Consider the following 288,358-nt stretch of genomic DNA (forward strand, 5'->3'; position numbering starts at 1 on the left):
CAGATTATTTATTTGAGCATACTTCCTAATTGAAGCAGTTCTTCCCTGAAATTAGATCAACAAACTGAAAAAAAAAATTAGCTCTTTCCTTTTAGTACTAATATAGTATTAGAGCATTTGAGTCTGAACCTTTTAAGAATTTGGTCTCATGAAATATTTCTGCTGTTTGATTTTTGATTTCTAAAAATTTTATTTTTAAATAACATTTATATATATTTAGGTGTGCAACATGGTAATTTGATGTACATATACACATTGAAATGATTACTACAGTGAAACTAATTAACATACTATCTAACATGTTTATCATTTTTGTGTACATGTAATAAGAATATCTAAAATCTACTCTCTTAGCAAATTTCTAGTAGTCAGTACAGTATTAACTATAGTCAGCATGCTGTATATTAGATCTATAGAATCATTCATCCTACATAACTACAACTTTGTATCCTTTGACCAGTATTTTTAGGTTCTACATATAAGTGAGATTATGTAGTTTTTTTCTTTCTATATCTGGCTTATCTTACTTAGCATATGTCCTCCAGGTTCATCCATGTTATTGTATATGGTAGGATCTCTCTTTTTTAAGGCTGACATCAGTGATATGTATATTAATTACTTTATGCATTTATTCATCAGTGAACACTTAGGTTGTTTCCATATCTTGACTATTGTGAATAATGTCATGAACATGGGAGTGCAGTTGTCTCTTCATGGTCTAGGTGACTTTAAGTTGTGAGCAGGCAACTATCCTCGAAATGAAATTGTTCTCTAGGAATAGTATGCGATGACACTGAACAAATACTTATGTAAAAGTTTTACCTTTTTAAATGATATTAAACAGTTATGTTACTATAATGTGCGTTTGAGTGTAAGAATTATTGTGCACCACTGTAAGTAAACAAAGAGTAAGCATTTCACTCACATTGGTATAACCACTACTGAGGTGAGGCTGCCTCCTACCCTTCAACATAAAAGAATCTCATATTTATATATCTCTGTGTGTGTGTGTGTGTGTGTGTGTGTGTGTGTATATATATGTAACACAATCTATTTCTAGACCTATAGACTTAATTATCCTAACTCTTGACATGGTTCAGATTTCCAACTGCCGAGATGAAATTTTATTCTCTCTATATTAATGAATATACATTAGGGAAAAACCTAGAAAATTCTAATATTAAGGTTATTTTAGTACCTCAATTATTGGATTAAACAGTTATTTTTTCTCTTATAATGCATGTTTTGTGGTTACCTAGTCTACCAAATGTACTAAGTCAAAAGTGAATATAAAACACCTTAAATTTGTAAGTAATAATTTAAATAATCTATTACTTCTGTATTAATTTCTTGTGGCTACCCTAACAAACTGCCCCAAATTTGGAGATTAAAACATCAGATATTTATTCTTTCAAATTTCTGGAGGTCATTAATCCAAAATTAAGGTGTTAGAAGGGTCATGGGTGAAATTTTTCCTTGCCTCTTCCTTTTCAGGAGGCTTCAGTGATTCCTTGGCCTGTGGTCACATAACTCTATAATCTCTGCTTCCTTCTTCACCTGGTCTTTTCCTCTATGTTTATCTCTCCTCTTCTCTTGGAAGGATGTTTATCAGTCCCTCATGGGCCTGCCTTAATCCAGAATGATCTCGTATTGAGGTCATTAATTTAATTACATCAGCAAAGTTTCTTTTTCCAAATAAGATCATGTGCACATTTTCCAGGGGACACTTTTTTTTTTTTTTTTTTTTTGGAGAGGCAGTGTGGTCATCACTCAACCTACTGCACTTATTTGGCTGTTCTTCTTCCTACCATACCCTGCTTTGAAAGAGAATCACCTTAGTTTTGCTCATCTTACTTATTTTTGCACCCAGACTCATAAAATAGTTTTATTCAAAGTGTTCTAATCTTTTATGTAAATCTTGATGTGAAACTTTGTGCCAGTGAATCTGAAGTTCCCAATGTAGCATTTCTGCATCTACTGATTCTCATAAGAGGTAAGGACATGACTGAGTGCTCAGTGATTTTGTGGAACATACAAGTACAAAAAAACGCATTAGATTTAGTGGTTTGAACTTTATCTATAATTGTCAAAGTTGGAGGAATCAACTCTACAAATGTTGTGAACTCAGTTCTAAAATCATAACAATTTTAATGTAAAATATAGGCCAAGAATGCAAAGGAGACAACTGAACATTAATCACAGAAGAGTGGGATTTCAGTTCCTTGATGACACAAATCACATCTGTTTTCCTAGCTAGTCTATACATGAGTCACTCAGTTTTTCAATTTCTGAAATAAAGAAACGCACTTATGTTTCCTAATCAGATTTTTTTAAATGCTAGCGACCCTAAAAATCCTTCAAATACTTCCTCTGACAAACTTCTGATATTTTCAGATTATATATTGGTTAACTATGGGAATACTTACTAAACTTCTGCCACCGTAAAAGAAAAGAAGTCGCACAATAAAAATATCAAATATATGTGTGTCTGGAAAATGATGAAGTATTTTGTGAGCAGTACATTTTGGGGACAAGATTTTAATGAAAATCAAGACTGTCAGAGAAGAAAAAATTCTTCCTAGCTTTCACTAGTTTTAAAGGTAGTATTCCAGATTCAGTAAGTTTAGGAAGTGTGTTGTTGCTAAGATTAATATGGCATTGGAGATTATCAATTTATAGTAAGTATATTAAAATAATATCATTCTGATAATAGTAATAATTATGTATAGATTGTTAACTAGTATAATGAAAAGAATATTCTTGGCATAGATGACCTGGATTTGAATCTTGCTTCTTTCTAATATCATGATTTTGGACAAGTTTAATATCAAATCCAAATTTCAGATAATAATCTAAAAATAAGAGTAATAGTGCTTACCTAAGTTACCTTGGAAAGATTAAGATAATATATCAATAGGTAAAACCAACTGTAGAACATTAACAATAAACATCATTAAATTAGAATTTCAGTATATGCATATTGAAATTTCTACTAGTTTTGGCTTGTCAGACTCAGATTTTATCAAAATTTAATAATTACTACCATAAATTAGTGATTAAATTGCACATTTATTCACATTCTTTTTGGTGGCAACATTTAAAACATTTTAAGAGTGAGTTTACAGTGTTTGATTAAACACCTGAAATCAGACCACAGCAAGAGCAAAATTCTGTTATTTTCTATGTCAAGGAAGAATCTGAATTAAGATGATCCTGTCACAGACAGTGCTGTAGCATACTGCTGTTCATAAAAAGGAAAACAACATTTATGCCACTGCTAGTTTGAAAAACTTGAGCTTGCCATGCAAATATGTAAAAACTCTTCCACTTTTTTTTAACATCTTTATTGGAGTATAATTGCTTTACAATGGTGTGTTAGTTTCTGCTTTATAACAAAGTGAATCAGTTACACATATAAATATGTCCCCATATTTCTTCCCTCTTGCATCTCCCTCCCTCCCACCCTCCCTATCCCACCCCTCTAGGTGGTCACAAAGCACCGAGCTGATCTCCCTGAGCTATGCGGCTGCTTCCCACTAGCTATCTATTTTACATTTGGTAGTGTATATATGTCCATGCCACTCTCTCACTTTATCCCAGCTTACCCTTCCCCCTCCCCATATCCTCGAGTACATTCTCTAGTAGGTCTGTGACTTTATTCCCTTCTTGCCCCTAGGTTCATCATGACCATTTTTTTTTTTTCAGATTCCATATACACGTGTTAGCATACAGTACTTGTTTTTCTCTTCCTGACTTACATCACTCTGTATGACAGTCTGTAGGTCCATCCATTTCACTACAAATACCTCAATTTCGTTCCTTTTTATGGCTAATATTCCATTGTATATATGTGCCACATCTTCTTTATCCATTCATCTGTTGATGGACACTTAGGTTGCTTCCATGTTTTGGCTATTGTAAATAGAGCTGCAATGAACATTTTGGTACATGACTCTTTTTGAATTATGGTTTTCTCAAGGTATATGCCCAGTAGTGGGATTACTGGGTAGTATGGTAGTTCTATTTTTAGTTTTTTAAGGAACGTCCATACTGTTCTCCATAGTGGCTGCATCAATTTACAATCCCACCAACAGTGCAAGAGGGTTCCCTTTTCTCCACACCCTCTCCAGCATTTATTGTTTGTAGATTTTTTGATGATGGCCATTCTGACTGGTGTGAGATGATATTTCATTTTAGTTTTGATTTGCATTTCTCTAATGATTAATGATGTTGAGCATTCTTTCATGTTTCTGTTGGCAATCTGTATATCTTCTTTTTTTTTTTTTTGCGGTACACAGGCCTCTCACCGTTGTGGCCTCTCCCATTGTGGAGCACAGGTTCTGGACGCATAGGCTCAGCAGCCATGGCTCAGGGGCCCAGCCGCTCTGCGGCATGTGGGGTCTTCCCGGACCGGGGCACGAACCCGTGTCCCCTGCATCGGCTGGCGGACTCTCAACCACTGCGCCACCAGGGAAGCCCTGTATATCTTCTTTGGAGAAATGTCTGTTTAGGTCTTCTTCCCAATTTTGGATTGGGTTGTTTGTTTTCTTAATATTTAGCTGCATGAGCTGCTTGTAAATTTTAGAAATTAATCCTTTGTCAGTTGCTTCATTTGCAAATATTTCTCCAATTCTGAGGGTTGTCTTTTCGTCTTGTTTACGGTTTCCCTTGCTGTGCAAAAGCTTTTAAGTTTCATTAAGTCCCATTTGTTTATTTTTGTTTTTATTTCCATTTCTCTAGGAGGTGGGTCAAAAAGGATCTTGCTGTGATTTATGTCATAGAGTGTTCTGCCTATGTTTTCCTCTAAGAGTTTGATGGTGTCTGCTGTTACATTTAGGTCTTTGATCCATTTTGAGTTTATTTTTGTGTATGGTGTTAGGGAGTGTTCTAATTTCATTCTTTTACATGTAGCTGTCCAGTTTTCCCAGCACCACTTATTGAAGAGGCTGTCTTTTCTCCACTGTATATTCTTGCCTCCTTTATCAAAGATAAAGTGACCATATGTGTGTGGGTTTATCTCTAGACTTTCTATCTTGTTCCATTGATCTATATTTCTTTTTCTATGCCAGTACCATACTGTCTTGATTACTGTAGCTTTGTAGTACAGTCTGAAGTCAGGCAGCCTCATTCCTCCAGCTCCGTTTTTTTTTCTCAAGATTGCTTTGGCTATTTAGGGTCTTTTGTGTTTCCATACAAATTGTGAAATTTTTTGTTCTAGTTCCGTGAAAACTGCCAGTGGTAGTTTGGTAGGGATTGCACTGAATACGTCGATTGCTTTGGGTAGTAGAGGTATTTTCACAATGTTGATTCTTCTAATGCAAGAATATTGTATATCTCTCCATCTATTTGTATCATCTTTAATTTCTTTCATCAGTGTCTTATAATTTTCTGCATACAGGTCTTTTGTCTCCTTAGGTAGGTTTATTCCTAGATATTTTATTCTTTTTGTTGCAGTGGTAAGTGAGAGTGTTTTCTTAATTTCACTTTCAGATTTTTCATCATTAGTTTATAGGAATGCAAGAGATTTTTGTGCATTAATTTTGTATCTTGCTACTTTACAAAATTCATTGATTAGCTCTAGTAGTTTTCTGGTAGCATCTTTAGGTTTCTCTATGTATAGTATCATGTCATCCAGTGACAGCTTTACTTCTTTTCCGATCTGGATTCCTTTTATTTCTCTTTCTTCTCTGATGGCTGTGGCTAAAACTTCCAAAATTATGTTGAATAACAATAGTGAGAGTGGGCAACCTTGTCTTGTTCCTGATCTTAGTTGAAATGGTTTCAGTTTTTCACTATTGAGGACGATGTTGGCTGTAGGTTTGTCATATATGGCCTTTATTATGTTGAAGAAAGTTCCCTCTATGTCGGCTTTCTGGAGGGTTTTTTTCATAAATGGGTGTTGAATTTTGTCAAAAGCTTTCTCTGTGTCTATTGAGATGATCATATGGTTTTTCTCCTTCAATTTGTTAATATGGTGTATCATGTTGATTAATTTGCATATATTGAAGAATCTTTGCATTCCTGGGATAAACCCCACTTGATCATAGTGTATGATCCTTTTAATGTGCTGTTGGATTCTGTTTACTAGTATTTTGTTGAGGATTTTTGCGTCTATATTCATCAGTAATATTGGCCTGTAGTTTTCTTTGTTTGTGACATCTTTGTCTGGTTTTGGTATCAGAGTGATGGTGGCTTCATAGAATGAGTTTGGGAGTGTTCTTCCCTCTGCTATATTTTGGAAGAGTTTGAGAAGGATAGGTGTTAGCTCTTCTGTAAATGTTTGATAGAATTCGCCTGTGAAGCCATCTGGTCCTGGGCTTTTGTTTGTTGGAATATATTTAATCACAGTTTCAATTTCTGTGCTTGTGATTGGTCTATTCATATTATCTATTTCTTCCTAGTTCAGTCTTGGAAAATTGTGCATTTCTAAGAATTTGTCCATTTCTTTCAGATTGTCCATTTTATTGGCAGTTGCCTGTAGTAATTTCTCATGATCCTTTGTATTTCTGCAGTGTTCATTGTTACTTCTCCTTTTTCATTTCTAATTCTGTTGATTTGAGTCTTCTCCCTTTTATTCTTGATAAGTCTGGCTAATGGTTTATCAATTTTGTTTATCTTCTCAAACAACCAGCTTTTCGTTTTATTGATTTTTGGTATCATTTCCTTCATTTCTTTTTCATTTATTTCTGATCTGATCTTTATGATTTCTTTTCTTCTCCTAACTTTAGGGTATTTTTGTTCTTCTTTCTCTAGTTGCTTTAGATGTAACGTTAGGTTGTTTATTTGAGATGTTTCTTGTTTCTTGAGGTAGGATTGTATTGCTATAACCTTCCCTCTTAGAACTGCTTTTGTTGCCTCCCATAGATTTTGGGTGGTCGTGTTTTCATTTTCATTTGTGTCTAGGTATTTTTTGATTTCCTCTTTAATTTCTTCAGTGATCTCTTGGTTATTAAGTAGTGTGTTTTTAGCCTCCATGTGTTTGTATTTCTTACAGATTTTTTTTTTCCTGTAATTGATATCAAGTCTCATAGCGTTGTCGTCGGAAAAGATACTTGATACGATTTCAAAATTTACCAAGGCTTGATTTGTGACCCAATATATGATCTCTCCGGGATAATATTCCATGAGCGCTTGAGAAGAATGTGTATTCTGTTGTTTTGGATGGAATGTCCTATAAATATCAATTAAGTCCATCTTGTTTAATGTATCATTTAAAGCTTCTGTTTCCTTATTTATTTTCCTTTTGGATGATCTATCCATTGGTGAAAGTGGGGTCTTAAAGTCCCCTACTATGATTGTGTTACCTTCGATTTCCCCTTTTATGGCTGTTAACATTTGTCTTATGTATTGAGGTGCTCGTACATTGGATGCATAAATATTTACGTTTGTTATATCTTCTTCTTGGATTGATCCCTTGATCATTATTTAGTGTCCTTCTCTGTCTCTTGTAATAGTCTTTGTTTTAAAGTCTATTTTGTCTGATATGAGAATTGCTACTCCAGCTTTTTTTGATTTCCATTTGCATGGAATATCTTTTTCCATCCCCTCACTTTCAGTCTGTATGTGTCCCTAGGTCTAAAGTGGGTCTCTTGTAGACAGCATAGATTAGGGTCTTGCTTTTGTATCCATTCAGCCAGTCTGTGTCTTTGGTGGGAGCATTTAGTCCATTTACATTTAAGGTAATTATCGATATGTATGTTCCTATCATTTTTTAAATTGTTTTGGGCTTATTATTGTAGGTCTTTTCCTCCTCTTGTCTTTCCTGCATAGAGTAGTTCCTTTAGCATTTGTTGTATAGCTGGTTTGGTGGTGCTGAATTCTCTTAGCTTTTGCTTGTCTGTAAAGGTTTTAATTTCTCTGTCAAATCTGAATGAGGTTCTGCTGGGTAGAGTAATCTTTGTTGTAGGTTCTTCTCCTTCATCACTTTAAATATGTCCTGCCACTCCCTTATGGCTTGCAGAGTTTCTGCTAAATGTCAGCTGTTAACCTTATGGGGATTCCCTTATGTGTTATGTCTTTTTTTTTCCCTGCTGCTTAAATATTTGTTATTTGTATTCAATTTTTGATACTTTCATCAATATGTGTCTTGTCATGTTTCTCCTTGGATTTATCCTGGATGGGACTCTCTGTGCTTCTTGGTCTTGATTAAGTATTTCCTTTCCCATATTAGGGAAGTTTTCAACTATAGTCTCTTCAAATATTTTCTCAGTCCCTTCCTTTTTCTCTTCTTCTTCTGGGACCCCTATAATGTGAATGTTGGTGCGTTTAATGTTGTCCCAGAGGTCTCTGAGACTGTCCTCAATTCTTTTCATTCTTTTTTCTTTATTCTGCTCTGCAGTAGTTATTTCCACTATTTTATCTTCCAGGTCACTTATCTGTTCTTCTGCCTCAGTTATTCTGCTATTGATCCCTTCTAGAGAATTTTAAATTTCATTTATTGTGTTGTTCATCACTGTTTGTTTGCTCTTTAATTCTTCTACGTCCTTGTTAAAGGTTTCTTGTATTTTTTCCATTGTATTTCCAAGATTTTGGATCATATCATTATTCAGATTTCTTTTTCAGGTAGACTGCCTATTTCCTCTTCATTTGTTTGGTCTGGTGGGTTTTTGCCTTGCTCCTTCATCTTCTGTGTGTTTCTGTCTTCTCATTTTGCTTAACTTACTGTGTTTGTTGTCTGCTTTTCGCAGGCTGCAGGTTCATAGTTCCCATTGTTTTTGGTGTCTGTCCCCAGTGGCTAAGGTTGGTTCAGTGGGCTGTGTAGGCTTCCTGGTGGAGGGGACTAGTGCCTGTGTTCTGGTGGATGAGGCTGTGTCTTATCTTTCTGGTGGACAGGTCCACATCTGGTGGTGTGTTTTGATGTGTCTGTGGCCTTATTATGGGTTTAGGCAGCCTCTCTGCTAATGGGTGGTGTTGTGTTCCTGTCTTGCTAGCTGTTTCGCACAGGGTGACCAGCACTGTAGCTTGCTGGTCATTGAGTCTAACTGGGTCTTGGCATTGAGATGGAGATCTCTGGGAGATTTTTGCCGTTTGATATTGCGTGGAGCTGGGAGGTCTCTTGTGGACCAGTGTCCTGAACTTGGCTCTTCCACCTCAGTGGCACAGCCCTGACACCTGGCTGGAGCACCAAGAGCCTGTCCTCCACATGGGTCAGAATAAAAGGTAGGAAAAAAAGAAAGAAAGAAAGAAGAAAAAACAAAATAAAATAAAGTTATTAAAGTAAAAAATAAAAAATAATTAGTAAGAAAAAAAATTTCTTTAAGTATTAAAAAAGACAAAAAAGGACAGACAGAACCCTAGGACAAATGGTAAAAGCAAAGCTATACAGACAAATCACACACAGAAGCATACACGTACACACTCACAAAGAGATAAAAAGGGAGAAAAAAAAAATGTATCGTTGCTCCCAAAGTCCACCTCCTCAATTTGGGATGATTCATCGTCTATTCAGGAATTCCACATATGCAGGGCACATCAAGTTAATTGTGGAGATTTACTCTGCTGCTTCTGAGGCTGCTGGGGGAGATTTCCCTTTCTTTTCTTTGTTTGCACAGCTCCAGGGTTCAGCTTTGGATTTTGCCCCACCTCTGCGTGTAGTGTCACCTTAGGGTGTCTTTTCCTCTCCCAGACAGGACGGGGTTAAAGGAGCAGCTGATTCCGGGGCTCTGAGTCACTCAGGCCGGGGGAAGAGTGGGGCAGGGGGAAGGGTGGGGAATGGAGTGCGGGGAGAGCCTGCGGTGGCAGAGGCCGGCGTGACTTTGCACAAGCCTGAGGCGTGCCGTGTGTTCTCCCACGGAAGTTGTCCCTGGATTACGGGACCCTGGCAGTGCGGGCTGCACAGGCTTCCTGGAGGGGAGGTGTGGATAGTTACCTGTGCTTGCACACAGGCTTCTTGGTGGCGGCAGCAGCAGCCTTAGCATCTCATGCTCGTCTCCCGGGTCCGCGCTGATAGGCGTGGCTCGCGCCCATATCTGGAGCTCCTTTAAGTGGAGGTCTTAATCCCTTCTCCTCGCGCACCAGGAAACAAAGAGCCAAGACAAAGTCTCTTGTCTCTTCGGCAGCTCCAGACTTTTTCCCGGATTTCCTCCCGGCTATCCGTGGCGCACTAGCCCCCCTTCAGGCTGTGTTCACGCAGCCAATCCCAGTCCTCTCCCTGGGATCTGACCTCCGAAGCCGGACCCTCAGCTCCCAGCCCCCGCCCACTCCAGCAGGTGAGCAGACAAGCCTCTGGGGCTGGTGAGTGCTGGTCAGCACCGATCCTCTGTGCGGGAATCTCTCTGCTTTGCCCTCCGTGCCCCTGTTGCTGTGCTCTCCTCCGTGGCTCCGAAGCTCCGCCCTCTGCCCCCTGCAGTCTCCGCCCGAGAAGGGGCTTCCTAGTGTGTGGAAACATTTCTTCCTTCACAGTTCACCTCCCAGTGGCGCAGGTCCCGTCCCTATTCTTTTGTCTCTGTTTTTTCTTTTGCCCTACCCAGGTACATGGGGATTTTCTTGCCTTTTGGGAGATCTGAAGTCTTCTGCCAGCGTTCAGTAGGTGTTCTATAGGAATTGTTCCCCATGTAGATGTATTTCTGGTATATTTGTGGGGAGGAAGGTGATCTCCGTGTCTTACTCTTCTGCCATCTTGAAGCTCCCTCTCCACCTTTTTTTTTTATGGATGGTCTACTTGAGAAAATAGGTATTTATAAAATGTCTTTTATTGTTCTTGACCAAAGATTGTACTTTTTTTAATTCACAAAGCCTGCAAATTATATTAGTTTCCCGTGAACAGTAATAGCACAGGGGATTAGGGCAATGCTTTTATACATTGAAAGTTATTCACTTCTGCTTCCTGTGGGCCTACAGAAACGATGTGACCTGTTCTGGAGGGAAGGTCATCGTATCATGTCTTCTAACTTACTGTAACATAAAACAATTTTGTCTAATATAATTCTCTCACATTTTATTGATTTTATATGTGGTCAGCACTTGCAGTTGTAAATGATTTAGAAGAAAACATGACATGACTCTGCCCTTAAGGAGCTTAACATTTACTGGGGTTTAGCACAAGAAATTACTAGAACTCTGTATTCATTTATTTGTTATAGGTCTGTTAAGAGTTTCTATCTCTTCTTGAGTCATTATGGTATTTTGTGTTTTTCTAAGAATATATGTTTCCACAAAGTTGTATACTTTCTTTGTATAAAGTTTTGTTTTTAATAATATTGGCTTATAGCTTTTAATTTCTGTGATATCTATAGTAATGAATTTCTGATTTGGTAATATGCCTCTTATCTATCTTTTTTTCCTTGGCTAGTCTAACCAAAGTTTTATCAACTGTTGACATTTTCAGGGAAGCAATATTAGACTTCATTTTTCTGCTCCATTTGTGTTTTCTATTTCATATATTTTTACTCCCATTTTTTCTTTCTTTAGGCTTGGTTTGCTATTATTTTCTGACCATGTATAAATATATATATATACATGTATATATGTGTGTGTATATAAATACACACATAACCAACAACAATAGCAGATTAGTTGTTCTCAAATGCTCATGGTATTTTGGGGTATAGTGTATGTGTGTGTATATATATGTGTGTGTGTATGTGTGTATATATATTCACATATACACAACAGTATATATTGTATAGATACACAGTACACATTATATGTATATATGCACACATATGTATATATTTATATAAACAATTTGATTAACCATATTCAGTATTCTTCAAAACTTCTTTATCCTTACTAATTTTTTATCTACTTTTTTCTATCATATACTGAGAGAGGGATATTGCTATCTACAACTCATATTTTTTAATAGTCTATCTTTATTTCTGGTATTTATTGTATTACACGTTATATGTTTGGGTGCACTGTTATGTGAATATACATATAAAAATTTTATATCTTATTCTGTTGACCCTTTTATGCTTATGAAATGTATTTAAAAAATTTTTTTTCTTTAGTAGTTTGTTTTGTTTTGCAGTCTGTTCTGTCTTAGTTGAGCCACTCCAATTCTCTTATGGTTAATATTTGTATAATACATCATTTTAATCTTTTAAATTGCAAGCTACTTGCTTTATTGAATATAAAATGTGCTTCTTTTAGACAACATAGAGTTGGATCTGGCTTTTTATTCAGTGTGAAAATCTTTGGCTTTTGTTTAAGGTGTTCAGTCCATTCCACTTAACATACATATTGTTATGCTTGGATTTACATATGAAAATTTGCATATATTTTCTATAAATATCATTTTGTTGTTCCTCTGTTTCTAATTTCATATTTTTGTGGCATACAATTATTTCAATGTACCATTTTAATTATTAATTGATATTTAACTATTTTTTAAAGTTACTTCCTTAATGGTTGCTTTAGTGATTAAAATGTACATCTTAATTTATCATAATCTACTTCAAATTAATACTGAGTTAATTCTGGTGAAATATACCACATTTACTTCAATTAGCAACAGTGAAGTGCAATTATTCTAATATATATTACATATCTATGTGATATAAATTATATTATTATTTTTAATTATTGCCCACTTTTCAACAAAAAATTTGAGACATGAAGGAATGAGAGTGTGACTTGTAAATATTGCTTAATAAAATCTTATGTGATATTTAGTGTAGTCACAATGTTGTACAATAAAGTTATCACACAATAAAATACATTGTATCCATTATGTGGTCACCCTCCATTCCACTTATTCCTATGTCATGGTAACCTTATCTGCTTTCTGTCACTACAAATTTGTACATTCTGGATATATCATGTAAGACAAATCATTCAATATGTGGCCTTTTCTGTCTGGCTTCTTTCAGTTAGCATAATATTTTCAAGGTTATCCAAGTAGTAGCATTTATTAGTATTTTAATCTTTTTGTGGCTGAATAATATTCCATTCACGTATAGCACAGTTTGTTAATCCATTCATCCATTGATTAAAATATGTTTCTGTGTGGATCTGTTTGAATTTATTTGCTTAGAATTTGTTGAGATTTTTGGATGTGTAGCTTTGTGTCTTTTATCCAGTTTTAGATCTTTCTGGATGTTATTTCTTTAGACAGTTTTTCTTGCTCAATAGGTTTTTTGGTAATAGGACCAATTCCTGGAGCTTCCTCCTCCAGCATATTCCCATAGACCACTCTCTCTCCTATTGATGTTAAGATTTTCTCTTGATTTTGTCTTTCAGCAGTTTGAGCTTTTTGTATGTAGATGTTGATCTCTTTGTGTAATTCTACGTAGAGTTCATTGAGTTTCTTGACAGGGTGGCTTAATGTTTTACAGCTAATTTCAGGTTTTAAGCATTATTTTTTCAAATATTTTTTTCTATGTTTTCTTTCTACTCTCCTTCTGGGACTCCCATTACAATTTTGTTGATAGACTTGAAGTAGTTCCACAATCTCTGAGACTCTATATTTTCTTCAATTTTTTTCTGTCTTCAGATTTCATAACTTTTGATCTATCTTCATTTGTTGATTTGTTCTTCTCAAGTCTGATGTTGAGCTCTTCTAGTTAATTAGTGAATGTGTAATTTCAGTTTTAGTTCTTTTCAACTCTAGACTTTTGATTCTTTCCTTTTTCACAGCTTCTATTTTTCTATTAAGATTCTCTGTTTGTTGAGACAGTGTCATCATATATCCCTTTATCTCTTTAAATATGGCTTCCTTTAATAAATGAACATATTTGTAAAAGCAACACACACACACACACACACACACACACACATACTCCAATATCTTATCCCAATCACAATTTCTATTAACTGATTTGTTCCTGAATATTGCTCACACTTTTCTATCTCTTTGCATATCTCAATTCTTTTCTGTTGTTGAAAACTGGAAACTATACATAAAATATTGTAGCAAAATTGAATTTTGAATTTTCTTGAGTCTTTCTTTACTCTCTCTTTCTCTTTCTTTTTTAGTTTTTAGACTTAAACTGTGGAATCCTCCCCTCCCCTATTTCCATTTCACAATTTGCAACCACTTACATCTCTTCTCAGACACATTGAACTTGTAAGGCTTCTGCTCTCTGCCAATTAATCAGTGTGGGTTTGAAAACACATTGAAAGTTTATCCAATTGTTGAGCTTTCCTTGGCTTTCACTTTCAGCTGAGATATCTGTCTCCCTCCACATGTACATATTTCCCAGTCAGCAAGGAAATTATGGAGCGCTTGCCATGGGTTTTCTGGCTTTTTCTTTCAAGAATCTTCATGTTAAATATTTTCAGGGGGCCATTGAACACCCCATCTTGGATTGAATGGTCAAGCTAGGAGATGTTAAGATTTTCCCAGCTGTTCCTACTCATTTTGCTACATTTACTGACAGTGTCTCCACTGGTTTACACCCCTTGCTTAAAACCAAGGCCATCCCCTCTGGCAACAATGTTGCTAGTTTTCATTTCCCATCCTTCTCTGCTCTGGTGAAATCATTCTCAAAGACTGAGTTGAGAAGATGGCAATGTGACAAAAAGGCCACACATTTTCTCTGGTACTGTGCAAAGCTATGTCAGTTTTTATGAGTAAATGCTCCTCAATCTCTTGTTTTCACTTGATTGACTTCTAGAGCCCACAAAATAGTTTTTAATCACAATACTGAACAGTTTTATACTTGTCATTTAGGGAGAGGATTAGTTAGCTTTTTCATACTTCTATAGCCATATGTCTGTAGTAGTCTCTATGTCTCAGGTCTTTTACTGAGGGAAGATTTACTTGTTTATTTACTTTTACAGAACAGAAATAACAACAAAGAATTTCTTGATAAGGAAGAAGTGCTGGGATCAGCACAGAAATTAAGCCTAAGGTAAATCTGCTTGATGTCTTGATTTTTCCAAGGACAGGTCAATGTACATTGATAAAAATGATATCTCCATAAACATCTTGATCACATGGAAATAGCCCATGGAAAGGAAGGAGTGGGGGTTAGAAGACTAGATTCTTTTAGCTATGGTGTATTTCGGGAATCTGAGCAGCTTAATTAATCAATGAGCTTCAACATTCTCATCACTAATACAATGAGTTTGTAGTAATATATGGTTTGGCAGTTGTCTCCAATGCCTGCCTGTACAGCATTAGAGTCAGTTTTAATATAGAGTTTCTTAGGTCTCCTCTCTGAATTCCTGATTCAGTTGGAGAAGATGAGAGATAGGGTCTTTATTTTTAACAAGCATCAATGAAAATTCTAAATTTAAATAAATTCAGAAATACACTCCTCCCCCCCTACTCCCACAAGGTTTCTTGAATCTTCCTCTGACATATATCAGGATCATAAGTGGACAGCCTTCTTTTTGTTCACAGTTATGCACCATCTGTGTGGTGTTCTTGGTGCATTGTACTTCCTTGAACTAAATAAAGTGTGTCTTCTTTTTACCCTCCATTGATTATGGTGCCTGGTTCAGACACTGGCTATGGTTTATGTAGATAATAGCAGCTCAGCTGAAACGTTGTTTACCTAGTGAAAATGCTGGCACAGCCCTCTCTGCAAGACCAATAATGCACGTGAGGACAGAGAGGTCTGGGAAAATCTTTGTGTCAGTCATAATGTTGTCTTTTTGCATCCCCTAAGAAAGGATGATTTTGGTCTACCACAGACTTCTTTTTTTAGAATCCTAAACCTTAAGAAAAAAGTGAAAAAAACCACAAAACATAGCATGATGTAGGCTTTTGGGAATGTACAAATGTTTGCAATGCATTAGAACTGCCAGTAAAAGAAGCATGTGCTGGCATTCATAGGCACTAAAATTAATTCTGTTAGCAATGATAAATAAAAATAGATCAAATTAGAAGAGCCTATAGACTCACTTTTGCTTTCTGCTATTTTTGTATCACTGGAAGTCTAGGTGTCACACATCTATAGTTGCTATAAAGCACTGATTATGTTCACTTGGCTTAGTGACATAGAAAGCTAGGCTGAAGTAAAGGTAGTGAAGGATGTAATTGATAAAAATGCCTAGATAACATAAAAAATCATGGGCCCAACAGGGTTTTCATAATTATGATAGTTTAATGTTCATACTGCTTTTACCTCTTTTAATGTTACTTTTTTGCAGTAAATTGCCTTTCCGTGCCTCACGCATTTGTGAGTTTTGCAGAACAAGAAATACTGGCTTTCTTTAGAGCATAGGAAACTGGTACTCAGAGAAGTGGCTTGCACAAAGTCATAGGAAGAGAAATGAATGATATGCAATGAAGACTCAGTTTGAGGCAATAACTGTGATCTCATTCACAAAAGTAGAAACTCTTCAAGTATTTGCTAGATGATGGGCTCAGAAAACAATCAGACAAACAAGTAGTTCAGGAGAGCTGGTAGGTACAATTTGTCACAAAATGCTGAATGATCTGGAAAGCAGCTCAGTGTCCTAAATTAATAGCAAATGTGCGTATTTTTTCATCCATCACCCAATTATGTTAGAGATGACAGCTTATTTGATGACGGCAACAGCATTCTGTGCATTTTATTATAAGATTTGCTACTGGATTTTTTCTTTCTATCAGAATGGCCAACATTAGAAAGGCTTTATGAGAGTAAATATTGTGAAACAATGAGAACTTTCACACACTCGTGGTGATAATGTAAGTATGTATATCCATTTGGGGAAGACAAAAATTTGGAATATTCTACTGGGGTTGAATATACTTATTTCCTATGAGCCAGAAATTCCATTTCTAGGTATATACCCAACAGAAATGCATGCACATGCATCCCAAAAGATATGTACAAGCCACATATAGCAGCATTGAGTCAAAGGTATACCGAAGGTAAAATGGATTAAAAAATGTCATACTTGTGCAATGGAATACTGTATAGAATGAAAATGAATTAACTATAAGTATATGCAACCACATAGATGAATGTCACAGATAAAATATTGAGCAAAAGTATACGCACTGTGTGTTTGCTACTGGATTTTATGAGAGCTCTTTTGAAAGAAAACTTTGTCACCATTTTGTTAAAGGTATTTTATTAATCTACTCATATAAAAAATATATTTGTGCAGTTCTTGGAAATGTTGAGTTTCAGTCTTCTTTGGTCTCGATAAGGCATAATACATCTCCCCTGAGACTGGTCCTGACAAATCCCGAGACACATTTAGCCTTTAAAGTCGATTCCACCTCATTCATTTCTCATTGTATCAGAGCAAACAAGAGACACAGAAGTGTTGTGCATCTTTGGGATTACAGATTATGATTTAAAATGTGCTGATAAATCCAGAAGTCTTAAATTTAAATTAGTCACCACACATGAGAGCAATTTCCTGGCATTCTGTGTTCTTCAGCTCAAGGGTTCTATCCTGGATGAGTGCACACTTCTACTCTGGCAAATGAGCATTAATGGATACACTTTGGGTAAAATGAAGCAACAATGAGCTAGGGTTTACTATTTGAGCCAAAAATTTAGGCAAAATTAGAATGTATAAATGAAGCAGTTGATTTATATAGTGAAATTATATATATACATATATATAATGATATAAATGGATCTGTAGAAATTTTTCTTTAAAAATTATGCAATTTTGACTAATATCAGGAATGGCCCCAATGTATGCTTCTCTCAGATCTGATGGGTCTAATCTTCCCTCCTGGAACTGCTGCTTTCCCCAAGTTGGTCATCTTGCTTCTAGACAGCTGCTACCAATCAACTCCCACTGGGAAGACACGGGCAAGGTGCACTAGGATTAGCCACTACATTCATCAGAAATCATTTAGAAAACCTGGGCCTGAGTCAAATAGCTGCTGAAATTTTAATATTATAGTGTTCCTGGGCTTTATTGCTATCCTCTGACTAGTCTCTTTTCTCCTGTGTCCCATTTGGCTACTAACTGCTGCTTTGCCATTTTGAACCCCTGTTTTATGTACTTTGGTACATTTTTCCCCATTCTCCCTGACTGTGGACCACATGCCCTGCTCTGCACTCTGGTGATTGCCCCCTTGGTTTTATTGTCCATCTGCCTAGTTTCTGACCTTCTCTGTGAGCAAGAGCCCTCTGATAAATAAATAACTGCCAATCTGCTGTTGACATTTTCTAATTACCTTATCATCATTATTTCTTAGGAAGCCAGTTTGTCTAACTGTACTAGATGTGCCATCCACTCTAGAGTGGCTCTGTTGCCTATTGGTTAAATGGTTGAAAGTAGTTAAAGTATCTGGCATCTTATCAGTTCATCTCTCTCACTGTTGAGTAGGGAGTGGGGTAGGAGGAGGTGAGTGGGTGGGGAATAAAAAAGGCCCCCTGGACTAAACTTCTTAACTTGACCTTTGGGTAAACAAACTAATGAAATTTGCCCAGGAGGAAAAGACTTTATCTCTGAAATGCCCTTAGCAGGATGTCCCTGGAGGATTATTCAGGATGGGTCAGCATGGCACCCTGGAGAAAGTCACTTGTGACTCTCAGTAGTATAAAATGGAGATGTTTGGGGCTTCCCTGGTGGTGCAGTGGTTGAGAGTCCGCCTGCCAATGCAGGGAACACGGGTTCGTGCCCCGGTCTGGGAAGATCCCACATGCTACGGGGCAGCTGGGCCCGTGAGCCATGGCCACTGATCCTGCGCACCTGGAGCCTGTGCTCCACAACAGGAGAGGCCACAACAGTGAGAGGCCCGCGTACAGCAAAAAATAAATAAAATAAAATGGAGATGTTTTATATGCTAGTCTTTTGTGAGGTGATCCTGTGAACCTCACTCAGAAACTTCATGTATTTTGGGACAGAAAGTTTTATCCAACATGAGAAGAAATTTGGGAGCAACTCTTGACAGCTCTACTTTATATAGTTCTTTAATTTCCTGTGTCCTTGGCATTATTTAGTAAACCTTGACACTGGTTAAGATCTCTGACCCATGTGACTCTGATTTGACAATGTGATGTGTGTATTAGCTCAGGATTTCTGGCTCTAGTGCGGGACTACCTGGATTTGAATCCCTGTTTCCCCCATTTTTACCTATGGGCTTTGGGCAAGTTATCTAACCTATCAATGATTAATTTTTCTACCCATAAAATGGAGATTAGGAATAGTTTGTGTTTTGAATTAATGCATGCAAAATGTAGAACAGTATCTTGTGCATAGTAAACTTGATGTAATGTTAGATATTTTATTACAGTTCAGTTCAAAAGCAGGGCTACGATAAAAACCAACATTCATCATATACTTAGTGCACACCAGAAACTGAGTCAAGCACTTTAAAATAATTATTTTCTTCTAATTTTTACAATCAATCCTATAAATAGTGAGAAGAATTTCCAAAAATGTGGAGGAGACTGACTAGAGTTTTCACATTGTCCTTCTAAAGCATATATAAGGCATAACCTCATGTTACTTCCTACCCCCAAATTAGATGTCTCTAGGCCCTTGATACTCAAAATGCTATCTGCAGCATTGGCATCACCTGAGAGCTTGTTAGAAATGCAGACTTTCTGCCTCTAGACTCTATCAGAGACCTACTGATTCAGAATCTGCATTTTAACAAGATCCCTGGAGTGATGTGTATGCCTGTTAAAATTTGAGAACCCTATTTTAGCCAGTTTTAAATGTTTCTTTCCCATGCCATTTTATCAAGCACATTTGCCATGGTTTCTAAATATATTTTTAATTGCTGTAGTTTTTGTTTTTTTTTTTTGCGGTACGCAGACCTCTCACTGTTGTGGCCTCTCCCGTTGCGGAGCACAGGCTCCAGACGCGCAGGCTCAGCGGCCATGGCTCACGGAACTAGCCGCTCCGCGGCATGTGGGATCTTCCCAGACTGGGGCACGAACCCGTGTCCCCTGCATCGGCAGGCGGACTCTCAACCACTGCGCCACCAGGGAAGCCCACGAACAGTTTTTAATAGAAATAAATCTGACATTTCCACAATTTGCATTTTCTTTCACTTGTGTCTGTAAAATGAGATCAGATATGAAACATAAGTACATGATAATTATCCAGAGCCACTGATTTTACGGAAAGTAATTTAACTCAAATTTTGATCCAATGGCTTTCTTGTCCTATCCTTTGATTTATGAAAGATTTTGCAAAAGTTTTATTGTATACTTTTTATGGTTCAGATTTAATTGGAGACAGTTGTTCTTCTTGCAGTTGCCCTATTGATTAGAATACGTGGAACACCACTAACATTTTTGTTTCATAACAGTGCTAAACTTCCATGAACTCTAAATTAATTACTGAAATAATTGTGGACATATTGTAGCAATACATTTTTACTTAAAAAAATTAATGTAGTGGCTTCCCTTGTGGTGCAGTGGTTAAGACTCCGCCTGCCAATGCAGGGGACATGAGTTCGAGCCCTGGTCTGGGAAGATCCCACATGCTGTAGAGCAACTAAGTCCGTGTGCCACAACTACTGAGCCTCCGCTCTAGACCCTGCCAGCCACAACTACTGAAGCCCACACGCTAGGGCCTGTGCTCCGCAACGAGAGAAGCCACTGCAAAGAGAAGCCTGCGCACCGCAACGAAGAGTAGCCCCCACTCGCCGCAACCAGAGAAAAGCCCATGTGCAGCAACAGAGACCCTACGCAGCCAAAAAAAAATAATAAAATAAATAAATTTATTAAATTTATTAAAAAATTAATGTAATGCTGGGAAGCATTAAAACAGTAAATTAAGAGGAAAAAATCTCTTTGATAATCCTTACCTTGTAAAAACAATAGCTAGTCATTGATCTTAATTCTTAATCTGTTCTTGAAGATTGAAAACACAGAATAGCTTCAGGGCTGTAGAAATAAATGAAAACCACCCAAAAGAGAATAGAGGCTATTTGTTCAGAGCTTGCTGTAGCATGTGTATCAGCAACTGTCACTTGCATCTGTCAGAGGCTCAAAGGCTGCCAGGTGAGTGGGGAAGCTTTACAGTGAAAAAAAATGGTAAGGCTTCAATAACACTCTGATTGGAGGTTATTGACATTGGGAAGTTGGAGGGCAAGCTAGAATCACAACATGGTATATAGTGAATTCAGAGAGCAGATTTATTTGGCTTTTCTAGCTGGTCCTGAGTTGGAAGAAGAGGCAGAAATTAGGGAAACTGGCAGAAATCGATTAAATCCTAATTGTTCTGGGCCAATTTCTGAAGAGGTTATGGTTTGGCTTCCTGGGCTGGTTGCTGCAGAGGATGTATCAATAGGTGAGAGTTTTATTTTCCTATGTAATCTGGCCATTTTCTGTATATCTGGTCTTTCAGGAAAGAATCCAAGTTGTTAACATAAAAGAACTGAAAATATCAAACCTGCTGTTATTATACTTTTAAAAAAGAAACCTAATGTTCTGACTTGGTTTTAGGCCAGTGCTATCAAATATTAAAAATTATTTTAAAATAATACATATAAGCAGTTGAATATTTGCATTTGTGCTGAATAAAATGCTGCCTACCAGAATGGTGGGAGAAATAACAAGGCAGCCCCTGTTATTGAGGTAATTTGACAATTATCATTTTCTGTATCTTTCGGAGCTCAGGATAACGTAGCAGCGGGGATTTTAGAAAGGAAAAAATTTAATAAATGGATATGCTGACTAAATTTATAGTTATCACCGGTAAGACAAGGAATCATCAATGCAACCTTGAAAGCAGTTAAAGGACAGTTGAGTTAGAAAGATTGGTCAACACTGTAGCAAGCTCTAGCCTAACCTATTGGACTAGATAGAGCAATGAAGCAGTGAAATAATTTTAACCAACATTTGAACATTTATACTGCTCCAAGCACAGTCTTATGGGCTGGTGAGTATTAAAAAGAATAAGATCTAGGTCAGTCATCATGGAAATTGGTGCAATGGATAAACATTCAGTTACTTATATCCAGATGCAAAAATCTATGATTTAAATGACAGTGTTTTTTAGAAATGGATAGTGGCAGCTAAAAGTATGTTTTAATCAATTAATGGCTCATTGTGCTACTTTTAAAAGATAGTAGATTTATGCTTTTTATACATAAGGTATGTCCCGTTTACCTGCTGTTAGGAATGCCAGATACAAGTGTGCCAACGGAAAATGTATATAGTATCAGCATGGCTTTCTAACTTCACTTTTATTTAATTTCAAATTTTAATATATTAATTAAAAATTATAACACTGCTCTATGCATAGTCAGTAACCAATGGAAGAATTCATAGTTAATTCATCTTCATTAGTATTAAGATTTTGGTAATTAAAGATTAATAGCACCAGAAACTGGATTATTTAGTTTATATACTTCTTAGTTATCCATGAAACTCAGTAAAGAATATTAACTTTTTCATTGGATTTTTTAGAACTCTTCTGAGGTTCCACAAAATTTCCCCAGTCCCCACTTTGGGATTCTGAATTAGTAGTTCCAATAGGATTTTCCAAGTTCTTCCTTGGCTGAAAATGTGTATCTGTTATAATATGTTCTCATATAGGTAGTTAATAAACTAGGCCAAGATAAACAAAATTGGTTGCAAATTGGACAAGCTTAAAGGTATGCCTGAAAGAGATTTATATGTTGAAGGAGAGTAAAGTTAATATGGTCAAACGGAGAAAAAAATGGGAGACATGTTTTCAAAAGCTTCAAGGAGTTTTGTGTTCTTGTGTCAGGCTGGTTTAAATTTATGCTCTCACAATTTATGCAGAATTTGCATTTACTTTGCTTTTGTTAATGTTTTATTTTAATGATTTATTTGAAAATTTAACACTCAAAGACCTAGCAGTTGAGAATGAGGTCTTCCTTGATCCTAAACAAATTTAGTGTGTCCCTTATAGTCCTTTGCACACCTCTTGAAGCCCCCAACAAAGTATCTCTTTTCGAAAAACCCCATCACTTCTTGCTGACCATATTTCTGACAGCTCTTCTCTTTCCCTCACTTCCCTGACTTCTCCCAGACTATTTATTCACTGTGACCCCACCCACCTTCAAACCTCAGAAAAGCTCTGCAACTAATGCATCTGTGCAAAAAGCACTCTAGAAACTATCTGCTGCTCTGTTCCTAAAGCCTAGCTTTGGAGTTTAACTGCAATCATCCCCCACAAGTAACTTCCCTACCCAAATGCCATTTTTGCCCCTAAAACACATGTAATACTTCCCTCTAAGTGAATTATCTTACTGGTTTCCAAAGGTATTCAATTTTATTTGAATCCATAGACCTGCTACAAATCTCCCTTCCCTCAGTTTTTACCATTGGGTGTCCATTTTGAAATTATATTTTAAGGATCCCTTCAAAGTATATGTGTTTGGTCATAATCTTAGGGATGCCAGTATAGGGAATAACATTGCTCATCTTTAAAAAGAACATTATAGAAATTCTGCTCTTTATGCAAATTTCAAAGACAAAATGAAAACAAAATCAGCTTTATTCTTTTTTTTTTCTTTTTTGACACAACACAACATCTTCCTTCTGTGCCCTTGCACATGGCCATGGGATAACTTTACCTTCCCTCTTCACTGACTAACTCCTAGTCAAACTTCAAGACTTTCTTCGGTGTCAGCACTGCAAGAAGTCTTCTCTGATGACCCACTTGAGTGAGATACCTTACTCCCCTTATAGCTCGCAGGTTAAGAATGCTTAGTAGCATGAATAACACTTCTCCTCCTCCAGGCTGTGAGCTCTTTGAAGGCATGAACTGTGGCTTAGCTATATGTGCAGTATCAGTGCCGAGACCACATTGCACTCACCATTTATTGGAGAAATCGGTGAATGAGTAGGTGGAGGGTGGATACTGAATGAATGAAAGCACACACATGACGTGCTTTGCTTGCCGAGATTTCATCTCATCGTGACCTTTGTATATAAGAGATATCAAGATTCAAATGAAGTGGCAGGAAGAACCATCTCATTTGGTCCTAATTTGAAAATTCATTCCAACTTAATGATTATTACAGGAGTGCTTTTTTCCTGATCAATCCTATATATGATTTTGTTTACATTCAAGAAAAGAAAGAATGATACATGTTAATGTGAGCTTCAGCAGTTTTATGTTGATTTTGTTTCTTGTTGTCATGCTATATAGCACTAAGATGAACCTGAGCCCGTTTTCAACTATCAGGTGTATTAGGATAAAATATTTAGATTTAGTATTATTGATTATAATTGCTTTAGAAGAAACACTATTTTGGTAAGAAGACTTTTGGTTGGAGATGTGTGCTTAGTTTGTATTTGTGCATGTTTATGCCTAGTATAAGCCAGAGTAGTTGTTTTTGTCTTTTAACATCATTAATTTTCTCAGAGTGCCATTGTTTCCTTAATAGTTGAAGAAACATTCCAGGAAACATTAAAACTGTCTCTGCAATCATTGCATTGGGTGATTCTCAGAGCTGCACATTTGTTTGAAAATAACTAATTATGTTGGCTTTCTTCCAGGCATCATACACATTTGGAATATTTATTTTTATTAAAACAGTATAAACACGTCTCCTTTCTTAAAGAAAAGCTGTCTATGTTCACCTCATGCATGGACTTAATAAACTCTCCACAATAGTGTTGATTATTGCTTTGCACAGTTGTAGCAGCCTCATTAGTTTCACTACATAGCTTGAAATGGTTTCATGCCAAATTAAAAATGTAGGTCATTCAAAGGACTAATGGTGCTAGTTCAGCATGAAGTGATTTCAAGCTTACCCATATCCGTTTTTTATCTTATTCCATTGCAAACCTCTCCTCACAATGGTTATAATTTTATATGACATTTTTACAAAATCCTATATAATTGCATTGTTCGAAACACATGCCCTACGTGTTCACCAGATTGTGGAATTTTTAAGGCAGGAATTGTTAGTGCCTGATACAGTACAGAATTACTTTCCTTTAATTTCATGGAATAATTTTCATAATTTAATGTTTTCCAAAAATGTATTCCATTCATAATATGAGGTGATTGAAGAAGAAACAAATGATCGAATAAATTTGGGAAACTGAATTTGTCTCTTTACATGGGTTTCAATACTATAGGACATCTCCAAGTGAGATATATACATTGACAAATCTCACTAATGCATTAATGCAAATATTTCAAGCTTCTCATTCCTCAGTTTGCTTAACTTTTCAGTACTATTTAGCATTGCTGACTGCTCAGCTATTGTTTTTCAAAACTCAAGTTGTTTAATTATTGAAGATTAATACAAATGCATACTTCAAATGTCAAGAAGTGTAGAAATGTATAAAGTAAAAAGTTTATTTATGCTTCTCCATGCTCTGTTCCTTCCCCCATTCAGGTTCACTGTCATTAAATATTGTCTCTTTATATATGGACAAGCATACCCATGCATATGTGCATATATGTATGCAGATATGTATATACATTTTTTTTTTTTTCAGTACGCGGGCCTCTCACTGTTGTGGTCTCTCCCGTTGCGGAGCACAGGCTCCGGACGCGCAGGCTCAGCGGCCATGGCTCACGGGCCCAGCTGCTCCGCGGCATGTGGGATCTTCCCAGACCGGGGCACGAACCCGTGTCCCCTGCATCGGCAGGCGGACTCTCAACCACTGCGCCACCATGGCAGCCCCATGTATATACATTTTTAACATTAAGATTAACATATCATTCATAGTATTGAATACCCTTACTTTTAACTTTTCAGAATATATTCAAATTCTTTCCAGGTTAGTACATAGATGGTTTTTTTATGGATATATATTATTCTGTACTTTTATGTAACAATTTATTAAGTCTATTCTCTATTCATAGACATTTAAGTTGTTACTACTATAAAAATGGAGCAACCTTGTTAATATATTATTTCACACATGTGTAGTGTGTGTTAGGTTGATTTTCCCAAGTAGAACTTCTGAGTACAAAAGCATTGCATTTATAATTTTGGTAGATATTATCAAATTACCATCCATAGGGGTTATGCCAAATGTTCGTAAAGGAGTGCCTGTTCTACTCAGACTGTCCAGGATGATTTATCAGATTTTAAAAATATGTTTTCCAGTCTTTTTTCTGATTTAGACCCACCTTCCTCATTGTGTATTCCTCGTTTCTTTCCTCCAGTTTTACTGAGATATAATTGCTATATGGCACTGTATAAATTTAAGGTACACAGCACAGTGATTTGATATACATGCATCATGAAGTGATTATCACAGTAAGTTTAGTAAACATCCATCGTCTCATCTAGGTACAAAATTAAAGAAATAGAAAAAATTTTTTTTGGGTGATAAGAGCTCTTCGGATTTATTCTCTTAACAACTGTCGTGTATAACATACAGCAGCGTTATTTATATTTATCATGTACATTACATTTTTAGTACTTATTTATCTTATAACTAAAAGTCTGTACCTTTTGTCTGCCCTCATCCAATCCTCCCCACTCTCCCCCACCTCTGGTAACCACAGAGGTGGGATATTAAAGGAGGAATACAGGTGTATTCAGTTTTCCTCTTTTAAGGTGCTTACAGATGCTGATGTTAATATTTAATTTAGGATTTTTGCACTGAAAGCTTTAAGGGAAGTTTCTTCGTAGTTTTGTTGTACAAATTTGGCCACACGTTGGTATCAGTGTTATGTTTGCTTTATAAAATCTGGACAATTAAGTTATAAATTAAGTTCTGAAATAATTTAGTTAGCATTAGAATTACCTGCCTTAAAGGTTTGATTGAGTCCTCCTGTGAAACACTTGGATCTGGTGCTTTTGGGAGGCAGCTCTTGGTATAATTTCTATATTACCTAGTTGGAAATCAAGCAATTAGACTGCATATCTTTTCCGCCAATTTTGGTACATTATATTTTTCTAAATATTAACTTCTTCATGAAGGCTTTAAATATATTAGCAAATAATTGAGCACAGTATTTTTAGTTCATCTTTTTCATAGTATTCCTCTTCTATTAATATTTTAAGCACTTATATATTCTCTTTTTTTAGTGGTTATGGTAGCTACAAATGTACCTATTGTTAACATATTTTTAAGATTATAATATTAGAAATATTTATTAACTCTATTTGTTTTTTATATCTTACTTGCTAGTTTCTACTTTTATATGTATATATTAATTTGCTCTGTCTCCTTTTTTCAGGATACTTTCTCTTAAGGTAACTTTGTGAGATGAATTTTTAAAACCATTTATTTTTATTGCTTATTTTTAATAAACAATAGTATTGTTAACTAAGAATTTTCCTACCAACAGTGATTTACCTGCCTTATGTAAGTTCCAAAATAAAATTGTTCCTTTAAAATTGTTTTTTAGATAACCTAGATGTTTTATATGCATTTTATTTGTCCCAAGAGGTTTTTTTAAACTTTTTATTTTATATTATAGTTGATTAACAATGTTATGTTAGTCTCAGGTTTACAGGAAAGTGGTTCAGTTTTTGGAAATTAGTTTTTGAATTTCCAGATGGGAGGATCCTTTTTTTTTTTCCTTTTTTTGGTATTATTACTAATTTCTAGTACTGTGTTATGGTCATAAGATGCAAATTGTACCTCTTACACTTTTTTTATATTATTGAGGATTCTGTGTGTTTGAATGTATGTTCTGGGTTCTGTAAGGTCATTGGCATTAAAACATGTTTTTTAAAAATCTATTCAGGCTGCAGAGTGGTGTGTGTGTGTGTGTGTGTGTGTGTGTGTGTGTGTGTGTGTGTTCTGATAACTCAAAGGGTTTACAATTTTATAATCATATTTATAGTAATACCTTCATCTTATATTACTTTAGACAATATTTATTAACTGTCCTTTATGAGTAATAAATATGAAATATTATCTTTGCAGATAGTGTTACTTACTATTTACAAGGAAGAATGCTCACCAGAGTTTTCCTTTGAGTTTTAAGGATATGTATATCCTTTTGGAAGTTCCAAATGACTTTAAATTCATATATTCAAAACTAACCTCATAATTTTCTCCTGCTTGCAAACAATTTTTCCCAGATTTATTGCAATACACCTTACAATTTCCATCGAAATCTGGAAGCCAAAGAGCTTAGACAATGTCACTTGCTTCCCCCACTCTACATATTTACCCATTATCTGAGTATACAAGAGGTCTCCTCTACTCAATTTCTACCACTATTACTCTGGGACAATCTAATAACATTTGTTACTGTGATCTCTGTAGTTACATTCAAACTGGTGTATCCATATAAGTTCTGGGTCTCTTCCGATATTTCCTTAGCATTCAGTATATTTTTGTAATAGACTTTATTTTTTAGATTAGTTTTAGGTTCATTGAAAAGCTAAGAGGATGTTAGAGAGATTTCCATATACCTTCTGCCCTCACACATGCATAGTGTCCCCCATTACTAAGATCCCCCACCAGACTGGTATATTTATTACAATTGAGTGTACTTTGACACGTAATTATTACTCAGAGTCCATAGCTTACATCACAGCTCACTCTTGGTGTTCTCAGTGTATTTTTGAAACACAAATATTTTATTTCATAATTCCCTGAATGACTCTCTTAGCTAAAGGTACATTTTTCTGACTGGCCTATAACACTTTACATAGCCTGTTCTTGCATAATATCCTATCTGGGGTTCTTCCTTTGCCCCAGGAGCACAGGTAATTTTTCAGTTTCTCATACATTGTTATCCTCTCTGCTGCTATAGGGTATTTACTTGTGTTGTTCCTTGTCTTTCCCTCAATTTCTGGCTAACACCTACATATTTATCAGATCTCATTTCAGTTGTCACTTCCCAAAGAAAGGCTTCGTAGACTTTCAGATTAGGTCAGACCCTCCTATTCAAATCTCATACTATCAAATACCATTAATTGCATGATATATGACAGCTTATATTTTAAGCGTGTATTGCTTCTCTATTAATGCCTGTATCCTTGACATGACAGGTCTTCTGACCTCTCAAGGTAGTCTTAGGTCACACCATTATAAAGGTATTATGTAAGTGTACATTGAATGAATAGAATGTGGCAATTCCCAAATGAATTTGGTTGTGAAACTCTTTTTCAGGAGGAATATCGTGATGGACTAGATTTCTTATATATATTGGGAAATAATGTAAAGAATAATGAAGCTAGAATGCAATTTTTTCTCATTTTAAATTTAATTGAATTTTGTCTTCCAGTTGTATTGAGCTATAATTGACATGCAGCACTGTATAAGTTTAAGGTGTACAGCACAATGATTTGATTTATATACCTCATGAAGTGATGATCACAAGTTTGTGAATATCCATCATCCCGTATAGATAGAAAATAAGATAAATAGAAAACAATATTTTTCTTGTGATGAAAACTCTTCAGATTTACTCTCTTAACAACTTTCATGTATAACATAGAGCAGTGTTATTTATATTTATCATGTTGTACATTACATCCCTACTACTCCTTTATCTCATAACTGGAAGTCTGTACCTTTTGACTGCCTTCCTCCAGTTTCCCTGCCCCCTACCCCCACCACTAGTAACAACAATTCTGATCTCTTTTTCTATGGGTTTGTTAGTTATTTTGTTTTTGAAGTATAATTGAGTACAACACTATGTTTTTCCTGTTACACAGCACAGTGATTTGGTATTTTTATACATTTCAAACTGATAACCACCACGGTAAGTCTAGTTATCACCCTACAAAGATATTACATAGTTATTGACTATATTTCCCACACTGCACATCTTGTACCTGTGACTCATTTATTTTGCAACTGGAATTTTTTACCTCTTAATCTTCCTCACCTATTTCTTTCCTCCCCACCTACTTCCCTCTGGTAAATGCATTATAGCAACCCTGCATTTTTACTCTCCTCCCCACCGTGTTTACTGTTTTTGACATCATATTTTACATCTTTTTGTTCTGTGTATCCTTTAATTACTTATTTCAGATATAGATGATTTTATTACTTTTTTCTTTTAACCTTCCTACTGGCTGTATACATAATTTACTACATTTACTGTATATTTTCCTTACCAATGAGATTTTTCCTTTTGTGATTTTCTTGTTTCTAGTTGTAGCTTTTTCTTTTTCACATAGTCCCTTCCACATTTATAAAGCTATTTCAGTGGTGCTGAATTCTTTTAGCTTTTGCTTGTTTGTAAAGCTTGATCTCTCTGAATGGAACCTTTCTGGGTAGAGTATTCTTGGTTGTAGGTTTTTATCTTTCATCACTTTAAATGTTATCATGCTACTCCCTCTGGCCTGCAGAGTTTCTGCTGAAAAATTAGCTGATATAGCCTTATGGGAGTTCACTTGTATGTTTTGCTTTTCCCTTGCAGATTTTAATATTCTGTCTTTATCTTTAATTTTTGCCATTTTAATTGCAGTGTGTCTTACTGTGGTCCTCTTTGGGATGATCCTGTTTGGGACTCTGTAATTCCTGGACCCATTTCCTTTCCCAGATTAGGGAAGTTTTCAGCTATTATGTGTTCAAATATGTTCTCTGCCCCTTTCTCTCTTCTCCTTCTGGGACCCTTATAAAGGTATTATGTAAGTGTACATTGAATGTTAGTATCCTTGATGTTGTCCTAGAAGTCTCTTAAACTGTCCTCATTTTTTTAATTCTTTTTTCTTTTTTCTGTTCAGCTTCAGTGATTCCTATTACTCTCTCTTCCAGCTTGCTGATCTGTTCCTCTGTGTCATCTAATCTACTGTTGATTTCTTCTAGTATATTTTTCATTTCATTTATTAAAATTTTCCTTTCTAGTTCTTCTTTACATTTCCTAGCTCTTTGTTAAAAACGTCTGACTTCTCACTCTGTTCATCTAGCCTTCTCCCAAGTTCTTTGAACATCTTTAAGATCATTACCTTGAACTCTTTATTGGGGTAGATCTCCTATCTCCCCTTCTCTTAGTTCTTCTTCTGGGGCTTTATCTTATTTCTTCATTTGAAATATTGTCCTCTGTCTCCTCATTTTGCCTAATTTGCTATTTTTATTTCTACGTATTTGGTAGGTTGGTTATGTTTCCTGACCTTGGAGAAGTGTTTTTTTGTAGGTGTCTTATGCATTCCAGCAGCATACTCCACTCTGGTCACCAGAGCTCTGTGCTCTAGGGTGCCTCCACGTGGGCTGCGTAGGTCCTTCTACTGTGGCAGGCTGATTACTGTGGGGAGTCAGGTGGCTTGGCTTGCCCCGCATCTGGTTGGTTGCCAGGCCCTGCCTTGTGCAGAAGCTGCTGGCCTGGCCGCTGGTTGGTGGGGCTCAGTTGCAAGGTGGCTGTCTACAGAGCCCTGGAGATTCTGGCGCTAGTGCTGGCCCACTGGTGGGCTGAGCTGGCTTTTGGGTGGATGGTTGTGAGTCTGGGGCACCTGAACTAGTGTTGGCCTGCTGGTGGGCGGGGCTGTGTCTCCATCAGCCTATCTCCTTAACCTGAGGAATCCCAGTACTGATGCTGAAAGGCTGGTGGGCAGAGACTGGCTAGAGGCTAATAAGCTAGAGGGAGGATTCCAAAATGGTGCGTGCCAGGACCAGTGTTGATGTGGTAGAACTAGCTCTCCAAAATAGCTTCTGCAAGTATCTATGTCCCCAGGGTGAGTTCCAGTTGCCTTCATTCCAAACATTCTGGGGCCTCGTGTTCCTGACGTAGGACTTTCAGGCTGGGGAGCCCAGTGTGGGGCTCTGACCACTCACTCACCCTGCAATTATAAATTAGACTCCCTTTTGCCCACCTGAGGATAAGGATCTTGGCTATGCTGCATCTCTGTTCCACCTACTCGACTCGTGTGGTTCCTTCTTTATATAGCTTTAGTTGTAGAAGATCTTTTCTGCTAGTCTTCAGGTCTTTCTCATCAATAGTTGCTTCATAAATAGTTGTAATTTTGGCATGCCCAATGGAGGAGGTGAGCTCAGGGTCTTCCTACACTGCCATCTTGGCCACTCTGCTAGATGAAACTTTGACTTTTAGGTCTTCATTCTACAGATGACAGACCTGTTGCCCAGAGACAATAAGTGACTCAGTCAAACCTAAACAGCAGGATAGAAAGACCTAAGGTTAAAATAAGGAACTCTTCACTTCCAGTCTTTTTTTTTTTTTTAATGGTGCTTCATAATTTTAAAAGCTGCCATTTTTATTTATGCTTTTTGCATGTTAAGCTTTTCATACATGGTGAAACTCTACTTCTCTTTGTTTTATGAATTAAATGGAAGTAGATGAGACCCATTTGGTTTTATATATATATATATATATATATATATATATATATATATATATATTTAATATAGAAAGGACAGCTGAGTAGATAGATGCACTACCAAATTTCTATTATATGAAAGAACTTTCATTTAAATGCACATCCTGATATAAATGCAAATGATCATTGTGGAAATGAAAAGAATACTGTTTTTTTCTCTCTTTCTGAAGATGGACATTCTATCCTAATTATCAGTACTGCTTAAAAGTGGGTAAAAAAACCAACTATTTTTTCCCACTTAATTTTACATTTCACCATGGTGGGTATGTTGGTTTGTGGAGTTTTTAATAATATCTTTAGAAGCTAAGTCAGAAAACACACTTGAAACAGATTCCTACGTGGCTCGGGAGATATTTTGTAGCCTATGATGACACTTAGGGTGGAAGGAGTTTCCTTTTTCCAGAGCTGTATTAATTTCAGATTTCTAAAGCCAAATAAGTTTAATGAAATACAGAAGTTGTCTTTTATATCCTGAAGTGATGTTCGGTGGCAATGTGTTAAAATCCCTCTTTGGACTGAATGATGGGCAGAGAGCTTTAGATAAGTGACATCCATTGCTTCCACTTGGCTACACTGACCTGTTCTGAATTCTGGAAACTAACATGGGTACATTTCATCAATCTCATTTGATTTGTGAAGAGTTCACTATGGATTTGGGAGCAGATGGGCTACCTGTAGTATTCAAAGATAGCTGACCTTCAGGCTACATCCACTTTCACAACCTTATAATTTTTTTTTTTTTTTTTTAGTGAAGAGGAGGAAGAAAAATTAAGTAAAATAAATGCTCCTAAATTAAATAGGTAGATATTACTGTGATAAGCACTACTTTTTATTGAGTTTTTGGTAGTGATATTTCAATCTTTGTGTGAATATAGAAATGGCCTCTAATTCATATACTTCTATGAAATATCAGCAGGTAAAGACTGTTTCTACTGCATAGGCTGTGGGCAGGTGGTGAATGTATGGTCCATATTCATTGAGAATTTTCAGATTATTATAGTTACTTTAGAGGTAGGCCTTGAAAGTATGTGTGTTGTGTTATTTTTTTTTAAATCCACTAATATTGTCATTGGCATGAAGAAATGGAATGAGATTTATTGTCATTATGGGATTGATACAGGAATGGTGAAATGAGCCAAGTAACCTAATTTCATCTCTAATGCTATGCTGCATGACTGAAAATATTTCATGTGGATGCTATAATTGCCTGAAAGGAGAAGATAGCTTTGTGTTACCTGCTGTCCAGGACCAATATGATTTCCCTCAAAAAAGATATGCAATTTTCTTTATGTATGTAATTGCATTAAATCAGATTTCAAAGCATACCTCTGTTAGGAAAGGTGATTTGAGCACTACTTCCTTAGCCCTAATTTACACTGAATCTGAACATTTATTTATTGAGTGATTTACATTACATTTACTTAATCATGTTCTATTTAAAGAAGTGCTACTTATATATGAATTGCTATAAGATTATTCTCAGTAATAAAAATGAGTTATCCAAAAAGAGAACACAGTGCAGGTGTTTGTTTTTCTGTTTGTTTTTTGCTCAGCTGATGTGGTACATAGACTAAAGATGGAAAATCATACCTTCACTTTTACTGTAGAGTTGATCAGCAAATTGTGCTTTTGGCACTTTGGCAAGTATTTTTTTAAAACTTATATTTATGTGATTCAGAGTTCTTCCCCTATTGGTTTGTGGTAATCTACTTTAATTTGCTAATATTAACCTCACTTTTCTAATTTATGCCGTATGTCTTCATTACAAATATAACTTTTTTTAATAAGGAACGTGAAATTAACCAGGATAGTGAGACGGATACATGTGTAACTGTTGGGAATATGGAGCATGCTTTGCCTAAATTTTATTAAATCTACTCTAGAGTCCAAAAACCTTGAGATATATATGCCATCTCTCTTTTTAATGACTGCTGTTCACCTTCTGTAACTATTATTTCAGTTTCCAAAAATAGGAGTACAATAAATGCCTCATATATTACTACTTGTATTTGTCAATGGGAACATTCAAAATGACTCCCTCCTTGAACAAATTTTAACAGACCTTTGCTTTTCAAATAGAATGTCAATGATTTTAGAGTTCATGGCCTCTACCTTAGACATCTGCACAGATGAATGTCTCTAAAATGTTCTCTTTATAGAATTGGGAATTACCAAAGGGGGCCCATTGGAGAGGACATCTTTTTCATTTTAAATCTTTGCATAATTTTTATTTACATGCAACAGCTGAGACTCCACAACAAAAATTAGTCAGTCAGATGTTTATTTCACTGAACTCATTAGAGAAAGTGCACCTGCCTTGCCATAGACACCACTTCTTTGGGGCTAATAGCATTTTTGCAAGTCCAACATAAAAGATGCATAGCACTCTCAGAGAAAAGTTCAGTTGTAATAGATGATGCATTCGGAGGAGCTTAGATTTAGTCATATCTCTGCCATCTATTAATTATTTTCTGTACTTTATTCTGCTTCCATGTGTGTCATTTCCTAATATTTAAAGTGAGGTGGTGTTATCTGAGATGCCTGCCTCCTAGTCACTTGCCCTATTACTTGGAAGTAAAGTCAGAGTGAGTAATTTCATTATTGGCTATGTGAGGTAAAATATTCGATCTAGACTTGGTGAGTGATTTAATTTCAAATACATATTTATCTAGAGAAATCCTAAATCAGTTATGGTTCCCAATGTGTAAATCTAGTGCACATAGGGTAGGGTCACATTAAGAAACATATATACTGTACACACATACCTTAGCAAAACAGCAACCTGTAGAAAGTATTTATGGAGTCTAGAGCCTAATTGCTTGAACTAGAGTCCTGCTGTATCACTAATAGTTTTGTGATTTTGTGGATAAATTAGCCACTTTATGTCTACATTTCCTCATCTGTAAAACAAGGGAAATAATGTCACTTACTTTATAAGGGGTATTAAAATGTTTAAATGAGTATTAAACTGACTGAAATATGGTAACTCTTTATTCTTATTCCTATTGTTATTACTTAGTTGTACAGTTATAAATTTGTAAGGCACTTTAGCAGTTGGGTGTGGTGTGGTTCTTCTCGGAGATATGGCTGGTCTGTTTAGAAATACATTATAGTGTGAAAAATTTGGAAAAAATTTGGCAAAAGAAGTCTATAATAGTATATCTAAGAAAATCATGTTTTACTTAATTCAATTTTCTATGTATTATGCCATGGCCATACTTAAACTCATACAAGAATCATGAAGCTAATTCACTTCTTTATTCCTTCCTTCATTCAAATTGTTTTGAGAGGAGGAAGTGCAGTAAATGATAGTCAAAGAAACTAAACTATGTTTGTTAATCCAACTCTACTGGCTACAGTATCTTGGTCAAATTTCTTAACCTTTCTGAATCTCAGTCTCCACATTTGTAAATTGAGTCTATGTGGGGATTTAATGAGACGGTTGGTTTTTCTTGAAAAGTCCTTAGAACATAGCCTTAGTAAACAGCAACAACAGTAACAATAACAACAACAAACGAATAATGAGGAGGAGAAGGAAAAAAAGATGGAGAAGGGAGAGGGGAATAATAATAAATTAATAACTATTAATAATTTATTAGTATTATTATTAGTTAACAGGGAAATTGTTTGGGGGTCAAAAGTTTGTTTTCTTAAGGATGTTAAACATTGAATTAGAGGTGTCCCTGGCACATAGTCGTTGCTCAGTACTGGCTGATTGAAGAACTGGATGAATGGGAGCGATCCTTGTGTTGCTGCAGAATAAAAGAAGAAAATAAGAACATGATGTAAATTTCATGTGTCTGAGGCTTTTCTGAACCTACCCTAGTTCTCTGCATTCTGGCCATACATTAGAAAATTAGTTAAGAAGGATATTGTAAACTGAACTATTTATAATTAGCAATATTTTCAGAGTTTAAATATTTTGATGCAACAAATGAAATATTTTGACCCATTAAAAAGCACTACCTTGCTTCAAGATGCAATATTTGAAGTTCTGAAAATTGTCCAAACTTAAGTATGCATGCTCGGTGATAGCGCTATACTAAACTCTCCAGTTAATCATTCATAAGTTATAATACTGGCATTATTTTTAAAACAAATGAACAAAACTTTTGAACCCATACGTTCAAATTTGCAGTTAAATGATCTACCAACATTGTCCAACTCATTTGATTTTATTGCAATTTTTTTGTTAAATGTCTGTGCCAACTTGATGTTAAGTTCTTCCAATGTGAAGATTATATTTTCTTTTAACATTTTTTCCATTCGGAGATAGATAAAAATATATAAAACATAGTAATCAAAATTTTAGAGTTGACAACCATGTAACTCTAACCCAACACAAGCAAGAGCTTTATTCCAGCACTCCAATATCTGCCTTAATTTAAGTGAGTTCATCATAAGTTTTTGTATGTTATCAAGTCACCTCACCTTTTTATTTCTTCAGGAGAGTATTGTAAAGAGATGGTATAGGATAGATAAAGAGGCAAAAGGGCAAATGGTGGATTTTAAAAGTCCTGGGTCAACTGAGAAGCCATATGAAAAACAACAATGGCATAAATAATAACAAACAAAAAACTTGAATTTTACCTCACACCAAACACAAAATTAATTTGAGTGGAATCATTTACCTAAATGTGAAAGATGAAACCAAAAACCTTCTAGACTCTAGAGGATAGTTACATGCTGAATCATAGCAAAAGATAGCAAAGGATGTCTTATACATGACACAGAAAGTCCCAACTGTGTAAGGAAAGATTGATAAATTAGACTTCATTAAAATTAAGAACTTCTGTTCATCAAGAAAACACTATTAAGAGAGAAAATGCAAACAATAAGGAAGACAGAATTTGTACCACATGTATCTAACAAAATAATCATATCCTGAAAATAAAAATGAAAGTTCAATTTAATTGTAAAATAACAGTCCAGTTTTTTAAATGCAGGAAACAATAGGTTTATTTGAAAGTTTCAATAATTTGCAAACAAAGTAATGACATCTTTAGTTGAATGTAGTTCACAGAAGAGGATCATGTATTTCACAACAGGGAAAGGATTATCAGATGCATTATTTAAAGAATGTCAACTGCTCAGCTAATTTTTCTCTAAGTAAGTTCATGTAATCAAAGTGGAGTTCATGATTCTACCCAGTGAGGAAGAGGGAATTACTTAGATTGGACTGCATCACTGTGTGGGGAGCAGTGGCAACTGCTTCTGTTTGGAGTGAAAGATTTTACAGTAACACAACAAATTTAATGGACTAGTTTACTCTTTTTCAATCGTGCTGTTAAAGTTTACTATTGAAATACTTGCTCTAGGGAATTACCATTCATTCAGTTTATTTTCAGCCTCTGTCCTATGTAACAGCAGGACAATTTTTTTTTCCTCAGGTGAAATTGCAACAGCACAATGAATCTCAAATAACAAAAGCGATTGCATTTTTAAAACAGTGTTTTCAGACTTTCTACCACAAATGACAGATTTAAAACAGATTTAAGACAGTGATTAATTTTATTTAATCCATCCTAAGGGATCGTGAAGGTAAATAGTAAAGCTGTGTAAGAAACAAACTGCATAGAAATATCTAGCATCACAGAAATATCCCCCACTTGCTATCTTTTATGACTTTCATCTATTCATTCATAATCAAAAAAGGAAATCAATTATTCTCTATTTTTCCATTTACTGGTGTTCTGTAACTAACAGGACTTTCAAGTAATTACTTTCAACTTTGAAATCATTATTCTTTTTCCAAACTCCCAATCAAGAAAGTCACTGACTGTTATTGACATGTCTTTCAGTAAACCCAGAACTTTTTTTGGGTTGATTCACATAGAGATTATTCCCTTTATGTTCCCACCTCTTTTGAGTTTTTCATCTTTTCTTTTATGCCCTTTTCTATGAATTCTTCTCTTGTCATCCTTGTAACTAAAACTTATCCCTGTAACTAAAAGCATAGTTGAAGTTGACATGAGCCCAGTTGAAAAGAAAGCAAAGTACTTCAACTAGCACTTCAAAAATTAGGATACAAATGGTTAATAAGTGTATGAAAGATACCCAAATTGTGTATTTAATAGTCATCTTTATTAATTTTATCCAAAATATGCACATGAAGTTTTTTTTTAAATAAAAGACAAACAAGTTATTGTTACTTACATAATAATGTATTAGCTCCCCTAACCCCTTGGGCTAGGGCAGTGAAAGCTGGATAGGAAAATTATCTGTAAGAGGGGCCAGATCTTCCATGAATGAGAGGTGAAGGGAAATGGAATTTCTCTGCTTATACACAGAAAAAAATTGTAGCTACTCCTCCCTCTTCCTGAAAAAAGAGAGAAAACCTTTACTCCTTGAAAATGGGTTGTAAAGGATTCTAGGTTCTTATCCTAACCTTTTGAAATGTAAATGTATCTCTTTAAGGGTCAGATGAACTCTGATGTCTCTGAGTTTGGGGATCTAAAGGTATCTCCAAGAACTTGGACCTCATTTTCCCTTGCAATGTAAATACATTCCAAGACAGAACTCTCTGGATTTCTCTGACTATTCTTCATCTGTAAATTATTTTCCCAGGGCTTCCTCTTAGTCCAGCATTTTACGTTGTCCACACAATTTATTCAGAAATCCTGAACTCTGCTGAAACACAAAAATATGTTCCCCAGGTTCCACAAGTTTATGAGTCATCATGGAATTCAAATTAATTAATACTACAATGTGATCAATGTGATACCACTATATACTTAACAGAGAGAGAGGAGGTCAGGGAGAGAGGGAGAGAAAGAAATCATAAGGGCTCGGCTTAATGAATATTCATAAGATGAATTCACCAGTGTTAACAACCATTCAGATCAAGTGATAGAGTATGACCATCCTAGAAGGCTCCTCTCATGCTGCTTCATATGAAAGATAGCCACTACCTTAGTTTATTAAACTATTCTTTTCCCCCCCCATACTTTAAGGAATTGGCGGAATTTGCTCACAGTGTTTGGGGGCTGGCAAGTCCAAAATGTACAGGGCAGGCTAAGCAGGCTAACAGCTCAGGTAGAATTTGATGCTGCAGTCTTGAGGCAGAACTCTTCTCTTCTGTGAAACCTCTGTCTTTACTTTTTGGGTCTTTGAATCGATGAGGTCTGTTCTCATTATGAAGGGTAATTGTCTCTACTTAAAGTTAATTGATTATAGATGTTAATCACATCTGCAAAATAGCCTGCTTAATATTATGTAAAAATCTAAATGGGAAAATAATTTGAAAAAGAATAGATACATGTATATGTATAACTGAATCACTTTGCTGTACGCCTGAAACTAACACAATATTATTAATCAACTCTACTCCAACATAAAATAAAAAGTTTTAAAAAAAGGTACCAAAAAATTGTATTCCAACTAATTATTTAAACTAGATAAAATGGATAAATCTTTAGAAAATTTCAAACTTCAGAAACTGACTCAAATGAAATAGAAAATCTGAATAGATCTATGACTAGTTTCCTGTGACTCCTATAACAGAGTACCCAAAACTTGGTAGTTTAAAACAACAGAAATGTATTTTCTCCCAGTTCTGGAGGCCAGAAGTCCAAAATCAATTTCACTGGGCCAAAATAAAAGTGTCAGTAAGACTGCATTTCCTCCACAGGCTCTAGATGAGAATTCATTCCTTACCTCTTCCAGGTTCTGGTGGATGCCAGCATTCCTGGGCTTGTGGCTGCATTATTCTGATTTTCAAGGCCAGCATGATCAAATGTCTCTCTGTCCTGTCTTCAAAATGCCTCCTCTTTTGTACTATGTCTTCTTTCTTTCATCTGCATCAAACCTCCTCTTTCTTTTAAGGATACTTGTGATTTAGTGCATTTAGGGCCCACCTAGATAATCCAAAATAATCTCCTCATCTCAAAATACTTAATCATATCTGCAAAGACACCATCATATGAGGTAACATTTGCTGGTTTTAGGAACTGGGTCTAAAACAGTGTTAATGTGGATGACTCGGTATTCTACATCATAAAGCATTCCTATAACAAGTAATAAATTAATAATCCAAAAACTTCCTCAGAATGAAAGCCAAGGCACCAGTGAATCTGATGAATTCTATGAAATGGCTAAAGAAGAATTAACATCAGTCCTTCAAAACTCTTTCAAAAATTAGAAGTTCATTTTCCAACTTATTCAGTGAGGCTAGGAATATCCCGAAACCACAATCAGACACATAAAAATCATGGATCAATATCTCCTGTAAATATTAACAAAATAATTCATAAAAAATAATAGAAAAATGAATTCAGCAACATATAAAAAGCATTATACACCATGACTAAGTGGGATCAATGTAACACATCATATAAAAGAATAAATGAGGGGCTTCCCTGGTGGCGCAGTGGTTGAGAGTCCGCCTGCGGATGCAGGGCACACGGGTTCGTGCCCCGGTCCAGGAGGATCCCACATGCCGCGGAGCGGCTGGGCCTGTGAGCCATGGCTGCTGGGCCTGCGCATCCGGAGCCTGTACTCCGCAACGGGAGAGGCCACAACAGTGAGAGGCCCACGTACTGCAAAAAAAAAAAAAGTATAAATGATAAAAACAAAATGACCATTTCAATAGATGCCGAAAAAGCATTTAATAAAATGCAGCACACATTCATGTTAACATCCCTTAGGCACGTACACACACATACACACAAATCACACAACAACCTAGAAATAGTAGGAACATTCACAATCTGATAAAACATTGTATTAAAAACCCATACTTATTCTATTATATGTAATGATGGAAGACTGAATACTTTGTCCCTAAGAAAAGGAACAAGATAAGAACGTCTGTTTTCATTACTTCTATTTAACATTATACTGTTCTAGCCAGTAAAATTAGGTAAGACAGAGAAATAAAACTCATCCACATTGTAGAAGAAAAAGAAAAGCTACCTCTATTCACAATGAGGCATTTATAGGAACAAAATAAACTATTTGAATAAACACTAGCAAGTTTGCAGTATACAAAATCAATATAAAATGTGTTGTATTTCTATACAACTGCAATGAACAATATGAAAATTTAGAAAACAATTCCATTTATAATAGCATGATAAAAAAGAAAATACATAGGGATAAATTTAACAAAATAAGTTCAAGACATATGCACTGACAATTACAAAACATTGTTGAAAGACATTAAAGAAGGCCTAAATTAATGGGAAGATATCCAATGTTTATGGATTGGAAGACATCATTTTTAAGATGGCAGTGATCCCTAAATTGATGTACTGATTCATTGAAATCCCAATAAAATCCCAGCTGACTTTTTGTATAAATCAAGAGGCTGATCCTTGACCATATGGAAATGCAAAGGACCAAGATTAGCCAACATACTCTTGAAAAGAAGAACTAAGTTGAAGGGCTCATCCTTCCATATTTCTGCATTTACTACAAAGCTACAGAGGTCAAGACAGTGTGGTACTGCATAAGCATCGATATATAGATAAATAGGATAATATTGAGAGTATCAAAATAAACTCATAATTTTAATCAACTGATTTTAGATAGGGTTGCCAATATACCTCAACAGGGAAAGAATAATATTTACCACACGTAGTTGCTGAGACAACTGTATACCCACATGCAAAAGAATGATAGCTGACCTCTATCTTATACCCATATACAAAAATTAGCTCGAAAAGATCACAAACATAAATGTCAGAGCTAACATTGTAAAACTCTTATAAGAAAATATATGAGTAAATCTCCTATATGTAATGGTTTCTTAGATATGACATCAAAATCACAAGCAAGAAAGGAAAAAATAGATTGATTTGACTTAATAAAATTAAAAATTGTGTCTCAAAGGACATCATCAAGAGAGAAATCCAACACGTCATTAAAGCAGTATTTTAAAATCATGTATTTGATAACAGATTTGTATCCAGAACATATAAAGAATATTTACAACTGATCAATAAGAAGATAAATAACCCAACAAAATGTGTAAATGATTTTAAGAGACATTTCTCTAAAGCAAATACCGAGTGGTCAATAAGCACATGAAAGGATGCTCTACAGTATTAGTTATTAGGGAAATTCAAATCAAAACCACAATGAGGTACCACATCACACCTATGAGAATGGTTAAAATTAAAATGAAAGAAAGGCACGCAAATACAAACGTTGACAAGAATTTGTAGAAATCAGAACCCTCCTGCTTTGTTGGTGGAATTGTCAAGTGGTACAGACTGGTTGGAAAACAGTTTAATAATTTCACAAAATGTTACATATAGGCATACACTCAAGAGAATTAAAAATCTATATCCATTCAAAAACTTGTACAGGAATTTTCCTAGCAGCATTATTCATATTAAGGAAAATGAGAAATAACCTAAATGCCCATCAACTGATTAATGGATAAAGAAAATCTGGTATAGTCATTCAAAGGAATATAATTTAATAATAAATAAGAATGAAAAACTGGCGCATGATACACATGAATGAACATTGAGAACATTATGCTAAGTGAAAGAAGCCAGACATGTTTAAAAGGCCACATATTGAGTAACCCTATTTATATAAATTATCCATAAGAGGCAGCTATATAGATACAGAAGTAGATTTGTGTCTCCCAAAGATTCGGGAGGCTATGTTGGGGAATGGATTGGTTTCTAACTTAGACAGTGGTGATGGTTGTGCAACTATGTAAATATACTAAAAACTACTGAATTGTACAGATTTGAAGGAGGAGGAAATTTAATGGTTTGTGTATTATATCACAGTAAAGCTGTTATTTTAAAAATGTATTAGGGTGCAGAGTATCTTTCACACTTGTGATATTTATATAATATAGATATTTCACAGTTGTGATCTATAATATTTAGATTTTTAAAATTTCACATTTGTTACAAAAACTGGAAATCAGGAAAATATCAAAAAATTATACCTGAGATAAAATTAGATCAGAAAAATAGAAAGGAAATGTTGAATGGAAACCAAAATGCAATAGTAAGAATGAAAATCAGAGCTACCACAGAATGGCCATTTTCTTTGCCAAAAAATTTTAGTCATTATATTTTGCATCTTTTAAACTAATCTTAAATGTCTCAGTCATATTTCTAATTGGAGAATATTAGTAAACTAACAAATGCAGTGTCAGATACTTATCATAAAATTACCAAGCACTAGGTAAATTTCTTTCTTCTGGCATCATTAACTATAGCTTTATTAGTGCTGCTTTAAACATCAGCTTGTACTTTTACTTCAGCTATATAATTAAGCATGCAAGTCACATAAATATACTGAAATTAAGTTTCTACAGTGTATATGCAATAATTTTACAATCAAAATATTACTTTACTTTATTATAGGCATAGTTTATGTAAGAGAAAATACGAAATTTTCTATACAGTAAAAGAACTGGAAGGAGATATGCAAATATATTTTAAGATTAATATTTTGCTTATGCATGTAGAGAAGTATAAAATTATAAATATACAGGTCAATTAATTTTTGCAACATGAGATCACCTATGTAACAATTATTCATCTGGAATGGAATTCTTTATATGATATGGTCAGAGTATCAACATCAGTTTTTTATGTGTGAATATTCACTCGATCTAGCCAGCTTGAGGGATGGTTATTGGGTGATTTGGGGCACATTTCGTTCCACCAGCCTCTCCTTTGGGTCCAAAGGAGATTTGCTGAGAGTGGTTCAGCTGCTAAGTCCAAAGGTTTTCAGACTTGAAATGCAGATATTTTATGGGTAATGTGTGTAATCAGAGATGGCAGCAGTCTACCAAGTGTTTGGGGGGTTGTGAAACTCCCTAAGTGTATTGGAGAAGCCTTTTATATCCTGGTTATAGAAATTACCAAGCTTTTGTAGGACCAGCTCAGGAATGCCAAACCTGAGAAGTAATCAGATGGCTTAGTTTGAGGTGTTCCCTTGCCCTCTGGGTTAATTGAGGTATCCTGAAGTAGCTTCTGTACCCAGTTGTCCTCTTCCAGGAGTGGCCAGCATTTATATAGTCCAAGTGTTGGGTTTCAGTCCTGCTCTCCAGTCTCTGTATTGAAAATACAGTACTTTTTCTGTTGAATTATGGTAGGTCCTTAGTTGTAAATCAAAGGACCATTATATAAATGGAGCTGTTTCTGGAGTCTATTATGTTCCATTGGCCCATTTGTCTGTTGTATCAAATCATGCTGTCTCAATTATGGCTATGAATCATGATACCTGGTTGTATATGTCCGATAATTTTTTTTTTCCTTCAAGCTGGACTTAATTTAACCAGGGTATTCCAGGTTGTTTGCATTGTTTGTGTTTTAGAATAAGCTTATCTATTTTCACAAAACATCTTCTCGATGCTTCTGATTTTATTGACTCAGTAGCTCAATTTGTGTTGAGAATTATTTTCTGTTAGCACTTTAACTATTATTTAAATGTACTTCTGGCTTACATAATTTCATATTAAGGAACTCCATGTGGGATTCACTTTTCTTTATATTTATTCAGTCTGGAATTTGTAGAGCCTTTTGAATTTGTGGGTTGATCTTTTTCATCAGTTTTACAATATTTATAGTCCTTATCTCTTTCAGTATTGCTTATTTGAGTTCATTCCATGAATCATCTCCTTTTGGGACTCCAATTATCCACATGTTGGACCATTGCACTATAATTATCATTCTTTTTTTGAGTGTCAATTTGAATGTTATTTATTGATATGACAATCTGACTTTCTGCTGACCTTTTACTGCTTGTCTTCAGTTGTTAAATTTATTTAGTGTTTAATTTCAGCTTTTTAATTTATAATTCTGCATTACCTATTTGATTCTTTTAAAGGATTTTATTCTCTGATGAAATTTTCTAGTTTATTTTTGTTTGTTTTTTCAGCATGTTGTCCTCAATTTTTTGACCATGTTAAGATTAGTAATTTAAAAGGAGCTTATATCTGTTGTTTATTTGTTCTTTTATGTTTCTGTTTTATACACATACCTCTGGACATGCCTAGAAATTTTTACTTGAATCTTGGACATTTAGTATAATATTTTAAAATCTTCCCTTCTTGATATTTTACTGTAATCTTTGCTGGCAGACACATTAGAGATCAATCATAATAATATAACTAGGAAATAAGGTATGACCAAGTTGAACTTTTGGTAAAGCTCTGTCAACATTTTGTTTTCTCTAGATTCTGGGTTGTAACTCTATGGTATTTCTGGTGAGTCCTGAAATATAATTATTTTTTCTTTAGAAGAATTGAATTGATGAATACTCTGATCTGCTTATTGGAATATTTATACCATGTTTGTTTAACTTCCTAAACTACATGACTTCCCTTAAAGAGAAAAATGGCAGTGTCTCAGGCTCAGTTCCTCATTTTTTGCTTCTAAGTAGTTAGTATCTTGCCCTTTAAGTCTCCAAACTTTTCTCCCTAACCCCATGAGATCATCAGAAACTCTCTGTTCTTAAGTAACATCCCTGCGAACTAACAAAACCTGGATTCAAAGCCTCTTGCCCTGTGCTCAGAATATTGTGATTGTTGACTGTAAACTATCATCTCTACATTTCCTCTCCCTCAGGGCTCTTGGGTCTCCTAGTGCAGTAGCTTCAGCATCTCTCTGACATTAACCAAAAAAAAAAAGTTGTTGTAGTATTACATATATTTTTTTTAGCTTTCAGGTTGCTTTCTCCAGAAACATTGTCTTAACACTATTTTCATAGTGCTCAAAATACTCTTATCATATTCATGAACAAGAGTAACACCAAGATGTTTTTAATTATTTCTTTTTCAGAGTGAGAGGAAACTAACCTCTTGTTATATTTCAAATATGTTCTATAATCATTATTTCATTTTATGTATAAAATAACTTAAAAGTCGTTGGGGGAGAAGGAGTAAGTTATGTGAAGAATTTTTGTTCTTGATTTTCTTCTAACCTCTGAGTGTGGAGGAGAATTTCATGAGCGTTAAAATGTATGAGTCAGTATTCAATCATTTGATAAATTAATGGTCATTTGCATAGACTAGGCAAATAGTAATGGACCCTGGAACTTAAGGGCAACATCATATTGCAATTACAGCATATAATATTTTATTAAGTATATTATATTGTACAAATATATGGTGTAGATAAACATCTAAGGGATCATTAACTGGGTTAGGTATGGCTGATTTAATGTATCTTTATATGAATATGTATTTTATTTATAATTACATATTTGTCCTTCAACTGATGGCTTTGGTTGCTATTATTGTGTCCCATATGTACAATTGTGATGAAATATACAGTGACCAGCTGCACCTTCTGTTCTGACACTCTTGTGAGCCATTTGACAAACTATTATTTTAGACTCTGCCAGTAGAGCCTTTGTCTCCAGAAATGCTGCTTCTTACCCTCGCAGGTGCACCATGTTTTTCTTCAGTCATGCTGCTGCTGATTGCTATACTCCATCAGTCTGCTGCTGCCTCTCCCTGCCACTGACATTTATGCCACAGTGCTTCATATATGCTCTGTGCATCCCTGGAGAATTAATCCTGCTTGCCTTTTATACAGTTTTCCTTTTTTAAGGTTATTCTACTTTCTCAGATTTAATATTCAGGTAAAATTCTTTATAGAGTGAAAAGCCCTGTATAGGTGAGTTATGAAGAGCATCTTCGCCCTCTACAGTGACTTACTGGAGATTTTATTTTTCTGTCCTCAAGTGTAAAGCTAGAAAATGAAACCCTTCCTCAGAATATGTGAAAGAGAAACATTGAGCCACAAATAGAATAAACATTTCCAAGTAAATAAATTAGATAATTTTTAATAATCTAAGTAAAATATTCACAACACTGATCATAACCTTGACTACTCCAAAGAAATGTCAGAGTAAATATCTTGGGTTATTGTGCACTTCATCATGTTCTCAGTGAACATCCACAGAACATTTTTCCATCTAAGGGCTATCTAACTCATCATATCCAATTAATCACATCCTCATTGTGATAGTTTAAAGTAGCATGCAACAGAAATATTCTTTCACATACTATTCTGAAAAAAGTGATGCTCACCTGAATTTGTCCAAATTTATCTAGCTTTGGGGCCTGTTTGAAGTGATATAGAGAGGAAAGGAATATGGTATATTTGGGGCATTGAAAGAAGGACAAGAAATACTGTGTTTTAATACATGGTCTCTGTCAGTTTTTATGGATAGTGTTTTAGCTTCCTTATACCTATTATGTTATGCAAATGCTGGCCCCCTGCTTTAGATGTGTACCTTAGAAACTATCTAATTACTCTATTTTTTTCTTAATGCCTTTTGTCCCTGTATTTTTTGTTGTTGTTATTTGTTTTAGATTTTTTTCCTCCTGTATTCCCTTTGCCATATTCAGTGTTCTTCAATAAGGTAAGAACATATGATAATTCCATATTTAATTTTTTGGGGAAACTACATGCTGTTTTTCATAGCCACTGTATCATTTTACATTTCCACAAGCTTTAAATGACACATTAAACAAGATGGACTTAATTGATATTTATAGTACATTCCATCCAAAAACAACAGAATACACTTTCTTCTCAAGTACTCATGGGACATTTTCCAGGATAGATCATATCTTGGGTCACAAATCAAGCCTCAGTAAATTTAAGAAAATTGAAATGTTATCAAGTATCTTTTCCAACCACAATGCTATGAGACTAGATATCAATTACATGAAAAAAATTTTAAAAATACAAACACATGGAGGCTAAACAATATGCTACTAAATAACCAAGAGATCACTGAAGAAATCAAAGAGGAAATCAAAAAATACCTAGAAACAAATGACAATGAAAGCACAATAACCCAAAACCTATGGGATGCAGCAAAAGCAGTTCTAACAGGGAAATGTATAGCATATAATCCTACCTCAAGAAACAAGAATCATCTCAAATAAACAACCTAACCTTCACCTGAAGGTATTAGAGAAAGAAGAAAAATAAAGCTCCAAAGTTAGCAGAAGGAAAGAAATCGTAAAGATCAGATGAGAAATAAATGAAAAAGAAATGAAGGAAATGATAGCAAATATAAATAAAACTAAAAGCTGGTCTTTGAGAAGATTAAAAAAATTGATAAACCATTAGCCAGACTCATCAAGAAAAAAAGGGAGAAGACTCAAATCAATAGAATTAGAAATGAAAAAGAAGTAACAACTGACTCTGTAGAAATACAATGGATCACGAGAGATTACAAGTAACTATATGTCAATAAAATGGACAACCTGGAAGAAATGGACAAATTCTTAGAAAAGCACGACCTTCCAGGACTCAACCAGGAAGTAATAGAAAATATAAAGAGACCAATCGCAAACACTGAAAATGAGACTGTGATTAAAAATCGTCCAACAAACAAAAGCCCAGGACCTGATGGCTTCACAGGCGAATTCTATCAAACTTTTAGAGAAGCGCTCACACCTATCCTTCTCAAACTCTTCCAAAATATAGCAGAGGGAAGAACACTCTCAAACTCATTCTATGAGGCCACCATCACCCTGATACCAAAACCAGACAGAGGTGTCACAAAGAAAGAAAACTACAGGCCAATATCACTGCTGAACATAGATGCAAAAATCCTCAACAAAATACTGGAAAACAGAATGCAACAACACATTAAAAGGATCATACACCATGATCGAGTAGGATTTATCCCAGGAATGCAAGGTTTCTTCAATATACACAAATCAATCAATGTGATATACCATATTAAAAAACTGAAGGAGAAAAACCATTTGATCATCTCAATAGATGCAGAAAAAGCTTTTGGCAAAATTCAACACCATTTATAATAAAAACCTTCCACAAAGTAGGCATACAGGGAACTTACCTCAACGTATTAAAGGCATATATGACAAACCCACAGTCAACATTGTTCTCAATGGTGAAAAACTGAAACCATTTCCACTAATATCAGGAACAACAAGAAGTTGTCCACTGTCACCACTATTATTCAACATAGATTTGGAAGTTTTAGCCACAGCAATCAGAGAAGAAAAAGAAATCCAAATCAGAAAAGAAGCAGTAAAGCTGTCACTGTTTTGCAGATGACATGATACTATACACAGAGAATCCTAAAGATGCTACCAGAAAACTACTAGAGGTAATCACTGAATTTGGTAAAGTAGCAGCATACAAAATTAATGCACAGAAATCTCTTGCATTCCTATACACTAATGATGAAATCTCTGAAAGAGGAATTAAGGAAACACTCCCATTTACCACTGCAACAGAAAGAATAAAATACCTAGGAGTAAACCTACCCAAGGAGACAAAACACATGTATGCAGAAATCTGTAAGACACTGATGAAAGAAATTAAAAATGATACAAACAGATGGAGAGAAATACCATGTTCTAGGTTTGGAAAAATCAACATTTTGAAAATGATTATACTATCCAAAGCAATCTACAGATTCAATACAATCCCTATCAAACTACCAGTGGCATTTTTCATAGAACTAGAGCAAAAAATTTCACAATTTGTATGGAAACACAAAAGATGCCGAATAGCCAAAGCAATCTTAAGAAAGAAAAACAGAGCTGGAGGAATCAGGCTCCTGGACTTCAGACTATACTACAAAGCTACAGTAATCAAGACAGTATGGTACTGGCACAAAAACAGAGCAATAGATCAATGGAACAGCATAGAAAGCTCAGAGATAAACCCACACATATATGGTCACCTTATCTTTGATAAAGTAGGCAAGAGTATACAATGGAGAACAGACAACCTCTTCAATAAGTGGTGCTGGGGAAACTGGACAGCTACATGTAAAAGAATGAAATTAGAACACTCCCTAATACCATACACAAAAATAAACTCAAAAAGGATTAAAGACCTAAATAAAAGGCCAGACACTATAAAACTCTTAGAGGAAAATATAGGCAGAACACTCTATGACATAAATCACAGCAAGATCCTTTTTGACCCACCTACTAGAGAAATGGAAATTAAAAAAATAAACCAGTTGGACCTAATGAAACTTAAAAGCTTTGCACAGCAAAGGAAACCATAAACAAGACGAAAAGACAATCCCATGAATGGGAGAATATATTTGCAAATGAACCAACTAACAAAGGATTAATATCCAAAATTTACAAACAGCCCATGCAGCTCAATATCAAAAAACCTAAACAAGCCAATCCAAAAATGAGCAGAAGACCTAAATAGACATTTCTCCAAAGAAGATATACAGATTGTCAAGAAACACATGAAAGGATGTTCAACATCGGTAATCATTAGAGAAATGGAAATCAAAACTATAATGAGGTTTCACCTTACACCAGTCAGAATGGCCATCATCAAAAAATCTACAAACAATAAATGCTGGAGAGGGTGAGGAGAAAAGGGAACCCTCTTGCACTGTTGGTGGGAATGTAAATTGATACAGCCACTATGGGGAACAGAATGTAGGTTCCTTAAAAAACTAAAAATAGAACTACCATATGACCCAGCAATCCCACTATTGGGCATATACCCTGAGAAAACCATAATTCAAAAAAGAGTCATGTACCAACAAGTTCATTGTAGCTCTATTTACAATAGCCAGGACATGGAAGCAACCTAAGTGTCCATCGACAGATGAATGGATAAAGAAGATGTGGCACATATATACAATGGAATATTACTCAGCCATAAAAAGAAACAAAATTGAGTTATTTCTAGTGAAGTGGGTGGACCTAGAGACTGTCATACAGGGTGAAGTGTGTTAGAAAGAGAAAAACAAATACTGTATGCTAACACATACATATGGAATCTTTTAAAAAAATGTGTTTCTGAAGAACCTAAGCACAGGACAGGAATAAAGACACAACCATAAAGAATGGACTTGAGGACACAGGGAGCGCGATGGGTAAGCTGGGACGAAGTGAGAGAGTGGCATGGATATATATACACTACCAAATGTAAAATAGATAGCTAGTGGGAAGCAGTCATGTAGCACAGGGAGATCAGCTCAATGCTTTGTGACCACCTAGAGGGGTGGGATATATAGTGGGTATGAGGGAGACGCAAGAGGGAGGAGATATGGGGATATATGTATATGTATAGCTGATTCACTTTTTTATAAAGCAGAAACTAACATACCATTGTAAAGCAATTATACTCCAATAAAGATGTCAAAGAGAAAAATAAAAACAAAAAAGGACTACTTGGAGTAAAAAATAGAAGTTTTAAGAAAAAAAGTAAAATAAGGAAATATTTTTAAAATGCCAACTTAGGAGGCTTCCCTGGTGGCACAGTGGTTGAGAGTCTGCCTGCCGATGCAGGGGACACGGGTTCGTGCCCTGGTCTGGGAAGATCCCACATGCCACGGAGCGGCTGGGCCCATGAGCCATGGCCGCTGAGCTTGTGCATCCGGAGCCTGTGCTCCGCAACAGGAGAGGCCACAACAGTGAGAGGCCTGCGTACTGAAAAAAAAAAAAAAATAATAACCAGATGAAATAATCACTTTGGAAGACTATCTGTCAATATATATTAAACTTATACAAACTAAATATATGCTAAAAACAATTCCATTTCTGGGTGTATGTCCAAGATTAATAAATGCATATTTCAACTGAAAGACATTCACAGAAAGTTCATAGAAGTTTTATTCATAGGTGCCAAATATTGGAATAACCCAAATGTCCATCATCAATAGAATGTATGAATAAATTGTTTTATATTAATGCAATATAATACTACATGTAAATAATATGGAATAAAAGAACTACTACCACACGTAATACCATAATGAAAGAAAATATCCAGACAAAATGTATCTGTATGATGCCATTTATATGAAGTTTAGAACAGACAAAACTATCGTGCAGGGAGTTCGTATAGTAGTTACCTATAGGGGACTATGACTAGGACAGGTGTTGAAATATTCTATAGGTTGATATGATCAGTGCTTTCAATGGCACATACTGTATCTCTACCTCTATTTCTATCACTACATACAATTACATATTCATAAACATATATGTGTGTAAATAGGCCTCGGAATATATACTTATTTTTGTGTATTTTACTGGTTGTATGTTGTCCCATGATTTAAAAATAAAGTCAAATGGCACAGTACAACTGCGAAGTCTTTGGTAGCCCAGAGTTGTTTGCAAAGCATCTTGGGATAAAAAACAAAGCAAAACAGAAACAAACAAACAAAAATCTTAGGTATTTGGTTTCAGACTCCCAGAAAAGCATGTTTCAACATTTATTCATTTTGCTTTATATCCTTTTACAGATGCAGTACTGTACAAAGAGAGTAATGTTAGTCATCGGGCAAATCTGAGCACATGTACTGCAAAAAAGGGAATAAAAAGTGAATTGAGGGCTTCCCTGGTGGCGAAGTGGTTGAGAGTCCGCCTGCCGATGCAGGGGACACGGGTTCGTGCCCCGATCCGGGAAGATCCCACATGCCGCGGAGCGGCTGGGCCCGTGAGCCATGGCCGCTGAGCCTTCGCGTCCGGATCCTGTGCTCTGTAACGGGAGAGCCCACAGTGGTGAGAGGCCCACATACCGCAAAAAAAAAGAAAAGTGTATTGAGATATTATAGAGTTCCCATGGGGAAAGAGTGTAAAAGATAAGTTGCTGAATATATGAATGGGTTATATGGCCTTATCATCTTCTGAAACTATGCAATAAGTTTTTCTTTTCTTTTTTTTTTTTTTTTTTTTGCCGGACGCGGGCTTCTCACTGTTGTGGCCTCTCCCGTTGCGGAGCACAGGCTCCGGACGCGCAGGCTCAGTGGTCTTTCCTGATAAAGGCAGAGCTGTTTCTGGAGGAAGGCATTAAATCATGCTGCTAATTCTGCCCCACTATTTTGTACACTTTAGGATGAAACTGGAAATGTCTTCAAATAGAAATTTATATAAGAGCATTAAATAACTTCAAACTCAATGTGTTTCTTCAAGGATGAACTAAGGGTTCCTATGCAGGTTGTACTTAGTAGTCAAGCAGAAGCACACTGAAGATCTTTAAAGAGTAGGAAAGGACTGAGACTTTCTACAGTTTTCAATATTTAAAAGTTTTAGTAATAACAAAACATTTCTAATAACCTTTGCTTTTTATGGCCTATTTGTTCCCCCCCCCCCCCCACCGGGGAGTTGCATTGATCAAAATTATTTTGGTAGCTTAAAACTGAACAAAAGATTGGGAGATTTGGATTGACATATATACGCTAATATGTATAAAATAGGTACCTAATAAGAACTTGCTGTATAAAAAAATAAATAAAATTCAAAAATTAAAAGAAAAAAGTTATAAAAGAAACTGAACAAAAGGATATCCATAACAGCCTGTAGAGTTAAATGAAAAAAGACAAAGGGGTCCTATGTGGGCACAAAATGCAGTATTAAATAATATTAAATCAACAGCATATAGCCACCAGCATATGTACGGATAAAATTAACAGACTGATGTGCCAGCCTGGGAAATATTCATTTAATTCTTACTAATGATTCCCTAGTGGACAGCTTCAGTGCATGATGAGATGTATTTTCATACAATGTTATTTTACTCATGACTTTCTTGCCTGGTTTAGTTTTTATAAGGAATGAAAATGCTTGGAAGAGAGAATTTTAGAGGAAAAGGAAACTTTGTGCAGAGTCATTCTGAAAGATACCATTACAAACTAGCACCCTCTTTCAGAATGATCTGCATATTCACTCAGTTGTCATATGTGAAATGGAATCATCTACTGATACACATTCAGATACAGATAACTGGAAGATTATGACATGATGCTTAAACATGGAAGAAAGAAAATGGACTTTTCTGAAATAAATTAATTTGGATTGTTCTTAGAATTACTAAGATTTTTTAGGTATTTTGTATAATGACCTATTAATAATTGTCTGGACTCAGATCTTATGCTTTTATGCAATTCAAAGAGATAACATTCAATATTCTTCACTTGACCATAAAGTATAACAAAAAGGATGAGTGGAATGTAGAACATCTCTTACTGTTCATACAGGGAAGGTACCTGTACGTTTATCCATTTATTATAGGTATGTCCTAATAAGACAAAAGTAGACTTTAATGCATGCATCAGATCAAATACCCTGTTAGAATTACACTCCATAATCTCTGTCCACCAATTCTATTATTATATCTGTGTATTGTTTAAAAATAGAGAGTTTTGGAAAACACAGTAGTAGGAAAAGATGCCTTCCTGTACCACCTATTGTTTTTGGTAATGTTTTCCCTTTCATTAATCTAATACTCTGCTGCATGTATGTGGTCATGTACACCAGTAATTCTCAACCTTAGAGGAAAAGTAGAATTAAATGAGGAGTTTTAAAAATCTACCAATATGCGGTCCCATCCCAGATAATTTGATTAAATTGGGAAGAAACTGGCCTAGGTACTGGTATAAAAATTAAAAAAAAAAAACAAACAAAAACAAAACTCCCAAGTTGACCCTAATGTACACCCAGGTTTAAAAATCATTAATATATAGGACTAAGGTTGACTGTAATTATTATTCTGCTATTTATCATTCTAAATAAAATCATATTAAATGTGCCTTGTGTTACATAGCAAATATTATTGTCCCATCCTCATTAAATAAAAAAGAGAAAAAAGGTGAAAAAACTATTTACAGTAGTCAAAACATGGAAACAATCCAAGTATCCATCAACAGATGAAGGATTGGAAAAAATAGGGAATATTATCCAGCCATAAAAAAAGAGAAAAGTTTGTCATTTGTGAAAACATGGATGAAACTGAGGGCAATATGCTAAATAAAATAAGTCAGACATAGAAAGATAAATGTATAATCTTGCTTATACTTGAAAAGTAAAAATATCTGACCTCATAGGAACAGAGAGTTGATTGTGGGAGGGGGAGGGAGAGGTGGGTGAAGGTGGTCAAAGGGTACTAATGTCTAAGTATAAGATGAGTAAGTTCTGGAGATCTAATGTACAGCATGGTGACTATAATTAATAGTACTGTATCATATTCTTGGAAATTGCTAAGAGAGTAGATCTTAAATGTTCTCACAAGAAAAAAAACGTAACTATGTGAGATGATAGATGTATTAACTAACTTTATGTGAGGGGATAGATTTGTTAAATACCTTTATCATGGTGATCATTTCACTATGTGTCTATCTAGCTATCTATCTATCTGGCAACCCTACTTAGAAGCTGCTCATAAGGATGATGCTTCTGGATTCTGCTGAAGTGAGTGCCACTGGCTGCCTCATTTGCAGCTGGAGCTTGACAGAAGAAAGAAGAAAACAGAAGCATTCCAGGATAAGTCCCTTTCTCCTCCAGTGTCCCTCTGGCGCCATCTACTGACAAAGCTTAAATATTGTGCCAGCTGGCAAGGGAGAAATATTTGCAGAATTTATAAAGGAAATGAAAAATTTGGAGCCGAGAGGCAGTAAAGTGATAACTGGCATGCCAGCTTTATAATGGCAAATGTATAAAATCTGGAAGCATTACAGATAGATGGATGGATAGGTAGATAGGAGGACATATAAAATATTTTGGAATATGGGAAACTGAAAATATTATATAATGTTAGGAATGATATATTATTTAGCACAGACAATTAATAGGACAGTATAAACATTAATTTTATTTTAAAAATTTTTAAATAATTAAGAACTGTAGGATTAGCACATCAGTGAGATTGTCTATGAAATAAAATTAAATAAGATGCACATAATTAGAAAAAATATAATAGACTATACATATGACTGGGAAAATAAAAATCTTTTAGACTATGTCAGGAATATCCAATGCTAACTCACTAAATTAGTGAAAATTAATATAACCATCCCATATTTTCTCTACCAAAATTGCTTTTTTCTTAAAAACTGAGTCTGAAAACATAGGTTCAGTGTAGTTAATTTTCTGATAAAAGATCTCTTTTAAACAGATGCTGTTAAATTCTAAGAGATTCTTAGAATGTGAGGATCCTTGCACTGTTTCTCTGTCCATATGTATCCTATTAATGCAATAGTTCTCAAAGTGTGGTCCTGGGACCAGCAACATCAATATCACCTGGGAACTTTCTAGAAAACGAGTCCTCAGGCTCTACCCCAGACCTACTGAATGAGAGATCCTGACCTTTGGGCACAGTAATCTCTGTTTCCAGACTATCTTTAGGTAATTCTGATGCATGCTAATATTTGAGGACCACTGCTAGGTTTTGCTAACATAAGTTTTCCTCACAATCATTTCAGATTTATAAAACAATAAAAGAACATCTCTTTTTAGAGATCTATTTGAGTATGTTTAATTCTGAGGGCTACTTCTTCTGGTAGAGCTTCCCATTAATTTCTGTCCTCTCTGTTGACTAAACAGATTATGAATATTGCTGTTGTCTAAAAATTATTATGTATGTAAAAATAATAACAAAATAATTTAACCTACCTCTTTCGGAACAAATTGTTCAGTTTAGATATTTGGTGCTCCAGATATTTTAACTTTTGCCAGTTGGGGTCTTGAAGCAAATATCAGGATCAAATAGCTAACCTAACGCTGTGATATGTTAAAATTGAGCATTCATGGGAATTCCAATTTTTGTTTTTCTGCAGAAAAAAATTCTCATCCCTTTCAGAGATTTCTCTATATCTGAGAACTATCATCCTACAGAATAACATTTCTTTGATAATCAAATAGTTGTAAAATCCTGTAGGGTAATGTCACCAACTTAAAGTAGATATTCCTAAACTGGATTCTGTGTTCTAGATTGCTTTTCTTTTTCTCCAACATTCAATTTTATTTTGAAACATTTTGTACCGCTTGTTAGGAAACACAAGCATCCAGGTATTCTTGCTGTTTACTCATGTATACCTCTCAGACATTATATTCAAAGCAAATATAACTAAATTGTTCAAGAATCTTTGTATCCATATAGTATCTGGTTACAGGCAAAGTACTACTCTCTCTAGGCTTATTTCATTCTCTGTTTAGGATCTGAGCAGGCGAACAGAGCAAGTTGACCCTGAAATCTGAGATATATATTGTTTTTTGTTTAATCTAAGTTTTGTTTATGTTCATGAAATAAACTAAAGTAAATTTTGTTTACATCGCTTAAATGGTTTGTCTGCTCAGGGGAATCTTCAAACATGGTGTGTATTTTATTTTGTTTTAACAAGAGATTCTTCTGATCGCTCTCAAGTCATGGCTAAGGTAAACCTTGATACCTTAAGATTTCCTAAACTCAGTGAGCATGTAGATGCTCATCTACAGTACCTGCACTTTCTTATTAGAATGCCAGTTTCAAAAGGCATAAACAGTAAGTTCTGAGACATAAGGGCAGGATCACAAAAGAACAGTGTTCTCAATCTTATCACATTATCACCTGTTTAAGGGAACCAATTTAATAATTACTTCAACAAATACCCCAAGCAAAGATTTATTTCATTCTATGAAATAAACGTTTCTGTTTACATATATAACATGTGTACCATGTGCCAGGAAATATGCTCAAGGATTTAGAAGTGTTATCTTTTTAAATAACAACCCAATTATTAAATATTTTATCAATGAGAAAACTGAAGAACAGAGACATTAAGTAATTTGCCAAGGTCACAGAAAGTAGCAGCAGAGATGGGTTTTAACCTCGATCATAGGGTTTTAGAGCTCATACTATTTTTTAACAGATTTTGAGGTATAATTGATATTTTTAAAACCCCTGCACATGTTTAATATATATAATTTGATGAGCATGGACATATGCATATACCCTTGATACTATCATCACAATGTAATAAACATATCTATTACCTCCAATAGTTTATTTGTGCTCCCACCCCTTTTTGCAGTAAGAATGCTTATTGTGAAATCTACTCTCTTAATAAATTTTTAAATGCACAATACTTTGTTAAATATAGGTACTATGTTATACAGCAGATCTCTAGAACTCACTCATCTTGCATAACTGGAACTCAAAACCCATTGAACAAAAACTTCTATTTTCTCCTTCTCCCAGCCCCTGGCAACCACCATTCTGTTCTCTGCTTCCATGAGTTTAACTATTTCAAATACCTCGTAAAGTGAAATCATACAGTATTTGTCCTGAGACTAACTTATTTCACTTAGTATAATGTCCTCCATGTTCATCCATGTTGTTGCTAATGGTTAGATTTCTTTATTTTTCAAAGCTGAATAATATTTCATTGATCATACTGCCTCTTTGAGAATGAAAAAGCTGAAGAGATAAATTTTTCCAGGAATAAGATTATCATTAACTAGAACTAGAATCAACTCACAGATTTTGTTGTCACATGAATTACTCCTATGAAATTCTTCCATAGAAGGGCCAAATTTTTATGGGATTTCAGCATGCCTGGTGTTAACATTTCTTATTTCTTTTGCAATGTTTTGCTCTCCTGGACTTCAGCATCTGTTTTAATTTTGACTTCTTCCTGTGTGGCCAGATTTGTGAGAAGGCCCCATATTGATGAAATGTCCTGCTGATTTCCCTCAACCTTCATACCTATACTCACCCCTCCCCCACCAGTACATTTTTGAACTAAGTATTTTATCTGAAAGTTGTGATATTTAAAACTGGGATTTTATGTCTAGATATCAACAGCTATTTATAGACTGAGGTCTATTTGAGTTTGGACAGGAATGTCATTTTGAGATGTGACATGGGTCTCCATGGAGATGAACAGAACAGTACAAACATCTATACTTGTTAGTGGCATAGTTATCTATAACTTGCCCTTTAAAAGGTGCTTTTATCATAGAAAAGAGAGGAACTAATTAACATCCTTACATCAATATACTATGCATCTGCACAAAAGAATGTAGATGTTCTTTATGCATTAATAAGAAGAGATTTCTAATAAATGTTTTTACATGAAACAAGAAAGGTGTACAGTGCATCCTGTAGGATGATACTGTGTACGTATTGTGTGTCCCCTATAAGGGATATAAAAGCCTATGATTGTCAGCACACTTTAACAACAGTAAAATGTTGTTGGGATAACAACAACATTGATGAGGAACACAGCTTGGAGAAAGACTTTACACTTTTTAATATTTTTTGTTGTTTAACTCATGTGAAAGTTTTAGAAATTTAGAATAAAAATTTAAAAATATATACGGAAAAACAGTTCCAAGGAAGGTAAGTCAATTCAGTAAAAACATACAAAGGGAAGGGTTAGTTTTTTCAGAAATGAATTACTACAAGATTATAGCAAAAAATGAACATGATACCAGAGGAGAAAAAGAAAAACAAGTACAATTTAATAAAATAGTGAGTCTAGAAACTGATCAAGTGCAGTTGAACACATTTTTTGCAAAGTAAACACACACCTCTGTTACTCTCACACTAATCAAGATATAGAACATTGTTGGCATCCAAAAACGTCTCTACTCCTCCCGCCTATTTATTATACATCAAAAGGCAATCTATATTCTCACTTCTATCACCAAAGATTAGTTTTGTCTTTTTTTGAATTATCCATATATAGAATCATATAGTTTGCCCCATCTTGTATCTCATTTCCTTCACTTAAAGTTTTATGTTTGTGTGTAGAGGTAGTTTGATCTTTCTCAGTGATGTAGAGTATTCAATGGTATGGATATACACCAATTTAACCATTCTACTGCTGATAGACATTTGAGTTGAATCAGTTTTTGGCTTTTGCAAATAACGCTGTTAACTTTTTTTGTACACATCTTTTGGTATATTTCTTGTGGGTTTATTTGCCTAGAACAATTGCTTATTCATGGGATTTGCCTCGCCCAGCTTTAGTAAATATTGATAATGTTCCAGACTGGTTGTACAATTTATATTTCTACCAAGCCCTACCATTTTATTGTTGTTTGCATTTCCCTGGTTATCATTGTCTATTAGTTTATTTTCTAACTTTGTGAAACACTTTGTCTTAGGTGCATATTTTTATAGAACAATGTGAATTTTTCTTCATTTATGAGTTATTTTAAGATATATTATATCAACTCATGTTATTATATACTATGTTTAATGTTGTTATTGGTTTTTAAGAAGCCCTAATTAATAAAATATATGTTAATTCAATACCATCATTTACTTTTATGATGTTTTTAAGTATTTATAATTTTTATGACTTTACGTGTTCTCTTTATTTTGCTTTTGCTTCTAATTTATTTTGACTTATTCTTCTCTTAACACCTTAACTTATATAATGTTATGAAGTAAATTTATCTTCTTATTTTTATAGTAGTTAATAACTCCATATTATGAACAATGAGAAAACTAATGTATTTCCTTTTTCTTCCTGTCCCTGTTCTCTCCTCTACCACTGTTCTAGTTAATAATATTATTAGTAATTAGTTTATCTTTGTGATGCAAATATGAATACAGTCTCATTACTTGATTTATATCTTTTGTATAATCATCTTTTATTACAGATATTATAAATGAGGAAATAAGCCTTCTTACCTTCTTCCTATGTGTTTTCTCTTTTATTGATAATTGTATCTATAATCTCTACATTGTTGGAGCAGATCAGTCTTTTAAATTCCCACATTTGTTTTATCTCAGTTCTAATTTCAGACACATGTAGTGCTCATTGCTAATTCTTTCATCATAATATCTGTAGTTATAAATCAGTTGCCTCATGAAGTACTATGGAAACATTCTCTGAGTTGTTTCATATTCAAAAGTATGACACAAAGTCCTTATGCTCACACTTTTATACCTTAAGTGTCTTGTAGCTTTTGCTTCATTGTTTTCTGATATTGAATATTGCTGTGGAAATTTCTTAAGCTATCCTGATTTTTTTCCTTTTGATAAGTGTTTTGAAACTTACCTTGACCAGGCAGGTTTGTATTTTCTTTTTCTTTGAAGACCATTACATTTAGTAGATAATTTTTCAATGGAGGTCATTCTGGGTCAGTTTGGTCAATTACCCATGGGTAAGCCTCTTAATAACTAGAGTCAATCTTTCCTAATTTTAGGAAATTTTCTTTGATTATATTTGTCTTTTTCCTCTGTACTATGAAGTACAGGGGAAAAAGTATTTTGTTACGTTTTGGAAACCTTCAATTATATATACTGTCTTAGATAGGTTGAAGTTATTCTGAGGAGATTTGTATGCCAGATATTTACCAAAGAGGGTTCTTGGGATAAATACCTGTGGAAATTGGGGAAAAGGAGCTTGATGAGCAAAAGCAAAAGTATGATGTGCAAAGCAGTCCCCAGATAGGGCTTAGCCAACTCAGTGAAGACTGTAGAATAGTTAGTGGATAGAGTGGTTAACTCTCAATGCTGTGATTGGTCTTGGGCCCACACTTGCTATTCTTAGTCTCCCTCTTCTACTCTATATTTTAGTTTTACCTCACCCTCACTAGCAATTCTGATCTCACTGGCTTATTTTGTTGCACTACTCAAACTTTCAAAGTCATTCTCAGACTGAGATTGCTGCAGTTGAACATTTTCCCAACAAAATTGTATCTAAGTGTATCACCTGTGTGTCAAACACAGTCCTCTAAGATTCCATTGTATACAAAAACTCCTACTTCTTCTTGATAATTAGAGACAGTCATCCCTCTGAAGATGACTTCTTTTCTTCTCTGCTTGTCCCTTGGCATGAAATAACTGAAGTGCCCAGTTGGCAGTCACAGCCTACAACTCAGTACCATTTCCCCTGATGAGAGGATATCCTGTTCGGACTAGGAGTTCTTAACACATATAATCTAGAGTTATGGCATCAGGGAGCACAAAATCCCCAATTGTGTTTGTGAGAGTGATAGTAAACCTTTGTGCTTCCATACCTTTGTTACTGGATACACGCAGTCTATCTATATATAAAGTTCTTTGATTTAAGTGCTGAAAGATGACATTCTGTTTTGTAAAGATTCACCTCCATGTTGGCATTACAGCTATGCATTCAGCAGTTTGTATCATAACTTTGCCTGGCTGGCAGCTTTTGGATTGTATGATATGTGATATGACAAGTGTATCTCATGGAGATTGGAACACTCCTGCTCTTCTTTTGCTGTCATTTGAAACGATGTCATGAGGCATCTAGTATCCGTGGATTAAACTCTCTGCAAATCCTCTGGTAATAGTGCCGGCTGTGGCCATATAAGTATAAAAGGAAAATCCATATCCAAAATATGTGTATTTTTCTAACAATGTGATTTGCTTGATTTTCTAGGGCTCCAATGCAGTCAGTGTTCCACCAGTTGAACAAACAGGTCTTCAAGGAATTCGTGCAGTGGGAATCAGCATTGATTTTTGTTGCTGGTAAGTTAGATATTTGGTAGTAGCAGTTCGGAAACATGGTAAGTTGTTCCACGTATAGCCTCCATCCCTGCCATCATGACTACTTCATTCATGAACCTATTATATCAACATTGGGGTGGTTGAGGTCTATTGGCTGAGCATTTTGTCTGCCTGGTTACTTTGTATTTGTTCTGTGGTGAGTACACTCTTGTTGGTGTTAGTTATTATGCAATCTAAAGATCTCCACACTTTCTTTCACTCCCATATGCCTGCAATATGCCTCAATTCCAGTCCTCCATGTCTTAGATCTTTCACTTTCATTCTTCTTCCTCCCAGGCCTTTGACTAGCTGGCCAATGAATTCACTAATGACCCCACTCCTTCCATTCGAAATAGTCAAGTGCACTGCACAAATCTCTTCAAATCTCAAAAATCTAAGATTTTCTTCACCACTGTCTTTAGAGGCCACTCCTGAGTGGGGCTTTAGTGCAACATTACTAAACTTTGGTTATTCATGAACCAAGTTGGAATTTTTTTCCTTCTTTGTTATTTGGCTGTAAGGGATGATCCCAAGGGTCCATAACTGTGCAGTGAAGAAGGGCCTCATGTGCAATATTGGTGAATGTCATGGGTATCTGGGTGGCCTGCTCATGTAGCTTGCAGTTCTGTTCATGTGTGATCCCAGATGTATACTCCCATCTTATGGCGGAATATTGCTGGGCCTGCCCAACTTATGACTCACTGAGTTTGAGAAAGCCCAGTTCATGATGAAGAATGCTTCCTACATTGTCCCTTGATTTTCCATGTCAAGAGCTCTGTCTCTGTCAGTATCCAGTAATGTGCCAGGAACTATTTTTCAAAAAGTACAGAATTCTCTACTTCGGATGGCATGGCCTCATCCAGAAATCTAGTTTCCTGCATTATAATTTTATTTACTATTTCCCCCAGCCAGTCCATTATTTTCCAAGCATTTGACATCCCAGTTTACATAGCTAAATGTTTGAAAAACTTTTCCATTGTCTTATGCCTGGAGCTATCTGTGGTCCATCTACCACAGGTGATAGAATCATCACTGCCAGCTGGAGGTTAAGATGATTTGGGCACAAAATCCAATATTAGTATTTGCTTTCTTGAACCACTCCACTTCTGGTAACAATTGTCAAACTTTGGATGTCCCGAGAGTAGCTAGTGATTAATGTTAAAGATTTTATTAGGAAGTGCCCAGTACTGACAACTGTGGAAGGGAGACAGAGGAAGCAGATTTGGACAGGAGATGTGTTACCAAGCAATCCCAATGAAGGGTTTAAATTATCTAATGAGCTCTGAACCTGGGTGAGACTTTCAGAGTTATCGTGAATTGGGCAAAGGGGCTGTGCCTATATAGTCTAACTTTGATCAGTCACTGAATATAGGCTGCTTCTGGAATAGGCATGGCTTTGAAAATATCAGTTATTTTTCAACTAAGGCAATTTCCAAAGGGACTGAGGGCTGAGGGTTATCTTCTGGCAGCAATCCTAGTAGCTGGGAGCAATAAATCTTTCATTCATAAAGGGAGATATTGAAAGCTCAACACAGTGTGCTTATTACAAATATGTTAGATTTATTTTCTCTGTAATTACACACACACTCACACACAAAAAACAATAGGGCAGGGCTTCCCTGGTGGCGTAGTGGTTGAGAGTCCGCCTGCCGATGCAGGGGACACGGGTTTGTGCCCCTGTCCGGGAAGGTCCCACATGCCGCCGAGCAGCTAGGCCTGGGAGCCATGGCCACTGAGCCTGGGCGTCCGGAGCCTGTGCTCAGCAACAGGAGAGGCCACAACAGTGAGAGGCCCACGTACCGCAAAAAAAAACCCAAAAAACAATAGGGCAACAACTTTCTTGATAGTTTTTCTTTGTCAGTTAATTCCTTTTATTAATATTTTATCCTTTTCTTTGTAGTATATTTTTACAGATACTGTGATAGTTCTTCCCTTTTTTATGTCTCTTAGAATGAGATTCTTTTTCCTGGTCCATTTGTTTACTGGGTCTCTCCTGCTGTTAGAAAATGGTAATTTTGACATTTCTGGATAGCTTATTTTCACAATACAAAAGTCTTCTTTTTCTAAGTAACCACAAACACATACTGCTTCCTGCAAACATGGCTTGTTTATGTAGTTTTAGTGCAATCTTACTGACTCTATTTTTCTGAAATTAACTGGGTTAGAATGGCTTCTGCCAACATCCAATTCATTTTATGTTTTCTTACATCTTCACCCTTTTTGCCTTTAGCCTATATTTGCTCCTCAGAAAGTGTATTTTGTGATCCTCTAGAGCTGGATTCAACACCTGGAATATATGTTAAATTTCTTTCCACTTCCTTATATGAATATTCTGCATAAGCATTGTTCCTTTTGGCAGTCCTAATTAGTATTATGATTTTATTCAAAAATTTGTTTGAGTTTATATTTTTCTTATACTTATAGCTTTTGAGTGATTTCTAAGAGGAGAGAGGAAATACATTCAATTTTCCGATCCATACAAATTCTGGAAACTGACCAATACATATATAAGAATAAGCTCCTTAAAAGTCTTTCTACAGATGTAATTAAACTTGCAGTATATTTTTAAAATAGCTTGGGAAAAATTGGCAGCCTTGTAATAGTAAGTAGTTCAATCTATTAACCTGGCATTTATCCTAGTGTTCCCTTATATCTTTTAAGAGAATCATGCTTAATACCTCAAAGTATATATTACCATTCTGGATAGTATTTTGCTTTCTATTATATTTCCTAGGTGATTATTGCTGATATATGGTAATGCTATTGATTTTTGTTAGCTGAGGTAATATGTGGCAACCTTGTCAAGCTCTCTTATTTGTTATAGGCTGTTGTTGATACTCTTCATTTTTCTATGCAGTTTTATTTTCTTCAGAATCATGCCTCACTTCTTTCTCTCTTCTTCCTCTGAGATAGGTTCATCAATTGTAGCTCATATTGAAAGACAGTAGGCATTCTAGTGTCTTCCGAATTTTTAAAGGGATTACATGTATATTTATCTATGTTGTTTCCTATATACTGTTAGTATATGACCTATGTTAGGTAAGGATAATTCCCACTTATTACTAATTCTGAGAATTATTAAATATTCTGAGATGTTGAACCTTATCAAATGCTTTTTCTACATTAATTTACAATTTATATCTCAATTCATTAATGGTAAGACACTTTGACAAAAGTTTCTCTTCCTAAAGTCACTTTTGAATTCCTAGGATAAAACCTATATACACATTTTTAAAATACAAAGACAGACTCAATTAGATAATATAATCATTAAAAACTGTGGCATTTTTGATCACAAGAAAAATTAATTTTCTTTTATTGTACCATCTTTGCTAATTTTGAAATTAAGTTTATTTAACAAATAAGTAAGGCAGTTATCTTATGGGTTTTTTTCTAGTACAACTTGTGTAAGAGAGTTCCTTGATAGTTTGGTAGAATAATCATTTAAAGCAATTTTGTAAATCCATAAAGATTGTGTGTGGGGAGTGAAGGGGTGTGGGAGTGGAGAAGCAGTTAGAGGTCTCTAATTAGCATTTCAATTACTGTCATGCTCGTTTTTGTGTACTTTGCCAATTTTGACATTTTGTATTTTTCCAGAAGAGTATTTCATTTTGTCAATGTTTGAAATATATTGGCATATAATTGTGTGTGTGTACACACAAATGTGTATATATTCATTTATATGTACATAGTATATATATAATATTTATATATATACTATATTTTGCCTAAATTAATTTCATTTAAAAATTTGCATTTTGTTTACTCTTATCTTCTTTCTTTTATAAAATACCAAGTTTTGCTGGAGCTGTTTTTGCTTCATCAGTCTTCTCCAAAAAACATCTTTTAGCTATTTCAACTTATTAATCATGCTAATCAAATTTCCTACAATATGAAAGGTTTCTGTAAGTTTTTCTGTTATTTGGCAAATCCTTCAACCTCTCTTTGGCTTGTTTTAGGTCTAGGGTACTTGTTGGATGAGAGGGAGCTAGTAATCCAACATCTTTTCAAAAGTTAGCATCTTTTTAGGAGCCATGCCAGGAAAAATTTCAAAAAGTATTGATGGAGACAGGGAGGGTAGCTGTAAAGCCAGAAAGGAAGGTGTTTGTGTGTTAAGGGTGCTTTTAGCTATTTGTGTAAGACAGTAAACAAATGATGTCTTAATAATTGAGGCCTACTTAGTCTTCTCAGTGCATAAAATTCTGGCAGGCAGATTTTACTGGCATAAATTTAATGGCTAAATGTTGTAAGAACTCCGGGCCATCATCTTGCATTACCTTAATTTGTGTTGCTATAGCATTTACATTTAATCCGTGTTTAGCACTTACTGGGTGCCAGGTTTGTTTATTTTTATTCTTTTACATTTAATCCTCACAAAAAACTGTGAAGTAGATCTTATTATTTCTCTCATAGATGACTCTGAAGGAAATAAAATCATTATGAAAAATTTCTAGCGAATTTCACTTTATATCTCATTGGTCAACACTGAGGTACAGCCTATTCCTTTTCTAGGAATTGGACTTGTCCTCCATGAAATCAAAGCATCTCTGCCAATATCAGAAGACATGACAGGGTTCTGTTATGAGGTGAAAATGAGGGGGTAGGAATAATAGTCTTTAAAACAAAATCTTTGTGGAAGAATTAAAAATATGGAAGGATCAAATGAAAAGTTTATGATAGGATATAATGAAAGATAAATTATGTAAATTTCTTGGAGCCTGGAGCCACATAATTGATATCATTAGTATCAACTGACTTTATATGAACAATAAATAAACAAAATGGTTTCAATAATTTTGTTTTCTTGTTTTAAATAGATCAGATGCTTTTTTACAACAAAGGACAACAATACAGAGAAATAAAACCAGGATCATATTCTGAAATATAAAACTTTGTTATATGGAACTCTATAATCTTTGAAAATATTCAATAGGATATAAGTAAAAAGTGAATTGTGCTAAAAAAATACAGTGTAATACAGAAAAAAATCAAGTGCATTTATTAACCACAAGAAAGATTATTTTTGACAGAAGATATGTAAGATTGATCATAAAAGTTTTTACATTAATATTTTAGAATTGGAGAAAATTATAAGAAAAAAATTTTAATTGGATATTATTGAGTAACAGAATTAACAAAACTGAAAGTATGTTATTAATTGTCTGGAGAAAACAAGGAAGATAAATCAGAAAAACATCCATGTTTTGAGATCTTTGTAAAATGCATGTAATTATAGTTGTAATAAACTTGAACTATTATCTAAAATGAATATAAGATCATGGTTATTTAAGCTGTTATAGCATGAGATGTAATAATGGATAAAACGACAGCAAACTTGAATTGTGCAATGGAATAGATTTAATTTGTTAGCTATGTGAAGCAGGTCATATGAACACAGGAATTCGTAGCATTCTGGATTGTTCTAACTCTGTGAACTTGCTCATGCTTTTTTCTATATAACTTCCCTACACCTCTTTTCTTTTTTTTTAAACATCTTTATTGGAGTATAATTGCTTTACAATGGTGTGTTAATTTCCGCTTTATAACAAAGTGAATCAGCTGTACATATACATATATACCCATATCTCCTGCCTCTTGCATCTCCCTCCCACCCTCCATATCCCACCCCTATAGGTGGTCACAAAGCCTGGAGCTGATCTCCCTGTGCTTTGCGGCTGCTTCCAACTACTATCTATTTTACATTTGGTAGTGTATATATGTCCATGCTACTCTCTCACTTCGTCCCAGCTTACCCTTCCCCCTTCAGTGTTCTCAAGTCAATTCTCTACGTCTACATCTTTATTCCTCTCCTGCCTATAGGTTTTTCAGAACCACTTTTTTTTTTTAGATTCCACATATATGTATTACATAACGGTATTTGTTTTTCTTTCTGACTTATTCGGTCTGTATGACAGACTCTAGGTCCATCTACCTCACTGCAAATAACTCAATTTCATTTCCTTTTATGGCTGAGTAATATTGCATTGTATATATGTGCCACATCTTCCTTATCCATTCATCTGTCGATGGACACTTAGGTTGCTTCCATGACCTGGCTATTTTAAATAGAGCTGCAATGAACATTTTGGTACATGACTCTTTTTGAATTATGGTTTATTCAGGGTATATGCCCATTAGTGGGATTGCTGGGTTGTATGGTAGTTGTATTTTTAGTTTTTTAAGGAACCTCCATACTGTTCTCCATAATGGCTGTATCAATTTACATTCCCACCAATAGTGCAAGAGTGTTCTGTTTTCTCCACACCCTCTCCAGCATTTATTGTTTGTAGATTTTTTGATGATGGGTATTCTGACTGGTGTGAGGTGATACCTCATTGTAGTTTTGATTTGCATTTCTCTAATGATTAGTGATATTGAGCATTCTTTCATGAGTTTGTTGGCAATCTGTATATTTTCTTTGGAGAAATGTCTGTTTAGGTCTTTTGCCCATTTTTGGATTGGGTTGTTTGTTTTTTTGAAATTGAGCTGCATGAGCTGCTTGTAAATTTTAGAGATTAATCCTTTGTCAGTTGTGTCATTTGCAAATATTTTCTCCCATTCTGAGGGCTGTCTTTTCATCTTGTTTATGGTTTCCTTTGCTGTGCAAAAGCTTTGAAGTTTCATTAGGTCCCATTTGTTTATTTTTGTTTTTATTTCCATTTCTCTAGGAGGTGGGTCACAAGGATCTTGCTGTGATTTATGTCATAGAGTGTTCTGCATATGTTTTCCTCTAAGAGTTTGATAGTGTCTGGCCTTACATTTAGATCATTAATCTATTTATAGTTTATTTTTGTGTAGGGTGTTAGGAAGTGTTCTAATTTCATTCTTTTACATGTAGCTGTCCAGTTTCCCAGCAACATTTATTGAAGAGGCTGTCTTATCTCCATTGTATAGTCTTGCCTCCTTTATCAAAAATAAGGTGACCATACGTGCATGGGTTTATCTCTGGGCTTTCTATCCTGTTCCATTGATCTATCTTTCTGTTTTTGTGCCAGTACCATACTGTCTTGATGACTGTAGCTGTGTAGTATAGCCTAAGGCCCAGGACCCTGATTCCTCCAGCTCTGTTTTTCTTTCTCAAGATTGCTTTGGCTATTTGGGCTCTTTTGTATTTCCATACAAATGGTGATATTTTTTGCTCTAGTTCTGTCAAAAATGTCATTGGTAGTTTGATATGGATTGCACTGAATCTGTAGATTGCTTTGGGTAGTATAGTCATTTTCACAATATTGATTCTTACAATCCAAGAACATGGTATATCTCTCCATCTGTTTGTATCATCTTTACTTTCTTTCATCAGTGTCTTATAGTTTTCTGCATACAGGTCTTTTGCCTCCTTAGTTAGGTTTATTCCTAGGTATTTTATTCTTAATGTTGCAATGGTAAGGGAGTGTTTCCTTAATTTCTTTTTCGGATTTTTCATGATTAGTGTATAGGAATGGAAGAGATTTCTGTGCATTAATTTTGTATCCTGCTAATTTACCAAATTCATTGATTAGATCTAGTAGTTTTCCGGTAGAGTCTTTAGGATTCTCTATGCATTGTATCATGTCATCTGTAAACAGTGACAGCATGACTTATGCTTTTCTGATTTGCATTCCTTTTATTCCTTTTATTTCTTTTTATCCTCTGATTGCTGTGGCTAAAACTTCCAAAACTATGTTGAATAATAGTTGTGACAGTGGGCAACCTTGTCTTGTTCCTGATCTTAGTGGAAGTGGTTTCAGTTTTTCACCATTGAGAACGATGTTGGCTGTGGGTTTTTCATATATGGCCTTTATTAAGTGTAGGTAAGTTCCCTCTATGCCTACTTTCTGAAGCGTTTTTATGATAAATGGGTGTTCAATTTTGTCGAATTTTTGAATTTTGGCTTTTCTCCATCAATTTGTTAATATGGTTTATCACATTGATTGATTTTCATATATTGAAGAATCCTTGCATTCGTGGGATAAACCCCACTTGATCATGGTATATGATCCTTTTAATGTGCTTTTGGATTCTGTTTCCTACTATTTTGTTGAGGTTTTTTGCATCTGTGTTCACCAGTGATATTGGCCTGTAGTTTTCTTTCTTTGTGACATCTTTGTCTGGTTTTGGTATCAGGGTGATGGTGGCCTCATAGAATGAGTTTGGGAGTGTTATATTTTGGAAGAGTTTGAGAAGGATAGGTGTTAGCTCTTCTCTAAATGTTTGATAGAATTCACCTGTGAAGCCATCTGGTCTTGGGCTTTTGTTTGTTGGAAGATTTTTAATCACAGTCTCAATTTCAGTGCTTATGACTGGTCTGTTTATATTTTCTATTTCTTCCTGCTTCAGTCTCAGAAGTTTGTGCTTTTCTAAGAATTTGTCCATTTCTTCCAGGTTGTCCATTTTATTGGCATATAGTTGCTTGTAGTAATTTCTCATGAGCCTTTGTATTTCTGCAGTGTCAGTTGTTACTTCTCCTTTTCTCATTTCTAATTCTATTGATTTGAGACTTGTCCCTTTTTTTCTTGATGAGTCTGGCTAATGGTTTGTCAATTTTTTTTATCTTCTCAAAGAACCAGCTTTTAGTTTTATTGATCTTTGCTATTGTTTCCTTCATTTCTTTTTCATTTATTTCTGATCTGATTTCTATGATTTCTTTCTTTCTGCTAACTTTGGGGGTTTTTTGTTCTTCTTTCCCTAATTGCTTTACATGTAAGGTTAGGTTGTTTATTTGAGATGTTTTTTGTTTCTTGGGGTAAGATTTTATTGCTATAAACTTCCCTCTTAGAACTGCTTTTGTTGCTTCCCATAGGTTTTGGATTGTTGTGTTTTCCTTGTCATTTGTTTCTAGGTACTTTTTGATTTTCTCTTTGATTTCTTCAGTGATCTCTTGGTTGTTTAGTAGTGTATTGTTTAGCCTCCATGTGTTTGTATTTTTTACAGGTTTTTTCCTGTAATTGATATCTAGTCTCATAGTGTGTGGTCGGAAAAGATACTTGTTATGATCAATTTTCATAAATTTACCAAGGCTTGATTTCTGACCCAATATATGATCTATCCTGGAGAATGTTCCACGAGCACTTGAGAAGGAAAGGTATTCTGTTATTTTTGGATGGAATGTACTATAAATATGAATTAAGTCCATATTGTTTAATGTATCATTTAAAGCTTGTGTTTGCTTATTTATTTTCATTTTGGATGATCTGTCCATTGGTGAAAGTTGGGTGTTAAAAACCCCTACCATGATTGTGTTACTGTCGATTTCCCCTTTTATGGCTTTTAGCATTTGCTTTATGTATTGAGGTGCTCCTATGTTCGGTGTATAAATATTTTCAGTTGTAATACCTTCTTCTTGGATTGATCCCTTGATCATTATGTAGTGTCCTTCTTTGTCTGTTGTAATAGTCTTTACTTTAAAGTCTATTTTGTCTGATACAAGAATTGCTACTCCAGCTTTCTTTTGATTTCCATTTGCATGGAATATCTTTTTCCATCCCCTCACTTTCAGTCTGTATGTGTTCATAGGCCTGAAGTGGTTCTCTTGTAGACAGCATATATATACAAGCCTTGTTTTTATATCCATTCAGCCAGTCTGTGTCTTTTCGTTGGAGCATTTAGTCCATTTACATTTAAGATAATTATCAATATGTATGTTCCTATTACCATTTTCTCAATTGTTTTGGGTTTGTTGTTGTAGGTCTTTTCCTTCTCTTGTGTTTCCTGCCTAGAGAAGTTCCTTTAGCATTTATTGTAAAGCTGGTTTGATGGTGCAGTATTCTCTTTGCTTTTGCATGTCTGTAAAGATTTTTATTTCTCTGTAGAATCTGAATGAGATCCTTGCTGGGTAGAGTAATCTTGGTTGTAGGTTTTGCCCTTTCATCACTTTAAATTTGTCCTGCCACTCCCTTCTGCTTTGCACAGTTTCCGCTGAAAGATCAGCTTTTACCCTTATGGGGATTCTGTAGTATGTTATTTGTCTTTTTTTTTCCTTGCTGCTTTTAATATTTTGTCTTTGTATTCGATTTTTGATAGTTTGATTAATATGTGTCTTGGTGTGTTTCTCCTTGATTTTCTCCTGGATGGGACTCTCTGTACTTCCTGGACTTGATTGACTGTTTCCTTTCCCATATTAGGGGAGGTTTCAACTATAATCTCTTCAAATATTTTCTCAATCCCTTTCTTTTCTCTTCTTCTTCTGGGACCTCTATAATTCGAATGTTGTGGCATTTAATGTTGTCCCAGAGGTTTCTGAGACTGTCCTCAATTCTTTTCATTCTTTTTTCTTTATTCTGCTCTGCAGTAGTTATTTCCACTATTTTAACTTCCAGGTCACTTACCTATTCTTCTGCTTCAGTTATTCTACTATTGATTCCTTCTAGAGAATTTTTAATTTCATTTATTGTGTTGTTCATCATTGTTTGTTTGCTCTTTAGTTCTTCTAGGTCCTTGTTGAACATTTCTTGTATTTTCTCCATTCTATTGCCAATATTTTGGATCATCTTTACTATCATTACTCTGAATTCTTTTTCTAGTAGTCTGCCTATTTCATCTTCATTTGTTAGGTCTGGTGGGTTTTTACCTTGGTCCTTCATCTGCTGTGCATTTCTCTGTGTTCTCCTTTTGTCTCACTTACTGTGTTTGGTGTCCCTTTTTCACAGGCTGCAGGTTCATAGTTCCTGATGTTTTTAGTGTCTTACTCCAGTAGCTAAGGTTGGTTCAGTGGGTTGTGTAGGCTTCCTGGTGGAGGGGACTAATGCCTGTGTTCTGGTGGATGAGGCTGAATCTTGTCTTTCTGGTGGGCAGGACCACATCCAGTGGTGTGTTTTGGCGTGTCTGTGACCTTATTATGATCTTTGGCAGCCTCTCTGCTAATGGGTGGGATTGTGTTCCTGTTTTGCTAGTTGTTTGGCATAGGGTGTCCAGCACTGTAGCTTGCTGGTCATTGAGTGGAGCTGGGTCTTAGCATTGAGATGGGGATCTCCAGGAGAGCTTTCACCATTTGATATTATGTGGAGCCAGGAGGTCTCTGGTGGACCAATGTCCTGAACGTGCTTTTCCCACCTCAGAGGCACAGGCCTGACACCCGGCTGGTATACATGGACCCTGTCAGCCACACGGCTCAGAAGAAAAGGGAGAAAAAAAAGAAAGAATGAAAAAAATAAAATAAAGCTATTAAAGTAAAAACTAAATAAATAATTATTAAAAATAAAAAATATAAAAAGTAATAAAAAAAGAAAAAAAAGGAAGAAAGAAGGGAGCAACCAAACCAAAAAAGAAATCCACCAATGATAACAAGTGCTAAAAACTATATTAAAAAAACAAACAAACAAACAAAATAAAATGGACAGACAGAACACTAGGTAAATGGTACAAGTAAAGCTATACAGACAAAATCACACAAAGAAGCATATACATACACACTCACAAAAAGAGAAAAAGGAAAAAATATATATCTATATAAAAAAAAAGGAGGAAGAGAGTAACCAAATCAATCAACAAATCTACCAATGATAATAAACTCTAAGTACTAAACTAAGATAAACATAAAACCAGAAACAAATTAGATGCAGAAAGCAAACCCCAAGTCTACGGTTGCTCTCCAAACCCACCACCTCAATTTTCGGATGATTCTTTTTCTATTCAGGCATTCCAGAGATGCATGGTACATTAAGTTGATTGTGGAGATTTAATCCGCTGCTCCTGAGGCTACTGGGAGAAATTTCCCTTTCTTTTCTTTGTTCACAGAGCTCCTGGGGTTCGGCTTTGGATTTGGCCCTGCCTCTTTGTGTAGATCGCCTGAGGGCGTCTGTTTTTCACTCAGACAGGACGGGGTTAAAGTAGCAGCTGATTAGGGTGCTCTGTCTCACTCAGGCTGAGGGTATGGGGGTACTGAGTGCGGGGTGAGCCTGTGGCAGCAGAGGCCAGTGTGATGTTGCAACAGTTTAAGGTGTGCCGTGTGTTCTCCAGGGGATGTTGGCCCTGAATCACGAGACCCTGGCAGTGGCAGGCTGCACAGGCTCCTGGGAGGGGTGGTGTGGATAGTGACCTGTGTTGCACATAGGATTCTTGTGGCTGCAGCTGGAGTCTTAGTGTTTCATGCCCATCTCTGCTGTCCGCACTGATAGCCGTGGGTCACGCCCATCTCTAGAGTCATTTAGGCACTGCTCTGAATCCCCTTTCCTGGCACACCCTGAAACAGTGGTCTCTTGCCTCTTAGGCAGTTCCAGAGTTTTTCCCGGATTCCCTCCCTGCCAGCTGTGGTGCACTAGCCCCCTTCAGGCTGTGTTTACGTAGTCATCCCCACTCCTCTCCCTGAGATCTGACCTCCAAAGCCCAGCTTCAGCTCCCTGCCCCCACCCATCCAGGCGAGTGAACAGACAAGCCTCTCGGGCTGGTGAGTGCTGGTCAGCACTGATCCTCTATGTGGGGAATCTCTCTGTTTTGTGGGAAATCTCTCTGTTTTGCCCTCTGCACCCCTGTTGCTGCGTTCTCCTCCGTGGCTCTGAAGCTTCCCCCCCCACCCCCCATCCCTGCCAGTGATGGGGCTTCCTAGTGTGTAGAAACATTTCCTCCATCACAGCTCCTTCCCAGAGGTGCAGGTCCCATCCCTATTCTTTTGTCTCTGTTTTATCTTTTTTTTGTCCTACCCAGGTACGTGGGGAGTTTCTTGCCTTTTGTGAAGTCTGAGATCTTCTGCCAGTGTTCAGTAGGTGTTATGTAGGAGTTGTTCCACATGTAGATGTATTTCTGATGTATTTATAGGGAGCAGGTGATCTCTGCATGTTACTCCTCCACCATCTTGAAGGTCTCCCCCTAGAACTTATCCTCTGGTGCGACTCTCTCGATTCCAATCTGATTGCATGTCTCCTACCTACATTTTTTTTTTAATGTTTTTAACCTTACATCTTAAATATAAAATCTTCGTCTTTGAGATTTCTTCCTAATCTATCACACTTGGAAGTGATTTGTATTTTTTTTATTACCCCTTAGTGATTTATTTGTATCTTTTAATGAAGAAATACACACACACACATATTCTCTCCTACTAGAGACTTTAATCTCCCTGAGGACAGAATTTTAGTCTGAATTTCCTCTGTATCCTAAAACAGTTCCCCTGATGCTGACTGATTGTATAGGGAGTAGAAAGCAGTGTCTTTTTGTTGATAAAATAGAGAATATAGATCAATGGCAGCAGTTATTTATTTAAAAAAAAAAAAGAAACACACACACAAAGTTTCCTAAAATTTTGATTAATAGATATATAGCTAATTAGAGAACAGATTCTGTTACCAAGGTACAGACACTCTGTGGCTTGAAATAATATATCCAGAATTTGCCTATCAAATCTATTTAGAGAATTTTTGCAAGAAGAACTTTAAGGTGAGAAGGTGAATTCAATGGTTTCTATATTACTTCCACATTTTAAGATGATATGATTCCTTTATTCTTAAAGATTAAATTTTTATCCATCATTAATAAAACCTATGAGAATTCAAATTGATATAGCAGATTTGTAATATCCATAAAAACTCTGTAAAATAAGTTGAAGTCCAAAGAAACCTAAATCACACACCATGGACGGGTTGAAGTATGAAAGATTATTTCTGAAATTTATGTGGATTGATGTGCTTCATAATCAGCTGGTGATCTTGATGAAAATTCAAATGTTCAGAATTTACCATTTGACATTTTAAATCCTTGGAATGTGGGATAAGAGACAAGTCAATATTTTTATCAAGTCTCCAAGCTGATTTTGACACACAAGTGGATTTTTATAGTGAGTGATATAAATTGATCATTTTTTTAACTAAGTCACATTGCCATAGGTGAAATGGAAGAGTATGAGAGCTAAATATTATTATTTGGCTATTGTTTATGCCAGAGGCACAAAACCAAGTTTTAATGCAGTAGAGTCTTAGAGCTTGAAGTTGACAAGCACCTTTTCAACAGATGGGGGAAAAACTTTAATATTTATAGTTAAGGAATAGATCTTTAAATCAAGAGGGAGAAACCCAATAATTAAATGCACTTTATGTTGCAGGGAGGATGATGAGGCCATGTTTTAACAACCTTCAAGATTTCAAACTTACCATGCAGAAGAAAAGTTTTTATTTCCTTGAATTCATCAGAAAAAAATTATTGGAAAATATCCTACACAACATGAATACAAAGTCAGTGTCCATTAATAATAAAAGAGACATTTGAATGAGAACATTTAGATGGTTCAGTGGAGTGTTTCAGAGGTAGGCTGTTGAAATTATACTTAGCTGGTAGCTATAATGTTAGAGAATTAAAATTATCTAAGACTGGATTCTTAGATGAAAATACCATGTTTTTAGTGTCTTAGAGTTTCTCTCACTCCCCGTAGGCAGTGGACTAGGATTATTCAATTCTCTTTTATTTTGGATGGAATAGGTTGATAAATATGTAAACTTCAGTGTTGGGAGGACCAGTGTTTAGGAAAAAGAAAGGTGTTCTATATCAGTGCTGCGATACCAGATGCTCAGTCATTTTGCCTTGCATCTCCCGATGCTCTAACTACATAAACTCATTAGCAACAGCCAATGAGGGTATGTAAATTTATCATTCAGTCATTTCAGGAATGGGATGCTCTCTGGTAAAGAGAATCACATGAGGAGCTGCAGTTGTGCTCAGTGGTCAATGCAGTTGGCAAGGAGTCATTTGCTTATATGAGAGGTGACTGTATTACTCCATTGGACTAGCCCACATGATGGTAGGTTCTTCTGTTAGTGAATTTTGCTTTCTTACCAGGTTGCCAGGTTTACAGATATCACCTTTATCAACCCTTAGTTAGTGACAACAGGCTTTATTAATACTTTATTAATAAACCAGTTGTTTTAGTAATGCAGTTTTCTTGGGCTTGTCCCAATCTATAGGACTTTGTTTCAAGGGAGATCTTTGCAGAATGGAAATGCCATTCCTAAGAATTTTGACTCTTCTATTGATAAGGTTTTTCCTTTAGAATCTATGAAAAGGTTGAAAGTTTCTTTCAAAATGTTAAGTGTAGGGCTTCCCCGGTGGCGCAGTGATTGAGGGTCCGCCTGCCGATGCGGGGGACACGGGTTCGTTCCCCGGTCTGGGAGGATCCCGCATGCCGCGGGGCGGCTGGGCCCGTGGACCATGGCCGCTGGGCCTGCGCGTCCGGGGCCTGTGCTCCGCAACGGCAGGGGCCACAGCAGTGAGAGACCAGCGTACTGCAAAAAAAAAAAAAAAAAAAAAAAAAAAAAAATGTTAAGTGTATTTCAGTAGCATTTTGAAGTCTTCAAGTCAAAAAGCCCAGTAAGAGTTGATACCCCCAAATTGTCATTACTATTGGATTGGCCAAAAGGTTTGTTCGTTTTTTTCCGTAACATGGCTCTAGTAGCACTTAGTTGTCTTTAACTTCATTCAAAACAATTTTGTTAGATTGTATGTGACAGCTGTCATATCAGCGTGCATTTAAAAAAAGACTTATCAAAATTGGTGAATTTTTGGGTAGCCATTTTAAGCAACTGAAATGCCAGAAAAGATTTGTGCATTTGTGTATGGAGAAGGTGCTGTGACTGATCGAACGTGCCAAAAGTGGTTTGTGAAGTTTTGAGCTGGAGATTTCTTGCTGGATGTTGCTCCACAGTTGGGTAGACCATTTGAAGTCGATAACGATCAAATCGAGACATTAATTGAGAACAATCAATATTATACCACGCGGGAGATAGCCAAAATACTCAAAATATCCAAATCAAGCATTGAAAATCATTTGCACCAGCTTGGTTATGTTCATCACTTTGATGTTTGGGTCCAACATAAGTTAAGCGAAATCAACCTTCTTGACCGTGTTTCCACATGTGATTCTCTACTTAAAAGTAATGAAAACGTTCTGTTTTTAAAACAAATTGTGACGGGTGATGAAAAGTAGAAACTGTACAATAATGTGGGATGGAAGAGATCATGGGGCAAGCAAAGTGGACCACCACCAACCACACCAAAGGCCGCTCTTCATCCAAGGAAGGTGATGTGTATATGGTGGGATTGGAAGGGAGTCCTCTATTGTGAGCTCCTTCCAGAAAACCAAATGATTAATTCCAACAAGTACTGCTCCCAATTAAACCAACTGAAAGCAGCACTCAAAGAAAAGCATACAGAATTAGTCAACAGAAAATGTATAATCTTCCATCAGGATAATGCAAGACTGCATGTTTCTTTGATGACCAGGCAAAAACTGTTACAGCTTGTCTGGGAAGTTCTGATTCATCCACCATATTCCCCAGACTTGCACCTTCTGATTTCCATTTATTTAGGTCTTTACAAAATTCTCTAATGAAATAAATTTCAATTCCCTGGAAGACTGTAAAACGTACCTGGAACAGTTCTTTGCTCAAAAAGATAAAAAGTTTTGGGAAGATGGAATTATGAAGTTGCCTGAAAAATGGCAGAAGGTAGTGGAACAAAAAGGCAAATACATTGTTCAATAAAGTTCTTGGTGAAAATGAAAAATGTGTCTTTTATTTTTACTTAAAAACCAAAGGCACTTTTTGGCCAACCCAATAAATGTATTAATTAACTATGATGTTGGTCACTGATAGTTTTAATGCTATAACATATGAAAGAAATGTGTAACCAAAATAAAGAACTTATTTTACCACGTATTGGATTAACTCCAAGCCTTCTTGTTGCAGAGTATTCTACTAAAATTTGCCTGGATGCATCATGGAGAATTAGCCAAATCCAGATGTTGATTTTGTTGTCTCTATTAGCCATTTTTTTTTGTTTGTTTTGTTTTTTAGGCAATGGGATTTTCTTTAGACAAGATAATCACCTGTGGCCTGAGATTTTATACTAATTCATGGTCTACCAAATTTTTTCTCACCTGTAACTGGATAACACTTCATATAAGAAAAGCAGTTTCTTTGATGCAAGCCAATATCAGAATATCATTAATACAAAGAAATATTTGGATGTACTTGAAGTCCTTATTATATTAGGATTTGACTCACTGCTAACATATTGTTATGGAGCAGAAATACTTCCATATCAGGATGGTTCAGGTATATTGCATTCCCTGGTGGGTGAAAACAGCCTGGTATTTGACTTTCTTATGGAGAAATGTGGAGAAGGAGGAAATAACACTGTCAAAAGACACACACCAAGTACTAATAGCATAGTCACTGTTAAAATATCAGGCATTATGGATGAAAAAAATGTTTTCATATTTATTTAGGCCACCATAATGCACAGTGAATCATTAAACACTACTGGCTTTTTTTCATCAACTGTGTAGGACTGTTAAAGTGGACAATAAAATAGCATAATACTCTCCCCACATTGTCTCATATGACAGAAATAATTTTGTTGTATATTGTATGTATTTTCAGTTGCATAATCCTAGAAGGCTTTGGGATACAGTGACTTTAAAAGTGCACACATTGTAAAGCAATTATACCCCAATAAAATGTTAAAAAAATAAATAAAAATAAAAGTGCACAGAATCCACCATTATACTGGACACTAGTAGGGGTTATAATAAAAATATCCATCCAGTATATTAGCACACTAACACTGAACTTGAATAATGCTGAATATCTATTATAATTATGCAATCTGAAAAATAACTATCAAATTCATTTTAAAGATCCCTTAGTCTTGCGGTAGATGATACTGGTTCCGAATCTCAATGGGGTAATTTGTTTATTATGGTCCCTCTTAGGTCCAGGCATAATTAGGGTATCCAACATACCAATTTTGGGGGACTGAGGAGTTTTCCAGGACATAGAGCTTCAGTGCTAAGCTAGGGAAGTCCCAGAAAACTCAGACTATCACACTAGGTATATTAGTAGTTTGGGTGCTGGTGTCTGTAAATCCAGGAATGGTAGTCTCCTCCCCACTCATTTTCCAGCACATTTGGACTTAAGAATGGGAATGGGCTCTGCTTTTGAGTTTTGGTGAGCTTTTGATTTCAAGGCAATCAAACCTGAATTAAGAGGGCGAGATTGGTGTAATTCTCTTGGAATATTGCTGAATGCTGTGGGGATTTTCTGAGCAGCCTGTTTCATAAGTTCTAAAATGTTGTGAACAAGCACTTGAGTCTCATGTTCTGGGAGACTTGGGGCCTGTGGGGCAAATAGTGACAAGGGAAATGAGCATCTTTTATGTCAAGGAGCACCCTTTCTCTCTCTCTCTCTTTCACACACACACACACACACACACACACACACACACACACACACACAGGACTACTTTATATTCTTAATAGATTTCCTTCAAGCTGATATTCTGGTAGATTTCCTCCTCACACCAGTTTTTGTATTCTTTAGACTTCCACAATCATCAGTCTCAACCCATAGTTCAAAGTAAATAGTAAATACCGGCTAGATAAGATTCTGTTACAAAATGGAACCCAGAATGATGGTTCTGTGAGGAGACATTAAACAGAAAGTAAGTTCCTTTCTGATTATATCATCTTCATGGAGGTTCGAAGAAGAGGAACAATTTATAAAATACAGAGAAGAGATTGGGTATTGTACTTAATTATATATTCTTAGCTTGATAGAACAGGTTAAGTCAAAATTAATCATCTCTACTTAATAATTACACTTTGTAAATTACTGTAGTATCCTGTAACTTTGGTGACTAACAGTGGCATAATTCATAATACATATGAAGCTGAATTAAGTGAAAGGTGTTATTACTAAATGTTGCCACATCAAGTAGAATAACATTTTCAAAACTAAAAAAAATATGAAATATATAACATTCACATAATATAGGTATGGGAAAAAGTTACATAATTTCTCCAACCTAATCCACCCATTGCTAGAGTTTTGTTTTCTATCAAGAATTTATTTATATGCAATCATATTTAACATGCTGTTTTATAATTTTCTTTTTATAAACATTAAGTTTTGAATATCTGCATATGCCATTAATTATTCTTATACACAAATGTTTTAAATAACTATTTAGGCTTGCATGTTATAGATATATCCTAATTTTAAAAACATTTTCCATTGCTCAGTTCATAGGTTGTTATCAATTTTGTCACTGTGGTAAAATATCTTGCAAATAAAGTATCTAAACTTTTATACTAATTGTTCTCTTATATTTCTAGACATAAGTGGGGAAACCAAATTATACAAAAATATTTATGTTTTTCTATATTGTCAAATACCAACTGACTCTCCCAAAAACATTGTTCAGGCGGGCCACAATATAAAGGATTGTTAATTATCCATAATTTGTGTAAGCTTTACTTTTTCTTCTTACATTGGAATAGAAAGTTAAGAATATTGTGCATTGATCTAATTAGTAAAGCCAGACTATATTAATAGAACCATAAACTATGCCCATATTTTCTTTTTGGCTACTTTAACAGTTGTGTTTAATTTCATTCTTATAAAAGTTCTGGGCTTAATGAATAAATGAACCATGAAATAATGTTCTTAAATGTTCTATAAAAAGTTTATATAACGATTCATTATATAACGATTCATCACTTACAACTTAAGTGTTATAGAAAAAGATAATACTATCCTAAAAATGCATAGATGACAGGTTGATTTATCTTTGTGTTCTTTGTGTTTTGATGCACAGACTTTTTAATGGCAATTAATTTATTAAATTTGGCAAGGTATACCTTCTATGTGTATGACACCATGGTCATGTTGAGGGTATATATAAATGAATAAAATACAGAGTCTTCCTTCAAGGAGTTTAAAAGCTCGTATGATAGAGATATGAAAATAAATAACCATGATACAGGAAGAAATACTAAGTCCCCCAGAGAAGTGTGAAGACAGATTCTAGGAATGTGCTGATGAACTAGGTAGGTTAACATTGGTGGGGACTTCAAATATTGAGTAGAGTTTTACTCTGTTTAAAAAAGGTCATTCCTGGGCTTCCCTGGTGGCGTGGTGTTTGGGAGTCCGCCTGCCGATGCAGGGGACGCGGGTTCGTGCCCCGGTCCAGGAAGATCCCACATGCCGCGGAGCGGCTGGGCCCGTGAGCCATGGCCGCTGAGCCGGCGCGTCCGGAGCCTGTGCTCCGCAACGGGAGAGGTCACAAAAGTGAGAGGCCTGCGTACCGCAAAAAAAAAAAAAAAAAAGGTCATTCTTTTTTAGCTCTAAAGATAATAAAAGGAATATCATAATTCCATAGACAAGTAACATTGACTAAAATATTAACAGATTTCCTAAAATGTCAATGCTGTAAGGAATCTCAAAAATTATTTAATTCTATATATTATCAAGACATGATAGAAATATTCGGGACATTGAGGTAAGTTTATAACAAAAGCTCAGCTATCCAGAACCATGTAATAGTTATATGAGAGCTCTAACCTTGAGGACTACTTTTCTCTGATTCCTAGATTATTTATCCTGGCTATGTAAGGCTTGTGGGGGAGGAGAAACCTTTAGTGAAAGTACTTAGATCTGTTTATTTAGGTCAATCTGGAGGAAATTGTGGCTGGATAATAAGAATCAATATCCTCATCAAATTGTTCTACGAGCTAATTCCATCCCCCATGAACATAGCAATTTCTATTTACAATTAGTGTTTAAATCAAAGTGCATTTCTTAAGAGAGTAGATCTTAAAAGTCCTCACCACAAGAAAAAAAATTGTAACTATGTACGGTGACAGAAGTTAACTAGACTTATTGTGGTGATCAATTCACAATATATACAAATATCAAATCATTATGTTGTACACCTGAAACTAATATAATGTTGTATGTCAATTATACCTCAATTAAAAATGCATTTAAGATTGATTTTTATTGGAGAATATTTTAAATTGAGAATCAGGAGATTTGGGTTTATCCTTTATTCTATAAACAACATAAACGATTAGTAGTATGAACTTGGTAAAGTCCTTTGACTTTTCTTGATATAGTTTTCCTCATTAGTTAAAAGAGGAGAAATCACTCTGTGAACTCCAAGTCCCTTTTAACTGTGTCTAAAATTTTCTTTGCTTTTTTATCAAATCCTAAATGAAATATAAATTTTATAATTGATTTTACTAGAGCGAAAAGCCATGGAGTTGGCTGATGGAAACTCTCATGCTTCGTTGTCATAGCATCAACCATTAAATGCCTCAATGAGAGTGCATTGTTTATAAGAACACTTCTTCCCTCTCTCAGATAACTGAATTCTACAAGTTAAATTTTTCGTCTTCTATTTCTATTTGATGCATTGTTAAAATTCAAGCCCCAATTCAACTGTTACTGTAAATTATTTTTTAAAGTCATAATTACATGCTTTGTCTTTTAAATACAGCTACATAATTACTATGAAGACTTATTCTATGTTGAATGCAGGTGGGATGCGATATAAAATGTACCTTTTCTGAACAAAGAGGGTAAAAGCTGTGCAAATCACAGCCGTAATTACTAGGTGCAGTGTACAGAAAAAAACATGATTTTCTCGTCACTGTACTCATTCATCTTATTTTGAGTAGGAGACTATAGTTTTCCGAATTAAAAAAAAGTTGTCACTTTGATTTGCTAAGCACTTGAGTGGTTGAATAATATCACACACTTTTAATTTTGTATGGGATGGCCTGATTTGGGGATGTTTTCTGAAAATGTTGAGAGTTTTTTTGTTTGTTTTGAAATCCATGGTATATTATTTTTTCCCAAACTGTTAGCTCAATGCTGATTCTTGTCTGGAACATGAGAAATGGCTGACCATGTCTACAGGTCTAGCACTCACCTCAGCATCTTTCTCAAGAACCCAGTGACAGAATCAGATTATCAGAATTCATGAAGAGGCTGCTCATGGCAGTGTGTTTCCCACTGACAGCTCATCATTGGTGAAGTCATAGTTTTTGTCAACTATACACACACAGCCAGTAGTGCCAAGAGAATTCAGGTTTGACCAGCACCCCCACATCCCAGCTTCTCACCCTTAAGTGCCCCCCAGTTAACGAGACTCTGGCTCCTTACTGAAAATTGACCTTTTTATTTTTTTTTTAAGTTTATTCTAGTAGATTTCTTTAACTTGGAAAGAATTTTTGGCCAAACATTTTCATTTTTACTATCTTTGATGTTTGAAAATTATTTTGCCCTGATAAAATTGCATTTATACATTTATATGAAATATTTTAAAATTTATATATATATATTTTTCTTCAATTTAATTCAAAATATTTATTTCTTGAACATCGTGATACATGGTATTTAAGTATCCTATTTATATTTTATTCTTCAGCAAGGTTTCATTATAATTAGAATTTTATTATAAACAATCCCTATGGAGTTTTAATTTTTTTTCTCCCTGAGTATCCTTTATAAGCTCAGATGTGAATATAATTTGCATATATTAAGTACTTGAAACATAGCCAATTTTTGGTTTTTAAAAATATAGATTGACATAAATTTTACTTATTCCTAAATGTAGTACTCAAATATATAATTTAATTTATAACTGCATTTGAAAAATTTTACTAAGAGTCAGTGTCCAGAGACAGAAAGTACTTGTTCAATTAGCCATATTTGTTTTCAAAGAGATAGTTACTTTTTGCTATATGCTGTAACAGATCACAGGTGAAACATTTTCTGTGATTTGCTGGATGACAGAGATAAAGACACATTTAAGAAAACCTCCTCCAATAATATATTTGAATAATTTTTGCTTTGATAGAAAGTATTTACATCCTCTGACTGAGACTCTAAATTCAGAGATGTCATTCTTAAGTGTTTGACTCATTGTTTTTGCTTGTATTATATGTATATATATATTATATATATGTTTGTGTGTATATATACACACACATATATATAGTACACCATGGTAGAAGACCGAATTTGACGAGGCATTTTTGTAAGTTGTGCTTATCTATTAAGCTTTTGAAACTACTGTGCTTGTATAATTTGTGTATAAAACCAATAAATAAAAATTTGGCTATATGTGGCCTGCCTTTTCATATTTGTCCATTACCAGTACCACAGATTTCCTCCAACATACTTAGAGCTAATTATGAAGATACTGCTTTGTGTGTGTATACAAAATATAATTAAGATTTGTATGATTTATTCCTATGTTGGAAGATATCAGAGAGGAGAGAGGAAATATTAATGTAAAACTCTAAAATATAAACACTAAAGTGCAGACTGTATTATAGTAAGCAGACAGTTTTTGCTATGCTACTTATATAACTTCTTTACCAACATAATTAATAATCAGCTTCTGATCTAGAGTTTAGTTCCACTGTTCCTAAACCAAAAGGCATGTCAGAAAAAAACAAACAAAATAACCCTTCCTCAACTCTTAGAAAAATTGGCTAGGTAATACTCACTAATTATCCACAATAGGCTTTGTGAATTCAGTAAAATTTATGTTCAGAAATAAATGAGCAAATTCTTCAAACACTCAGATTAGTGCTTGTATAGTCTGGAACCTCTTATTAACTAGTAATTCTGGGAGCTTAAGGGACTCTTGAGCAATTCTTAATATATAGATATTATTAATAGTTGTTTCTTTGACATGTTGAAGATTATAAAGCCCACCATCATGACTAATTCAGTAAGATAATTACAGATACAATGTGTTCAATTGAGATGCATGGAAAATGTTGGCTAAGGAAAGCAATCTCAAAATGAAGGGTCTATTCAGTTGTTGAAAATGTGGTTTTTCTAATAAAAGCACAAACTCTTCTGTCATTTTAATCTAGAATTAATTTGTGCAACTATTACCATTAGTTGTAATTTCCCATGTAATCAATTCTTTAGCAAATTAACAATGTTTCTTTCTTATATGTAATTATTAGTGGTTATGGTTGACATTCATTATATTTAAAGTGGTTATTAATATAAACATATCTTATTAGAGATGTCAAATTTAACATCTTGAATTAATTTATTAATCATGCATGCATACTCTTCTACATATTATAATCAAGACATAGGTTTTAGAAGAGATACGACTGAAGTACTATGCTATTTTGTATATTTAGTTTAAAATAGTACTTGAGCAAATTTTGATATAATTAAACCAAACTGGACAAAATATGGCATTTTTTCAGGCATTGTACAATAGGTAGCACAGGTCTAAGATTCTTGAGAGAAGGGAAACACATGAACCTGGGCTTTCATTCCATAACATTTTCTGACTAGAGAGCAGGAGTGTGGAGGCTCAGTGGACAATAGCTGTCTTGCTGAGCTGAGAAGGTAGAACTAGAAATGTAGCAGTGCTGAATTTGATGGAATTTGCATATGATTATACTGGAAATGAGAGAACTGCTCAGAGAAAGATGCCTAAAGTCTGTATAATATTCCCCATAAACTTTTGGCTGAAAGCTAGGCTGTGTATAGATGGAATGATATTCTATGAGGCTTAAAATATAATGGCTGTTATAGAGCCGAATGCTCAATGAATATATTAGAGATTGCACAGTGCTGGAAATTCTAGACTTCCAACCCATTCGGAATAGGCAGACCTCTTTCAGATATTCGGCATTCATTTGAGAAAACAGAAAGTCTGTGCTTTAAGAGTGAAGACTGTGCCCTAAAGCAGGGTTGACAAAGTTTTGTATAATAGGCTAGGTAGTAAATATTGTAGGATTTCATGACCATATGTTCTTTAAGGCAGCTACTCAACTTTGCCATCTTAGTGTAAAAACAAACAAACAAACAAAAAGCTACAGGCAATACATTAAATAGATATGGGTATTTTAAGACATAACAAAACATACAAAAAACAGAAACTAACCATAAGCTAAATTTAGCTTGTGGTCTCCAGTTTGCCTATCTCTGCCTTAGAGTATGTGCTATCTCCTAGGACTGAGGACAAATCCAATGCAGACTTCCTTAATAAAGCATGAAACCAAGCCTGACATGATCAATTTCTAATTCACTGTCTGGGAGGTCACACATTTGTCAGAGGTGAAAAAGTAGAGCAGCACCCAGGCTTGCCCGTTTTCTTTCTCCTTCCCACACACTCTCCAGTAGTTTCCCTTATCTATGTTATAAATTGCCTAGCTGGATACACACACACTTGTGTGCATATATGCATGCATATATATGCATATTCACAGATCATGTATATATACATTTCCATATATCTACATGTATGTTTATATGTAGATATGTGTCAATATTTACGAATCATATATATGTGTATTCACAGATCAGTATATCCAGTTGTACGTATTTGATGGTGCTTTATAAAGTTCTGGACCTGGATGAGCAGACTGGTTATTTTTACAGGTTACCTAGAATAGTTTCCTTTAATCCTTCCTCTCCAGTAGTGCTGAGCATAGAATTGCTTGTTAACACAGTATGACTATGCTGTTTTACCTTTCTATAATCTTGATTAAACTTTTCATTAATTTAACATGATATATCCAAATGACATAGGATTTGTTTTTGGCTTTCATATAGGCAAATATTCAGAGTTTTTGATTCTTTACTTTTTCTAAATATATAGTTGTGTTTTTTTTGCAGACATAGCTAAAAGGTTACTTCATAATATTTTGCTGGAATTATATAGCCATCAAAGTACAGTGTGTCTTGTTAAATATCTTTATACTTTTTAAGATAGGATGAAAATTTTCAGGAACTCATGGAAGAGATGTCAGGAAGTTGTTTAACTGTTGGAGTATGTCAGAAGACACTCAAGTAATTATTTATCAAATTTCTACTCTGGAACTGGTACCATTTTTGGTACCAACAATGTAAAAGCAAGTTTCTTATTCCTCAGCAGATACATTATATTTGAACAATCAAGATGTTTCCACATGAAATAGAGATCAATATAAGTTAATGTACACTATAAAGAAAAATGTTAGTACAAATTTTTTAAAAGGATGAGTACTTTATCAAGAGATAAGAATTTACATGAAATGAAATCTATTTGACTCTGTTTCAAGCTGTAAATGAGGATTGTCTTCTAATTATGTTAGCTATAGTTTTCTTAATATCGCCTTATAAATAAACAAACTACACAAAAAATCTCTATGGTCTTATTTTTATAACTTACTATTGTTTGGTATAATTTTGATTAGTGAAAGTTATTTCATTTCACAATTGGAAATAAGACTTAATATGACAGTATTCTTGGGAGATGAAACAGTGGCATGTTCAAACAGGAATAAAAATGCCTGACAACTGATCATTTCTTGAGGCCAGATTTTGATAGCTGGGAAAGCTGTAGGTACTAGCAGAGGGGCTAGAGGATGAGGTAGGGAGCCAAAAGCTGAATTACTTTTCTTTCATTATATTGCTTAGGGCCAAGGTAAGAGTCATAATTTGGCTTGCAGTTTTTGTCTTTTAGTTTTTGGAGTTAGATGGAGGACACTAGTAAATATTAAACCATAAAAACACGTCTATCTTTTCATTTACACAAAAGAAACACTAATTATGTATGGGAAAAAAATGATAACCCTGGGCTTGGTGTCCTTTCCAAGTGTGCCAGCATTTGCCAGTTTCCTAAGGATTAATTACCACTTGGAGAATTTACACCTGGTAGCTAAATGATACCTAGATGGCTGTTGCATATTTAGACCAAGTTTCAGCAAAATTAATTGTTAGCACACAGAAAGGAGAGTGGCTGTAGAGTATTCCTTTGTGGGCTGAATAACTCTGCATGGAAACTACATTTTGGAAGATAATATTAAAACATGCAGTAAAATGACAATGAAGCCTAAAGGGGGAAGGACAAAAAACTGTTACAGTAAACCTTTGAACAATGTGAATCCCCTATCATTTTTATCAATCCTCATTATGTTTTCAGTCTAACATGATATTTCTCTTATGGCTGATTAAATTGGGGGAGTACAATAAAAAAGTAAAATGAAGGTAAAGGCATTTTATACTGAACCATCAATGCATACAGAATATTAGAGCAATTAGAATACTCGGACCAACAAGGTCCAAGTCTTAGATGTTCATGTGTTCTAATGACAAGACACAGAATAATGGATTTGCAGTGAAAATAAGTGGAACTATAGGCAGCCACTTCTACTGACGATACTCACATATTTAGGATTTTTTTCTTTTGTCTAATGGAACTTGTCTAATGTCTTATTGTCTCACTGCAATTTTTTTTAACATCTTTATTGGAGTATAATTGCTTTACAATGGTGTGTTAGTTTCCTCTTTATAACAAACTGAATCAATTATACATATACATATGTCCCCATATCTCTTCCCTCTTGCATCTCCCTCCCTCCCACCCTCCCTATCCCACCCCTCTAGGTGGTCACAAAGCACCAAACTGATCTCCCTGTGCTATGTGACTGCTTCCCAATAGTTATCTATTTTAATTTTGATAGTGTATATATGTCCATGCCACTCTCTCACTTTGTCCCAGCTTACCCTTCCCGCTCCCCGTATCCTCAATCCATTCTCTAGTAGGTCTGTGTCTTTATTCCCGTCTTGCCCCTAGGTTCTTCATGACCATTTTTTTGTTTTTAGATTCCATATATATGTGTTAGCATATGGTATTTGTTTTTCTCTTTCTGACTTACTTCACTCTGTATGACAGACTCTAGGTCCATCCACCTCACTACAAATAACTCAATTTCGTTTCTTTTTATGGCTGAGTAACATTCCATTGTATATATGTGCCACATCTTCTTTATCCATTCGTCTGTTGATGGACACTTAGGTTGCTTCCATGTCCTGGCTATTGTAAATAGAGCTGCAATGAACATTGTGGTACATGACTCTTTTTGAATTATGGTTTTCTCAGGGTATATGCCCAGTAGTGGGATTCCTGGGTCGTATGGTAGTTCTATTTTTAGTTTTTTAAGGACCCTCATACTGTTCTCCATAATGGCTGTATCAATTTACATTCCCACCAACAGTGTCTCACTGCAATTTGAGCTGTCTTTTGTTTGTTCCTCAGAAAGGAAAAAGTCACTGAGAGCCCCCCCTACTACCATCAATAACCTAACTTCAACGACTCTTTTCTGGTCCAAAACAATGTAATATCTGTAAAATTTCCTCATCAATTTTCCCATATTCAAAATGTTTCCTTCTTTATTCCCTCTCTTCTCTGAATGCTCTGTATTCTGCTGCTTGATCTTTCTTGAAAAAGATATCAAATTAAAATTAAAATGATATTCATAAAACAACCATAGCCATAAGTTTTGCAAAGATGTGTAAATTAGCTGTGCTCTCTTCTGGTTAGCAGCTTGTGAAATTGTAACTGTGTAAACACTGTATCTGGTGGTGTCAGGCATTGAGCGTATCTGTCACAAAATAGGTATATATCATGAGAGGGAGTGTCCTTCCAAACAAAAGATGAAACTTTTTTTTTTTTCCCGGTACACGGGCCTCTCACTGTTGTGACCTCTCCCGTTGCGGAGCACAGGCTCCGGACGCGCAGGCTCAGCGACCATGGTGCATGGACCTAGCCGCTCCGCGGCATGTGGGATCTTCCCGGACTGGGGCACAAACCTGTGTCCCCTGCATCGGCAGGCGGACTCTCAACCACTGCACCACCAGGGAAATTTATTTATTTCAAAGTAATCAAACCTTCACTTTATTTACCTTATATTTTTATGGTTTTGAAGTTTTATTATGACGTCTTTTGTTGTCTCTGTGTTATGAAGCTATTCTCTTATATTTCTTTCTCCATTAACTTTGTAGTTTTACTCTTTACGCACAGATCATAAAACACAGATTATCTCTGTATTCTGGTGGACTTGTCAGTCCTGCACTAATACCACACCCTTATTGCTTTGGTTTTATAGAATAATACCGTATTTTAAAATTGATTGTACTCACTTTCCAATAATAGTTCAAAAAATTTTATAAGATTAAACAGTATATTTTAATTTTAATAATTTCTTTAATGACATTGAAAAAAAGTCTAACCCCTGTGAGTTTAGCATTTCTTTAATAAAAATGGATTTTGTGAAAGTCTCTGGAGATAGAGGCTAAAGTATCTCACTTGAAATCTTGTTATTAATCATGAACTGATATTAATTTAAAAAGAAAGAAGCAAACTTTGTTTTTCATTTTAAACTGTTTATTAGTAATTTCATAGCCTGTTTGTCTGAATCTCTCAAAATCTCTAAAAAATATTTCAAAAATCTGATCATACTTAAATTGTGCCTGAATACCACCAATGATAAAACCCACTGATTAGCTGTGTAAATAATAATAATTAAAAAGAAAGTCTGATATCTACAAACAAAAACATCTCAAGAAAATTTAATCAATGTTTTATATGATGTTGGATGATTGGCTAAATATTTACTTTTCAAATGGTTGGATTAGATTCAGTGTAAAAAAAATTAAATGTTTGAATCAAAAGTCAATATTTTTCTTACTTCTCAATTATCTTAGTAGGCTGAATTAAATAATAACTTTAATATCCTACTGACTGCCTAGGATATAATAATAACTCTTAATTTAGTTTTACATTCTATTATCTTGAAAGTTATTTTTGTGGAATATTATCTTAACTAGGATATGGCTAGGATTTATTTGTCTCTAAGTTATTCTTTTCTCTTAGTTAATTTTACTTATCATTGTGCCTCACATTTCTTCTTATAATATCTGTCAGTTGAAGAAGCCAGGTAAAAGTAGAACTAATGAATATATATGGAATCTAAAAAAAAAAAAAGGTCTGAAGAACCTAGCGGCAGGACAGGAATAAAGACACAGATGTAGAGAATGGACTTGAGGACACGGGGAGGGGGAAGGGTAAGCTGGGACGAAGTGAGAGAGTGGCACGGACATATATACACTACCAAATGTAAAATAGGTAGCTAGTGGGAAGCAGCTGCATAGCACAGGGAGATCAGCTAGGTGCTTTGTGACCGCCTAGAGGGGTGGGATAAGGAAGGAGGGAGGGAGATGCAGGAGGGAGGGAGATGCAAGCAGGAGGAGACATGGGGATATATGTATACATATAGCTGATTCACTTTGTTATAAAGCAGAAACTAATACACCATTGTAAAGCAATTATACTCCAATAAAGATGTTAAAAAAATAAAAGAAAATGAAATGCTGTTGTTAAAGACCTGGGGACTATGGTATCCTAGAAAGCAAGAAAGGAAAGTATATGATGGATGATGGAAATTTCAGATATATTGTGTTGCTGATTATCTATCTATCATCATCATCATCATTATCATCTATCCTATCATTTATTTGATAGCAGAGCACTGATCATTGAGTTGTATATTTCCTATTGCTGCTGTAACAAATCACCACAAATTTACTGGTTTCAAACCACATGAATCTGTTCCCTTTAGAGTTCTGGAGGTCAGCAGTCTGAAATAAGTTTAACTGGAGTAAAATTAAGGTGTCCACAGACCGATGCTCCTTCTGGAGATTAAAGGGGGAAATCTACTTGCCTTTTTCAGCTTCTAGAGCCACCTGTATTCCTTGACTTATTGCCCCTTCTTCTATCTTCTCATCATGCCATATAGCATCTTTTTTCCTCTCTGGCCACTGCTTACACCATTACATTTACCTTCTCTTATTCATACTCCTGCTTGGGCCCACAAAGCTGTTCCAGGACAGTGTCCCTGTTTCAAGACCCTTGACATAATCATCTGCAAAGCCCCTTTTACCATGTAAGGTGAAATATTTCCAGGTTCAAGGGATTAGTGAATGAACATCTTTGGGGGCCCTTAATCAGCCTATCACATGTTATAGAATCTAGAGATCATTGGTGATCTAATGAAAAATTAGGATAGAGAGTGATAGAGAAAAGTACCTGGTTGGAGGGCAGATTAAGCAAGAAAGAGAAGAGAAGAATTATAGCCAATGAATATAGAAAACTTTTTTGAGAAATTTTGCTGAAAATGGGGGTCAAAGAAATTGAGCTCTCATTGGCAGAAGTGGCATTAGTAACTTTTTCTTTTTAAATTTAAGATGTGAAAAATCATAGCATTTTTGTTGATAGGTATGAGGAATAATGAAAATACTGATGTAGAAGAGAAAAGAAAGGGTTTCTGGAACAATTCCCTTGAGTATGGATAAGATCATGAATGTTTCATTTATGGAAATAGAGAGGAAGGTAGACTATGAGGGGTAGGTGAGTAGATGTGAGGTGGACATTTGTGAATCCTCTTTGATTGCTCAGTTTTCTCCGTGAGGTAGGATCTGAGTATTGTTGAGGTTAAGGTGGCAGGGATAGTGTTCAAGGAGAAGGTATGAAATATTTTTCTAGTATACTAGGGTAGTTAATAAAAGAGAAAATTATAATTGATCAGCTATACTAAAGTTCCTCTTAAGGTTCATGATTGTAAATGTAAACTGTTTCCATTTAAGAGTGTGCTATATTATTCTCTAGCCATATTTAACTGTACTGGAGTAGGAGGGGGAAACAGAGAGATTTTGTTTGTTTTCTCTTTTTCACTGCAATTGTGACTTGGCTAAATGAGAATTGTGATGCTAGAAGGGGTGAGTTAAAGTTGCATTTAGATGGGTACGTGTTACAAACCAAACTATGGTCAGCTCTTCTGACACGCAGCAAAATCAGTCTATTGATACAGGGTTGTGGTGAAGGAAAGTGCAGTATTTATTGCAAGGCGCCCAACATGGGGCCAAGCAAGGAGAATGGGCATCTCATGCTCAAAAGACCCAAACTCCCCTATGACTTTTGGGAAGAGGTTTTTAAAGGCAAGGTGGGGGAGAGGGTTTCAGGGTGCCTGATCAGCTTGTGGATATTCTTTTCATTGGTTGGCAGTGAGGTAATTGGGTGGTATTTTGAGAGTCAACATCATCGACCTTCTGGTTCCAGATGGTCTGGGTCTACATACTGGTGGTCAGCAGTTAACTTCCTCCATCTGTTGGAGGTTTTAGTAGCAGCAAAACAATTCAAGGGTATGACTCAGAATATTATCTATAGCTTTTTAGGGGAATTAAAGGTCCTTGACTTTGTTTTATGACTAAACTATTATTGTTTTGTTTGTTTCTGTATTTTCTCACTTTTCTAATTACATTTGTTCTTTGGAACTCAGGGAAGGCCTAAAAGGGTAAAGCTTTTCTACGGACAAGAGGTGGGGGGCACAGAGAGTCTGGTCCCTGGGAAGGCCCCACAGGGTCCTGCTCGGTTTCATAAAGACTGATCATGAAATTATAGCTGGAAAGGAGTGGAGTGGATTATTGCTACCACTGGGTTGAGTGATTATTGGGGAAGAGGTAATAGAAAAGGAGTTCTATGGAAAGATGGTGTTAGAGAGAGTAGAATGTATAAGATTGATGTTATGGAGGAATTATAATTATTAGTAATATTAATCAAGTATATAAGAATATGTTTACTTTGTAAATATGATCATCTTTACAAAGCAGAAATGCAGACACAGACATAGAGAACAAACATATGGATACCAAGGGGGAAAGGTAGGGAGTGAGATGAATTGGGAGATTGGGATTGACATATATACACTATTGATACTACATATAAAATAGATAACTAATGAGAACCTACTGTATAGCACAGGGAACTCTACTCAATTTCCTTTCCCTAAATGGGAAGGAAATCCAAAAAAGAGGGGGTATATGTATACATATAGCTGATTCACTTTGTTGTACAGTAAAGACTAATACAACATTGTAAAGCGACTATACTCCAGTACAATTTTTTTTAAAAAAAGGATATTTTAAATTATTTTCAGTTAGATAGTAGTGGAAAGGGAGATAATCATGTGGGATAGGGAGTGATAAGTTTGTGGGATTCTCTCTTAAGCCCTGATGATAGAGGCAGGAGGATCTGGGGAGTATAAACCCTATTCTCTTTGCCCCTGAAGATAGATTTAGAAGATCTGGGAAAGTGGTAGACTTAGACCCAGTATTTGTGTTTACTCCTGACCCATATTGAGGGATAGTGGTAAGAACTAAGTTTACAGACTTTGATTTGAAATTTATTGACGGAATTTTGACTTCTGGGGAGCATGTATGTTACTTACTTGTGCAGACTCCCCCTAAACACTTAGGATGGGCTGTGCTAATTAATATTGCGATATTGAGTAATCTGAGACTCTACTCCTTTATGCTATGGGTCTGCATTTCTAATGTGTGTGATTTATAAAAAAGAAATGTGTGGAAGACTGCAGTTAAAATAATAGAAGCAAAAGCATCCTCATAAGGTTGAAAGAATGTGGGTTTTCTTACTCCTGTTTTTGGGAAATCACCTAATATGAAGAAAATCTATTTCCTCACTTCTAAAATAATAATAATTATTAGTAGTAGTATAATTATAATATTACTATATCAAACTTACAGAGTTTCTGTGAGGATTTATTGTAATAATATGGTAACACAACTATCATACACCTGTACATATAAATCCTAATGTAAGTAAAGAACCAAAATCATTTAATATTTGGTCCTTGTTACTATTTCTGAAATTAAGTTTATTTCTTTGTATTACTTCTCTGCTGCCGGAAAGGGTTGCTTAAGATTGCTTACCACAGTAATTCTATATGAATAAGTTCTCTTTTCTAGATTAAGCATAGCAGTTATATAACTAACTTTATGTAGATGCTTGATCATGGTTGTAATATAAGTTTTTCTACCCATATGCCTTTGTTTGTTCATCTTAAAATCTTCATTGATGATTTACTCATCTGATCTATTCCACCTCTGGTAGTATTTTGGTTTTATTTTCACCCCAATTTCAAATCACTAATTGAAACAATTAATATATGAATTTTAAAATCTTAAGTTTAAATTGTAAAAAGTAAAATATTATTTTGCATAAAACAAAGTAATTTGTATGATAAAGAAATATTTGTATAATAAAACATATATTGTTATAAATATAAAATAATATAAAAATGTATCACCAATATAAGAAAATATATTTCTTTTCAATAAGTGGAAGATATCAATAAAATATTACCATTTGTGAAGAAAGTAATAAAGTATGATAAATCATACAACTCCTGCCTCCTTACCCATGAACAAGCGATAGAAAAACATAAAACTTTCACTTGTTAAAAGTGCATGAAACGAGATATATGTATGTATGTATCTGGGTATATATATATATATATATATATATATATATATACATATATATATATATACACACACACACACATATGTCTGTATCTAGGTATATATATGTATATATATGTGTGTATATATATATGCATGTTTCAACTCCTATACATGGGTAAGCATTAGAGTAAGAAACATCCATGGCTATAAATATTCATGAAGTAGGCTATGTATTAGACTCTCGAGGGGAACTTATGAAGCACCATCTTTGATAGTCTAATACATAGGCCACTTCATAAACTTTTACAGTCATGTACTAAGATATATTCTTGTTGTAATTTCCATCATATTTGCTTTATAGAAAATAATTATTGGTAGGAATCAGTTGAACAATTGTTGACTCATTTCACATGAAACCTAAACCTGTTTATCTTCAAAATAGCAAATAATTCCTTCTGTTAAAAAGCACATATTTGATGTAGCCTCCATAGTACAACATGAGCCAAATGTATTTACTTGTACAGTTTTATCCAAGATTATTTCAAATGAAAATCGACCTTACAGGGAGCATGAATATCATGTGCATCTTCTATCAGGACTACTTGCTATTCCATATAGTAAAAGTTAAAAATAAAAGCTAGTGAACAATATCATTAAAAGTCCTGAAATAATTCATTTTTAACAGTGTAGATAAATGTACTTTCTGCAATTATTTTAATCAAGAAATTATTTAGTTTAGAATTTTTCATCATTATATAATTATTTGGACCACAGACATTTAGACAGTTTCCACTGACAAATAATTATTTATATTGCTTTCCCCCCCAACAGATAGAGACTATGTGAGTAAACAAACTGTTTATTACATGTTTTAAAATAAATGACACATTTTCTACTTGTTGCTGCTATTGTTTGGGGGAAGATATAGGAATTTTTTTTTCTGAAAAGTCTGGGTTTATCCTAAGGGCAATATAAAGGCACACATTTAAAAATATAATAGTGTAGCATAGACTAAGGTTTCAAAAATGTAATTTAAAGTTTACAGGCTAGATGGGAAGTGGGAAGCATAAATCATCATCACAAGGCTAAACTCATAGAACTCTTATGAGGTGGTGAAATATAGGATGACGAGGGGAATTTTTGTTTTTTTGCCAAAAAAAAATCTAAGGATACTGTTGGTAAAAACGTGTTGTTTCAAAGCAAATTTTTGGCTACTTGTTGCAGAATATTTTGAAGTATGACCTAATTGTCAGAGTGCTTATTTGAATTCTTTACGACTGTTTATACCACAGACAGTGATAGGACTAAAGTTCTATCTGCAAGAGTATCGTGAAGTAAAAACGGCTTCAACAATTTCCACCCACCCATTCCCTCCCTGATAGCCCATGGGAGGGTATTCTCACAAACCTGGAACACTTCTCCTAGTAAAGCATGGGAGCTAAGGTGAAAGGCTTCTGCAACATTGGCCAATTTTTATGTCCTTATAATATATTTTTTTCCTTGTAAGTAAATGTTTACAAAGTGTAATATACATAAAGAAAATTACATTTTTCCTTGCATATAGCTCAGTGGATTTTCAGTAATGGAAGGCATTCATGTAATCAGTAATTGGATCAAGGAATAGAAATTTAAGAACACATAAAACCTCTTTTGTTACCTTCTAGTCACAACCATCCCCAAAGTGAACACTCTCCTAATTTCCAACTTTATCAATTATTTTTGCCTCTTTTTATACTTGATACAACTGGTCACATCATGTACTGTTGGTGTTTAACTTCTTTCATTTGACACTGAATCATAAGATTCATCCATATCAGTGTATATAATTGCATATGTAATTCATTTTCTTTGCTGTATAGTTTTCCTTTCTATGAATATAGGACAATATATTTATCATTCTTCAGTTGATGGACATTTGGATGATTTCCATTTTTAGGTCATTAAAAAAATCATGCTGTTTTAAATGATATAGTAGGTATCTTTAAAGGTGGACCTTATTTTTTAGCATAATATGTATCTGTAGTTGACTGTGCACACAATTCTGTTGGGTAAACCCTATGAGTGGAATTTCTGGGCCAATGCATTTGCTTGATTTTGGTAGATACTGCCAAAGTGTTTTCCAAAGTATTTGCAATGATTTATACCCCCCAATACAGTGCATGAGAGCTCCAGTTTTTCCACAAACTCAAAATTTGATAGCTTTTCTCTTTTTCATTTCAACCATTCTGGTGGGTGGAAATTTGTATTGCATTGTGACTTTGCATTTCTTTTAAAATTAATTAATTAATTTGATATTTTCACATATATATGATTATTTGTCACACAATGACAGCTTTCTTTATTCCTTAGTGTTTGCTTTATTTAGTTATTTGTTTTTAAAATTTATTTATAGATATATTTCAAGTTAAGTAAAGGTTTCATGTTTAATTTTAAGGGCCACTTTGTTGAGTTGGTTACGTTGTGAATACGTTAGACTTCCATCTTGTTTCAGAGTGGCAGAGGAAGAAATTATTATTTTCAGAGGTTCTTAGTGACTAATTTTTTCATTTACAGTCCTGATTTATTTAGCTAAACTTCAGCTCATAATCTCTTCCCTGGGATTTGAAGGTTCATTCAAAAGTTAAGTGACTAGAGAAACTAATAAACTGAGAGTCGACGTGGGAAAAGTAAAATTGCCTTATTATTTAATAAAGAGTTTAAATTATGGAAAAAGCAGGTTTTGTTTTGTTTTCTACAAGCCAGCATTGCTACAGACATAGGGATTTAATTTGTTTTTCACCAAGATTTTCCTATGACAAGTTGGTAACTGGTTAATGGTCTTCATTCTCTTTATTAGGCAACAAGACATCTTGGAAGATTTATTCATCTTCTGAAAAGAGAAGAGGGTGACAAAATGCTGCTCATATTGTATGACCACTCAAATTTTAAGAGCAGTGTATTTAGAAGAAAAAAAAAAGATATTGAGTAACCATAGAATGAAGAATACACTTTTTGATAAAAAAAAATAAAATTCCAAACTATAACATGCATAAAAAAACCTGAATAATGCAAAACCTTCCCACAATAAGACACAAAGCCTAAATAATGTGATGGCATTTGTCTGCCTCATTTATAGGCCAGCTACCCTTTTCTCTTTCATGTTACATGTTGGGTGATTCTCTCAGATTAAAACTGAAAGTAACTTTTCCCCATGAATTAATTACCCTAATTGGAATCTGATGTCATAATTGAAATTAATACATAGGTATATAATAGATAGGTGTTAATACAACTTAGATATCACAATTTCACCAAACCATTTCCCCACCGTTATGCATATATCATTGCAGAGTATTCATACTTTTAATGTTAAGGTGATTATTTAACTTTTGCCCACATATACAGATATAGGGCCCCAAAATACAAAATATAAATTTATGACAATCTAGAATGGCAGTGGTTGCATATATATGTAGTGTTTAAAGTAGAGCCTTTGGAAATAATTTGAATTTATCGTCAGAGCTTATAACTTAAGTTCAATCCTCTACTCCTAAAGTTGTTATCATGTATATATATTTATTATTGAGGAATTTTACCATTGAGTTTTCTCATTTTCTCAGCTTAAACTTGGAAGCAAATAATTAGAGGCTTAGGATAGGGAGGAGGCAATTCCTTTGTATTGTAAGTGTCGTACAAATGGAAGTTTATTTTTGTTGCTGCTTTATAATAATCTTTACTTTTAGAGCGTCTTCAGGTGTACGTAAGAACTGAGAAAATATTACCATATATTTAGAAAGTTTCCATCTACACTAGCATATAGTTTTTCTGATTATAAAAATCGTACATTAGTATGATACATTTCTTACAATTAATTAACATCGATGTTATTATTAATTAAAGTCCACAGTTTACTTAGATTTTCTTAGTTATTACTTATCCTTTTTCTACTTCAGGTTGTGGAGTTATGTTTATTTATTTTAGCAGTTAAGCAAGATGTTACAGCAAGATGTTCTAATCTCATCCTCTATATTTCTTATCCAAGTACTAGAATCAGCCTTTTTCCAAGTTACCCGGTTCCTTTTATTGGAGAATCAATCATATTAAGAACTAAGATCTGGCACTAGTTGTGCTTGTCATCACTTAGGCCCTCCTAGCTAGCAGAGAATAGATATATATGAGCATACAAACCTATATATTTATATATCTATAAATATTTCTGTTTATAATCATCCATACTATATTAAGCTAAACATGAGCTCTTACTGATGTCTCCAACTATAACCTATTAATACATGACTCCTTCTAGCCTCCTTCCCTTGCTTATCTGTAAATTTTCACTCCAGCAGTGAGAAAACTGGCTCCCATCATCCAGTATCCATTTACTTAATTGTTCCTAATGGAGTTTTAAGGAAGTCTAACATTCTTTGGTAATTTTAATTCTTCCTAACACCATATAACTTTTTTTTCTGGACTATATGTATTATTACATAATGTTTTTAGCCTTGTTTTCCAGTCCTTATCTTCTGCTACTTTAAATTCCAGGATTAAGCCTAACATATTGCTCAAGGTTCTCCTTCTCAACAAGATGTTCTAAAATGCTGTGTGTACACAATGAACATCACATGTTACCTTACAGTCATTGAGTATTCTAATATATCATAGAATTTGAAGCTAAATGCTATAATTTAAAATAACTTTAATAGCTCATGTTTGTTGAAGGGGTATATGTGAATGTGTAATAGGAACTTAAAGAAGCTGAAGTAATATGTGTAGATACACCTAGATTTTTATGATTTTTCTCCAACGGATAAAGTTGCAGTGTCAGTACTTTTTTTTCTTAAGTGAAATATAGTTGATGTACAATGTCAGTACTAATTTAACAGTAAATTTAGGCAATTCACATAGGTTATGTTTTTACAAAATATTCAATTCGGTTTGCAGAACAATAACTCTTCAAGCTCAAAAGCTATGTAATAATTAGACAATGCACATTAAAAATATACATATATAACTAGGATAAAGTTTTGGTAAAAACACAACTGAAGTTTCACAGACTTTAAGGTGGAGAAGAAAGACACACCTTCCTAGTTATGATTATTCTCATGTTGTAGGACTCAGTAGTATGTTTTAACAGGGTATAATAAATAACATTATTTAGTCTAAATAGGTAAGCAAAATATGGTTAAGAGGATTTCCACTGAGTGTATGTATTACCTATGTAACACATGACCCCCAATATTATTTTTCATTTATATATTTTAAATTATTTATTTATTTTTTAAACATCTTTATTGGAGTATAACTGCTTTACAATGGTGTGTTAGTTTCTGCTTTATAAAAAAGTGAATCAGCTACACATATACATATATCCCCATATCACCTCCCTCCTATGTCTCCCTCCCACTCTCCCTATCCCTCCCCTCTAGGTGGTCACAAAGCACCAAGCTGATCTCCTTGTGCTATGTGGCTGCTTCCCACTAGCTACCTATTTTACATTTGGTAGTATATATAAGTCCATGCCACTCTCTCACTTCGTCCCAGCTTACCCTTCCCCCTTCCCATGTCCTCAAGTCCATTCTCTAGGTCTGCATCTTTATTCCTGTCCTAACCCTAGGTTCTTCAGAACCTTTTTTTTTTTTTTTTAGATTCCATATATATGTGTTAGCATGCAGTATTTGTTTTCCTCTTTCTAACTTATTTCACTCTGTATGACAGACTCTAGGTCCATCCACCTCACTACAAATAACTCAATTTCATTTCTTTTTATGGCTGAGTAATATTCCATTGTACATATGTGCCACATCTTCTTTATCCATTCATCTGTTGATGGACACTTAGGTTGCCTCTATGCTCTGGCTATTGTAAATAGTGCTGCAATGAACATTGTGGTACATGACTTTTTTTGAATTATGGTTTCTCAGGGAATATGCCCATTAGTGGGATTGCTGGGTCGTATGGTAGTTCTATTTTTAGTTTTTAAGGAACCCGAAACAATGGTTTCTTGCCTCTTAGGCAGATCCAGACTTTTTCCCGGACTCCCTCCCGGCTAGCCATGGCGCACTAGCCCCCTTCAGGCTGTGTTCACACAGCCAACCCCAGTCCTCTCCCTGGGATCTGACCTCTGAAGCCTGAGCCTCAGCTTCCGGCCCTCACCCGCCCTGGCAGGTGAGCAGATAAGCCTCTCGGGCTGGTGAGTGCCGGTCGGCACCGATCCTCTGTGCGGGAATCTCTCTGCTTTGCCCTCCGCACCCGTTGCTGCTCTTTCCTCCGTGGCTCCGAAGCTCTCCTTCTCCGCCACCCGCAGTCTCTGCCCGCAAAGGGCCTTCCTAGTGTGTGGAAACCTTTCCTCCTTCACAGCTCCCTCCCAGTGGTGCGGGTCCTATCCCTATTCTTTTGTCTCTGTTTTTTCTTTTTTCTTTTGCCCTACCCAACTACGTGAGGAGTTTCTTGCCTTTTGGGAAGTCCGAGGTCTCCTGCCAACGTTCAGTAGATTTTCTGTAGGAGTTCCACATGTAGATGTATTTCTGGTGTATTTTTGGGGAGGAAGGTGATTTCCACGTCTTACTCTTCTGCCATCTTTGGAAAGCTGCCTTTTTATTTATTTTTACTTATTTTCTTTTTATTGAAGTATATGTGATCTACAATATTATATTAGTTTCAGGTGTACAACATAGTGATTCAATATTTTCATAGATTATACTTCATTTAAAGTTATTATAAAATATTGGCTATATTTCCTATGTTGTACAATACATCCTTGTAGCTTACTTATTTTATACATAGTAAGTTGTACCTCTTAATCCCTTACCTCTATCTTGAACCTCTTCCATCTCTCTCCCCACACGTAACCACTAGTTTGTTCTCTATATCTGTGAATCTGTTTCTTTTTTGTTATATTTGTTTCTTTGTTTTATTTTTTACATGCCACATAGAGGTGATAAAATATAGTATTTGTCTTTCTCTGTCCGACTTATTTCACTAAGCATAGCACCCTCCAGGTCCATCCTTGTTGTTGCCAGTGGCAAAATTTTATTGTTTATTTCATTCAATACTTATGGATGAGTAATATTCTATTATATAAATATACCACATCTTCTTTATCCATCCATCTGTTGATGGACACTTAGACTGCTTCCATATCTTAGCTATTATAAATAATGTTGCTGTGAACATTGGGGGTGCATTATCTAATTAGTTTTTTTATTTTCTACAGATATATACTCAGGAGTGGAATTACTGGGTCATATGGTAGTTCTATTTATAGCTTTTTGAGGAATCTCCATACTGTTTTCCATAGTGGCTAAACCAACTTACCTTCCCACCAGCAGTGTACAAGGGTTCCCTTTTCTCTACATCCTCCCTAACTTTTGTTATTTGTGGTCTTTTTGATAATAGCCATTCTGAGAGGTGCAGGATGATACCTCACTGTGGTTTTGATTTGCACTTCTCTGATGATTAGCGATGTTGAACAGTTTTTCATCTGCCTGTTTACCATCTGTGTGTATTCTTTGGAAAAATGTCTATGCAAGTCTTCTGACCACTTTTTGTTTCTTTGCTTTTGTTTTTTTGTTATTTTTTTGTAGTACTCGGGCCTCTCACTCTTGTGGCCTCTCCCGTTACGCCTCCGGACGCGCAGGCTCAGCGGCTATGGCTCACGGGCCCAGCCGCTCCGCGGCATATAGGATCCTCCCGGACCGGGGAACAAACCCGCGTCCACTGCATTGGCAGGCGGACTCTCAACCACTGCGCCACCAGGGAAGCCCCTGACCATTTTTTAATTTTTTTTTTTTTTAATACTGAGTTGTATGAGCTGTTTAAATATTCTGGATATTAACCCCTTATTGGACATATCATTTGCAAATAATTCCTCCCATTCAGTAGGTTGTCTTTTCATTTTGTTGATGGTTTCCTTTGCTGTGCAAAAGCTTTTGAGTTTAATTAGGTCCCATTTGTTTATTTTTGTATTTGTTTCCTTTACTTTAGAAGACAAATCGAAAAAATATTGCTACAATGTATGTCATTTTACGTCAAAGAGTGTTCTGCCTATGTTTTCTTCTAAGAGTTTCATGTCTTACATTTAGATCTTTCATCCATTTTTAGTTTATTTTTATATATGGTGTGAGAAAATGTTCTAATTTCATTCTTTTATGTGTAGCTATCCAGTTTTCCCAATGCCACTTATTGAAGAGACTGTCTTTTTTTCCATTATATATTTTGCCTCCTTTGTCACACATTAATTGACCATATGTGCATGATTTTATTTCTGGGCTCTGTATTCTCTTCCACTGATCTATGTGTCTGTCTTTGTGTCAGTACCATACAGTTTTGATTACTGTAGCTTTGTAGTGTAGTCTGAAGTCAGGGAGCATGACCCCCTCCAGCTTTGTTCTTTTCTCTCAAGATTGCGTTTGTTATTTGGGGTTCCATATAAATTTTAGGATTATTTGTTCTAGTTCTATGAAAAATATTATGGGTATTTTGATAGGGATTGCATTAAATCTGTAGATTGCTTTGGTTAGTATAGACATTTTAACAATATTAATTCTTCCAATCTATGAACATGGGATAACTTTCCATTTTTTGTATCATCTTCAGTTTCCTTCATCAATGTTTTATAGTTTTCAAAGTATAGGTCTTTCACCTCCTTGATTAAGTTTATCCCTAGGTATTTTATTTCTTGTTATGTGATTTTGAACAGTATTGTTTTTTGCTTTCCCTTTCTGAAGGATCATTATTAGTGCATAGAAAAACAACAGATTTCTGAATATTAATCTTGTATTCTGCAACTGAATACAAGAATTCTGAATTCATTTATTAGTTCTATTAGTGTTTTGGTGGACACTTTAGGGTTTTCTATATATAGTATATCACCTGCAAATAGTGATAGCTTTACTTCTTCCCTTCCAATATGGATGCCTTTTACTTCTTTTTCCTGTGTGATTGCTGTGGCTAGAACTTCCAATACTGTGTTAAATAGAAGTGGTGAGAGTGGGCATCTTTGTCTTGTTCCTGTTTATAGAGAAAAAGCTTTCAGCTCTTCACCATTTGGTATAATTTTAGCTGTGGATTTGTCATAAATGACCTTTATTATGTTGAGATATGTTCTCTATACCAACTTTGATGATAGTTTTTATCATAAACCCATGATGAATTTTGTCAGATGCTTTTTCTCTATCTATTGAGATCATGTGATTTTTAACTTTCATTTTATTAATGTGGTGTATCACATTCATTGATTTGTGGATATTGCTTTATATTGGTTTTAAATAAACTTTTTAAAAATTAGAATATATTGAGATTTACAGAAAAGTTTGCAAAAATAGTACAGAGAGTTCCTGTATACCTCTGATATAGTTTCCACTATTACTACCAAATTACATTTCTATGGCATATTTATCAAAACTAAGAAATTGATATTACTACACTATTATTAACTGCTGCTTGGTTTATTTGGATTTTAACAACTTTCCATTAATGGCCTTTTACTTTGTGAGAATCCAACCCAGGTTAATATGTGTTTAGTTGCCATATGTCCCCAGTCTCCTCTGGGCTGTTAGAATTCCTCATTCTTTTTCTTTTTTCTATTATTATGACTACCTTAAAGTACCCTGGCCAGAAATTCTGTAGAATGCCCATAATCTGGGTTTTTCTATTTTTTTTTTATGATTAGAGTGTTGTTATAAGTTTTTGGATAGAACCCTGATAGCTTATATCACTATTTCATATCACAGCATCCACATGACACATCATAGTCATGATATACATATAACACCAGTGGTGATGTTAAATTTTACATTAAGTCAGTGAAATATGGTAATTATGGAGCACATATTCTACCTGAGACATACCCTTATATATTCATTGCATTATAATGAAAATGTGCATTTATACATGAGTTCTGCAGTGCTAATGCTTACAGAAACCCTAATTCTCATGGTAGGAAATAGCTGCTTTATATTACTTTCTGAGACTACAAATAGAGTGTAAGTAAATTAAAGACTGTTAGAAAATTCTATGCCTATAAAACTGACTATGAGGTTTTCTTCCATACAAAACGTAAGCAAAATGCCCTTATTCTCTGTATTTAGTTAATATTGCCCTTGATTTTTGGCTAGGCACTGTATACAAGACTCTTTCCTTTAAAGATGTTTAAGCTCTATGATATTTTAAAGAGGCAGTTAACAAGGTAAAATGATAAAAATGAAACAATTGTCTCCAAGTCACTAATGCAAGTTTGTTAGTATATTTCAGATTGCCTTTGATAGGAGATTTTAAGAAAGGATTATAACTAGGTGTAATTAAGACTGTTCAAGTGGTTCAGATTTCACCCTCGTTTGATTTGGAATTTTTAAAAAATATATCTATATATTTTTTTCTATATAGTTGGAACCTATATGAATTTTCAATATGTAGTTTCTTAGAATTTTTATTGGGAGTGAGAATAAATGTTCTTTTTACAAATAATCAGTTTTAACACAATCTTCTAGTGGATGGATAGCTAAAAGATAAAATCTTCCCCTAAAGTTTCAGAAAGTAATTGTGCAGTAAGATGTTTGCCCATTGACCCTTGTAATGACAAAACGTTTATCTGAGTTAATCCCCTTATCTGGTTTCTTCTCATAGTAATGGGATCTATGGGTGATGCTACTCAATTATGTTGTCTTCTGAAATATTCACATATTGAAATATTTGTAAATATAAAATGAAATAGATAATAAAGTAGAGAGTAGAAAAATCAAGTTTGAGAAAATTAACTAATAACTTTGAATTTATTTTTGAATGGGCACCGTCCTCTAATTAAAACATTTAATAAAATGATTTCTGACTCAACAGACTTAAACTAACATTTGATTTAAACCACTCATTTTTCAGGTAAGAAGTGCACCAGGAAATATTAAATTAATTATTTTAGCTCAGCTTATTTCTTAAATAAGCTAAGCTTATTTCTTAAAATATAGTTTTGTTTAGAAGAATTTTAACTTACACTTAGATTCCTAAATATATTTCTGTGATAGTGTTCATTTTTCAACCCTAATATGTGAAACACCTAGAAAGGGTAAAAATTGACTGTACCTCCAATCTTACAGAGTAATTTATGTGATGAGTCATGGAGTTACTGAACCGGCTAGGAATCATAAGATTCCTGCTAGGTTGAGAGAATCGATAAAAATTTAAAAAAAGAAAAAAGGCAGCCAAGCAATGTAAGGTAAACAGAGTAGAAGTGTATGATATTCTTAAAAACATCTCTTTCAGGATGTCCTGCTGGTAGAGGAAAAATTAAATTAGATTTAAATATATAAGTGTGACATATTTTAGTATATGAACTGTCACTCCACCTGTCAGGGAGGCTTATATTACTTGTGTTCTCAGAAATTCATTTTTTTTTTAATTCAAAGGTAATCTGACAAAAAATCCCCTTTCTACCACCAATGCTGAACTTTTAAATACTGGCAAGAAAAGCTTAATCCGTAGAAGGTTTTCATTTTTTTTGGAAAGGAAAGTTTGTCCTATGGAAAAGTATTGATTGTTTCTCTCTCCTAACTTTGGAGGAATGTCAGGTTTAAAATCACTTTTATTATCATTTTTATTTTAACTTTGTCCCTTGCTAAGGAAAGAATAATAAAAACAAACTGTGGAGTTTGGAAATAAGTCTGTAAAGGAAAAAGCAGTCAATAAAAGAGTGACTGACTAACAATGTTTATCTGAAATGCTACTTCACATTTATTGAAATAAAGGATCTTGTCTGTCAGATTATCTGGAAGCTGCAGGCAGTATATCTGAGGTAAACTTAACCTTGATGTTGTGGCTAAATGAATACAGTCCTCTCATTCCAACATCTGAGTTACAAAAATAGAAATCTAATGTCACATTCTATCATTTAACATCATTTAAATTCTGAGTTGAAAGGACCTTAAAATACATTTCACCTAATCCTCCCATTTTGCAGGTGAACATACATGAAAATGTTAGATGACTTACCATAGCTCACCTAAGTATTTTGGGATAGCTAAGTGGAAGAATAAATGATACTACAACATCCTACCTTCATGTACTTAGATAAATAGAGTTGTAGATGTATGAATATATTTATGAACTTTATAATACAAATATTTGATTTATATAATATAAATGCTATTTAAGTTAAAAATACTTCAGAGTTGGTAATTTAGATTTCTAAAATTCTCTACACTTTCAATATTTCAGGAGAGAATTTCATTGACTTGGCATTTTATAGTTGTTCAAGCTCTGTAAAGAAAGAAAGAAAACAAAAACATAGCATGGCAGCCTGGGTAGGAAGGGAGTTTGCGGGAGAATGGGTACGTGAATATGAATGGCTGAGTCACTTTGCCGTGGACCTGAAACTACCATAACATTGTTAATCAGCTATACTCCAATATAAAATAAAAAGTTAAAAAAAATAATAATTTTATGTTTAGATATACAGTAATAAGAACAGAAAGTATTATTATAAAATAATTAGATAATATCATTGCAATAACTGCTTCTGAGCCAGCCTGACTGACTTTATTTCCTTCTTTTTTATCCCAAACATATTTTTAAGACTACAGAAAATAATAGCATCTGACATCTAATCATCTAATCATTATGATGTTCTTTAATATTTAGGGATTTCTCAGTTATACTATAACAGAGCACTAAAATTTAAGTGTTTAGAGTGAACCTGCTTATGTCGGTAGCATGGCAACCGTTATTTAACACCAATACTGACACTGGCAGTTTGCCATCTGATTGTCAGTTTTTCTTTCTGAGCAATGCAGCTGTGGTACTGTTGTAATTAGAACCTTTCACTAGCATTTTTCTAATTTAATATTGTCTTTCCTCTCTACTAATGCATTTAATATAATTTTTTAAATGTTTACTTTCATTTTGTAAAAGAGACTGAAGTGTGTGTGTGTGTGTGTATTCTTTGAAATCATCTCAGGAATTATGAGAGTCAGTTATCCCTGATGTAGATGTTAACATTAACAAGTGGGTAGATTATTTGCTTTTGCAGACTTATTTTTTAAAGGCAAAATACTATATTATATGAAGGGGACATGATTATATTTTTAAAAGCTATAAAGTTATAAAACATATGAAGCTTACTTCTTACTAAGACACCATAATACTTTTGTTTTTAAGTTGGTAAAATACTCAGTGACAGATTTGCTCATTTCCTTCCTTGGCATTAGGGAGAAATGAAACCCTGGCTTTAGCTGGACTCTGACACCACGTGTCAAATTAATTAATGTAAATTTTCTTGCCTTTTAAAAAAAACGTATATTCTATTTTCCATCCTTTAAACATCTGAATACACACATTCAGAACACAGACACAGATGAATACTGTTCTCTAGTAATGATCATCAGCAACTGAAAGATAATCCCTTAATAGGTAAACTCATGTTTAAACAAATTTACTCAGAACTGCCTGGGTAAACAGAGCTGGCATAATGCCTTAAAGGTCAAGACATTAAGACTGGGTAGAGCCAATGAAGTAGAAGGGGAAGAGTATAGCAGAGCTGAGGATTGTCTGGAGAAAACACTTCGGTTACACCCTCACTTCAATAATGATCTGAGAGTGTCAACACAAAGTTTCCAACTAAATCCACCTTTTATGATGATGTATGATGAGAAAAAGAGCCAAAGCACAGATTAAAAAGGGGACTGTGCTGTTGATTCAACACCTGCAGCATTTATCTTCCTTAATTTTATAGCATTCTCCTTATAAAGCCAGAATAATGGATTAAAAACAGATTAATTAGTTGATACTGTTATTTAGCAATTTTAACTATCATATATTATAAATAATTAGTTACTTTAATTTTATCTTTGCCCTGAGGAAAGTACACACACACACACACACACACACACACACACACAACACATACATACACACACATATATTATATATATTATATATATTAGAGTGGGTAATCCATTTGGGGTTGACTGTTTTTGCCAGATTGACTGATTTATGTTCTTTGATACAGAGTTAAGGGCAAGTAAAGGAAGGAGGTTTTTTTCTGAGAGTGTAAATAAAGATAAACTTCTTTCTATTTGCTTTAATGTCTCTTTATGATGTTTTCTCTTAACACCAATGATTAAGAGTGAAGTTTTTGGTAAGTAAAGCAGAATTGTTTTCACAGAAAATAAAGATATTTTCCCCCATTAAGCACATACCTAAGGAGATTTTTGAGATCACTCGAGTATTTGGTTTAAAATAAGCTGTTGTCAAATCTCCTATTTTATTCAACTATCAGAATAGGACTTATATTAACACTAAGATAATTATTTTTCTTAGTTTTCGTATCCACAACTAGTAATTGCCTTTTTAGTAGGAGACAATTGGATAGGTGGGAAAACATATTTCAGAGCCTAAAATTTCAGTATGGTTAATCTTCTCTGAATTTATGATTTACATCTGGTTCTAATATTATAAACCCATAAAAAAGTGAAAGTATATAAGTTTGGGTTTAAGAGAATAAGAACAATCCTCTATTAAGTTTCAGTCATTAATTTGAATTTGCTGCCTATTTCAGAGTCTACTTTAGCATGCAGTTAAGGGTCAGAAGTATGATGTCAATACATGTAACTGTATTTCAGAGGAAATTAACAACAGCACCTTAGTATGCCTTGTCTTGTGGGTTCTTAATAAATATTTCCTTCTATTTCTGTAAGTCTTAGAAATATGTCATGCAAAGTAGTAGATAGTCTTAGGTCTCCAAATGTGAATAAGAGTATATTATGTGGGAGAATTAAACACTTTTTCTGAAGAATATTTCACAATAAAAGTCACTTAAAAATCTTTGAATGGTTCTAATTTCCCCTAGCACTGTCTGCTAATACCTATTCCTTATCTCCACAGTCTTAAAAAAAACATTATGTAATTCCTTTATCTACTTGTTTAGAAAATTGGTGTGTCTTTCTTCACCACTCAAGAACTTTGTAAAACATTTCAAGTAACCTCATTCACAGTAATTGGGCTGGAAAAAATAGGATGTTCAAGAATTAGTATCTCAGCAAAGAGACAACTATAATTTGCATGGATACCATCACTACTTTTTTATTTCCAGATGCCATCCACAAGATTGAATAAGTTGGGTGCTGAGCACAACAGAACACAATTTGATCGTTTTACTTTCTCTGAAAATTGTTACCTCTGCTTGGGTTGAATCCCAGGAAAGCCATGACTTCACTGGTCAGAAGGTGAAAAGTCCTCTGGTCACATTGACCCCTAAAATGATCTCATTTTGTAATTAATATGACTGCTTTAACATACATTTACAAATTAACGTTCATTGTTCTAAAGCACTTTAAACTGTTTCTTGCAGTAAGAAAGGTGGAGAACTTTTCTATTTGTTTTGCTTTAATTTTATAACTGGAAGTTCTACCTTATTGCCAAATTTGCCAATTTGGGACTTTGCAGGATGCTATGAGAGGAGTTAGGGAGAATGAAAAAATGGGAGTGTAACTCAAAAGGCACTTCTTGAATAGTACCATCCTGAGGAGGTACTGGCATTTGCTAGGCTCAGCAGGTTTTCTGACTTACTGACACATTCTTTCATAAAGTGCTTTGGTCAAGTAAAGTCACAAATTTCCCTAGGAAACAACCTCTGAGATGATGATCTGCATGCAGGGAGTTTACTGAGGAGTGTTCTTGGGACATTACCTGTAAGGGAATGAGGGAAGCAGGGTGATGTATGAATCAGTAAAATGGTCATTGGTGACAACAGGGGCCTCTGGAGATGCCACAGCAGGGAGCCATAGAGCTGCCATGAGTGCTAAGAATTGAGGTAAGGGGTCTTGTGCCCTCACATTTCCAGTGTTGCCCAGTCATTGGCAAATCCACACACAGAGATGTGGTGTAAACTTAGGTTAGGCAGCTCCAATTGGCAGAGGGTAATTCCTAAGAGAGACTCCATGAATTGTCAGTAATCACATTTATGGCAGCTGGGAAATGAATATTTGAGTCCCGAAGAGATACTTTTGGCATAATGCAGCATCTGCTATAATGCATCAGTCACACTCTTTAGATGCATTTATTTCATAGAGCAAGTCATGTAGGAAAACTATAAATTTTGGAGGGAATCTTTAGCTTAGTGGGACTACCTGAAGCCCCATCACTGTAGCCAGTCTCAAATTCTCAACAAACGTTTACGTTTTAACAGTATTTTTGGTAGTGTCTTTAGAGTTTTCTATGTATAAGATCATGTCATCTGCAAAGTTCATAAAATCTTGAGTATTTTAAATGATAATTAAATAAAATCACTATTGGCACTGTAGCCGATATATAGTTAGGGAAATTTTAATGAGTTCCTTCATAGAGCAAGCTATTTCATAGTATATTTCAATTCCCTGAGTTAACTGTTTAATTTCAACATTTTTGTATGATATTTATTACTGCTGTTAATAATAATTGGAGAAATATATGGAATATGTATGTAGGTATGTATTCCATATATTTTTATTGGAGTATAGTTCTTTACAATGTTGTGTTAGTTTCTGTTGTACAATGAAAGGAATCAGCTATATGTGTACATATATCCCCTCCCTCTTGGGCCTCCCTCCAACCCCACCTACATCTCATCCATCTAGGTCATCAGAGAGCACTAAGCTGAGCTTCCTGTGCTATACAGCCAGTTCCCACAAGCTATCTCTTTTATATATGGTAGTGTAAATATGTCAATCCTAATCTCCCAGTTTGTCCCCCCTCCCCCTCCCCCTGTGTCCACATGTCCGTTTTCTACATCTGCATCCCTATTCCTGCCCTATTCCTATTCCTGAGAATAGGTTCATCTGTACCATTTTTCTAGATTCCACATATATGCGTTAATATACGATAACTGGGTCATTTGTAGATATGTGGAGAGACCTCGAGTCTGTCATACAGAGTGGAGTAAGTCAGAAAAGAAAAACAATATTCTCCATATTTTTATAACTTCATTAAGAGTACCAAGAATTATATTTTTTATTCACATATAGTCATAACAATATTATTTTAAATAGAGGGAAGTAATTCTCACACAATAATATCAATATTGGTTTTGGAAGTGAAAATTTGAGTAGGTCTAATTTTGACTTGCACTCAGTGATTCCCCATCTCTTCCTCTTCTGCTTAAGTATGTTGGGTCATTTTCTGTACTTCCTCAAGTTAATATCTTTAAACTATTATATATTTTATACTTGCTGTTGGCCTGATGGCAGGAATGTCTTAGTTGGCATTGCTTGTCATGTGTTTGATTTAACATATGCACAAGAACGCATTGATAAAAATGTCTGTCTAAATCAATTAGACAAAACAGCTTTTTGATAAGAATCAAATAAAATCAGGAGTAAGAAGTAATACATCGCGGTTAAATTGGGAATTATTTTTCTTTTTAATCATATTGTAATAGTGCATTCTATAGTTGATGGTATCTCAGATTTAATGAAATACAATGTATGTATCTGTTATACTGGAACTTTAGACATGCCTAAGAAAAGACCAGACACTTGACTGCTTATTGTACTGATCATAATACTGTACACCTTAAATATAAGTATTTAAATATTTGTTAAAGAAATACTTGAATTTATGAAGGATAATAGAAATAAGGAAGTGTAAGGAAGAAACCCATGGAAGTCCCATATGATAAAAATATGACATAATGGTCACATCACTTTTGATAAAGCTTTTTGATATTTCAAGATACAGTTTGCCAATTCATAAAATATGTTTATGTTTAAACTCATTTTGATCACAGAAAATTAAACAAAACAAATTAAAACCAAAAATATAATGTCTTTTTCTAATTATAATTAAATCAGTGCTGTTTAATTATATGTTTGATACAAATAAAATTAAATAACATATTTTGAGTCCTGTTTTTGCCATAAATAAATGTTTTTAAAATGATTCTACTGTTAGAAAAAATTTATGAGTTTTTCATCCCCTACACTATCATATTAGCTTATCACTAAAATAACAAATAAAATGTGTATAAGCAGCAAAATGGTGCAGCTCATATCATTTAAATATCAATTAATCAAACTTTTTAATTCAATATATTTGGGAATATATATTTTAACTTATACCAAAATAAGTTTTTCCCTAAATGTCCCTAAATGTAAGACATTCCTGTTTAAAAAATACTGAAGAGGCGTAACCGGATTCTAAATTCCTAGTCACCAAAGCTTTTATTTAATAAACACATCTAAAAGGGGAAAATCAATAAATTTGGAGCATCTGTTATATGTTTTATTCATTAAGAAAACACATCTAACTCTAACAGAATTTAAGGAGGCCTGTATTTTTTCATAAAACATATAAGAAATCTTATATATTCAATAGATGGTCAAATTTTTTCTATTCACTAAAAAATGTAAATAGAAAATAAAAATCCTACAGCCTTTATTTTAGTGCCTTTCTGCGTGCAGAATGTTTAAAAGTGATTCTTGACATTTTTAAGACAGAGCTTGAGAATCTGTTTGTATAATCTTTCTATTGGTAACTTAACTTAGGTTCTGATCTTAGAAAAAATTAATTATGTGTAGCTCATGTTTAATTACAGAGTAGAAAGAATAGTAAAATTGGGATACTAGGGCACTTCACTCACTTTAAAGTGTCATATTTAAACATCATGTAAAGGCTACGTTCAAGATATTTTAGTAAAATAGTAAACTGTATATGCTTAGTACATTAATCAGTTTTTTACATATTTTATTTTTATAGAAATATATTGAAATATTAGTATTTGTACATTTTCTGTTATATGGTCATTTATAGTTAACATTATTGCTTTACTTATATTTACATGTAAATGTATAATATAAAAAAATATATATATTTTTTAAGAACACAACTTTGTATTTTTCTTTCAAGGGAATAATAGAGCCATAAGCATTGTCAAAGAATGAATTGTCTTTGAAGTTTCATGAACTGTTCAATGAATTGTCTTTGAACCAGATGTAGCTCATACTGATGAGGGTCCCTTGTGATAAGCTTGTTCCTTCTGCATAATCTTCAGTTCAAGCTAAAATTACTAATTACTGAAAAATCAAATTAATATACTGAATCATTTTCATACTAATACAGCAAGGAAAATATATGTGGAATATATGAAGTGTCACCTGTGCACAATATATATGTATAGTAACATGTTACTGCAACCATATGTATCAAGTAGCAGTTTATTTCTCTGTTGTTTTATCTCCTTAATGGAAGTTTTATAAATAGTAACATTTAGTTTTCTCCCATCTGTTCTGTATATTCAAAATATGCTAAAACCAAGTTGTTCACTTCCTAAAAATATCACCACTGATCTTTGACAGTACAAGTGTTTATTAGTATACAAAGTAATGATCTACTAGGGAATGTCAAATGAATCTTACTAGTCAGATTTATGGGGGCAGAGTAAACAAGAAAATAAGTCAAGAAGTAGAAATAGTGTTTTAGGTGGAGAAGAAAATTTATAAATCATCCCTTGTCTTTGGAGGTCAATAGTGAAACTGTTGGTAAACTCTGCATGCAATTTTGACTGAACTAAACCTATCATTCACAGTATCTCTAACTGGTGATTTCAGTGGACATAATCTTAGAAATGCTATGTTTCCATGATAAAATAATAAAGGGAAATGAAATAATACCAAATAATTTCTTTGAAAGTGATCTCGCTCATGTGATTACACATGTGTACTTCTTTGGTGCATTTCTTTTGTGGCTGTTGTTTTAAAGTCCCATTATTTTTTAAAAGATTCTGCAACTGGTCATATCTACAGGCACAGCCAGATAAGTAATCAACTAAACCAAATGATGAATGATTCAATTCAGTAGAATCTGTTTAAATGCCCAAACATAGAGCACTAAACTCATTGTTAACCTGAACCTTTCCTCAAAATTATTACCCTGTTCTTCACATCTCTAGATCAGAAGGTTTCCAACCAGATTTATGTGACTCTCTATATAAGGGTGTTTCTAAGTTTACTTTTCTTCAACTTTTCAGCATAACTACAACATTAAATAAAATATTTTAAATAGAAATCATCATTCAGAAAATACTATTGTACTGTAAAAACTAATTTTCACTTTAGTAATTTCCTTAAAATATATCTTATTGTCAGGAACATAGTTTGCTTTGTCATCCTGTCTTTTCAATTAAGAGATCAAAAAATTTAAGGAAAATTAAGACTCATTATAATTGACATATATACACACATATTATAATATAAAATATTTGATATTTAAAATAATTTTCCTAATTATGAATTTGTGTGATTTACTTTAAAATTTAGAGCATGAGCAGTGCAATATATGTGTATATATATGTGTATATACAAAAACTTAATCTAAATTAGTAATTTGTGTGGATAATTAACATAAATATTGTTTTCTGTTATAATACCAGATTGTTACCAAATTAGCTTAATGAATTTTAAAACAAATTTTGATTGGGAAATGCATGGTGTTTTCATATATACTTCTTTAACCGTGGAGTGACAAAACCAATTGTCCTTCCATGTTGATATCTAAGAATTCACCATCTGAGTCAAAGGAAGACTTATCTGCAGTGATCTCATGAGTGTGTTGGAGGGCAGACATAGAAATTTCTCTATCACTGTACTGAACGGTAGAAAAGGAATTTTTCCTATAAGTACAGACAGATTCAGTGAGTTGAATGATGTTGTCTGTTTGCTTGTAAATGTCTGATTTTCTTTTCTTTTCTTTTCCTTGAGGAGATTGATTCAGTCTGGAATTTGCTTTCATCATGATGTACTCACTTAAAAGCGAGGCTATGGGAGGAGGAACACATGAACCCTACTCTCCCTACTTCTAACATCCAAAAGATAATTGATATGCAGCAAAATAAGGACAGCATTCAGCCAGTGTTCCCTAGGTTGGGTCAGTTCATTGTACTGACTATGTAGATGATTTCTAAGTTTTATTAGGATAGTCTAAACTACCATAAATAAATTGGTATGTCTACATTCTACTGTTTTAAACTTGTGTAGGGTTACTTATTTCAGAATAGACCCATAGAAGTTTGATTAATAAGACAAAGCTTAGCATTTTTATGGTTCATGATTGCCATGTTGTTTTCCAAATGGGGTATATTAATTTATAATTAACGCTATACTTCTTTCAACCTGCATATTAATCTAAATGGTCTGCTTATATAGCAGGTAAACATTTTTTAACAGCTTTATTGGAATATAATTGTTTTACAATGGTGTGTTAGTTTCTTCTTTGTAACAATGTGAATCAGCTATACATATACGTATATCCCCATATCTCCTCCCTCTTGCATCTCCCTCCCACCATCCCTATCTGACCCCTCTAGGTGGTCACAAAGCACTGAGCTGATCTCCCTGTGTTACACGACTGCTTTCCACTAGCTATCTATTTTACATTTTGTAGTGTATATATATCCATGCCAATCTCTCACTTCATCCCAGCTTACCCTTCCCCCTCCTCGTGTCCTCAGGCGTATTTTCTCTGTCTGTGTCTTTATTCCTGTCCTGCTCCTAGGTCTTCAGAACCATTTTTCTTTTTTTCTTAGATTCCGTATATAAGTGCTAGCATACGGTACTTGTTTTTCTCTTTCTGATTACTTCACTCTGTATGACAGACTCTATGTCCATCCACCTCACTACAAATAACTCAATTTCGTTTCTTTTTATGGCTGAGTAATATTCCATTGTATATATGTGCCATATCTTCTTTATCCATTGATCTGTTGATGGACACCTAGGTTGCTTCCATGTACTGGCTATTGTAAATAGAGCTGCAATAAACCTTGTAGTACATGACTGTCTTTGAATTATGGTTTTCTCAGGGTATATGTATGCCCAGTAGTGGGATTGCTGGGTCATACGGTAGCTCTATTTTTAGTTTTTTAAGGAACCTCCATACTGTTCTCCATAGTGGCTGTATCAATTTACATTCCCATCAACAGTGCAAGAGGGTTCCCTTTTCTCCACACCCTCTCTAGCATTTATTGTTTGTAAATTTTTTGTTGATGGCCATTCTGACTGGTGTGGAATGATACCTCACTGTAGTTTTGATTTGCATTTCTCTAATGATTAGGGATGTTGAGCATCCTTTCATGTGTTTGTTGGCAATATGTATATCTTTGGAGAAATGTCTATTTACGTCTTCTGCCCATTTCTGGATTGGGTAGTTTGTTTTTTTGATATTGAGCTGCATGAGCTGCTTGTAAATTTTGAAGAGTAATCCTTTGTCAATTGCTTCATTTGCAAATATTTTCTCCCATTCTGAGGGTCGTCTTTTGGTCTTGTTTATGGTTTCCTTTGCTGTGCAAAAACTTTTAAGTTTCATCAGGTCCCATTTTTTTGGTTTTGTTTTAATTTCCATTTTTCTAGGAGGTGGGTCCCAAAGGAGCTTGCTGTGATTTATGTCATAGAGTGTTCTGCCTATGTTTTACTCTAAGAGTTTTATAGTGTCTGGCCTTACATTTAGGTCTTTAATCCATTTAGAGGTTTTTTTTGTGTATGGTGTTAGGGAGTATTCTAAGTTCATTGTTTTACATCTAGTTGTCCGGTTTTCCCAGCACCATTTATTGAAGAGGCTGTCTTTTCTCCATCGTATAGTCTTGCCTCCTTTATCAAAAATAAGGTGACCATATGTGCGTGGGTTTGTCTCTGGGCTTTCTATCCTGTTCCATTGATCTGTATTGTTCCAGTACCATACTGTCTTGATTACTGTAGCTTTGTAATATAGTCTGAATTCCGGGAATCTGATTCCCCCAGCTCCATTTTTCCTTCTCAAGATTGTTTTGGCTATTCTGAGTGTTTTGTGTTTCCATACAAATTGTGAAATTTTTTGTTCTAGTTATGTGAAAAATGCCATTGGTAGTTTGATAGGAATTGCACTGAATCTGTAGATTGCTTTGGGTAATATAGTCATTTTCACAATGTTGATTCTTCAAATCCAAGAAACTGGTATATCTTTCCATCTGTTTGTATAATCTTTAATTTCTTTCATCAGTGTCTTATAGTTTTCCGCATACAGGTCTTTTGTCTCTGTAGGTAGGTTTATTCCTAGGTATTTTATTCTTTATGTTGCAATAGTAAATGGGAGTGTTTTCTTAATTTCTCTTTCAGATTTTTCATCATTAGTTTGTAGGAAAACAAGAGGTTTCTGTGCATTAACTTTGTATCCTGCTGCTTTACCAAATTCATTGATTAGCTGTAGTAGTTTTCTGGTAGAGTCTTTAGGATTCTCTATATATAGTATCATGTCATCTGCAAACAGTGACAGCTTTACTTCTTTTCAGATTTGGATTCCTTTTATTTCTTTATCTTCTCTGATTGCTGTGGCTAAAACTTCCAAAACTATGTTGAATAATGGTGGTGAGAGTGGGCAACCTTGACCTGTTCCTGATCTTAGTGGAAATGGTTTCAGCTTTTCACCATTGAGAATAATGTTGGTGCGGGTTTGTCATACATGACCTTTATTATGTTGAGATAAGTTTCCTCTATGCCTACATTCTGGAGGGTTTTTAATATAAATGGGTGTTGAATTTTGTCAAAAGCCTTTTCTGCCTCAATTGAGATGATCATATGGTTTTATTCCTTCAGTTTGTTAATATGGTTTATCACATTGATTTACATATATTGGAGAATCCTTGCATTCCTGTGATAAACGCTACTTGATCATGGTGTATGATCCTTTTAATGTGCTGTTGGATTAAGTTTGCTAGTATTTTTTTGAGGATTTTTGCATCTATGTTCATCAGTTATATTGATCAGTATTTTTGTGTGTGTATGTTACATCTTTATCTGGTGTTGGTGTCAGGGTGATGGTGGCTTCGTAGAATGAGTTTGGGAGTGTTCCTCCCTCTGCTATATTTTGGAAGAGTTTGAGAAGGATAGGTGTTAGCTCTTCTATAAAGTTTGATAGAATTCGCCTGTGAAGCCACCTGGTCCTGGGCCTTTGTTTATTGGAAGATTTTTAATCACAGTCTCTATTTCAGTGCTTGTGATCAGTCTATTGATATTTTTTATTCTTCCCGGTTCAGTCTTAGAATTTTGTGCTTTTCTAAGAATTTGTCCATTACTTTCAGGTTGTCCTCTTTTTTTTTGCAGTACGCAGGCCTCTCACTTCTGTGGCCTCTCCTGTTGCGGAGCACACGCTCTGGACATGCAGGCTCAGCGGCCATGGCTCACAGGCCCAGCCACTCCGTTGCACGTGGGATCTTCCCGGACCGGGGCATGAACCCATGTCCCCTGCATCAACAGGTGGACTCTCAACCACTGCACCACCAGGGAAGCCCAGGTTGTCCATTTTATTGGCATATAGTTTCTTATAGTAATCTCTCATGATCCTTTGTATTTCTGCCGTGTCAGCTATTACTTCTCCTTTTTCATTTCTAATTCTATTGATTTGAATCTTCTCCCTTTTTTTCTTGATGAGTCTGGGTAATAGTTTATCAATTTTTTTTATCTTCTCAAAGAACCAGCTTTTATTTTTATTGATCTTTTCTATTGTTTCCTTCATTCCTTTTTCATTCATCTCTGATCAGATCTTTATGATTTCTTTCGTTCTCCTAACATTGGCTTTTTGTTTGTTTTTGTTGTTGTTATTCTTCTTTCTCTAATTGCTTTAGGTGTAAGGTTAGGTTGTTTATTTGAGGTGTTTCTTGTTCCTTGAGGTAGGGTCATATTCTATAATCTTCCCTCTTAGAACCGCTTTTGCTGCATCCCATAGGGTTTGGGGCATCGTGTTTACATTGTCATTTATTTCTAGGTATTTTTTGATTTCCTCTTTGATTTCTTCAGTGATCTGTTGGTTACTTAATAGTGTTTTGTTTAGCCTCCATGTGTTTATATTTTTTACAGACTTTTTCCTGTAATTGATATCTAGTTTCATAGCGTTGTGGTCAGGAAAGATATTGATACGATTTCAGTTTTCTTAAATTTACCAAGGCTTGATTTGTGACCCAAGATATGATCTATCCTGGGGAAGGTTCCATGAGCACTTGAGAAGAAAGTGTATTCTGTTGGTTTTGGATGGAATGTCCTTTGAATATCAATTAAGTCCATCTTGTTTAATACACCATTTAAAGCTTGTGTTTCCTTATTTATTTTCATTTTGGATGATCTGTCCATTGGTGAAAGTGGAGTGTTAAAGTCCCCTACTATTATAGTGTTACTATCAATTTCCCCTTTTATGGCTGTTAGCATTTGCCTTATGTATTGAGGTGCTCCTATGTTGGGTTCATAAGTATTTACAATTGTTATATATTCTTTTAGGATGGATCCTTTGATCATTATGTAGTGTCCTTCTTTGTCTCTTGTAATAGTCTTTATTTTAAAGTCTATTTTGTCTGATATGAGAATTGCTACTCCAGCTTTCTTTTGATTTCCATTTGCATGGAATATCATTTTCCAACCCCTCACTTTCAGTCTGTATGTGTCCCTAGGTCTGAAGTGGTTCTCTTGTAGACAGCATATATATGGGTCTTGGTTTTGTATCCATTCAGCCAGTCTATGTCTTTGGTTGGAGCATTTAATCCATTTACATTTAAGGTAGTTATCGATATGTATGTTCCTATTGCCATTTTCTTAATTGTTTTGGGTTCATTATTGTAGGTCTTTTCCTTCTTTTGTGTTTCTTGCCTAAAGAAGTTCTTTTAGCATTTGTTGTAAAGCTGGTTTGGTGGTGCTGAATTCTCTTAGCATTTGCTTGTCTCTAAACGTTTTAATTTTTCCATAAAATCTGAATGAGATCCTTGCTGAGTAAATTAGTCTTGGTTGTAGGTTCTTCCCTTTCATCCCTTTAAATATGTCCTTCCACTCCCTTCTGGCTTGCAGAGTTTCTGCTGAAAGATCAGCTGTTAATATTATGAGAATTCCCTTTCATGCTATTTGTTGTTTTTCCCTTGCTGATTTTAATATTTTTTTTGTATTTAATTTTTGATAGTTTGATTAATATGTGTCTTGGCATTTTTCTCCTTGGATTTATCCTCTATGGGACTCTCTGCACTTCCTGGACTTGATTGACTATTTCCTTTCCCATATTAGGGAAGTTTTCCAGTATAATCTCTTCAAATATTTTCTCAGTCCCTTTTTTTTTCTCTTCTTCTTCTGGGACCCCTATTATTCGAATGTTGGTGCATTTAATCTTGTCCCAGAGGTCTCTGAGACTGTCCTCAATTCTTTTCATTCTTTTTTCTGCTCTGTCGTAGTTACTTCCACTCTTTTATCTTCCAGGTCACTTATCCATTCTTCTGCCTCAGTTATTTTGCTATTGATTCCTTCTAGAGAACTTTTAATTTCATTTAGTGTTGTTCATCATTGTTTGTTTTCTATTTAGTTCTTCTAGGTCCTTGTTAAACGTTTCTTGTATTTTCTCCATTCTATTTCCAAGACTTTGGTCATCTTTACTATCTGAATAGTATAGTACCTTTACTCTGATTTCTTTTTCAGGTGGACTACCTATTTCCACTTCATTTGTTTGGTCTGGTGGGTTTTTACCTTGCTCCTTCATCTGCTGTGTATTTCTCTGTCTACTCATTTTGCTTAACTTACTGAGTTTGGGGTCTTCTTTTCACAGGCTGCAGATTTGTAGTTCCCGCTGTTTTTGGTGTCTGCCCCCAGTAGCTAAGGTTGGTTCAGTGGGTTGTGTAGACTTCTTGGTGGAGGGGACTTGTGCATGTATTCTGGTGGTTGAGGCTGGATCTTGTCTTTCTGGTGGGCAGGACCACATCTGGTGGTATGTTTTGGGATGTCTGTGATCTTATTATGATTTTAAGCAGGCTGTCTGCTAATGGGTGTGTTTGTGTTCCTGTCTTGCTAGTTGTTTGGCATAGGGTGTGCAGCACTGTAGCTTGCTGGTCGTTGAGTGGAGCTGGGTCTTAACATTGAGATGGAGATATTTGAGGGAGCTTTCTCCATTTGATATTAATGTGGAGCTGGGATGTCTCTGGTAGACCAGTATCCTGAACTCATCTCTCCCATCTCAGAGGCACAGGTCTGACAAGACCCTGTCAGCCACATGGCTCAGAAGAAAAGGGAGAATAATAAAGAAAATAAGATAAAGTTATTAAAATAAAAAAATATTAAAAATTAAAAAGTAACAAAAGTAAGTAAAGAAAGAAGAGAGCAACCAAACCAAAAAGCAAATCCACCAATGATAAAAAGCACTAAAAACTATACAAAAAAAAAGAATGAAGAGACAGAACCCTAGGACAAATGGTAAAAGCCAAGCTATACCGGGAAAATCACACAAAGAAGCATACACATACACACTCACAAAAGGAGGTAAAGGAAAAAAGAATATATATATACATGGGCTTCCCTGGTGGCGCAGTGGTTGAGAGTCCACCTGCCGCTGCAGGGGACACGGGTTCGTGCCTCAGTCTGGGAGGATCCCACATGCCGCGGACCGGGTGGGCCCGTGAACATGGCCGCTGAGCCTGCACGTCCGGAGCCTGTGCTCCTCAATGGGAGAGACCACAACAATGAAAGGCCCACGTACCACAAAAAAGCAAACAAACAAGCAAAAAATATATATATATATTTAAAAAAGGAAGAGAGCAACCAAATCAATAAATAAATCTACCAATGATAATTATCTCTAGATACTAAACTAAGGTAAACATAAAAACAGAAATAAATTATATGCAGAAAGCAAAACCCCAAGCCTACAGTTGCTCCCAAATTCCACTGCCTCAATTTTTGGGATAATTTGTTGTCTATTCAGATATTCCAGAGATGCAGGGTACATCAGGTTGATTGTGGAGTTTTAATCCTCTGCTCTGAGGCTGCTGGGAGAAATTTCCCTTTCTCTTCTTTGTTAGCACAGCTCCAGGGTTCAGCTTTGGATTTGACCCTGCCTCTGCGTGTAAGTTGCCTGAGGGCATTGTTCCCTGCCCAGACAGGACACAGTTAAAATAGCCCCTGATTAGGGAGCTCTGGCTCACTCAGACCAGGGAGAGGGAGGGGTACAGAATGTGAGGGGAACCTGCAGAGGCAGAGGCTGGTATGATATTGCAGCAGCCTGAAGTGCACCGTGTGTTCTCCCAGGGAAGTTGTCCCTGGATCATGGGACCTTGACAGTGGTGGGCTGCACAGTCTCTTGGGAGGGGAGGTGTGGATAGTGACCTGTGCTTGCACACAGGCTTCTTGGTGGCTGCAGCAGCAGCCTTAGCGTTTCATGCCCATCTCTGGTGTCCATGCGGGTAGCTGCAGCTCGCGCCAGTCTCTCAAGCTCATTTAGCTGGTGCTCTGAATCCCCTCTGCTCGTGCACCCCAAAACAATGGTCTGTTGCCTCTTAGGCAGTTCCAGACTTTTCCCCGGACTCCCTCCTGGCTAGCTGTGGCGAACTAGCCCCCTTCAGGCTCTGTTCATGCAGCCAACCTCAGTCATCTCCCTGGGATCTGACCTCTGAACCCTGAGTCTCAGCTCCCAGCCCCCACCCGCCCCCACAGGTGAGCAGACAAGCCTCTCCATCTGATGAGTGCTGGTCGGCCCCAATCCTCTGTGTGGGAATCTCTCTGCTTTGGTCTCTGCACCCCTGTTGCTGCGCTCTCCTCTGTAACTTCAAAGCTTTCCCCCCTGCCACCCCCCATCTACACCAGTGAAGGGGCTTCCTAGTGTGTGGAAACTTTTCCTCTTTCTCAGCTCCCTCCCAGAGGTGCAGGTCCCTTTCCTATTCTTTTGTCTCTGTTTTTCCTTTTTTTCTCTTGCCCTACCCAGGTACATGGGAAGTTTCTTGACTTTTGGGAAGTCTGAGGTCTTCTGCCAGTGTTCAGTAGGTGTTCTGTAGGAGTTGTTCCACATGTAGATGTATTTCTGATGTATTTGTGGGGAGGAAGGTGATCTCCAGGTCTTACTCCTCTGCCATCTTGAAGGTCTCTCCAACATCATTGTTTTAATTTACATTTCTTTGATTACTGTGAGAGGTGAACATTTTTCCTCGTGTTCATTCATAATTTTTGTATGAAATGAACTTTCATTTAACTTTCCCCACTACCCTTTGGGGTCCTAATGTTTTCTTGTAAATTGAATATATTATTTATATACAATATACAGTAAGCAAGTATGTTTTGCACACCATTCATTTTCACTTTGTTTCACCTTACAATTACATGATCCATTAAAATTTTGTAATTCATGCAGTAGAGGTTTAAAATCTTTTTTGTGATTTTCTGGTGCTTCCAATTTTAATATTTTTTTCACACCACAGTTCTAACACATATCTATCCAATTTACAAATAGCTTTTATAATTTTGTTTTTATTTTACATTTAACTCTTTATGCTTTCTCTCATCTTGTAAACATATTCAGTTGTCTCCTTTCAAATGTAACTAATTTCAGATTCATTTCTAATAATATGACAGATTGTATGGATTAAGATGGGGGCTTTCATGAAAGGTGAAAATAACCTACAATTAATAAGCAAAATGTACAAAATATTGTAATTATAAAGTTTAAATGGACAGAGAATTATAGAAATCCCAGAAGTTAAAAAAAAAGCATACAGTAAAATATTGATGACTTTGACAAAATTAAAAACCTGTATTCATCAAACATCATGACAGAAATGGGAAAATTTTTTAAATTTGTAAAAGGTGTTTGAAGTGATATAACAAAGAATCCAAATATATAGGTACTTCTATAAATAATTAAGTGAAAGAAAAATTGAAAAGTGAAAGAAAAAGAATCAAATAGATAGCTTGTAAACATTTGAAAATATGTTAATCTTGATTAAGAATCAGAAAGATGCAATTAAAGACCACAATGATATGTAATTCTATGTCTATCAGATATCAAATTCATATTATCCCTAAATTCACATTATCAACATCAATCTCTACCCTGAATTCCAATCTAATATTTCCAACTTTCTACTCTAAATTTACAATTGTGTCTGTGTTCACTCAAGCTTGCTCTTTTTGAGTGTTTCCCCCTCATTTATTGATAACTTTCTTTTTTTATCATTCTTCTTTATTTTTTCTTTATTATCCTACTGCTTCAGCCAAAAATCTTGGAACTTCCTTGATTACTCTCTGTGTCTCATACACGGTTCTGTCAGGAGCATCCACTCTGCTAGTGAATCCCATAGGCTGTCCTTATAAATTATATCTAGTACTGACCACTTCTCACAATTTTCTCTGCTACCACTCAAATAGTACCATAATTATATTTCAGTAGTTTCCCTGCTCTTCCCTTTCTTCACTATTCTCAACACAGAAGCCAGAGTGATCTTTGAAAACATATATCATGGCACTTCCATGTTCAAAACATTTCAGTCCCTCTCCATTTCTTTCAAAGTAGAAGGCAAAGTCCTTACAATGGCTTTCAATACCCTGTATTATCTGGGTCACCTGCATCACCATCAACTACTATTCCACTAACTCACTGCAGCTCAGCTGCCCTGGCTTCTTTGTTGGTGAGTGTATGTGTATGCTCTTATTAGTATTTGTTTTTAATGCACCAAGCATCCTACTACCTTGCATGTTTTTCACTGGTAGTTCTCTCTGCCTGAAATATTTTTCTAAATATCTGTATGGCTAACTTTCTCCTCCTTCAAGTCATTGTTCAAGTCATTATTTTCCTTGACCACCCTTTTCAAAATTGCAACAGGGCCCTCCATCGTCATTCTGTTCTTTAATTTAAATTTAACATTTTTACTTAATAACTATTATTTTAATTAAAATATTATTTATGTGTCTTATTCATGGTTGGTTTATGCTAAGTAGAATTTTAAGCTCCATGGGACATGGAATCCTCTTCTATTTAGTCTCAGTTGTATCTTAAGCTCCTACAACAGTGTCTGGCTCAACAAGCTTCTCATTTACTGACCTATGAATGAAATCTTGAAATGAAATTCTTACAAATGCATGCAAGGTACCTGCCATCAAGAAAGTATAAAAAGATTTAGTACTGTTCTTGCCAGGTGGTAACTAATCAACTGGGGGCTTCTGTTTATTAGAACAGAAAAAAGCAATCTACTAGAACTAAAACTCCATACCAGGGCTTCCCTGGTGGCGCAGTGGTTGAGAGTCTGCCTGCCGATGCAGGGGACACGGGTTCGTGCCTCGGTCCGGGAGGATCCCACATGCTGCGGAGCGGCTGGGCCCGTGAGCCATGGCTGCTGAGCCTGAGCGTCCGGAGCCTGTACTCCGCAACGGGAGAGGCCACAACAGTGAGAGGCCCGCGTACCGCAAAGAAAAAAAAAAAAAAAAAACTCCATACCAGGATCTACTTCTGAGGCTACTTCTGGAACAGTCACATCAACTGTCCATATAAAGATATTTTGATATCAAAAGATATCAGTACCTGGTTAACTTTACTGCATAACAGTGTCATCAGTCTTCATAATTTATAAATTATAATGAGGATGTTATAGCAGAATCATCAATTCTGCTTTTTTTCTACTTGATATTATTTTAACCATCTGTCTAGCATAAACCCCCAATTCGACTTCTGGGCCAGAAAGATTTTCCAGGAAATAGTTTAGGTTAGAGTGACTATCCAATAGCCCACAAAAGTTTGGGTAATTGCTTTATGCAGTGTATAGTTGCCCTACAAAATATTCATCTTGGGAAAGACTAAGTGGGTGCACTTATTTGTTATGGAAGGCTAGTTCCTCAAGAGTACCTGGCTCTTATTTTAAGAAGGGCTTTAGATTAAGATCTAATTCATGTCTGGGGCTTTGGGAGAGGGCATAAACTTTGTATTTGAGAGGCTCAATCAGGTCTGTATTTAACAGTCTGAGATATTTTTCATCTCTAATGAAAAATAATTTGTAATTTTATGAAATGAATTCCGTCTGCCATCACTCCAATATGATTCTAAAGCAATTTAGATTGTGTTCCTCCTACCAGAATTGCCATTCTAAAATGATTCTAAATAATCTGGTGCTTTACTCACTAATCTACCCATTTATTAAAAACATGTCCCAGTCCTCTGGAATTAATTATTTCCCCTACATCATCCATAGCGTTTCTAGCCTTTTGGCATTTATTATAGACTCTTTTATTTATATTTTTATTAGATGGTATAATACAACTAACAAAGTGATGACACTAAATACAAAATAGTATATATATTAGTTAAGTATTAAATTAAGCACAATAATTGAATGAACTATGTCACTGCACATCACTGGCTGTGTATTTCCACCCTGATGATACTTTTTCACTCAATCTTTTCAGATAGTTTCAAGTATACTGTAAGATCTGGAGAACTGTTTTCTAAAGTCTGTTTTATGGTGTTAATTCATATATTACTCATATAGTACTCAGAATAGAAACTTATACTTTCTAAATTAATTAACACTAACACTTTTTGGAAATATGATAAATATTTATATTTTAGGATTCTTTCAATTAAAAAAATTAACAGCTGGCAAATGTAATAGGGAATGTAGGGCTACCTCACTTTATAAAAAGGAGATAAGCAGGATTTACCTGACATTTAGTCTGGTGTTGGGTCAGTCTCTAGGAGATTCTTTTTACATTTTTTACTTTTGTATGTTAGCTTTATCCTCAGCCTTTTTCTCTACAACTAGAAAAACTGGATACAGAATTTTCAAGTTTTGTATTCTTATATGATGCCATCCAGAAGGAGAAAAAGCATATACTCTTATTTTTCTTACATGAGTTCTTAGCTTTCATGGATTGGAATAACCTAGGGACAACTTCTGTGGCTGGAGAATTTCCATGATCTGATGATTTTAGGCTTGGATAAATCAACAAGTCATTGGGACAATGCGAGGAGATTTCTCTAGCTGTAACAACTAGATGCTACTCCTGGACGTGGGATGGAGCTAATATACACCAATCTGCATGGTAGCCATATAATATTGGGGAGGGATATGATAAAATAAATTTTCACTGCTGATAGCTCACAAAATAAAAATCAAAAAAATCAAACTTAGCAAGGATGGAAGCTCTGTCAGCTCTGTTGTAAGAATTAACAGGTAGTTTGATCAGGCAGTGAAGATAGGATTTAAAAAATCAGCTCAAATCTTTTTTTTTCTTTATGTTACTTTATTAAACTTTCAACCTTGAGAAGTTGAGCATCTGATTAGCCTATCTTGGGACACAGATATGCTGCTTTTTCAAGCAAAGGCCAGTTGTTTTTTGATGACCAGTGCATTAAAGATTTGACTCAATGGGAAATGACAGAGTCCAACCCAAATCCAGGGACTTGTTAGAAGAAGGGAAATGGATGCTTATTTGCAAAATCATCAGAGGTTTATTACTATATTTGCTCTTATTATTTCTCTATAATTTAGTATTCTTCGCTTTCTCTAAAGAATTGCCTTGCAAGAAGTGTATGAAATCAGTTCAGAGTTTAACTTATTTCACCAAGTAATTATGTGATTCTATAGAAAACATACTCATCAGTTTTGCTGATAATAGTAATTGGGTAAAGGTGACTGATATCTTAAATGGATTTCAAAATAACTATGATTAACTAGAGAAGTGGTCTACACTTTCAAGATTAATCCATCAATTGCAGTCCAACAGCTTAAGGAATAAAACCCAAAATACATACATGTAAGATGAATAATTTCTGACAACAGTTAATATAGAAAAAAAGGGAAGGTTATAACATCCATTAGAACTTTAAAAAATTAAAATTATAAAATAACAAATATTCTATAGTATTTGTGGTGGCATATACATTAACCAGAATTATGTGTCCTAAATACTGAAATATTATGGGAGTTTTGGACCCTGGAGTAGACAACTGCTGTTTGTGCCTGACTTCTGTCTGTCTCTGCATTCTTCTGGCAAAAGCACACATCTTTCTTTCAGACACATTATTCTGTCCCATTTAATCTGGTTCTGGCATGAGTACAAGTCACACTGCCCTCTTGTTTGATCCAAAATTTGGGCAGGAAATTCAGATCAGATGATTTAAAACAACCTTTGGTCATAAGGATTGTCTCTGGAAAGAACAAGTACCCCACTCCAATAAAATATTTCCATAAACCGACTTGGGATGACGTAAGTTTTGACACTATGATTCTATAACTTTCCTTACTGCCATATGGAGAGAATCTATGTGTGGAAGGAAAAACTCAAATAGAAAACAGGGTGGGAAGAGAGAATGAAAGAAATCAGAGACCAGACAAGTAAGAAGACAAGTCATGTCTGGATTTGTACAAAAGTGAAGATGCTGAAGGCTCTATTGGAACTTCTGTAGTCAGGTGACACTCTTGAGATTCAAAGCTTGGAGATGTAAAGGAGGGAGAAAATATAAAGGTCTGAAACTAATAAGATGACTCAAAGAGGACACATACCTCATCTATAAGCCACTAGTGGGGCAGGAGAGGGGCTGGAGAGAAAATGTAGCCTCCATTGAGAAGGTTCCAGAAAATGCTGATATTTCATGGGAAAAACCGATTTTAGTTATATCAAGAATGGCTATGTTCTAGCAAAAAAATATAAAGGATTTCAGGCATAGGGAGAGAGTGGGAAGTGACGAACAGAATATAAACTGTGAATACATGGTAAGTAACTTAGATAGAGACAAAAGACATAATGTAATTAGTCTGATATTCTCAAGGGAGGTTGTCTTATTTGTCTCGGTATGGCTTAGAGTTTTAGAAGAGGAAAGGGTGGCTTAAAAGTATAGAGAGATATAGATAAATAAAAATGCATAATATATATAAGGAGTCATTATGGAGTTTAAAGCCAGGGTATTAGATGAAATTATCAAAGACATGAGTCATGAATGTGGGTCACTGGTTTGACCACTTACTCTAAAATGGGTTAGAAATGAAATACACATATACATACACACACATGCACACATTTCTGTTATACTTGTAACATATTTAATGATTTTTTAAAAATCAAAAACTGTAACTATAAACAAATTTTACATAATTTAATTTCCTAGAAGTGAAGTGTTAAAATCATTAATAGCCTGGTAAAGACATTTGTCATGTGTTGTGTGTTTGTGTGTGTGCATGTGTGTTTGTGTTTGGACTGAAGGAACAAAGAATAACAACAAGCAGAATTGATTAGAAATTTAACAACAGCAAAATTAAAGTAATTTAAATGGACTTGCTGAACAGTTTTATAGAATTTTGCTGGGGGGACTCTTATTACAGGATAGTTTTTGGCTATAGTTAATAAGCTTATAGTTAATAAATGATTAATAAAAACTTACTGAGAATCTTTGATCATTGCAGTATATGTAGGTGCTTGGATGATGAAACAATCTGTGCTTAAACAGTTTGTGCTCAAAGCTTCTGGAAATATTGAAATATTCCTGAGTCCTGGCAATCTGTTACTGAAAGAGATTGAGTTTAGGGAGTTTGTTTGTATTTCTAAATCAGTATTTCTTTAGCTTCCCTTCTCTAAGTTCCCTTTGGTTATTGATAAGCCATGGCTATAGTATACATACACCACATTTTATTAGTGATTTTCAGTTCAGATCTGCACTACTAGTCAAAGTATCTGTGGTCATATGTTTTAACCAGATTTAGATCTTTGTTTGTGTTGAATCGTCACTTCTTACATTACCTGGTGAGACTGAGGCTACATAGCAGTATGAAAGACTCTATAAACTTCCTATTTGAATGCTACAATTCAGAAAATGCTAATAATATTTAGACCTTTTAGATTATGTACAAGCCAGTAGCTAGGCATGGAAAATTAAGTCTTGGCAGTGATTTTTTTGGATATGACACCAAAAGTATAAGTAACAAAGGCAAAAATAAAAATGTGACTATATCAAACTGAAACATTTCTTCACAGGGAAAGAAACAATTGATAAAATGAAGAAATAACCTATGGAATGGAAGAAAATGTTTGTAAGCCATGTATCTGATAAGGGCTTAATATCCAAAATATATAAAGAACTCATAGAAATAAATAACAACAACCAAAAAAAAAAAAAAAAAAAAAAACCCAAACAATCCAATTGAAAATGTGCAGAGGATCTGAATAGACATATTTTCAAAGAAGACATACAAATTGCCCACAGGAGCATGAAAGGATGCTCAACATCACTGATCATCAAAGAAATGCAAATCAAAATGACAGTAAGACTTTATTCCTGTCCTGCCTGTATGTTCTTCAGAATCTTTTTTTCTTTTAGATTCCATATATATGTGTTAGCATACAGTATTTGTTTTTCTCTTTCTGACTTACTTCACTCTGTATGAGAGTCTAGGTCCATCCACCTCTAGAGAATGGACTTGAGGACATGGGGTGGGGGAAGGTTAAGCTGGGATGAAGTGAGAGAGTGACACTGACATATATACACTACCAAATGTAAAATAGATAGCTAGTGGGAAGCAGCGCATAGTACAGGGAGATCAGCTCTGTGCTTTGTGACCACCTAGAGGGGTGGGATAGGGAGGGTGGAAGGGAGATGCAAGAGGGAGGGGATATGGGGATATATGTTTACATATAGCTGATTCACTTTGTTATACAGCAGAAACTAACACACCATTGTAAAGCAATTATACACCAACAAAGATGTTAAAAAAATCACGATATCATTTTTTATTAATTTTTATTGGAGTATAGTTGCTTTACAATTGTGTGTTAGTTTCTGCTGTACAGCAAAGTGAATCAGTTATACATATACATATATCCACTCTTTCTTAGATTCCTTTCCCATTTAGGTCACCACAGAGCACTGAGGAGAGTTCCCTGTGCTATACAGTAGGTTCTCATTAGTTATTTATTTTATATTTAGTAGTGGATATATGTTAATCCCAATCTCCCAATTCATCCCACCTCCCCTTTCCCCCCTTGATTACTATAAGTTTATTTTCTACATCTGTGACTCTATTTCTGCTTTGCAAATAAGTTCATCTGTACCGTTTTTCTAGATTCCACATATAAGCAATATTATACGCTATTTGCCTTTCTCTTTCAGACTTACTTCACTCTGTATGATAGTCTCTAGGTCCATCCATGTCGCTGCAAATGGCATTATTTTGTTCCTTTTTATGGCTGAGTAATATTCCTTTGTATATATGTACCACATCTTCTTTATCCATTCCTCTGTTGATGGACATTTAGGTTGCTTCCATGTCCTGGCTTTTGTAAATAGTGTTGCAATGAACATTGGGGTACATGCATCCTTTCAAATTATGTTTTTTTCTGGATATATGCTCAGAAGTGGGATAGCTGGGTCATATGATAGCTCTTTTTAGTTTTTTAAGGAACCTCTATACTGTTCTCCATAGTGACTCTACCAATTTACATTCCCACCAAAAATGCCAGAGGGTTCCCTTTTCTCCACACCCTCTCCAGCATTTATTATTTATAGTTTTTGATGATGCCCATTCTGACTAGTTTGAGGTGATACCTCATTGTAGTTTTGATTTGCATTTCTCTAATAAGTAGTGATGTTGAGCACCTGGAAACTATAAACAAAATGAAAAGACAACCCTCAGAATGGGAGAAAATATTTGCAAATGAAGCAACTGATAAGGGATTAATCTCCAAAATATACAAACAGCTCATGCAGCTCAATATCAAAAACAAAACAAGCCAATCAAAAAATGGGCAGAAGTCCTAAATAGACATATCTCCAAAGAAGACATACAGATGGCCAAAAAAACACATGAAGATATATCATCTTACACCTGTTACAATAGCTTTCATCAAAAAGACAAGAGACAAGTGTTGGCAAGCATATAGAGAAAAGGGAACCCTTGTACACTGTTGATGAGAGTGTAAATTGGTACAATCACTATGGAAAACAGTGTGGAGGTTACTCAAAAAGCAAAAAATCGGATCACCATATGATCCATCAATCCCAGTTCTGAGTATATCCAAAGGAAATGAAAACAGAATATCAGAGATATATCTATACTCCCATGTTTATTACAGCATTACTCACAATGGGCATGATATGGACATAAACTAATCACCTGCCATTGGATGAAAGAAAGAAAAGGAGGGAGGGAGGAAGAAAGAAGCAGAGAGAGAGAGAGAGGGAGGAAGGGAAGAAGGAATTAGGTGAGATCAGAGAGGGAGGGAGGGAGGGAGGAAGGAAGGAAGGAAAGGAGGAACCGAGAGAGGAAGATAGAAAAAAAGAAAAGAGAAGGAAACCCTGACATTTGTGACAATATGGATGGTCCTAGAGGATAGTATGCTAGGAGAAATAAGTGAGACAAAGAAAAACAAATACTGTATGATATCATTATATGTGGAATCTTCATCTGTAGAGCCTGCGTTATCAGATATGAGTGTATCAGCCAAATTGCTAACTTCCTAATTTCCTTTAGCCCAAATTTATTTAACAACTTTCTGTAGTGGTTTGGATGATGGCCTCACTAAAAGATACGTCCAGATACTAATCTCTGAAACCTGTAAATTCTGCTTTATTTAAACAAAGTGTCTTTGCAGATGTAATTAAGTTAAGGATTTTGAGATTATCCTGGATTGTCCACATAGACCCTAAATCCAATGGCATGTGACTTTATAAGAGACACACAGAGAAGACAAACAGAAGAAAGGTTATATGAGAACAAAGGCAGGTGTTTTAGTGATGTGACCACAAACCAAAGAAGTCAGCAACCACCAGAATCTATAAGAGGCATGGAGCAGATTTTCCCCTAGAGCCTCTGTAGCAAGGGCAGCCTTGCCCATACCTTGATTTTGGAGGCTGTCCTTCATATTTCTAATGTGATTACTTCTGGGGAGTGGGAAACAATTGGGTGAGATCAGAGAGGTGGTGGTGTACATGCCAGAGAAAGCATTTTACTTTTGACCCTGTTCATTTTTGGTATGATAGAATTGATTAGTTTAATAAACATGACTTACAATTAAATTATGAAGAAAAAAGAAAATTAATAGAGATTAAAGCTTTCAATTAAATTCCTCTTAAAACAAAAATTCAATGGATATTTGTTGAAGACTGAAAATGTTTCTATCTACTATAAAATTACTGGGGATCCTAGCTTCCTCCATATACCCCAATGAATAATTAGTTGTGCGATCTGAAATTATAGCATTCACTTGTTCATCAAATAGTTCTTGAGTTCCTATCATGTGCCAGACATTGCTTTGTGTGTTTGAGATAAGGCAAAAAAAAATTTGGCAAGAGGAAAATTTCTCTGCCCTAATGGAACTTATATTCCATTGTCTCATCAGTGTCTCGTCACCATCATCATCATCATCATCATCACCACCATCTGTTAGATAGTGCTAAGTACTAAGAAGAGGAAAAGGAAATGTTATGTTTCTCACTAAGCAAAAAAGAAGCGAGCAATTGAGTCATGTGCCTATTGAGTAAAGAACATTCCAGGCAGGAGACACAGCAAGTGCTAAGATCTTTTGGAGAAGTGTGACTGGAATATTTGAGGAACAGCCTAGACATGTGGAGATCTAGGTAGCTAAAGCAGAGTGAACAAGTAGTAGGAAACAATGTTAGAGCAACAGCAGAGGCCAGGTCATGGAGGACATTATATGATTTACATTGAGGAGATTGGATGCCACTGGAGAATTCTAAACTGAGGATAAGACAATCTAACACATTTTTTAAAAAGGGTGTTGGAAATTATTTTTAAAAAGTAAGATGGGCCCAGGAAAGAAATGTAAATGAACTTAATGATATAGATGAATTGGGATGGGAAAGATTTGGCATTGGGCTCTTAGTAAATTTACATTGGCTGCTGCTTAGTGTTAGAACTTTAGACTAGCAGTTATACCTAGAGTCATGGCTTTAGACATTAGGCAAGAGACTGGGACAAGTATCTGCAGGTGAAACAGATGGTTAGTGCTGTATTCAGGAAATTCAGGGTATAGATTTGCAGTAGTTCCAATGTTTCAGAACAATTGTTATTTTTGAAAAGCATTAATATTAGTTAACTTTATTCCAAATAGGTGTGATTTGTCGTAAAACAGTCCTCCTTATATTTGAGCAGAATTGTAGCATGACTAGGCTAATGGCTTAATGCTAGATTATAATACAATACTATAAATTGTGCTTGGTTTCCAAATTCCTATGTCTTCTTGGCCTGTGTGTGGGAGAGGAGATGTTGTCAAATGGTGGACTAATGATAATCCATTACTGTCTCCAGTAAAGTGTGCAAGAGATGCTTGTTTGAGAAAGGATTCAGTTAATGTCTATTCTTGATACATTGCAGAAAGAACTACTCAATTCTAGGCATTGATTCATTATTCCTCAAATAGTATCAGCCCTCTAGGAAAAATCAGTCATAGTCCCTCTCTTTAGGAAGAGAGTTTTCTTAGGAGTTTTTCACTTTTCTTCCATTACAAACAAGCCCCTCTAACTTCTGCATAGCCTGTTGTCAGTTATCAAGCCATTTCCTCATTTGAAGCCAGACAGGTGTCTGAGTGGCACTCAAAAAGGAATATACCACATTTTCCAACTTTCTCATCCTGAAGAGTCATCTAGAAATCTTAAACACAGATTCCTAAATTCTACCTCTAGAAATTCTGATATAGTAAGATTTGAGTGGTACCAAAGACCTCTACCCCAGACAATTCTGATTGAAGAAGGGGGTCTGTAAACCAGCCTTTGAAAAATGCAGCCTTATAATCTAAAGTTTTGTAAGATGAAGCAGTTTCAATGTAATCAAATCAATTTAATTTCTAAATTTGGCCTATATTTTGTGATATATTAGTATAACTTCTCCCATCTTTACTCGCATCTCAGGATTAACACTTCAAGTTTATATTTTTTATGCTCTAGCTTCTTATAGTTTAGTTACAATGTTTATTGAAGCTCTTGCACTAGGGAGGAATTTCAGTGGTAAGTCACATTCTAGAAACAAGGCTTTAATTGGGACATTGTCTTAGAGAAAACACATTGAGCTCAATAAATGAGAACTCTTTCATGGGTAGAGATAAAGTTTTCAAATTGTGAGACCTTAAAAAGATGATATTTATGGGGCATATACACAAATTTATGGGCAACTGAGTCTGCAAACTGAAGATACACATTTATCTGTGTATGAAATATGAAAAGATGTATTTCCTAATTCTCGCCAGTGAAAGATCCAAGAAGCAATAACACTAGAGAAGCAAAGAACCAAACTTTAACTGTGATCATCCACTTTCAAATTCCTTACTTCTGTTTTCCTAATAACCAGTACTCTCTTCTCTCAGGTTTCAGTAATGTGGTCAGTATTTCCCCACTCAAGGTGTGACTCTCTATTTCAACTCAATTTGTTCTTAATTTTAAAAATTTGCTTCCACAACCACTGGGGTACTGCTACATTCTTCCTTCTTCCTGCATTATTTATTTCTGTCACTTTTCTCTCCTATGGTTAGTATCTAGCCCTGCTAATTTCAGATGCTTGTTTCCCCTCTTACCATCAACATTTGTAAATCCTGTTTTTCACTTATACTTTAATGGGTAAATAGGTTGTTAGATTTGTTCACCTTTATGATTATTGTATTTCCGGAGAGATGAATAGAGGTATTTGAAATTAAATACCTTCCAGTAAATACTAGACCCTGATTTCTTTACAATATTCTAACTAATAAAAGTTGGAGATCTGCCAGTTTCTGTACCAATCACTCTGTTAAAAAAGCTCTTCTCCCAATTCTCTGTAAATTTTCATTTTCTTGAAGTCTGTACAATAAATCTGTTTTGTTTAAAGACATTTTCCTGCAATAGCAAGGTGCCTACCTTGTTCTTGCAGTGAGACCATCCTATTTTAAGGGATGGGTTTTGTTTCTCTTTTTCTTTCTTGGTTACGGAGGCCTACAAAAGTCACAAAGAACTACATTAACTTTTAATGGTTGCTCTTCTCCTAGTAGCTAAAGGGCACCAAGAAGTAATGGCTCTAACTTTATAAGTACAAATAACCAAATTATAAATGAACTTACAGGATTTGCTCCATAAAGTCATATTCAAAGTATTGAAGTATGTAAATGTGTAATTATTTTATTCACATACCCTATTATCCTTCTTGGTTGTTGAAATTCAGATCAGATTTATTTTTCCATTGCACATATAAATGTCCATCAGCTTACAATAGACATTTGAATGTAAACTATTTCACATTTAGCATAGCTTGTTAAAAGACTTTAATTCAGCAGAAATTTTACCCTCTAAAAATATTTAGTCTACCACTGGTAAGTGATCTCTAAGTCTTCAATTCATTGAATTCATTATACTTAATAAATTTTTTTCTCTCAATTTTATATCAACTTAAAATATATTTTGTACAATAAAAAGTACATAACAACTTTCACAGTTTTAAAAATATTATTAGAATAAAAATTTACACTATGCTATAATAATATGGTATAAAAATTATAACTTCAACATCTAATCCTTTAAAGTTATTGATAAGCCCAAACATCTTATTTTCTTAAAAAAGAGCCATTGGATTTCTTAAAATAAAGTCGATGTCTTTGGGGGTATGTGGTAAGAACTTAGTTATTTAATACATTAATAAAATAATATAAATTGTTATATAGCATTTCCTTTTTCCTTTTCACTCTATTCTTTAAATGAAATAGTGTAATTTTTATGATGATAGGGTCAGCTATTTGTCTGACAGCATCAAGTACTTTCTAGAATTGTCTTAAATCAATATTTTTATAGGCTATACTCCATAAAAAGTTATTATAAAATATTGACTATATTCTCTGTGCTGTACATTACATCCTTGTAACGTATTTATTTTATACCTAGTAGTGTGTATCTCTTAATCCCCTTCACCTATTTTGCCTCTCCCCAAACCCTCTCCCCTGTGATAGTAACCACTAATTTGTTCTCTTTATCTCTGAGTTTGTTTCTGTTTTGTTATATCTATTTATTTATTTCATTTTTTAGATTCCACCTATAAGTGAAAACAGAAAATTTAATATAAGTTTGCAAACAAATTGGCTGAATTTTTCTTAGGGATAAATGCATAGAAATTAATATGTTAGCTATAGTAATTTTATAAATTAATAAAAATTATGACTAACCAAGTTATTTATATACCTTTGGGCTGATCTTAGATAGCATGGTATATTTTAATTGAATATATAAGTTAGATCTTACATAGAAATATATCTTCACTCCTACCCTTACTATTACTAATAAAAATAATTTAAGTACTGAGAATGTATAAGATACATTTTCAATAATTTCTTAAAAATAAACTTTTTAAATAAAGTACATAATAATGTGTTCGGTTGGTTACATTACAGCAAAGTAGAGATCTTTATTATTATAAATATAAATTAATAACTCAAAGATTCACATTTTGGTTTCTTTTATACAAGTAAAAGTGGTAGATCATATCTGAATCTCAAGACTTTTACAATGCAGAAAAAAATCACAAAATTTCTTGATAATTTTAATAGCACAATATAAAATTTAGAAAACTATAATCTTAAAGAGATGAAATATTTATAATATATAATATTTTAATAGTATTCTACTACATTATATAAACTAACATCAGCATTTTTTTCAAAGTAAAGCAAGACTTCTTGTTTCAATTACAACACATAAAGAGCTTTCAAGTTATCCTTCCCACATTACAACACGAAAAAGCTGGACAAACTGAAAAGAGAAAATAATTTTTAGAAATTAGTCTACAGGGCAGATTGTCATCTTGAACTTTAGAGACACAGTTAAATTCAAAGAGTTCTGGCTGACATCTGGAGCAGAGTTCAGTGGAGCCATAAACTGATAGGAACACTTAAATGGTAATATTGACAAATCATCCAAATCACACAGCTGGAGGCTGGCTGTGGACTAGCATCAAGTAAGAAATTTGAGTTGTAGGCAGCTCCTTAACACTTCTCTGGGTTTTATCTCAGGGACCCAACCAGGTTCTCAAAGTAAGTTCTGAGAAAGTGTCTCTCATGGCTCAGAAAGAGGAAGCATCTGAATAATCCTTATGAAAAATACATAGATCCTTTTTGATAACAAAGGCATACTCTCTAAGGGGAAAGATTTTAGCCAAGCCTTGTCTCAGAGTTTTGGTGAAAGGGCATTTCTCTAACTCCAGCCCCTCTAGTTTGTAAAACTGAAGTGGGGGAGTCCATATAAGAAGTAATACTTGTGAAAGTCACAGGCCAGAGATGCAGCCTGCCAAAGGACTGAGATTTAATCAGAAGATTGTAGAAAACTTTTCTTCCTCTACACCTCACTATCATACCAACAGTGCTCCAGTATAACAGTGGATTACAGCTGAAAGAGATGCAAAGCATAGACTCCTTCTGAGTCGGAATACTTAGGTAGGCCCAAAGTCAATGGGGAGAGAAAAACAAGAATGCTAAAATAATTTCAAGATCTGGTACTTACAGCTATCAAAAAAATAAAATAAAATTGAACAAAGGTGAATGTGAATCCTCACACTAGAAACCTATTTACCTCTTTTTTTATTACCCAAATACAACATGTCCTGCTTTCCAAAGAAAACATTATTAGGCATGCCAAAATGCAAGAAAAAAATACAGTCTGAAGAGATAAATCTTCAGAATGAGACTTAGATGTGACAGTTATTGAGATCATCAGACAGGGAATATAAAATAACTTTACTATATTAACAACTCTAATGAAAATTAAATAATATGAAAGAATAAACACTTATTTTAAGTAGGGAGATAAATTTTCTAAGATATAATCAAAATGAAATGCTAGTGATCAAAATCACTGTAACATTGGTGAAGAGTGCCTTTTACAGGCTCATCAGTTGACTAGAGATGACCTAGGATAGAATCAATAGAAATTCCCCAAACTTAAGAGGAAGGAAAAGTACAGAATATTCAATAACTGTGACACAATCTCAAAAGCTATAACATGTATGTAACTGGGATATCAGAAGTAGAAGGAAGACAAAATGGAAAAGAAGAAATATTTGAAGTAACAATGGCTTAGAACTTAGCAAAATTAATAAGACACCAAAATACAGATCTAGGTTGCTCAGAGAACTTCAAGCAGAATAAATAACAAAAACTACAACTAGGCATTTCATAATTAAACTGTGGGAGACCAAAGACTGAGAGATGCTCTTGGAAAAAGACTGATGGAGAGACAGTGGACATTTTGCCAGAAATTATGCAAGGGAGTAAAGAGTAGAGTAAGATATTTAAAGTTTTTAAAGAAAAAGTAACAACTGATATAGAATTCTATATCCAGCAAAATTATCTTCAAAAGGATAAGAGAAGTGAAGACTTTCTCAGACAAATAAAAACTGAGGGAATTCATTGTCAGCAGATCTGCCCTGCAAAAATCACTAAAACATTTTCCTTAGTAGAAGAAAATCATGTAGGTAAGGGACTTGGGTCTGATAAAGACAGAAGAGCATCCTAGAAGGAATAAATGAAGGTAAAATAAAATTTTTCATTTTTATTTTTCTTGATCTAGAAGATAACATCTTTTTAAAAGGTAATATTATAATAGTGTCAATCTATGGAGTGATTATGGCATATGGATACCTAAAATGAATAAGAGAAATATCACAAGGGATAGGAGGGTGGAAATGGGAATGCTATAAGTTACATGTAGTACACATGAAAAGTAATAATGTTATTTAGTAGTAGAATTATCTTAGTACAAAAATACTGTCAACTATGGGGCAACCACTAAATTTGTCAATACAGGTATAATTGATATCAACTTTAAGAGAGGAGATAAAATGGGATCATATAATGCTCAATTAAAACCAGAAACACATAAAATGTGGTGATAGGGAAACAAAAAACTGTCATAACAATTGGAATACATTTACAAACAAGCTATTAATCCATATATACCAGTGATGACTTTAATTGTGAATAATAACAATGGTTTCTATAAGAAATTACTTTAAATATAAAGACTGTGATAGTTTAAAAGTAAAGGGATGGAAGATTCACTATATTAACAGTATTTTTAAAAGCTGGTTTGTCTATATTAATTTCAGACAAAGCAAACTGACTTCAGAAAAAGGAAAAATATGAGGGATAGTGAACAGCATTACAAATATTAAAGGGATAAATTCTCCAGGAGCACTTTACAATCCAAATGTATGTGCACTTAATAATAGCCCATCAAAATAGATAGAAGCAAAAGGAGAAATAGATAAGTCAGCTATTGTAATTCAAGACTTCAGCACCTCCCCTGTCAGTAACTGATAGATAAAGCAGGCATAAAATCAATGTTTATTTGAACTGCTCTTAAAATCAACTTGATTTCATTGTTTTTTTATAAAATATTCCATCTAACAATAGAAGAATACATATTTTTCTAAAGCTTATGTGGAATGCACCACAATATCCACGTTTTGATTCATAAAACACACTTTAGCACATTTAAAAGAATAGAAATCATACAAAGTATGTTGTCAGAACATAATTAAATGTCAGACCATAATTAAATGTTGTCAGACCATGGATTAAATGTCTCAAGAAAAACTTAAAAAATATTCCAAAGTAAAAGAAAATACAACTTTCAAAATTTGTGAGATGTAGCAAAAGCAGTGCATAGAGGAAAGTGTATAGTATTAAATGCTCACATTGTGAAAAACACTGAAGATCTAAAATTAGTAATTTAAGCTTCCATCTTAGGAAACTAGAGAATAAAGAAGAATTTAAGTTTAAAGAAAGCAAATAAAAAGAAGTAATAAAAATCAGAGTAGAAATGAATCAAACTGAACATAAAATAATAGAAAATCTGCAAAACCAAAACCTAGTTCTTTGAAAATATCAATAAGATTGATCAACCTCCTGCCAGGCTAACCACAAACAAACAAACAAATTCAAATGATGAGCAATTTCAGAAATTAAATAGGTATTGTTACTATTAAGGACATTCAAAGAGTAATAAAAAGTATACTATGAATAACTTAATGCCCATATATTTGATACTTCAGATGAAATGGATCAATTTCATCAAAGATACAAACTTCCAGAACTCTCACAGGAGAAACATATAATGTGAATAGTCATATGTCTATTAAATAAATTGAACTGATAGTTAACAACCTGTCAAAAAAGAAATCGACAGACCCAGATAGACTCACCAATGATTCTACCAAACATTTACAAATGCTAACAATATTACAAATTTCTCCCAGAAATTAGAAACTTAGAGAAAACTTCTAATTCATTATATGAGTTCAACATTACCTTAATATCAAAACCAGATAATGATATTAAAATAAAGGAAGACTATATACCATATTGCATACGAACATAGACTCATATGTCCCCAACGAAATACTATTAAACCAAATCCAGCAATACATAAAATAATGCCTATGTGGGATTATTTCTGGTATGCAAGTCCAGCTAAACATTCAAAAATCAATAAGTGGAATCCACCGCATCAAAAGACTTTAAAAATATAAACATGACCATACTGATTGACAGTAAAATGCATTAGACAAAATCCAACACCAATTCATGATAAGAATATTCAGCAGACTAGGAATAGAAGGGAACTAAGTTTCTACCATTTGATAAAGAACATCTACAAAAATCCTACAGCTAACACCATATGTAATAGTGAGAAACCAGAGAGCAGTGGTTTAACTCCAAAGAGCAGTAACAAGGAACAAATATCCTTTCTTACCAGTTCTGTTCAATATCATACTGGAAGTCCTAACTAGTTCAATAAAACAAGTAAGGGAAAAATAAATTTATAGATTGAAATAAAGAGAAAAGTAACAGGCTTTATTTGTACATGGCCTGAATGTTTATATAGAAAATCCCCCAAACTGACAAATAATTCCCAGAACTAGTGAGTAAAACAAGATCAAAGGATTCCTAGCTTAATATATGAAAGAACACTTTCCTATATACCAATGATCAAAGATTGGTATTTGAAATTTAAAAAAAATACATGAAATTACATGCAATAAAATGAAATACTTAGGTGTAAATCTAACAAAGTAAGTATAGGCCCTATGTGGGAAACTATAAAACAATGATACGAATTCAAAGAAATTCTAAATAAATGGAAATACATTCCATCCTCACAGAATGGATGACACAGTATTATTTTGGTGTCAATTCTTCCAAACTTGATCAATAGATTCAATGCAATACCAATGAGAAATCTAGAAAATTATTTTGTGGAAATCAATAAATTGATTATAAAATTAATATGGAGAAGGAAGGGACCTAGAATAGCCAAAAACACTACAGTGGAAAAAAGCTGAAGTACTCAAACTACCTAATTTCTATGCTTACTGTAAGCTTATGTGCACTGGTGAAAAAATAGATAGATTATTATATAGAAACAGATATAGAAACCCCAGACTTAAACTGTAATTATAGTCAATTATTCTTCAGCAAAGGAGCAAAGGTAATTCAATGAAGGAAGGTTAGCTTTCATAATCATTCTGGAGCAACTGGGCACCTATACACAAAAATATTGATCTAGGCACAGATATTAGAACTTACACAGAAATGAGCTCAAAATGGTTCATAGATTTAAATGTAAAATGAAAAGATATGTTGTTTTTGAATAAAACATAGGAAAATGTTGGCATGACCTAGATCTGACAATGGATTTTTAGATACAACACCAATAGCATGTACCATGAAAGAAAAGAAAAAGGATAAGATAGACTTTATTAAAATTATAAATTTCTATACCTCAGATACTGCTGTGAAAAGAATGAAAGGCAAGTCACACTAGGAGAAAATGTTTGCAAACCGTATATTTGATAAAGCACTTATGTCCAAAATATGCAAATAAATGTTAAAATCAATAGTAAGAAAATTAAAATGGGTAAAAGGTCTGAATAGACACATAAAGCACATATACAGATAATAAATAAGCATATAAAAATATGTTCAACTTCACCTGTCATTAGGGAATTGCAAATTAAAGCAAAACCGAGACACTACTACACACTTATCACAATGACAAAGAGCCAAAAATCTAATAATGCCAACTGCTGGCAATTATGCAGAAGAACAGAGACTTATTCATAGCTGGTGGAAATGTGAAATGGTACAACATTTTTTGGAAATGTTTTGTCAGTTTTTATAAAGTTAAACATAGTTTTATCATACAATCCAGCCATCATGCTCCTAAGTAATTATTCAGCTGTTTAAAAATTATATTCATACAAAAATATGCACATAAATGTTTACAGCATCTTAATGTATAATCACCAAAAAAAAAAATGGAAGCAACAAAGATGTCTTTCAATAGGTGAATGTATAAACAAGCTGTAGTTTGTTTATATGCAGTAGCATATTTAGCAATAAAAAGCACTGTGCTGTGAAGCAATGAAGGCAGGGGTGAATCTTAAAAGCATAGTGCTAAGTGACAGCAGCATGTCTTAAACCACTATATACTATGAATGCATTCTCGAAAAGGCAGACCAGAGAGGTGTAAATTATCAGTGGTGATCAAGGGTTTTGGGTTTGGGAGAGTATTGAATAGGTGAAACAAAAGGGATTGTGTAGGGTGGTGAAAATGTTCTGTTATACTATATTATACTGTAATGGCAAGCACAAGCTATTAAGCATTTATCAAATTCCCTAGAACTTTACAACACAAAAAGTAAACATTTCCCATATGGAAATTTTTAAAAATCATAAATGAAGTTGGGGAATCTCAGGGTGGAATGCAATAAGCGAAAAAAGACTATAATGTATTTCAAATGTAATGAGTGTGTTGGGAGAATAAGATGCTGTCCTAAGTAGCCTTGGAAATGATTGGAGATTGTAAAACCAAAGGAAAAATAATTGTACATAGCACTGTATCTAGTTAATAAAGTTGTTTCCCATGGTGGCACAGGTTAACAATTCTGAAACCACTATAAATGGTTACTTGAATTAAACAATTATATAAATGAATGGCAGATGGTGAGAGCAAAGTTTCTCACAGAGTGGGAGGTTAGATATAAGCATACAGAAGAGGCTAGAATGATCAATGTGGTAATAGAGTTGGAGATATCAGTAAAGACTGATGTTCAAATTAATATAGATATAGATACAGATATTTACATATAGACTTATTTATACATGTGTTTATATACATAAGTTATTATACATACATGCATACATTCCTTTGTTCTGTCAGGTTAGAGGGCCTAGAAGAAAGAGCATCCTTCTCTTCCATGCTCAGGTTAAAGTTGTATTTAAAATGTTTCTTACATTTGGCAAAGTTTTTCTTCAGCCTGGCTCCTTTTTCCAGCAATGGAGCCTCATTATATATGATATAATAATAGACATGCTAAACTGTTTCTACATGCAACTGTAGCCTTTGTGGAATGATCAAACATGCTTAATAAAGAAGCAAATATAACCTCTAGAAATTAAAAATATAATAAGAAGAAGGTGAAGTGAGAATGTGGCTGAATAGACAAGAAATTTCCCTATTTAGTTATACTATAGGGAGATTGGGATTGACATATATACACTACTATGTATGAAGTAGATAACTAATGAGAACTGACTGTGTAGCACAGGAAGCTACTCAGTGCTCTGTGGTGACCTCAATGGGAAGGAAATCTAAGGAAGAGGGGATATACGTATGTGTGTGTCTGATTCACTTTGTTGTACAGCAGAAACCAACACAACGTTGTAAAGCAACTATACTCCATTTAAAAAAAAAGAGAGAGAATATGTATTAAATATTAAATAATTTTTCTATTGATGATAATGTAATAATTTAAAACTAGAGTAATGCACAGTTAGGTGCTGGCTTATTATCCCATCCTGCCTTTTCTTAGAGAAGAAGAGATTCTCTCACAAAACAGGGGGTTCTGCTTCAAGGGAGATTTTTCAAAGAGTTGACAATATTACTGCTACTACTACTACTATTAATATTACTGCTACTATAATTAATATTGTTAGCTTCTGTAAATATAATGTATACCTATTAGTAAGTATTAATCTTGCATTCAGAATTAGACTATAAATCTCATTGGCATAGTTTCCTCAATCTATGTTCAGTCTCCCAAATCAATCATGAGGATTCTAATTAAACTGACTAATAGAGATAAGCACAATATAAATTCTAAATGCAATCTTAAAGGAACAAGTTTCCCTGGAGCTACAGAGTACAATTTCAAATTTTTTCTTTATATTAAAACACAAAAAAGATAGTATACAATAGTGTTGCAAGTTATCCACATTCTTGATCCCTCTTAGTAAGGACTTGAAAATCAAATCAGTTAAAAAAAAAAACAGCAATAATTTCTATGCTTGTGTACCATAGGCTGTTTCTTGGAGATAATGTTTTGATTCAATTATGTCTGCAAGCACCATAATTTCTATTGATGAAAGTGGATTGACATAGTTGTTTAAGCCTATAATGAACTAAATGTTACACAGAATTCAATCTTCCTCTTCATTTACCTTAATTTATTCTAGTTATAAATGCCATTGACTTCCATGATTACAGAATAAATCTCACGATAGGATCAATTACTACAGTTTAGAATAAAACTTGAGTTATTTTGTAATTATATTCACCGAGTATTCCATTTTAATTTAAAACAGCTTTTGCAAAAATGCTGGCACTTTAATGAATGACATGCAGTATTACATTCGAACCTTTAACATGTAATTATTAAAATTATTATAAATTGTTATATTTCTTCATATTTGGTTAATTTCACAATTTTCTAAAAGTATCTAAGCAGATTCTTTCTGGATTTAATATATAATTTACCTATTTGATGTAAGAAAGTGTGTTTGTCAAAATAGTATATGTATGTTTTTTGTATTTCTGAATTTTTTAAATGAGTTTTTTTCTTTTTATGAGAAATACTAAGAGTACCATTTAATAACTTTTGTCATCATTAAATATGACCAAAATAGTGTATGGTTTCAAATAAAGTTGAAGTAATTTAAAAATCAAGTCAGTTTTAAAGAAAAAGCACTAAGTATATTTTCTTTAATATAAATGAACTTACATACTTTCTTATATCAGTGGTTCTCAAACGTTTTGGTTTCCAAATACCTTTACCTTCTAAAAAATTATTGTGGCCCACATGAGTCATATGTATATAGGGTATTATATCTACAAATATTTACCATATTAGAAATTAAAACTAAGAATTTTTAAAATAAAATAATATGCATGTATACATTTCAATAGTTGTCAGAGCAGTGACCTAAACACACTGTTGTGTAACTTCTGGAAAACTCTACTGTTCACTCATGAAAAAAAGAAATTCAAACACTAAAATGTTTTTAATGAACATTTAAACATTTAATGTAAAGAACATTAAATCCTTGGTAATTTCATCACTTTGTTATTTTTCCAGAAAGTTGACCTTATCTTTTAAGACTGGACAAACTAATATAGTTTTTATTCATAAAAGGCTAAAATTGCATATTTATCAAATTTGCCCTTCCCTTTGCTTCTACTTCTGACACATGCATATTCACAAACCCAATTAATACAATATTTATATATGTAATTATCCAGCTTGATCTTTTAATCTAAACAGAAATAGATAAAAATAAAACAGTAGCACATACTTTCATTGCCTTTGAATAAATGTCATGTAGACCTCCTAAACAACTACCACAGCATACTTTCTTGTAGGATGATCATGATAGAACTGTGAAATTGTGATTCTCTTGTTCCTATCTTATATTTATTTCCATTGTAATACATTATTTGCTGGACATATTTGTCAAATCTTGAGTCTTGTCACTAAGAAAACAATAAAAAACTTTATATTTTTCTATTAAAAATGATGAGAAGGTCTAAATAAAAGGGATGAAATGATGCAATTTAAAATGTAATCCCCATGAAACGTTAGTATAAATTGTGGAGTAAGGAACTCTGAAAATTCCTTCATAAAAGCAATGATAAAACTGACAAAATAAAATGTCAGAATCAACTTTTTCAGAACTCTGGAAGTTAGCCAGATATTTTCAGGAGTTCAGGGAGTATTTATTTTAAAAAATGCTGAGTCTTGATATGACAGCTTCATGATGTTTTAATTTGCCTCTACCTATATCACTTTGTCCAGCCCTACAGTGGACTTAAAAACTAACCGGCCACCATCCTAGTGAAACCAATAGTCTGGTAGCCACCGCAGGAGACAAAATGGGATTACAACCTTTTTAAGATTCATTCCTAAAGAATTATTATTATTTCAACAATCTTGTGGTTCTCTGTAAGACCCCACTTGCAAGACTGTCTACATTTGACCTGACTTGGAATTCCTCTAGAGGAGTATTTTTTTCCCCATGGGTGATTGTCAAAAACAATTACAGGGAATTGTTTAACTTTGGTTGGCCCAAGGTAAAAAATATGAGTTGGGGCAAACAATAGGCAAACCAAAAAGTCTTAAAAGGAAAAGCTGAGAAAAAAGATGTCTATAGAGTCATTGCAAACCTCCAATATATTCTTGGGAAGCTATAAGACCACACACATGGATAACTCTGTGTTTATGGCCAGGAAAGACTTGAGGCAGCCTTAAGTTTTCACGTTAGCCAGACTTTGAGGCTCTGCTAAAGCAGGAAGTAAAGACAAAAGTAGAATTGTTACCTGACTGGCTGAATATTGAAGGCATGCCCCAATACACACACACAAAGCCCTTCATAAGAGATGATACATACAGATTCTAGGCATTTAAGGAAATATCTTAACTAACTAACTAAGCAGAGACTTTAGTGACCAAATATGGTAAAGAATATACTCTTTACAAAATTAGCTTAGAAAAGTTGTCAAACAAGCGAAGAATAACAACAACAGACCCTGGAGAGGGAATCTGATTTGCAGCATTGTTGCATTATATTATTTAAAATTTTTGGGTCACAGCAAAAAATTATAGGATATAACAAGAAGCTGAAAACCAGCAGTTTACAGGACATAGTATTTATTTTCTAGAGCAATAGAATACTAAAGAAACAAATTATACTCTGCTTCTGACCATGAGGAACTAATTAGTAATGGATTCCCAATTTCTCTCTAAACAAGTAAAACACTGAAAATAATATATCAAAACTGTTTATATATATTGAATTAAAGGCAGTACAGGCCTATTATCCCTGAAAGAAGGTAAATAAATGAGGCATAATCCATGATCACACTAGATTTCTGCCTGGTAGTATTTTATGGACAGAAGTTTAAGGAATGATATTCTTAGCAGAACCCAATGATCTCACTGGGTTGAGGAGACAGTAATCAGGTGTCTGGAGTCCAAGGAGCAGAGAACTAAAGAGGGGGGAAAGAGCTACAAAAATATACATAAGGGTCCTGTTGATTCTTTGGCTGAATAATAACTATCGCATTGAAAGAGTAAATCTCTCTAAGTCTAGTCAAAAAATGAGTCCTTAAGTGTTCACAAAACTACTACTAGACTAATAAGTGGATTTAATGAGGTTTGGGATAAAAGATTAATAGAAAAATTTTATTTATGTATGCTAACAGTAAACAACTGAAAAATGATATTTTAAAACATTTATAATAATATCAAAACTGAACAAAATATATATAATACTGGAACAAGGAAAACTATAAAACATTGCTAAGAGAGATTAGGAACACCTAAAAATGTATAAAATATACCATATTCATGGATTGGAATATTTACCATTGATAAGTTAACTATGCCCAGATTGATCTATAGGTTTAACACACTCTCAATCTAACAAAGCCCTATTCACCCAGTACTCTGTAGAAAATGAAGGTTTTGTAGAGAGAGAACCAGGGCTAGAACAAAGAGTTACAGGTAAAAGTAGAGATAGACATATATTATATGATAGATACATATAGTCCATGTATTAGATACATATATATATATATATATATATAATTGAAGGATCTAGAAATAGCCAAGAGAAAAATGTTGGAAAATATTTCTATTTGATTCTAAGACCTACTTTAAGACTACTATAATCAAGACAGTAAGATATTTATATTTTCATAAATATGTATATCAATGGTATAGAATAGACAATCAAGAAATAGACCCATTAGTTTACAATTATCCCAGAATAAAGCTAAAATAAAGAAACAGACCCACATCTATATGGTCAATTTACTTTAAGTGGTGCCAATGTAATTAGAGAAGAAAAGAAAGTATTTTCAACCCATAATGCTAGAATAACTGGCTATTTATAGTGAAGAACAGGCCTCAATTATTATGTCACAACATACACAGAAATTAAATTATTACTTTGTTGGTAGGAATGTTAAATGAGACAAAGATCATGTAACATACGTATCTTATATGGTTAAACATACACTTGCCATATGACCCAGAGATTTCCCTAGGAATTTCTGTTTGAAAAATGAACTTCATTTATTATCAGTGCTTTGTCATTTTATATTTAGGGTAGTTATTTACACAATTGTGTTTGTCTACCTTTTGCTAATTGATTTGTATATATCACAGCTGTGATGTGATCCATTGTTTCTGCTTTCCTAGAGATCTTCATTTCCATGTAGTATAATTTTGTTTCACTTTAAAGAATTTCTCCTGGTATTTCTAGTAGTGTGAGGCTACTGGTACCAAATTCCTTCAGGTCTCTTTTATATTAAAATGCTTTTATTTGCTATAACTTTGAAAGTATTTTTGTTAGATATAAAATTCTAGGTTAACATATTATATTTTTAAAGCAGTTTAAAGTTTCTCTTTCATTGTCTTTTCTTGTCACTGGTCAGAGAGTAGCCATCATTCATATCTTGTGTTTATGTAACAGTGTCCATTTTCTCTAACAGTTTTCAAGATTTCATTGTATTTTTAGTTTTCAGCAGTTTAAGTGTGATTTACCTAGGTGTGTATTTCTTTTAATATTACTTTTCTATATATGGTTCAGTTTAGATCATCTTTATTTGCTTCCAAGAATTATGAATTTTGTTCTAGTAGGCAGATAATTAAAGGTGAATTGCCTTGATTTAGAGTAGAGTTGGTTTTAGGTTTTATTGTAGTGGGTTTATCTCAGTTTTGTTCTTAGTCGCAAACTGTATCCCTTAATCCTGTTATGTAATCCTTATCTTTAAGGCATGATTTCTGGATTTTCACTGACAGTGTGAGGTTTTCACCAAGATCCTTTAACTCAGTAAATTTTGTACTCCTAATCCTGTCTATACAGCTCCGGGGTAGTTCCTTTTATCCCTGTTCAGTAATTTTAGCCTTCCTAATGTGGTTTCCACCTGTGTTCCTGCAGTGCATAGTCTCAGCCTCCTTTTGCACAGTTTAAGGAGTCAGCCACAGTTTTGAGATGAATTTGTGTATTTGGTGGTTCACCCTTCTGTTTTGCTCTCCTTGCTAAGATTCTTCTCCTCAGTGTGCAGCCACTGTTGCAAACTCAACTTCAAGTTCTGATTTTGCAATCCAGTAAGATGGCTTATATAATAAATTGGAAAGTTTTTTCTATTACTCTGCTTGATAAATTTCTTTCTTTTAAGCTTTGTTTCCCTCCAGTTTTCTTCCAGCTTTTAGTTTCTTATCAATGTATTCAAACAATTTTATAAATATACACATATAAAATTATATGTAATATATTATATATATCCATAGTTTACAAGTCTACTACCATCATTAGGAGGAAGATTAATTGGGTATAATTTATTTTGTTATCAATGAAATTGAATTCCTACAAAACAATTTTTGTTTTAGATTTATTTTTTAGATACAAAAGTACTGAACATTTGAAAATTTTTTAAATAATTAATTCTAAATGTTCGTAGTGAATTTTTAAAGTAAATAATCAAAACACTATTATAGTAAATAAAAATCAGTGGCTATGAAAATAAATTATGTTAATAATGTCCTAAATGCTTTTGTTCAATGCTTTAAGTTTATGAATGTACTTATATTTTATTCAGTCTAACCATAACCCTACAAACCAAGCATTATAAACTCTTATATACAAATGGCAAAGAGTATCAGAGAAAGAAAGTCACTTACCCGAGTTCTATTATTAGGAGGCAGAACCTTTACCTATATTTGTTTTATAACAACAAATCCAATGTTAAGACTGAAATACCAAGGACTTTATCTATGAAGATCTTTTTAAGTTCCTTAAAGGAAAAGGGTTGATAAAGCTATGGAATTCAAGATCAAGGACATACAGGAATCTTTAGGTTGGGAAATAAGAAAATATCAAAAGATAGGTCTACAATTTATGATGTCAGAATCTCCTGCATTCTAGACCTGCATCATGTAGTTTTTGTAGTATTAGTGAACAAATAAAACTTTTGTTATTTACACTCCTTTTTCAATGTGAGAGAACAGCAATTTGAACGTTGAAATCCTGTTGAAAACCTTTTTTTGTATTTTCTGTTCTTCAGCACTTGGAAACCTTGGGAAATATACTTTTACTCCAGATGAAGTCTCTTTTAGTGATGGAATTGACACCCCATCCCCTCTCCCAGTCTTAGGTCCATCTCTTCCACTTCTCCTCCTTGTGCAGGCACCATTATCTGGGATAATCTATGTATCTAAGATAAACACCCTCTGTTACATTGCCTACACACATGGACAAACACACGCATGCACATTTACCTCTACTTTTAGTTCAAAGAGGAATGTGTTTCAAACAAAACAAATTTATCAGTGTTAAAATCTCCTGTAGATAATGCTTCATCTGAATTGCCTTCTTCAATAATTCAGATAATATCACTGCAGCAGTGAGAACTGCTAAGGTAGATTCTCCTTCAAGTTTTGTTATGCAGGACTTTGTTCTTTTCAAGTTTTTGAACCCACACTCACTTTGTTTTTTATCATCTTGTCCTTAAACGAAATGTGCTTTTGTCTTTGTTTCATTTTTATATAACTTGGTAAAAAGCCAAAGTAACTAGATTTTAGGACTGTTCGTTTATTATTTTACAATACAAAAGTTTACACTTTGAGTTTCATCTCATATCTGTATTCTACAAATAAATCCTAATCTATAATCCTATTATCTTATTTGTGTAGGATTATATTTGTGCAGGATTATGTTTGTTTTCGTGATTTCTATTTATAGGAAAAATTAGATCAAATGTTAAAAAAAAAAGCAAATGTAAAATTTTATATGCAAATGTAAGTCAATATCATTGTACAGCTATCATGGCTAAAACATGATTTGTATGATATCTGGACTGTTTAACAAACATGTTCACAACCACATTGTTAATATGTTGAAGATATATGTGTATATATATATATATATATATATATATATGTATTTGAAGACAGTGGAGGAGAATCATAGAACTTTGCTTGAATTATTTAGCACAATTATTATTTAGTACAATTATTTAGCACAATTATTTCTAGTCATAAATACAAAGAATAAGAAGCATTTCCTTTCTTTCCCCTTTTACTTGGTTAAAAATGTATAATGAGTGTTTATTTTGTGTAAGGCATTGTGGCAGTCATTAGGAATCCAGTGATTCAGTAGTATCCTGGTTTCTATTTTTATGGGTATGCAATCTAAACATAAGACTAATTTTTTAAAAAACACAAAAGCTCAATCTAGAAAGTATTTCTGATTAAGGAATGACAGACTTCAGCTGTACTATAGATTCTAAACAGAACCCTAACTCCTAGAATTGAAACTAAAGAGGAATTTTAGTTTATATATATATATATATATATGTATATATATATACAGCATGTATATAACAAACATATATATGTGTGTACAATATGTGTATAGTGCCAACACCTAAGCAACTAAATCTGTGCCAAACTCTAGCTATATTCTCCAAAATTTTGTCTGGAAGGAAGAGTAATTTAGTATGATCAATTTAAGAAAATGGATGCAATGGGTGCCAAGAAAGAGGTGAAAATTTTTCTTTCACTATAGTCTTATAGCTCTTCTCGATGACCACCCTGAATAAAAGTACCGATGAAAGAAGATAAATAAACAAAGTCATAAGAATTCTAATATTCCCTAATTTGGAGACAGATAATCTGATGGTAAGAGAAAAATCAAAGAAAATCTCTGATAGTAGAAGTGTCTCCATATCTGAACTGGAACTGGAAGGGACTCCAAGACCTGCTGTTTTCTAGTGCATAGCACTTAGTTGAGAGAATGAGTTAAAATCAAGGGCTTGTTGGAGTGTACATGATATGCTTGAAGAACAGTAAAGATATTGATCAGTAAGATGCTGTGAAAGATCAAGTGGTATATGTTGGTGACTTTGACTAGAGTTATAGCAGTGGAAAAGGTGAGAAATTGTTTTATTTTTTAAAGTAGAGCCAGCTGTTTCTGCTGATGAATTAGAGTTGGTATGTGAAAAGATGAGACACCCCACCTTATTTATCCTAACCTGCTGGATCTATTCTGATAAGGGTGAGATGAGTAGTACCATAGACTGCTAATTGTGTACCAATACACACTCTACCATTCTCTCTTAGTGATAGACCCTCACATTTTAAAACGTTTGGAAGGGTATACAGGGAGCAATGTCTGAGAAATTTGTCTCCTAAGCACCTGCCAAACTAACTTCATAAACATTTTCTTTGACTTTCCCTGAAGAATCTGTTTGTAAACTTAAAATGAATGTCTCAACCTTTGCTTCATCATATTACAACACTCTGGATATAATTACTTAACACTGTTTTGTATGATTCTTTCTAATTTTCTTTATGACTGTTTTTCTCATGAATATAATACAATGATTAGTTCAGTCTTAAATGCCCAGTACAGTTCATGTTTATACTCCCCCATAACTTGTGTTTTTTCTTAACCAGTTATCTAGATAGATCTTTATGAAATAGAATAGAATATCTATTCTAGATAGATATATATCTGTGTATATAGATATACACAGTGTACATATTTATACACTATGTTAGTTAAGCACATCATTATCAGTTACAGTATGACATGTGATTTATTTAATTGTTCCTCAACCACTAAACACTAAAATGTAACTTCATTGACTATCTAGTTTATATACCCTTGTGTATTTGTATTGGAAATTTTATAAATATAGATGCATAGAAGTTTAAGTTTGGTGTCAAAGGGTGTGTATTTTAACTAGAAAGAAACCGACAACTTGCCAACCAAAATAAAAATTGACACATGTCTTTAACCTTCAAGTGTTCAACAGCTTTCTTGTCCACTCATGTAGAGCAAAAGTGATCATAAAAAGCGTTAAAATATTTTTGCTTGTCTGATTAGGGGAAAAGTGATGTTTTACTTGCATTTCCCTGGCTTCTATTGAAGCTAAGCATCTTTCATTTGTTTTTTATTTTAGCCATTTGTGTTTCTTCTGTGAACTCACTGTTGATATAAATTGTCCTTTAATATTTGTTGTTGTTTAACTTGAAATAATTTAATCCTTTTCTACTATGGAGTCAGTTCTTTTTTGGACCTTCCAAGAAGCCTTTACATAAGACCTTTTATATATGCAATTTTTAAATAGCAAAGATAGAATAAAAAGAGGAAAATGGTTGTTTCCTTAGTATCTTATTATTGATAACTGATCTTACAATTTGTAAAATCAAGCAGAAGATGAGTTTATTCTAGTATCTGTGAAATATCAATAAAACCACTAACAGCACTTGGATATTACTAAATACAGATTTCTTTTATATCAGATGTTATTGTATAAAGAAAAATTACATAGCAAGACCTTAGTGACCTATGTAAATTAACAAATTCTAAATGAGGTAGTAGATGAAAAAAAGTACTACTATTTTTTTAAAATTAATTAATTTATTTTTGGCCGTGTTGGGTCTTAGTTTCTGTGCAAGGGCTTTCTCTAGTTGCGGGGAGCGGGAGCCACTCTTCATCACGGTGCGCGGGCCTCTCACTATCGCGGCCTCTCTTGTTGCGGAGCACAAGCTCCAGACGCGCAGGCTCAGTAGTTGTGGCTCACGGGCCTAGTTGCTCCGCGGCATGTGGGATCTTCCCAGACCACGGCTCGAACCCGTCTCCCCTGCATTGGCAGGCAGATTCTCAACGACTGCGCCACCAGGGAAGCCCAGTACTACTATTTAATGTATTCTTAGAAACATGAAAGTGCTTGTACAGTCTTCCAAAGATACCATATTTATAACCAGAAATTGATTACTGCTCATATTTTTAAGAATTGGTAATGTTTTCCTTAAAAGTAATAGACTATTTCAATCTAATTTTAATTCAATTCTTTCTACTTGCAAGATTAACCCTTTTATTTGAAGCCCAGGATAATATAGAGAGGTAGTGTTTCCTTTAAAAAACTCCAAATAGTGATTGATACATGAAAATATATAGCTAGTTGAGGCCACAGTAACATCCACTCTAATAAGAAAACTTCAATCCATTTTCTAGATAGATATTTAATTATGTTTATGCAGATTGGTGACTTTAGTTTGTGCTTTGTGTGTGTGTACATATATATGATATTTTAAATACTAAATTTGATGTAATACTTAACAGTAGTGACAAAACATACAAAACAAAATTTAATACTTAACAGTAGTGACAAAACAAAATTATGTTAAATACGACAAACAGTTCCTTTAATATGGTAAATATATACACACAAATTATAGGCATGTCATTATTATGTGCATGTATAAATAATGGCATATGTAACAGTTCCTTTCAGTCACAAAGAAATCTGTTTTTTTTTTTCTTTAAGTGTACATTCTAATTCAGGCTGTGGTATATGAAATGAAACTGTTCGTGTGTCTCTCTGTATTATAACTTTCACTTCCCCTAGGCCTTTGGTACTAATCTGAGTAATGTTCATTTTGACCACTTTCTTCACCATACAAAAATATTACATTATTATCCATACTCCCCACACTGTACATTTCATCACTGTGATTTATTTATTTTATAACTGGAAGTTTATGCCTCTTAAACTCTCTCACCTGTCTCACTCATCCACCAAACACCTCCCCTCTGGCAGCCACCTGTTTGTTCTCTGTATCTATGACTCTATTTCTGTTTTGTTATATTTGTTCGTGTATTTTGTTTTTGTTCATTTATTTTATATTTTAGTTTCCACATATGTGTGCAATCATACTGTGTTTGTCTTTCTATGACTTATTTCACTTAGCGTAATACCTTCTATGTCCACCCATGTTGTTGAAAATGGCAAGATTTCATTCTTTTTATAGCTGAATAATATTCCACTGTGTGTGTTCTATATCTATATATGTATCAATCATCTTCTTTATCCATTTTTCTATTGGTGAGCACTTAGATTGCTTCCATATCTTAGCTATTATGAATAATGCTGCAATGAACATAGGGGTGCATATATTTCTTTGAATTAGTGCATTTGTTTTCTTTGGAAAAATACCCAGAAGTGGAATTGCTGGATAATATGGTAGTTCTATTTTTTAATTTTTTGAGGAAATTCCCTATTGTTTTCCATAGTGTCTGCACTGATTTACATTCCCACCAACAGTGCACAAAGTTCTGTATTCTCTACCTACTCGCCAATACTTGTTATTTGTTGTCTTTTTGATAATAGCCATTTTGACAGTTGTGATATCTTACTGTGGTTTTGATTTGCATTTCCCCGTTGATTAGTGATGTTGAGCATCTTTTCACATATCTATTGGCCATCTGTATGTCTTCTTTGAAAAAAATGTCTATTCAAGTCCTCTGTCCATTTTTAATTGTGCTGTTTTGTTGATGGTTCCCTTCACTGTGCAAAAGCCTTTTAATTTTATGTGATCTCATTTGTTTAGTTTTGCTTTTGTTTCCATTGCCTGAAGAGACATAGCCAAAATAACGTTGCTAAGACCAAAGTCACAGAGCGTACTGCCTATATTTTATTCTAGGAGCTTTAAGGTGTCATGTCTTACATTTAAGTCTATAATCCCTTTTGAGTTTATTTTTGCATATAGTGTGGGAAAGTAGTTCAGTTTTTTCTTTTTCATGCAGCTGTTCATTCTTCTTAACATCATTTATTCAAGAAGCTGTCTTTCCCCCACTGTATATTCTTGCCTCCTTTGTCATAGATTAATTGACCATATAAGTGTGGTTTCATTTCTGAGCTCTCTATTCTGTTCCATTGATCTATGTGTCTGTTTTTGTGCCAGTATCACACTGTTTTAATTACTGTAGTTTTGTAAAATAGTCTGAAGTCAGGGAATGTGATACCTCCAGCTTTGTTTTTCTTTCTGAAAATTATTTAGGCTATGCAGGGTCTTCTGTGTTTCCATACAAATTTTAGAATTCTTTGTTCACTTTCTATCAAAAATGCCATTGGTATTTTGATAGTGATTGCACTGGATCTGTAGATTGTCTTGGGTAGGATGGTCACTTTAAGAATGTTAATTCTTCAAATCCATGAGCATGATATAACTTTTCATTTGTTTGTGTTGTCAATTTCTTTCATCAGTGTCATAGTTTTCTGAGTAGAAGTTTTTTACCTCTTTAGTTAGACTTATTCCTAGGTTTTTTGTGTTTTTTTTGGAAGTATAGTTGTTTTACAATGTTGTGTCAGTCTCTGCTGTACAGCAAAGTGAATCAGCTATACGTATACATATATCCCCTCTTTTGTGGATTTCCTTCCCATTTAGGTCACCATAGAGCATTGAGTAGAGTTCCCTGTGCAATACAGCCGTTTTTCATTAGTTATCTATTTTATACATAGTAGTATATATATGTCAATCCCAATCTCCCAGTCCATCCCATCCCTTCTTCCCTGCTTGGTATCCATACATTTGTTCTATATATCTGTGTCTCTATTTCTGCTGTGCAAATAAGTTCATCTATACCATTTTTCTAGATTCCACATATATACGTTAATAAATGAGATTGTTTTCTTAATTTCTCTTTCTGATAGTTTGTTGTTAGTGTATAGAAACACAACAAATTTCTATATATTAATTTTGTATCCTGCAACTTTTTGAATTCATTGATGAGTTCTAATAGTTTTTGGTGGTGTACTTAGGATTTTTTTATATATAGCATCATGTCATCTGCAAACAGTGAAAGTTTTACTTCTTCCTTTCCAATTTGTATTCCTTTTACTTCTTTTTCTTGTCTGATTAATGTGGCTAGGACTTCCAATATTATGTTGAATAAAAGCGGCAAGAGTGGGCATCCTTGTCTTGTTCCTGATCTTAGAGGAGAGATCCTGATAATACAGGAGAGAAATGATAGTGACTTGAACAAAAGCAGTGTTAGTGCTAGAAAGTAGCCAAATTCCAGGCAGATGTTGAAGTTTGGTTTAAGAAGACTTGCGGATCTATTTGGATGAGAAAAGGAGATAAATTGATAATTTTCTAAGGTTTCTGTTCTAATCATAGGAAGAATGGGTTTCCACTTATTGCAACTGGTTAGAATGAAGGAATACTTTTGGAGGAAGAGAATCAGGAGTCTAATATAGAGTTAGATAGGAATAGAGTTCAGGGGGAGTTAAAGATAACAAATATACATTTGGGAGGGATCAACATAAAAATTATATTTTACCTATGGGGTAAATGGAGAAGAAGAACATTTCTAGGATAATTTCCTGGGAAGACTATGTATTTGTAGGTCAGGAAGATAATGAGGAAATAGGAAAGAAGCATCAGTAGAATTCTGTATGAAAATTGAATCAGAATACTTGAAGAATTGATAGATGTGGATTGACTCTTAAACCACTATCTACTATTGATTTCTAATTGAACTACTTCTTTACTAAAGAAATGAGAAATAAATTAGCATCTTATATATTTATGTTAGCTTTATATCTCACCCCCAGTCTGAGTGCGTACAAATAACTCTGGACATATTTTACATTTTATCTCCTACCTTCGCTTACTTTTCCTTTCTCTCCTTTCTTTTTTCTTCCAAAGTCAAAGTGGTATCTAGGTGAGGAAAGATGGAAAATGTTTAGGTTCTGAGAGGTTCATTGAGCAGAAAGAAATACCTCGCCCCTAACACTTACACCTGCTAACTTGTATTTGCATGAAGCCCATGTCTTCTTTGACCTTAGTTATGAAATACATAAGTTAAGTAAGGACTAATTATAGGCAAATATTTATCAAATTATTTCTACTCAATTAGATATATGGCTTTCAATGTACATTGGTAGACATAATTTAAGTGGGAATTTATCTAAGTCTTTTCAAAAATTCCAGTCAAATTCCAACATTTTATAGCGATAGAGATGAATAGGACAATAAATATGACAGAACTATCAAGATCATTGCCTCAATTTTTAATGTAATTTAGAATGCATCAATACAGGTGTGACATAAAATAGATTTGCTATAATATATATGAAAGGTATATGATGTGTATTTCACATACATATGATAAAATTTATATTCATATTGATGAGTAAGAATTTTTAATATTTTGTTAATAATTTAATAATGGCCTAAGGATCTAAGGTTTAATGGACCTGTGTGAGGTTGAAAAAGAATTCTTTGGAAGCGGTACTTTAAGAGCTTATTGTCAATCTTTACCATTACAGTGAAGCTTATTTTGTAATCTGAAACTTTTTAATCAATTTAAAAACCTTCTCTAAATCTTCATAACATTCCATAAATCTGAAATTATTGTCTGAAACATTGAGATACATTGCTTATCATTTTGAACACAGCTGTGTGAATTATTGAGAACTAGAGAAATATAAACTAAAAATATGACAATTGCTGTATAAATCTAAATGTTTGAGAAAGTGGTTATAAGTACTTTTGTTACAGCCAAACATGGAAGTAAGTAAATGTAAAATGTAAATTTGTACATAATATTATTTAAGTTTTAGCCTATTGTGTGTGTGTGCATGTGTATGTATGTGTGATTTAAATAATAGACTTTTTCATTTTCAATTGAAAATCGTCTAATATCTTGGGATCTGTGATGACACAGAGACCTGCTACACAGATTTAAGCCTATGTTTAACAATGCTCCATTGTACATTTAGATATTTGCTAAGAGGGTAGATCTCATATTAAGTGTTCTTACCACAATAAGAAAAGAGTATTTCAGGTACTCTTGCTGACAAATACGAGAAACTAACTGAGGAGAACTGGAGATGATTTCATTTTTATTGAGAATCTTAAGTTATAGAATTCTCTGCTCACCTTGACACAAAGTGACCTGGTCCTCTGACTGGGGGAAATACAAAAAACAATTAAATTCAGCTAAATTAAGTCACTGACTTTTAATGATTTTAAATTTAAATATAGAAGCTCCTTTGAAAAACCTTGAACTTGTTGCAGATTTTTCTTTGTAAAATTCTGCATGTTAGTTATGTTATTCGGATATATACTTTTTGAAGTTATCCTAAGTCACACCTCTAATGATAATGTAGGCTAGAGTTTTACCTTCCTTCTCACCCTCTCATGTGTCAGACGTCTTACTTATAATTATCTTTATCTACATTTTAACTACTGAGAATTTACTTGTATTTGTAATACTTACTATATAATAAGATTTTAATTGCATATAACGGAATGTACTCTAAGTAAATGTATTTTTCCTAAAGTGTATCAATCACATAGAACAAATATAGCCCATTTATGTTATGAATGCAATCTATCTGTCTATATGCATGAAATGTGCATATGTAATGTGTGTGTATATATATATATAGAATCCATGTCTATACATAATATATATAAATGTGTATGTATAGACATGAGTACATGTATACATATTCATCCATCTATACACATACACACACACACACACACACACATTTTATTACCAGTAGTAGCAACAACTCCATCTATTTATAGAACAAAAAAAGATAACACATAACATGAAAAGCTCTTAGAACAAAGAATGAATATAGAAAATGTATAATTCATGTTTATAGAATTTCATCACAGCATTTACACTGAACACTTAAACGTTACATCAATAACAGTTTATAGCTAAGAAATTTTAAGCAAATACAGCTGGGGAAAAAAAGCACACCATTAAAAAAAGTTTAACTTTTTAAACTTCTCATATAAAAGCTATTAAAATTAGTGTTCTGATTTAGTTTAGTGACATTTTTGTATGATTCTTAGAGATTCCTGAACATTCTGAGTATTTCAAATCAGTTTTTTACACCAGTCAAAGATTACTAAAGAGGCTTACCTCAAACTCGTCTTCACAGAGCTACCGAATAACATGTTTGATTAGAAAATCCATAATATATGTACATATAACAAATTAGAATGACTTTTTAACTGGATTATTGTTCAATTTGGTATAGAAAAGAATCAGTCAAAATTTTTTATCTAAACTAGTTGTCTGATTATTTGAACTTTTTGCATTGCTATTATTTAGAAACAAAATGCAATTTCTTGACTTTTTCTAAGGAAAATTTGGCAAATGAAGAGATAAAAAACATGAATAGGACCAAAAATTACTGAATATAGTTCTTGAATAGTTAAAATTCAAAAATTAATAAAATGAATTTACTTTTTTTTGCCTATTATTCCTTACAATTGTGGAGGAACACTAGTTGTGAAGTAAAGAATCAAAACATATTGAATACTTAGAATAAATATTAACAATTAACTATCCATTGGCAACTGAGTTAATGACTCATTCTGCTTTCTGAGAGGGCCTCAGGAAAAGTATTAATACTTTATAGCATCAATTTCCAGTGGTCTTGCTAATATAAGTATTGTGTGATATGAGGGTTTAAATCTAATCTCTTCATATTAAATCATTAAGAGTGAATATATTAAATTCAGAGAATATTGTACACATTATTCATTATTATCCTCTTTCTTAACCTTCTGGAAACATGTCAGCTGAAGTTGTCAAATAAAGAACAGGGTATTTGCTAAATAAATATTTTCTTCATCTGCGTAATATAATTGGTTTTGGACTCTAGCATCATGGCTGATATAAAGTTCCTTGCTGAGGTTTTTTGTTTTTTTTTGTTTTTTTTTTTTTTGCGGTACGCGGGCCTCTCACTGTTCTGGCCTCTCCCGTTGCGGAGCACAGGCTCCAGACGCGCAGGCTCAGCGGCCGTGGCTCACGGGCCCAGCTGCTCTGCGGCATGTGGGATCTTCCCGGACCGGGGCACGAACCCGTGTCCCCTGCATCGGCAGGTGGACTCTCAACCACTGTGCAACCAGGGAAGCCCCCTTGCTGAGTTTTAACCTAAAATACTTTAAAAACAAAATATATTGGAGGATGAATTCCCCTACTGACACTGTTAGCAATATTTCTTGGATTCCATGCTCTCACCCAGAAAGAGAGACAGGGGCAGAGACAGAGAGAGACAGAGACAGGGACAAATAACATAGCCAACAATGAGGTTAAAAGAATTGAGACACAAGAAATAAAACCAGTGTAAATACTGGGATGCTATTAATATTCTATTTCTTGATCTATATGTTGGTATGTAATTGTGTTAAATTTGTGAAAATTTACAATTATATTTCAACTAAGAGTTTGAAAAAATGCTTGTAGGAATTAGATTCAAACCTAAAACAAAATTAGTGTAAATGATTTATGAAGACTGAGAATAAGATGTAGGCTCACATTTTCACATCTTTTATAAATAGGAACAGTAACATAGGAACACTTAAATATTTAACTTCCAGAGAATGGTGGAAAAAAAGCTACTACCACTGCTGGTGGTTACATAAAACTGTAGCAATATTTTCACAGGCCTTTATTAGAATAATGGACTGGCTTGCTTACCAGATAGCAAGTTTTTGTCACATCAAGTTTTAAAGAGTGAAGTATATTTTTTAAAAAGAATGAGATAGGGCTTGCCTGGTGGCGCAGTGATTGAGAGTCTGCCTGCCGATGCAGCGGACACGGGTTCATGCCCCGGTCCGGGAAGATCCCACATGCCGCGGAGAAGCTGGGCCCGTGAGCCATGGCTGCTGAGCCTGTGCGTCCGGAGCCGTACTCCGCAACGGGAGAGGCCACAACAGTGAGAGGCCCGCGTACCGCAAGTAAAACAAAAACAAAACAAAAAAAGAATGAGATAGATATTTAAAATGAACTTAAGGCTTCCACAAAATCTATAATTTATTATTTCATAACAAAACAGACAGTAACAAAATGATCACCAAGGGATTTTTGTCCATTAAAAGTTTTCCTTACACACCTTGGACAGTGTAGAATACTAGGATTTTAAAACATGTAGTTATTGCTAATTTTTGCCTAAACTCTTCATTCCACTTGAATATATATCCATTAGTATATATTAAGAATGCATATTAATTATACATTAAATATATGATATATATGAATTTGGCACATATTAATATATACCCATTAAATGCTAGTTTTATCATCATAAAACAAAGTGCTCCATAAAATGTCAACTGCTCATAAAGACAATATATACATAAAATCTGCTTTCAACCTTGAGATGTGCTCATATAGTGTCTATCTGCTTAAAAGCAGTATTTCTGCCTGCCTGTGTAATTAATATATTTATAATAATGATAATAATAACCATAATAAAATGTTCATACTTTGCCAAGTATAAAAATAGCTATAAGAAATATTTCAAGGTACCATTTTCTCTTATCAAATTTTACTTTAGCACATAGAAAGATAATCTATAAAATAAATTAAATAAGATTTTTAAAAATATTTTTATCCCTGCTTACATGGCCTTTCAGTATTATTTTTCTTATGTATTTTATGACCTTTTCCCCATTAAATTTCAGCCTTTTCATGATTCCAAGACATAACATATAAGGCAATATCTCTGTTTTGTTTCTCTTCTCTACCTGTCAAATTGTTATCAAATTTTATCTATTCTAAGAAGACTTTTTTACTACCCAAGCTGAATTTCTGATTTTGAATCTTTAGCATCCTTTGTCATGGCTTAAGGAGACATGTTTACTTTTAAATTTATGTGTGTAAATCCACATACCATAAATACATTGAACATCATTCAGATTAGAGACTGTGTTGTATTCACATTTAAGTCACCTGAAACTTTTAATGAATACCCAAACATATTTATGGTACTGGGTTCATTATTCAGACTCAAATGCAAATCTAATTTGTTGGGACTTTAATTCTTAATTATGCTTGGAAATATTATTTTACTATTCAAGTTCTGCTTCAGAAAAAGCTCAGCTTATAATGGGATTGACAGAGTAATCAGAGCTACACAACATTTCAGAAATAAGTCTTCTTATTCCTGGGTCTTTACTCTTTGTGTCCATGACTAAATCAGTGTGCCAAAATCAGCCATTTGGCTTTGGGGTGATGAATAACAAAATTTTTGCAAAAGCATGGCTGCCCTTGACTGCTCAGAATGCCCTTAAGAACACTGATATAAATGGATTGCTGAACTCTACAACCCTGAGTTGTAAAGCTGTAATGAACCTTCCACATCTGGGCCAAATTAACTTTCCTAAACCATGTTGCTCTGCAACTGCCCTATCTAGCAGTATAGTATGGCAGTCTCTGAAAATCTTCAAGCAAAATAATAATAAATGTTACTTTAGCACACGCTTATCAAGTATCCAGTAAGTAACAAGCAGTGTTCTAAATGCTTTACATTGATAATGTCATACAATAATGATAACACAACTAAAAATAGCTATTTCTTTTACTATTATCCCCATTTTATAGACAAATCTCAAAGTCATAGTGGTCAAGAAATATCCAACATCCCATTGTTGTTAGGAGGTAGTGAAAAATAGGATCTGAACCAAACTATTTGATTCAGTGGTGTACAGGTAAACCAGGTCTCAGTTTGGGTGGGTGGAGAGGAAGGCACTGATTTATAATATTTGATGATTTCTGTGATGTAAATATTCCCATCGTTTTCAATTTTAAGCTACCAAGATGATGTCCCTTATCTAGGACTTGGTAAGAGATGTATGTAATGGCTCTTAAGAGCCTTAAATGACTCCAAAAATTAATTATTCTGATCTCCTAAGCAAATCCCATACTGCCCTACCATGGAATCTTGCTCCTATCATTTCCTCTATTTAAATATCACATTCTTATTCCTGAGAAGCAAGGATAATTTGATGTATATATGTTAATAAATGTGATACACTATACTAATAGAATGAAAGATAAAAATCATATGATCTACATATAAGTGATATCATACAGTATTTGTCTTTCTCTGTCTGACTTACATGTGGAATCTAAAAGAATATAACAAACTAGTGAATATAACAAAAAAGAAGCAGACTCACAGATACAGAGAACAAGCTAGTGGTTACCAGTGGGGGGAGGGAAGGGGGAGAGGGGCAAAATTGAATATTCACATGTAAAATAATACTGAAAGTTATGATTCAGATTTCATTGAACTTCATGGACAACAAAGAGAAACATATTATGTGGCACAATATGGGGCTATTCATAGCTTAAGTGTCCCAATGAAGGAAAAATCCTGTATTGGGACTTTAAATTTTGGTTTAATCTGGTCTTTTCCATAAAAAAAAATCCTTAGTATGAATAAAATACATTTTACAAAGTTACTGTGTAATACCCATTTGCTGGAAACATTTCTTCTTGCTAATTATATTAAGAACTATTTTAAATTTATATTTAAATATTTGATTCTCTAATATAATGCCTCCTTTAATTTTTCACATAACTACAAAGCATTCACTTTTTTGATGCTTTATTGAACAAAAAAGGTATTTGTTTCATAGGTTGTTTTTCACATATGATGTATTTACTAGAAAATAATAGACTTCATTATGTGATATCCAAGTAATGAAGAATGGATGCATTAAACTATTCAAATATATGCTCATCCTTTTGTTAAAGGTAAGCAAGGGAGGTCATTTAGGTGAAATTCTATTTTTAATCGTTGTGAGAACATAATTAATTTTCTTGGCTCTATCCCTTAAGAAGATAAATAGCCTCAATCATAAATATTGTTTTTTCTTCAAATTAAAAATGTTTTATTCATGCACATGTATAGATAATATAGGTTCTCTCAATATCATTTACAGATGCATTAATCAAGTTCTTTATGTGTTACAGAGCACTGCAAAGTAATGTCTATTGCATCTCTAATCAAGGCAAAGGTTTGCTTATGCACATTTGAATGAAAAGCTTGCTTACTGCTTAGGTTCCTTGTGTTTGAAATATGGCTTACTGGAGTAAATTTTAGACTTCTTAGTTTAAAAATGTTAAAACATAAATATTATTGCATATTAGGAATTGAAATGTGTTATATGTGGCTCTTTACTCCAAAGCACATAGTATTTTTATAGATTTTAAGCACTCATTAATATGATAAACTGTCTTATTTCAATAAAATGTTAGAAAGTGAAACAAAATAATCTAGGAATGGCAAATAACCTGGAGTGCAAGCCACCACAGTCCCTCTTGTCCTACTGGTGGATATTTGTAGTCAATTAGAGTCCTACTTCTAAATGAAATAATATGCCACTTCCCATTCCTCAACATACTGACATCAAGACAGTCCTTACCAGTTGTTTGGAACTGTCTTCTGAGATGATAAAACTAACTTGCTATCTATGGGATGGTCTACAGGAAAACTTATCTTTAAATATTGATTATAAGGTATATCAATTATAATGTTACAAATAACAGGTATATGTTATTTGTAATATATGGTGGCATAAAAATAAGAATGAATCAGTTCATTAACTTGTACCAGATTAAATATTATACCTATAACATGTCATAATTCAAATGTACTCTCTAGTGAGGAGATAAGATATCATCACGGGTCATATGCCTACATGTAAATATAATCTGAAATATTTGTCAAGACCCAGAAACACTGAACTAAAGAAAAGGTCTGGGAAGAGGTTCTCTTGTTAAAGACAGGAAGGACCCACCTAGATATGCCTTGGTTTGACAATAAGGAAGTTTTAGAATTTATTAAGCAGATATTGTATATCACACACTTTGCTAGGGATGTCACATAAAACTATTTTATTTAATCCTTAGAAAATCTGAGAAAATAGAAATTGTTATCCTTATTTTATGTATGAAAAAATGTCATTAAGGGATAACTGATTTATCAAACATTACAAAGCTAAGATAGACAGATACTGGGTTAAAAATTAGGCACTTTGATTGTCAGTCATATATATAATTCAGAATACCCACAAACACATATATAGTTCCTGCTTTAAACCAAAGTATGTATTCATGGATAAAGTAAAACCTCTGTGAGGAATTATTCATTCAACTTATGTTTATTTGGCACTTTTCCAGTTGGATCATGGTTTATCCAAAGAAAGTTATAAGATGGGGTGGGTTGCATAGAGAGAATGGTTTATGCTAGCCCTTTCTATCTCATCTGTATCAGCCTCTCAAATTAGATTTACCCCACATCCACACCCATAAACCCCAGCCAACATCCCAGCTCCGATCTCGTGTTTACAGACTTGCACTCTTTAAATGGCAAAAAACAGATATGAAAACAGTGTCTCCCCTGAGAAGAGAGACCACAGCTCTTCTCTAACTGAGCCTTCAACTACAGTAGTAATATTAGGTGGAAAGCAAGGAGCTGAAAGAGCTTGAAATGGTTACCTAAGTCAGCGGTCCCCAACCTTTTTGGCACCAGGGACCAGTTTCATGGAAGACACTCTTTCCATGGACCAGGGGCGGAGGGGAGTTCAGGCAGTAATTCAAGCGATGGGAGCAGCAGATGAAGCTTCTCTCACTCGCCGCCGCTCACCTCCTGCTGTGCGGCCCGGTTCCTAACAGGCCACTGACCGGTACCGGTATGCGGCCCGGGGGTTGGGGACCCCTGTTCTAAGTAGTCAAGAGTAAGCCCAGAGATAAACCCACGCACATATGGTCACCTTATCTTTGATAAAGGAGGCAAGAATATACAGTGGAGAAAAGACAGCCTCTTCAATAAGTGGTGCTGGGAAAACTGGACAGGTACATGTAAAATTATGAAATTAGAATACTCCCTAACACCATACACAAAAATAAACTCAAAACGGATTAAAGACCTAAATGTAAGACCAGACACTATCAAACTCTTAGAGGAAAGCATAGGCAGAACACTCTATGACATAAATCACAGCAAGATCCTTTTTGACCCGCCTCCTAGAGAAATGGAAATAAAAACAAAAATAAACAAATGGGACCTAATGAAACTTAAAAGCTTTTTCACAGCAAAGGCAACCATAAACAAGACCAAAAGACAACCCTCAGAATGGGAGAAAATATTTGCAAATGAAGCGACTGACAAAGGATTAATCTCCAAGATTTATAAGCAGCTCATGCAGCTCAATAAAAAAAAAAAAAAAACCCAATCCAAAAATGGGCAGAAGACCTAAATAGATATTTCTCCAAAGAAGATATACAGATTGCCAACAAACACATGAAAGAATGCTCAACATCATTAATCATTAGAGAAATGCAAATCAAAACTACAATGAGATATCATCTCACACCGGTCAGAATGGCCATCATCAAAAAATCTAGAAACAATAAATGCTGGAGAGGGTGTGGAGAAAAGGGAACACTCTTGCACTGTTGTTGGGAATGTAAATTGTTACCGCCACTATGGAGAACAGTATGGATGTTCCTTAAAAAAACTACAAATAGAATTACTACACGACCCAGCAATCCCACTATTCGGCATATACCCTGAGAAAACCATAATTCAAAAAGAGTCACATACCAAAATGTTCATTGCAGCTCTATTTACAATAGCCAGGACATGGAAGCAACCTAAACGTCCATCATCGGATGAATGGATAAAGATGTGGCACATATATACAATGCAATATTACTCAGCCATAAAAAGAAATGAAATTGAGATATTTGTAGTGAGGTGGATGGCCCTAGAGTCTGTCATACAGTGAAGTAAGTCAGAAAGAGAAAAACAAACACCGTATCCTAACACATATATATGGAATCTAAGAAAGGAAGAAAAAAGGTCATGAAGAACCTAGGGGTAAGATGGGAATAAAGACACCGACCTACTAGAGAATGGACTTGAGGATATGGGGAGGGGAAAGGGTAAGCTGTGAGAAAATGAGAGAGTGGCATGGACATATATACACTACCAAACGTAAAATAGATAGCTAGTGGGAAGCAGCCGCATAGCACAGGGAGATCAGCTAGGTGGCTTGTGACCACCTAGAGGGGTGGGATAGGGAGGGTGGGAGGGAGGGAGATGCAAGAGGGAAGAGATATGGGAACATAGTATATGTATAACTGATTCACTTTGTTATAAAGCAGATACTAACACACCATTGTAAAGCAATTATACTCCAATTAAAGATGTTAAAAAAAAGCAAAAGAAAAAGATCAGATGTTCAAATTTGAAAAAAAAAAAGAGTAAACTGCAGCAGTCTTAGGCAGAGGGTGAGAGCACACACTGACAACCTCCTTCAGTGTGTGTAAAGATGAAATATCAGAAAGAGAACTTTCTGAAATTTTTGTTTCCTATATGTGATCTTCATTTTGCCATTAGACTTGATTTTAATTCCACCTGTAACAAATATGATCTGAATCACTTCATGTTCTCACTCTGCAATTTCAGTGCATCACAAAGTGTCAAGGAATAGTGTCATCAACCCCCTTGGAATCCTCCATTAATCTCTTTTTTCCTCTAATCAGTCTTATAGTGTCAATTTTCTCTTTATTTGGTCACAAACCCATATTCTAAATATATATTTATGCTTTTATAGCAATGCAAAATACTTTATTGTTCCATAGTCCATGACAAGCACCATAATTATTTGAGTTCTATTTCAAGCCTCCAAGCCTAGACACCCTACATAGTCACAAATCTCTATGAAACTCACACAATGTCAAGTTAGCTATAAGACAATTCCACTAAGAAAGTAAGGCAGAGGTTGTCTCTGCTCTTAGATCCCCTGAAAAATGTGTTTTCTAATTTTTCCCTTATTCATCATCTCACTGGGAAGTACAATGAAGAAAACCACCTTTTTAGAAACAAATCTCAGCATTTATTCCTCTTATGCCTATTTTGTCACCTCTATATTTTTTTTTCATTTTTTCCACAGGGCTTGTGTTTAATTGGCTCTTCTTTTTCTTGTTCTTCAAGGTATAAAATTAGGTTATTGATTTGAGGTTTTTGTGCTGCATCTTATATTTCTGGTGTGTTGGATTTTCATTTTCATTCATCTCTAAGTATTTTCTAATTTAACTTGTGACATCTTCTATTGGCCCATTGGTCATTCAATAGTATATTATTTAATCTCAACATATTAGTGGATTTTCCATTACTCCTATGATTTCTAGGTTCATTCCATTGTAGTTAGAAAAGATACTTTGTATGATTTCAAATTTTTAAATTTATTGGGGATTGTTTTATGGCCTAATATATGATCTATCTTAGAGAATGTTCTATATGCACTTAAAAATAATGTATATCTGCTGTCTTGGGGTGGGTTTTTCTATATGCCTGTTAAGTCTATTTGGTATATAGTGTTGTTCAAGTCTTACATTTATTTTTTGATCTTCTGACCAAAGGCTTCATCCATTATTAAAAGTGGTGTATTGATATCTCCATCTGCTACTGTAGAATAGGTTATTTCTTCCTTCAATTCTGTCAGTATTTGCTCTGTGTATTTTGAGACTCTGTTTTTTGGTGCATATATACACTCATATCTTCTTGATTAGATTGCCTTTTTATCAGTATAATGTATTTCTTTGTCTCTTGTAAAATTGTTAATATAAAGTCTATTTTGTCTGATATTACTATAGCCATCCCAGTCCTCTTTTCCAAAAATATGCATGGAATATATATTTTTTATTCTTTCATCTTCAATTTATTTGAGACTTCATATCTTAAGTGCATCTCTTGTAGACCCTATGTTATTGGAACATTAAAAAATTATTCTCCCAATAGTTATTTTTTTATTAGAGAATTAAATCCTTTAAATTTAAAGCAATTACTGATAATGTAGGACTTATGTCTGCCATTTGGCTGTAACATAACTTTTTCTTTCCCTCACTTCCTCCATCACCATCTTCTTTCATATTTAGTTGATTTTTTTTAGTGAACCATTTGGATTACCTTTCCATTTCTTTCTGTGTATAGTTTTTAATATATTTTCTTTGTGGTTACCATGGAGATTGTATTGAAAAATCCTGTTTATAACAAACTAGTTCAGTTGATATCCACTTAACTTCAATAACATACAAAAACTCAGCTCCTATACAGCTCCTTCCCACCTTATGATGTTTTTGTTACAAATTACTAAATCACATTTTGTGCCCAGTAACATATATTTATAATTAGTTTTGTACATTTTTATTTTAAATCCAATAGGAAATATAAAGTGGAGTCACAAAGCAAAAATACAACTATAATGGATTTTATATTTCCTCTTACATTTATCTTCCCAGAGATGTTTATTTCTTCATATGGCTTTGTGTTATTGTCTAGTGTCTTTTTATTTCAGCCTGGAAGACTCCCTTTAACATTTCTTGTAGAGCAGGTATAGTGGCAGTAAACTCTCTCAGGTTTGTCTATCTTGGAATATTTTAATTTTACACTCATTTTCAAGAATAATTTTATAGATATAGAATTTTTCATTGACAAGTGTGTGTTTCTTTCTTTCTTTCTTTCTTTCTTTCTTTCTTTCTTTCTTTCTTTCTTTCTTTCTTTCTTTCTTTTCTTCCAACACTTTAAATATGTCATCTCACTGTCTTCTGGTGTCCAGAGGTTCTGATGAGAAACCAACCTTTAATCTTACTTAGGATTCCTTGCATGTAAAAAGTTGCTTTTCTATTGCTGCCTTCAAGATTTTTTGTCTTTAGCTTTTGACGGTTTGATTGTGATTGTCTTGCTATGGGTCTCTTTGAGTTTATCACACTTGAAGTTTGTTGACAGTTTCTGCTTGTTTTTGACGTTTCTGTGGGGGTATGACAACTTGGAGTTGTCTATTTGTAATTTTTTCTTGTGGTAGGCATTTTTGTTGTGTTTTATGACAGCTAAATCTTTATTCTAAGTAATAAAAAATTGGCTTTGTAACATAACAAAATTTGAAATATTTTGACTTACTCATTGAGTGGTAGAAAGCAAGAACACAAATACTGCATGTAGGGAATCTAGTGAACCTTGTTATTCTATAGCAAAACAATAGGTAAACTTTTGTCTGATATACTTTGGAAATCATTCCACAAGTTGGTGTTTGCTGGTGTTTGATTTTCCACCCCAACTAAAGCAGTCATATGAGGTTACTTGTAAAGGAAGCCATAGAAAGAATAACTATGGTGGCCACAGCATTTCTTAAGTCTCCTACTAAAGCATCTTTCTATGACAATGGGAGCCAACCCTTCAGCAAAGATTATTTGACAGTTATTATCTTTACAGGCAAGACTATGGACTCTAGTGAATTTGCCTTTGTTTTGGTGTATTATAAGAATGGCTCATCTATTAATGAAAGGCAGACTTTTCAGAAGTAAAAATTGCTAGTCAATGTTATCTTTGGCTGACTTACATTATTGAATACCTACTGATGGAATTTTATTTAATACTTGTCATATACCTGATTGGTCACCTATTGATGGAATTGTATTGTAAAAGAAATCACAAGCCTGACATGCAGAAGTCTGTGATTGATAAAACTCAAAGGCAAACTGAAGTAACCACAAACCTGAAACATATGTGCATACCTTTTGGACATATTCTCTAATATCTATGTCATATAAGTCCATGGAATATAGCTGACATAGGAGATTCTTTGAGAGTCAGAACCAGGAGCTACAAAATTGGCTAATCAAGGCATTTACTATAATGACAGGAGGAATACTATTTATAATTCCCATGGAATAGTGGTTGTTTTGTATAGGTTTTTTTTTTTAGGCGGGGGGGTCAAAGAATGTTATGAACCACATCAGGAAAGGGTAAAGAGTTTTAGAAGCCATGCGTGTGTGTGTGTTTATGCACAGGTCTATGTGGTTATGTTAATTAGTATCTCAAATTATTATTCTGACAATAACACATTTTTATACTATTTAAACAACTGATTTTAATAACAATGTGTATTACGATTCCATTTCCTGTCATACTACAAATGGAATATTACTCTCAACTGCTATATTTATATTTAAACATCTATTAGTTGTAGGAGTCTATTCCTTTTTGATGTAATTATCTACAAATTCTATTTCATTTCTCTTGTCAACTTTTATTCCCATTAATTAAAATATTATTTCAAACTTTTCCCAGCATTTTTGCAGCTTCAAATCATTACCATTTCTTTCACATTCACCTCATAGAGAAAAATCACAGATATCATATGCAAATTATATCAACTTTTCCACTATCCAAGCTTATAAACCCACCCATTCTCTCCTCTATAAATCATGTTTCAGTGGAGAAAGTGATTCTCTCCCTACCTGAAGCCAATCAATCCAGTTATATTTTAAATCTTCCCATATTCCTCTGGGAAGTTATTTTTCACTTATCTTTGCTTTGTGTATTTTACTAGTTACATTTAACTGGATTTATTCCATTATTATTTAAACCAGACTTTAAAAATTCCTTTCCTTGAAACTATATATTTCTCTCTCTATGGATTTACCTTTTGTCTTTTATATACATTCAAATTTCTGAAAATAATTTATTAAATTACTAGATCTATTTTCTCATTTTACACTCACTCACCGTAACACTATACTTCAAAACAATGAGATCAAAAATGACTTTCATATTGCTAGACCCAAAGAACTATTTCTTTCTTGTTTTTAAAATTCCCTCATTGGCTTATGTGATTGCACTTTCTTGTGTTATTTTTCTTCTGGACACTATTTGTCTTGTTTTTTTATGGGCTTCTCTTTATCCCCCAGCCATACAATTTGGGATTTCTTCAGTAATCTGAAATCTACTCTTTTCTGACTTCACTACTTTATCATTTATATTTATAGTGTCAGTTACAGTAATTAATACAAAATTTAATTGACTGCCCCAAACCTCTCCCCTAAGCCTTGTCAAGTCTTAGTTTTAAATATTTCTCACGTCTCAAATGCTCTCTTCTTCAACTTTAATCCAAACCATTGTTATCTCTCATCTGAACTAGAGTCAGAGACCAACAGTGGATTTTCCCCCAGACATTTTGGCAACCCTGAATTTTTTTTCTCCAGTAAGTACCAGAAGAATATTTTCAAAACAAATTTGTTTGTATTTCCTGTTTAATGATATTAAGGAGCTTACCTTCAGGCATAAAACAAAGATGAAAATATTAATATGTCTATGTCTTATAGCCATCCTTGGAATATTTCTGCCCTTTTCTCTGGACACATCTTATATTATCTTCCCCTTTAATATCGATGACCCAAAATTTCTGGTCAAATTTCAGTTCTTCAAAGGTGCTTGCTTTATAGCACCACATGGTTTCTGTTTGCATGAGGAATCACTACTCATTCTGTACAGTATATTTCAAGGTCTGCCTCAAGGGAATAAATCTTTGACCCATTCCTCTCAAACTTTAGGATTTCTTTATTGTAGATTCTCACACAATGGTATTCCCTACATTAATGTAAATAACTCCATTTTTAGTGCTCATCTATTTTTGTGATAATTTGATTCATATCTGTATATGACATAGTAAGCATTCATTAATGTTTGATGAATGGATGTTTTTCTTAATGAACTAAGGTTTACTAATTCTAAAGCAAATGAAGGAATTAATCCCTAATTAGTGCAAAGTGTATTTTATTTGTTCAAAATTATGTATTCCAAAAATAAATATTTTAAATTTCCTCATGATTCACACCTCTTTTCCCAAATTTGTATTGAGAAACTCACTACAATATTCTTTAAGAAGTCTCTTCTATATTGGCAAATTACACTACAGAAAGGTGCTTAGTTTACATAAACTTCTATTTGATTTAGTTTCCTCCTTCTGGAATATATAGTCTTCCTAAAATAGAAGAGGTAAGACATAAATGTTAAAGAATTTACAATACAACATGGTATCCAGTGGGTGCAGTTCTATTAAACAAAACATACACTTATTTTCTACTATGTGCTAAGAACTATAATAGGCCTTGACATATGTCTTGTCCTGGAAAACCACACAGTTACTGTAGTTTATAGGTTATTATAGAAGCTGTACAGGAGAGCCTCAGGGTTTATTACAGAAAATCATAACATGATATTTCATATATTATAATAGAGGGAAATAGTTTTGGAGACAAAAATAATAGAAGAAATGAGAGAGAGATTAAATACTCTGAGTTCAGTCATAGACAAGAGTAAATTGGGGAATTTTCATGAAACAAAACAGGGATTGGGTCTCATATGGTGGATAGAATTTGAAAAAAAAGTGAACATTGTTTCCCCCCCAAAAAAGGAAATGTAATCTATAAAAAGATGGTGAATTTTAAACCATAGTCAGGGAATAGAGGACAAATTGTTGATTGCAAAGGAATTGTATAAATAAACTTACACGAAGTGATATGAGAATATTTAACAGTGGTCACCTTAATACTAGATTAAAGAAATTGAAGTTATCTTATGCCAAAGAGTCAAGGCAGGATATAGGCCAGTTGCCTGAGAAAAATATAGTTTTCCTACAATATTCTGTGTATACTCCAATCATATTACTATATTATGTTACAAACATTTATTTTCATGTTATATGAACATGATATCATATTATATTCAGTCAGAATAGTGTTTACCACATGTAAATACTTAATAAATATTTAATAAATGAATATGCCATTTGCTCTGTAATGGATAAACAACCAAATATAAATTTTGAGTCAGACAAGGAAACTAAAATTAAAACAAATTATTGATGCCACCTAAAACTATTTAGTTTTTAGAATGTCAAAATTGTTTTCTTTGTCACTTATCCAGAATGACAGCAATAATTTTAAGAACATTCTTCATAAATATCAAGCTCAATTCACTAAGATCTCAGCCCCTAGAGTTTTCTGAACATAACTTGGAGAAACTTTTAAGGCAGCATCTGAGTTCTTTTTCTATCAACAAAGTTAAGAGAATGTGCCTAGTGAAATTATTTTATTGTATTCAATTGTGTATGTCTTTATATCTATGTACATACAGCCAAACAGTCCTGACTTGGGACAAGGAATGGATTTCTAGGTAGATGTCTGGGTTTTGGTGCAGGTTGGGCTATGGAAGAGGTATAAGCAGTGATGCCAGTGTACAGACAGGGTAACAATAACCTATAAAGAGGTAAATGGAAATATATTATATCCAGAGATTAAACCAGAAATAAATGATAACTAAAGTGCAATTACCATAAATAAAATAGAAAGATATGATAATATTCAATTTATCAAACTAGGTGGGATGTGTAAGTCTTCAGAATTTAAATAGCAGGCATCAGAACTATTATGAGCATCTAGAATTATGATGAAATTTTTTAAAGGAAATAAAAAATAGGAACCTGGATATCTGGAACCAGATATTTAAAGGCCATTAATTAAAGGCTAAGATACAGTCCCTGGGAGAACAAGGTTCAAGGTCAGAGAGATGCCTATCACACCACAAACGCACAGATGGATTAGAGAATCACTGAGGTAGAGCATCTTCTATGACCCATATCTGAGGTTAGTTAAACTAGTAGTTTTATCATAATGTTAACACAAAAATGCCACCTTAGTAATATACCTTTTCAAAGAGAGTTGTTATTAAAAACATGAGTTTATACTCTGCAGTATGTAGTCCTCAGGAAATATGACTGCAGTAGTCTGGGAAACAATGCCTCTGTTATGTTGTAAAGTACAAAGAATTTAACTCTGAGAGTATGTAAATTACAGAAAGAGCTAAACAAAATGGAAATATGAGACAACCCAGATATTAGCAACTGTGAAATGTTACTCTCTCTCTTGAACTAGAGGGATTATAGAAATAGGTGGTAGCCATGTAGGGAGGGGGCTGTCTAATGTTAACTGGAGACATGGAAAAGACAAAGCTGATTTTGTTGATAGTACTCCATGCCAGTACTGACCTCACATCTGGCAAGAGGCGTAATTAGTGGAGTTTGAGAAGTATTATACAAGTTTGTTAAAATACTCAATTCATATCTAAAATGATATAATATGGAAGAATTTCAAGGATATAAATTAATTATTCAATGTGAAAATAATACACAAATAAAATAAATAAAAAATTAATATAGCATGAAGGAATACATAATAAATTTTCCACTGAGCAAATATATTAGTCAACTTTATTTATCTGGGTAACACAAAGATGCACCAGCTGTGGAACCTTCAAGATGGTGGAGGAATAAGATGGGGAGATCACCTTCCTCCCCCCAAATACATCAGAAATACATCTACATGTGGAACAACTCCTACAGAACACCTACTGAACGCTGGCAGAAAACCTCAGACCTCCCAAAAGGCAAGAAACTCCCCACGTACATGGGTAGGGAAAAAGAAAAAACAGAGATAAAAGAATAGGGATGAGACCTGCACCTCTGGGAGGAAGCTGTGAAGGAGGAAAAGTTTCCACACACTAGGAAGCCCCTTCGCGGGCGGAGACAGGGAGTGGCAGGGGGGAAGTTTTGGAGTCACAGAGGAGAGCCCAGCGACAGGGGTGCAGAGTGCAAGGTGGAGAGATTCCTGCACAGAGGATCGGTGCTGATCAGCAGTCATCAGCCTGAGAGGCTTGTCTGTTCACCTGCTGGGGCGGGTGGGGGCCGGGAGCTGAGGCTCGGGCTTCGGAGGTCAGGTCCGAGAGAGACGACTGGGGTTGGCTGTGAACACAGCCTGAAGGGAGCTAGTGCACCACAGCTAGCCAGGAGGGAGCCCAGGAAAAGTCTGGAACTGCCTAGGAGGCAAGAGACCATTGTTTCTGAGTGCACGAGGAGAGGGGATTCAGAGCACTGCCTAAATGAGCTTGAGAGACTGGCACTAGCTGCAGCTATCACCGAGGACACCAGAGACGGGCATGAAATGCTAAGGCTGCTGCTGCAGCCACCAAGAAGCCTGTGTGCAAACACAGGTCACTGTCCACACCTCCCCTCCTGGGAGTCTGTGTAGCCCACCACTGCCAGAGTCCCATGATCCAGGGACAACTTCCCTGGGAGAACACACAGTGCATCCCAGGCTCTTGCAACATCACACCAGCCTCTGCTTCAGGATCACCCTGCATTCCGTACCCCTCCCTCCCTCTGGCCTGAGTCATCCAGAGTCCTCTAATCAGCTGCTACTTAACCCTGTCCTGTCTGGGCAGCGAACAGACACCTTCAGGCTACCTACACACAGAGGCAGGGCAAAATCCAAAGCTAAACCCCAGAAGCTGTGCAAACAAAGAAGAGAAAGGGAAATTTCTTTGGGCAGACTCTGCAGCAGCGGATTTAATCTCCACAATCAACTTGATGTACCCTGCATCTCTGGAATACCTGAATAGAAAACAAATCATCCCAAAATTGAGGGGGTGGACTTTGGGAGCAACTGCAGACTTGGGGGTTGCTTTCTGCATCTAATTTGTTTCTGGTTTTATCTTTATCTTAGTTTAGTATCTAGAGCTTATTATCATTGGTAGATTTGTTTATTGATTTGGTTACTCTCTTTGTTTTAATATATATTATTTTTCCTTTTTCTCTTTTTGCTTCTTTGTGTGATTTTGTCTGTATAGCTTTGCTTTTGCCATTTGTCCTAGGGTTCTGCCTGACTTTTTTTTTTTTTTTTAGTACAGTTTTTAGCACTTGTTATCATTGTTTCATTGGTGCATTTATTTTTTGGTTTGGGTGCTCTTGTCTTTCTCTTTTTTTTTATTACTTTTTTATTGTTAATTTTTTTTTATTTTAATAACTTTATTTTTTCTTTCTTTCTTTCTTCCTTCTTTCCTTCTTTCTTTCTTTTTTCGCCCTTTTCTTCTGAGCCATGTAGCTGACATGGTCTTGGTGCTCCATCCGGGTGTCAGGCCTGAGCCTCTGAGGTGGGAGAGATGAGTTCAGAACATTGGTCCACCAGACTTCCCAACCCCACTCAATGACTAGCAAGCTACAATGCTGGACACCCTATGCTGAACAACTAGCAAGACAGGAACACAACCACACCCATTAGCAGAGAGGCTGCCAAAAATCACCGACATGCCAAAACACACCACCCGATGTGGTCCTGCCCACCAGAAAGACAAGATCCAGCCTCATCCACCAGAACACACGCACAAGTCCCCTCCACCAGAAAGCCTACACAACCCACTGAACCAACCTTAGCTACTGGGGGCAGACACCAAAAACAGCGGGAACTACAAATCTGCAGCCTGTGAAAAGAAGACCCCAAACTCAGTAAGTTAAGCAAAATGAGTAGACAGAGAAATACACAGCAGATGAAGGAGCAAGGTAAAAACACACCAGACCAAACAAATGAAGAGGAAATAGGCAGTCTACCTGAAAAAGAATTCAGAGTAAAGATACTGTACTATTCAGATAGTAAATATGATCCAAAATCTTGGAAATAGAATGAAGAAAATACAAGAAAAGTTTAACAAGGACATAGAAGAACTAAATAGAAAGCAAACAATGATGAACAGCACAATAAATGAAATTAAAAATTCTCCAGAAGGAATCAATAGCAGAATACCTGAGGCAGAAGAATGGATAAGTGACCTGGAAGATAAAATAGTGGAAATAACGACTGCAGAGCAGAATAAAGAATAAAGAATGAAAAAAACTGAGGACAGTCTCAGAGACCTTAACCTTAACAACTTAACCTCACACCTAAAGCAAAACAACCCTAAAGTTAGCAGAAGGAAAGAAATCCTAAAGATCACATCAGAAATAAATGAAAAAGAAATGAAGGAAACAATAGCAAAGATCAATAAAACTAAAAGGTGCTTCTTTGAGAAGATAAACAAAATTGATAAATCATTAGCCAGACTCATCAGGAAAGAAATGGAGAAGACTCAAATCAATGCAATTAGAAATGAAAAAGGAGAGGTAACAACTGACACTGCAGGAAAAAAAAGGATCATGAGAGATTACTACAAGGAACCATATGCCAATAAAACTGACAGCCTGAAGAAATGGACAAATCCTTACCAAAGCACAACCTTCCGAGACTGAACCAGGAAGAAAAAGAAAATATAAACAGACCAATCATAAGCACTGAAATTGAAACTGTGATTAAATATCTTCCAACAAACAAAAGCCCAGGACCAGGTGGCTTCACAGGTGAATTCTATCAAACATTTAGAGAAGAGCTAACACCTATCTTTCTCAAACTCTTCCAAAATATAACAGAAGGAGGAACATTTCCAAACTCATTCTATGAGGTCACCATAACCCTGATACCAAAACCAGATAAAGATGTCATAAAAGAAGAAAACTACAGACCAATATCACTGATGAACATACATGCAAAAATCCTCAACAAAATACTAGCAAACAGAATCCAACAACACATTAAAAGGATCATACAACATGATCAAGTGAGGTTTATCCCAGGTTGCAAGGATTCTTCACTATGTGCAAATCAATCAATGTGATAAACCATATTAATAAATTGAAGGAGAAAAACCATATGATCATCTCAATAGATGCAGAAAAAGCTTTCAACAAAATTCAACATCAATTTATGATAAAAACCCTCCAGAAAGTAGGCATAGAGGGAACTTACCTCAACATAAAGGCCATAATAGAGTCCACATATGACAAACCCACAGCCAGCATTGTTCTCAATGGTGAAGAACTGTAACTATTTCCACTAACATCAGGAACAAGACAAGGTTGCCCACTCTCACCATTATTATTCAACATAGTTTTGGGAGTTTTAGCCACAGCAATCAGAGGAGAAGAAGAAATAAAAGGAACCCAAATCTAAAAACGAGAAGTAAAACTGTCACTGTTTGCAGATGAATGATATTATATATAGAGGATCCTAAAGATGCCACAGAAAACTAGTACATCTAATTAACGAATTTGGTAAGGTAGCAGGATACAAATTAATGCACAGAAATCTCTTGCAATCCTATACACTAATGATGAAAAATCTGAAAGAGAATTTAAGGAAACTCTCCCATTTATCATTGCAACAAAAAGAATAAAATATCTAGGAATAAACCTACCTAAGGAGAAAAAAGACCTGTATGCAGAAAAGTATAAAACACTGATGAAAGAAATTAAAGATGATACAAACTGATGGAGAGATATACCATGTCCTTGAATCAGAAGAATCAACATTGTGAAAAAGCCTATACTACCCAAAGCAATCTACAGATTCAGTGCAATCCCTATCAAACTACCAATGGCGTTTTTCACAGAATTAGAACAAAAACTTTCACAATTTGTATGGAAACACAAAAGACCGAGAATAACGAAGGCAATCTTGAGAAAGAAAAACAGAGCTGGAGGAATCAGGCTCCCTGACTTGAGATTATACTACAAAGCTACAGTAATCAAGACAGTATGGTACTGGCACAAAACAGAACTATGGATCAATGGAACAGGACAGAAAGCCCACAGAGAAACGCACACACATACGGTCACCTTAGTTTTGATAAAGGAGGCAAGAATATACAATGGAGAAAAGACAGCCTCTTCAATAAGTGGTGCTGGGAAGACTGGACAACTACATGTAAAAGAATGAAATCAAACACTCCCTAACACCATACACAAAAATAAACTCAAAATGTCTTAAAGACCTAAATGTAAGGCTAGAGTAAAACATAGGCAGAACACTCTATGACATAAATCACAGCTTGATCCTTTGTGACTCACCTCCTGGAGAAATGGAAATAAAAAAAAAATAAACAAAGTGGACCTGATGAAACTTAAAAGCTTTTGCACAGCAAAGGAAACCATAAAGAGGATGAAAAGACCACCCTCAGAATGGGAGGAAATATTTGCAAACGAAGCAACTGACAAAGGGTTCATCTTCAAAATATACTAGCAGCTCATGCAGTTCAATATCAAAAAAACAGACAACCCAATCCAAAAATGGGCGGAAGACCTGAATAGACATTTCTCCAAAGAAGATATACAGATTGCCAACAAACACATGAAAGGATGCACCACATCACTAATCATTATAGAAATGCAAATCAAAACTACAACAAGGTTTCACCTCACAGCAGTCAGAATGGCCATCATCAAAAATCTACAATGAATGCTGGAGAGAGTGTGGAGAAAAGGGAATGCTCGCTCTTGCACTGTTGGTGGAAATGAAAATTGATACAGCCACTATGGAGAACAGTATGGAGGTTCTTTAAAAAACTGAAAATAGAACTACCATATGACCCAGCAAACCCACTACTACCCTAAGAAAGCCATAATTCAAAAAGTGTCATATACCACAATGTTCATTGCAGCTCTATTTACAATAGCCAGGACATGGAAGCAACCTAAGTGTCCATCAACAGATGAATAGATAAAGAAGATATGGCACATATATACAATGGAATATTACTCAGCCATAAAAAGAAACTAAATTGAGTTATTTGTAGTGACGTGGATAGACCTAGAGTCTGTCATACAGAGTGAAGTAAGTCAGGAAAACAAATATCATATGCTAACACATATATATTGAATCTAAAAAAAAAGGTTCTGAAGAACCTCGAGGCAGTACAGGAGTAAAGACGCAGTCATAGAGAATGGTCTTGAGAACACGGGAGGGGGAAGGGTAAGCTAGGATGAAGTGAGAGAGTGGCATGGACAGGTATACACTACCAAATGTAAAACAGTTAGTGGAAAGCAGCTGCACAGCACAGGGAGATCAGCTTGGTGCTTTGTGTCCACCTAGAGGGGTGGGATAGGGAGGGTGCGAGGGAGACGCAAGAGGGAGGGGATATGGGGATATATGTATATGTATAGCTGATTCACTTTGTTATACAGCAGAAGCTAACACACCATTGTAAGGCAATTATATTCCAACAAAGATGTTAAAAAAAATGCACCACATAGGCATTTTCAACAAAATTCATCTAAAACCAATAATCAATATTTTTTTTGGTTTCACATTGTTTGCAGTAATCATTAAGGCTAGATTACTTTCAGCATGGGAAATAAGGTCAGACATCTTCACTTTCACCGTAAAATCTCCACCCTTCCCAAGATCTGTACCTTTCTGTTTTTTTTAGAATTATAGATGAAAAATATGGCATCACCTTTTTTGTGTGATGAAATTCATTTTTCTACTTTATATTGGAGGTTTTTAAATCATTCATTTATAAATCTATAGCTTCATTGCTTATTAATTTTGTTTGGTTTTGAGTGTTGCCATGATGAAGGGAAGTTTTATACTTCCCATGGCAGACAGATTTTTTCAGTGGCACATGGTTTTCCATGAAGAAAAGATGTGAGATTCAGAGGTGTCCCATTACCAGAAGGTATGCTTTATAGCATTTGCTGTTGATTGCAGCAGAAAAAAAAAAAGATTTTATAGTGTAAGTACCACAGACATCTTCTGCATGTTAGCATTCTCCTATGATAGTATCAGATAGTAACTATATAAGCAGAAAGATTCGATGAAACAGCATTTATTGTAAATTGACTTTTAGTCTCCCTAATTCTCATAACTAGAGGAATATTTGGAAATGAAATATACAATTTACTCAGCCATGAAAAGACTTTTAAAGCTGTGCTTAACAGTTTGTAGGAATACACACACACACACACACACATACTTACTTTCCATTGGACTTCTTTAAAAACGTGGCTTCTGAGTGGAGTGCAGTTTTCCAAAACACTGCCAACACCAAATGCTGGCAAAGAGAATGTGGAGAAACAGGAATTCTCATTCACTGTTGGTGAGAATGCAAAATGGTACAGCCACTTTGGAAAAAAGTTGGCATTTTTGTAAAAATTAAACAGATTCTTATCATACGATCCAGTAATCATCCTCCTTGATATTTACCCAAATGAGTTAAAAACTTATATCCACACACAAAAAAAATCTGTGCACAGATGCTTATAGCAGCTTTATTCATAATTGTCCAACTTGGAAACAGCTAAGATGTCCTTCAGTAGGTGAATGGATAAATAAACTATAGTTCTTCCAGACAATGAATATTATTCACATGTAAAAAGAAATGAGCTATCAAACCATGAAAAGACACGGAGGAAACTTAAATGCATATTGCTAAATGTAAGAGGCCAATCTGAAAAGACAGCATACTGTGTGATTCCAATTTATATGACATTCTGGAAAAGTCAAAACTATGGAGACAGTAAAAATATCAGTGGTTGCCAAGGGTAGAAGAGGAGACAGGGATAAATAAACAGAGCACAGGGGATTTTTAGGACAGCGTAACTACTCTGCATGATACCACATTGGTGGGCACATGTCTTTATACATTTGTCAAAACATGATACCACATTGGTGGATACATGTCTTTATATATTTGTCAAAAGCTGTAGAATGTACAACACAAAGAGTAAACCCTAATGTAAACTATGGACTTCAGATGGTAATGATGCATCAGTGTAGGTTCACTGTAACAAATGTAGTAGTTGATGAGGAATGTCGCTAGTTGGGGGAGATTGTGCAGGTGTGGAGAGAGGAAGTGTATGGGAACTCTGTACATTCTGCTCATTTTTGCTCTGAACCTAAAACTTCTCTAAAAATAAAGTTTATTAATTAAAAAATATGTATCATACATGCCAGGGTGTCACACTTGTTCTATATCAATTATCTTATTGTTCTTTTAAAAGGATCAAACATAGAGGACAGCTTTCAAGTTTTGTGCAAATATGTTGGATATAGCCCCAAATTGCAGTCATTACCCAGTTTTCTACTGTCTTCGATTAGATAAAACATAATCATTAATGAATGATAACTAAGCAGTATTAGTCTTGCTGGTTTGAGCCTATACTTACTTAACATTGCTGTGAGGCAGTCCCCCCCAGTGTTTCTACATGTCTTATCATAACTTTTATCCCAGACTACATTTTCAAATTAAGAGATCGTTTCATATAAAATAACTTTGGTTGCTAAACTTCGTACCTTTCTCCAGGTCAGAGGGAAATTTGTTTCCTGAGTGGTAATCATAATGATAATGGATCCCTCTGGGATAAAGTTTGGGTTGGTTGGTTAGTAGCATCCTTATACAGTTGGGTGTTTCCTAAGCTTTGGGGTTCCTCAGTTGTGACATAGACCACTATGTGCATAGCATTCATAAGGACTCACTCTGCATTGCCTTCTTGGGACTTAGGGGAAAAAGGAACTGATGCAAAAATAAAGTTCAGGTGTTCTGTTGTTACACAAGTACTGATCTAATTCCATTTTGATTTGTTGTTACTCTACCTGGTCAAAACTATCAAAGTGTTGAGAGCTGATCTAGCAGTTGTCTGCTGATCAAGGACTGCTTGGCTGCTTGACAACCAAAACTTCAAACACTCTTCTTATTCGCATTCCCCAACACACACACAGGCACACACACACAAACCTGTGCGCCATTCAGTTGAAAACTGCATATTTTCCTGTAAAATGCTATCATTCTTTACAAATTAAATCACTGAAATGTTTGTATAACACTCAACAAAAAAACTATTATACCTTGTATAATAAAACCACTTTCATTTATTTGATTCTCTTTATGAGGTAATAAGGAGGAAAGGTAACTAGTATCTCAATTTTATGATTGAGAATCCTGAAAATAAGTTTTAAATCAATTTATTCAAATTCTCTGCATATTTATCAAATTATTGTTATCTGTTTAAACTGGTGATACAAAGATGAGTAATGCATGCCTCTAGCTCTGAACTGTCTTACAACATAGCAGAGCAGATGACAGATAATAAATTTTAAAAATAGAGTAGGGAAGGCAATTATTGTGTTGCATATTGTATAAGATCAATAAATTCTAGTGATAATGTAGTGAATGTGAAGATAATAAATACTGCATTTTCTGTGGCTACAATATGGAGAACCAAAGTTAAGTTCCACAATAGTGTAACAACTGTAGCCTAGTGGAAATAGAATAAATTAATTTATTCGGAATAAATGGCTATTGCTTGAATGTCAAAGCCTAATGAAAATCACAAGATTGGTTATGGTTAATTTTATGTCAACTTTACTGAGCTAAGAGATGCCCAGATAGCTGGTAAAATATTATTTCTGGGTATGTCTTTGAGAGTGTTTTTGGAAGATATTATCATTTGAAGTGGTAGAGTTAAAGATAACCTTCATAATACAATATTTTGTAGTCTATTTTCCCTTTCTTGAGTTTCATGATCTGGATAATTTGGCTAAATTTCTTTTCTACTACTATTAAATAAAATAGCTTATCTCAATACTCATCCTTTTAACCTCTTTCTCAGGAAGTCATCATGTGCCATATACATTTTCAGCACCATAGAAAGTTTTCCAAGGTTCAGTTCAGCTTTAGTGCTTACATTGGTCATGATAAGATCCATATGTTATCTTTAAGTTCATTTTTCCACATTGGAATCTCAGTGCTGACAATATTTCATTTACTAGACTCATAGTGAAATACAAGAATATGGTATCAATAATAAATCTTACATACAGATGAATCTGACAAAACCTTAAGGCATCTGTACACTGACAAATGTTAAACACTGAAGAGGGATGCTTGATTTATATTTTTATATACTAAGTAGTTTAAAAATATGTTTTATGCACAGAAAACTTTTTAATTTTTAAATAGAGCCATATTGACATTAGTTGGCAGACATGTCAGGTATAATTGTTCAAAGTCATGCCAAAAATATGCATCTCATTCTATTTAATTTGTGACTGTTGGACATCTTCTCAGTATGCTTTTCACAATGAATTGGTAAGAGCTATTTTCCATTAAATTATATACATGATAGATACTGAGGTTAATGCAATCAATTATCCCAATTTCAACAATATGAAGTGTCCATTAAAAGAAGGAATTACAAACCTAGTCACAAATATAACCCTATATACGTTTAATCTATTTGCATTGAAGTTGTATTTTGAGAGACATATTAATATGTTGAAAACAATCAAAAACAATTCACCAGGGTGATTTGAGTGTATAACTGATCCAAAATCATGCAAGAAGAAATTTATTACTGTATCTACTTATGGTTGATCGACTATAATATTCATATTATTTCATTATTTCATATCATTCTTTTCTTAAAGACGCTAATTCCACAATAACTGTAGGATGAAATTCACAAACTGCTTATACAGGCATATAAGACCTCCCAGAGCCAAACACTAACATGTATAACCAGTTTTGTCTTTGTCTAGATAGTAGTAAGTGACCTGTGCCCCACAATGATTTTCCTGAACAAGCCAGTGGTATTAATTCCCATACTATTTACAGTTTCCCAAACCACCACCCCTGTCAGGTGGGTGAGCAAGTCTTATAAGATAAGTTCTCTCTAATATTCCAAATCTCCCTAAGCCTTAGGATGCAACTCCTATGCCATACCAAATATGTATAAGTTATTTATTGCTGTGAAAAAATATTACCACAAAATTTGCAGATCAAAGGAACACACATCTATTATTATATTATAGTTTCTGCAGGTCAAGAATCTGAGTACGGCTTTAGTTTGGTCCTCTGAAGGTTGCAATCAAGATGTTTTCTGAGGCTCAACTGGAGAAAGTCCATTTCCTCACTCATGTGGTTCTTTATAAAGATAGTGATCGTTATTTTTATTCACCTCATTCTCTTTGGTTCTTTGGCCTGGCATCTCAGGGTTCTTCCCATTTATGATTGAGATCTTCCCTCTTGACATTTAGATTTGACCTGTTGGATAGAGTACTTTATTCTTCTGTTCTTCATATACAATTTTTCCCCCCGGCAACCTTCCCTTAAATACCACCCTTAGCTTATAATGTTCTGATATTATATAAACAATCACTGTAAAACTGGGCTCTTTCATGTAAAATGACAAAAACGTAGATCAAAGAATAAGTGAAAATAGAGACTAATTGGCTAATGAAACTGGAAATATTGTGAAGGGACTGTCCTAAAGCAGGACAAAATTTGGAGATTCATAAGTATCATTTACTCTCTATATGTGTGGGGAGGGAGTGAGTGTGTTGCAAATGGAAGATAGCTACAAGTATCTAGTTAGTAGAGTCCAGGATTGCTTCTAAACCACCTACAATGTACAGGACAGCTCTCAAAAACAAAGAATTATCTAGATAATAGGCTAAGATTGGGAGATTCTGTACTAGGATGAGATTACACATTCTTTGTTAGATAAATAGAATTGGGTGTGATCATTTTAATCCTATTAAGGACATGGTAAGCCCTGCAACATTATGCAACTATATATTTAGTACTATCAAATATTAACTAGTTGACCCTTGAACAACAGAAGGTGCAGTTTAAGGGCGCCAACCCACACACAGTCGAAAATCCACCTAGAACTTTATAGTCGACCCTCCCTATCTGCAGTTCCACATCCACAGATTCAACCAACAGAGGATCATGTAGTGATAGAATATCACTGTAAAATATTAATTATATATAGTATGCTCTTTACTATATACATAGTATTATATACTTGTACTATGTATAGTATATTCATCTATAGTATATAGAAATTATATCTATATATGCACATATTTAATATTTCTTTCTGATCCTGCACCAATGGAATCTGTAGCCATTGTTCCCTGGGAGAAGGAAAGAGATGGGATGTGGAGTGTGACAATGAGCTATTATCATATCATTAACTTAATCTTGAGGCTATCCCAATTTCAGCTTTTGTGGCACAATGTTGTTTATGTATTTCTAATCTTTGGTAGAAGGCAATTGAACTGGCAAAATAATTGTTCCCAACCCCTGTCAGTAAAGGTTTAAAGCAATTTACTTTCACATGAGAAATGCAATAGTTCTCATTCATTCTCTTATCTCCATGCTGTGTTTTTTCTATTGATTTCTAAAAATATAGTCTGTGGGAATCCTGATCACTGGAACATATGCAGAAGATCCAGTTGATTCAACATGTTGATGTCCTTATCTTAATTGGATTTAGATAACAAGAAAGAGTTAAAGACACTTTGATGCCTTAAGAAGACATTTGTGTACCAGAATAGGAAACTTCATACCCCATGAATATTTAGGAGATTTAACAGTTTACGGGTCTGAGGCAAACTCTGACATCACCTCTAAGCTACAGTATAAGTTGTAGCATCATAGATTTCCTAAAACAAAGAAGTAGGCACAGTGTTTGGTAGTATGGAGCATTATGGATGTATAATGACTGCCATTGGGAACATTCCTTTGACAATTTATTAGATGACTCAGAAGATTCAGAATTCTGAGTGGGACTCAGAAAAAGGGAGGGCACTGCAAGACCAGACTGAAGTACAAGAGGACCTGTTGCTTGGGCTACACGATGCCAAACAGATTCATTGATTCTAGAGTAACTTGTGGTGAATAAGAATGCTGTGGGGAGACTTCTACAATCCCTAAGATGAGAATTGCGCATAAACTCCTGGGTTCTATAACAAATACATACATTTTTCAGCTAAGAACTACTTGTCTTTAGATAAAAACATACACATCCAAATACTCAAACACAGACATACACAAAGAAACATACATTTTGATCTTTGAAAAATTAGCTCCTTATACATACAAAATTATATTTTACTAGGTGAATTGTATGCCTTTCATACATATTATAATAATGATTTTCAAATGTTAACATATACTTAGGTATTATAAATGTATGGATGTCATTATTTTTATTTACCTTATTTTTACCTATTTTATTCCTTCCTGAAGATAATGTAATCTTATCAGAATGAAATAAAAAATAACACCATCCCAGACCTATAAGATGTACAGGTCCTAGGTTACCTTTCAAGACCTTTCAAGCATTTACACTGGGATTTCCATAAATATTACACACTGGATAGCATCTTATATTGAAGAAACACTTGCTACATTTAGGGGAATTTTCAAACCCACACTTATTTTGCAACCCAATGTCTTCTTTTTTCAAATTTACTTCCATCCCTTGTATCATTCAGATCTCCACAGGCCTTCCATTAAGTCCAATCCATTTTGGACTCCCAAGCAAGGCCATGAACGTCTACAATCTCTGCATAGACATGACATAAAAGGTTCAGTAGAACCCTAATTGTAGCTATTACAGATGATATTAAATAAGTAACTGATATTCAACTCTTTCTCTTCCACTAGTTATTGCAGATTTTTCTCACCTTTACCTACAATTCATCTGTTACAAATTGCTTACTTGGTGGAGCAACCAGAAATCTCTGAGAGTTACTGAGCCTTAGTTATCTTCCCCATGTCACCCTAGCAGTTGTGATGATATAAGGTAAGAAAAGTTGATTTTAAATCATATCCTACCTACGTATCCTACTTTGTATATCACAAATAAAACCACTAGTGCAATGACCAAGGCTTGTACTTCTACAAGTATCAAATAAAGCCTATGATTAACAATGATACCAAGCACTGTAGGTGGCACTTGGTCAATACAATCAGTGGCAATGTTAAAACATGTAAGATTGGTATTTTATTTGTGACAAGTTTGAGAGAGCTTTTCTTCGCAACACAAATCAGTTGTGGTGAGACATTACAGGAAAAGATCTTTTAGTCAATTTAGGAATATAACACTTTTGCATAATGTTAGAAATAAGGAAGAAAATCAAACCTAATCCAAATGACAATCATCTATCAGAGGGAGAGAGAGAGAGATTTATTATAAGGAATTGTCTCACAAGATGATTATGGAGACTGTCAAGTCTTGAGACCTGCACTAGATAAACTGTAGGTCAAGTAGAACTGCTGGTGTAGTTCCAGTCTGAAGGCTGGCAGGCTTGAGACCTGGGAAGAGGAGATGTTTTAGTTTGAGTCAGAAGACAGAAAATAAAATGATATCCCAACTCTAAACAGCCAGGCAAAAAGAGTTCTGACCTACTCATTGGAGCATTAGTCTTTTATTTCTACTCAGGCCTTCAATTGATTGAATAAGGCCCACCCATATTAGGGAGAACAGTATGCTTTACTCAGTCTACTAATTTAAATGTTAATCTCATCCAGAACCATTTTTACAGACGTACTCAGAATAATGTTTGACCAAATATCTGGGCATCACATGGCCCAATCAAATTGACACATAAAATTAACCATCATAGGGAGTATCAGGAAAAAATAACCTATAGAAGAGTAGCTGCCAAGTTGTAAATGTGAGACAGGTACTACGTGCTAGAGGTGCACAGGTATGCTGGCACATGGGTCATATAGATTGAAGATCTCTACATATTTTACAGGAAAGTCTCCATATCTTCTCAAGATAAAGGATACATATTATTTTCTTAAAAAAAAGAACTGCATTCCTAGTTTGTTAAGTTTTAAAAGGCACTAATACATGCTGTCATTAAAAATAACTAAAGGTGAATATTTTCTTTGGATCTTTTCATTTTCTCTTGTCTTACTATTCAAATAAGAAAAAAAATTCAGAACTCAGATAATGATAATCTTCCATTTTTATTCTTCATAAACCGTGAATTATTTAATGTATTTAATTCTACTTCACTCTTATCTATACCACTATACACAAGAACAGTTAATCAACATTAAATTATTCACACCAGAAAATCTTTTACTTTAGCTATAAATGTGAACATAAAAGGAAAGAGCAAAATATACAGAGAAGGACTAAGGCTATTGTGCTTGTGTACAACTACTTCATCATTATTAATCACACTATTTCAATTTAAAGTAATTTACTAAAATGATTAATTACCAATGTCATTTGATCCTGGTTTAAATTGTCTTCATGAACTTGAATATGATTTATATCCTCAATTTTCTTTTCCTACTTTGAGATTTTTGTCTAATTAGTGTTCTCTGGAGCTGCTCTGATGCGATTTCTAAGAAATATCTAGGATATATAATATATAATAAAATCATCATTACGTTTTAATAATAAGAAAGATTTAAATAATTTAAAAAATTCTAAATGATTAAAAATGTAGAAACTAATTTGTGCTCAATGATAAGCCTGGAAGCTAATTCTCAATTTCCTTCAATTGGGAGAGGCATTTTGTGTCATTTATAGACATGTTGGCCCCTAATGGATATTTCTCCCTTGCTCCTTGACTCACAATGATCTATACCAAAGAGAGATGGCAGAAAAGATGGATGGACTGTTGTGTCAGAATTAGTTCCTACTTGTACCTAAACTCTCCAGTAATTTTATTGCTGGTGATCTAATTTACAGTTCACTCTATTTTCTGGATTTACTTCCACTCATTGCTTGACTTTAATGCAATATTCAACCTACATTCTCAGATCTAAAATTTTTGTTTTCATGTGCCTGATTTCAGTCAACTTAATTCCTCCTGGCACTGCATCTCCAACCAGTGTTTTCAGACCTTAACTGACAACCTCACATTCCCCGCATCCCAAAGTTTATGCCACTATTGTGGTGGTCAGCATAACTTGGAAAGGTCTAGGTTTAGAAAGCAAGTTTGGTCATACTCATTTTTAAATAAAACAATTTTTATCTCCCCTTCAGGTAACCCCATATGTTATTTTGCAGTCATCACAACTGAGCTGGGATAGTGATTACATGACTCTGTGTCTGGCAGAAATAATTCACCTAGCTATAGGAAAGATACACCTGCACAGAAACTGTAATATTCACCTAAACCCAAAAAGCAACTAAGGAAAATAATAGTGATTCCCCTTTACAAATTGTAAATAATCTCAATTTTTAAGGACATGTGTTTCTGAAAAGTATGTTGTGATTTTTCTTGAGCAATATAAAGTACTGAGCGTGTGACACAGTGATAGTCAATAAAACATTGTTATTCTTAGCAGAACTACACATACAACTAGAATGAAAGAGCTAGCATGTCAATTTATGTGATATAGTTGTTTCTTATATGTCCAGAGTTAGACTTCATAGGTATATTATACAAAATACCTTATGATTGGCGATCTGTTAGAGGAAATAGCAAAAAGAAAACACTGAATGAAACCAAGCCATCATATTCTTGGCATATTGGCTCCAAGCAACTGATTTTTACGGGAGAAAATGTGTCCATCCAACCATTCATCTGTTCATTCATGCCCTAGTACATCAATTCAATAAATACTTATTGAACACTTACCTTTATTCTAGGAATATGGAAGTAAAGAAGAAAGTCATGATGTCTTCTTTTTTGTTAATTTTTATGCTCGAACAAGAAAACACGTAATTATTTTTAGTTGAATATTGAAGCAGGAGATTTTATTCTCAAAAAGAGAAACAATCATTAGTATTTCTCAATTATCAAATCTATATGAAGAATAAGTAAGAATTAACTGGCAAGAAGGTAAGAGAGGTATGGAAGTGTTCCAGGCAAAAAAAGTACATGTTGAAAGGCTCTGAGTAAAACAGAGCATTATATTGTTGAGAAATGAACAAAAATGTAGGAAGTGCTTAGAGAAGAAGGTGTAGAGAAGAGTGAGATGAAATAAAAAGGCAGGTTCCAGATCCTGCGTGTTCTGATAGGCTATGTTAAGGATAGGAAGGTAAATCATTGAAAGATCAAAATAAGGAATTGATCTAACAATGTCTGTTCAAAAAAGATTCCTTCACCTGCAAGTACAAGGAATGCATTAGTGAGTGGCAAGATTGGAAGTTGGGAAAACAAGTCAGGGACTATTCTCATAGTTCAGATGAGATACCACATATCTTGGATTAATGTGGTAAGAGTGAACACATTAAAGAGATAGTTAAGGGGTCATGTCAATAAGAGTGATGATTGAGGGAGAGGGTGGTGCTAATTAGTATGGTTAAATATGGATCAGTTCCATTACTTCCTGTTTGGTCTCCATATTTGTAGTCTTACCCCATTCTAATGCCTTCTTCAATGAGTAGACTGATTGATGTTTTAATGAAAACGATGCTGAAGCATGTTAAATATATTCCTTTAAAACAGTCCTCTCTGTTTTAATAAAATAAAGTTAGAAACCTAATTTGACCTCTAGTTATCTAGTTCTCCATCTTCCAGCCTCATTTCTCCCTACTCTTCCCCATTACACTGGGTTTCTATGAATGTTTTAGTGTTGTCTCTTCCAGGATTCAAGATCTCTTAATATTCTTGCCTCTCTCCCTTTGTCTGGCAAACTCCTATAAGTCTCTCAAGTTGTACTGAAAAGTTACTTTCTCAGGAGGATCTCCTCTAAACCCTCAGGCAAAGTGATTCTTCTTATGTATTTTAATAACATTGTATAATTTCACGCACCCACCCCCAAAAAAGGTGAGTATTCTTACAAAACTACATTTGTTTTGCTTTAAAATTTCATAATATTCCCTATATTCTGAAAGGATATATATCCTATAACAACTATATATTTTGTTCACTTGTATATGTCATGTATATAAAATATATTTATTCACTTAGACTCTTCTCATATAGACTTAAATATATTCTATCAAAATAATTTACTTGGAAGCATGAATTTCATTCTTCTAATCCCATATTTCATATCATTATAGTGATCAGATTTCCTTAGTTTCCCTAGCCTTGGTCAAAAATAGCAAGTGATTTGTATTACTTTATATAATGTTTATTTTAATTATGCCACTAGTGGCCTCTAGAGGTTTTACAGTTCTGGCCATTCAAAAAGGTAAATTAAGTAATTTTTATCATTTCCTAATCTGCTAAATCCCAGTTATATTTATTATTGATCAATAATAAATATTTATTAATGATGGTTTATAGTATAAGGGTTGTTGAGGAGGTAGGAAATATGAATGTTTTTACTAATCCTCAAGACCTGCTGGTTAATATTTTCTAGTACTTTGTTCTCCATCAACCTATTCCTGAGACTCTGCATCTAAAACACAGTGCCTGCTATTCTCTTAGCCATTTGTCTTTGCTAAGTGTATCCAGTGGCAGACCATAGACTCAGGGTGAATTATCAGACCTGGGAGAGCCCAAGGAAACTAAGAATGAAAAACAGAATGAAGGGCAGAATAGCTAGTAATAAGGTGACCTATGTCTCACAATATTATATAGGCATTTTATATGAGCTCTTATATTTCGTGTTCTATCATATTTTTGATATTTTCAATTCTACCCCACCTGCCCATCCTTGACCTAGATGTTTTGTTATACATTAGGCAAAATTAAATTAAAATGCATTTTCCTTTAAAACTTGAATTTGAAAATAAGTTCTTACAGTATGAGTTATAAGAAAATCTCAAAAGTTTATTTGTCTTTTAATTCTATTTAAAATAAAAAAGCTAAATTTGACTATATTCAGATACTCATACAGGAATTCATAGAGCAAAGGTGTTGTTTCTCTTAAGATTCTCTTTATATTTACATTTCAAGGTTATTTGAAACACACAATTGAAGAAATAGCTTGTTAATTCTGCCAAAGTCAGTCAAAGAACTTTTGTTACTGGTTAAGCTTCAGAAAGATGTTAAGAAACAATTGCTGACACCCTAACAGTGAGAACAACTTGAATAACTTATGAAGTAATTTTAAAACCCATTTCTTCAAAGGAGAGAAGAGACCCATGATTATTTTTTCCTGTGGTGGAGTGGTTAGGAAAGGAGGAATCTTCCTCAGAAGGGGTGAAAACTTTCAGTGATTCAATGAGCACACAGTGACATCAGGTGAGCTGGCAAGATCCATGCCACATGGCAAGTCAGTATCCACCCATCAACTCTTTCTCACAGGCTTTTGCTGAATCCCTAGGATTAATACACTGAAGCCTGGACAGGACAAGAGAAATGAGATAAACCTCTCCAAAGCCTTTCTGGCCTTCACTAACGTACAGTGCAATGGCCCTTCAAAAGCAGATGGCAGGCAAACAAGCTATGAACAATTCCTGTAAGATATCCCAAGACTTCAGAAGTGCAGAGCAGTAATGATTACTGCTGGGGTTGGGGAAGTAGAGCCGTGAGAAATATCTCTAAGGCACTTGGGCCTTCAACCAATCCAATACACCTCCTATCAAGGTGAAGACATCTACTTAGGTGCAGGGGGCAGGATTGGAGAGCACACAGAATTTTGGTCTGAACTCCTAAGAGTCTGGCAAGTGGTCTCTAAAGCAAAGTGATATCTCCCATAATTTGAAAAACTGATCCCTGAGCTGAAAGCACAAAGATAATCCTGGAGCTTTTGCAGGGCTAAGATCCCAAGTCATATTGAAGGGAAAGCTCCAATCCTGTATTCAAAATATCTGAAGCATTAATGAAGTGAATTTAACTAAACTGGCAACAAAACCAGAACCTACTTCATCTACAGATCATATTGACTTAATGACCCCTTTCTCCACCACTTGCATCCTGACATAAGAAGGTACTATGGACTGAATATTTGTGTCCTCTCAAAATTCATGTATTGAAGAACTAACCCCTCAAGGTAGCTCTATTTGGAGATGGGGCCTCTTAGGAATTAATTAAGGTTAAATGGAGTCATAAAGATTAGTGTCCTAATATGAAGAGATACTGGCTCATTTTCTGTCTCTCCACACAAGCAGAGAGGAAAAGCCATGTGAGGACATAGTGAGAAGGTGGTTGTCTGCAAGCCAGGAAAAGAGCTACCAAACACTGATTTGGTTGGACCTTGATTTGGGTAGTCTAACATCCAGAAAATAAATTTCAGTTCTTTAAGTCACCTGGTCTATGGTATTTTGTTATGGCAGCCCAAGCTGATAAATACAGAAGTGTATGTCCTTTCTGTAGGCAAATATTGTTAACTTCATCTCTGCTCTTCTTTCACACACAATGCTCCACTAATTATATATCACCCAAAAAACTTAAGTAGACTTTAGATGATAACACACATAAGCATGGAAGCAAAAGGAGAGAGAAAACTAGAGATGGGTCATGAAATGGAGCCATCTGGGGCTGTCATTTAGCTGCCTAAATGACTTACACAGCTGCCACAAATCTGCTCTAAACATTTTAGGCAGATTTGGTAAACGCCACGATCTTTCTCTTTCCTTTCTCTCTCTTGAAGACTCAGCTCCTAAAAGGGTTTGCTCTCCTTGATATCTGATTATGTTTGATATCAAATTATCTCTCCTCTTGGATGCTTTGTCTGGTCTTGGCACATCTGTTAATGCACTTGCTTTACATTGCCTAGTTTTATTTCCACATTTCACTCTTCCCTCTAGTACTTTGTTTCTTGAGTATAAGGGTCAAGTCTAACTCATCTATTTTTACAAGCCTAAAGTTTTAAAAGAATTGACACAGTTGTCTGCACTTAAATTCTTTGATGAAAAATATATCAAAATGGAAACTCTGGTGTTTGTGCCTAAGAGGATCTCCCATCTGTAAATGCAAGTAGGCAAACTCTCCATAATCTGGTGCTCCAATCTCATGTTCCTAGATAGTGGTTTGCTTCTAGGGTTATGAGAAAAGTTTATGTGTTACAGAAATATGTCAATGAAAGCTTGAAAGAAGGGAAGGTCAGAACACCTGTAATAAACCAGTCTAAAAATACCATAAAGGCACAGGTGGAGATCGAGATAGATATTAAAACAGGAATAGATGAAAGACTCAAATACTAAAAGTAATGCACAGTGTTCTCATTATTTGAAGTCAGTTATATACTACACCATCCTTTATAGTTAACGCTCTCTCTGTTCTCAGCTTCTGGAAGGGGCAGCTTTCGTTAGTACATTCCTATTATTCCTCTGGCAAAATATGATTGACTCAGCCATCATCACCAAAATTAAATCCCATGATCTGGGCAGGAAACAATAAAATCTTTCTGACTCTTTTTTGTTAGTCTGACTCTTCCACAATCATTTCCTCCCCTTCCCTTCCCCCTCCCCCTCCCCCCTTCCTTTCCTTTTCCATTCTCTCTCTCTCTCTCTCTCACACACACACACACACACACACACACACACACACACATTCAAGCTTTCCTCCTTCCACTGTTTTCCTCAAATTTTTGAATAAAGTTATGGGATTAGAGGTGGCAGTGCACAGTGGAACTGAACATTTGTAATGTTGAATTGGAGCTGGGCTTTCACAGTGAACCATTCACAAGATGAGGAAATTCACAAAGCTAGTACAAACAGGAAAGAAAGAAGTGAATAGCAGATTGATTTGGAAAGAAGCAAGAGAGAGAGAAATTGAGATTGATTATCGGCCTTGGTGAGACAGGAAATTTAACATATCAGTTTCTACTCCTGTTTGCATAACACAGGACTTGGCTGCATTCCTATTATGACCTTTAATTTGTTTTATTCCTGAGACCTTTTTTTATCTCATCTTCCTCTTTTTATATGAGCCAATTTAACTGAAGTTGTTTTCTTGCAACCAGAAGATCTCTGACTTTAAATAACTCAGATTCTCAATGGGTTTATTTTTATCACCAGAATTTTTCATTTTAAAAGTCAAATGTTATATTTCTCCATTATTTCTGCAAGATGGTTTCTGCTTTTTGCTAATATTCTTTCACCATCATGTTCAGGGCAACATAAAGGGAGTATTATAGACCAGATTTTGTATTTCATTCTTCTTTAAGACAGGCATATTTTTCTATTTGTAGACTAAAGTAGTGAGACTGAGAATTGGATGTGGTTTGATATCATAGGAGAATCATATTTCTGATTTTACACTAGCCTTTAAATCATTTGTGGATGTTATTTAAGTGGGAAAAAAAGAGCCAAATGTGGTAAAAAATAATCCAAGTTTTCATACAGAATGAAAATAAAGTTGAATATTAAATACATTTACTTTAAGAGATACTTAGAAACCCATATGTTGGATAATTTTACATAGTGTAATACAGTCATTCTAAACCTGATGAGCACACTAAAATTGCCTACAGAGTTTTTCTATTCTCTTTGAAAAACACATATTTGAACTTCATCCTAAGAGTACTGAATTAGAATCTCGGGATTATAGGTAGTAATGACTGTGATTGCATGTGTCCTTTTGAGAATAGAGCAAAAAGAGCAACAGACAAATAATTTTAAAAATCCCCCAATTTGCAGTGAATAATTGTGTGATCTCAAGAGTATTCTCAATCTCCCAGGACCACAATTACCACAAATATAAAACAAGGATATCAATATGACATATACAAAGATCTTCAACCTTCTTCCTAAACCTTCCCGGCTTCTTAAAGCTGATCTTACTGAATTGCATTATTTCCCAGCTATTCAAGGGAAAAATAAAACAAAACCTTAGGTGCCATCCTTAATTCTTGCTTCTCCCACATTTTTGTTACACATGTTTTTGCATATAATAAATACTAGGTAATATAAGATTTGGTATCAAGATATATCAGTTTGATGAATTTTAAATTGCCTATTTAAAGAACAAAATAAAACTTGCAAGTTGATGCTCATAGATCTAACCTTGAAACTCCAACTTCCTAGGCTCTGAAAACACTTAGGGTTTAGATTTCAGGGAAAACAGACTGGGGTGATCAATTATAGACTTTCAATAGACATAAAGTTATTTTAGTAAGAGATGGGATTTGTCTTAGTCTCCACATTCCCTACAGTAGCCAAACATGACAAACATACAAACTCAAGTCAGGATTGCAGAAGGAATATTAGAAAGAAGTTTAATTTCAGTCTATTTTGCAGCTGTTTGTAGAACCAGATACATTGCTTTTACTGAAAAAAAAATCATTTTATGATTATAAAATTTCTCATCCTATATACTGTCATGTGCATAATACATCAAATGGAGGTTTTAGCATCTCTTTTCATTCTTCTACATGATATTTTAAGTGTCTGGATATAAATATATGTATATATGTGAATATGTATATATATATCTGCTATAAAATATTTGGTATACAAAAGAAACAAATGACTACTTGGATAAACTTGAAAGAATATCAGTATACCATTGTAGTCTGAAAGAAACAACTATTCCATAAAAGTTGTGGATGAAAGTAATAAAGATGTCAAAATGCAAGAAACTCAGGTGATATTTTTTTATACTTCTTCCAATTTTTAAAATGAATTTTATTGTGAAATTATTTTCTTAAAACTCACACATTTTTAAGTGGACAAGTCAACGACTTTGAACAATGTACACACTCATATAATTACCACCTCAATCAGTATAAGAATATTTTTATTTCCTCAGAAAATTTCCTTGGGCCTTTGTTAAGTCAATACCCTTTACCTACCCACAACCAACCTCAGGCAACAAATAACCTTATTTCTATCATTATAGAATAGTTTTGCCATTTCTAAACTTTCAAGTAAATTGAGGCATACAAACATAGATACCAGGCCTATTTTGCTATTTCAATCTGCAAAGGTTTGTAGCATTCTTTTACATTGTTACCTATACCAGTAGTTTGTCCTTTTTATTTCTAAGTAGTGTTCCTTTTTATAAATATAACACAGTTAGATATGTTTGTCCTTATTGGTAATAGACATGGCTATCATTCCCAGTTTAGGGCCATTATGGATTACAAAGAAACTTTTGTTTGTTTGTTTGAGCCCATTTTTTAGCATTATAAATGTACCAAGCTCATCTTGTACCATCCCGTTCCCATACCTAGAATCAGCCATATCTCCAGAGCCCTAATTCCTTTTGTTGGAGAATAATATTAGAAACCCAGATCTGGACACTAGATGTGCTCATTGAAACCAGGGTGTCATTTCTCTGAGGCCCCCTCTGCTAAAGGAAAGAAGAAATATATGTGGCATACCAACTTATGTATATATACATATCTATAAGTAGATATATTTCATATGATTATTTGCTATTTTTATATCTTCTTTTATGAGATGTCTGTTCAGATCTTTTGCCCATTTTAATTGAGTTATTTTCTTATTGTTGAGTTTTAAGAATTCTTTCTACATTTCGTATATAATTCCTTTATCAGATATATGTTTTACAAATATTTTCTCCCACTTTGTGGCTTGTCTTTTTATTCTCTTAAAAGTATCTTTCACACAGTAGAATGCTAAAATTTTACTAGCTTACTTTATCAATTTTTTTTTCGTGAGTCATGTTTTTACTATTGTATCTAAAAACTTATCACCAAACCCAAAGTTGCATAGATTTTCCTTTTTGGTCTTTACTAGATGTTTTGTTGCACTAACATTATTTCTAAGTGACAGATTCATTTTGAGTTACTCTTTATGAAAGATGTAAGGAAGATTTGTATTTTGACTTTTTTTTTGCATTTAAATGTCCAATTATTCTAGTTCTGCTTATTTAAAAAAATATTATCCTTTCTTCATTAAATGGCCCTTGCTCCTTTGTCAAAGATCAGTTGAATATATTTGTGTCAGTCTATTTCTGGGCTCAGTATTCTGTTCCATTGAGGTATATGTCTATATTTTTGCTAATGCCATGCTGCCTTCATTACTGTAGATTTATAGTAAATCTTAAAGTTGGGTAGAGTCTGCTCTCTAATTTTGTTCCTCTTCCTCAGTATTGTGTTGGTTATTCTGAGTCTTTTGCCTTTCCATACAGATTTAAAATCAGTTCCTTAATATCCAAAAGGTAGCTTGCTAGGATTTTCATCAGGGTTGTGTTGAATCTATAGGTAAAATTAAGAATAATTGAGGGACTTCCCTGGCGGTCCAGTGGTCTTTTCAAGTATCTTCCATATTTAATATTTTTTATCTTTCTAATTTCCAATTGTGCTTTTATATAATCTATTTATACTTCCTTTTCAGATATATGTGTTGTGAATAATTTCTCCAAGCACATGACTTACATGTTCATTTTCTGAACAGTGTCTTTAACTGAGCAGATTTTCTAATTTTATGTAGTCCATTTTATTAAACTTTTCTGTTTGTTTTATGGTTATAGTTTTTTTTTCTTAATCTAAGAAAAATTTGTCAATGTCCAGTTGCTACAATTTTCTCCTATATTTGCTTCTAGAAATATTATAGTACTTTACACTTAGGTCTATGATCCAATTCAAGTCAATTTGATGTAAAGTGTGATGGTGATGTAAACACTGAGGTTTATTTTTTTTCCACAAAGTACTCATTACTTCCAACACAATTTGTTGAAAAGATTATCTTTTCCTAACTAAAATGTGTCAGTGCCTCTGTCAAAAATCAATTGATCATATGAGTATGTAGTCCTTATAAGAATAATTGCTATCATTTTCTTATGTATTTAAAAAACAAATAAATATGGTTTAGATAATTAAAAAAAAATTACCCTGATGAATACATCACCAATTGGATATTTGATAGATGATCATTTTGTTATGATCCAATCCCCAAACTTTTAAATAATGGCCAATTTTTCATATCACATTTTATGTAACTTTTAAATAATGGTCAATTTTCATAGTACAGTAAAAAGCAAATTCAGAACTGCTCTTTTTAAAGAGTGGTTTTTTGTTTGTTTTTTATTTAATTGTCTTCTAAAAGGATTTGACTCATTCACTGAAAGTGCAGTCACTAGAAATATCAATCCTGCTCCTTTTGTGATTTCCTTAGAATTTTTCAAAGTTAATAATAATAATAGACCAATATTATACTTGTTAAGGTGAGTCTTTGAAGTTATTGATGATGACTTAAAATACTAGTAATTTTTTCAATGTTATTTTGTCCAATGAAAACAAAATCAGTAAATAACATATTACTTAACTCAGTACTATTCATTTTCACAAAATAAATTTCACAATATATAATATACTATATTATATAACATATAATATTTATACTGTAGTCTTTCATGTTGCCATCAAAACTCTTAGAATGTTAAAACTTCTACTTTCTTAAACCTTTGGAATCTGGCTTCTGCCCCCTAAATTGTACTGAAGTTGGATTTTAAATAATCACCTCACAATAGGAAAATCCAATATTCTCTAAGAGTGTTTACTTTTATTCTGTCTCGGAAACTTTGTAGCCCATCATTTATCTCCTTTTGAAGACTTTTCTTCCCTAACTTCAGAGTCGCTGTTCTCTTATTTTCTTTTTCTTTGTTTACCTGATTGTGAGTTCTCTCTGATTTCAATTATTCCAGTTTTCAAAATACAAACCTTCTTCAACATTTTGTGTGAAGCTCTCTTGCCCTCTGTTCCTATGCAATCCTTATTTTTGTTCATCTCATCTCTGCCAGTCTTATTCCTAATATGAACTATTATAAAGATATTTTTGTTTCTATGACTCTTATTGTTTTAAATGTAGGTCTACATTTAAAATGAATCTTTGTGTATTTGGCTACTTGATCCATTGGCAGCCCAAAATTAGGGTAGGAATTCCTACCAACTCATACACAAATGAATATAACCAATTTCAAGGTACAGTTCTATATATTTTTAGCTCTCTTTTTCTAGGAATTTGAAATGCAATACAAATCTACTCACTATATCAATGAATGTACATTTTTTTACTTTTGTTATTAAAAATTTTAACATTCACAGTTCAGAGGATAATATAATAATATTCACTATATCGATAATTACAGGTTTAATTGTAAACATTCTTTGCATTCTATACCTCCACACCACTGCTCAACTATTATTATTATTAATTTATTAATATACATGCCTGAATCTTATATATAAATATTTGAGAAATATATACAATTGTGAAACACATACCCTTATTGTGATATGGAATATTTACTTCAACCCAGAATTTCTCATTTGTTACTTTTCATTCAACCCCAACATTCCCTGAAAATCCACTGTTCTAGTTTTCTTTGTAATGTTGCATTGCTTTTGCTATTTCAAAACTTCACATAAATTGAATCAAAAGTATATATTCTATTGTTTTTCTTCTTAAGCAAAATGTCTGTGAGATTTATCCATGTCATGTATATCAGTAGTTCATTCTCTTTTATTGATGTCATATTCTATTACATGAATATATCATAATTTGTGTATCCATTATTCTGATAATAGATATTTGATTTTTTGCCTGTTTGGGGATATTGTAAATAAAGCTTGTAATTTTTTCATTTGACATCCATGTCTGAAAGCAAGTCCTATTCCTTTATGCTAATGACTTATTTTTTAGGCCACTTCTATCTATTCTGTTTTGTTTACTGATGGCTTTGCCACCAGCTTACAGTCTTCCTATTCTCTTCTAAATACTTTAGAGTAATTATCTTGCATGTATTCAAAGTACATATATGTGATTCATTCAATAACCCAAGCTCTTAAATTGTTGACCTCTTAAGTCCCGAAGACCTCAGAACTTCAGTTACTCATTATCATTATGTCACCCTAATGAATATTAACACTGAAATTAATACCTCACTGAAATCAGAAATTTATATATTTAAAATTCTGACCTTACCTATTTATCCTTACAGTTCTCACAACTCAGTTATTCACAATACAATTCTTGTTACCATTATTTGAAAACTACAGCCTTAACACAATTCCTGGGTGTTTCTTCCCTTTGATACCATGCTTACTTTCTGTGGTATATTATTTAAAACATTATCTCCACAATAGCTCTCACTCCTTAATACTGATCCTTGGTTAATCCAAATGTCTGCCTTTCTTTGTTAACACCTGGGTTGCTAAGCATTGGAAAAACACTTAACAATTCTTGTTAGTGCCACTAAAGCCTCATGATCTCCAAATATACCTAGTTCCTTGTGACTGTCAGACAACCCTTCTTCACTGTCCTCATAAACAGATCTTCTCCAATTTCTTCAACTTTTACTTTACCGGCTCTTCTCTCATACTCAACATTGGATCTTGTTATGAAATGGCATAAATGGAGGCTTTCAAACAGGAAATTCACTGTACACCAACATTTCCAAAATACCTGCATCTTCACTCTCTGGGTTAGCGATCAGTGTTTTGTTACTATTTCTTTTCTTAGTATGTATTTCTTACTGATAGAAACTTGATTTTGGAAATAGCAAGGAAGATACAGCAGTGTGCCAGGTAACAGTTATTAGTTTACCTTACAGTTAGGAGTGTTAATGTATCACACATTTTTGCCAATGTAATACAAGAGAAAGTTATTGCATGGTTATCTGAATGTCAGCATCCACTCATATGCCCTTTTGTCCTTCTCCTTTAATCTGTCCGGTATACAGATGCGATGCTGAAGACCTAGGCATATTGTCATCACAAGACATTATGCTCAGGCTAAAGTATGGATGAACCAAAAAATAGAAGTTCAGTTCTTTGAATCCTAACAGTCTTTTCAGCTAGTCTGTTCTCTTTTCCTCTTCTCATTTCTTCAATGCTGGTGTTTTCCTTGGCCATCTTAATTCCTCTGTTAATTATTTCCTCTATGTTCTTTTCTTTCTTTCTTCCCCATGACCCCTTCTACTCTCCACCTAACCACTATTCTCTACTTTCTTCTCTTTATCCCCTCCTCTTCCCATTCCCTCCATTCTACCTAGTATATGTTTGACAGATACCAAGAACTAAAGATGTATTTACTGAAAAAATGAATGAGTCTGTTTAGGATTCTAAATTAAACCCAAACCCCCAAATTGTATAAAACCTTAATAACACAAGTTGTGATTTACACATACATATGAGACTTATGATTTCATTTGTACACAACTCCTTTTAGTGGATTACTGATCAGATTATCCAAGTGTGTACTCATAAATAACTTCCAAGATGATATCTAAATCTTAGCAAGCATGAAATCCTAAATTGTATTTTAGATTTATGGAACTGTTTATATTTTTTATCTCCAAGTGGAATTTGAACATTATTATATTGACTTTTTAATAATTTTAGAAGTAATGTCAAATATTTATAAATATTGGTGTTTTAAAAATTATGTTATTAATTAGACAAAATAATTTAGACATTTAAATTAGCATCTAGTGTTAAAGAAAGCATAAAACTCTGATTCAGGACCCTTGGCCCTGTGTGATTCTAACCTCTTTTTTGTTCACTAATCAAGTTGGTAAAATCGGGAAAGGTTTTTTGTTTTTTGTTTTTTTAAACAACTCTGTTGTCTCAGTTTATTAGATATTTCCTTGGGATTTTCAGTAGAATATGTGCATAATGATATCTGATTATACCTGGAACTTTAAATTCCAAATCCTACTCAATGAAATAAAGTTAAATTAAAATGACAGCTTTTCAAAAGCAAGGATGTATCCCTTCCTGTGTATGTATATAGTCATAAAAAGGTTATGCATAAAATAATTCATTAAATATCTTGATCCATAACTGCTCTTTGAAAGCACAAATGAGTTTCATTTTATAACATAATTAGAAATGTTGAGAGTGGGCAGAGTTCTAAGATGGCCCCAAAATCCCGGCCCTCTGGTATACATACCTTGTATAAATCCCTGATAATTGTGAATATGATAGAATAGACACTCCATGAATAGATTATATTATATAGCATAGTTAATATTTTAAAAAGGGAGATTACCCTAGGTGGACCTGACCTGACCAGGTAAACCCTTAGAAATGATGGAGGTATTGCTGATGAAAGGCATTCTAAGTAATCAGAGGAATTTGACATGAAGATTCTCCATTGCTGCCTTTAAGGATGAAACAGTAATGTGGCAAGAAATGTGAGTGGACTTTAAGAGCTAAGAGCATCCCCTGGCTCACAGGCAGAAAGAAAATCGGGACTTTTGTCCAACAACCAAGCTTAACTTGACCAAAATCAATAAGCTTGGAAGATCCTGAGTTCTAAGTGAGTGTACAGCCTGGCTGATGTCTTGATTTTAGCCTTGTGAGACCCTGTAAAGAGATAATTCAGTGATGCTGTGCCTGGACTTCTTTTGACTGACAGGTGTGAGCTAGTATGTGGATGCTGTTTAAGCAACTAAGTTTGTGGTAATTTGTTACACAGCAATAGATGTCAAATACAGATATAGACTATTCATATCATGTAGAACAATAACTGAAAGTATAAATGAATAATCAAGAGTAATAAAATCATATAAATATGTAGAGATGACTATGTACATGCAGCTGTGCTATAAATGGATTCACTGTGATGTAACAAATACACCAACCAAACAAATGATATAATTTTCACAAAACAATTATTATATCATGAAATTAGGCCAAATTGAAGATTTAAGCTCAACAACAAAAATATATATTGGAAAACTACTAGATATTTTATTTAGTCATTTTTTATGTGTGTTGATATATATGAAAGCCCTAGTTAGTTAATGCTTGGAGAAAATAACAGATGACACCCAAAGGGATGTTACATGAATTAGAAAGCAAACATAATTTCAGGAGAACAAAGGAAACCTGCATTATTAAGCAATATCTAGAGTCTCTAATATTTTTAATTGGAAAAAAAATTCTAACTAAGCTAGAAAAAAGTACTGATCAATTTCTCCTCATATATCCCTTCTCTTACTGTCTTTATATCTGTTATTATCACTCCATTCTCCCTCCAAATGTGGAGAGGGAAAGAAACCCTCTTCTAATTCAAATAGCATAACTAGGATAGTTTGCAAAAGTTTAATCTATGGTCATAATTAGAAAAGTTGCATAAAAGCAAGTAATTTTGTCTATTTTGTATATCGATGCATTTGCAGTTTCTAGAATAGAGTCTTACATGTAAGAGGATGGAATAAATGAAATAAATGCACAGGAAAATTCAACTCTAAAATAAGGAGTCTTAAAAATACAGATATGTTATTTTACCATATCTTTATTTTCTGGGATTGTAATGTCTGTCTCTTCCATATGTTGCCCAACACATTTTCAACCAATTCTTCAGTATGCTAGCACAACCATGCAAATACATTTTATGTGTATATTTTCTTATATCTTGGCTTTTCTCCTGATGTAAATTGTCATGTTAGCATCTAGCCTGTATTACATACTTAAACACCTTTGTCACTTTTGGTCAAGAACAACAGTTGACTTTCTGTGAGCATCATGTCTAGACCTTCCTGCCCAGTTCCTTGTATCAAGAACACAACTTTCCCTCAGATGAATTTCAAATTAAAATATCAATATTTTATATTCATTTTTGCCTTACTTCTTGCAGATTCAATAGTAAAATAATATCTTAATACAGTATAAAATATAGCATTCATGTAGTTGAGTAGCATACATATAGCAAAAATAAGTCATTGAGAAAAATCAGTGGAAGTTAATGGAAGATATATTTCTTTCCCAGATAGAAACTCAGGAAATATTGCTTCTATCAGGAAATATTGGTTCTCTCCCTATGATTCCTCAATTAGAAATTTCAAAATGATTTCCTAATATAAAAAGATGTTTAAAGATATCAAGAACCTTGTCTTGTTCCTGATCTTAGCGGAAATGGTTTCAGTTTTTCGCCATTGAGGACGATGTTGGCTGTGGGTTTGTCATATATGGTCTTTATTATGTTGAGGTAAATTCCCTCTATGCCTACTTTCTGTAGGGTTTTTATCATAAATGGGTGTTGAATTTTGCCTAAATAGACATTTCTCCAAAGAAGATATACAGATTGCCAACAAACACATGAAAGCATGCTCAACATCATTAATCATTAGAGAAATGCAAAGCAAAACTACAATGAGGTATCACCTCACACCGGTCAGAATGACCATCATCAAAAAATCTACAAACAATAAATGCTGGAGAGGGGTGGAGAAAAGGGAACCCTCTTGCATGTTGGTGGGAATGTAAATTGATACAGCCACTATGAAGAACAGTATGGAGGTTCCTTAAAAAACTAAAAATAGAATTACCATAGGACCCAGCAATCCCACTGCTGGGCATATACCCTGAGAAAACCATAATTCAAAAAGACACATGCACCCCAATGTTCATTGCAGCACTATTAACAATAGCCAGGTCATGGAAGCAACCTAAATGCCCATTGACAGATGAATGGATAAAGATGTGGTACATATATACAATAGAATATTACTCAGCGACAAAAAGGAACAAAATTCGGTCATTTGTTGAGACGTGGATGGATCTAGAGACTGTCATACAGAGTGAAGTAAGTCAGAAAGAGAAAAACAAATATCGTATATAAATGCATATATGTGGAACCTAGAAAAATGGTACAGATGAATGCTTTGCAGGACAGAAATTGAGACACAGATGTAGAGAACAAATGTATGGATACCAAGGGGGGAAAGTGGCAGGAGTGGTGGGAGTGTGTGTGATGAATTGGGCAATTGGGATTGACATGTATACACTGATGTGTATAAAATTGATGGCTAATAAGAACCTGCTGTATAAAAAAATAAATTAAATTAAATTAAAAATTTAAAAAAGATGTTTAAAGATATCAACAAGCTCCAACTAGCACACATTATTTTATTACTAATAAGAACAGGGATATTTTTAGTACCTACAAAGAATTACTCTAAAGATAAAATTTCACCAATGATAAGATTTTTAAAAAATATTACAAGCCTTACAAAAGCATAAGTTACTGGTATTTAATTTCCTTTGTGTAACAAACCTGAACCCACAAATTCTGTCAGTAACAGCAAACAAGCCAGATTGTGAATTCTTACACTGGTAATTTCAACACTAAGCAATCATGCACATGACTTATAGATCATTTCCAAAATCCACTGCATGCAGAAACACAAGACAAGAAATCCTAACTTAAACGAACCATATCTCTCCTTATCAGCTCTTCCTATACATATGCATGTGAGTATATGCCTCAGGAAATAAAACAAGAGCATTAAGTACTCTAATGAACACAGCAAGACATCATTTCTACAGTCTTAGCTGAGCTTCAGTTTCAGGAATAACTTGAACATTCATATGAACTTGGAAAATAAAACAATGGAAATTCCATTAAGTGCATACAAACTACACATCTTATTTTTTTCCAAGAAAGAGAATTATACTTTTAATAGACATATTTATATTAAGAATTGAGAAGCATTATGTTAGCTAGTATTTTTAATGTAACAGTTTTATTTAAAATACAGAATTTGTTCCTGCATGATAATTTCAGGTAAAATTTGTCAATTATTTTTTATCATTTTGTTTTAATCTCTGTAATTAAGTACAACTTGGTATAACAGATACTCAGCTTGGAGCACAGTAGTTTTCTATAGCCCTGAGTAGTTCAGATGTAAATAATATGTGTCTTTTCTTCCTTCACTTGTCTCTTGTAATCATCTGACATTGTCAGTAATGAAAATCTGTTATCAAATGAAAAGCACAGTTATTGACATGGAAGGTAAAGCAAAAGCGTGATGAGAACTGTCACTCTAGCAATCAAAACAATGTTTAATTTTTGCTTACTCTGTTGGGGTTCTTCAGAATAATTTCATGAGTCCAAATATCCAGGACTATCATCTGACAGACATGATTTTTGCCTTATCTCTCCCTATATTTCTATAATCTATCTATCGATCAATCTATCATCTATCTAATCTATCTATCTATCTAAATTCTGCCCTTGAATTACCTAAACAAACATTAGTACATGAACGTAGTTTGAATCAGAATTGCATCTTTAGGCAGATTCCACATCTGAATGAAAATATTCACATGAATATCTGTCAAAATAACTGTATTTTTCTGTATAGCACTCTCTTCGCTCATGTATGTGTTTTGCCATGGTTACTGGGCTGTGAATTTCTCAGAAGGGCAAGCACAAGCCATTTATCTTTTTTTTTTCAATTGAAGTATGGTTGATTTACAAGGTTTTGTAGTCTCAGGTGTACAGCAAAGTAATTCAGATATATATTTTTTTCTTTTCAGATTCTTTTCAATTATAGTTCATTACAAGATATTGAATATAGTTCCCTGTGCTATACAGTAGGACCTTGTTGTTTATTTTATATAAAAATTTGTGTCTGCTAAACCCAACTCCTAATTTATTCCTCCCCCACCTTTCCACTTTAGTAACCATAAGTTTGTTTTCTAAGTCTGAGTCTGTTTCTGTTTCGTAAATACCACATCTTCTTTATCCATTTATCTGTCAGTAAATAGTTAGGTTGCCTCCAGGTCTTGGCTATTGTAAACAGCGCTGTTATGAACATTAGGGTGCACGTATCTTTTCTAATTAGTTTTTATCTTTTGGGGAAATATGCCCAGGAGCAGGATTGCTGGATCATATGGCAACTCTACATTTAATTTTTTAAGGAACCTCCATACTGTTCTCCATAGTGGCTGCACCAATTTACTTCCCACCAACAGTGTAGCAGGGTTCCCTTTTCTCTACACCCTCTCCAGCATTTATTATTTGTAGACTTTTTGATGCTGGCCATTCTGACCAGTGTGAGGTGGTACCTTATTATAGTTTTGGTATGCATTTCTCTAATGCTTAGCGACGTTGAACATCCTTTCATATGCCTGTTGGCTATCTACATGTCTGTTTTCAGAGAAATGTCTATTGAGATCTTCTGCCCTTTTTTTTTTTTCCCATTGGGCTGATTGTTTGTTTGATATTGAGCTATATGAGCTTTTTAGATGTTTTAGAAATTAAGCCCTTGTCAGTTGCATCGTTTGCAAATATTTTCTCCCATTCTGTAAGTTTCTTGTTGTTTTGTTTATGGTTTCCTTTGCTCTGCAAAAGCTTATAAATTTGATTAGGTCCCATTTGTATATTTTTGCTTTTATTTCTTTTGTTTTGGAGGACTGACTTAAGAAAACATTGGTACAATTTATGTCAGAGAATGTTTTGCCTATGTTCTCTTCTAGGAATTTTATGGTGTCATGTATTATATTTAAGTCTTTAACCATTTTGAGTTTATTTTTGTGAATGGTGTGAGAGAGTGTTCTAATGTCATTGATTTACATGCCACTGACCAGCTTTCCCAACACCACTTACTGAAGCAACTGTCTTTTCTCCATTGTATATTCTTACTTCTTTTGTCACAGATTAATTGACTCTAAGTGTGTGGGTTTATTTCTGGGCTCTCTATTCTGTTCTATTGATCCATGTGTCCATTTTTGTGCGAATACCATGCTGTTTTGATTACTATAGTATTGTTTGAAGTACCAGCCATTTATCTTTGATTTCCAAAATCAAGTACAGTGATTGGCACAGGTATATATGTTGAAATTTCTTTTTTAAGTAAACCAAATTTCAAGAGGTAATCATAAGTTACAGTTAGATGAAATAATGGAGAAGAATAATGAACAGAGAAATGTCCATGCCAATATTTTCAACTCATTAATCTCCTAAACTTACACATTTTTAGTTAGCGCTAATCCATAAGAAATAAAGCTTTCCTAAACGTTTTTTGATGAAGGGTTAAATAAAATTGTACATTTTAATATTTTTACGATTTTATTGATATAAAATTTACATAAAATTCACTATTTTAACCATTTTATAGTGTATACTCACAATGTTTTGTTTTGTTTTTTAACATCTTTATTGGAGTGTAATTGCTTTACCATGGTGCAAGAGGGAAGAGATATGGGAACATATGTATATGTATAACTGATTCACTTTGTTATAAAGCAGAAACTGAGTTTCTGCTTTATAACAAAGTGAATCAGTTATACATATACATATGTTCCCATATCTCTTGCATCTCCCTCCCTCCCATCCTCCCTATCCCACCCCTCTAGGTGGTCAAAAACCACCTAGCTGATCTCCCTGTGCTATGCAGCTGCTTCCCACTAGCTAGTTATTTTACGTTTGTTATTGTATATATGTCCATGCCACTCTCTCACATTGTCACAGCTTACCCTTCCCCCTCCCCATATCCTCAAGTCCATTCTCTAGTAGGTCTGTGTCTTTCTTCCCGTCTTACCCCTAGGTTATTCATAACCTTTTTTTTTGTCTTATATTCCATATGTATGTGTTAGCATATGGTATTTATTTTTCTCTTTCGGACTTACTTCACTCTGTATGACAGACTCTAGGTCCATCAACCTCACAACAAATATCTCAATTTCATTCCTTTCTATGTCTGACTAATATTCCATTGTATATATGTGCCACATCTTCTTTATCCATTCATCTGTTGATGGACACTTAGGTTCCTTCCATGTCCTGGCTATTGTAAATAGAGCTGCAATGAACACTTTGGTACATGACTCTTTTTGAATTATGGTTTTCTCAGGGTATATGCCCAGTAGTGGGATTGCTGGGTCGTATGGTAGTTCTATTTGTAGTTTTTTAAGGAATCTCCATACTGGCTGTATCAATTTACATTCCCACCAACAGTGCAAGAGTGTTCCCTTTTCTCCACACCCTCTCCAGCATTTATTGTTTCTAGATTTTTTCATGATGGCCATTCTGACTGGTGTGAGATGATATCTCATTGTAGTTTTGATTTGCATTTCTCTAATGATTACTGATGTTGAGTATTCTTTCAAGTGTTTGCTGGCAATCTGTATATCTTCTTTGGAGAAATGTCTCTTTAGGTCTTCTGCCCATTTTTGGATTGGGTTGTTTGTGTTTTTCTTATTGAGCTGCATGAGCTACTTGTAAATTTTGGAGATTAATCCTTTGTCAGTTGCTTCATTTGCAAATATTTTATCCATTTGAGGGTTGTCTTTTGGTCTTGTTTATGGTTTCCTTTGCTGTGAAAAAGCTTTTAAGTTTCTTTAGGTCCCATTTGTTCATTTTTATTTCCATTTCTCTAGGAGGTGGGTCAAAAAGGATCTTGCTGTGATTTATGTCATAGAGTGTTCTGCCTATGTTTTCCTCTAAGAGTTTGATAGTGTCTGGACTTACATTTAGGTCTTTAATCCATTTTGAGTTTATTTTTGTGTGTGGTGTTAGGGAGTGTTCTAATTTCATATTTTACATGTACCTGTCCAGTTTTCCCAGTACCGCTTATTGAAGAGGCTGTCTTTTCTCCACTGCATATTCTTGCCTCCTTTATCAAAGATAAGGTGACCGTATGTACATGGGTATTTTCTATCCTGTTCCATTGATCTATATCTCAGTTTTTGTGCCAGTACCATACAGTCTTGATTACTGTAGCTTTGTAGTGTAGTCTGAAGTCAGGGAGCCTGATTCCTCCAGCTTCATTTTTCGTTCTCAAGATTGCTTTGGCTATTTGGGGTCTTTTGTGTTTCCATACAAATTGTGAAATATTTTGTTCTAGTTCTGTGAAAAATGCCAATGGTAGTTTGATAGGGATTGCATTGAATCTGTAGATTGCTTTGGGTAGTATAGTCATTTTCACAATGTTGATTCTTCCAATCCAAGAACATGGTATATCTCTCCACCTACTTGTATCATCTTTAATTTCTTTCATCAATGTCTTATAATTTTCTGCATACAGATCTTTTGTCTCCTTAGGTAGGTTTATTCCTAGATATTTTATTGTTTTTGTTACAATGGTAAATGGGAGTGTTTTCTTAATTTCACTTTCAGATTTTTCATAATTAGTGTATAAGTATGCCAGATATTTCTGTTCATTAATTTTGTATCCTGCTACTTTACCAGATTCATTGATTAGCTCTAGTAGTTTTCTGGTAGCATCTTTAGGATTCTCTAGGTATAGTATCATGTCATCTACAAACAGTGATGGCTTTACTTCTTCTTTTCCAATTTGGATTCCTTTTATTTCTTTTTCCTTTCTGATTGCTGTGGCTAAAACTTCCAAAACTATGTTGAATAAGAGTGGTGAGAGTGGGCAACCTTGTCTTGTTCCTGATCTTAGTGGAAATGATTTCAATTTTTCACCATTGAGGATGATGTTGGCTGTGTGTTTGTCATATATGGCGTTTATTATGTTGAGGAAAGTTCCCTCTATGCTTACTTTCTGCAGGGTTTTTATCATAAATGGGTGTTGAATTTTGTCAAAAGCTTTTTCTGCATCTATTGAGCTGATCATATGGTTTTTCTCCTTCAAGTTTTTAATATGGTGTATCATGTTGATTGATTTGCGTATATTGAAGAATCCTTGCATTCCTGGAATAAATCCCACTTGAACATGGTGTATGATCCTTTTAATGTGCTGTTGGATTCTCTTTGCTAGTATTTTGTTGAGGATTTTTGCATTTATGTTCATTAGTAGTATTGGCCTGAAGTTCTCTTTCTTTGTGATATCTTTGTCTGGTTTTGGTATCTGGGTGATGGTGGCCTCATAGAATGAGTTTGGGAGTGTTCCTCCCTCTGCTATATTTTGGAAGAGTTTGAGAAGGATAGGTGTTAGCTCTTCTCTAAATGTTTGATAGAATTCACCTGTGAAGCCACCTGGTCCTAGGCTTTTGTTTGTTGGAAGATTTTTAATCACAGTTTCAATTTCAGTGCTTGTGATTGGCGTGTTCATATTTTCTATTTCTTCCTGGTTCAGTCTCATCAGGTTGTGCATTTCTAAAAATTTGTCCATTTCTTCCAGGTTGTCCATTTTATTAGCATAGAGTTTCTTGTAGTAATCTCTCATGATTCTTTGTATTTCTGCAGTGTCAGTTGTTACTTCTCCTTTTTCATTTCTAATTTTATTGATCTGAGTCTTCTCCCTTTTTTCTTGATGAGTCTGGCTAATGGTTTATCAATTTTCTTTATCTTCTCAAAGAATCAGCTTTTAGTTTTATTGATCTTTGCTATTGTTTCCTTTATTTCTTTTTCATTTATTTCTGATCTGATCTTTATGATTTCGTTCCTTCTGCTAACTTTGGGGTTCTTTTGTTCTTTCTCTAATTGCTTTAGGTGCAAGGTTAGGTTATTTATTTGAGATGTTTCCTGTTTCTTAAGGTGGTATTGTATTGCTATAAACTTCCCTCTTAGAACTGCTTTTGGTGCATCCCATAGGTTTTGGGTCATTGTGTTTTCATTGTCATTTGTTTCTAGGTATTTTCTGATTTCCTCCTTGATTTCTTCAGTGATGACTTCATTATTAAGTAGTGTATTGTTTAGCCTCCATGTGTTTGTATTTTTTTCAGATCTTTTGCTGTAATTAATATCTAGTCTCATAGTGTTTTGGTCAGAAAAGATACTTGATAAGATTTCAATTTTCTTAAATTTACCAGGGCTAGATTTGTGACCCAAGATATGGTCTATCCTGGAGAATGTTCCATGAGCACTTGAGAAAAATGTGTATTCTGTTGTTTTGAGGTGGAATGTCCTATAAATATCAATTAAGTCCATCTTGTTTAATGTATCATTTAAAGCTTGTGTTTCCTTATTTATTTTCATTTTGGATGATATGTCCATTGGTGAAAGTGGGTTGTTTAAGTCCCCTACTATGATTGTGTTACTGTCAATTTCCCCTTTTTTGGCTGTTAGTATTTTCCTTATGTATTGAGGTGCTCCTATGTTGGGTGCATAAATATTTATAATTGTTATATCTTCTTCTTGGAGGGATCCCTTGATCATTATGTAGTGTCCTTCTTTGTCTCTTCTAATAGTCTTTATTTTAAAGTCTATTTTGTCTGATATGAGAATTGCTACTCCAGCTTTCTTCTGATTTCCATTTGCATGGAATATCTTTTTCCGTCCCCTCACTTTCAGTCTGTATGTGTCCCTAGGTCTAAAGTGGGTCTCTTGTAGACAGCATAGATACGGGTCTTGCTTTTGTATCCATTCAGCCAGTCTGTGTCTTTGGTGGGAGCATTTAATCCATTTACATTTAAGGTAGTTATCGATATGTATGTTCCTATTTCCATTTTCTTAATTGTTTTGAGTTCTTTATTGTAGGTCTTTTCCTTCTCTTGTGTTTCTTGCCTAGAGAAGTTCCTTTAGCATTTGTTGTAAAGCTGGTTTGGTGGTGCTGAACTCTCTCAGCTTTTGCTTGTCTGTAAAGGTTTTCATTTCTCCATCAAATCTGAATGAGATCCTTGCTGGGTAATCTTGTTTGTAGGTGTTTCTCCTTCATCACTTTAAATATGTCCTGCCACTCCCTTCTGGCTTGCAGAGTTTCTGCTGAAAGATCAGCTGTTAACCTTATGGGGATTCCCTTGTGTGTTATTTGTTGGTTTTCCCTTGCTGATTTTAATATGTTTTCTTTGTACTTAATTTTTGATAGTTTGATTAATATGTGTCTTGGTGTGTTTCTTCTTGGATTTATCCTGTATGGGACTCTCTGTGCTTCCTGGACTTGATTAACTATTTCCTTTCCCATATTAGGGAAGTTTTCAACTATAATCTCTTCAAATATTATCTCAGTCCCTTTTTTTTTCTCTTCTTCTTCTGGGACCCCTATGATTCGAATGTTGGTGCATTTAATCTTGTCCCAGAGGTCTCTGAGACTGTCCTCATTTCTTTTCATTCTTTTTTCTTTATTCTGCTCTGCAGTAGTTATTTCCACTATTTTATCTTCCAGGTCACTTATCCGTTTTTCTGCCTCAGTTATTCTGCTATTGATCCCTTCTAGAGTATTTTTAATTTCATTTATTGTGTTGTTCATCATTGCTTGTTTCCTCTTTAGTTCTTCTAGATCCTTGTTACGTGTTTCTTGCATTTTCTCTATTCTATTTCCAAGATTTTGGATCATCTTTACTATCATTATTCTGAATTCTTTTTCAGGTAGACTGCCTATTTCCTCTTCATTTGTTAGTTCTGGTGGGTTTTTATCTTGCTCCTTCATCTGCTGTGTGTTTTGCTGTCTTTTCATTTTGCTTATTTTACTGTGTTTGGGGTCTCCTTTTCGCAGGCTGCACGTTTGTAGTTCCCGTTGTTTTTTGTGTCTGTCCCCAGTGGCTAAGTTTGGTTCAGTGGGTTGTGTAGGTTTCCTGGTTGAAGGGACTAGTGCTTGTGTTCTGGTGTATGAGGCTGGATCTTGTCTTTCTGGTGGGCAGGTCCACATCTGGTGGTGTGTTTTGGGTTGTCTGTGGCCTTATTATGATTTTAGGCAGCCTCTCTGCTAATGGATTGGGCTGTGTTCCTGTCTTGTTATTTGTTTGGCATAGGTTGTCCAGCACTGTAGCTTGCTGGTCGTTGAGTGGAGCTGGGTCTTGGCATTGAGATGGAGATCTCTGGGAGATTTTAGCCGTTTGATATTATGTGGAGCTGTGAGGTCTCTTGTGGACCAGTGTCCTGAAGTTGGCTCTCCCACCTCAGTGGCACAGCCCTGACACCTGGCTGGAGCACCAAGAGCCTGTCCTCCACACGGCTCAGAATAAAAGGGAGAAAAAATAGAAAGAAAGAAAGAGGATACAAGAAAATAAAGTAAGATAAAATAAAATAATTAAAATAAAAAATAATTATTAAGGAAAAAATTTAAAAAGTAAAAGAAACAACAACAAAGAAAAACGGACAGCCAGAACCCTAGGACAAATGGTGGAAGCAAAGCTATACAGATAAAATCTCACACAGAAGCATACACATACACACTCACAAAAATACAAAAAGGGGAAAAAAATTATCTTGCTCCTAAAGTCCACCTTCTCAATTTGGGATGATTCGTTGTCTATTCAGGTATTCCACAGAATCAGGGTACATCAAGTTGATTGTGGAGATTTAATCCGCTGTTCCTGAGGCTGCTGGGAGACATTTCCCTTTCTCTTCTTTGTTCGCACAGTTCCCAGGTTTCAGCTTTGGATTTGGCCCCGCCTCTGCGTGTAGGTCGCCGGAGGGTGTCTGTTCTTCGCTCAGAGAGGACGGGGTTAAAGGAGCAGCTGATTCAGGGGCTCTGGCTCACTCAGGCCGGGGGTAGGGAGGGGCACGGAGTGCGGGGCGGGCCTGCGGCGGCAGAGGCCGGTGTGACGTTGCACCAGCCTGAGGCGCGCCGTGCATTTTCCCCGGTAAGTTTTCCCTGGATCACGGGACCCTGGCAGTGGCGGGCTGCACGGGCTCCCGGAAGAGGGGTGTGGATAGTGACCTGTGCTCGCAAACAGGCTTCTTGGTGGCGGCAGCAGCAGCCTTAGCGTCTCATGCCCACCTCTGGGGTCCGCTCTTTTAGCCATGGCTCACGCCAGTCTCTAGAGCTCTGTAAGCAGTGCTCTTAATCCCCTCTCCTCATGCAACAGGAAACAAAGAGGGAAGAAAAGTCTCTTGCCTCTTAGGCAGCTCCAGACATTTTCCCAGACTCCCTCCCGGCCAGCCATGGCACACTAACCCCTGCAGGCTGTGTTCACGCCGCCAACCCCAGTCCTCTCCCTGGGATCTGACCTCAGAAGCTGAAGCCCAAGCCTCAGCTCCCAGCCCCGCCCACCCTGGCGGATGAGCAGACAAGCCTCTCGGGCTGGTGAGTGCTGGTCGGCACCGATCTTCTGTGCGGGAATCTCTCCGCTTTGTCCTCTGCACCCCTGTTGCTGCGCTCTCCTCCGTGGCTCCGAAGCTTACCCCCTCCGCCACCCACAGTCTCCGCCTGTGAAGGGGCTTCTAGTGTGTGGAAACCTTTCCTCCTTCACAGCTCCCTCCCACTGGTGTGGGTCCAGTCCCCATTCTTTTGTCTCTGTTTTTTTCTTTTTTCTTCTGCCCTACCCAGGTACGTGGGGAATTTCTTGCCTTTTGGGAGGTCTGAGGTCTTCTGCCAGTGTTCAGTGGGTGTTCTATAGGAGCAGTTCCATGTGTAGATGTATTTCTGATGTATCTGTGGGGAGGAAGGTAATCTCCGCGTCTGACTCTTCCGACATCTTCTCAAATCCCTCCTCCCAATGTTTTACAACTGTCACCACTATATCCAAAACATATCCATTACCTCAAGAAGAAACACCATACCCTTTTTTTCTCCTTCCCCATCCCTGAGCAATTACTAATCTACATTCTGTCTCCATGGATTTGCTTTTTCTTGACATTTCATATAAATGTGTTCATATAATATGCTGCCTTTTGTGTCTGGCCTCTTTCATTTAACATAATGTTTTCATAATTTATCCATGTTGTAGCATGTATCAGAACTTCATTTTTTGTGGCTGAATAATAATCTGTTGTATTAATTTGCCACATTTTGTTTATCCATTCATCAAATGATAGACACAGATCATTTCCACCTTCTGGCGATTATGAATGTTGCTGTTATGAATTTTTATGCACAAGTTTTTGTGTAAATTATGGTTTCAATCATCTTGTGTGTATAACTAGAGGTAGAAATGTGTCACAAGGTAACTCTATGTTTACCTCCTTTAGGAACTGAAAAACTATTTTCCAAAGTAATCAGAACAATTTTTATTCCCACCAGCAATGTGTGAGAATTCCAATTTCTACAACTCTTTGCCAACAATGCTTTCCATTTTGTTTTTCATTATAACTATTCTAGCGGATGTAAGGTGGTATCTCATTGTTGTTTTAACTTGTTTTTCCCTACTGACTAATACTGAGCATCTTTAATATATTGGCCATTTGCATGTTTTCATTAGAGAAATATCTGCTCAAATCCTTTGCTCATGTTTAAACTGAGTTGTTTATCTTTTCATTGCTGAGATAAATTTTAATATTTATTATAAATATTTTGATAAATCTTGATACTAATTGAAAAGTAAATATAACAGGATGAACGATTATAGGAATAAACCTCATATTCTTTATATTCTTCCTCATGTTCTAGCATTGATCATAGGACCTTATGTAAGAAAATGTCCTAGAAAGTCCATAAAACTCTTGAGCTTAATCAACCTGCTGGGTCATAAGGACAATTCTTGTCCCTAGGAACATATAGCAGTGTTCTCTAGAGCTCACTGCTCTTAACAAGCAAAACTCTCTTAAAATAATGTGTGCTTTATTAACAGTCTTCCTCAAGATGAGAACCTGTCACTCTGATGCTAAGTTTCATGTACCTAAATCCATACTGCATTACTATATTTAGTTCTAGATCAAGGAATCATTACAGAACCCTTCAGAACAGTACACTACACATTTTCAACTCCTTCTGGCCTTTGGTTTCCCTTCATCATCACTATTTCATTATAGTGTAGAATATTCTTTACAGTAATATTTATATGATTTTCTCTATTAAATATTCAAAAAGAACTTGGATTTCATAGTAAGGACTCTGGAATTCATGTTTCATGCCCTAAATACACAACAATTTTACTCTTTTCTTATTTAAGCCCTCAGTTTCTTCAACATAAATTTCTTCCTTTCCTTTGAAAACCCTCGTCAGCATTCAGAAAGCATCCATATTGCCCATCATTAAAGAATCTTGCCTTGATTCCATATTCTTCTCCAGCAGTACTTTTTTTTCCTCTGCTCTTCATCACAGGAAAGTACCTATGAAGAGTGAGCTAAAAGTGTTATCTCTCCATTCTAGTCCTGTATCTTCCCTTTGCCCACTCTATTAAGGCTTTTATTCCCATCATTCAAAAGGTATTTCCCAAAGTCACTAACAAATTCCCCCTTTTCAAATTGTATAGCAATTATCTGACTTCAGATTCTATGAAACTGTGGCATGGTTGGCCACACTCCTATGTTAGAAATTATCTTTTTTATGTTTCTGTGATAACTCACTCACCTATTTTTGTCCTTCCTCCTAGGCCAGTCCATTTAAGTGTCCTGTATTGAGTCCTCCCTTAAACTAGTATTTTGTCTCTTCATAGCACTTATTTTATCTGAAATTACTTTATCTATATGAATTATTTATCCATGTCAACTTTCACTGATGATTTAGCAGAATGCATATAAATATTTCTGTACAATTTGTTTATATCCTTGGATGACAGCGCTGTAGAGCCTGCCACTCAGTATCCCTTCCTATAATCATTCATAAAATTACTAGATCTAGGTAAAGTCTCAAAATGACATTGAATCTAAATTTCCAAGAGTTAGCTCAGAAACTGTGAAGTGACTGAATTTACTTTATTTGCAAGCTAATGAGTTAGGCTGCCACTGTTTTATGTACTGATACTGACAGAAGATACAATCTCCCTGGGTCAGAGACACAGGCTATTTATTTACTCACAGTACAAATAGCAGCCAGGATAATATCTTAGCTCTGCTTCCCTATACCCCAATCCCCACAGGGTAACTCAAATAAAAACAGTATGTTACCTATCCATGTGATTCCAAATTTTAGGAGAGTTTGAGCTTTTAATAGCTGCTAACACATATGCTCATCCTCCTTAGAGAGTAAGAGAGATTACTCACTAAGCACATTTCCTTTGGGGGAGAGGAGAAGTGTATCTCTTGCTTTACTACCTTGACATTTAAGCACAAGTATCCAGGATGGGGAAGGAGAGATGTGTATGACTCCAAATCTTTTCAGAAGTGTCTAACTGCAGAAAAGCTATCTCAATCTTCTAAGGCATGTTTACTGTTCAAGTGTGTCCTTTTGCTTCAAAGAGCAGGACCATGCAGAAAATTGAAAACATTCAAGGTGAATTGTCTCCCAACAGATTCACTCCTGATTGCCAAATGTTTCAAGTCCTTTGTGAATTTTTCCATGCAAATACAACTCCATCAGCCTGATTCCTCTAGCACTGACTTAGTATGAAATTCGTTGTTTGTTTCTGTAACACTTAAAGCTAATATCAGTAGGAATCTGTATATCAGAATGAGACCAACTTTCTGTGGTGACCTCAGCTATGACACCTAGGGTTATGGATCTAGCCAACTGAAGAAATTTCATAAACCATTAATGTCAGGGGTCTTTTTCCTTAAGTCTCTATGTTGACTCTGCCACCCATTTTAATGCATTTTCCCAGGTATTAGCACAGATTCTGCCTTAGCCTGCCAGAAGAAAGTCTATAGGAATTCTGTCATCCCTGGAAACCCTTGCCAGTGAGATAAAGCTAACCCGAGTGCCTTCTGGTGCCAAGATAGTGTTATTGATCACCTCAGGTAAAGTTACAGACACCCTTTATACTTCTCTAATTGAATAACTAGCATGTTAGTACAACCACCCACATAATATGCCTAAATAATGTGTTAGTTATTTGTCTGGGAAAGTCATCTGAGTAACTGAAGTAAATCTCATTTTGGAGAGAGCTCTGCAGTCATCTGAGTGATATATAAGCTACCAGTGGAGTTTCTTTAAACACTCTTATAATCAGCTCTAAGATGTAAGTCATGTTTTTGAAAGGAAAGCAAGATAATACCAGGCCTCTAAACAATAAGTATGATCCAGAGGGCACAGATGTTGTTTCTAGCAACAATTATTTCATATGGTTGGGACCCCTTTGTGGGACAGATAACAATAAGGGATATAGTTTGACAGTACTTCCATTGTGGCACCTTATGGGGTCTTTTCTGAGGCTTCCTAGCTAGTTGGTAAACCTAGGGTTCCCAATCAAGTCTGAGTAATTGAGTCTAATTCTTGTTTGGGGAGGAACTGTCTGAGGGAAGTCAGTCCAATTGGTCCTGTTTGTCTACACTATCAGTGAGGTGGCATTCTTCATCTTTATGAAATCAATATGAGGAAACATCTAGAGGTTTTATACTTAGGACTTGCAGAAGCTGGAGTCATCCACTTGTGGTCTCATGGTCAGAGTGGACTTGAGGGAGGTAGCTGACTCAGCAGTCAGTTAAACTCATGACAGTTGGAGAAAGTTGCACTAAGGCATTTTACTTGGATGAAGACTCCAAGGCCAGGTTTGAAATATAATGAACATTAATGCTACCTCCTGACAACATACGCAATTACACACACACTCCCTCCCAGGGTCTAAGGCATTCTATTCCCTCCCAGGTTTGTGTTCTCTCTTGGTTTGTGTGCTGTCTCCACCTGTATAAAACCTGAGTACTCTGTTCCAGGAGGTAAAACTTCATCTTTTATCAATCCTCTCTACTCTCACCAAGACCATGTATATGGAAGAGTGAGGTGCAAGAGGGAAACAAAAAGAACATCTCTATACCTAAAACCTAACCAGAATGAAGTTGGAATCCATGAGGACCCCTTTTGTCCAGGACTGCATCCAGAGGGTGTGCCACCCATTGGGGATGGTTGAAGTTAAAAAAACAAGAGAACTATGCTCAGGAATGGCAGGGGAGGAATCCTCAAATTGCAGTGCTCATCCTTGTGCTCCCTTAATCCTTCAGATTTTTGTCTTAGTCATTGTTCTTAAAGAAGCTTAGATGAGATAATCCCCTTTGGGAAACACCTGCATTTAATAGCAAACCTGACTTAACGTGCATGTCCCTGGAAAAAGTAAGGGAGATAGAGTCAGATTATTAGCCCATTATTGACAAGCTTTTTCCATAAAATACAAATGGTCTTCAAAGCTGAACATATAGCAAGGATTTTTCTGAGGGGCCACAGTGGTATGGCCAGAATTAGCTGATCAGTATTTTGAAGAAGTCAAAAGTCAATACCGGTGAAGCACTACAATAGTCTCACCATGGGGGTAAGGGACTGATGTAGTCAATCTGTCAGAGTGAGCAGGGACCGTACTCTGTATGATGTGGATTCCCTCACCAAAGGTTAAACAGATCCTTTTTTGTCATGAGTCACAAGATTGGCATGCAATTTATTTTTTTGCATCAGAAATAGAGTCATTTCCTATGTGCTCAGTCTATAATGGTGAATGTGTATTGCCCGGTCCAGTATAGTGATGAATTCATATGGCGATTATGGCAATTTGGATTGATACCATTTAGTCTCATCAGAGAATGAGCCCGGCCATGGGCATCTAGATTAACAACCTGGATAATTTGACCAGCAAACATAATCTGTTAACACAGTTCTTGGTCTTAGATAAGAAGTCATGAGTCTTTAATCTGCAATAGTCTAAAATTTTTAGTTCTCCCCACTGAGTGCAGAAATCATGTCCAATTTCATTTTTGCACAGCTGCTGGTGTTCAGAGCGAACAGCCACAGCAGACATCATCAGTTTTCTGCTTAGCTGAACCATCTATAAACCAGGCCTAGGCTTTCAGGAGAGACTCTGTGAATCTGGGACACCAAAAAAGTCAGTGGCTCTAATTTGATTTAGGCAGAACAGTGGGAAATCATGTTTTCCTCCATAAGGATAGTTGTCACTTTTTCATTTAAAGTCACTAGACTGCTGGGGCCAGGCTGGTTGTATTCGTCAATAGACTACATTCATTTGACAAGGGAGACTCTTAAAGCCCATCCTACTGTGTCATTCATACAATGTAAGTCGGCCAACCTCCAAAACAGACCTATCAAGTTGAAAAATCCCCAAAACTCTGTAAGTTAGGCATTCAGTTTCAATAAGAACTCAGTGGGAAACTTAAGTTTCTTTTCAAAAGTGGTATATCTAGTAGCCATGCCAAAACCCCAAGTCCAAAATCCCAAACAGATGCCTTCGGGTAGATACTGCCTCCCTTTCCAGGGCTTTAATAGGAACATACTCATTATCTTCACGGTCTTAGTCTGTCTCCAATTACCAAAGAGTTCAATGTAGTGAGAAACACTCACACTAAATCCTGATTCACTCACTGGGGAAAATGGCAGGGGAATTTGTCTCCATAATGTACTTCTCTGCTTGCTGTTCTCCCCAGTCAGGATGGTGATCCCCTCTGGCAGTTATAAGATTGGAAGTACAGCATATAACATACACATCAATTCTTAAATACATCAAGGTGTAGAAACAGTAAAAACATGAAATAGAGCAAAGGACTCCACCTACAGTCATCCAATAGTCATTGTAGCTTTTTTTTTTTTTTAAACTGTACATGTCTAGAGTCTGGTTACTCAGCTGTACTCTCCCCAGATTCGAAGAAGTATCTGAACTGGACTCTTTCTTCTTTCATTATATCCTTTTACATGTTACTGTGGCTTAAGTCTATATTCCTTGGTACTTTCAGTCACTCCTGAGCCCAGAATCCCTTCCCCCAGCAGGACCTTTTATAGCATGCAACAGAACTATAAACGTGTGAGATTCTCCCCTCCTTGAAGTTCCCCCAGTATATCCAAATGGTATGTAGGACCTTAGGTCCTCCTTGAGGATAAGGAGATCTTGATTCCACCCCTAATCTTAAAGCAGCTAAGGTCATCATAGAGAAAGGACAAGAAGTCTGGGGTTCTCTCAGAAAGTTTCTCGATGCCAGTCAGCAAAACACATTTACTTTCAGGTCTGTCTGAAACTCCTGAATTTTTTCTCCTCCTACCTTGAGGAGAGAGAAAAAAATGAATGCACCATATGGACTGCTTATGACCAAGATGACCTTATTTCCTTCAGCTTGACTAAACTTTAGGCAGCCTCCTAAAAGGAGGCTCCTGACCTCCCTTTTCTTAGGGCATTTACTTTTGAAAAGTTGAAATTGCAAAATTTATCTCTGCACTTTTGAAATGTAGATAAATGTAGATAAATCTTCTCTCAGCATCTTACCAGAACACTTGAGATATAATTATCAAGGAATTTAGTGCCCGTATCTCCCAGTGTCTATGGGATTGCAATAAATGCTAACTGGCAAACACGAAAGGCCTGATCACATTGACCAACTTCCAACTTAATGACCTCCAGTAATTTTCCATTAGCTCACCCACAGTTTAAAAACTCTTCTGCCTTTTGCTTCGGTACAGTTTAATTTCTATCCCCTATTGCAGTGGTCTGAATAGACTCTCTTACCTGTTTAAATTTGTAGAGTGCAATTTTTGTTTGACATTTATTTCAAACGTACCTCTCAGTACTATTTGTAACCACTTCCCCGAAGTCATTCTCTGTAACAAGCAACAAAGTGGAGGACTACCTATTGTCTAATGCACCACACAGATTTGGTCAACAAGTCACTGATTCCTGTGGACTTCCTGATTTAATGGATCCACAGATCCATTTTGTACTTCTTCCAGATGGGTATATTACTGATAATACTCCATAGTTTTCACTAGGTTGAAAAATCTGAAACTGTGAAGAATCTGAGATTATGCTGCTGCATGCTAGCTGGCAAATTAGCCTGACACCATTTATGTACATACATTGACAGATAGCAGCACAAACTATTTTATTTCTCATAGGAAAAACACTTGCTAGAACAGCATCTTAGCACCCAAATTCCCACAGAATAACACAAATATAGACTGGATGTTTCCTGTATATGCTGTGGAATTACATCACAAAAGAGGAACTGCAAAATTTAAGAGACCCAGCTTTTTTATAGATTGCTGGCATATCTGCCTTTCCTGTGAGAAAGAAGAAGGGAGGGTTGCAGGGACGGAAGAAGAGGGGAGAGAGGGAGAGAAAGAAATAGATTACTACTTAAGTATATCTCTTCTTCCAAGTGAGAGATGGAAAATATTTCTTAGTTTATTAATCTAGAAAGCAAGAAAGGAGGCAGGGTGTCTGCATCCAGAGAAGGAAGGAGAGGGCTTTAGATATTCAAATCTCTCTGGAGTTCTTTGTCTTTTAGAAAATCTATCTCTACAAAGTGGGAGAGTGGCATGGACATATATACACTACCAACTGTAAAATCAATAACTAGTGAAAAGCAGCCGCATAGCACAGGGAGATCAGCTTGGTGCTTTCTGACCACCTAGAGGGGTGGGATAGGGAGGGTGGGAGGGAGGGAGATGCAAGAGGGAAGAGATATGGGGATGTATGTATATGTATAGCTGATTCACTTTGTTATACAGCAGAAACTAACACACCATTGTAAAGCAATTATACTCTATTAACGATGTTAAAAAAAAAAGATCCCCTGTGCCGCAACACAAACCTGACACAGCCAAAAAAGAAATAAAAAAAAAAAAAGAAAAGACAATCTAGTTTCCAATGTGTGTTGGCTGTTCAAACATGACCTTTGTTCTGAAGCAAAGTGAAACTATCCAGTAAGATTGGTCACCCAATACCAAGATAATGTTAAATTTTACTTTTATTCTTCAAGATGTGTACTCATCACTCATCAAACATTATTGACTTAGACAGAGATCAGTAGAATATTGTCTTTGCATTTAAATATCCAGATCATTGATGCATTCATTAATACATTATGGCATAGGTCTATCATGTCTGAGCATGTGGGTAAACTCTGGGGAGGGTACTAAACCAATTATTTGCAAATCTTATTTAAAATGTCATTCAAAAACATATGTATCAAATGTATAAATACGATTAAACTGTATTGAACGAAGTAGAGAATAGAAGATACCTGAGGCCCATTTAATAGAGATCGCTTTTGAGATATACCATTAAGGTTAGAAAGGATCAGCATTCACAGACTGTGTAATGAGGAAATATTTTTTAAAAACAAAATTGATGTACTATAGATGATGCTGTTTGAATGGCATGTTGACATAACAAAAAAATGTGTGACCAAGTTATGGTAATTTAAAACACACATATTTACTAATGGTATAAAATTAATTTTATATTACTAATGACTTTTTACATTTGATTATATTAATGAAATCTATTAAGAATTACATTTTATAGGCTTAAAACACTTTTGCAGTTATTAAACTTGCTACTGTTTTTAACAGTTCTCATTTAGAAACTACTGAGAAATCTTTAGAAAATAATTTCAATTCAGATTATTCCAATTGCAGCCAGAGGTCTTATTTTCTTTTTTACTGTATTCAAAGGCTATCTTTGAACCTCATTCCTTCTGAATATATTTTTCAAAATATTTGACCCTTCTTCCCTGTTCTCTGTCTCCTTCTTTTTGCTTCAGAGTCTATTTATACTGTATCTACTTGCCTGGAACATTTGCTATGGCTTTTGCATTTTTTTTATCACTGCCAAAGGTTTGAGTTTTATTTCCTCATTGTCCGTTGTCAAGATCTCTGGGTCAGCATGGGAAGGATAGTACCCAATTCCAGATTCTCCATTTTCTCAGAAATGGAGATCAGACACCTTTCTGCCTTTTTCAAACTTACTCTTTCACAAAGCACACACTTTTATAATAATGTATTCTTATTTCTTTCTTCCATTTAAACTCTTTGATGGCATGGTCTTTATCCTTATGCATCTTTGAATGCCTACTTTAGTGAGTATATAGAGGGAGCTCAACATGCATAAGTTGGATTGTAGTGTTTAAATGAACTAGAAATTAGATAAATTTATGTTAAGTAATAAATATAGAAACACATAGAATTATAAGTGTATGAAAAAATGAAATAGAGACCCCAAATAAAATTTCAGACCCATCATATTGTATACACTAAACAATTAGCCAAGAACAAATAATCCTTGCAGAGCAATTTGTTATTTATTGGTTGATTTCAATGGCAATCTTCCAAATGAATGGTCTTTCTCTAGGCATTATCTCTGTGATAAAACCTTTTACACTGTATATAAAACCTGCAAACTTCTATGTATGCTGATGCATCAAGTGTACACACAATTCAGGCAAATGATCAAAATGTGCTTCAATCTATGAAATAATTAATATTAATTATTATTAAAATCCAATATTTGAATTAAACAGGGAATCCCATTGTGCAGGATAAACATATTATTACAGATTCCATAGGGCATTATATATTGCAACTCTGTAAATTATCTGTCTCAACCTTTATTCTGAGCTCCTCATAATATTTACTTAGTTAAGAGCCTGCATTTTGATCTGATATGACTTTTTAAAAACTTGTGATGGACTCTACATTGCTGGACATCCATAGCTGAAACTGCTCATTTTGCAGATGAATTATGAAATTTCTGCCCTAATATGAAAGACTTTTGTAGTTTGAAACAGGCATCGATCTTGTTTTTCATGCCATTTACCACATTACAGGTAGCCTTGCTCAAGTGCAAATGAGGCTGCTCCTTAACTACTTAACCATGTAAAATGAAAACTTCAAGGTGATTGCTGGGCTTCAAGATAAGCTAGCCAATAACCTACAGACCAGGCATCTACCGTCATCTCCCAAATATCATCCCTCCAGCTATTGACTGTTTTAAAATCACATTTAACTCAAATATTCTGGTTGACATTATTATAAATATGAACACATAGTAAAGGCGAATTATTATGTGTCACATACAGCTAAAAGAAAAAAGGATGAAAAACAAAGGCAAAGCAAAGCATCCATAGTTTAACTTTAGAGAGATGAAAATTACTTATTTACATAGCAAAGTGTTTAAAAATTTATATATATATATAGATCTGTATTATATTTATGCAAATGTAGATATTTAGCAAAGAATTGAGAAAAATAATTAAAACATATTTAATTTTCCCAGTCATCTAGATTTTGTTTTTCATTGAACACAATGGAGAGTACCACTGATACTTTGAGAATGAAATTGATCTAAGTAATATTTTTAATAAAGTGAATTGTCTTAGACATTCCAATTAATATATAAATTAACTAGGGTCCAAACTAAGTTTTGATATAACCATTTTCTAATGTTTTCTTATTTAAAAATATTTCATTTCTTCCTAAGCATTTAAAATTTAGAAACAGATTATTTTCACTGTTCTAACTTGTCATTTTAGATCATTAAACATATACTACTGATACCTAGATTTTTTGTTTAGTAGAGTAGCTTATTCTTCAACAGAACATTTCAAAGACTAGGAAAAAAAATCACATACTAAAACCACCTGTCTGAATTATAAATGCAAATGTATGTTACAAGATAATGGGGCTAATGTAATAGAGCACAGTGGTAGCATGAACAAAGTACTATATCTAGAAAAATCTATTATGAATTGTAAAAACAATTCCATTGCATGGAATACAGTTCAATTTAATTAGTAGAAAATACACCATAAAAAGTGGAATTGCAAATATCACTACAGGAATTAATATATTGGCAATGAAAAACTAATTTCTAGACAGCCAAAAGTTTGAGGCATTGAAGGGATTTTTTTTCCATTATAAGTATACACAGCCTACATTTAAGAAAATGGAATGACTTTTTAAAAATGTGCATACAATATAAAAATATGGCAAATACAATTCACTTGTTAAAATTTTTGGAGAAAAAAATCTCATATAGTCTTGTAGGTTACATGATATTAGATATGAACTTTTACTTATAGGAATATGTCAATGCCTTCTTATATTTATCTTTTTATTCTTTATATTTAATTTGCATGATTATATAGTATATAAAATCTCCAATTCCTTGATATATAGTTTGAAACCTTGTTTCAAAAACATGTTGCTGGAGGAGCTGTGAGAGCTGACTATTTAGTGCCTCTTGATTTATGAATCTAGACAATTTCAGTGGGGCTTCCGAGCATTATTTTGTTAGGTCTTATTCAACTGCCTTTTCTCCAATGCAACTTCAGAAATACTCAATTTGGATGTAAAGATGTTCCTAATGAAATTATTCATTTTGCTTGGTTATCATTTACATTCAATTGCTATTCAGTTATTCAATATTATGATAGGTTAAGATAAAATTGTTAAGTGAATATAGCATTTAATGTGATTTTTAAATAATAATGCATCATAATTTAGTATATAATAATTTTATGAAGTACCCCAAAATAAGTAATGAGAGCATTTGAGTTGACTATGAATGTTACAAGGATATTATTATTCAAAATTAATCCTACCCAGACCTTTTAACTGATTTTGAAATAAGCTACTTTTATTTTCTAGGAAGTAGTTATCTATCAATATAATTTATGATATAGTAGGTACTCTAATAAGAGTACTCTAATAAGAGTACAAACACCAAAGGCTTTTGAATCTTTTTAACATCTGAATCCAGTCAAATAACTGATATTTTTCTGATTCATGATGAGAAAGAATATTTTAGATAAATTTGAGAATTTCAATAATAGTTGTATATAATACAGCTATATTAAAAATAACATCTCAGAGATCATAAAAAGATCTCTGCTAAATATAATATTAAACATTATTTACATAATGAAGTATAAATATGAAACACAACAATGCATCAATACTATTTTGGTATGTATTTCATTTTTGTTTCTTTTTCTCTTGGTCTGAACAACTGATCAACAGAAACTGTACTTGGCTTTTTGGATGTATTCAATCTGCCAGAACTTTTATCTGTACAATACACCTATACTTGTTGTTGTTCCTTGGCTCCGGTTCTCATCTAGTGATGTTTTTCAAGGAGCCTTTAAAGTTTTGGCCTACTTTGTAGCATGAGGCATTCATTTTCAATAGTACCTTCATGTCACAAATGGAAGGAAGCACAGTTGCACAATGTGAAAATCAGTATTTCCTCAGATCCCACTTCCAGATCCTATCATTATGTCATATTTGGTTTCTGCCTCTAAGAAAGCATAGCATTTTCATTTTCAACTCAGCTGCTCATTTCTCAATTTTTATATTCCAGCTCAGCCAACCATCTTGTGACCCTGTCTGCTGTTGACAGCTGGATTATACTGCCAAAGAATTTATTTCAGTGAGTTTGAAACTTTGCTCTTATCTGACCTGCTGATTTCAGTTAAACATGAAAATCTGATGCCAAATGAAAAGATGCCAGTATTTAAGAATTCACTTGTAACTCTATTGTTATTGACACATAGATTTTTCACTATGTAGTTTTTTGTGTAGAAGTTGAAAGAAACATCAAAAGCATTTATGTATCATAGAACCTGTAGGCTTTTGATTCAGACCTGGTAGGATTGTGAACTCAGTGAAAAATAAAACTAAAATATATAACTTGCACTTTCAAAAAAAGTCATATGTGAGGCAAAATAAACCTTAAATCATGTAGTTGTTAGTAATCATTATTAAGAATAAAAATACATTTATATAATAGATTTTAAAAGATATGGGAGAATTTAGTTCTCATAACTGGCCATTTTCACTTTTGTTTCAGTTCATATATTTCTCAACTTCTGCTGGTCAACAATACAATTCTGAAATTGGCTTAATTACAATATTTCCACTATACTTATTTCAGACAAATTAAGCTAGGATATAGTTAAGAAAGTGCCATCACCCAATGTTCATCAAATGAAACTATTTTACAAATTCCCAACTTTCCCCTTAAGATCAAAACCAGAACATCGTCATTTGTGTATTCTAATCACTATGCTAACTGTGTCTTATTTTAACAATTCTATCTATAATTCTTAGAGCTGAAGATTTACTGAGTAATCATACTGGTTGCATCACTCAAGGTATTCATATTCTAGGAACTAGGAGTTAATTTTCTCTCCATGGACTACATAGAATTTATCTCCACAGTTTAGTTTGTAAGTACTTTAAAAGGAGAGGATTTTTTAAAACATTTTTTTCTTTTCTCCTCAGTTGACAAAACATCTTATTCTACATTCATAATTTTAAAAACAATGGTAGGTACTACTTAGATATATAGATGTTTCTCAATAGAGAGCGTCTATGCTACATTTTCCAGAGAGAAGAGAAATTCTAATTTTACTTACACAAAGCAAAAAATGATAATGACACATAATTTGTCCATCTGCAATCATGGTTTCTGATCATTTCCTCATGATACTGAGAATGTTCCAAAAGTGTTTTCTGTACTGTACAAAAATTTACTGATTCAATATATTTTTGAATATTCACTAAGTATCACTGACTGATAATAAAAACAGTCACAGTCTGCTCCCTACCCTCAAGCAACTAATGATGTAGTAGTAGATGGGCAAGTGCAAAAGCACATTTCTATTCTTATTATATAAATGTGGATGTGCAATTGTTGTGCATGAATGAGGGAACGTATAAACCCAGCAAAACTGGCTGTGGAAGGGGAATTTTATAAAACATAATAGAGAGGTTGATCTTTTAGTTGTATGTTGGTGAATAATGAAAGGTGTGTTCATAATGAATGGTCGCTTATAAGAGAACGTGTTAGGCACTCTTGGCAGAATTGTTACTGATTTGAACCTGGAGAAATAAGCAAGATTCAAATTATGGAGACATATATGCTATGCTAAGTAAGACATTTGAAATATTGCCTATAATGAAGTGAACCACTGACCAATTTTAAGTAGACAGTATCTTAAGTTTTTAAAAGATGTGTGCAATGGCAGATGAAAGACGGATATGTGGATGTAAAGTTCTCTACGAGACAGGGATAGTTGTTAAAAAACTAGAATACCATTGCTAGAGTCCAGGACATAATGGTCATGGCGACATGTAGTTCTTTGGCTTGGGCACCCAGGCCAATGGTGATTTTCACTGAGGTAATGTATCTTTGGCATGAATAAGTATGCAGGAAAAGGTAACGAGTTTGAGGTAAATGTGAGATACCTCTGAATAGCCAATGATTAATTCTGATGTATGGATGTTGAATTTAAGGGTGAAGAAAGAGCTTGATAAAGTAGCATTTGAATTGACTGAACCTGATATATATAAAAAACATTGACCGAACCTGGTATATATATATATATATATATAATATAAAAATATATTTAAGATAAAATTAAAAATAAAATGAGAAGAAAAGAGAAAAATCTATGAGATACAAAAATTTAGGTTATAATCAAAGGATGAAATCTCTCAAAAGTAAAGAAGTAAGAATGTTAAGGAAAATAAAGGAAGCTAGATCAAAAACTAGGAGAAAGATCTCATGGAAGTTAAAGAAGGTTTGAAGAAAACCGTAGTCACTAATTCGAAATTTTGCAGAGAATGTGATTAATGTGACCATTGAACATATTAATTATCCTTCACAGGAGGCTGTTAATAACTTTTATGTCTGTGATTCCAGTGTACTGGGAAGCTAAACTCTAGAGCAATTGAAGAACTAATTGTGGGTAATTAAAAATACAAGGTAGACTATCCTATCAGTTTACTTGTTTGTCAGTGGAGGCTAAGAGTATTAGCTAAGTGGAAATATAGTGTAAGGAAAGAATATTTTTGTGATAAAAATATCTGAACGTGCTTTAAGGATGTAGTGAAAAGTCATTTGAAATAACAAGCTCTGCATTAGATAAAAAATAGATAATGGGAAATGTGTGAATTTTGGATGAGAATATTGATGACAGGTGCAACAGCACAGTGGTAGGTATTACTCCCTTTGCCTTAAACATAAAGAAAAATGCCTTTTTCTGAGATTGTGGGGAGGAGGTAGAATGGATAGTGATATTATGTGTGTAGGAGGACAATGATGAAGGAATTCATCACTAATTTCCTCCTAATTCACTGGCAAATATCACTATCTGATAAGGGTAAGATAATAGGGTAAAATAAAAATACTTGAGAGTAGTGGTCAAAGTTTAAAAGAGTTACTTTGGAAAACTGGATAGGGAGTTGACTAGGACCATGTGAAATATTTCCTGTATGAATCTGGAGACCCAGCTGTGTATATGGATCTTGATTTCTTTTTATAAGAAACTATTGTTACAGTTGTGTGGTTTTCTCCTGCAGCTCTCAGCGGAGATGAGTGCTGGAGCAGAGGCAGCATGTGATCAGTGCTTTTGTGGACAGGAGAGGGGAAAAGATAATGGAATAATAATGTTGCCAATGACTTTAAATGAGTAGTTGCAAAGATGTGTTATGTCATCTGCTCTGGATAGGTAAGAAAAAAGTCATCGTATACAAAGGTGATTGTAGATCGATACTAGGAGTAGACAAAAGCTTAGAAATTATTATTTATAATAATAATAGAATTATTAAAAATGAAAATGATAAAATAATTGAGAGCAAGATGTGTATGTGGTTCAAGGCAAATATTATGATGTTGGACTTTATAATTTTGAAGCTGGTATACCTTCAACTATAGCCAAGGTTCAAAATGAGGTATTGGAATTGAGTAGTAGAATTAGAGTAGAAATTAAGAACATTGGAAGATAAATTTGGTAAAAGTACCAATCATAATTTTTATATTTTACTTTATAATTAGCATAACTTTTGAAGTTGCCTTGGTTGATGGTGATGGTAGAAGTGTAGATATTATGAAACACATGCAAAGTTTTCAATAAAATATGGAAAACACATGGAGAGATGTTAGATGGTAATAGCTCCATGTCAAAAACAAAAGAAAAACACACAGCAGAGGAGTAATTAGAAAATCAAAGAAGTCATTACATCAGATTGGCTTGGCTTTAAGCCTCACCTCTACCACTTGCTGACTATAAAATCTTGGAGAAACGATAATCTTCCCTGCATCAAAAATGTATTTTAATCCATCTGCAAATTCAAGCAAATTTCTATACAAACAAAACGTATTTTTTTTAACTAGCGGTCATAAAAAGATAATGACAAAGACAAAGAAACTCTCAAATCATAAAATCAGTTTCTAATATACATTTTTCATATGGTAGCATGCATACATATATGCAAAATCTGGGAAGAAGACTATCCTTCCCTAACAAATTACATGCAGTGACATTCACATTTATAGAATGACTAATAAGAAAATTGTACAACTAAAACATTTTGCTCATTTTCATTCTTGTTAGGACATTTTAGACTTAAAACTTGTCATCCTATTATTCCAAGGTAAGCAGTTTATTCACTGCCTCAAATTTTAAACAAAAAGTTGAAGAGATTTTCTACTTCTAATTGTGAAAGAGTTTTTTGGAATAAGACTAACATCTCCACTGAAAATGAATCCATAAAAAGTAGAAGGAAAAAAAGAATATAGGGCTTCCCTGGTGGCGCAGTGGTTGAGAGTCTGCCTGCCGATGCAGGGGACACAGGTTCGTGCCCCGGTCCGGGAAGATCCCACATGCCGCGGAGCGGCTAGGCCCGTGAGCCATGGCCGCTGAGCCTGCGCGTCTGGAGCCTGTGCTCCGTGGCGGAAGAAGCCACAACAGTGAGAGGCCCGCGTACCGCAAAAAAAAAAAAAAAAGAATATAAAAGCAGAAATCAAGAAGTGGAAAAATAATAATAGCCCATTAGAAAAAATAATCAAAAGCACAAGTTTGTTGATTAACCTGATTCATCATATGTAAACAATAGTTGCAATTCAGTACATTAAAAAGTTGAAAAATTAAATGTGCATCTAACTTGATGCAGAACAAATCTTTGATAAAATTCAACATCTAATAATAATAATATTTCCACAAAATAATATTATAGAACAGAGCTCCCCTAAACTGATAAAGAATATCTACAAAAAATTTAGCAAACATCACAGTTAATTTGAAACATTGCAAGATTTGCTCTTGTTGTTGGGCATAATTAAATGACAATAATCACCTCTTTTGTTCATCAGTAGTCTGACTATCCTAGTGAGTACAATAATAAGTGAAAAATGGTAAATCTTGGAAGTGAAAAAACACAAATGTTATTAATTTACAGACTACATGCTCATGAATTTAGAATATCAAAATGAACTAGAAAATAAACTTATTACAAATATGTTAATATAGGAATTTTACTGGATATGAGGAAATATAAAAAGGAACTTTCTACATATACACACCAGATTATTAGAATGTATAAGCACACACATTTTGGAGATGATGTGTCAGGAGGATTATCTACGTCTTCTAAGATAGAGTATGGTTTCACATCACTTAAATGACTAATAAATCCCTAGAATTCTCTTCTTCCTAAGGAAACATTTGCTCTAATTGGTATTTACCTTGCTTGTTTAACTATAAAGGACTTTACCCAAACAGCATTTTCCTGTTGTGACCTTTTATGACAATGTGTTATTAGCAGCATAGACAAGAACAGAGAGAATTTCTGCTGATCACAAATCTTACCAGGGACACTAAAAAAAAAAAAAAAAAAAAAAAAAAAAGACAAGCTGCCTTAAACTACAAATGACTTTTTCTGTCCCATACCTTAACATTCTCTGAGAGGCAGATCAGCATAATTAATAAGGACCAGTGAATAACACTCACAGCTGGCATTTTTATATGTAGTTGTGAATAAGTGAAGGGCTATAATCATGATATTCTCCCTACTTGCTTTTTTGTGTGTTGATATTCAATTATAGTGATGTTTTAAAAGTTAAATGAAGAATAAACTAAAAGATAAAAGCTCAGAAAGGGTCTTTGAGAGAAGAAATCTTTTCTGAGTTTAAATTCTGATTCTGCTTTTTTTGTGTGACCTCACGTGAGTCTCACTTTTTCATCTGTAAAATGGAGAAAGGATAATAATAAACAGTGCACGGGGTCATTGGCTGAATTTTAATGTTTGTAAAAAGTATCTTGTGCAATAACTTGTGTATAAAGTGGGCTCAAAAGGAAAAGACAGTCACTGTAGTGTTGTAGTAATAGTAGTAGAAGTGGTAGTCATTATTATAAAGACCCTTGACTTCCATATATCATTGCATGTCAATGAGGATTGAAATCTCTCTCTGACTCAAAAGATGATTCAGTAAATTCAGTAGAGAGAGAGAGGGAGAGAGGGAGAGAAAGAAAGAAAAGAAAAGAAAAGAAAAAGCAATATGCTCTTGGTTTCATTTTGCTAGAGCATTTGTGTTTCATTATTTTATTTGCATATTTTAGTTTATTTTGTTTTATATTTTTACTAGTTGTTTTGGTATAATAAAGCATAAACCAAATGACAGTGAACCCATAAAATAAAAAAGAATCTCACTTTACTGTGGATTTAATTTGTTTAAAAAATTGCTTATTCTTCCCCCCAAAACTATAGCTTTCAGTTTTCTTATTTAAGATTAAAGATTTAAAAAGATGTGATCTTCAAGATCTGTTCTGTTTCTAAAATTATGTCTGTGTGTGAATAGACAATATTTAAGTAAACTCTGACAATTGTTAGAGATTAAAAATAAAGTTTAAAAAGAATATAGAAAGAAAGGCAGAGAGGAACCCAGGATAAAAAATAACTATAAGGGTTACTTCTGTTAAACAGTTTTGGATAGTATGAGCTGCTATTCAAAGGAGTACCCTAGCCAGAGCAAGTTGACAAGAAAAAGAAATAAAAGCTTCCAGATCAGAAAGAAAGAAGTAAAATGACCTCTCTTTGCAGATTACATGATCATATATGCAGAAAACCCTAAAAACAACAACAACTAAAACTAAATGTTAGAAATCAGTGAACTCAGTAAAGTTGCAGGATACAAAATCAGTGTCATTTCTATACATTAAAAATGAACTATCCAAAGATGAGATTAAGAAAACAATCTTATTTACAATAGCATCAACCATAATAAAATATTAGGAGCAAACAACTAAAGAGAAAGACTTGTATACTGAAATTATAATACGTTGATGAAGGAAATTAAAGAACACACAGATAAATGGAAGGACATTCTATGTTCATGAATTAGAAGAATAATATTGTTAAAATATCCATACTACCCAAAGTAATCTACAGATTCAATGCAACCTCTATCAAAATCTCAATGGCATTCTTTACAGAAATAGAAAAACTAATCCTAAAGTTTATATAGAACCACCAAAGACCCTGAATAATTAAAGCAACCTTGAGCAAGAGGAGAGCAGGAGACATCTCACTTCCTGATTTCAAAATATACCACAAATGTATAGTAATCAAAACAGTATAATACTGGCATAAATACAAACATATAGATGAATGGAACCAAATAGACAGCCCAGAAGGAAATCCACACATTTATAGTCAGCTAGTCTTTGACAAGGGTGCCAAAGACACACAGTGGAGAATGTATCAATGGATAGCATTGGGAAAGCTGGATATCCACATGCAGAAGAATTATATTGGACCTTATCTCACTTCATATTTAAAAATCAACTCAAAATGGATTAAAGACTTAAACATAAGACCTGAAAACATAAAATAACCAGAAGGAAACAAAAGAAAAAGCTTATTGACATTGGTCTTGGCAATGATTTTTGGGATATGAAACTGAAAGTAAAGGCTAAAAGCAAAAATGATTAGTGGAACTATATCAAACTACAGAGCTTCTGCATAACAAAGGAAATAATCAACAGAGTGAAAAGGCAATGGGAGAAAATATTTGCAAACCATGTATCTTATAAGGGGTTAATAGCCAAAATATACAAGGAACTCGTCATACAACTGAAAAGCAAAAATCAATTTACCTGATAAAAAATGGGCAAGGACCTGATTAGACATTTCTTAAAAGACATATATACAAGTGGCCAAAAGGTATATGAAAACATTCTCAACATAACTAATCACAATGAAAATGAAAATCAAAACCATGATAAGATATTAATTCCCAACTATTAGAATGGCTTTTATCAAGAAGACAAAAATAACAAGTGTTAACAAGGATGTGGAGTAAAGGAAAACCAACACTGTTGGTGCTTTGGATAGCATCCTTTTCAAAAATAACTTCAATCCATTTCTCTTTTCTGAGTAAATAGGCTAATGACAACTTTGCCTTACATGTAATGACAGGAATGAAATGGTATATCAATGCTCTGCTCTATTTGAAATGCTACAGCAAATTGGGGGAGGGGAAATAAATATAACCCACATATAGTTGTTGTTCTTGTTGTTATTTTTCCATTGGCTTTTGGTTTTGGTTTTGCACCTACATAAAATCTTCACACCATTGTCTCTAGAGAAGCAAAGCACTACAATTATATTATACCATCCACTTAAAGGTATCTAAGTAGTAGGCCAATGTAAATGCAGATTTTTTGAGTACTTACTGAAGTTGCTGTCTTTTTCATAAACAAAAATACACTAAGGAGAGAAGCATATTTTGTTCAATATTACAATTTATCCTTTAACAACATACATTTGAACTGTGTGGGTCCACTTATACTCAAATCTTTTGCAATAAACGCATATTACAGTACTACACAATCCGAGGTTGGTTGAACGTATGGTTGCAGAACCATGGATATGGGGAGCTAACTGTAAAGTTACACACAGATTTTCAGTTGTGAAGAGCTTGGACACCCCTAACCCCTGTATTGCTCAAGGGTCAACTGTATATCAAACAATTTGAGTTTGACATTGTTCAAATAAAGATGACTCATTGGGACGTGACTTCTCTTGCTTTGCTTGGAGCCCTGAGACTACATTTGTGACTAGCCTGAGCAAGGCTGCTGGAAGACTAGACATCACATAGAGGAGAACCAATGCAGTCCTGCTAAAAGTCAGGTAACTACCAAATGAGACCATCCTATATCTTATAGCCACTTTCCCATCTTCCACTCGACAACAGACACAAGAGAGGGCCCTATATTAGCTGACCTAGCCCATACTAGAAGTCAGCCCATTAACTTGTTGGCCAAATAAGGATTATGTTGTTTAAAATTGTATGATTGCACAGCAAAAAGTAAGTGATAAATTCACTAATAGAAATTAGGTGAAAAAATAAGATCTTATGAAGAAGACTGCAGTAAAATAATCTACAAATAAGAAATTCATAATTTGCAAGGTGGTACCTCTGCTCAAGGGTTTAGAAAACTGAAGTGATCTGACATCAGAAAAAAACAAAGTCTACCTAGTGATGTAGAAAATGTCCAAACAATAGTGGTGTGCCTGATTGTACCATTAACTTAATTGTCATATAGGTCCTGGTATTCTATAGCATTTTGTCTGATCAGATAGATGAGTTGACTCTGTCTCAATGAAACAGAAATAATGAATTTAATGTTCTTGTGCCAAATAAATTCATTATATTATATGACCAGAGAGTTTAACTTTGTCAAGCTAGCTGTCTGTGAATTTCAAATTTTTGTCACTAGAGGAATCATGAAGGATTGTACAAAGAATTATTGCAGTCTACCATGGCATAAAAATTAGTTCAGAATACTTTTCTTTACTAAATATTCACATTTGTTCCAACTTTATTGAGATGTAATTGACATAGAACATTGTGTAAATTTAAGATGCACAGTGTGTTGATTTGATACACATATATATTTCAATATTAACACCTTCCATCATTTTACATAATTACTATTTATTTTTTGTGGTAAGAACATTCACATTTTAAATATATCTCAGAGTAATTATACTTGTACAGTGAATTAACTGTAATATACCCCATCCTCTTTTAGCTACTCTTTATTTAGTCCATTGCTTTAAAAAAATCACTTTATCCCTACCTTAAACTAATAATTATGATTTAAGAACCAAAAAAAAAATCACAAGATTATTAAAATGCAGTTGATTTTTTAAACTAATCTTATTTAATTTCATGCTTCCTCCACAGTTGTCTAATTGTTCTTTAATGATCTTAGAATTTTTGTCTCAATAAGCTTGCTAGGAGAAAACTCTATATTTGTATAAACCTTTGTATGAGCTAGGAGGGAAAACTCCTATATGCAATTTACCATGTTAGAAAGACCCATTTCTTTCTTTTTTTTTTTCCTTTTTCCTTGTTCTATCACAAAATAAGTTAGGTGAAAATAAAACATTTGTCGACACTTACATGCAATTAATGATTTTTTTGTCCTATACTTTAATTAAATTCTATTTATGTCCATTCTTTTAGACAATAAAACCATGTAGAGATTCTTACTTTTTTTCAAATTTATTTCTCATAAAACAGACTCAATATTATTTGCTTCCCGTGAAAATAAGAGAAACAGTGACCCTACTTGCAAATTTACTCATAGACTAATTTGCCCTTCCATATTTTGTGGGATTGAAATTATGACCACTTTCAAAGCCACAGATATATGGATCCCATACTTTTGTTTTTTTCTTATATGGGTAGTGAGATATTATGGGTTATGAGAATGAAAGCTCAAATAAAAGCTCAAAATTTTAAAATACTATTCTAAAGTTGAAAATTAAGTTCCACTTGATTTCATTTTTATCATCTGAGTTTTATAATGTAATTACATGTATTTTTTGTCTATTTATACTCAGTCAAATAATATTTATAAAATGGAAATCACTTGAAGCTTGTACTTCTTTGAAATTCAATTTATTGTATTGCTTTTTAACAAAAAAAAATGTGCAAGTAGAATGGCCATAGGGAAACATGGTTTTAATAATAATAAGAACCGTAATAATTAATATTATTGTGTGCAGGTACTGTGCTATTTTCCATGAATTAATTACTTTAACTTACTTTAATTGAGAATAATTCCAAGTTTTTCTCATGAGGAAACTGAGGTAAATATGTCTATATAGAGTAAGGACTATAGATTATATTGGAGTTCAAGTAATCTAATTCCAGCTATTTTTTTCTTTGTCATTATTTTCTGATTACCATGTACTAAACAACTACAAACTTGAAATCAGAAAGACGTGTGACTTGATAAGCAATAGTACTGACAAATTTGGGCTGAGCCACTGCACTTTCTGTAGCTGTCACTTCTTGAAAAATATATTTTTTTAAAAGCATCTTGGCATAAATAGAAGAATAATATATGGGTGTAAGCAAGGGTAAGTTAATTATCTCTTACTGATTTCAGACTACTAACATTCTCTCATTGATGCCATGTCCCACCTAAATAATTGATTAGAAACCCTGGTTATGCTCTAGATAAACAGAACCTACGTACTTTCTTCTCCTACTTCCTATTTTTATTGAGAAACTGTTTTATGCTATGTATTGTTAAGTGTGTAGAAACAGAGTCTATATTGCATTGGTAGAACAAACTTTCTGGTTGGATACAGAACAGATATTTTCTTTCTTTTCTTTTCCCAGAAAAAACTCAATTAGGCCAGTTATGTCATGGCTATATTTGTCTAAAATATCAGTGTGTTTATATGAACATATAGAAATTACTAGAGAACATCAAGGTAATATATTGAGAAGTAAAAATAATTAAATAGAAATGTGAAAAGAAATTTATGTATTATTTCTTTGTTAAAGTATCATCTGATTCTTTTTTACTGGTTCTCTCTTTACTTGAATTTCTTTTTGTACATACAAAATTTTATGAAGCCTGCTTGGACAAATCAAGTGTTTTGTAGGCCTAAATAATTATATATGAAATAAGTTTACTCTGAATATTTCTCTAACTTATGTCACTTCTGTTATTTCTGTTCTTGAAATTTTCCTGTCTGTGGCATTATACTTTCTTATATTTACTGTTACTTTTCTAATTCCTTCCTTTTATTAATTTACCTCTCTCATTCTACCTACCAAAATTGTCAGTGAACAATTTGTTCCCTTTTCCCTATAATAACTCCATCACTCCATAATCAATCTTTACAAATTCAATAATTACATTTTTCCTAAAAATTATATGCTATGACCAATTCCCTTGCTGAAAATCTAAATATATTGTATATTCATGAGATATTGTTTTCATTCTCACATCAAACTCCATATGTTTAAAGCTGTGCTCATTATCTCTTACACCAAACTGACTCCCCTTCTTTGCCACACATTTTTTGTCAATGATACTATGATTAACCTATTCTCCAAGTGAACCATTTTTGATATATATATATGTTTGATTCCTTCTCCACTTCATCACTTTTATGATGATAATCTAGGCAATAGACTACTGAAAGGCACTAGGCAGGTTTCTAGATCAAAGTTAGCCATAGTTAGCTTGTTGCTGTTGATAAACCAGTTAACATTATAGCTCCTAAGTTTATTATATCTGAAATAATGGCAGTAGATTAGCTGCTCTTCAAAGAGCTGACATTACTTACATTTTCACTTTTTAATAGTATATTTTAATAAAAAGAATTTCTTAGTTTCTATCCAGTTCAGTCTATCAATGTTCCTCTTTGTGTGTGTGTGTGAGTGTGTGTGTGTATGTGTGTGTGTGTGTGTGTGTGCTGTTTAAATAATATTTATCCATCCCAAGGTAGATGGGATGTATGACTAGAGTTTATGCTCAATATATATACCTCACCAAAATGGGAAATATATACTACTAGGTTTACTTCTAGTCGTTTCTAGAAGATTTAAATCCATTTTGGAAGATAAATAAATAAATAAATCCATTTAGGATAGGTTTTTATGTATGGAACATGAACTAGAGATCAAGATTTATTTTTAATAAGTATTTAATTAAATATTTTTATTTAAAACACTCTGATCTCTCCATTGTACTCCAATGATGATTTGCTATAAATTCAGTCTGTTCTATTGATCTATTTTCTACCCTTTGGCAGTAGCACATTGTCATAATCTTTCTAGTCTTACACAAAGTTAGCTAATAGATGTCTTCCAACTTTGTCCTTCTTTAGGATTGTTTTGACTATTCTTAGTTCTTAGTCCTTTGACTTTACATATTCATTTTAAGATCAGTGTTTAAAATTTATAAAACAGACAAAAATAAACAAACAAACAAAACCCCTGCACAATTCCTGGTAGGATTTCATTGAATCCGTGGTAAATTTGGGGAAAATTGACATCTTAATAATATTGAAACTTCCATTAAATTATATGGTATAAACCTTCATCTTTTCAAATATTTTTAGTTGTTTTTAGTAATATTTTGTAAATGAGACATCTTGCATATTTTTCATTAATTTTGCTTCATACTTCTCTCACTACTGTCCACAATCTTATGCGGGATCGCCTTTTCCCAGTCTTGGGTCATATCAGGCAGATCTTCTACACCTTTTTCCATTGGTTTTGAAATATTATAACAGATTTATTTTCCAGTATTAAAAATTTAATATTATTTAAATTAAATCATCCATTTCGAAGCATTTTCTTTTAGCCTAAATTCCGGACTGACTCTTGGTTTCAAAGTCCTCTAGTAAAGAAGAAAAGTTCCCTCTTTTCTTTCAATATCCTTAATCTAGACTGTCTTTTCTTAACTATTCCTTGATGTACACATTATACCCCTTAGTTGAACTCTTGGAACTCTCACTCTGCTTTTGACCAGATTCTATAACCTTAGGTTCCTTACTTCATCAGCCAGACCTATTTGGTGGTATATTTTCCAGATAACTTCAGCCTGGCTACCTTCTTCATTGTGCATATGGTTTACCTAAAAGAATCACAATCTGGAAGAGGAAACCATACTCATTGTACTCATTTCCTTCCATGCCATTGAAAGCTGATCAGCCAGCCCATCCGTTCTGAATTTTCCCGGAGAGAGTCAGACACCAGTTTCTAAGCCTCCCAAATTTCGAGGACGTATGCCAGTTTTATTAATAATTCTCTTATGCTCCATGCAAGGAGTAGCTTGGAGTCAATATAAGGGTTTCTGAAGCTTATCAAGCATTGATCCAGGGGTAATATGCAGATCTTCCCTCTTGGAGATCACCACTCCCCAAATCTCAAGGAGTTCTCTTGATGCCATCTCACTTAGCTTGGAGGTAGAGGTGAGTGCCAGAATGGAAAGGGAAAGAAAAATGTTTAGAATTCTCTATTCACATAAATCAATAAATAGGCCTCCTGTTAGCTCTTTAGCCTTCTCTCATATGGACTAGATTTGGGTGTTTATTGCTTAACCAGTTTGTCTGCCTTTTAGCATGTCTTGCATAGAGGTTGCTAGCAAATTCTTGTTAGATAAAATATAAAAATTCCGACTTAATATCATGTTGTATAGCAAAATGCCTAGCTCACATTAAATGTTCAATAAATGTAGATGCAATAATCATATTATTAGCACTTGGAGCTAAAAAAGTAATGATGTGTATTAGAAAGAAGATGGAATTTAAATTATTTTGACTTATAGATCTAGATCCTTGATCTTGGTCAAGTCAGTAAACTTCTGCTTGTCTCAGTTTATGGATATAAATACACACACATCATGCATAACTTGTGCAGTGAACTCTGAGCTCCCTTCCACCTATAATGACCTATAATTCTACCCACTATTCAATCAATACCAAGTAATTGTTGAGTTTAATTTACTATAACTATATGCTCAAACATAAATGTAAAAAGAGCTTTATTTTAGTCTTCATTATCTCAAATAAGGATATACTCACCACAGATGAATGCAGATTCAAATCCCATGAAGATGATAATATACTAAGGGAATCTCAAGCATATTAATTCATCTCCTTTAGGTCTATGTTTGTTGGGCATAGAGAACCCACTTAGATACGCACTATAGAATAATCTACTTAACCTTGATTACATACCAAGTCTGGAATGTTTTATTCTAAGACTTGGATATTGCTCTTTGGAGTTCCAAAGCTAAAGGGGAATGTCATATTAGGAGTTAAGAGACCAAAAAAGCTTGAAATGAAATGAGATAAAACACATTTCCACCTTTGTCTTATTTAAATTAAAGGGGTTTCATACATCTTCTCACAATATTTCATAAGCATTAAACCTTGACAATAGTTGGGCTTCTACATCCTTTGAAGTGAGAGATAAAGCCAAAAGCTGAAATCCATTAACCTAAGCCACTTGCATTTGTAAAAAGCAACACAATTAGTATTTCCCTAGGATGGCTGATCAAATGGAACCAAGTTGCTGAATCTATTAAACGTGCAGGCCTGAATTGTATATAGCCACATTTTCACTCTACAAAAGGTGTCAGCTATTATGTTTGTAGATCCTGGATTTTGATATAACCCGAAGGGAAAAGCCCGTATCTCTGTGTGACTCAATGTCACTTCTGAAAAAGTCATCTGTCTTTTTATTGTGCATATAAATTTAGGGCATTACTAGGAAGCACGATCATATTTTCTTTAATGTAAGATGAAATATTTCCCAGAGCAGGACAGTAATTCAAGTAAAACCCAAGAAATAATGCATCTGTGTCCATCTCTCTAAGAAATGTATAGTCCCACATACCACTAAAAAAAAATCTCTGGTCCATTTAAATGATCTGTTCAAAGGAAAGTGTACCCAAATAAAAATCAGACTTCTGTTTAACAAAAAATCTCTCAAAACCAAAATCAAAATACCATGAGATACACTTCCTATTAAAATTTAATATAAAATTCCAGACAAGCCATTCTTATTTTTATTCGAAGTGTCATAATGTTAACATAAGAATTGAATTTGAAACACAATTTAAACATTAAAAAATGTCTCAGCTTTCAAAAGTCCTAGGAGAAGGAGGCCTTGTGGTGACCTCATTATTCGGTTTTAAATTTAGCAAAGGAAGAGCTGACAGAGTAACAAGGACTATGGACAGAGGTGGCAGCGGTGGAAAGCAGAGCCTTTTGGAAAGCAGAGCCTTTGGAAAGAATAGACTCTGTCCTCACAGTGAAGAGCTCAAAAGTATAGGGCCATAGCTGAAACTTGGAGAATGCCAGGGGTTTTGTATACATTGTTCTGAAATAAGAGCATCCACATTTTTTCTTCTGCTTCCTTTAGAGAGATTTTTTTTTAATGTATCCAACTTATACATGCTGATTACAATGAAATGAGAGAAATTTGTTAAAAGAAGGAAAAGACACATTTTTAAAACAAACTTGGTTCAATTTATGTCATTGGAGTACTTTTTTAAATTTTATTAGTTTTAAATTTGAAAATAGTATATGATATAAAAAACATCCAGATGAAAAGAAAAATTAGTATATGACTTTGATATTTTTGTAAAAATCCAAATTGATATGCTGTCTTCATACTTAAGCACTTTTTAAAAAAGGTTATTCCCCCCAAAATTACTCTTGGAAGAGCATAATATATACCACTCTATTTTACCAATGTAAAGCCTAACACTCAGAGTATTTAAATGATTTCATTTTAAAAATTGTTGGACAAAGACCATAGCTAGGGTCTTCTTAGAGATCTTATCAAATTTAATAGGCATTGCTATCTTCTCGTATGGACTTATTCATCATGGAATCAAAGTTAAATATTTATAGTTATATGTCTGCACACAAACTGCTTCTTGGGCTTGACTGAATTAAAACATAGAATTTTTCTCTTCAGAGTTTTCATTAAAGTTGAAACTGATAACCAATTGCATCTAAGAATTTTAGGGAGATAATGGATGCACATTAGAACTTCAGAACATAAAATGTAATATCTATATGTAAAGCAAAGTGCTGCAGGTTTCTGGAAATTAGCTGTTGCACATCTTATGTATTTATTTATTTTACTATAGCCATGCAAGCAGGAGGAGTGGTTACTTGTCAGTATGCCCCCTCAACACAACACCATGCTGGATACATAGTATATACTTAATAATATTCCTCAGTGAAATAAATATGAATACATGAATGAAATGGTTTGCCAATGAACATGGCTTTTAAAGTGTTTTCATTTTTCCCCACACTATCCGGGGGAATAAAAAAAGAAGTGATTAAAAATTAAAAGATTATAACCATCCAAATGAAGGGCAGTCAATATCTGGAACTGACATTACATGAAGGTGTTCATGAAGTGGTTTCATAGAAAAATTCTGAAGTGTATGTAGTAGCCAATAGACTGAAGTGTATGTAGTAGCCAGTAGACTGAAGTGTATGTAGTAGCCAGTAGAAATGTTGCATCTTTTTAAAAAAAACAATGTAACAAAGAAACTTTAGATTTTCTTAAATGGGAAAAATTATTTCTGGTTACAGGTAATCTCAAAGCTACTTGTTTCCTGATTAAACTAAAAAATAGTCGGTCCACTCCAGCACAAATCAGAGACAATATTGAAAAGTCAGATGACAAATTAGAGAGCATGTTGTATAGTAGCATCAATTCTTGTTAACTAGATGCAATTCTGCATTTTGAAAAAAAAAATTGAAAACAAAATTATTTAAATTTAGCATTTTATAAATCTGTGCAAATTAGAATAGCAATATGTAGATCTAAAAAGTATTAAAATAACAGAATACTCTGCAGACATGAAAACTGAGAATTCTTTGAAAATGATATTATGAATCTAAATACAAAGAATTTATCATCACAGCATAGCTTCCTTACAACACCCTCAGGAAGAATCAATGAAAACAAAGAAAAATAAATTCATCTGGCTAAGACTCCTATTAGTTCCAAATTTGAGGAAATATGGTATGTTACCACCAACAGCATGAAGTAGGAGATCTGAAAAAATAAGTGAACGTTAAGACAAAAATATCACTGGAGATAAAGGACATTTTAGAATGTGAAAGGGTCAATTTATATAAGGAAGATATAAAACTTATAAATATATGTGCACCTAACAAAAGAGACCCAAAATATATGAAACAAAACCTGGTAGAATAGATTGGAGTTATAGGCAATTCAACAATAGTACTAAAAGACACTAATAATTCCCTCTCAAAAATGAGTGGAAGCAAGCAGACAAAAAAAAAAAAAATATCTGTAAGTATATAGAGGACTTGAAAATACTATCAACCAACAGACCTAACTAACCTCTTTAGAACACTCCATCCAACAGTAGGAGAAAGGATATTCTTCTAAAGTCGATAAAGAACACTCTCCAATATAAATAATATGATAATCCATAAAACAAACTTCAGTAAATATAAAACCATTGAAATCATACAAAGTATGTTCTCTGACCAAATTGGAGTTAAATTGAAAAGCAACAACAGAAGGAAATTAGGGAAATCCACAAGTAAATATGGAAAATAATACACTTAAAAATAATTTATAGGTTAAGGAAGAAATCACAGGGAATTTAGAAAATGTTATGAGCTAAATGAAAATAAAACCACAACATATTACAATTTACGGGATTCAGCTAAAGAGATGCTTATAGGAATACAAAATACCACAGAATGGGTGGCTTAAACACCACAAGTTTATTTTCTCACAGCTCTGGAGACCGGAGATTCAAGTGTTGGAAGATTTGGTTTCTCCTGCGGCCTCCGTCTTTGATTTACATATGGCTGCGTTCTTGCTGTGTCCTCACAGGGCAGTTCCTCTGTGCCTGTCACATCTCTGCTGTCTCTTCCTCTCCTGAAAGGGACACCAGTTCTGTTGGATTAGGGCTCCATCCTTATACTCTCATTTAACCTCAACTACCTCTTTAAAGGCCCTATCTCCAAATACAGTCGCATCAGGGGTTAGGGTTTCAACATATGAATTTTTGTGGGATATATAATTCAGTTCATAACAAGCTCTAAATGCCTACGGTAAAAAATAAAGAAATAACTCAAATCAAAAATCTCAGTTGCAGTCCTGAGACACTGGTAAAAACAAACTAAACCAAATATAAGCAGAAAAAGAAATATTAAAGATTAGAATGGACATCAATAAAATAGAAAACAGAAAAACAACAGAGAATAAAGAATTAGTACTTTGTAAAGGTCAAGTAAATAAATTGAATTACTAATTTAAAATCTCTCCATAAACTATACCAGGCCCAAATGAGGTCATTGCTGAAATACAGAAAACATTTAATGAAAAAAAATCAATCCTTTAAAAAAATTAGAGAAAACAGAGGAAGAGGGAATATTTTCTGTATTATTCTACTAAGTCAATATTACCATGATACCAGTGCCAAAACAAGACATCACAAGAAAAATAAAAATTACAGATATCCCTGATAATTATAGATATAGGGATCTATAATTATTATATAATTAAAATATCTATAATTATATATATAGGGATAAACAAATATAGACAAAAAAGTATATAAACTATTAACAAACTGAATAGAGCACTATATTAAAAAAAGATTTTACAGTATTGCTACATGATATTTATCTCAAGAAGGCAAAGATGGTTTAACATACAAAGTAATTTCATGTTATACTTCATATTGCTTGAATGAATGACAAAAGCCACATGGTCATCTCAAAAGAAGAAGAAGTATTTGACAAAATCTATTCAAGACAAAGACAAAATTCTCAACAAATGAGGAAAGAAAAGGAACTTCTTAATGAGGATAAAACCATCTAGAAAACAAACAAACAAAAACTAGAACTAACATCATACTTGCAAAAATGAATATTTTCCAAGAGATCAAGGTCCACTCTCTCACCAACTCTCTTTGATGTTGCACTAAAGGTTCTAAGCAGTGCAAAGAGGCAAAAAAAGAAAAAGAAAACAGTACCCATAGGAAAGGAAAAAAATAAAACTGACTTACTTCACAAATGACATGATTTTATATGAGTACTTTCATAGGAGAGAAGATTAATATGCAAAAAAATTATTCCTATATACTAGCAATGAACCATTTGAAAATAAAAATTAAGAAAATATTCCATTCACAATAGCACCAAAAAGAATAAAAGTCTTGGGAATAAAATTAACAAAAGAAATGCAGGAATTGTACACTGAAAACTACAAAACAATGATGGCAGAAATTAAAGTTCTAAGTATAACTTTTAATTTTAAAATTAAAAGTTAAAATTTAATACTACTATACAACCTAGTAACTTCCACTCCTAGGAATCTAACCAAGTAAAATGAAACACATTTCTATATGAAGACATGTTTGTCTCCAGAATCAGGATAGGAGCAGAGACTTGTTAAGCATGAGACCCAGGACCAGACGATGCTGTTGAACTATAGCTCTGTTCTGTAATTATTAGGCTGTTGGTCTTGAGAGATTCATAAACCTCATCCATGCATGTTCACTGGAGCCCAGAAAATCTTTCTAAACAACTACATTTCTTGAATACTTGTCATTTCCTTAATAAAAATTATTTCTAAAATTCTGTTAATTAATGAACTCTTATGTAAACATAATTTTAATATTATAATAATTTGGCATTAGCCATCTCTAAAATTCTGATTCCTGTTTAGCATGTTTCAAATACTAACTACTATTAACTTAATTAAACAAAGGAGGCCATTAGACTGAGGAAGCTCTAATGCCATGGAGACCTACATAAGCAAACTGAAAGCCAAGTCTGTAAATGCCTCAAGGTTATGAAATAGAAACTTAAGGACAATCCATCTCAAACAGCCAACAAGGCCTTTAAGCCATAGGCAATCAAATAATGTCCTTCTTTTGCTTCCACACCTTCTCTATATAAGTCATTGATGTACCTCCTGTGGGAAAACACCCCTAACCACTACCGGTTAGCTGCTGCCCAATTCCAATGGATTTTTGTTCAAATAAACCCTTCAAATTTTTAATATGGCTCAGTATATCTTTTAACACTACTTTTAAAAATTAGCAATAATATACACACATATATCACACTCTTTATATACAGTATTTCAAAGTAAATTATCATATAGGAAATTTAACAACATGCACTACGAAAGGTTCCCATATTCAAAAAGTGTTTAATGATGTTTAATTCAATGATTCAGGAACTAAAATGAAACATCCCACATATCTTGATTCTCTTTACTAGTGACAAATTGTTTTATCAACTATATGCATGACTGGTGAAATTTTGGCCTTGAACATTCTTCAAAATGGATTATAAGATGTATCAGATATGAAAGGCTGGGGTAAAAAAAAACACTTTAAACTCAGAACCACAATCAATAATCGATATTATCTCTGCCAAACTTTTCCCCTTCCCCCTGCCCACCCCTCCCCCTTCCTCTCCCTCTCTCTCTCTCTCTCTCTCACAGATACACACACACACACACACACACACACACACACACACACAGAGTATAACAACACATGATCAGGGGCTCACTAAAATGAGCTTCTACTTAGTTCTCACAATTTTAAATGCTCTTAATTCTAACCTAAGAATTGTATCACTTCCAAACCACTATTAAATATTTCTAAAATGTATTTTCTTTAAGCCAAGTAAATTACTGCAACATTGGGTTGTATTTCTAAAGCTTGAAATGAGATTACATTTAAAAGTCCAAGAAATATTGTTATAGCTGACATTAATTCATAAGTATGTACACTTTTATGACTAAACGTAGTGATGGCAAGCAAAGATTTAAAATACAAGGCCATAACTTGATAAAATTAAAATATATATTCAGTTTAAAAACCTAAAAAAAAATTAAAAAAAAAAAGCTGTCCCAGAGCTTCCAGTAATTTTGCCTGGCCTTATTTGTAAATGAAAATTGGAAATCATGATATTAGTTGTTCAAATCCTGAATTATAAAATGTATTTGTTTTTGCTATAAAAAAGATTTAAAACCACAATGTTTGAAACAAGTTCAACTGTGTTTAATTATTCATTATTTATCTGAGTCAACATCAGTGTTCTACTGGGCTCAGAAGTGATAAGTGATATTGAATAGTAGCTGTAGAGGTATTTCAAGACGAACTTTGTTCTTTGAAAATCATGCTCTTACACATAGCCCACTTCCTGAGAGAGAAAGTGATATTAGTAGGTAAGCAGAAATGGAAATGACATTGATGTAACACAGCAAATAATGAAGTGCTGAAAGAAAACTCCAAGCTTAATTAAAATATACTTAGAAACAAACTATGAAGAGAGAAATGGTAGAATAGGTATTTGGCATTGATTTGCAAATCATTATGACATTTCCAACAGATTTTTCAATGATACAAAACATAAAGCTTTGCTTAAAAAGAAGTATAAATTTTGGTTGAAAATAGCAGATACTCTTAACTGCTATTAAAAAAAACACATAAGTTCAAAACCATAAAGGAACCTAGCCAGAAACAATGCTTTAAAAGACATGATGTAATATAAAATAATATTTTTACCCATCATTTTAAAAAGTGACTATTTTATTATACAAATGAATTTCACAAAAATTGCTTGGATGCAATCCCTGTTTGTAGTAATGGAAACATTACATTATATTACTCTTTGGGTTGGAATGGTATTTGTAATGTACTTAGAAAAATAATGCCCATGGAATCAATTAAGAAAATAAACATCTTTAAAGAGAATATATAATGTGTAAAACATTGGAAATGCACAAGGAAATTAAATGTTGGATACTGAGGCAAAAAAAACAGAGTAGAAGATGGAATGACCTCAGCATTCCCATGAAAATGTTGAGCTTATCTGGTAATAAACTGGGAACTTAGAGCATTTTCTTTCTTCCCTCCCTCTCTTCCTTCTTTCCTTATTAAAGTAACATTGATTTATAACATTATATAAGTTTTATGTGTACAACATATTATATTTCTACTTCTGTATACCCTAAAATGCTCCCCACCAATAAATTAGTTTTCATCTATCACCATACAATTGATTCCCTTTAGCCATTTTGCCCTCCAGCCCCCCTGCCCCCTCCCCTCTGGTAATCACTACTCTGCTCTCTGTATCTAAGTGTTAGATCATTTGTTATTTTTTGTTCTTTATTGACAAAAAAATTGTCTATAACTTTTTTCTAAATATTAAACTGTAATGCAAAATTTTGTAATAATTTAATTTTTAGTTCTATGCATGTTGTAATTACCATTATAATTCCTCTATTGGACCCAAAGATTAGAGATTTTATTTTATCTAACATATTTTTGTTATCTCTTTGTTCCTGAGTATTACCATTTTGGCAATGTAATCAGAGAATTATTATCTAATAAATTATTTTTTACATTTTTTTTTGAAATTAACTTTATTGCCAGGAATTTGGTCAAATTCATAAATATTTTATGTCTATCTGAATGAAATCTAATGGGCCCTACGTCCAAATCTGGATAATGCATTTGGCATTTTGAACAAGTTTATGTTTTTGTTATTCAAACAGTACATACACTTCTTTATCTTCTTTTACTATTAATTATTGATATTTTGGTGTTAGATGCATGCATGTTTAGAAATCTTATATGTTCCCAGTCAGTTTAATCACTTGTCAAATATATGTGATCATTACCCTTTATTTCTAGTATGATTTTTAAAATTTAATTCTATTTTGTGTGATATTAATGTACTAACATTCATGTTATTCATTTTTTACCTAATACATCTTTTATATTCCTATCCATTTACTGTGACTTTTCTGAACTTTATGTTTTAGAAATGCCTGGAATATAGCAGATTTTTAAAATATGCAGTCAATTTTTGGCATTTATCTTCAGTGATCTATAAAAATTATTATTCCTAGTATATATGGATTTATTTCTTAAAATTTGTTTTTAGTTTATTTCTTTGTCTTGCTTCATTTTTATTTGATTAATTGCTTTTCCAGATATATATAGTATTGTTCAAGATTTTAGTTTTATTGCACTTCTTGATTTTGATATATAAACCTACCAAAAAAGAAAATTGTTTTCAAAGTTGTACTAAATTCTCTCTCTGTTTGTCTGAAAATGTCTTATTTTTACCCTCATCTATAAAATATTTCATTTATATAAAATATATTAATAATAAAGAGGGTGGGAGGACATTTTTGGAGGTGATGGATATATTTATGGCATAGATTGTGGTGATTGTTTCAGGGATGTATAATTATCTGCAAACTCATTAAATTGTACAAATTAAATATGCATAGATTTTTGCAGGTCAAACAGAACTCACTAAAGTGGTTTAAAAATATTCTAAGAATATCATCATTTATTGTGTAATCATTCTTTTCTTTCTAGAAGCTTTAACTGTTCTGTTTGTTTTCATTGTAATACATTGGTTTTCTTATACTTAAGTGGATGTGGAGATATTTTTGTTACTAATAATTGGGAGTAATTTGGCTTTTTAAAAATGAGAACAGGTATTTTTATTTCTAGAAAAACATTAAGCTCTCATCTTTTAAATATTCTCTACCCAATTATTTCTAATTACTTTTTTAAAATAGGTATAAGTTAAGCCATCTAACTCAGTCCTCCATGCCTTGCAATCTCTTTTTCATGCTTTCTTCTCTTTGTCTTGGTGCTACATTTTTGATATTTTATATTGATTTGTCATTTTACACATACATATATACATATATACTCTTCAGCTGCGTCTAACCTGTTATACACACACACACACACACACACACACACACACACACGTATGTTCAATTATGGAAATAAAATCCTGTTAATAATCTAAATTGGGACTTGTTAGTAATATGTGCTCTTTCAGCAGTCTGCATAGGAAACTTCTCATACTGCATATTTTATTCTAATACTTATATCTTCAAATCTATATAGCACCTTGCTTTTTTTTCAAGTTCCAACAATATTTGCTAACAAAGGAATTTATCTTGGTTTGTCTTCATATTTTATATGTTTTGTTACTGCTGCCAGTTTTTATTTTGCAGAAAAAAAAACTTCTCAAGAGGTATTTCACTTTTTACTTTATGATTAAGTTGAAAATATTAAAAGGAATAGACTTGATGACATTTTGTAACATATGAGATTTGATATCATGAATTCTAAAATCCTGAAAAAATTGCCAAGAGCCTCTTCATTTTCTGGATGCTTGTATGTAAATGGTTTGCAGGTTGTAATTGGTTAATATTATATGAGCTCTTATCTCAATTCACAATGTAAATTTAAAATGAGGTATCTTATAATTAATAATGTGTGTAAAACCAAATTTCTAATTATATTCTTGAAAACTATGAAAGTTCATTGACTCTTTGTCAGAACTAATTAGATACAGATTTGGTTGGATAAAGATTGTGTATTAGTTTCATATGGGTACTGCAGAAAATTACCCCAAACTTGGTGAATTAAAACAAGAAATTTATTTTCTCACAGTTCTTGAGGCCAGAGTTCAGAATCAGTATCACAGGGTTGAAATCAAGGTATTAGCTGAAATCAAGGCTTCCATCTTTTGAGAGGCTTAAGGGGAAAATCTATTCCCAGCCTTTTCCAATTTCAGGCAGTTGCCAACATTCCTTGGCTTCATTCCAGTCTTCTAAGTCAGCATCTTCAATCTTTGCTCCATCTTCACATGACCTTCTCCTCTGTTTGTAGTCAAATCTCCCTGTGCCCTCCTCTTTTAAGAAAACATGTGATAGCAATTAGAGCCCACCTAGATAATCCAAGATTATCTGGCTACCTCAAAATGTTCAGCTTAATCCATCTTAATCACATCTACAAAGATTTTTACCTTATAAGGTAATATTCACAGGTTCCAGTTATTAGCATGTAGCTATCTTTAGGAGGGCCCTTTTTTAATTACCACATAGATCATGTAGAAATAACTTTCTAGGCACAAGATGGAGCCACTCCTGCCCAGGGTGCCATGGCAGCAAACCGAAATTTAGATAACTGTTTTTTTCCCTATTAGATTAAGTTTACTATTTACATAGTTTTTATCTTAAATAATCTTTCTTTTTTTTCCTTCCAGTTTTATTGAGATATAATTGACATACAGCACCATATAAGTTTAAGGTGTACAGCATAATGATTTGACTTATCATAAAGTGGTTATGACAATACCTTTAGTGAACATCCATCCTCTCGTGTGGATACAAAATTAAAGAAATAGAAAAAAATGTTTTTCCTTGTGATGAGAACTCTTAGAATGTACTTTCTTAACATCTTTTATATATAACATACAGTAGCATTAATTCTATTTATCATATTGTACATTATACCCCTAGTACTTAATTACAACTGGAAATTTGTGCCTTTTGACTATATCCAGTTACCCCTCCCTCCACTCTCCCACCTCTGGTAACCACAAATCTGATCTTTTTTTCTATGAGTTTACTTTGTTTGTTTTTGAAGTGTAAGTGACCTACAACACTATGTTAGTTCCTGTTACACATTTCATATTCCTATACATTTCAAAATAACCACCATGATAAATCTAGTTATAATATGTCACCATACAAAAATATGACATAGTTACTGACTGTATTCCATGCACTATTCATTTCATATCCATTCAAACTGTGAGTAAGCATTAGTCAAATCCATTTCACCTGCCTTCACTAATCAAGGTCATTTTAATTGTTGTTACAAAGACTTACATATCACCCTAGCAGCATGTAGCTTTAACAAGGTGTTTGCTGGAGTTGTAGTCCAGGATCTTGGAGTCAGCTGTGTCTAGTTCCAGCAGAGCTGGTTAAGACTGGATAGGATGACCCACCCTCCAACTGGGGAAAAGGGAGAATGTGCGGAGGCCTGTAGCTTAGTTATAGCTATGAGCAGAACGACGATTACCGCACCTTTTTCCACTCCTCTTTCCCCATGGTCCCCACGGTCCTCACGCTCCCCACACTCCCCAGACCTCAGATCACCTATCTCACAAATACCCAGAGTCCCTTGCCTTAGAGGATGTGGAGATGAGTTTTCTCCAGTTTCCTCAGCTGGCTGTCTGGTGAGTAAATCCTCTCTTTGCTGAAAACCTCGGCATCTCAACATTTTGGCTTGCTGCATGTCGGGCAAAACAAACCTGCTTCGGTAACACCATGACTCATTTATTTTGTGGCTGGAAGTTTGTACCTCTTAATCTCTCTCACCTATTTTTTTCCTCCCCCCACCCCCCTTCCCTCTAGCAACTAGTATCTATAACTCTGTTTCTGTTTTGTTTGTTCGTTTGTTTTTCTTTTTAGACTCCACATATAAGTTAGATCAGAGAGCCTCAACATCAAAAATGCAAACAACCCCATTAAAAAATGGGCAGAGGACCTGAATAGATATTTATCCAAAGAAAATATACAGATGGCCAAGATGAAAAGATGCTCAACATCATCAGTTATCAGGGAAATGCAAATCAAAACTATAATGAGATATCACCTCACACATGTCAGAATGGCTATTATCAAAAAGACAACAAATAACAAGTATTGATAAGGATGTGGAGAAAAGGGAACCCTCGAGCACTGTTGGTTGGAATGTAAACTAGTGTAGCCATTATGGAAAACAGCATCAATTTTCTTCAAAAAACCCAAAGTTGAACTACCATATTATCCATCAATTCCACTTCTGGATATTTATCCAAAGAAAACAAAAACACTAATTAGAAAAGATATCTGCAGCTCTCTGTTCATTGCAGCATTGTTTATAATAGCCAAGATATGGAAGCAATCTAAGTGTTCATTAATAGATGAATGGATAAAGAAGACATTGTATTATATAACATATATACTATATATATAAAGAAATATTACTTAGCTTACAAAAGAATGGAATCTTGCCATTTGCAGCAACATGGATGGACCTAGAGGGTATTATAGTAAAATAATTCAGAGAACGAAAAGTACTGTGTGAGTTCACTTATATGTGAAATCTTAGGTAACTTTTCTGCCCCTGAAAATGTCCCACTTCACCAGAAGTGCAGTGTATTCAGCCAGCTGATCCCCAGACTCCATGCCCACGGTGGGCTCTATGCTTATTTCCTTCTTATCCCAAACAAGGTTGACTATATGGCCCCAGCAAATCAGATATTTTCTACTTTCGTCTTCCTTGTTCTTTATTCTTTATCCGTTAAAAGCTTCCTGCCTTCCACCCTATTTTGCAGTTCTCTGAAAGGAGACTGTTCACTTCTTGAAGTATTAAATAAAATTTTTGGTATCACCTGAATTGTTTTCTTTATTTTCTAACAGTTTTTGGCTGAGCACGGGATCTGAAGCTGACTACTGAAGGCCTATGGGACAAGGAGACTCACAGGCAAGGTGGCCATTGAATGCTTGGCGTTAAGCGTCTCTCTCATCGTTACCAAAGGCTATGGGTAAGTCATTTTCAGATTTGAGCTCCACTTCCTTGTGTGCAGCTCTCTGATCCAAAGTAACTTTATTTAAAAAACATATATAGCTTGATCCTAGGATGTTTTCAGAGTTTGTTAAAGTTTCCAGAAAGGTTCTGTGGGCCTGGAAAGGTTCTGGTGTAGTTATATTGGGAGTCTGTAGCAGGTGCTGTGCAATGGGTGCTGGCCATTAGGGAATTCAAAAAGCCTCAAGCTAAATAGACAGCATAAACAGCTGGGGGACTTGGGAAAATAAAGACAAGAAATTCAGACTGTTTTGACTATCAAAATCAAAATACAAGTAGACACAAGTCAAACTATTAAAAGCCATTAGAGCATCCACCAGTATAAAGAAATTTTCCAGTGAAAGGAGTAACAGCGCTATCGCTAATGGGAATCTCAGAAGCCAAATCTGCAAAACTGGTGGGCACAGATCAAGCACTTAAAAGCTGTTAGAACTCTTGCCACCTAACTCTAAGACTCCTGTGCCAGGATAAGTTGGTCATGGAATGAGCTGGATTGGTACTAGGTCACCCACCAACCTCAACATTTCAGTGCTATAAGAGACACTGTAAAACACCACAAAATCCCCAACCTAGTGGCATATCCAGCTTAGGTATTAAATTGGTTCCAAGAGATCCAAGCCTTAGCCAAAGAAATGAATCCTCAAGTTTCAAAGAATTGAGTGTGCCACCTTCCAGAAGACCTGCTTATTTTATGTCTAAAAAATTAAAATTAATAGAAAACTTTGCCAAATTCTGGTAGATACTGGGGCTACAGTGTCCACTTTGAACACTACTTGGTTGGGAGCCTGCACATGAGATCCTTGGAAAACTGGCAAAAGCCAGTGAAGAGTGAGAATTCTTATCAGAGTCTGCTCTCCTGGATCTCTGAATGGATAATGTAAAATTTCACGTTATCCCTTCCTTTCTAATCCAGACTCTTGTGAATTTGGTTTTGGGGTTTCCACTGGTTATCAATCTTTTCTCTCCCAGGGACAGCTATTGCTTGCTTATTTGTCTGGTTTTATGTCCTGAGAACTTGGCTTGGCTTTCTGCCTGCCTGGGGCACATGGACTGTTGGTTTTTGCATATGCAGGCAGTGCAACTATCAGCCTGGGGGCCGAAAACTGTGGCCAGACAAAAATGTGAGTTGCATTTCTTTTGTGGCTAGGGTCCTACTGATTGTTGCCAGCTCTTGGGGAAATTGTCTGTGCCTTTCTTTTGGCTCTCTTTAGGAGTGGCTGTGGGTCTTGGGAGGATGGTATCTTTTGTTATCTCTGTTACAGAATTTGTCAGCAAGAAAGTTAAGATGATGGTTAGCGTTTTAAGGTCTCATGAAATTTTCGTGAGCAATCTAAACATAATTGTTAACAGCAAGTAAATAGATATAAATAAAAGTTTATAAATGAACTTTTCAACAATAATTATATTTGATAGTATGTCTATTTAAAAAGCTTCCAAATTTTTTTGATAACCTTAAAGTTACAAGGCTAAGACAAGTTAATTGATAGATATTTATTGAATATTTAGATCACTTCCAAATGAGATAAAATACTGAAACATTAATTACTGAACATAGTTTTATCCACTTTGGGAACCTTTTTATAGAGGAACTAAAGATATTTTGGTGTATTAGTAAATGTGTTTTGTGCCACGTTGAAAAATTTACGGTAAGGAAGAGTATACTTATAGAAATTATGAAGTGTGTTTATAAATTTGCCGATCCACAAAATGCTCGTGTGACAGACAATCCACGATTGCTTCTCAGTTTTCACTATGGATAAAGAATTCTAAGTGTTATGAATTCTAATCAATATAAAACTACTTAGAAATAATAAGAGTAAAATGAGACAACTGTGTGTGAAAAGTAGGTAAGAAAAGTGAAATGACTGTTTTTTCAGAATGAGAAAAAAGCATAGGTCAAAATCTGAATGGATATAAAAAAGCTGTAGAAGGTTTCTGGAAAAGGAATCTTGGGAAGGAAATTTTATGTGTGGTCAAGCTGGCTAAACTTGGAATGGATTTAAGTTTTTAAAAAATGAGTTTTAATATCTAAAGTACACTGGTGCAAAATTGGAATTTCCTTTTTTCTCTGTTAAAAGGACAGTATCCTTAGGTTATTGGTCTGCTCTTAATAAAAAATTATAAACAAGGGTTTTCCTTTATGTTTTAAGTAATCTGCCTGGAGAGCAAAGATTTTGTGTCTTACCAAAATAATTTACTGCACTTCATGTTGTCTTTATCAGATATTTGATTAGTTAAGAGACTACTTAAGAGAACTTTCTTCTCAGTGTTAAAAGAGCTAAGTTTTGTTTACAGCTATGTAACTTTCTATTTGCCTTTAAAATATTTGTCACTTTGCCTATGTGTATATTCTTGACAAACTCCCCCCCCCTCCAAAAAAAAATCAAGTTCTAAATGAAGACTTTTGACCTTTAACTAACTTTGGGATTTTCCGAAGGGTCTCTGAGACACCTCAAATTTTTTGTCTCTCATGTCCTTAAGATGGCCTATAATTATCTACATGTTCTGGCTTCTCGTTAATTCTTACCCTGAACACTCTATTTATAATTTAGCCTGATTCCTGTACATGTCTTCCAATTGGGAACCTCAAGTTGTAAGATGTATCGGTACTTTATTCCTTTTTATAGGTGTATAATACTTCATCACAGGTATATGCAACAATTTATCAGTTCATCATATGATGGGCATTTGGGTTGCTTCCACCTTTTGGATATTGTAAATAGTGCTGCTATGAGCTTGTTACACTTGAATTTGTTTGACTATGTGCTTCCAGTTCTTTTTGATATATATCTCAGAATGGATTTGCTGGGTCATATATAATTCCATGTTTAACTTTATTGAAGAAAACTCCAAGCTGCTTTCTTCATAGCTGAACCATTTTGCATTCCCAACAGCAATGTATTAAGTTTCCAACTTCTCCACATCCTTGCCAAGACTTGTAAGGTTCTGGATATTTTTGCATTTTATTTGTTTGTTTTTAATTACAGTCATCCTAGGCATGAAGTAGTAGCTAACTGTTATTTTGATTTGCATTTCCTTAATGACTAAAACATTGAGCATCTTTTCAAATGTTGGCCACCTGCATTTCTTATTTGGAGAAATATACTCAAGTTATTTGCCTGTATTTAGATTGAGTTGATAGCTTTTTATCACTCAATGATAAAAGGTTTATATATTATGAATATTAGACCCTTATGCTTTTCAGATGTTTTCTCCTATTTTGTAGGATGTCTTTACATTTCCTTTATAATATCCTTTGATATACAGAAGCTTTTAATTTTGATAAAAGTCCAATTTATTTACTTTTGTTTCTTGTACTTTTTGTTCCATGACTAAGAATCCATTGCCCAATCCAAGGTGCTAATAATTGATACCTAGGATTTCTTATAAGATTTTCATGGATTTAGGTCTTGCATTTACCTTGTTCATTTTTATATATCATGTGAGGTAGAGGTCCAAGTTCATTATTTTGCATGCTGATATCCAGTTGTCCTAGCAGCATTTGTGAGGGGAATATTCTTTCCCCATTGAATGGTCTTGGCAGCCTCTTGGAAAGTTAATTAACCATAGATGTATTATATCTGGACTCTCAGTTCTATTCCATTTGCTCACATATCTAATGCTTATGCCAGCACCACATTGTTTTGATTACTGTAGCTTTGTATTAAGTTTTGAAATCAAGAAGTGTAAGTCCTCCAAATTTGCTCTTTTTAAAGATTATTTTGTTTATTTGGTGTCTCTGTGAATTCCATATGAATTTGATGGTTGGGTTTTCTGTTTCGCAAAAAGGTTGTTGGAATTTTGATAGGTATTGAAAGTATTCGGGGCATATTACCTTTATAACAGTATTAAATCTTTCAATAGATAAACATGGATTGTCTTCATTTATTTAAGCCTTTCATCTCTTTCAGCTATTTTTGTAGTTTTTAGTGTACAATTACTTCACCTTATTGGTTACATTTATTCCTAGTTATTTTGTTCCCTTAGATGCTATTAATGAAATTGCTTTCTTAATTTTCAGATTGTTCATTGCATATTTAAGGAAATATAATTGATTTTTGTGTGTTGATCTTTTGCCCTGCTATTTTGCTGAATTTTTTATTAGCTCTAGTGGCATTCTTTTGTATTCACTGCATTTTCTATATATAGGAATATGTCATCTGTTAATAGAGATGATTTTACTTCTTCCTTTTCATTTTGGATGCCTTTTATTTCCTTCTCTTTTCTAATTGTTCTAGCTAGAAGTTCCAGTACAATGTTGAATAGCAATGGTTCAAGAGGCATCCTTGTGTTGTTTCTTTATATATAATCTTCTCCCCTATTACACCAAAGAGGAGAGGTCATTTACAAAAGTATTTAAATATGTGCAATAAAATTTAAAATTACAAATATATAATTGGTGAAGGGAAAGGGTACATAAGATAGAAAGTGTCATGAATGAGGGCAGCATGTAGATATGGACTTACAGTATTCTAATATAGGGCTGCAAATTAGGCTCTGCACTTTTCTGATATCCAAAGGAAAATGGGGAAAATCTCAATTCTGTTTAAGGAAAAAAGCAAAACAGACATTTAGATGGAAATAAAGACTTCCCAGATGTCTCAATCTATAAAACTTTTTCTTCTATGAATTGTTATATAGGGCATTCTAAACAATGTGGTTGGTAATATTCTCTAATATACTTTAAAATAATTCAGTAGTGAATATGTAATAAATTATTATAGGAATTCTTAATGTAGGATAAAGACACAAACCATTAAAAGCAATGGAGGAATGGAGATAGAAGCAGCAAGGTAAAGTTAGTTTTAAAGAACAGAGCACATCTTTGTGAGGATGCCCTGATGAGAAAGAGAAAGTGCTAGGCAGTCATGGGATTGGACTGTGGCTAGATCAGATTATCTGTTTTTAGCTGAGTGAGAACAGCCGGGTGGTTGTTCAGACTATCAGAGACCAGTGTGTTGTGTGTCTGGTGGGGACGGGGTGGGTGGAGATGAAGGAGATTCATAAGAGGCAGCAAATCTGGGCCTTTCATTAGTAAAACTTTCTTCACTTTGATCATCAAAACTTGGAGAGTGTAAGCCTTGCAAGATGAATCAATTTCTTAAAATATATTACTCATTAAACTTTGCTGATTTGGAGACGACAAACTCATTATTAAAATGTATATGTGATTTTGGTGGATTTATGTTTTGCTTTGTTTTAGCAATGACGTTTTGCCATTATACCTGAAAATCTAAACATCTAGACTACTATCAGTTCCAATTCACAGTAAAGAAGTATGATTTTTAGGAAACTGTATCACTGCATATAAAACAGAACTGTATGAAAAAATGAAAACATCTGTTAAACATTTTATTCCTCTCTGAAGCATAGTCTGAAATATCAATAGTAAATATTAATTTCAACAGTATGTAGATTATTAACAGTTATTCTTTTTAAAAGTAAGAGAGAGATGATTCTGATGCTCATCTGTTTTTTCTTGCCTGGCTTTTGCTGATGACTTATCACAGTATTTGTGTGGTAGCTTCTAGACAAATCAGGAAAGAGTCATATATTCTTGTCTCCTTGTCTAAGCTCTTTAACTAAAGATAATTTCTATTTGATCCTCTTTAATTATGTGACTAATTAAAATTAATAAAATGTGATATTTTCTCCTCAAATTTACTTAGCTACATTTTCATAGGACTCTAAATTCAAGGGTCAGGGGAAGAACAGTATATACGATTCTATAAGGCAACTCCATGTGTTCTTCAATTTAAGTACATAGTAAGCTACGGAAAGAGGTAGAAATGACTAAGAAGGGATATTATTTTGCCAGACATTTTTTTGTCAATGAAAGAAATACTGGTTAATTTGGGCTCTATTTTATAAAATTATGTTCTCAGTTAAACTTTCTAATGATTTTTATATATTAAAGATCTCTGCTGTTTTTAGTGTCTTATTTTACTTGTTTCATAAAAGCAAAACTAATAAATTAGTCCTTTTTAATGAATTTTATGTATATTTCAATATATCGCAACCCATTGAACATTTTCAACCCAAAGCTTCTAGCGAGTACAGAGTTCTTGCTCTGCACCAAAGAATATATCTAGGGACAATAAACTGTTGTCCTGTAAGCACGTTTCTTTCTTGTCCATTCAGTTTTATATATATTGCACTAGAATCTTGCATATAGTATCCTCCCCCACCATTCCATGCTATAGAAATACACAAGGTTCCTATGGAAATCATAGGATATTTTTACTGCTGCTCCCAACACAGGAAACTTGATTCTTAAAATTCAAGAAAGGGTATATTGTCATAGCCTTAAGGTCATTTTTTAAAGTTATTTATTTATTTTTGTGGCTGCGTTGGGTCTTAGTTGGGGCACGCTGGATCTGCATGGGCTCTTCATTGCAGCGCATGGACTTCTCTCTAGTGTGGTGAGCAGGTTTTCACTCTCTAGTTGTGGCGCACGGGCTCCAGGGCACATGGGCTCTGTAGTTTGCAACACAGCAGGCTCTTTCGTTGAGGCGCGCGGGCTCCAGGGCACATGGGCTCTGTAGTTTGCAGCACAGCAGGCTCTCTCTTTGAGGCGCACAAGCTCAGTTGTTGTGGCATGTGGGCTTAGTTTCCCCATGGCATGTGGTATCTTAGTTCCCCAACCAGGGATCAAACCCGCATCCCCTGCATTGGAAGGCAGATTCTTTACCACTGGACCACCAGGGAAGTCCCCTTAAGGTCATTTTTGAATTGTAATTAGTCAGTGTCAGCCATATAGACAGACCTGGATAGAATACACATGCCTAAGGCACACTGTAGACCTACTTAATCAGAAACTCCTGGGGCAGTTATAGCATGTGCATGTTGGAAAGAAGTTCTTCACATGTTTTAGAATGATTAAGAAAACCCTAGAGCTGGTAATATTCTCAGGAGAGGAAATAGGATTAGAAGGTGCAATAAAGCATGGAGATGGGGATAGCTTATAAAACAGAAAGAGGGTATAAGCCATATAATATATAAAAAGAAAGGAAAAGAAGAAACACATGAAAATGAAAGTAGTATGACATAAAATGACTGAATTACCAGACAAGAAGTAGAACTGATGAGGAAAGCATCAAACAGGATTTAAATGTAAAGTTGGGCAAAGCATTTATCTTAACTTAGAATAAAACTTGCAGAGGTCAGGGCTCCTGTCTGTACTCAACTTCTTAACCACCACAGTCTTCCACATATTTGATACTCAGTACATATTTCCAGGGTGGACAAATGCTATTTAACTAGTAAAGTACAAGTAAATTCATGCAGAAGTGGAGAAAGCACTGATTGTACTTGCATCACTGTTCCAGGTGTACACAGAGCCCATCTGTTGTACCAGATGCCTGGTGGTTGATTGGACAACAAGCGTGTGGGAGACAAAAAGTATCCTTTTCCAAGAAGGCCACCAGGAAAGAATCCAATGCAACTATGCCAGGACTACTCCTAACTTCCATCAATAGCCTCACAATCATATTGAGTTCACTAATTTAACCAGATATCTGCTGCAAATGTATGGGGAGATAATTGGGCTGCATTTTACAGTTTAAACAACCCTTGAACATTTTTGATAAAAGTTAATTTACATGTGCTTTAGGCAAACACTCTGTGTTTGCTATGCCTTCCTTTAAACATACTAAGACATTAGTGGCTTCTAGGAATACTTCAGTATGCAGTATTTCTAAATTAACCCTTAATTTTCAAGTATTTGATGTGGGTGGTATATACATTCTCCTAATTTTAAACATCTTTCATTCAGCTATAATTATAAAAACCTATGGCTTGTAGAATAAAAATCTAATGATTTAGTTTTCTATTTCAGATTGTCATTTCTCACCTGTAAGTTATAGGATTCTGAAAAAAATGCAGACAATTTCATTAAATTTAGTGTTATAGTCTCTAGATTATTAAACCAATGTCATTATTGCAAAATATTTTGCTTTCATTATTGCAAAACAAATATCTGTACTGTAATCCTAAGAAGTCTTATTTATATGTGTGTTTTTCTCCCTTTTACTTACTTTTTGTAAGAACTGACGCCTTACAATAAAGTAATACATTCCTTATGATGTTACTTTAGTTAGCTTTCTGACTTTTGTGCTTCTTTTGTGTGTTTTGTTTTGTTTTGTTTTGGAGAAAGGGAATTACCTCTTAATGTCTTCAAGTCACATCATGGTTTCTTCCTCACGCAGTTTTGAATGTTGGCATTATTGATCAAAGTGGGAAAAATAGTATCATCCACCTCTGAAGGCATGGTTAATACTCTCTGTCAGGTATCAGTAACCCTAGAATCTTTCTGTGCAGTAAGGAGGTTTAGGATTTCTTCTTGTTTTACTTCAGTGAAAACCTAGTATCCCATCTATTCTTTAGTAGTAAGCCAGAGGAAGGATAAATTTGGTTTTTGAGAGGTATTTGATTTTTATAGGTATTTTATAAGTATTTCACAGGTTAACTTATGCAGTATTGAAGTCTAAGAAATGTAAGTAGTGGTCTGAGACAAAATGAGACATACCAATCATAGTCTTTGCTTTTCAGTAGAGTAGTGGCTTAGAAGGGGCGATTACAGAAATATGCTATTTGGAGAGTTTATACCAGAGAATATTGACCTATTGTTTCTCACAATAAGGAGAAAAAGTGTTTAAATTACATTTAAATGAAACAATATCAGAATAATTTTGTAAGAACTGTTATTAAATTGTTTGTCTAGAGATATTTAAAAAGAAAAATGACATTATTCTACCCAGAATGGTTTAGAGATAATTAACCAAAGATATTTGAAAGATGTAACTGAACTTGTGACATTTTTAATATTAATTTTATAGAAAGATAAATGTTTTCTTTTTATGAAATTTATATATAACATAATTTAAAAAATAAACCTAGAAAATAATAGCAATAGCATCAAGTATACATTTTTTTTTCTTGAATCCATTTTGCTTTATTTTTATTTTGGGGGGGGGAAGCATCAAAATTTGGTAGTTATATGGGCATTGAAGCATACAGATCCGTGTTCAAATGTTGGCTCCTTCTAGTAATATGTGACTTTGGTTAGGACACTTCATACAGTCAAGGCTCAGTCTCTTCAGCAGTGAATAATCCAAGTTGTTTTGATAATAAAAATATATATATTTAAAGTAGATGGATTCATCTGGAGCTAAATAATTATTATCCTGAATGAAAATATGCCTGTGTCCATTTTTCCTCCAACTTTACTGAGACAAAATTGACATATGACTGTCTGTAAGTTTAAGGTACACATGTGATGGTTTGATACACATATATTATGAAATGATATCCACAATAAGGTTAGTTAATACTCCTCACCTTGCATAATTTTACCATTTTGTTGTTTTGTCTGATGAGAACATTAAAGTTCTACTCTCATAGTAACTTTCAAGTATACAATACAGTATTATTAACTATAATCCCCATGCTGTACATTAGATCCTGGAACTTATAACTGGACGTTTGCACACTTTGACCAATATCTCCCCATTTCCTGCACTCTTCAGCCATTGGCAACCACCATTATACTCCTTGCTTATTTTTGGATTCTGCATATGAGTGAGATGATACAGTATTTGTATTTCTCTGTCTGACTTATCTCACTGAGCATAATGCTATTGAGGTCCATCCATGTTGTTGCAAATGGTAGGATTTCATTCTTTTTTATGGCTAAATAATATATATATTTATATATCATATTAATATATTTTGTATTATATATATCCATGTATTAAATATATATCACATTTTATAGATATAAATTATATAGGGTATATATGCCAAATAGTAAGACTCTTGGGGGCTATCTTTGAGTTCTGTCTACAATAGAGACTTTTAAATTCATTTGTTTTTAAATGTAGCATTCTAGTTCAGAAAGGAATCTATTCATTATTTCAAAAACTCATTTCTTTGTAGAAATAAATGAGTATAGACTTGTGGCATTTATTAATATTAATGCTTATCCTCAAACTGATAGACACTATTTATATCACCCAACTATAAAATCAGTACTAGAGATCAAAATACATGTAAATCAGAATTATACCTTTAGATACTGAAGCTGGATGAATCATTTCTTATCTATGGATATTTTTGATGGATGGAGATTGTAAATATCAAATTATATCACATACTTTGATATGGAAATATCACTGTACTATTTCTAAATAATATAGTAAATGGTCTTGAGTATATCCTATGTTGAAAGGTAATATATATTCTTTGTACTATAACATCTAAATGGCACAAACACCTGTTTGGCAGGAACGTAAGTGAAAATCCAACATTAAGACAGAAAAAGATAAGGGTTTTAAACTAATACAGAATTATTAAATTCTACTATTTTGCATGTTAAAAGAGATTTAAATTCATAGTCACTTATTAGTATATGGTATCTAAATGCAACAGAGGACAAACTTCTGCTTAATAATTTATTTCCCTTCCTGATTTTCCAAAGTTTAGAATTAGATGCAACTTAATAATTTACTTTGAAAATGTCATAGGAACCCAAGAAATGACTTTTGGAACTCATCCTAATACTGGGTCTCTGATAGTATCACTGTCATGTGGGAGACAAGGTAATTTACCTCTAGAAATTAAACAAAATTTAAACAGACTCTCCCAAGCATCTTCTGTTTATTTGTTCATATAACATTTTTAGCACTTACCCTATTCCAGGCACTGGGCCAAACACATTAAGTGAATTAACTCATCTAATCCTCCCCATAAGCCTATGATATCATAGATATTTTGCCAGGTCATGATATGAAATGTTACCTGTACGTGATTTTCCTTATTACTATTAAAATAAGTGACATTTAAAAAGCATTTCCTTGAAAAAAATGTCCAATATGCTAAGAGTCTTTCCTTATTAAAAGCTCTGATTAGATTTTAAGGAAATTAAGTAACCTGCTGGTGGTTACATGCTGACTGACACTGAGTGAACAATTGGAAGTTTCTTCATATCCTTCTCATTCATTTTCTCATCCTCCCTCACTCCTTCACTATAAGATCAACTTCCCCCAAATGAAAGGTAGAAATAGAGAATGGAAAGCCAAAACCTAAGAACATGCAATTTTTCCTCTACTACATGAACTGCTTTTGTATGCCTTTGCCCTGTGTCTACTTTGTATGTTTCTAATCCCATTTGGGCTCCTTCCTCACAAACAGACAAAATATTTTTCTCTTTGACAGTGATCTTACTCATGTATCCCCTTAAAATATCTTTGAAAATTTATATTCTGTTTTATATTTTAGTTGACTTCTATAATGTTCTATTATTAATTTAAAGTTTAAAAGGTTCAAATTCAGGCATATTATAATTTATGATAAATATAAAACTGCCACATTTCTTTTTAAAATTGGATAATGATATCAGTAGGCCCTGAGACAGTTATGCGGTGTTAAGTATTTTATTTCAGAGACTTCAGGGAAGCATGGTGAGAAATTGGGAGAGTGAGGCAAGGGAGGAAAGGAAACAGTCTAGGGTGTTCATGTGATGGGTTGCTGCTGTGGGTAACAGTGGTAACTGTTTCAGAATCTACTGAAATCATTTGGAGAGACTGACTAGTACATATACCATAATTATTAAAAGGCAAGACGTATGGCTTATTTATCCACCTCCTTCCCTCACTGGTAGAGGGTTTCTCCTGGAGGCAATAATTCCAGGGGGCTTCCCTGCCTTCCTCAGTTTGAGTCAAGTCAGCTGCTAGAGCCAGAGGAAGCTCTCAGGCAGGGAGATGCAAGTCTCCAGTTAAGAAGCCGTCACTGTGCACGAGGCTCGTCCATCACAGTTCAGAAGATCCTGGGCTGGGCCAAGGGCCTAGGGCCACACACTGACAGTGTCTGATTTAGCCTCTAATTCCCACAAAATTTGATTCAATCAGTTATTTTCTCTGATTATAAAAATATACTTTTTAAAGTAAACTTTTAGAACTTAAATATAACCATAATTGATATCAGAATAGAAAGAGCAAACTTTTAAAAATCTTTATTAAACATAAAAAAAATAAAATTTTATTCCAAATGTGTCTCTTAATTGAATATATGCAGCTTTTTTTCAATAAATCATACATCATGGCTGAATATGATATTCTTGCTAGAAATAAACAGGATTTAGCATTATTCTTATTTTCTATTTTCATAGACGTAAACCATAGTAAGCCTTTTACATATAAGTAAGTAATCTGCATGGAGGGAAATCTGTTGTTCCAATGCTATTCAATTATTTAAATTTCTTTTGAGTTATAGAACAAAACTCACAAACTGATATTACTAAAAGTTATTTTAATAAGCTATCAACTGATTGCTTTATTGTGTTATCTTTCATTTTTATTGAAATTAAATTATCGAAAATTACTCAACTTACAAAATATTTATTACATCATCCCTAGAGCCATTCAGTGTCTTAATTTCTCAGAATTATACCAAAAAAATTTTTGTAAGACTTATCAATAAAATGATAATCCTACTTGTTATTCCCTACGGAGGCAACTCTTTTAATGCAATATAGCCTTTAAACGCTTTATTGACTAATGCATGACAAATACTGAAAAAATATTTCATCTATTGTATTTAGAAAATTCAAGAGACCCAGGGAAATATTCAAATTATTTCTATTTAACTTAAATGAACATCACCAAGCTGTATTTCTTTCCCTTTCAAACGTGTTTTCTAATGACATATTCTAGAAACGAGGACTGCAACTAGTTGAAAAGAATTGCTTACTTTCCAAATGTGCAAATTCATGTGTGGGAGGATGTATGTGTATGTGTCTATATTAAGTACGTTTTACTGATGCTCTCTTTGCTTTGTCTCAGAGGCTTCTCTCTCAAGAGATTTGTTTTTATATCCCCAAATGGAAGATGTAAACTTATTAAAAGAAAATTCTCTTTGCTTGCATATTCCTATGCTGCCAAATTTCTGAATTCCGAATAAGACCCTGTTTTTATCTTCAGGCTTTGTCCTTAACAGACATATGTAAAACTACAGGAAAATACAGATATTTTAGTTATTCATTAAAAGAAGTATCTTTTGGGCTTCCCTGGTGGCGCAGTGGTTGGGAGTCGGCCTGCCAATGCAGGCGACAAGGGTTCGCGTCCTGGTCTGGGAAGATCCCACATGCTGTGGAGCAGCTAGGCCCGTGAGCCACAATTACTGAGCCTGCGCGTCTGGAGCCTGTGCTCCACAACAAGAGAGGCTACGATAGTGAGAGGCCCGCGCACCGCGATGAAGAGTGGCCCCCGCTCGCAGCAACTAGAGAAAGCCCTCCCACAGAAACGAAGACCCAGCACAGCCATAAATTAATTAATTAATTAAAAAAAATTTTTTTTAACTTAAAAAAAAAAGAAGTATCTTTTATTTAATTCCCTGTGGATTTAAGTACCCTAGGTCCATAGATCTGGTACTATTTGGGGTAGCTAAGTATAATAAAACATTTGACTCTATTTTTGATGTTTGACTGCTGACAGGTTTCAAGCCGCACTACTCAGCCTCCCCTCCTCTCCGCACGTTGCCAAGCCGATGTCAAAGCCTGGGTGCGCCCCCTTTTGGTGCTGGTGGGAAGTTCAGTCCACACCCGTCCTGGCTCCCATTCTCATGAACCTCTAATCACAATGAAAGCCAAGCTAGTCTCCTTTTCTGTCTTTCTAGTCATTTTTGGACCTGCTTGGGAGCCTGCCCCTCTGTCTGCAGAAAGCCTCATCATATGAATAATTAACCTTTTCATATCCTTTTTGTAAACATGCACTTTATCAGTTTTGACATCTTTTGAGCTCATGGCCAAAGCATATTTTGTTATCAGCATTAGTAACCTTTTACAGAAGATGTAACAGTGAGACAACTGTATGGGACACATGTAGATTAATTTGACATGTAAGGAGAAATAGTATTTTGGGATCAAGATACTTAAATATGTCCTTGATTCTTGAGAGGGATAATTCACAACTTTGTGCCTACAGACATTAAGAGTTCTGACTCAAAGGCAGTTAAGTCATAGTATTTGCTCTTTGAAAACCGTAAAAGAGTTTCATCAGTGTGATATTCTCTGTTTGAATAGAATATGATATCTCAAACTATATCTTGGATTTCTACCAATCAAAAAGCAGTGATTCAAGTGGCTTATTTTAAGCAGAGTTCAAAACAACCTGGACTTGTCTCTGAGGTTTTCATTATTTGACTCAACAAACTACTATGGATTACCTATTTATAAGAAATGTGCATAAAAAATAGAAAATGATCTGAAAAAGCTCAATAATGATTAGTTTCGCTTCTTTTTTAGTATCCTTAATCAAAATGAACAGAAACAAAAGAATGAGATGGGACTCATTTTGCAGTTAAATTACAGAAAGGAATTTATATAGACAATATTGCTCTTAATACTAGAAAGTTATATCTGATAGAGAAAAAATAGAGCATCAATAAACAAAAAATCTGAAGTCCTCACCCTCACAGGATCTTGGAGATTTCACTAAAGTTCCTTCCCCTCTATAGATTTCAGTTGTTGAATTATAAAATCATGTTCCTTTCCTACCTAAAATGTAAGCTTCTGTGATATGTTTTTTAGACATGAAAAATTGTTGAACTTATCTAACCTAAATAATTAGTTAGGGTATGTGTGTGTGTGTGTATGTATGTGTGTGTGCACACGTGCAAATTATAAACTTTCAAGCTACTAAACTAACATTAGCATGCTGAATGCTATCTGAAGACCCAAGGATTCATAGAATTTTGAATACTCCCTAGGCTACTTTCTGTTAGAACTAATTTTTTAATGATGATAGTGTCCATATTGGCTTTTGTGAGTATATGTTTTGGAATCAATTTGCAAATTGACATCTTGGCCCAGTTTACTCTCAAAGATATAGGAGCCACCTGTCATCTTTATTCTGTAAAGATTAAGTCAAATGCCCTCTAACTCTGATTCCTTTGTATCCTGACTGTAAAGGAGTCCTGTTCATGTGAATTCTGACTCATTTATTGGCTACTTCATTGCTCAGATAGCCAAAGCTTCATTAAATGAACAGAGAGACCCACAGATTTGCACTGACTAAGGAAATTCACTGGACTTATCCAAAGAGTCCTCAAGAATGATTTCTGATCATCATTGTTTCATGCTTTATCTGTCAGGGTTCAGTGGTTGTTTCAAAATCTTTCATTTTAAGACCTACAGACTATCTTAAAATTCATCTGAAAATGGGATTGAACAAAATCCCAAATTCTATAACTTTTGTTGTGATCATGTTTTTATATTGTGCCTCTCTTTCAATGAATATTCCTGCTTCAGGCATATTTCAGCTTATAAGGCAGGAATGTTTCCGCTATAATTAATACCAAATGCATTTCCTTTCTTTTTGAAAAAAGCACCTACCATCCCTAAATGAATGGGTCATAACTAGATGTGCTCTGGTTGTTGAGGATTAGCTAAGTACATGATACCAAACACATGCTACAGCCTTCCCTTTTAGTATATCTATTTAGTATACAGGATATTAGATGGGACAAGTTAGTCTCATCTTTGAAGACTGTACAGAATAAAAAAGTCACTAATATGAGGACTATTACAAAATCCTGTTTGCTCTGCAGTATTTTTTAGCTCTGCAGTGTTTTTTACATATCTTCTACTTTGGCTCTGAATTTTCATCAGGGTCATTCCTTTAGAACAAAAATACAGAATTGTAAAATAACAATAAAAATAATTGTTCTATTTATGGCAGTGTGTGGTATATAAAACAAGCTCTAATTATTTTACATGAATTCTGATTTTTTAATTCTCAAAAAAAATGCTACAGATTAGATTGAATTTACTGTAGGCTCAGTTTTGCAAATGAAGAAAAATAAGCTCAAACTAGATCCTTCCACAGCCACAAGATGGTGGCTGAAGTTCTGTTCACTGCATCCAAATATCATTACATGCTTTGCTGCTTCCCCCATAAACATTAATATTGCCTAGCATTGTTTGCATGTGTATCTGGGTTTAATTTGCATGACGTCATTAGATTATAAATAGATTGATAGAAAGACCAATAGATGGGCAGAAAGATAGAAGGAGAAACTGCCTTCAGAATTCTTCTTTCTCAAACTCACTTGCTGATCTGGTCATCTTTGCAATTTCTATTTACTAATGAAAGCTCCATAATAATTGCAGAAAAGTGAACCTGCAATTAACAAATGGGTAATTATGAAGCAGTTCTAGAAGACTCATTCATATTTCTTTCCAACTAATTAAAGTGTACAAACTTTGATTCTTTCTCTTAGAATTAATGTGGCATTACATATAACTACAAGTTTGTTACTTAAAGATAAGTTAATATACATTTTAAAGACATTTTAAAAGTTCAGTAGATGTTTCATAATTGCACGTGTACATATTTCTGTCTAGGTTTCTTAACTTTACGCTTATCAGTCTTATTTTTATGTAGAATTTGCCTGTAATAAAATAACTGATCTTGTACATAAGTTAAAGCCAAAATGTTTATTTTCATGTTAGACCAAGAAGACACAAATTTACCCATGTTTTTGTAGTAACAAAAGTCATAAGTATGAGGTTTTTTACAAAGTTTTCTTTGAGAATACTCCAGTTCTCATTGACATGAAAGGGAGTGGCTGATGTAGAGCAATGGTTAGGACAGTTCAGGAGTCAGACTGCTCCAGCTTCATTCCTGCTCCGTCACATCTCAGCTGTGTGATCTTTGACACATTATCCTCAGTATTTCCATTTCCCCCTGTAAACTGGGGAAATAATATTACCCACCTCATAATGTCCTCGTGAAGATTATAAGAGATAATAAATGTTAAGTCCTTAAAACAAAGCCTGACACATGATAAACATCTAAGAAATCTTAACTATGTATTATTACCTTAATTTTCTGAATGATTCAGAACTTTAAGCTTAAATGAAATGATTATTCAGGGTATTTTTTAGCCTTTGAGATAAAAACCTGTGATTTCATAAAGCAAGCATTGTAACAAGGAACATTTTCCCTTACACCTGAATAAAAGCATTTTGAAGCCTGTCAATTTTTCTGTATTGTAAATATGTGTTTTCTACTATTTATATATGTATACATATATAATATTATATATATATATATATATATAATTGTACAGTTCTTGGGCAGTAAAATCTTTCTCAGCTTAACTGAATTATAGTTTACTAAAATTCTTCATTCATTGAGTTTTCTCTTTGCTCTTAAATAATAAAGCACCTTACCAAATAGCTCTGATTAGAAGCAAAAGGGAAAGAAGAAAATGAATAAATGAAAGGAGAAACCTTGCAGCTTGACCTAGCCTAGAGACTCTCTGGGAGAGAGATTGATGCTGGATGCTGATTGCAAATGGCACAGGGACCTTCTGTGTGCCCTGCAGCATGGTCAGGTGGTGGACAGTGGAGGTTGCTGTTTGCACCTCATTTTCAGTTGCGACTGCTGAGCTGGCTTACTCTGGAATTTACTTCAGACCCATGAGGTTCACAGGAGTGCTATTATTGCGTTAGTTTGGACACAGAGAGACTCAGTATTTTTTCTTTCATTATTCATACAGTAAAACCCTTGAGCCTCAAGGCAGCAGCCAGGAACTTTGTCATCAGTAACTATTTATAAACAATTACAGTCACTCTTCTCAGGGATGTTGTACACTGAGTAGAAAGGGGCAAAGGAATATGAGTATTAAATAGAGGATTATCTCCTTTTTCTGTTCTCATATACATGTGCTTTCTTCTAGTTTTCCCTTCATATGCTTCCTCTCAGACTTATATCTTACATTATCTCTAGTACACTTACCATAACTAAGAAATCAACATTACCATTAACTAACTATGCACTTTATTGAATTTGACCAATTTTCTACTGTTGTCCTTTTTCCATTGCAGGTTGCAATGGCTAATTTTTTATATCACTTTTCAATACTTGTGATAGCAATTGTGAAGACCATTGTCACTAGCATAATGCTGCTAAAACAGAGGTTCAGAGAGGTTAAACAATTTGCCTACACATCCAGAAGACATTGGTCTTGTGGCCCTAGGTCCAGGGCTCTCTCCTTTAGACCATACTCATACTGTCTTCCAGCATAAAAAATACATTCACAGCAAAGAGAGTCATTACTTTTTTTACTGGGAACAAAAGAAATGAGCAGTCCTTTTATTAAAATTTCTTTGTGCACATAAGTGTGTAGTTTACAATTGCTTTGAAAAGCATACATTTATGTTCATTTGGCAATAAGATAGTTATTTATTTTAGAAGATAAAAGATGGCTAATGTCATTGAATAATATTGTACCAATATATATATCTGTTCCTAAAATAGCTTATTTTCAAATTTTTATTCATGAGCTTTTATTCTGAAAGGCTCTGTATTTTTAAGTGAAGCTTGAAATTAAAATATCAAAAGTTCCACAAAGAACATTTCAAATTAATTTCTTAAAATCCTGTTCTACACTATTTTAATGTAAATAATTACAATAAAATGTATTTTAAGGTTAATGATTCAAACTAAAATTTATATAAGGGCAAAGAACCATTTTCTTTCTTTTGCTTATCCCAGTTGACCCCAAATGAAATCAGTGTTAAGAGTTTCTTAAGAATGCTTCTAGAAAAAAGCAAACATTTTGAATACTCTTTTCTCCTTTGTACTTTTTCCTCATTATAAAAATTTCAATAATTTGTTCATAGAATTATGCCTTATACATTCTATTGACAGCTGAGTATTCTGCTTATGGGCATACTGCGATTTAGTTTAGACTTTTTAAATTGATAGCCCATTTTTTGTTATTTTCACTTCTGTCAAAGCCATAAATGCTATGATGACAAACTACTTAAGCGATCTCTTAAGAAGAATCTGTAGAGTGAATTCCTAGGAGGAGAACAGTTGGGAGAATGATAAGTGCATTTAATTTTAATAGCTATTGACAAATTGGCCTTCAAAACAGTTCCGGAAAAGGTCAACCATAGACACATCTGAAAGTACCTTATTACCACAGGCTTCCTGACAATGAGTACTAACAAAACTTGAAAAATTTTCTTCACCAATTAGTTTGCTGAAAAAGGGACCAGGATTTTATTTATATTGATTTAATTATGAGGTGGAACATCTTTTCAGATACTTACTGGCCATTGACATTTCTTGTCATAAAAACGTTACTTTGTGATTAATTTTTTCCTACTGACTTTTTGCTACTCTATCGCTTGTTGATTATATTATTAAACTAAAGATATTAGCTCATTCTCTCATAGGTGCTTCATCCCCCTTCCCAACTTTTTACTTCCATTTTACTTTATGTATGGCGTGTTCTTCATTCAGAAGAATTTAGTTTTGCTTTGGTTGTTATTTTAGGCTGTCAAAATTATCAGTTGTTTCCCTTCCAGTTTCTGGACTTGTGATCAGGCTTAGAAAAGTTTCACTCACTCCAAGATTTGAAAAATGTGAACTTGACCGGTGTTGCTTTCATGTGACTGAGTGTCTGGGTATTTGGCAGCTTTATCGAAGTAGTGTTCATATGCTATGAAATTCACTCATTTGAGTAAGTGTACAGGTCAATACCACAATCCAATATGGGGACATTATTACCACCAGTGAAAGAAGTCTTGTGTTCATTGGCAATCAGTCCCCATTCCCATCCTTATTGTCTGAATAGATTTATCTTTTCTGGATATTTCTTACTGATAGAATCACACAACAAAGAGTACTAACAAACCTAAAAAATTATATTTACCAATTAGGTAAATTGGTCTTCTGAGTCAGGTTTCATTTACCTAGTATAATGTTTTGGGGATTCATCTATATGCTAGCATGTTTTAAGTCTTCCAATCCATGAATATATATGTCTTTATGTTAATTTACATTTTTAAAAATTTTTCTCAGCAATATTTTGTAGTTCTTCTCAGTGTACAAGTTTTGCACTTCTTTTGTTAAATTTAATCCTAAGTATATTTTATTTTTATGATATTGTGAAGGGAAATATTTTGTTTTCAGATTTGCATTGCTATTATATAGAAATGTAGTTTTTAAAATGTGTTGTGACCCTTCTGTTAACCATTTAAATGCTCTAGTAGATAAAGATGGTTTTATATTGGAAAGTACACTGAACTAGCAGTCACAATAATATATATGTTGTTTGCTTTAAAGTGTATGGATTTATGTTTAGATAATTCTAACAAGTTTTCAATGTCTATGAATGTTTGGCAGGTTATTCAAAACTTTGTAGGGTAGAGAACATTCATGCTGGGTTTGGTAGGATATCTAGTGTCCTTGGTTCTGGCATACCAAATTCTAGCAGCATCCTCTCACTAATCATTGTGGAAACTGCAGAAGACCCTATAATTTAAAAAATATATATTCCATAAAATATATTACCATGCTTTGCTGTGAATCACTCTTTAGAGCTTACCATATAATGTCTAAGCCTGTGTGTTCCCAGAGAGGGAGTATGTCTTATTCTTTCCAGTGCCTAGCACAGTACATGGCATGTAAGCATTCAGTATGTCTACTAAATTACTGTATTATGAGTGAAACCTTGGAGATTTCCAGCAATAAATTTACAATATAGTTGAGATGGGTTAAAGGGCTCATGGACTTCATTTTACAGGTTGAAGAAATGAAGACCAAGGGGTTTAAATGAAAGAACTACTTTTTTTTAATTGAAAGAGAATCTCAGTTTGACTTAAAATATCTTTGAATTGGTAGAGATCATAGACATCATTTAGTTTAATTAGCTAATTAGAAAACACCACTTCTATAGCATCACTCACATGGTAATCTATGTAACTTAAAACTTCCACTGATGGTTAATATACTTAATAGACATGATTACTTGAGAATGTAGGCCTTTGTTTTTTTGGGAAGCTATAAATATTTAAGTAGTGAATTTAAATATGCCTACTTTTATCTAATCATATTTAGTCATACGTTTGCCTTCTAGAAGAGTAGAATTTGCTTCCAATACTGAAATAATAGCTTGTTACATATGCAAATGCAGCTATAATGTTTCCCTTTGGCATTCTCTTCAGGCACAAAAAAACATATATTTTAACTTCCTTAGTTTAGTTTAATTTTAATCCCTAATCAGTCTGGTCACCTTCTTCTGAACTTTAATACCTCAATAGCTTTCTTAAAATGTGGTGCTCGGAATTAAATATGATATTTTAAATGTGTTTCTAGTGGAATTCATGTAGTCCCTTTTCAAAGCAATAATGACATTTTTGCAGATGTTTCGTTATCTGGTTATATTTCCTTGCAAGTCTGAGAACTCCTTGGTGAAAAATGCTTTATCTTATTACCTCTGCATGATGAATTGAATTAAAATCATTGAAATGTGTTAACATCTTTATATAGTACCAGATCATGATTATATATTTAGCTATGATATTAGATTATTGAAGATAGTCTGCCCTTTAAATAAGGCAGTATAAAATTATCCCCACCATATTCTTATCATATTGATTGTATATACCTTTATGATATAATTGGGTACAGAATAATCTGATTCTGGATGTAAATAATATTGTTCTGTTAAGCATTCCAAAAGTAAGAGGCATGAGTAGAAGGTAAGTTTTCCTAGAACACTCAATACTTGCAAACCTAAGGTAGTTTTTTGATCATCGTTTTCTGAACATTCCTTTAAAAACTATGTATTGAAGTTCTCCATAACATTTGGTTTTGCAGGGAAAAAAATATTATAACAGTACATTGAACAGATACCAACTTTTTAGATATGTCAAATTTTGTCCATGTTTTATTCATTGCCATTCATTGCTTTCATTCATTGTCAGTTCTAAGACCTCCTCCTTTGTGCCTAGATACTTGTGGCAAACTTCTTGTGAGTATCTGCTATACTTGTACCCGCTGGTCTTTGGAACAATAAGAAACTCTCCTGTTTGTGTCCTTTGCTCACATGGTGTTTACTGAAACGGATCTCTCTTATTTTTAAGGTATCCCTATTTTTTCCTTAAGAAACTGCGCTTTTTGTACTTCCTACATCCAACAATGACGCTTCCTCCAGAACTTAGCATTTTGTTATTTTGGGGGGTTTTGGCATATTTTCTTCCCACTGACTTCTTTCTACTCAGTTTTTCGTATCTCTCTCCGAGAGTATCAGTCAAGTAATCTAACAGAGGCAAAATTATCCTCTTTAGTCAACAGTGGTTCTCATGATTGGGGGAAAGCTACTATATTTGTGTGCAGGGACAAATTAGGGGATCCTATTATACCTATGAAGCTCAAGACAGTACCAACCCAATCAAGAACTATTTTATAACAAGCTGATAATTTCATTTAACTCTTCACATGACTTTGGGAAGCTCAGTTTTTTAAGCCAATGGGGTAATGACACCTTCTCTCCTAGCAGTTTTGAGTGTTAACAAACATAAGGTGAAGAGGAATTCTTTTTCATTAATGAGGAAATGCAAAACAGTACAATCACTTTGGAAGACGGTGTGGTATGTAGTTACTTATAAAACTAAACATGTTCTTGCTATATGATCCAGCAATTGCATTCCTTGGTATTTATCCAAAGAAGTTGAGAACTTATGTCCACACAAAAACCTGTACACAAATGTTTATATAACTTTATTCACAGTTGCCAAACTTGGAAGCAACCAAGATGCCCTGCAGCCTGTGAATGGGTAAACTTTGTTGTATCCAGACAATAGAATTTTATTCAACCCTAAAAAGAAATGAGCTATCAAACCATGAAAACACGTGGAAGAAATTTAAGCACATATTACTACGTGAAAGAAGCCAATCTAAAAAGGCAACATATGATTCCAACTATATGACATTCTGGAAAAGGAAAAACTATGGAAACAATAAAAAGATCAGTGGTTATCAGGAGTTAGAGTGGGGGAGGGATACATATATGGAGCACAGAAAAATTTGGGGGCAGTGAAAATATTCCGTATGATACTACAGTGATGGATATGTGTCCAAACCCATAGAATGTACAACACCAAGAGTGAACAGTAAGGTAAACTATGGAAGTAGGGTGATTGAGATGTAGCAATGTAGGTTCATCAATTGTACTACTCTGGTGGAGGATGTTGACAATAGGGGAGACTATGCATGTGTGTGGGTAGGGGTTATATAAGAAATCCCTGTACCTTCCACTCAATTTTGCTTTGTATCTAAAACTGCTCTAAAAAAGTCTTAATTGATAGAAAAAACACAATGAAACATCACTTCACATCTGCTAAAATGACTATACTTAACAGATCATTTAAAGTTTTGTGAGGCTGTAGAGAAATTAGAACCCTCATATATTGATGGTTGGGATTATTAAATGGTGGGATTATAAAATGGTGCACTCTGGCAGTTCTTCCAAGCTAAATATACAGTTGCTATATGATTTACCTATTCAACTTCTACATGCCTAAGGGAAATAAAAACTTATGAAAACTTGTACATGAATGTTCATAGCGCCTAATAGCCAAAGGTGGAAACAACCCAAATATACATCATGAATGGATACTTGTGTATGAATTTAAAAAAATATGTTGTATCCAGACAGCAGAAATGTGTTCAGCATAAAAAGGAATGAATTATTGATAGACGTTAGAAACACAGATACACCTTGAAAACTTTATGCTACTTAAAGAAGTCAGTGACAAAAGACTGCATAGTGAATGATTCCATTTATATGAAAGGTTAAAATAGGAGAATCTAGAGATTGAAAGTATATTAATATTGTCTAGGGCTGGAGGGATGGAAAATAATGGGGAGTGACTGCTCATGGAAACGGGGTTTCCTTTGGGGATGATGAAAATGTAAAATGTGGTAACAGTGGCACAATTCTGTAAATATACTAAAATTCACTGAAATGTACACTTTAAATGAGTGGATTATATAGCATATGCATTATATTCACAGTAAAGCTATTTTTAAATTAAATTTAATTTATTTACTTATTTTTGGCTGTGTTGGGTCTTCATTTCTGTGTGAGGGCTTTCTCTAGTTGCAGCAAGCAAGAGCCACTCTTCATTGTGGTGCTCAGGCCTTTCACTATTGCGTCCTCTCTTGTTGCGGAGCACAGGCTCCAGACGCGCAGGCTCAGTAGTTGTGGAGCATGGGCCCAGTTGCTCCGCAACATGTGGGATCTTCCCAGACCAGGGCTCGAACCCGTGTCCCCTGCATTGGCAGGCAGATTCTCAACCATTGCGCCACCAGGCAAGCCCTATTTTTAAAATTTAAAAAATAAAGAAAAACAAGGTCTGTCGAAATATTTTGTAGTTGATAAATAATACATAAATGCATCATTATTTTTCCTTGCTGAAAGTAACTTTGGTGCTCGTGAAAATTTACTTTTTTAATACTATAAATAGTCCACATTAGTCTTCTATTATATCGTTTCCTTGTCATATTTTTTACTCCTCTTCTTGCTACTATTAATCCTTCAGGGGAGCAGGAAATTAATTTGGTTCTCTTTAATTCATCCATGTCCGTTACCCATAAAAGTCATTTTAATAATCACAGAACCAAATATTTTGTTATTTTTGATTGTGTTGAGAGTTTATTTTTTGACAAAAATAACTTTAAAAAAATAGTTCCAATATTAAAAATCGCTATCAGTTGTAAAAAATTAACTAAATGTGAGTTACAAATTTCAAACTCTGAATGCTAGCTTAAGATATTCAGATTTTAACTAAATTAAATTCCTGTATATTTAATAGGCAAAAAGTGCCTAGGAGATAACCATAAAGATTGTCATCATACTTACTTAGAGTCTTTCCCAGTGATGTAGAAGAGAGGATAAGCATCCTAGAAACTAACTATAAATTTGATAATAAATAAACATTAAACACACCAGTAGAGACAGAAAAAAAATAATACCAAGGGTCAACATAAGCTAAATATAAAAATATATAATTATAAAAGTTAAATCAAATTACATACTCATTTCTATAAACACCTTAGGAAATGTATGTCTGTCACTTCTTAGAGAGCTTTCGAAAGAAGGTTCACTTACGCTTTTTGCAAATATACTGTATTTAGAAGACGATGATCATCAGCCTTAGGCACTCTCAGCTTTGACTTCTGATTGTAGCAGATGAGAAAATTTATGAATGAAGTCCTATTTGTTTTCACTTGGAATAGGTTTCTTTGGATAAGCCACTATTTTCAAATCAGAGTAGCTCCACAGCAATCAGAAATTCTTTTCTATCTTCTGTCCCTTTTCCTCTGTGGGTTGGGTTCTATGAGTAGGCAGGGACATTCTTATTTGGTTTGGCTTGTATTTTCTTGTCTGTCAGTAAATGCATGAATCCCTGTTATATTCACTTCCTGAGAGAAGTAAGACCAATCATGAAAGAAGGGGAAAATGTATAGATGGACCCAGTAAATAAGAACATGTGGCAAAGTGCAAGGTAAAAGAGCAAGTGAAATTTATTGGGTTATACATTACATCTATTTTAATGCAAGGGAAATAAACACTTTCAGTAGTTCCTGAGACAATGCTTTGATTATATGAACTTTATTCTTTCTTATTAATATCAGTATACTTTATAGGAGTTGAAGTCAATATGAATTAAAATTAGAGTGTTGAGGGTGTGTGAGTCCCTGATGTTCAGGAAAGAATGATTCATCTGAGTGTTAAAATTCATGTGACAGAAAAGATCATCACACTTTTCCATAGATATTCAAGTTACTAATCATAAATAAGGTTGTCCTTTATTAACACCCATTCATCCAACTTGTTATTAGTGTTAACAACTGGTTGTAACTGAGAAAAATGGAACTCTAGCATTATAGAATGTAGAATGGCAAAGGTTTTTGCTTTTCTTTTGTTTGTTTTTTTTTTTTTTTTTGGCTAAGCTCTGACATTGGCTCATTTTTAGAATGGCAAAGTTCACAAGAATGAGAACAAATAGAGAGTGAAATGATCTTTTGAAAGAAATGGTAGCTGTGTCATCCCAGAGGCAATTAAATATGATGAACAAATCACCAAAATGTACACAGTACATTTGGGATCAATCTAAGCAGGGGATTCAACAGCCTGCATTAGATGACAATAATTTGATTATTTTCTTTAAATATATAGTTGGCTCTTAAATTTATCCCCAGGTCTGTGTTAGATATTGATACTTACAAAAATTTAGTTATCAACTGAGATTGTTAAGATAGTAGGAAGTATGAATACGTGAATCTAATCTTATTTTCCTTCAAATCAATTCTTCTGTTTATCCATATTTGATTGGAATTATCTTTTTCAAACATTTCTGAGTTATATTTATTTGTATACACTGTTATTTGCAAAGACAATGTGATTTACACTTAGGTGAAAATCTTTAATTTAAAAAACACATAAAATTAAATATAACTTTAAAAGTACTATATATTTCTTAAGTAGGCCTATCTTGGAAAAATAATCATAAATTTTAAAAATAATTGTGGTTTGTGCTCTGTTTTTTATTGTTTTTCATGTTGTTTAAGAGATTTGTATTTTTATCCCTATGAATGAACCTCTGAGGGTGTTCCTGAAGCTTCAAAGCCCAAATACAGTTTTCATCAAAGACTGAAATCCAAACCTGAATGGAAAATTTCATCTTGTCAATTTCTCACATGATTTGTATTTAGTTTACCAAGGAGGTTTTAAGTGGCATATGAAATCATTGAAACAATAATTCCTGAAAAAAATGCAATATGCATTATTTGTTCTGTCCTCAATAAGTGACTTTATTTACTACAATGTTTGGGAAGTCACATTTCCTTACAGTTTTTCTCTGTCTCTGATATCTTGGGAACAAATATAAAGCCAACCTTATAAAAATGAGGAAACTTATGTTTATATATTCAAGGAGCTTTGGAACTAGAAACTCATTTTAGCCATGATATTGACCAATATTAAGTAAAGTGGAAAGTTTTTTCTTAGATTCTATTCAAGTGAGTTTAATTACAATCTCACAAATGGACCTTGGATGAAGTATCATTTCAAATAAGATTCTTATTAGGCTACAACAACAGAAATAAGAATATAATGTGACCCACATGTCTAGTTTTAAATTTTCTAGAAGGCACACTCAAAAAGTAACAAAAAATGGAATTAAATTTAAACCAATGTGTCCAAAATAGTACCATTCAATATGTAATCAATATTAAAAACTCTTGATGAAATAATTTTTATATCAAGTCTTTGGAATCTATTGAACAGCGGAGGATTAGAGTTTTAAAAAATATTTGTGTTTATTCTTTTTTTTTTTGCTTGTTTTGATTTTTCTTCCAGTTTTATTGAGATATAATTGACATACAGCACTGTATGAGTTTAAGGTATACAGCATAATGATTTGACTTACATACATCATGAAATGATTATCACAATAAGTTTGGTG

This window comes from Phocoena phocoena, chromosome 9, assembly GCF_963924675.1.
Source record: "Phocoena phocoena chromosome 9, mPhoPho1.1, whole genome shotgun sequence".
In the NCBI taxonomy this organism is placed as follows: Eukaryota; Metazoa; Chordata; class Mammalia; order Artiodactyla; family Phocoenidae; genus Phocoena; species Phocoena phocoena.